The sequence below is a fragment of the Mobula birostris genome, chromosome 1 (assembly GCF_030028105.1).
Source record: "Mobula birostris isolate sMobBir1 chromosome 1, sMobBir1.hap1, whole genome shotgun sequence".
Taxonomy (NCBI): domain Eukaryota; kingdom Metazoa; phylum Chordata; class Chondrichthyes; order Myliobatiformes; family Myliobatidae; genus Mobula; species Mobula birostris.
The window spans coordinates 242,548,361-242,836,718 of record NC_092370.1 but is presented as its reverse complement, the minus strand read 5'-3'; the positions used below and the strand labels follow the sequence as shown (position 1 = coordinate 242,836,718).

The 288,358-nt window shown below is 42.2% G+C and overlaps 1 protein-coding gene across 1 annotated transcript; it reads right to left on the bottom strand.

The window, feature by feature from the left end:
• Positions 1 to 122,972: 122,972 nt before the first annotated feature.
• On the bottom strand, positions 122,973 to 244,204 carry LOC140194062 (uncharacterized). Its single transcript, XM_072251451.1, has 11 exons — positions 244,000 to 244,204; positions 211,109 to 211,225; positions 210,463 to 210,563; positions 199,461 to 199,580; positions 195,040 to 195,190; positions 192,081 to 192,236; positions 184,835 to 184,947; positions 146,440 to 146,581; positions 141,168 to 141,334; positions 123,422 to 123,555; positions 122,973 to 123,060 (listed from the first exon to the last, which is right to left on the bottom strand). The coding sequence occupies exons 1-11, from the start codon at positions 244,202 to 244,204 to the stop codon at positions 122,973 to 122,975; spliced, it is 1,494 nt and encodes a 497-aa protein (XP_072107552.1).
• Between the last annotated feature and the right edge of the window lie 44,154 nt (positions 244,205 to 288,358).

The following is a 288,358-nucleotide window of genomic DNA, read 5'->3' as shown; positions in this document are numbered from 1 at the left end:
TCCCTGGAACCAGTCCAGTGAACCTTGAATACTTCTCAGTATGACAAGTACGTTTTTGTTCAAGCAGAGAAATCAAACTGTACACAATATTCCACTTACAATCTCACCAAGGCCAGATATAATTCTAATAAGACCTTCTTCCTCTTGTAATCAAGCCCTTCTGTAGTAAAGACAAACATGTCATTTGTCCTCCTATATACTTGGTGCATCTGCAGTAACTGCGTACTTACTCACCAGATTCACTTTAAGCACCGTTATTCATTACTGCCCATTATGCTGCCAGCATTTAGGGCAACAATGCAGTTTCCTCTATCTCTGGCAGTGTTCAGGGCTTCCTTCATATGTCAGTAGTTTCCTCTTGGTTTTCATTATTGTCAGTCATGCAAGTCCCTGGTGGAGACTCAGGTATACTGTCGCACACAGATGTAGAAGGATTCTTCATTACTGTTTCCGTAACAATTGTTTTTTTTTGCCAGTCAGGGTTGTTAGCCCTGAGCTGAACCCCCAAACCTGAAGGACTGGTGGACCGCTCTTAGTCTGGCCTCTACTCTTTGACCTCTTTGGCATCGGTGACCCTACCAAGAACCAAAGTACAAAGCCCTGACTCCAGGTCATTGAGGCATACAAACCTCCAAACCACAACAAGGTTGTAGTACTCTTGGATAACTTTAAACATCAAGACCATCTGATTTCTAACCCTTTAACAAATATTCTGCACATAAGTGATAGACTTATGTGCACATAAGTGAATGAATTTTTAAGAGACATAGAGTTATAGAAGAGAACAGCAAAGAAACAGGCCCTTTGGATCATCTAGTCCATGCTCAAACCATTTAAACTGCTTACTCCCATCAGCCTGCCCAGGGACCATAGTCCTCTATATGACTCCCATTCATGTACCTGTCCAAACTTCTCTTAAACATTGGAGTCGAGCTCGCATGCACCACTTGAGCTGACAGCTCATTCCACACTCTCAACACCCTCCGAGTGAAGAAATTTCCCTTCATGTTCCTCTTAAACTTTTCACCTTTCACCCTCAACCCATGACCTGTGGCTGTAGTCCACCCAACCTCAGTGGAGAAAGCCTACTCGCATTAACTCTATCTACACTCTTCAAAATTTTATATATCTCTATCAAATCTCCTCTCAGTCTTCTGCATTGTAAGGAATAAAGTCCTCGCCCAATCACTCAGGTTTCTACACCTCATTGAAGCTTCTTTACATTCATTTTATTTTTTTATTTTTATTTAGAGATATAGCATAGTGACAGGCCCTTTTGGCTAATGAGCCCACACCACCCAATCACACCCATTTGACCAATTAAACTATTAACCGTCTTTGGAATGTGGGAGGAAACTGGAGCACCCGGAGGAAACCCGTTGGGTGACGGGGAGAACGCACAAGCTCCTTACAGAGGGGAGAATTGAAGCAGTGCTGTATATGCTGCACTAGCTGCTACACTACCGTGCCTCTCCAACTGCTTTAATCTTATTCCCACCAAGTTAGTACCATCAGCAAACTAGAAAATATAAAATGTTATCCCCTCTTTCCAATACAGATCGTGAATCTGTGCAGCACTGATCCTGGCAATATCCATCCTGTCACAGCTTGGGAAGCATCCATAGAACCATAGAACACTACAGCACAGACATCCCCATTTGGCCCTTCTAGTCTGTGCTTTATTCCGCTCGTCCCATTGACCTGCATCCAGTCCATAACCCTCCAGCCCTCTCCCATCCATGTATCTATCCAATTCATTCTTAAAAATTAAGAGTGAGCCCACATTTACCACATCAGATGACAGCTCGTTCCACACTCCCACCACTCTCTGAGTGAAGAAGTTCCCCGTAATGCTCCCCCTAAACCTTTCCCCTTTCATCCTAAAGTCATGTCCTCTCATATTTATCTCTCCTAATCTAAGTGGAAAGAGCCTACTCACATTTACTCTGTCTATACCCCTCATAGTTTTGTAAATCTCCATCAAGTCCCCCCTCATTCTTCTACGCTCCAAGGAATTAAGTCCTAACCTGTTCAATCTTTCCCTGTAACTCAACTCCTGAAGACCCGGCAACATCCTAGTAAATCATCTCTGCACTCTTTCAATCTTACTGATATCCTTCCAGAACTGCACACAATTTCTTCCCAACATCATCCACTTCAATACATCACTCCCAATTTCATATACTCCAAATAATTGAAAGCCTTCATAGTCACCACTAAATATGTAGAAAGCACAGTATCTGCTCAAGTATCAATTAAAATTAGCTTCTTTGTTTTGAGAGTCAAATTCCTAATCCTTTTGACAGGCTGTGAAACACAGAAAACTGTGTGATGAATATCTTTACTAGGGCAGTATAATGATTAGCATTTAAAAGACTTGGATTATTGTCCTGCAGTTAAACCTACAACAGCAAAATGAAATTACATTCAAGTAATGAAATAAATATAGACTAAAATGCCAGTAATAGTGAGCACTAAAACAACCAGAATGTTATCGAATCTGCTTGGTTGTGTGATATATTTTGCAAATTATTATGTAAATGTCATGTATGTAACATAATAACATCATTAGAGTGTGATGTAAGCACACATGTATTGATATTTGTCTGTAATACAGACATGGCAGTGTAGTGGTTAGCACAATGCTTCACTGTACCAGGGACTGGGTTCGATTCCTGTCACTGCCTGTAAAGAGTTTGAAAGTTCTTCCCTTGACTGTGTAGTTTTCCTCTAGGGGTGCTCCGGTTTCTTTCTACAGTCCAAGGATGTTGGTGGGTTAATTGGTCACTGTACATTGTCCCATGATTAGGCTACGGTTAAATTGGGGTTTGCTGTGTAGCATGGATTGAAGGGCAGAAGGGCTAGTTTCGCAATGTATTTCAATAAATAAATAAAACTATTGTTCCAAAATTCCAAGCTCTTCCTAGCATTCTTCCTAACATTAGAACTTGCTGGCACTACAGGACTGTCTCACAGCGCAGTTCCATTTACACTATAACTTCCAGGAGAATTGTCACAATAACATCTGTCCACCCTAAAACACATAGAGGTCTGAACAATTATTTGATCTAATCAACGTACATTACTTAATGGTGGCACTTACCATGGGGCCTCAAGAATCTACAGATGTAACACACAGAACCACAAACCATAAGACATAGGAACAGAATTAGTCCATTTGGCCCATCGAGTCTGCTCAACTATTCAATCACGGCTGATTTATTTTCCCCCTCAACTCTATGCTCCTGCCTTTTCTCCATAGCCTTTGAGAACTTTACTAAGCAAAAAAAAATCAAGCCACTTTAAATACACCCAATAACTTGGCCTCCACAGCTGGCTGCTTGCAATGAATTCCACAGATTCACCATTCTCTGGCTGAAGAAATTTCTCTGCATCTCTGTTCTAAATGGATGTCCCGTTCTATTATGAGGGGAATCAACAGGATGGAATAGTCATAATCTTCTTCCAAGGATAGAAAAATAGAGGGCAAAGGTTTACATTGAAAGGGGAAAGGTTTAAAGGGGATGTAAAAGTAAGATTTTACACATGGAGAGTGGTGGGTATCTGGGATGAGCTGCTCGAGGAATTGGTGTGAGGCAGGTGATCATGGTCTCCATGACCATGATTGCTCTTGGCAAATTTTTCAATAGAAGTGATTTTCTATCGCCTTCTTTTGGGTAGTGTCTTTATAAGACAGGTGACAATATTCTTCAGAGATTGTCTGCCTGGTGTCAGTGTTCACATAACCAGGACTTACGATATGCAACAACTGCTCTTACGACCATCCACCACCTGCTCCCGTGGCTTCACAGATCGGTGGGGAGGGGGGGGAACAGGAGCTACACCTTGCCCAAGGGTGACCTGCAGATTAGCAAAGGGAGGAGTGCCTTAAACCTTCTTTGATAGAGATGTATCTCTACCGCACCACCCAAGAGACAGGTATAATTACTGTATTTCAGTTAAAAAACATTTGGATAGGTACATGATGTTATAGGTGCTGATGAAGGGTCTGGCCCTGAGTTGTTGACTCTTTATTCCTCACTTATAGATGCTGCCTGATCTGCTGAGTTCCTCCAGCATTTTGTATGTGTTGCTCTGGATACATGCATGGATAGGAAAAGTTTAGAAGAATGTGATCAAACACAGCTAGTCCAAGACCAAAGTCCCAAATGGTTCTTGATAAAAATTGGAGGAAAGTTTAATAGTGCTGACCATGTAATTGTGTCAAGAAACATTCAGAGTGTGTACTAATGAATCAGTTTTAGAAGTAGGCACAGAATTAGTTACCGAAGTGGAAACAGACCGTGAGTTAAGTCAAAAGATCACACATTCTTCAGATTAAGCAATAACTTCAGTAGACTAGATGAAGAAAGTCCAAAATCTGAGATATCCAGATGACAGATATAATTTCTATATATACTTGAAACCTTTTTGCTGAAGAGAGATTGTTGTGTGGTATATGGTATATTTAACACATGTAAGTACGTAATAAAATGATTTTACCACATACATGGTACAAACACGTGTTATGCCTTGTACTGAAGCTCCTTGTGTTTCCTAACTATATAGTTAGGCCTTATCAGGACTACAAGAATGGTTGTCAGATCAGTTTCCAATGCATGATAGATTCAATAGTGTGCTTTAGGGAAAGAAATTTACCATCCTTGAACTCTGTGATCAATGTGAGATTGCAGACCCATCAAAGTGGTTGACATTTACTGCTTCTGAAATTACCTTGCTCAAGATTGGCTTACAATTAGAGGCCAGAGAGTGATAATAGAGGGTTGTTTATTTGACTGGAAGCTTGTGATCAGTGTTATACCACAAAAATTGGTGCTTGTTACACAGTTTAATGATTTAGTTATGAGTGTACAAGGTATAGTTAGCAAGTTCACTGATGACACGAAAATCAGTGTTGCTTGTTGATCAAACGATACTGATGAGTTGGTAAAATGGACAGAACAGCAGCAGATGAAAAGGCAAGAGATTTTGAAGATGCTGGAAATGCAGAATAACACACACAAAATGCCGGAGGAATTCAGTAGGTCAGGCAGCATCTGTGGAAAGGAATAAAGAGTTGACGTCTCAGGCCGAGAGCCTTCATCAGGACTGGAAAGGAAGGGGGCAGAAGCCAGAAAGAAAACTGATCTTGTTGAATGCAAAGTGATACCTTTTGAGTGGAATAATTAGGCTATAAATGGAAGGGCTGCAAGGAACAGAAGGACGTTGATGTACTGTATACAGATCCCTGAAGATGACAATACAAGATGGTTCAGAGGCATACAGGATACTTGCTGTCATTAGCCAGGGTATAGAATACGGTGAGGCCCTACACTGGTCGGGGTCAACCATGGATGATGCATCACAGCTGTCTAGGTGATATGCAAGCCAGGGGAGTACGATGCGAAGAGCAAGCTGTTGCCCATGTAGCAGACTCCCCCCTTCATGCAACTGATGAATCCAACGGAACGGCAGAGACTGAAACAGTTTGGCACCAGTGGCGTTGCAGGAGTTGCCAGTCAGCATTAAACTCAATGTAGCACTACATGAGGGACTCCAGCTCTGGAGTTTTCCTCAGGGCTTACTCCTGAAGCCTTCCCCATGAGTGGGTACAGCCGCAAGGCAGCAGAAGTTTGAGATCAGAGTTTACCTTCTCTTAGATGAGCTGCCAGCAATGGCTGATGAGCCCCATCTGCCCAAAGTAGAATACAAGAACAGGGTACAACGTTCTAAAACTTAAAATTGCCCACAGTTAGAGCATCGTTTGCAGTTCTGATTGCCACTCTAAAGGAAGGATGCGACTGCACTTGAGAGGTTGCAGGGGAGATTTGCCAGCATGTTGTCTGGGATGGAATACCTCATTTGTCATGAGTGTTTATGAGAGATAATGGAGAGACTGTGATTGCTTTCCTAGGTGCAAAAGGAATAAGAATGAACCTAACTGGGCTATGCAAAGCTCTGAGGGCTATGGATAAGAAAGAAAGTGGAAATTATTTCCCTATTGCAGAAATATCTATCCAGGTTGAACAGATGTAAGGCAATGGATGGGAGATCTAAGGAAGATAATTGTCACCCAAAGGATAGTTTCAGGGAGTTTTCATTGAAACTTTTCGAATATCAAAAGCCTTGAATAGAGAAGACGTTGAGAGAGTGTTTCCTTTAGTGGGGGAGTCCAGAGGAAGACCAGTGGGCATAACCTCAGAATAGAGGGACATCACTTTAGAACAGAGATGAAGAAGAATTTCTTTAACCAGAGAGTGGCAAATCTGTGGAATTCAGCTGTGGAGGTCAAATCATTGGGTATATTTAAAGCAGATATTCACAGGTTCTTGATTAGTAAGGGCATCAAGGGTTACAGGGAGAAGGCAGGAGACTGGAGTTGAGAGGGATAATAAATCAGCCATGATAGAATGGCAGAGCCGAATCAAATGGGCCAAATGGCCTAATTCTGCTCCTATGGCTTGTGGTCTTATGGTTTTATAGAAGCGGGTATTGAATTAGCAGGACAAAGCACTTGAATTAACAGGACATAAAAGGTTTTGGGCTGAGAATTGAAAATTGATATCAGTACAGACGGTCACTGGATTAACAGTATGGATGCATTGAGGCAAAGTGTTTCTTTCTATGATTCAATGCAAATGAAAAGTCAAAGGAAAGCTGTTCATCTGCAAGTCTTAGGATAGCATCTTCTCAGTCAGTTTGCTGAAAGGCTTGCACTTAAATAACATCTCTCATGACTTCAGTGTCTCCTGAAAATGCTTTAGAACCATTGCAGTACATTTGAACTTTATGTTCTTTTGTAATGTCTGAACTCAATAGCCAACATGTGCACAGGGAAATCGAAGAAACAACAATGGGATAAAAACCCAATAATCTTTTATGATTTTGACTGTGGTAAAATTAATAGCTAGCTCTAACTACCCAGTTTTATTTCAAAGTGGAGGCTCGGAATTCTCTACATTCACCTGAGAGAGAAAAATGATAGCCTCAGTTTTAACACTTCAGCCTGTGACAGCATTCCTGACAAGAAGCACTCCCTCAGAATCCCACTGGGGTGTCAGCTTGGATCTTGACACTTATGTCTCCAGATGGAACTTAATTCTAGAAACTTCTCCCTCAGAGATTCAGAATGGCAATGTGGCTTATGTTCATCTGAACATCACCCTATTGAATCAGGGGTTATTTGTTTGGTTTCTATCTATAAGGAGGTAGTCTGTTAATAATATTAACATAGAAAACCTACAGCACAAAACATGTTCCTACCTTAGAAATTACTAGACTTCTCCATAGTCCTCTATTTTTCGAAGCTCCATGTACCTATCCAAAAGTCTCTTAAAAGACCCTATCGTATCTGCCTCCACCACCATTGCTGGCAGCCCATTCCACGCACTCACCACTCTCTGAGTAAAAAAATTGATAATGTTATTATTAGAATCATTCAATTCAGTCCTGAAGAAGGACCTGAAACGCTGGCTATTTATTCATTTCCATAGATGCTGCCTGACCTGCTGAGTTCCTCCAGCATTTTGTGTCTGTTGCTTTGGATTTCCAGCATCTGAGGAATTTCTTTTGTTTATTCAACTCAAGTTGATTGTTTCAATCATTTATTGCGATTGAATGAGCTTGAACATTTTTCTTTGAACTGGAGTATGAGAGGTGAATTGATAGAGGTGTACAAGGTGATAAGACAATGGAAATACCTAATAGAAGGGGGCAAAATTTTAAGTTGTTTTTAGGAAATTACAGGGGGGAAGTCAGGGGTAGTTGTTTTTACCCAGAGAGTAAGGGTGCATTGAAAACACTGCCAAGGATGGGGTAGAGGCAAATATAGTGGGAACATTTAAGAAACTCTTAGATAAGCACATGGATGATACAACAATTAAGGACTAATTAGGAGGGAAGGGTTAGATTGAACTTTGAATAGGTTAAAAGGTCGGCTGAAACGCTTGTACTGTGCTGGAGTGTTCTATGTTCTATGCTCTGAATCAGAATCAGAATCAGGTTTAGTATCACTGGCATATGTCATGAAATTTGTTGTTTTGTGGCAGCGGTACATTGCAATACATAATAATGAAAATCTGTAAATTACAATAGCATGTATATTAAAAATTTTAATTAAATAAATAGTGCAAAAAGAGGAAAAAAAGAAGTGGAAACACGAGGAAATCTGCAGATGCTGGAAATTCAAGCAACACACATCAAAGTTGCTGGTGAACGCAGCAGGCCAGGCAGCATCTCTAGGAAGAGGTACAGTCGACGTTTCGGACCAAGACCCTTCATCAGGACTAACTGAAGGAAGAGCTAGTAAGAGATTTGAAAGTGGGAGGGGGAGGGGGAGGGGGAGATCCAAAATGATAGGAGAAGACAGGAGGGGGAGGGATGGAGCCAAGAGCTGGACAGGCGATTGGCAAAAGGGATATGAGAGGATCATGGGACAGGAGGCCCAGGGAGAAAGAAAAGGGGGAGAGGGTGAAAACAGAAGTGGGGTAACTTTCATGGGTTCAATGTCCATTCAGAAGTCTGATAGCAGAGGGGAAGAAGCTGATCCTGAATTGCTGGGTGTGTGCCTTCAGGCTCCTGTACTTCCTCCTTCATGGCAGCAATGAGAAGAGGGTGTGTGTTTGGTGATGGACGTCCTTCTTGAGGCATCACTCGTTGAAGATGTCCAGCTGACTGAATTGACAACTTTCTGCAGTTTATTTTGATCCTGTGCAGATCCCCCACCCCCCCAATATCAGAGGTAATGCAGCAGGTTAGAATGCTCTCCAAGGTACATCGGTGGAAAGTTCTGAGTGTTGTTGGTGACATACCAAATCTCCTCGAACCCCTAATGAAATATAGCTGCTGCTGTGCCTTCTTTATAACTGCATCGATATGGTGGGCACAGGATAGATCCTTACAGATGTTGACACCCAGGAACTAGAGATCGCTCTTCCGGTCTCCTGCTGATCCCTTGATGAGTGACTGGTGCGTGTGCCTTCACCTTACCCTTTCTGACGTCCACAATCAGTTCTTTGGTCTTACTGACGTTGAGTGCAAGGTTGTTGCTCCAACACCACTCAACCAGCTGATCTATCTCGCTCCTGTACACCCTCTCGTCACCACCTATAGCTGCTTTTACATATGACACTGCGTGTACCTATGATAAAGATTTTGCATTGTGAGCTCAGATTTATGAAGAGAACAGGATCTAAAGAGCTACTGCACTTAGAGTACGCACCGTCTACTAAAGAAAGCGTCTTGAACCTGAGGCATCATTCTTGGCGTGTTCCCTAAGATGAAAGCACAGTGTTCTAAAATATTTGCATGTCCCAGTCCTCTTCGTTATTTTGCCTCATCTAAATTCTCAACTTAATTTCTTTTTTAGTTTGCGGCATTTAGTGAACATGTAACAACAATTTTGAGAAACCAAACCAATTAATACATTACAAGCTGTGAAAAAAATTGACTATTTACATTCAAACTCTGAACCATGCTGTGTTAAGGTACGTTAAACTACTGCTGTTCCACAGTGTTTATGCTGATTGTTTTTGCACAGTATAATTTTCAAACCTGCGTCATGGTGAAAAATATGTTGCCTGAAAGGAAAACCTAATTAATCAACAAATGGCCATCGTTTCCAGCTAGGTTTAGTGCACAGGGTATATTTTGAGAACAAATTACTGTCAGTCACTTGAGGGCATTCAGGTCCTGAAGGGCTTTTCTTTTGCTTTGTAGTGTTGTTCCTAGAGCTCCATTCCTCAGTATTGTTTTAGGATGGAAATAATAGATATCTCACCTCTTATAGGTCTCCATGAATCTCAGAGTGCTGCTAAATAAGATTGCTAAAGCAAGGCCAAGGGGCTCTGAAGGGCTTGTCTCTATGCTGTGTTACTTCATGACTCTATGAACTACGATATTTTAGAAGGCCGGAGATAGCATTAATTGGTTGTTGACTTCAGAAGGAGTAGCGGACTGCACAACCCAATTTACATCAGTGGTGTGCAAGTGGAACAGGTCAAAAGCTTTAAGTTCCTCGGGGTCAATATCACAAGTGACCTGACTTGGTCTAACCAAGCAGAGTCCACTTCCAAGGAGGCCCACCAGCGACTTTACTTCCTGAGAAAACTAAAGAAATTTGGCCTGTCCCCTAAAACCCTCACTAATTTTTATAGATGCACCGTAGAGAGCATTCTTCTAGGGTGCATCGCAACCTGGTATGAAAGTTGTCCTGTCCAAGACCGGAAGAAGCTGCAGAAGATCATGAACACGGCGCAGCACATCACACAAACCAATCTTCCGTCCTTGGACTCACTTTACACTGCACGTTGTCGGAGCAGTGCTGCCAGGATAATCAAAGACACGACCCACCCAGTCAACACACTTTTCGTTCCTCTTCCCTCCGGGAGAAGGTTCAGGAGCCTGAAGACTCGTACGGCCAGATTTGGGAACAGCTTCTTTCCAACTGTGATAAGACTGCTGAATGCATCCTGACCCGGATCTGGTCCGTATCCTCCAAATATCCGGACCTGCCTCTCGGGGATTTTTTTGCACTACCTTACTTTCCATTTTTCTATTTTCTATTTATGAATTATTATTTAAATTTTTACTATTTACTATTGATTTGTAATCCAGGGAGCGGGAAGCGCAGAATCAAATATCGCTGTGATGATTGTAGGTTCTAGTATCAATTGTTTGGCGACAATAAAGTACAAAGTATAAAGTAGCAGCTGTACGATGCTTCCCTCAAGCCACATACATGGCTGACCTGGAAAGATGTTATCACTCCTTGAGTGTGGTTGGGCCTGCATCTGGGATTCCCTGATCTTAACTACACAGCGAACAATCTTCACATTTTCGCCTCAAGAAGGCTAATTGCAGGTGGACCTTACCAATGATGTTGACACCTCCATGATAAAGGAAAGAGCGAAGGGTGACACGTAGCGTAGCGAATAGGGTAACACTATTACAGAACCAGCGACCCCGGTTCAATTCCACCACCACACTGTCCTTAAGGAGATTGTAGGTACTCCCTGTGATTGCATGGGTTTCTTCTGGGTGCTCCTGTTTCCTCCCACGTTGCAAAGATGTACCAGTTAGTAGGTTAATTGGTCACATGGGTGTAATTGAGCGGCGTGAGCTCGCTGGGTTGGAACAGCCTGTTATCGTGCTGCATCTCTAAATAAATAAACAAACAAACAAACCAATAGATAGATAACTAAATAGATAAACCTCTTTAGATGAGTGCTTTCAATGAGTCAGTTTAAAGTGCCTTTGAGCTTGACGTGTTTGCATGGATTTTAGAACTTTTCCTGGGGCTTTAATAGAGATCTCAATTGACAGGAGCAGACCCAAGGATAAAGCGGATGACATTCCTGGAAAACACAGGGAAGTATCCCTTGCAATTGCATTGAGGAAAGTTTGTTCTCTCTGCTTCTCACTCGCTGCTCCCAGAGGAAGGTCCCTGCGTTCACATGGTCTTTCTCTCACCCTCAATGCTGTTGTAGGATGGGCCAGGATTCTGGGTTTTGGTCAAGGTTTAATTGACGGGGTTTGTGGATTGAACTCTGTAGTTAATGTTATGATGTGTTTCTGATTGCTATATTTTTTGTCGCTATTTTGGGTGATTTTGAATCAGGACCGCCTGCAGATAATAAACACTGAGCTGAACTGAAATTTGCCTGGACTCTATCGATATTGTGTTTTATATTCTGCGTTTTTCACTCGTTTTTTTAATTTGTTGCTGTTTGCATGATTTTTTTTGTGAATGGGGGGGTTGTTGACATTTTTTTTCTTTGAACAGTTTCCATGTTTTATTTGTTTTGTGGCTGTCTGCGGGAAGACAAATCTGAGGGTTGTATCATAAATGTATTTTGAATCTTTGAATGTGTTGTATCATATGACATGGATGATCATGACCATGATTGACCTTGACAAATTTTTCTTCAGAAGTGGTCTGCCATTGCCTCCTTCTGGGCAGTGTCTTTTCAAGACAGGTGACCCCATATCAATACTCTTCAGAGATTGTCTCCCTGGCATCTGTAGTCACATAACCAGGACTTGTGATATGCACCAGCTGCTCATACGACCATCCACCACCTGCTCCCATGGCTTTGCGTGACCCTGATCTGGGGCTAAGCCGGTGCTACACCTTGCCCAAGGGTAAGCTGCAGGCTAGCGGAGGGAAGGAGTGCCTTAATAGTGATGTATTTCCACCCTGCCTCCCAAAAAAAGATAGGAGCAATAGTCAGAAAACAAACCATCTGACCCAATACATCTGTGTAAGTGATGACTATGGTCCAAGGTAAAAGGATAATTGACCCAACTCCTTCTCAATCCTCCACCTTAAAATGGAGTGGATTCCAGTTAGAAACACCTTCTGATTGATTTTCCCACTGTTTTCAACAGGCTCTTGTTGCTGTTATTGCACAGTACAATGTCAAGCTCATTCAGTCCAGGTTACGTTTTCATGTAGTGCTGCCTTTGATTTTATTACAGCTAAATGAGGACAAAGTGCACAATTTAGATAAAAACCCCTTCCAATACAATATAGCAAACACTTGATTAAGAATTAAGCATGCATTTCCTTATTGTGTTTTTTTTCAGTTTCCTATAACATATCATCAAGAAGTAATCGTAGTGTTCGTTCCTTTTTTTCTGTGTCCAATTCTGTCTTCCCAATCTCTCCCCGTGATTTACTGGCCTTGGCTCAGTCCACCACCACAGATTGACACTGATTGCTGTTGTTATTGTGACATTGCAACAACAGCTTTGACTATGTTAAGTGTCAGCTTGGCTCAGCTGGTGGCCCTCTTACCTCTAAGCTCAGAGGTTACGGGTTCAAGCCCCTCCGTGGAGGGCTTGAGCACATAACACCTGTTGTACTGTGTTATTGAAGGTAATGTCCTTCAGATGAAGACATAAATCTGAGACTGCATCTGTCTGTCCAAATGAACGTTAAGAGTTTATCTATGCCTTGAAATGAATTCCTGATTGCAGGAAATATACTATATAGTCATATGAGACCATATAGGCATTTTACTCTATATAAATCAATTGAACAGGTTTCAAAGATGTTCTCTTTACTACTGTACTTATTTTTACTGGCTGAGGTCAAACTTCCAGGGGCATAACTCTAACCAATAGAATAGCCAAGCTATCTTGGCCAATATTCGCGTCTCCTCAGTCAGTGCATAAAAAAAGTGATTGCTAACTTCGCTGCTGCCTGCAGGTCTTTGCTTTATGCAGAATGGTTGGCACATTCAGTACATAGGAAATACATCTCAGAAGAATTCATTAAAATTGAAAGCAGTGCTTTGCAGGGAGGTGATAATTGTAAGTTTTTTTACCTTTTTTTCTACAACCAGAACCCAATTATCTCACATAAGTTGTAAGCCTTTAATTATGCTCGTCATACCCATGGACGATCCAAATCATTTGTGAAATGGAGGTCACATTTCAAACCCAATGTTTGCATACAAGTTATCTGAAGCTATTACATGCGTGGCAATGCACAAAAGAAGGTAAGGCTTTTTAATGAAATCCTTTAGACTTCAGTCATGAACTCCACCTTCTTGCCCAGTGAAATTAACTTATTCTTCAATATCAACTAATAGTCAGCATTATAACAAACTGCAACAAATACTGTATTACTAAATGCTGGATAAACTGCAGATCACTGCTTTTCATTTACTGCAGACAGTTAATTTAGTGGCTGTCAAATACGTTGAGTCCCAGCATGACCTATCTGTTGCCAACTCATCAGTTTAGTCCCGCCCAAGATCTGTGAAGTTCCTTGGCTAATAAGTACTCTGCAGACAGTCCCAGCTTGCTCTGAACTAATCATTTTAAGGACTCTGTGTTGTCCCGCTGGCCATTTGGGGCAACTGTGTGTTTCCAGGGACAACTCAGGCTGTTTCAAACAGCGACCATATCTTAATGACATCACCTGCAGCATGAATGCACAGCCAAAAAATTGAGTTCAGTGGCAGTGGTGAGTGCGGAACATGCTTTGAATCTTAAAAACCAAAATTAAGCCATCTGCTTAGGGTTTAATAAAAGTTGACAGCTCACTCCTTTTTTTAATCTTTTCAATTATTGATGCCAACAAGTGCCTCTCACTAGCTCAGAAAATGTGAAAGCTATTGTGTTGCTGAAACCATTCAGTTTTCCTTTAGGTTACACAAGAAGGCTTATAAAGGCAGAACACTGAGAAACACATGGGGTACTGCACTAATTCAGTCTATAAATCCCCTTGTGGTCAGTCTGCTCCACGCACCTCCCACCAGCCAAAATAATCAATATTTGGAATCAATGGGCTCTCCATCCCTCCATCCAGCCGGTTACAGTGGTGCACCAAGATGCTGCGACTGATTTAAGTCTCCCATTCCTACCAAAGCCTCCTAATTTTAAATTGAGATCTTTTATTTATTTGGGGATACAGTGCAGCCCCAGCAACCCCCGACAAACCCAGTTTAACCCTAACCTAATCACAGGATAATTTACAAAGACCAATGATCTTACCCAGTAATTCTTTGGACGGTGGAAGAAAGGTGAAAGACCTGGAGAAGACCCACGCATTCCATGGGGAGCACCTGCAAACTTCTTATAGATGGTGCTGGAATTGAACTCCAAACGCTGGAAACGCCTCGAGCTGTAACTCTAACTGTTATGCTAGCATGGCGCCAATACCATGATGTTGGATGGTGAAAGATATTTTCTCTCACAATTCTTAGATGTGAATTCCTTGAATATTCATTGTCCATCCTTATCTGCTCTCACTTCTTGGAATTACAAGTGTAGTTCTAAATTTCAAGAATCTGAGGCGCAAAGGGACTTGGGAGACTGTGTGCAGGATTCCCTGAGGGTTAATTTGCAGGTTGAGTTGGTAGTGAGGAAGACAAATGTGATGTTAGCATTCACTTCATTTGGATTCGACTGTCTAATTGTCACTTTCATGATACTTTAACTTTCCCATGCTTGTTTGTATTTATATAATTAATACATGTAATTGTTCAGTGTGTTTTGTAGTGGTTGCAATTGCAAGCATCATATTACTTGAAAAGGGGCTACCTGATTAGTTAACTTTTATCTACATAGTCAAAGTATCATAGAAAAGTACAGGTCAGAAGTAGACTCTTTGGCCCATCTAGTCTGTGCCAATCCATTTCAAACTGCCTTGTTCAATCGATCTGTACCTGGACCATAGCCCTCCAAATCGCTGCCATCCATGTACCTATCCAAACTTCTCTTAAATGTTAAAATCGAGCTCGCATGCACCACTCGTGCTGGCAGCTCATTCCACACTTTCATGACCCTCTGAGTGAAGAAGTTTCCCCTCATGTTCTCCTTAAACTTTTCACTTTTCATCCTTAACCTATGACCTCTAGTGGTAGTCCCACCCATCCTCAGTGGATAAAGCCAGCCTGCATTTACCCTATCTATACCCCTCATTATTTTGTATACCTCTGTCAATGTTCCATGGAATAGAGTCCCAACTTATTTAGTCTTTCCTTATAATTCAAGTCCTCCAGTCCCGGCAATATCCTTGTAAATTTTCTCTGCACTCTTTCAACCTTATTCACATCTCTCCTGTAGGTAGGTGACCAAAAAAACACACAATATTCCGAATTAGGTCTCACCAACGTCTTATACAACTTCAACATAACATTCCTTCTACTTTACTCAATACTTTGATTTATGAAATCCAATGAGCCAAGAGCTTTCTTTACAACCCTATCTACCTGTGCAGCCACTTTCAATAAATGATGGACCTGTAATTCCAGACCCTTTGTTCTACTGCACTCCTCAGTGTCTTACCCTTCACTGTGTAACATTTATCCTGGTTGGCCATGGTATTTTTTGCTGTTAACAAATTGGTATAAAAAGGGTAAACCATGTTGTCTTGGCTTTTTTTTACACCTTTGTCTGCTCTCCCTACTAAGCTCTGCTTTCACTACTCTCCTTTCCCAATCCCTTTGTTCTCTGACATTTACAAATGATCATAAGCAACAAGTTTTTTGCCTCTTTTTACCTTCCGAAGAGCCTCGGAGCAAAACCATCAGTATACAACACAAGAAACTAGAAAAGCTGGAATCTGGAGGAGTAAACACTTTGGAGTGAAGGGCATTCTTGTCATGGTCCAGTCCGAAGTCCACATTCCGGTTCACGGTCTGGTCCATGGACTCCGGACTCTGGGTCTTCCAGCTGTCCCTTGTTTCATTTGGACTTAACCATAAGCACCTGATGCTCATCTTGGGGCTGGGAATATAAGTGGCCCTGGGATCGAGTGTGGTTGCTGGTTCCTCTTGTCAGTCTCCCCTTGGAGTAACGCACTGGTGGAAGGCTCTGCAGTCATTGAGATATGGATTTGGCTGTTCTGTAGCCCACCGAAGTTACCGGCTGCCTTGAGTATTGGAGCCACCCCGGACCTAACTCCCTTCCTGTCTCTTGCCTCCATCGGGTAAGCCAGGCCAATTGCTGTTACCCTGTGGTAGGTTCTGTCCCTTCCTGCCCTTGCCTCCATGGGGTGAGTCCCACGTCCTGCCCAGGAGTTGCCTCAAAGTACCCTTGCCCCATCATGTCCTCGTCGAGCCTCCAGGAACCCAAGTCTCACCACGTCTTCGCCTAGTTTTGGGGTCTGAGCCCGAGTCAAGACCCAGGGTCTGGGCCCTTGTCCAGTCTCTGGCTCGGAGTCCACACCCAGTCTCCTTGTTCCCAGTCCCTCGTCCTGGTCCTGCTTCCCTAGCCTAGTCCGCGTTCCTGTCCCAACTCCTAGTCTGTGTCCTGTCCCGTCATTTAGTTTTGTCAGTTCCTGTTCATAGTACTTCAGTGTCTGTGTCTTGCATTTGGGTCCGTTCCCAACGCCCCCCCATATGACAGTTCTAGAATATTTTAGAACAGAGATGAGGAGGATTTTCTTTAGTCAGAGTATGGTGAATCTGTGGAATTTGTTGCCACAGGTGGCTGTGGAGGCAAAATCTTTGGGTTTATTTAAGGCAGACATTCTTGATTCATCAGGACTAGAGGGATACGGGGAGAAGGCAAGAGACTGGAGCTGAGAGGGAAAATAGATCAGTCATGATTAAATAGTGGAGCAGACTTGGTGGGCCAATTGGCCTAATTGCTCCTATATCTTATGGTGGCTTTTGCTGTTAAACAGAATGCAGCAGATCAGCAACATCAGTGGAGGAAATAGACAGATTATGATTTGGACTGAGACCCATCATCTGGACCCCACCCCTCATATACTGCAGCAAGTGTTTGTAATGGGACAGGAGTCACATACATAAGGTGGGTTGCATGAAGTTGGCAGGTTTTCCACTCTTACTGGTGCCAATACTCAAACCCAAGGATCAAGGATCAACTTTATTCACCATACATATTTATACGTGTTGCTGCCCATTATGCCACTGGCATTTAGGGCAGAAATGAAGGTCTTCTATCTCTAGTGGTGTTCAGGGCTTCCTTCATCATGTGAACAGCTTCCTCTCGGTTTTCAGTACTGTCAGTCATGCAAGTTCTGGGTGGAGTCTCAGGAATACCATCGCACTCAGATCTCAAATACGAGGAAATCTGCAGATGCTGGAATTTCAAGCAACACACATAAAAAAAATGCTGGTGAACGCAGCAGGCCAGGCACCATTTTTTATATGTGTTGCACTCAGATCTAGAAGGATTCTTCATTGCCGTTTCCGTAACAATTTTATTTTACCAGTCAGGACTGTTAGACCTGAGCTGAACCCCTGAACCTAAAGGACCAGTGAACCACTTTAGACTGTCCTCTACCCTTTGACCTGTTTGGCATGGGTAACCCTACCAAGAGTCAAAGCAAAAGGCTCTGACTCCAGCCAGCATTGCTCTCTGGGTCACCGTGGCACACAAGCCTCCAAATCCAATGACAAGATTGTGGTCCTCTGCGAGGACATTTACATGTATTAGGGATTTCCTGTGGTCTGTTGGCACAACATGCAACACAAAAAAGTTCAACAATTGTAAGAATAATATAAAAAATAAACTTGGAGGTTAAAGTACATATATCTAATAAAATGTGCATAAATACATAAACACGAGAGATTCTGCAGATGCTGGAAATCCAGAGCAACACACAGTCTTCATCAGAGTCCCGATGAAGGGTCTCGGCCTGAAACTTCAACTGTTTATTCATTTCCATAGTTGCTGCCTGGCCTACTGCATTTTGTATGTACTGTTTCTAAACACATAGATAGATATCAGTATTTATTCACATTGTAAGCAGCATTGCGTTTTAAAGTGTTTACAAAGGAGAGCAGTAATAGGGGTATTAGAGGAGTTCGTTGGCTAACTACAACAATTGATCAGATCAACCGCCTGGGGGAAGAAACTTTAAAGATGGGGTGAAATTTTTGTTTAAATAGTCCTTTTGCAAACTCAATGTGCTGAATGACCTCTGTTTTATAGCCTTAAATACACATTTCAAAGTTCAAAGTAAAACTATTATCAAAGTACATGTATGCAATCCTGAGATTCATTTTTTTGTGGGCATACTCAGTTAATCCAAGAAACACAATAGGGTCAAAGAAAGGCTGCGCCCAACAGGAGGGACAAACAACCAATGTGCGAAAGATAACAAACTGTGCAAGTAATAAATAAACAAACAAACAAACCAACAATATATATCAAGAACTTGAGTTGAAGAGTCCTTGAAAGTGAGTCCATAGTGGGAACAGTTCAGTGATGGGGTGAGTGAAGTTATCCCCACTGGTTGAGGAGTAATAACTGTTCCCGAACATGATGATGTGGGTCCTGAGTCGCCTCTACCTTCTTTATGATGGCAGCGGTGAGAAGAGAGCATGACCAGGACAGTGGGGGTTCTTGATGGATGCTGCTTTCATGTGTAGATGTGTTCAATTGGGGAGGGCTTTATCTATAACGGACCTCGCCGTATCGACTACTTTTTTAGGATTTTCTGTTCAAGGGCATTAGTATTTCCATTCCAATACCTTTGAACCAATATTTCCAGGAAAGGAAATATTCACTCAAGAAACTAATGTAAATAAGATTGAAAGAGTATGGGAGAAAATTTATAAGGACGTTGCTGGGACTGGAAGCCCTGAGTTATGAGGAAAGATTGAATAGGGTAGAACTTTATTCCCTAGAAGTGAGAACGTTGAGGGGAGATTTGATAGATGTATACAAAATTATGAGGGGTATAGATAGGGTAAGTGCAAGCCAGCTTTTTCCACTGAGGTTGGGTGAGGCTAGACCTAATGGATCAATTGTGAAAGGTCAGATGTCTGAAGGAACATGAGGGGAAATTCCTTCACTCAGAGCGTGGTGAGAGTGTGGAACGAGCTGCCAGCACAAGTGGTGGCTGCAACATCGATTTCAATGTTTGAGAGACGTTTGGTAGACACATAGATGGTCGGGGTATGGAGGGCTATAGTCCCGATGCAGGTCAATATGAGTCGGCAGGTTAAATAGTTATGGCATGGATGGGGCGAAGGTTCTGTTTCTGTGTTGTAGCTTTCTTTGTCTCTACGAGTCTACTCTAAACACGGCAATGCTCCACACCTAAAGAGGTTGTGGAAGTAGGTACTCTGATAAGGTTTAAGAAACATCTGGACAGGCATGTGAATCTCCAGGCTATCGATGGCTAAGGGCCAGATGCAAATAAATGGGATGAGTGCCAGTACGTTGGTCAGCACGGACAGGTGGGCCAAAGGGTCTGTTTCTCCCTGACTCTATGATCCTTTGCTTTGTGATGTCACAGCAAAGGGCTTGTGATGTACAATCTGCCTGTATTGTGCTCCAGTACCACATGGTACAGTACAGCACACAAACAGGCTCTTTGGCCCACGCTGCTTGTGCTGACAATGAGGCCAAAGTACCTAGTCCCACCTGGCTGTTCATGGTCTATATCTCTTCCTACCCTGCCTGTTCATATAACTATCCAAATAGCTCTTAACCATCTCTAACATCAGAAGTAATTTGGAAAATGTGTAGCTCGGGTGGTCAATGGTTGGGTTGACTTGTTCCTCGATTTTGGCAATTTACTTAGAAACATTTCATCACCATACAAGCTGTGACAACCAATCAGCTGATTTTTAAGTATATAAAGGCCAAGCACTCGGCGACACACTACAATTGACAGCAAACTGATGGTGTCTCCTCGCATGGTGATAAAACATTAGCAAGTAAATTACCAAATTCAGAGAATAACTCAACCTAACCATCTTTAACATATGTGATTCTGCTACACCCCATGGTAGTACATTCTAGGCCCCTACCACACATTTTATGCAAAAAATCTACCACACTAATGACACAATACTCCACCTGCTCCCCATAACCTACAGCCCCCTTACAAATCAAGAACCTATCAATTTTTGCCTTAGGTTTCCCCAGTGACATGGTCTCCATAGCCATCTGTGACAATAAATTCAACAGATTCTCCATTTTCTGGTTGAAGAAATTCCTCCTCATCTCAGTTTCAAAGGGATTTCCTTTATTCTGAAGCTGTGTCCTCAGATTCAAGACTCTCCAACGAATAGAAACATTCTCTCTACATCTCTTTTAAACTCCTCCCCCACCTTAAATCTACCTCCTCTAGAATTTGATATTTCCACCCCAGCAAATGACTCTGACAATCTAACCTCTCTTAATTGTATAAACCTCTATCAGGCTGCCCTTCAGTCTTTGATGCTCCAGAGAGAATAATCCAAGTTTGTCGAATTTCTTGTTATAGCTAATACTCCCTCATCTAGGCAAAGTCTTGGAGAATGCCTTCCGCACCCTTTCCAAGACTTCTACATCTTTCCTATAATGCAGCGACCAGAAATGCATGCAATACTCCAAGTCTGACCCAACCAAAGTATAAATGTCACTTCCCAAATTTTGTACCTGACACTCTAGCCAATAAAGGCAAGCAAGCCACATGTCCCCTTTACCACTTCACACACTTTTGTTGTCACTCTCACAGAAATATTAACCAGTACCCTAGATCCTGCTGTATATAAGTACTCCTTTGAGTCACATGGATAGATTAACTGAATACAGTCGGAATTTCTCCTGCCTAACCTTTACTGGAATGAAGAGCTTGAACTGCATTTTGTGGTAGTGCTCTGGGAAAGATAGAATCTCACTTGTATTCTCTCCATTTTTTTTAGAGCACAGTAACAGGTCCTTCCGGCCCAATGAGCCGTGCCACCCAGTTACACCCATGTGACCAATTAACCTAGTAACCCATATGTCTTTGGAAAGCAGCAGGAAACTGGAGCACCCAGAGGAAACCAACGTCATCATGGAGAGAAAGTACAAACATCTTACAGCCAGTGGTTGTATTTGAACCTGGGCTGCTGGGGCTCTAATAGCATTACTGTAACCTTTACTCTACTGTGACAACTTCATGATGTTCCCAACAGAACAATTAGCCATTATTATCATTCCTCTTTGGTTTGCTTATTTATTTATCTACTTTTATTTAGAGATGCAGTGCAGAACAGGCCCTTCTGGCCCAATGAGCCACTCGGCCCAGTAACCAACCTGTTAAACCCTAGCCCAATCTCAGGACAATATGCAACCAATTTACAATCCACTAAATGCTATTTCCTTGTACTGTGGGAGGAAGCTGGAGCACCCGAAAGAAACCCATGCGATCATGGGGAGAATGTACAAACTTCTTAGAGATGGCAGCTGAATTGAACTCTGAACTTCTACGCCCAAAGCTGCATTAACCACTACAATACCATGGTGCCCCTTTCTATTCACCCTTAACCTTGAAAGTTACTTTCTTTCACATGTCTGCTAATTTCTTTTATTTTATCCTGTATCTAAATTAAGCAGTGATTTACAGGGCCAATTAACCAATCAGAATGTCTTTGGGATGTGAGAGGAGACTAGAGGACTGGAGAGAACCCCATAACATCGAAAGTAGAAAGTACAGTCACCAAGCGGCAGGGATCAGCACTGGAGCCATGATGTAGCAGCACCAACGTGCCATCTCTAATCATTTACAGCCTAACATGTTGTGACTTACCTAAAATTGCCGGTCTTTATTGGTTACAATGCACCAAATACTTTTTAAAGGTGTTGGGAGATTCTGCCTTCCAAGCAGTGAGGCCCATGCTTCCAACAGGTTTCAATGAGATACCAACCCTCCCCCCATCAAATGTTCCTCAGACATTAACAGCAGTACTCAGGGACGACGTTCTTAGAGGATTTTCCAGTGAGGCTGTACAGGTAGAACTTTAGGAACTGGAAGGGGAGTGGAACTCTAGTGATGGGATGTTATAGATTCCACCCCCCCCCCCCCCCCCCCATCAGTTACATAGTGGAAACTTGAGGTGCTAGTGTATAAAGAATATATTAGAAATCATGACCAGCCATGGCCAACAGTGTAGTCACAGTAAACTTTTCAGGCTGATAGCTCTATATCTATGCCATATTGTTCTACAACTCCAATAAGTTTAAACTACATTGTCAGTTTGTATTTATGCAAAACTGACGGACTGAAAGAATGATCAAGGCAGAAACACTCAATACATATAAGCGTTACTAGGACATATACATGAGGGACCAGGGTCTGGGTATGACCCTGAGATTGAATGTAAAGTAACACCATAAGGCCACAAGAGATAGGAGAAGAATTAGTCTATTCAGTCCATCAATCATGACTGATTTATTTTCCCCTTCAATCCCATTTTCCCTCCATCTCACCATAAATTTTGACACTCTTACTAATCAAGGACATTTCAAACTCTGCTTTAATTAATTTCACTGATTCATCATCCTCTGGCTAAAGGAATTCTTCCCACTTTCAGTTCTGAAAACAGCATCCTTCTGTTCTGAGATTGTGGTCTCATCTCCTCGACTTTTCCACTATTGAAAACGTCTTCTCCACATCCACTCTTTCCAGGCTTTTCAATATGGGTGGCACGGTAGTGTAGTGTATAGCACAATGCTTAACAGTTCCAGGGACCCAGGTTCAATTCCTGTCGCTGCCTGTAAGGAGTTTGTACATTCTTCCCATGACTGCGTGGGTTTCCTCTGGGTGCTCCGGTTTCTTCCCACAGTCCAAAGAGGTACTGGTTGATAGGTTAATTGCTCATTGTAAATTGTCCAGTGATTAGTATAGGACTAAATCAGGGGATTGTTGTGTGGCGTGGCTAGGAAGGCCTATTCTGTGCCGCACCTAAATAAATAAACGAACAAACAAATAAATACAGTAGGTTTCAATGTGATGCCTCTTCATTCTTCTAAACTCCAACAAGTACAGTCCCAATAGACTGTAGACATGAGGGCATTTCCCAATATCTACCTGCCCTTTCCTCTTACTCCTTTTGGGAAGCAATTCTCGGGGGAGCGAATGGGGCTGCTAAATTGAAATACCTTATGACTGAACACAATGCCTTTAGGCTATTGAAACTATCCACAAAACTCAGTAAAAAAAAATCTCCATAAGCAAACTGTCTCAGTGTGAAGTGAAATCCATAACTTTAACTCTGCATGATTTGCACTTCACACTGTTGAGACGCAAACAAGCGAACATGTCTCATGAGGAAAGGTTGAGCGAAGCAGAGCCTATCAGCTTGGAGAGAAGGAAGTTGACAGGTGACTTGATAGAGGTGTAAAAGGTAATAAAAAGCATTGATAAAGTGCACAGCCAGTGCTTTTTTCCCGAGGCAGAAATGACTATTAGTTATATACCATATACAACCTTGAGATTCTTCTTCTTGCAGGCAGTCACAAAACAAAGACACACAATAGAATCCATGAAAAAACACACACAGCAAAAGACTGACAAACAGCTAATGTGTAGAAAAAGAACAAATGATGTAAATAATGAAATAATAAATAATAATACATAGAACATGAACTGCAGAATCCCCGAAGATGAGTCCACAGGCTGTGGAGTTAGTTCAACGCTGAGCCGGGTGAAGCAGGTCCAGGGCATCCTGGAGGCACATGACCCAGAACTCCTGCGCCTCCCACCCACTGCTAGTAGCAAGAAGAGAGGGAGACAGGTGAAATGCGGGCAGAGAGAACATAAGACATAAGATGAAAAGAGATCATTTTAAGGTAGTAAGAGGGAAGTATACAGTAGGAGGTTGCCAGAGGTAGTTATTTTACACAGAGACTGGTCGATACGTGGAACACGCCGCCAGGGGTCGTAGTAGAGTTAGATACGTTAGAGACTTTTAAAAAAGGCACATGGATGAAAGAGAAATAGAGGGCTATGTGAGAGGGAAGGGACAGATTGATCGGAGTAGGTTATGTAGTTGGTGCAACATTGTGGGCTGTAGGGCCTGTATTGTGCAGCACTTCTCTATGTTCAGAGTTCTTTTAAACATCACAATATGCAACTCAGCCCATCATTGCACTAGTGCATACTGACAATTATTTTCTGACAAAACATTTTCTGTCTGCACCAGCTTGTTTGTCTCCTGTGATGTATTTATACCTCTCCAGGTATGTCCCTATTTCTTGCAAGTTTTATTCCCCCTGCTCTGCTTGTCTTTCCTGCCTTTCCCTGCTCCCTGCAGTTCCTCAGTCTGCTTTCTCTTTGACTCAGCTTCTTGTTTGAAACAGTGGGAGCCTACGAACACACACTGAGGCCTCAAGCTCCACTGTCAAACTTTGTCGGATGAATAGGTACATGGATGGTAGGGGTATGGAAGGCTATGGTCCCAGTGCAGGTTGATGGGAGTAGGCAGTTGAAATGGTTTGGCATGGACTAGATGGGCCACAGGGCCTGTTTCGGTGCTGTACTTTTCTATAACTCTATGACTCTAATTGTTTTGGTAGCCAAGAGTAACTTGCTGGTCCAAGAGGCCATTAGATTAACATGGAACGTACATCATGGGAACAAACCCTTCAGCCCATTGTGTGCGTGTTAACCATGATGCCAAATTGAACTAATCCCTTCTGTCTATATGGTCTTTATCCCTTCGTTCCCTGTCTCTTTATGTATCTGTAAAGTGCAATTATTGTATCTGTTTTCACCATCTTCTCTGGAACTGCATTCTAATGACTTGCCTCTCTAACAATCAGAATCAGATTCACTTCATTGCCAATATGTGAAACACACTGGAATTGATTGTGGTTCTGAAGCAAGCTTAAAACACAGGAAAATACCATAACAGACAACACAATAGCAACCAACAATTTACAAGACAATAGTGCAGACAGCCTTGAAAAATCAACAATTAGCAGAATGGTCACATGCGCAAACATCAATAATCAAACTTAAATAAAAGTGAGCATATGGACAGGCTCAATAATTATCGACAGAACAAGAGCAGGAAAGACCACTTAATGAATGCTGTGCAGGGAGGTTAGGGTATTACACCTGAGTAAGTTTTGTTGAGAAGCTGTGTAGCTAGATGAAAGAAACTTCGGAGATGATGTGTAGTCCTGGTGGTGTGGTGAACTTGTAACATCTCCCTGATAGCAATTTGGTGAAAAGGTGACTGCTGGGGTGGGTGGAGGCAGCAGTCATTTTTTCAGCTCTTTTCTTCTCTCTGGCAATGATCAGGTCTTTTAATGTCAGAGACAGACAGCCTCTAGGTTAAAAAAAAATCTTCCCTTGCACCCTTTCCAAGGCCTACACATCTCTTCTGTGATATGGTGCTCAAAAATGCACAACAACTCCAAAGTTTGCCTAGCAAAGTTCTGCACAGCTGTAATATAACTTGCTGACTTACTTACTTACTTATTTGTTTGTTTGTTTGTTTGTTTATTTATTTATTTATTGTGATGCAATGCAGAACAGGCCCTTTTGACCCTTTGAGCTGCACCACACAGCAATCCCCTGATTTAACACTAGTCTAATCACTGGACAATATACAATGACTAATTAACCCACCAACCAGCATATGTTTGGACTGCAGGAGGAAACTGGAGCACCCAGACGAAACCCAGGTGGTCACAGGGAGAGTGTACAAACTCCTTACAGGCAGCGATGAGAAATGAACCCAGGTTGTTGGAATAACTTTTATACTCAGTGTCTCGAGAATTGGAGCAAAGCAAGCCTTACACCTTCCTTACCAACTTAACCATTTGTGTTGCCACTTTTGGGGAGCTATGGTCTTGCACCCATGATCTCTCTGTACATTCCTCCTGAGGATGCTACCATTTAGATTAGATTAGATTATGAGGACACGCAGTCCCCTTTTATTGTCATTTAGTAATGCATGCGTTAAGAAATGATACAATATTCCTCCGGTGTGATATCACAAAAAAACACAGGACAGACCAAGACTGAAAAACTAACAAAAACCACATAATTATAACATATAGTTACAACAGTGCAACAATACCATAACTTGATGAAGAACAGGCCGTGAGCACAGTAAAAAAAGTTCAAAGTCTCTCGAAAGTCCCACATCTCACACAGACGGGAGAAGGAAGAAAACTCTCCCTGCCATGCTCGACCACAGTCCGACTCTGAGTCATCCGAAAACTTCGAGCTCCGATCAGCCCTCCGACACCGAGTACCGAGCACCATCTCTGCCAAACGCTTCGACCTCAGCCTCGGTCGCCAGCAGCAGGCAAAGCCGGGGATTTTTGGGGCCTTCCCTCCGGAGATTCTCGATCACACAGTAGCAGCGGCAGCGAACCGGGCATTTCAGAAATTCCTCCAGATGTTCCTCTGTGCCTTCTCACGTCTGTCTCCATCAAATCAGAATTGTGCACGGATCCTACTTACAAATACGATATCATTTCACCAGATTATGAGGACACGCAGTGCTGCGTTGCATCGCCATCTTCTCCTGCCATTTACTGTGTACATTTCACTTGCATTTTACCTTCCAAAGTGCAACACCTCGCACTTGTATGGATTAAACTTCTGCCATTTCTCTGCCTATATTCCAATGGATCTATGACCTACTGACAAACCTCCCCACAATCCACATAACCAATAAATTTTGTGTCATCTGCAAATTTACTGATCAGCTCACCTGCATCAGAATCAGGCCTAAAATCACCGACATATATCGTGAAATTTGTTCCGTGTGGGAGCAGTACATTGCAATACATAATAATAATTACTTTTTGTAAATTACAATAAGAAATCTATTTTAAAAATAAATTAAATAAGTAGTGCAGAAAGAAAGCAACTAGAAGGAAAATAAAAATAAGATAGTGTCCATTTAGAAATCTGATAGCAGAGGGAAGAAGTTGCTCCTAAAACATTGAGTGTGAGTCTTCAGGGTCCTGTACCTCCTCCTTGATGGTAGCAAAGAGAAGCAGGGATGTAGTAGTAGGCAAGTTTCAGTCGTTCCAGCTCCTTGGTTAGGCAGAAGTTGATTCTGGTCATGATCAATATCGCAAAGCACTTCATCACAATGGCTGTGAGTGCAAATGGGTGATTGTTGTTGAGGCAGCTCACCCTGCTCTTCATGTGCACCGGTATGATCGTCATCATTCACAGAGTTCCCAGCCTGATCCCTGTGGAACACTATGGTCACAGGCATCCAGCCCGAAGAGCACCCCTTCACCACTACTACCTCTGTCTTCTATGGTCAAGCCATTTTTGAATCTAATCTATCTAGTCACAATGAATTTTATGTGTCTTAATCTTCTGGCACAAGGAACCTTGACAAATGCTTTACTGAAGGCCATGTTACCATCCTCCCCTCATTAATCATCTTTGTCTCCACATCAAAAGATGTGACCTGGTTTGACATTACCTAAAAAAAGCTGAGGTTAGCAGTTGTCCCAGGCCGCTGCCGCTGGCCAAAGAGCTAAAACTGATTTAATGAGTTTAAGCTTGACTCAGGATTAAAGAGCAGCTCCAGGGAATTGAAGAAACCCTAGGAACATCATGTAGGCTCAAGAGGGTGGATGCAGGCCTAGACCCTGGAAATCAAAAGCAGGCCTAACAAAACCACATTCAAGATAAGGAGATCAAAGTTCAAGGGTGTCAAGAGCACCTTCAGAGATCTATGACTAAGCCCAAGGATCCAGAAGGAGGCCCAGGGGTCTATAAACAGGCCTACAGAGAAAAATGTAGTTACAGAGAATATAATGGAATAGAGGCACAGTAGGTATGGCCTTCTCCATGTGACAACTCAAAAAGAAGTGCAACAGCAGCAAATGCCAGTTTGAAACAACTTTGCTGCTCTCACCAGGGAAGGCCTGCAGAGTATCTTCCTGAAATGTAGCTATCTATACAAATTCACCTCTATCAGTATAAACTTCATAATGCTATGCAAGCTATGAAACTAACCAATGAAGCCAATCTCAACAAGCCTACTTCATTACCCAACACTTTTCCAAACTTTTTCACCTCCACCATCTCAAAATTTCCAGTGAGAGGGTACCTCACTTCCAACTAACTTCCAGTGAGAAAGGAGCTATTTGTCAGGATGTAGATGCTATGGTTAGTATGCTCTAGAACCACGGTCTCCTGAACATCAAGATCAAGTTCAATTGTCATTCAACCATACACATACATAGAGCTAAACAAAACAGCGTTTCTCTGTGACCAAGGGGCAAAACACAGTACATGCAGTCACACACAGCACCTATAGTTATATTAGCAGAAAAAATAGTCACAAAAAAATTTAGCCCAAGTCCCTGATTGGCATGGCCTGAAGATTGACGGTGTCCTGAGTCATGTTTCTGCAAGAACAAGCACACAGGCGTTCTTCATCGTGCACTAGTGTAGCCGCAGATGAACACAATCCACCTAGCTGCACCAATGGGAGCAGTGTGAGGATGATGGATGTATTTGGGGACACCCTGAGGCCATGACCAAGCCATTACTATGTCATTAACTGAAGCATATAACAGCTTGGACCGTCTACCCAACAACTTCTGCCAACCTGGGAGCCAACTCGGAGTGAAGGCAGACACCACTGATGGAATTCACCACCACCATCAATCCACCAGGACGACCATTGGTGAAATGAGGTAAAATGTAGAACAAGACCTGGCATAAAGCTCACAGAGTCATCAAGTCGTACAGCATGGAAAAAGACCTTTTGGAACACCTCATCCATACTGAGCAAGATGCTCATCTAAGCTATTCCCATTTGCCCGCATTGGCCCACACCCCTCTAAACCATGGGTCCCCAACCTTTTTTACGTCACATTCCCCTACCATTAACCGAGGGGTCCGTGGACCCCAGTTTGGGAACATTTGTTATCCATGCACCTGTGCAGATATCTTTAAAATGTCGTTATTTCACCTGCTTCTGGCAGCTTGTTCCACATATATACCTCCCTCATCATGAATAAGTTGCCTCTCAGGTCTCTTTTAAACCTTTCCCCTCTCATTTTAACTTTGTGCCATCTAGTCTCTGATTTTTTGGGAAAAGAGAAAACTGCGCGTGTTCAATTTATCGATATTCTTCAGAGATGTATACATCTCTATAATACCACCCTCATGACGCAATGGGCAGCAATTGCCCTCATGGTGTACTGGGCAGCAATTTCCCTCATGGTGTACTGGGCAGCAATTTCCCTCATGGTGTACTGGGCAGCAATTTCCCTCATGGTGTACTGGGCAGCAATTGCCCTCATGGTGTACTGGGCAGCAATTTCCCTCATGGTGTACTGGGCAGCAATTGCCCTCATGGTGTACTGGGCAGCAATTTCCCTCATGGTGTACTGGGCAGCAATTTCCCTCATGGTGTACTGGGCAGCAGTTGCCCTCATGGTGTACTGGGCAGCAATTGCCCTCATGGTGTACTGGGCAGCAATTTCCCTCATGGTGTACTGGGCAGCAATTGCCCTCATGGTGTACTGGGCAGCAATTTCCCTCATGGTGTACTGGGCAGCAATTGCCCTCAATGCTTCTGAGACTTGGACTACCTGCAGCAGAGATTTCAAGGCACTAGGAAAACTCCATCCATGATCGCTTCACAAAATCATTCAAACCCACTGGGAGAAGGAGCAAACTAATGTCATTATCTTCTTCAAGGTCCACATCCTCAGGGCCCTAGTTATTTGCATCAGCTATGGCGCATTGGCCTTCATATATCACAAGATCTGGGATGTTATGTTGAAATTTGGAGTATTGTGTGCAGTTCTGGTCGCCTACCTACAGGAAAGATGTCAATAAGCTTGAAAGAGTGCAGAGAAAATTTGCAAGGATTTTGCTGGGACTTCAGGAACTGAGTTACAGGGAAAGGCTGAATAGGATAGGACTTTATTCCTTGGAGTACAGGAAAATGACGGAGATCTTCTAGAGGTAAACAAAATTATGATGGGTATCCATCTTTCGTTATCTGCTGTGTTGTATGATTTGGGGGATCGTGATCTTTCAATTACCATGATTTTTCTTAGCAAGTTTTTCTGCAGAAGTTATTTGCCATTGTCTCCTTCTGGGCAGTGTCTTTACAAGACAGGTGATTCCAGCCATTATCAATACTCTTCAGACATTGTCTGCCTGGTGTCAGCGGTCGCATAACCAGGACTTGTGATCTGCACCAGCTGCTCATACAACCATCCACCACCTGCTCCCATGACTTCACGTGACTCTGATCGGGGGGCTGAGCAGGTGCTACACCTGTCCCAAGGGTAGCTACACCTTGCACTGCAGTCTAGTAGAAGAATGGAGCACCTTACACCTCCTTTGGTAGAGATGTATCTCCACCTGTATGAAGGGTATAGATAGGGTACATGCAAGCAGGCTTTTTCCAGTCAGGTTGGGTGAGACTGGGTCTAGAGGTCATAGGTTTAGAGTGAAAGGTGAAAAGGTTAAGGGGGATCTGAGGGAGAACTTCTCTCAGTGTATGGTGCAAGTGTGGAACAAGCTGCCAGCAGAAGTGGTAATTGTAACGTTTAAGAGAAGTATATGGATAAGAGAGGTATGGAGGGCTATGGTCTTGGTGCAAGTAGATGGGAGAAGACCAGGCTGGCATGGACTAGATGGGCTGAAGGTCCTGTTTCTATACTATAGTGCTGTATGACTTTAGGACTTTATGTTAGACAGACATATATCATTTGCATACCTAACACCAGACTCCTGAAAGAGATTCTACTCCAAGATTTGTCATGAGAAGAGATAACTTTGTATGGACACAGGAAAAGATTCAAGGGTCTCCACAAATATGTGCAACATCCCCACCTAATCCTGAGAACCTTTGGCTCATAACCATTCGGAGTGGAGAAGATACACATGTAAAATGCTGGAGGAACTCAGCATGTTAAGCAGCATCTGTGGAGATGAGTAAACAGTCACCGTTTTGGGCCGAGACCTTTCTTCAGGACTGGAAAAGAAGGGCGAAGATGCCAGAATAAAAAGGTGGGAGGAGGGGATGGAGGAATAGCTAGAAGGAACATTTGTGATAGTGTGAGAATGTTGACTCCATGGGGCAGGATCATACAGGAGCCCAGAAGGAGTACAACACTTAATAAAATGCATGCCCACCCCACCAGGTAATCCTGCTTCATCTGTGAAGAGTCTCTATTTCCCACATTGACTTCTGTCTCAGAACCCACAAGACCGAGTGAAACCTTGTCATCCTCGATCCCAAAGATGGAGCAAGTCCAGGGAGTTTTAAACTGACATCACTATCTTGATCAGTTATTAGAGTACCTTCGAACATTTTGTGTAAATACCCATGAAAAGAATCGTTTGCTGTAATTGCCGTTCTGATTCAGACCTTATCTCCCTGGCTTTCTAATTCTTTATATGACATATTTTTAAAAAATTGATTAGAAATTTAAAATAGTATTTAACATTTATGGTTCTGTGAATGGAACTCAAGATCCAAAGCCAATAATAAATTTGGAGTGTGAGTCTTTTCACAAAGTCTCATCATTTATTTCAAACAATGGTGGGTGCACTACGCCTCACCCTGAAAGAACAGGCACCATGCCTTTTAATCAAGGGCTAGGATTATCCCTCAATGGTGACAATGCAATGAGTTGCTCACGACTTTCAATCAAATCCATTTCATTTCTGCCCATCATTAAATACTGTTTCCCTGTAACCAGGACTATAATAGAATTTATATATAAAAACATAATTGATAGTGCAGGATGAAAAGCTATTACTGTGGTTAATTTTAGGATTTAGATGCCAACCATTAACCACTTGAGCTTTTGCCTCCCTGCTTCATGGTTATATCTGAATCTCTAACTGAAGTTACACTGGTGAATAATGAAAAACAGTAGAACTTGGTTTTATATAATGCCACATCATGTCCTCTGCCTGTCCCAATGTTTTCTCCAACTAATGGGTTACATTTGATGTTCCCTCGCTGTCATTATGCACGCATAACTCTACATATCATGACTACTAATACAACTGGAAGAGTTAAGGTAACCCTTTCACCTGCAGAATAAAATAATTCGTCCCTGCACCAGAATTTTAAAAGGGAACTTTTCAGCACAAAGTATTTTAGTTAACAGAATAATTGCTGAGTCTTTTCTAACATGGCTGAAAAGCAGGAAGAGCTTGAGGGGGTTTGCCCGTGACCGGAGCGTGCTTTGATTGCAGTTCAGACTATCTAAACCATGCAGGCAGCTGCCTCTGCTCCAGACAACGGTCGCTTCTGGCACCTTGCCATGGGCATGTATTCTCTTTGTTTGCCAGGCTACTGAGCCTAATAGAGATCAAACCAGGGGCTTCTCTCCAATGTGGCAGCCTCCTCCGACGGCAGTGCTCAGGGATTTAGATATCGCATTTTGCATGTGGGCACAGAGGTGTTGTTGCTGATGCCCATCTGGGTCCAGAGCAGCGTAAATATTTTCACTCAGGAGAGAGGGGAAGGCCATTGTCGATATCTTTCCTTCTGTGTAAAAAAGATTGTATAAACTCTACTGATCCAGAGAGAAGAAAACCATGTATTCACAACCAGCAGGTTAAACTTACTATTTGCTAACCTTTCCTTAAAATTATAATTATTACCCTTTGAAGCAAATATTTAATCATTTGATCATTTAGAAGAAATAACAGTCAAAAAAAGATGGGGGGATTTCGCATTATCCTTTGAGGGAACTGACACTACCTTGTAATCATTTCTTCATCACAAACACAAGAAAATCTGCAGATGCTGGAATCTAAAGTAACAGAAACAAAATGCTGGAGGAACTCAGCAGGTCAGGCAGCATCTATGGAAACGAGTCAACAGTCGACATTCCAGGCCGAGATTCTTCTTCAGGACCTTCCCCTCCACTCTGATTTTTTTATATCAGCACTCTCTCTAAAACAGAATACATTGCTTCCTTTCTCCAGATCCAGACCAGAGATGGATCAGACTGAGATCAAAGCCAGACCAAACCCAGACCACAGCAAGTCGCTGACCTCATTAGCATTCCCTTGATCAAACCTCAATCCCTACTTCTATCAAGTCCCTTCAAAGCGTGACCCTTGCCACCAATTCCCACCTCCCCTTCACTGACATAAATTCACCATGAGGGAAGATTCTGTAACAAATGAGTAACTTAAGCACCTGAAGCATTTTGACAAGTTAAGAAGAAAATTGACAATGAAGTAAGAATGAAAAATGATTCTAGCCTTGAAATATCATCCTACTGTCTTTCACCTCTGATGTAGTCCTCATCGAGTTGAACTAACAGACCACTCGCCATATCCTATGTTGGGCTTCTAAGCATTGGTTTGAGCAGACAATTCTTTGTTCCAGGCATTCTTGTCCATTTGACATTTTCTGAACTCACAGAATGTCAGTGTTTGAAGGGTTGCTGGGTTTATTTTCAATAGAAAGAAGTGAATCTATAATTTGTCTTAGCAACTAGCCTGTCATACCATTGTCTTTTTGGAGGCCATTGGCCAAGGGTTTGGCTGCCGTAGGTTTAGTCAGTACATTGAAATTGACCGCCCCCACGGGGACTGCAGACAACCCATGCAGTATTGTGGTCAGGATTTCAGTCAGAGGAAAAGACACAAAGCCTAATTTTTGTTGGAGAGTGCGGGTTCCAGATTGACTCTATGTTGTATGGTGACATTTATAGTTTGTTAGTTTGATATTGTTATAGAAATAGAACAGTACAGCACAGGAATAGGCCCTTCAGCCCTTAATGTTATGCTAAATCAGTTTAATTAGTAATCAAATGGCCAACTAAACTAATCCCCTCTGTCTACACAATGTCCATATCCTTCCATTTTCCTCTCAATCATGTGCCTTTCAAAACATCTCTTATAAAATCCCTAATGTACAGTATCCGCTCTACCACCATGCCAGGCAGCACATTCTAGGCACCCAGCCAAGTGTAAAAACACTTGCCCCTCACATCTCCTTTGAGCCTACCCGCTCTCACCTTAAATTCATGCCCTCTGGTATTGGACATTTCAGCCCTGGAAAATAAATACTATCTATCTATGTCTCTCATAATCTTATGAGCTTCTATCAGATCTCCCCTCAGCCTCTGGCACCCCAGAGAAAACAACCTAAGTCTGTCCAATCCCTCGGGAGAACACCCTCCAGGAGGATCACAGTCTTGTGGTTTGGAGTCCAGCATGCCTCAATGACCCAGAGGAGCTTTATGCTTTGGCTCCTGGTTGGGTCATCCATGCCAGACAGGCCAGACTAAGAGAAGTCCACCAGTCCACCGAGTTCAGGGGTTCAGCTCAGGGCTAACAACCCTGACTGGTCAAACAAAACTGTTACAGAAACAGCAGTGAAGAATCCTTCTACATCTGTGTGCAATGGTGTTCCTGAGTCTCCACCTAGAACTTGCATGGCTAACTGAGAGGAAGCTGCTGGCACGATGAAGGAAGCCCTGAACACCAACAAGGAGATGGAGGACCTTCATTGGTGCTCTAAATCCCAGCAGATGTAATGGGCAGTATGTTGTTATAGCATGTGCCTTTTATCTTGTTTTGTCATGTGTTTGGTCTCCCTTTCTCCTCACCATTTTCACCTCGGACTTCAACTGCTGCACAGAGTCTTGTCATCTTCAGAAGTTTTCGGATGACTCTGCCATAGTTGGATGCATCAGCAAGGGAGATGAGGCTGAGTACAGGGCTACGGTAGGAAACTTTGTCACATGGAGTGAGCAGAATTATCTGCAGCTTAATGTGAAAAAGACTAAGGAGCTGGTGGTAGACCTGAGGAGAGCTAAGGTACCGGTGATCCCTGTTTCCATCCAGGGGGTCAGTGTGGACATGGTGGAGGACTACAAATACCTGGGGATACGAATTGACAATAAACTGGACTGGTCAAAGAACACTGAGGCTGTCTACAAGAAGGGTCAGAGCCATCTCTATTTCCTGAGGAGACTGAGGTCCTTTAACATCTGCCGGACGATGCTGAGGATGTTCTACAAGTCTGTGGTGGCCAGTGTTATCATGTTTGCTGTTGTGTGCTGGGGCAGCAGGCTGAGGGTAGCAGACACCAACAGAATCAACAAACTCATTCATAAGGCCAGTGATGTTGTGGGGATGGAACTGGACTCTCTGACTGTGGTGTCTGAAAAGAGGATGCTGTCCAAGTTGCATGCCATCTTGGTCAATGTCTCCCATCCACTACATAATGTACTGGGTGGGCACAGGAGTACATTCAGCCAGAGACTCATTCCACCGAGATGCAGTACAGAGCGTCATAGGAAGTCATTCCTGCCTGTGGCCATCAAACTTTACAACTCCTCCCTTGGAGGGTCAGACACCCTGAGCCAATAGGCTGGTCCTGGACTTATTTCATAATTTATTGGCATAATTTACATACTACTATTTAACTATTTATGGTTCTATTACTATTTATTATTTATGGTGCAACTGTAACAAAAACCAATTTCCCCCGGGATCAATAAAGTATGACTATGACTACGACTATGATAGTTTATGAAGTAACTTTAAACTGGAGTGAGTTTGACATGTGTTACTTCAATGCATTGCAAGTCCCGAACAAGAAAGGAGGCAGTCTCAAAATGTTATGATTTCGTTGAATGACAGAGCAGGGGTGTGTGGTGAAGTGGCTTCTCCCATTCCTCTCTACTATCTACCCAGCGTATGGTCATGCAGATGGTCAATTGAAACAACAATGCAGATGCTTCAAATTTGAAATAAAAATGGAAAATGCTTGAAGAACTCTTTCAAAGTCTTTCAAACACTCTGTGGTTTAATGTTTTATATTCTGACCGACACAGACCAAGTATTACCCTAACTCTAAGTGTATGTCTTTGGAATGTATGAGGAAACCAAGGCACTCGGAAGAAACCTATGCGCTCATGGGGAGAAAATACAAACTCCGTACATTTAGGTTGGACTGCTTTCACATTGACAGCCCAGCACAGATTAAGAGGCCAAATATTTGATAGCTTGGAAAGCATCCTCACTGTCACAACGTGCTGGAAAATGCAGATACATGAAAAAATCAGGGAATCGTTAGAGATCTGTCTCATTAACAGAGTCTTCAGTCCATGATAGGTCATTGTTCTGGTCTGCAACATCCCAGACAGCATTCAAGCGAATCAGTTCTGCACTCTCCATTATTACAACATCCTTATTTGTAATATTTTTAATAACCCAGTCACCCATAGCTGACCATGTTCATTTTTGTACCTGGTTTCCCTAATGCTTTTCATCAGAATGTGCTGGTAACATTTCATTGACTTGAAACATTAACTCCAATTCCGTCTTCACAGATGCTCCTGATCTGTTGTATGGTTACAGAGGTTGTTCTCTTTGATTCAGATTTCCAACACACAGTCGTAAAATCATAGGCATAGCACATTACATCACAGAAATGGGCCCTTCAGCCCACCTGGTCCATGCTGAACTATTTATCCACCTAGTCCCCTCAACCTGCACCTGGACCATAGACCTGCATACCTCTCCCATCCATGTATCTATCCAAACTTCTCTTAAATGCTGAAATCGAGCTCGCATCCATCATTTCTACTGGCAGCTCAATCTACCCTCTGTGTGAAGAAATTCCCGCTCATTTTCCTCTTAAACATTTCACCTTTCCCTCTTGACTCATGACCTCCAGTTTTATTTTCATCCAACCTCGGTGGAAACAGCCTGTTTGCATTTACCCTATCCATACCCCTCAGAATTTTTGTATATCTCTTTCAAATCTCCCCTCATTCTTCTACGCACTAGAGAATAAAGTCCTAACTGATTCAACCGTTCCTTATAAATCAAGTTCTCAAGTTCTGGCAACATTGTTTTAAAGTTTTTCTGCACTCTTACAATCTTATTGACATCTTTCCTGTAGGTAGGTGACCAAAACTGCACACACAGTACTCCAACGTCTTATACAACTTCAACATAACATCTGCACTCTTTTATGTGTTTCTCAATGACTAACAAGTTCTGTGCTCATCCTTGAAAAGTTATGTTGACTTTTCACTTTGAAGTCTCTTATGGAACTATTAAAAGATCAGTCAACATAGGAAAAGCCCAAGAACTAACAAGTAGGGTGGATGACCTCTAACTTAGTCCTAATTCAGTGATTTTTCTGAAATGTAAACTTTCTAACAGGTATGGACAGATAGGATCTGGAAAGATGTTCCTGATGGTCAGGGAGTCAATACCAGGTACACATTCTAAGCATGTGGAGAAGCCACTTAATAAATGAGTGGTGAAGCTGTAGATTTCTCTACCACTGAGAGCAGTTGAAGCCAAATCATTACATACATTTGAGAATTAGTTAGATATTATTCTATGGTCTATTGGGAGAAAGCTGGAAGGCTGGGGTGCAGATTTTCCTTAGCTTAAGAATGTCCGTCCAATTGATAGACAGCCTCAAGATATGAAGAAGCTGCCAAAATATTATTAAATTTAAACATCCGGCATATGTGTGCAAGTGCACTCCTACAAACAGCAGAACTAGCTTCTTTTCTCTCCCCCTCTTCTCCCCCTCCCCGTTCCCCCTCCACCCTCCAAGCACCTCCTGCCTCCCCACTCCCCCTCCCACCCTCCTCACTCCCTCTCTCTCCCCACTTTTAGTAATTGTTCTTTCTATCAGAGTATTAGGTGCTTTTGTTGTGATTCATTACAATACCCTTGAGGAATTCTTCCCATATTGCGTGACCATGTGCATTTTCTGACTTACAAATGGAAACTATTCATTAACAAAAGAGATTCTGCAGATGCTGGAAATCCATAGTAACACGCACAAAATGCTGGAGGAACTCAGCAGGTCAGGCAGCATCTGTGGAAATGAATAAACAGTCAACTTTTCAGGCCGAGACCCCTCATCAGGACACTGGGACCCTTCATAGGAAACTGTTCGTTACCCAGCATGCCTTGTACTGGGTTTCGATGATCAGATGGATTATGTTGAATGGTAGGATGGTCTCGGGCATTCATGCTCCTATTTTCAATACATCTATACTTACTTATTTCATTCTATTTAGAAATACAGTGTGGAACAGGTCCTTCTGGCCTTTTGAACCAGGCCAACGGCAACCCACCTATTTAACACTAGCCTAATCAGAGGGCAATTTACAATGGCCAATTAATCTACTAACTGGTCCATCTTTAGACTGTGGGAGGAAACCAGAGCACACATAGGAAACCCGTGCAATTCATGGGGAGGACGTACAAACTCCTCAGAGCTGATGTCGGAATCGAACTCCGAACGCCAACGCCCCGAGCTGTACAAGGGTTGCACTAACCACTATGTTACCGTGGCATCCCACGATATTTTATCAGTATCTGTATGTTCATAATTATGATAAAAAGCCCATTCTTGCTTATTTCTATCCTCTACCTTGTTGCATATAAAAACTAAGCAAGCAATTACATCGAATTATTGAGTACTGTAGTACAGTGTAAATAACAAAACTCTGGACAAGCATTTCCCCACCACATTACAAATTCTGCCCTTGTAAAGGTACCCTTTTCTCGAGTTTCGAGTTACTATAGAATCTGCTTGGACTATCTTTCCGGGAATAGATTCAAGAATGACCATGCGAAGGAAGGCCGAAAGCAGAATATTAATGCTCCACAGTGAGGTGCATGGAGTGTCCAGGTAGGGGTGACACTTCTGGTGAAAGGGCTTGTTGTGTCCATTCTGAGGCAGTTCACTCGCCTTTGGGCCCTATTGAACATTCAGCCCCCGCCTGTGGCTCCGAGTAGCCGTTTGCATGCAATAGCGGCCTCATCCCGGTGCACTGCTTCGACAGGCCACTAAACTTGGTGAGGGTGCCTGCAGGCCTCATACCACGGTGAGACAGGGACATGCCTGTGCTAGCATGTGACGTCTGCTCCACTAGACTGGGCAGATGAGATCTACAGTGAGATCCAACAACTAGGAATGTTGTTGTTCAACGTTTAATGGAGAGCGAAGGGCACAACAAGGCTCAGGGAAAGTCCTGGTCATTTACTGCAACTAAGGAGCACCCCAGTTTGTGACAACTACTCACCACTCACCTGGGCTTCTGAGAGCAAGAGAATGGAATGGTTTTTCCACTTTAAAAGCTCTCCTGAACAGGTCTCTTATCATTGTTGAATACAACAGACAACCAACAATGCTCCACTTACATTTTGCAAAGGACACGAAACACAAAACATCCCCTGCTCAATTGAGTTCTTGACATCAGCTTTCAGAAAAAGCGTTGTTAAATATTGAAGGCAGGCTCGGTGGAGCATTCCTGATTCTGCCATCGCTCAATAGAAAGCGAACCAAGGCTGTGTCACTTTCGCGATTACAAGGCCCGGACTGAGAGACCCATATCGGTAGGTATGGTACAGTGCCACAGCCCTGTTTCATTGACGGAAATGAATTGTGAAAGGGAGTTCACCCATGGTGAACTGCCACAGTAACATTTATCAAACAAATAAGATCCAATTTTATCAACTGAGCTCATTATAAACATCCGACAGTTGCATTAATATGGACCGAGCTCCCTGGTGGTTCAAGCATAGATATGGAGTCCTGGCTGTGAAAGGAAATAGGTCCCAGTATTGACACCTGGTCTCCCTCCAATCCCTGGGCTTGCAGCTCGAGCTTTGTTAAGAAGCAACTTTTAGTTATGTGATGGTATCGGTTTTGCTGCCTGTAACGTTCTGAATTCAAGCAAAGATCTTAAGCTCTATCCAATATAGATAGCTCACCGGTACCCTCACTAAAGGGAAGTTATACAATAGTCATCTGCTCTTCAAAGGCTAGATCGCTTTCCTACTTATCCCCCGCAGTGAGTTTAGCTGTCGATATACACATTTATAGTGTTTTTTATAAGTTGCATGTGATATTTCTCAGTTACGTTCGTCAGGGTAGGTGCATACATTGTTTAGTTAAGCCGACGCAGACCCTATTGTTTTCACTTGATTAAACAATGGGGCAACAAGGACCCTATTGTGCATTTGTTTTGACTAGAGGCTGAGCAGGGAAAATTGGTTGTGAGTTTAACTTCCTCAGAAACAGCTGTCAGCCGTTGTTTTTCTCTCTCTGCGGGGGAGTGTGGCGAAGATTGTTGTTGCCACTGTTTTTGTCTGTGCAAGAGGTGGGGTGGGAGATTTTGGGGTCTGTGAGTTTTGTTTCTTTTCTTTTTCATACCTGTTGGGGGGGAGTTGATGTCTTTTCTTTCATCGACACCCATGGTCTTTCTGTATTTAATGACTATCTGGAGAAGACAAATATCAGAGTTGTATTATTGACAATAAAATGAACCTTTGAACCTTTGAGAAAGCTGGCCTTGGCAAAATGATCCCTTGGGCCTTGGATAGTGAAGATCCATCCCAGTTAAAGGGGGGAGAAAAAAGACTTGTATTTCCATAGCACCTCATGTGACACATTCAGAACATCCCTCTGCACTGCGAAGTGCAGTGCCTGTTACAATATAGGAAACTCTGTAGCCCATTTGTGCACAGCAAGATCCCACAAATGGGAGCATGATAGTGAGCTACTCGGTGATGGAGGGACAAGTTGGAACCAGATCATCTGACATAGCAACCATTGCTATGAAAAGGCCAGATCATTTACATCCGTCTTAAAGAGAAGACGGACATCGGTTTAACGTCTCATTGGTGAGATGGCAAATTTAACAGCACAGCACTCCCTCACTGGAGTGCCAACTTGGATTAGTGCAAAAAAATATTGTGCCTAACAAGTGAGAGTTTGGTAATCGGAAGACCCACACTCAATGTTTTAGGAGCAGCTTCTTCCCCTCAGCCATCAGATTTCTGAAGATGTCCACGATTCCAACTCAATAATCTCCTCTTGCATTATTTGTCTTTTTTTTATCTCTTTCACTGTGCTGCCGCCACAAAACAACAACTTTCATAAAGTATGTCGGCGATGATAAACCTGTTTCTGATTCTGATTCTGCAAATTGATTACCACTTCGAACCTCCAGCCTGAAAGTTCCTTTACTTGTCAATGAGAGAGGGATCAATTGCCTCCAATTCATTGCATCCTTTCAACTGTAATTCCTAATGATGTAGGAACACAAGAACCACAAATCCAAACTTCAATACAATGTACAATAGAGGACATTCTCATTTTTTTATTTCTATTTTGTTTTATAGAGACAGCGCAGAACATGTCCTTCTGGTCTAATGTGCCGCACTGGCCAGAACCCACCTATTCAATCACAGCCTAATCACAGGACAATTTACAATGATCAATTATCCTACTAACCTTTGGGTTGTGGGAGGAACCCAGAACAGCAGGAGAAAACACACACAGTCACAGGGAGAACATACATACTCCTTACAGGTGATACCAGAATTGAACTCCAAACCATAGCACCTCGAGTTAACATAGCACCTCGTCACGTTAGCTACTATGCTGCCATGGAAATGACAGAGTATTCACTTCCTTCTCCACTTGAGTGGCATCAGATTCAAGATTAATTTCCTACATATTCCTATTTATTTATTTGTTTTTGTTTTAAAGCTGCAGTCACGCAAGAGGTAGACTGTAAATTCATGGAGACAGATATTTCATTAGTGCAGTGGTGAAAGGGTTAAGAAAGTCATGCAGTTCCTTCATTGGCCTCCAGATGTCAGTGCTGGCTTTAAAATGAAGAGCCTGGGCTTCTTTACAGCCCAGTAACCAGACAGCAGTGTTTCCATCAGCCACTCTGTCAAGCATGGCTTGCCCTCTATTTATTGTGCAGCTATAAACTGAGTTACTTATTTTTAAGGATAGTGAAATTGGATGTAAAGGATTTAGCTTACCTCCAAAACAAAATTATCTGGATTTTACAGGGTCTTAAAAATTCTACTTAAATAATGACTGGGCCATTCCTTTTGCAGTGAGTGGTCACTCGAGGAAAACAGTGATCATCCCAGTTCCCAATCTTTTTATGACATTTTCCTGAGAGTAAATCACTTCTATCAACATTTACACTTTGACTCATTATGTTGAGCTTAAGTTCAGAACACCAGCAAATCCAGCGCAGGTTGATAGGGTGGTTAAGAAGCCTTATGGAATGCGTGCCTTTAATCGTCGAGGCACTGAGTTTAAAAGTCAGGAAGTTATGTTGAAGCTTTACAAAACCCTAGTTAGGCCTCGTCTGGAGAATTGCATACAGTTCTGGTCACCCCATTACAGGAAGATGTTGAGGCTTTGGAGAGGGTGCGAAAGAGGCTGACCAATATGCTGCCTGGATCGGAGGGCGTGTGTTATAACGACAGTTTGGACAAACTTGGGTTGTTCTCTCTTGGGTGTTGAAGGCTGAGGAGAGGTCTGATAGGGGTTTGTAAGATTATGAGAGGCATAGATAGAGTAGATAGACCGTATCTTTTTCCCAGGGTTTAAATGTCTAATACGCACTTAAGGTGAGATGAAGTAATTTTAAAGGGGACCTGAGGCAATTTTTCTACACACAGAGTGGTGTCCGCCTGGAACGTGCTGCCTGGGGCGCAGGTAGGGGCAGATACATTAATGACTTTTAACAGACGGTTAGATAGGCAGATGAGTGTGAGAATGGAAGGAGATGGACATTGTGTAGGCAGAAGAGATCAGTTTAGTCGGCCATTTGAATACTAATTTATTTGGTTCGGCACAATACTATGGGCCAAAGAGTCTGTTCCTGTGCTGTACTGTTCCATGTTCTCGGTCCTAAAAGATGGGGAGCTGTACCTCATCGTAAATTGAGGAAGGTGAAAGTCCACATATCAACATTACTCCAATAATAAACAGCTTTCACACATCAGGCTGCGTCTGATATGAGATTCCTTCGATGCAATGAGTGGCTCAAATTTTTTCTCCTTTCAGTCCAGTGGCACGGTAGGGGAATGATGGTGATGGTGATGACGTTGACTCAGACCTGAGAGGCCAGCGTCAGGCATTTTCATGCCTTACAAGGCACAGTTTGAAAGGCTGTGTGGGGCGCCACTCCTTGCACAGACATTTCGCAGTATTATTTTACGAGGCCGAGTTGCGAGCTCGACTTCAACCCGGCGCGGATGGAGAGTGCGCACAGGGGCGGTCTGTCACTGGATCGAACTCGGGAAGCTCCGTTCTCGAGCCCGGCGCTGATCTCACTGCGCCACATGGTAGGGGAAGGGAAGGTGGAAATACATTAAGAAGTGACATCTTGCAGGGCTAGAGAGAGAGGAAGAAGCAAATATTCTGCCTGCTTTGAGAAGCTCTCTAGTACCCTCTCACTGGGACCCCAAGGAATTCCTCCCCCATTCGAACAACGTGCAGGTCGGCAGGTTAACTGGCTACAGCAGTGTGCAGGTGAGTATAGAATCTGCAGGGAACTGATGATGGCATGGTAGTGTAGCAGTTAGCCTAATGCTATTACAGAGCTAGAGATCACTGATCAGGGTTCAATTCCCACTGCTGCCTGTAAGGAGTTTGTACATTCTCCACAGGGCCATTAGGTTTTCTCCGGGTGCTCCAGTTTGTCGCCTCTCAGTCCAAAGGCATACAGGTTAGCTTTGGAGAGTTGTGGGCGTGCTTTGTTGGCGCAGGAAGCATGGTGACACTTACAGACTGCCCAGCACAAAGCTCACTGATTTGATTTGACGCGAACAACACATCTCACTGTATGCTTTGTTGTACATGCTGTTTATTCGAGATTGTTTAATGTTATTTCCAGTATACAAGTATTAAGGAGAACAAAATAATTGTTACTATGGATCTGATGCAGCACAAAAAAAAATCACAATTAGATAAAGAATACCATAAAAAACACAATAAATATAAATACACAAGATAGCTTATATATATTGACAAATAAAGATAATTTTCTTTCTTTCTTTCAGAATAATGGGTGGGTAAATTGGAATTATTATACTTGGGATGTTGGCATGGGTTCAGTGGTTCATAGAGCCTGTTTCTCTGCTACATCTCTTCATGACTCCAAGCTCATAGTGTCACGATAGGCCTTTGACTGTGCTGCAGGTCACAGCCAACAGGCTGGTCCTGAACTTATTTCCATCTGGCATAGTTTGCATTTTGTTGTTTGATTGTTGGTGGTTTTTGTATTGCTATATTTACGCTCTATTCTTGGTTGGTGCGGCTGTAATGAAACCCAATTTCCCTCGGGATCAATAAAGTATATCTATCTATCTATCTATCTACCTAATTAGGGTTTGAGCAACCAAACCCAACCCTTGTATGGGACCACTTACAAGGCAGGCAATAATGCAAAGAACATGAATTCAAATCCGCTCAGCTACACCGAGGGAAATGAAAACAGGGAATGTTCCTGATGAAGAGCTGCAGCCCTTATTCCTCTCCATGGATGCTGGCTAACCTGCTGACTTTCTCCAGCATGTCGTATGTGTTACAATGGATGGTGCTTTCACTGAATATTGTAGAACAAGAAAGCTGTTTTTGCTTGTTTATCCTGTAATACTATATTCGGGTGGTTATTATGGATTGTCCTATCTGTAATAATGGATCGGTCTCAATATAATTTGTCAGACTCTGACTTTAAAACTGCATCAGGCTCGTATTGATAGTAAGGTATGGTGACGTTTATGAATTTGTGTTTTAAAGCCAAATTTTTGTGAATGACATTTTCCACTTGATTGTGCCTGTGTAAGTAATCAGATTGAGTTAAACTGCTACAGGATCCTGTAGTATAAACAACAGGAATACTGCAGATGCTGGAAATTCAAGCATCACACATCAAAGTTGCTGGTGAACACAGCAGGCCAGGCAGCATCTCTAGGAAGAGGTACAGTCGACGTTTCAGGCCGAGACCCTTCGTCAGGACTAACTGAAGGAAGAGTTAGTAAGAGATTTGAAAGTGGGAGGGGGAGGGGGAGATCCAAAATGATAGGAGAAGACAGGAGGGGGAGGGATGGAGCCGAGCTGGACAGGTGATTGGCAAAGGGGATATGAGAGGATCATGGGACAGGAGGTCCGGGGAGAAAGACAAGGGGGGGGGGGCAGAACCAGAGGATGGGCAAGGAGTATAGTCAGACGGACAGAGGGAGAAAAAGGAGAGTGAGAGAAAGAATCTGTGTATAAAAATAAATAACGAATGGGGTACGAGGGGGAGGTGGGCATTAGCGGAAGTTAGAGAAGTCAATGTTCATGCCATCAGGTTGGAGGCTACCCAGACGGAATATAAGGTGTTGTTCCTCCAACCTGAGTGTGGCTTCATCTTTACAGTAGAGGAGGCCGTAGATAGACATGTCAGAATGGGAATGGGATGTGGAATTAAAATGTGTGTTGGATTGTTTCTGGTTTCTCTTGGCATTTTTTGTATTTACCATCTTGAATCCGTTGGTCTTTTATAATGTATTTTTAATATTTTTTATGTTAATGACCTGGTCCTGTATTTCTGCAAGGAACCCCTCTTCTTCTGGGAAGAGGTCTCCAACTCTGAGCCAGGCTTTTGATACTTACTTGTCGACATCTATTCTGCTCAGATCATAGGTGTGTCTTCCATGGAGAATCATACTCTTCTTCTTCTTCTTCTTCTTATTATTATTATTATTAACAAGCAGGCCTACAAGTGTAATTACTACAGTCACCTCTGAGTTTATATCAGTGAGCACGCTCGTGAGATGTGGGAGGACGCTGGCGTATTTTAAGGAAACCAACATGGTCACAGGGAGAATGGACAAACTCCACACCGACAGCTTAATTCACGGATATTGCCATTCCAGACACACATAACATACAGAAATCATAAGTGAAAAATACCAGAAATATACTGAATTAAAAGAGGAAATTGAAAGACTATAGAACATGAACCGGGTATACATTGTCCTGACAGTAATAGCTACAACTGGGGTCATCCCAAAGAAACATTAAACAGTCAGGCCTACACAGCATATTTATGTAAATCTCCAGAAAGCCACAGTACTAAACATCATCAGAATAAGACCGGAAGACCTTAAGACATAGGAGCAGAATTAGGCCATTTGGCCCATCGAGTCTGCCTCGCCATTCAAACATGACTGATCCTTTCGGAATAATCCGAAAGTTCCTAGCAATTGACAAATGAGTGTGTTTGGCTATGCCCATACGTCACACTCTACCAGCTTGAGCTGAGAGAAAATAAAAATACTACAATACTAATAACTTATTTATAGAGCACTTTTCAGACAGATGATGCAGTTCAAAGTGTTTTAAATAGAATAAAGTGCAAACATGAAAATAAAAGAAAAAAGATTTTAGTTAAAAGCAAGGTTAAGTAAATAGGTTTAAACTGGAGCTGCAAAATGTCAGCGAAGTCAAAATCCCTTATAGTTTTAAGTATTGAATTCCACAGTTTAGGAGCGTAGTTCAAAATAGCCGAACTGCCAATTGTCTTTTGAGGAAAATTGCTTATATTTAAGAGATCCTTAATAGAAATATCTAATCAATTGATCTAGCACAGCAACCCAATGCATAAAAGCATGCAGACTTGGTCAAGAGGTTCAGTTGTTCAAACCATATGTCAGAATGTGTGAGAAATAAGATCTAAGTGACTTTGTCTGCGGAATGATTGTTCCCAGACTGCGTGTTTTGAGTGTCCCTGAAGCTGCTGATCTTCTGGGATTTTCATAATTTTCATACACAGCTGAATATGAAAAGCAGGGGGTCTCAAACCTGGGGTTCATAGACCCATTGCTTTATGGCATTAATCCATGACAAGAAACGTAGGGAACCCCTGTTCTAGAGATTACAAAGAAAGCTGCGAGAAACAAAAAAAAAATTCAGTGAGAGCAGTTCCGTGGGTGAAATTGCCTTGTGAATGAGAGAGGTCAGACGAGAATAGCCAAACTGGTTCAGATTGACTGAAAAGGTGACAGCAACTCAAATAACCACACGTAATAACAGTGGTGTGCAGAAGAGCATCTCTGAATGCACAAAATATCAAACCTTGAAGCGGATGGGCAACAGCAACAGAAGACCATAAACGTACACTCAGTGGCCACTTTGTTAAGTACAGGAGGCATTAATTGTCCATTGTGAACATCTCACATCGTGTAGGTGAGTATAAAGTCAAGAGGTTGGGCATTTGATGGGGATGTGGGTCACCAGGGGCGTAATGGTCAGCAGGACACTATTACAACTCGGAGCATCAGAGTTCAGAGTTCAATTCCAATGATGTCTGTAAGGAGTTTGTATGTCCTCCTGGTGAATGCATATGGTTACTCCTGGGGCTCCGGCATCCTCCCACCTTCCAAAGATATACTGATTAGTAGTTTAATTGGTCATTGTAAATTGTCCTGTGATTAGGCTAGGGTTAAATGCCTGCAGGTGGGTTGCTAAGCAGTGCAACTCATTGGGCAGGAAAGACCATAAGACATAGGAGCAGAATTAGACCATTGGTCCCGTCAAGTCTGCTCTGCCATTCAATCATAGCTGATACTTTTTTTTCCTCCTCAGCCCCACTCTTAAGCCTTCTCCCCAAAACCTTTGATGCCGCGGCCAATCCAGAACCTATCAAATTCCGCCTTAAAAGTACCCAACGACCTGGCCTCAACAGCTGCCTTTGGTAATAAATTCCACAAACTGTCCACCCTCTGACTACAGAAATTTCTCCGCATCTCTGTTTTAAAATGGATGCCACTCTATCCTGAGGCTGTGCCCTCTTGTCCTAGACTTGCCCCCCATGGAAAACATCCTTTCCCCATCTACTCTGTCTAGGCCTTTCAACATTCGAAAGGTATCAATAAGATCCCCGCTCATTCTTCTGAATTCCAGTGAGTACAGACCCAGAGCCATCAAACGTTCCTTGTATGATAACCCTTTCATTCGTGGAATCATCCTTGTGAACCTCCTCTGGACCTTCTCCAATGCCAGCACATCTCTTCTAAGATGTCGAGCCCAAAACTGTACACAATACTCAAGGTGAGGCGTCACCAGTGCCTTATAAAGCCTCAGGATCATATTGCTGCTCTTATGTTCTAGAGATCTTGAAATGAATGCTAACATGGCATTTGCCTTCCTCACCACTGACTCAACCTGAAAGTTAATCTTTAGGGTATTCTGCACAAGGACTCCTAAGTCCCTTTGAATCCCAACTTTTTGGATTTTCTCCCCCGTTTTGTAGTCTTAGCATTTATTTCTTCTACCAAAGTGCATGACTGTGTATTTTCCAACATTGTATTTCATATGCCACTTTCTTGCCCATTCTCCTAGTCTGTCTAAATCCTTCTGCAGCTTTCCTGTTTTCTCAACACTGCCTGCCCCTCCACTAATCTTCGTATCATCTACAACCTTGGCAACAATCTATTCCATCAACTAAATTATTGACATACAGCATAAAAAGAAGTTGTCCCAACACTGACCACTAAACACTGGCAACCAACCAAAAAAGAATCCTTTTATTACCATTTGCTGCTTCCTATCAATCAGCCAATGCTCGATTTATGCTAGTAATTTTCCTGTAAGACCATGGGCTCCTATCTTGGTAAGCAGCTTTCTGTGCGGCACCTTGTCAAAGGCCTTCTGAAAGTCCAAATATATAACATCCCTGACAAAGAACAATCCAACCAAGACCTCAACGGTGGAACAGGAGGACGAAGTTACTTCGAACTCAATGCTGCGAAGGCGGATGAAGGCTGCAACAAATCCATCAGCTCCAATCGTCGTGGTTTCCATGCCATTGGAATCAGTTGGTTGATTTGTGAAGTATCACGTGCTTCTTGGAGTGCAACATCAAGTACACGTTAAACAAATACACGCACAGGTGTCTTCATTCTGGTGCCACTTCTTCAGAACGAAGACCATCATCCTCGGCCTCGAGGGATAGCCATGACGACGACACTGCTAGTGTCTTCCACAGTGAGGACAGATGCAAAATACTCATTTAATTCATCTGCCATCTCTTTGTCCCCAGTTATTATTTCTCCTGCCTCATTTTCCAGCGGTCTTATATCCACCCTCATCTCTCTTTTATATTTTACATACTTGAAAAAGGTTTTCCTATCCACTTTGATATTGTTTGCTAGCTTGCTTTCATATTTCAGCTTAATGATTCTTTTAGTTGCTTACTGTAGGTTTATAAAAGCTTCACAATTCTCTATATTCCCATCAAATTTTGCTTTGTCGTATGCCCTCTCTTTTACTTTTACACTAGCTTTGACTTCCCTTGTCAGCCATAGTGGTACTATTTTGCCATTTGAATATTTCTTTGTTTTTTGAATACATTGTCCTGCATCTTCCTCATTTTCCCCAGAAACTCAGCCATTGCTGTTTTGCTGACACCCCTGCCAGGTTCTCCTTCCAATCTACTTTGGCCAACTCCTCTCTCATGCCTTTACCCCACTGAAATGCTGCTACATCAGACTTTACTTCATCCCTATCAAATTTCAAGTTGAACTCAATCATACTGAGACCACTGCCTCTTGTGTTTCTTTACCTTAAGCTCCCTCCAGTTCATTACATAATGCCCAATCTAGTATAGCTGATCCCCTAGTAGGCTCAACAACAAACTGCTCCAATAAGCCATCTCACAGGCATTCAACAAATTCACTCTCTTGAGATCCATTACTATCCTGATTTTCCCAATTGAAATGCATGTTAAAATCTCCCATCAGTATCAAAAGGTGCCCTCTTGGCACACCTTTTTAATTTCCCACTGTAATATGTAGTCCACATCCCAGCTACTGTTTGGATGACTGTATATAAAACCTTTTACCTTTGCAGTTTCTTAAATCAACCCACAAGAATTCAACATCTTCCAATCCTGTGTCACATCTTTCTACTGATTTGATGCCATTCTTTGCAAGTAGAGCCACACCAACCCCTCTGCCTAACCTCCTATCCCTCTGATACAACGTGTAACCTTTGTCATTCAGCTCCCAACTACAACCATCCTTCAACCACGATTCAGTGATGGCCACAACAACATATCCGACAATCTGTAAAAGTGCAACAAGATCATCCACCTTATTTCTTATACTCCATGCATTGGGATATAACACTTTGAATACTTTATTTGTTACCCTTTTTGATTCTGCATCCCTAATGCACTGATACTCACCCTGCTGGCTGCAATTTTGTCCTGTCATCTCCCTGCCCTTCCTGACAGTCAGACTGAATGGCCTGTTCCACTCTGTATCTCGAAATAAAATTAAAATAAAATTTAAAAAATGCGTTCATACAAACAGATGCTTGATTTTACCACCATTATCTCAACGGGCTGAAGGGCCTATTTCTGTGTTGACTCTAATATCTGCCTCTCACAGTAACTTTGACTTTAAGCAAGGTAAAGGATACAAGGATTCTCGGCGCTAGAAAACGACATCAGTATGTTGATTATATGTTACAATGTGTGCTTTTCCCACCCACAAACCAAGCCTCTGTCACTTAGCTGCAGATTCTCAACTCTGCACTGCCTCAAGTTGCTTTATCTGAAGTACTGAGCCGTGGCGAGCACTCTGTTGCTTCACAGTGAAGTATCAAATGAAAACAGTCACTTCAAGACATTAATGGAGCCCTTGGGTGAGCTAACAGAAACAGCTTACAGATTATTTTATTCACATACACCGCCATGACTCTGTATTTCATAAGGTTTCTCCCTTTCCTTTCATTTTCTCAGTAATGGCACCTGCCAATGCTTGTCCAGGTCTGCTGGCCGGATGACCTTATTGAGGTACATGCCACAGATGCCAGATAGGGGGTTACATTCTTCACTCTCCTTTTCTCAGGGTGCAAGCATAATTGGCAAGGTTGGCACATTTGCCACCCCAGCTTCCCTGGGAAGATGAAGAGGGCATTTCTGCATAAGGATATACGTGGGACAAAGTAATTCAGCTCCTCAGTGCTTTGCCATTCAATACTGTTTTTGCTGATTATTTTCCTCAGTTTCTCTTTCACAGAGTTCCCACATCCCTGAATCCCCCATCTTCCATCTTCATATAGCATGGCTTCATGAAGGCTACAATATTATCAAGGATGCCCACTCTCTCTCTTCTGCCTTCTGGTGGAAGACACAGAGACTTGAACACTTGGACATCCAGACTTACGAAGTTCTATCAGGCCGTTGAACCAATCTCCTCTTCCACATCCCCTTCCTGGTGGTGCTGCCACGTTCTACCTCTCTTGGCAGTTCTGTTATTGTCACTACAGCATCTCTTTTTCCATTGCATCAGGCCATGTTGCAATGGTTGCACCTCTCTGATGTATTGTGCTTGTCACATTTATCATTACCCTGTGAGCTTCATGAGTAAGGAGTTTCATCACATCCTGGATGAAGGGTCTCAGCCCAAAACCAAAAGATGCAGGAGCAGAATTAGGCTTCCTCACCACCAACTCAACCTGCAAGTTAACCTTCAGGGAATCCTGCATGAGGACTCCCAAGTCCCTCTGCACCCCTGATTTTTGAATTTTCTCCCCATGCCTTTATACCTTCTGCCAAAGAGCATGATTATGCACTTCCCTACACTAGACATCATCTGCCGCTTCTTTGCCCACTCCCCCAATCTAAGTCCTTCTGCAGCCACACTGCTTCTTCAACACTACTTTCCCCTCCATCTACCTTTGCATCGTCAGCAAACTTGGCCACAAAGCCATCAATTCCATCATCAAAATCATTGATATACAACATGAAAAGAAGCGGTCCCAACACTGATAAATGCATTACATCACTTGTCATCGACAGTCGTCCATAAAAGGCCCCCTTTATTCCCACTCTCTGTCTCCTATCGGACAGGTAATTTTCTGTCCTTTTTGAAACATCGGCCCTTTATTTCTCTCTATAGATGCTGCCTGACTTGCTGAGCTCCTCCAGAATTTTGTGTGTGTGCATTACACTGGATTTCCAGCATCTGCAGTATCTCTTGTGTTGATATCTGAATACAAACCTGATTTCAGTAACACGAGTTTCCATAGCCCAGCCAGGTGGACTCACCGTTTTTAAAATGAAGACAGTTCTCCCTCCAGATTGATTGACGACTAATTCTGAGACACTGTCCCTGGTTCTAGGAACCACAGTCAGTGGAAATATTCTTCTGCTATCTGCCCTGACAAACCAGTGACTCTCTAAACACTGAGGAGTTGGGCAGGAGTCATGAAAAGAACAGGGAAGGATTTCAGGTTCTCTTTGTATTTGAGACTTCCCAATAATCGAGCAGCTTTCTCTGGTTCAGACGACTTACTTTCCTTCAAACTCTTCAGTTGCCTAAGAACCTCTCCCTAGTAATGGCAACCTCACACACTTCTGCCCTCTGACACTCTTGAGTTCCCGGCATACTGTTAGTGTTTTCCACAGTGAAGATTGATGCAAAATACTTATTTATTTCATCCACCATTTCCTAGTGCCCCATTACCATCTCTCCAGCATCATTTTCCAGCAGTCCGATATCTACTCTCGCTTATCTTTTACATTTTAAATATCTAAAGAAACTGTTAGTATCCTCTTTAATGTTATAGGCTAGCTTACCTTATATTCCACCTTTTCCTTTTTTATGACTGTTTTAGTTGCTTCTCAATCCTCTAACTTCCCACTAATTTTTGATCTGTTATATGCTCTCTCTTTGGCTTTGATTTCCTTTCTTAGCCACATTTGTATCATCTTGCCTTTAAAAATTCCTCTTTGTGCCTTCCAAATTGCTTCCAGAAATTCCAGGCATTGCTGCTCTGCTGCTATCTCTGCTAGTGTTTCTTTCCGATCAATTTTGGACAGCTCCTCTGTCCCTTTACTCCACCGTAATACTGATACATCTGACTTTAGCTTCTCCTTCTCAAATTTCAGGGTGAATTTGACCATATTAAGATCACCGTTACCCTAAGGGTTCCCTTACCTTAAGCTCTCTAATCAATTTTGGTTCATTGCACAGCACCCAATCCAGAAGAACAGATTCCTTATTGGACTCAACCACAAGTAACTTTAAAAAGCCATCTTTTAGATTTCTAAATAAAATTAAAAATAAAATAGATAGGGTAGGTAGAGTCTTGCTTCCAGGGTGGAAACACTAGAAGGCATAACTTTAATGTGAGAGGGAGAAAGTCTAATGGAGGTTTACTTTGCAATATTATTGCGCAGAGAGTGATAGGTGCAGGGAAGCTGGTGAAAGGAGATACAATGCTAATGCTTCAGAGGAATTTAAACAGATATTCAAACAGGCAGGATATGAGGGGACATAAACAACATTCAGACAAACTGGCGTCTTGGTCAACAAGACCTTGTTGGCTGAAATCCCTGTACCGAAGCAGGATACAATCTGCTGGATGCAGGGTTTCAGCCTGAAACATCAACAATTTCTTTCCTCCCACAGATACTGCTTGACTGGCTATGTCACTTGACCAGATTTTTAGTTGCATCAAATTCCGGCATCTGCAGTCTCTTGTGTCTGTACTGTCCCTGTGTTGTACTGTTTGATTCTGTGCAATGTGGCTGCTATGGTATTGGTCTAAACTTTCTCACTTGTCCTTGGTGCAATCTCAAGCACCCTGGATTAAAATCATTTTAGGCTGACATATTTATACTGATGCAGGAAGAAACCATTCAGCCCTACCAATCCATGCTAGCTCTTATGGAAGTAGTAGTAGCACAGTAGCATAGTGGTTTGCACAGCGCTTTACTGTACAGCTGACAAGGGTTCAGTTCCCACCACTGCTTGTAAGGAGTTTGTACATTCTCCTTGTGACCACATGGGTTTCATCCGGGTGCTCTGATTTCCTCGTACAGTCCAAAGACGGACTGGTTGGTAGGTTAATTGATCATTATAAATTGTTCTGTAATTAAGCTAGGCTTAAATTGGGAGTTGCTGGCAGCATGCCTCGAAATGTCGGAAGGGCCTATTTCATGCTATAGCTCAATAAATAAATAAATAATCCCCCCCCCCCCCTTTATTTTCCTGTAGCCCTGCAGCTTATTCTCTCTCACTCATGGAGACTGCAGGAGACTACAGGGGCAGGAATCTGGAGCAACACACAAAATGCTGAGGTCCCCAGCAGCCTGTGTGTCTCTCTGTCACACCACCTGTTCATCAACTCTCCTTTGAGTATTTTGGCCATTAATCTAATGGCAAATGATCATTGATTTATTGATCATTACAGAATGTCTCTCTGGTGCTTCCCACTCCCTCCCTTCTCCCTTCCCATCTTCCCAACCACACTTCCCCCTTTCCTACACTCAGTCCACAATAGAGACCCATATCAGAATCAGGTTTATCATCACTCATATATGTCATGAAATTTGTTTTATTTTGTGGCAGCAATACAGTGCAATACATAAAATTACTACAGTACTGTACAGAAGTCTTAGGAGCACTCTAGCTATCGATATCTGCCTATGACTTTTCACATTACTGAATGTATATGCTTTTATTTCTTATTTACTACGCTGTTATCTCATATAGGTAGGGAAAACCTGATCAGTTTATATTGTGAAAGTGGCTTAAATTATTGCTAATATGACAAGTTCATATTGCTTGTTGCACAGACCTTTCTGAAGAAAGAAATTCCACATATCCTTTCATGACCAAGATCACAAAAATATAAAGTGGGTCTAGAAAATGAGTGGAGGGGCAAACAAGCATAAGACCATAAAGACATAAAAACTGTGCAAATCTTTAGCACCATAGCTATATATATGGTATGTACATAGGACTTCTGCACAGAATTGTACCTCATTATGTTCTTGCTCTTTTACATTTATCTGCACTGTAGCTTTTACACTTTATTCTGCATTGTTATTGTTTTACCTTGTTCTAACTTAATGAACCATGTAATCATCTGATCTGTGTGAAGAGCAGGCCAGACAAGCTTTTCAGTGTATTTTGGTACTGTGCTTTGGACAATAGTAAACCAATATCAATACCAATCCGAGAAGACCAGAGCATCCAGGATTGAATTTCAGAGCAGGGAGGACATGCTGCAACTATACAGGGTACTGGTGAGGCCGCAGCTGGAGTACTGTGTGCAGTTCTGGTCTCCATACTTGAGGAAGGATATACTGGCTTTGGATGCAGTGCAGAGGAGGTTCATCAGGTTGATTCCAGGGATGAAGGGGTTAACCTATGAGGAGAGATTGAGTTGCCTGGGACTATACTCCCTGGAATTCAGAAGAATGAGAGGGGATCTTATAGAAACATACAAAATTTTGAAAGGGATAGATAAGATAGAAGTAGGAAAATTGTTTCTATTAGTAGGTGATACTAGAACTAGGGGACATTGCCTCAAGATTCAGGGTAGAGGATTTAGGACGGAGATGAGGAGAAACTGTTTTTCCCAGAGAGTGGTGAATCTTTGAAATTCTCTGCCCAGGGAAGCAGTTGAGGCTTCTTCACGAAATATATTTAAGATACAGTTAGATAGATTTTGACATAGTAGGGGAATTAAGGGTTATGGGGAAAAGGCAGGTAGATGGAGCTGAGTTTATGGATAGATCATCCATGATCTTATTGAATGGCGGGGCAGGCTCAATGGGCCAGATGGCCTACTCCTGCTCCTATTTCTTATGTTCTTATGAAACCCACACAGTCACAGGGAGTTCATGTAGACTCCACAGAAACAACAGAGGCCATCAGATTCAGACTTAGTTTCCTATGATACAGCAATGTTACTTACAATGTCATTTCAGTCCAGCTTGTTAAAATTAAAAGCAGGCAAACTGGGGAAAATGAGGACACTGTCACCATTTTAAGTTCTCTAACTTATCTGGTGCATGGTGCAAAAGTGGTGGTTTATCTGCGAACGACCAGCTCCTTTCAAGCACTTTAGAGATCAATAAGAATACCTCACTCAGGATCTGTCAGGCTTGCAATGCTCGAAATGTTACATTTAACCTGCATGAAGCGTACAATCGCAGCACACGGCACGGTTTAAAGGAAATACTACAGAAGCTGCTGAGGTACAAGAGCTGTCAACGGCAAATAAAAGCAGAAAGTACTGAGAGCACAGAAGTGGGGCGGACAATGCGGCATTTTGCTGGCGTTGTGTGATCCTCACTTTTCAGACCGTGTGCTTTTGACCGCCGTGCACAAACTTTCTGAGTTACAGATTACAAGCTTCTGTTTGGTTACCGCTCCGTAAAGCAGACCCAGTGTCTGTGTGAACGTTTTAGCTCACGTGATATTTCTTTTACAAAAAGAAAGTCAGTTATAAAATTAGCACGTGTCTGCTCCTCCAGACTCTGAGTTAGTTGTGCAAAGAGTAAAAACCTCCTCCTTCCAATGCCCCCTCCCCCATGCCTCCTGGTTATGTTCAATTTAAAGCTAATTTCTTCAAACTGTTAGCAGTTCAGTCCTTCCGCCAGTTGTATCTGCCATTGATTGAGCTGTCCAGTTAACTGGAAATGGCAGAGAGCGGAGGGAGGCTTGGTGTTAGCAGTGCATCTCCCTGGCCAGCTGGTGAGGGACTAAACCTGAGCCAGGTAATTATTGCCTATCACCAGGGCTGCGTACCCCCTGGGACAAAGCCTTCCAAATGAAACGCTATCGGGAGGGGTCGATCTGGCCTATTACACCGTAGAGAGGATAGATTCAGCTACAGCTGCAGTAATGATGGGAAGGAGGCTCAGACAAAGCTGTGATGTGACAGCTTGTTCTGGGCAGACACCAACAGGGGTTTAAATAAGAGCAAGAGTCAGTAATCGGGGGACATTATTGCATGTGACACTGGACTTGGGCCTGATTGTGGATGACATACAGTCAAACCTCATTAACATGCTTCCTGTTCCTTTTGCAAATTGGATGGATCAGAATGAGAACAATTAAAACAACAGTGACTGATTTGCATTAATTTCCGGTCCAGGGTAGTGAAGTAAAATTTCTCTGTCAGTGTAATTGCCACAGCTAAATCTCCTATGCATCTTAGCTATTGCGCTTTAAGGAACTCTACCATAAAAATTAAATTGTCATCATAAGAGAAGCTAACAAAATGAAAAGAAACAGAAAATGGTGGAAGTTATCAGCAGGCCAGGCAGCATCTGAAGAGAGCAACAGTTTACATTCCTAATCAATGGTATTTGATCAGTTCTGATTACAATACAATGAGCTGAAAATTAACTCAGCTCTCAAATTTTTCTGTGATTACAATGACAACAGCAATTTTTTAGGTTCATTAAGGTTGTTATAACTGGGGGTGGTAATGGGGAAAGGCTCCCACAGCCTATTAAGTGTCCCCAATGACGTGCATCTCAAATAGCCTCTGACAACCGAGTCCACCTCCAGGCCTTCACATGTGGTTTGGTTGCTAAGCCTGGCTGAACCACTTCTACTGACAGGAGAAGGGGCAAAGGCAGGTTACAGCTGCCTTAAAATCAGTCACTTCAGGCAGATGGGGCTCATCACCTGTGGTTGGAAGCTCATCTAGGAGACGGAAGACTCTGATCTCAAACCTCCACTGCTTTGTGGCTATACCCACTCATGGGGAAGGTTTCGGGAGCAAGCCCCAGGGAAAAATCCAGAGCTGGAGTCCCTAAGGCAGTCCTATGTTGTGTTCAATGCTGACTGGCCGCTCCCGTGATGCCACTGGTGCCAAACTGTATCGGTCTTTGTCATTCCTTTGGATTCATCAGCTGCCTGGAGAGGGGGAGACTGCTACAGGGGCAACAGCTTGCTCTCCATATTGTGTTGCCCAGGCTTGAAAATCGCATAAACAGCTAGGACACAATATTCATGGTTATCGACCAACAAAGGAGCCTTATTGTAAGCAATTTTCTTAAAGATGCAAAAAATCAATTCTGATTTGATGGAGACGGACGTGAGAGTACGGAGGAACATCTGGAAAACTTCTGAAATGCCCGCTTCGCTGCCGCTGCTACTGTGTGGTAACCGGAATCTCCGGAGCAGAAGGCCCCGAAATCCTCAGCTTTGCTTGTTTCAGCGGCCGGGGCGAAGTCAAAGGCGCTAGGCAGAGGATGGTGCTCGGGAGGCTGTATCGGAGAGGCTGGTCGGAAGCTCAAAATTCTCGGACGGATGGACTCAGTGTCGGCTGTGGTCAGCTGCTTCCAAGGCATCGGCAAGTCGACGGTGCCTGGAGGTTTATGGTAGCGAGTTTCTCCCTTTTACTGCCTGCTATCGGGGACTCGGGAGTCGATTGACTTGGGGACTTTTGAGACTTTATTTACCATGTCCATGGTTTGTTCTTCATCAAATTATGGTATTGCTTTGCACTGCTGCAACTAAATGTTATAATTATATGGTTCTGTCAGTGTTAGTCTTTGGTTTGTCCTGTTTTCTGTGATATCACTCCGGAGAAACATTGTATCATTTCTTAATGCATGTATGCATTTCTAAATGACAATAAAAGAGGACTGAGTGTTCTCATAATCTAAAAAAAAAGGATTGTAATATTAGCTTGTACCAGTTTAAAAGTCACATTAATTGATTCCTTTGTGTGACACTGTTCTGCCTGAGGAAGAGCAGGTGTTCAAGGTCATATTTCCCGTGGCAGATTTGTCTTTCTTCACGCCTCTAACCTTAGGAAAAGCTCTGAAAGTCTCACTCCGCCAGCAGGCAGGACTCTGTTAGCTCACCATGTTAGTGTAGCAATTAACATGACATTAGAATTCAGAGTTCATTTCCGGCATCCTCTGTAAGGAGTTTGCTCATTCTTCCTGCTCAGTGACGTATCTAAGGTATGGCAGGTATGGCACATGCCTTGGGCACCACTAAGCAATTTCTATTAAAGTCAGACAAGCCATCCTCGGATAGTGAAAAAAGAATTTTCTTCAGATGTATGATCTGTCTCTGATTATCATGGGTAAGAAGCACTAGGATGGCCTTATTTCAGAGCATTGTGTAAGAAGACCATGAAATACTTCTTCACGAAGAAGAAGGAAAGTGGAGCTGAAGGACGGAAGAGACGAAAGTTGGAGGTGGAGGAAGCCAAGAAGTCGAGCAAGTTCTTCATGCCCTTTGAAAAGCCCGGAACAAGTAGCTCGACATGTTCCATGGAGTCGCCTGCACCTGCTACAAGTTTGTTAGAATCCGAAGGTGGATCAAGTACAAATGCGTCACAAGCCGAGGAGGAGTTCAGTGTCGTTAGGTTCAATCTCGTCAGGCAAAATACCATCAATAAACTCAGCATCACCACCACCATCATCATCTTCCCCTCCACGTTCTCTGTGGCAGCCTCACTCTTAATCTCATCATACTCAGTGTTTCCTCTTGGTACTCCAATTTCTTCTCACAATCCAAAGACATAGCGATTAGTAGTTTAATTGGTCATTGTAAATTGCCCTGTGATTAGGCTAGGGCTCATCACCCTTGGTGGATTGCTGTGTGGTGCGGCTCATTGGGGCAGAAGAGCTTGTCCTGTGCTGTATCTCTAAATAGGTAAATAAACCTACAGCGAGCTGTTGGCAAGGAGTGGATTCACGCTACAGTGATAGGGAGAGGGGATTGGCAGAGTTCTCACAGGGCTGAGAAGAACCCGGCACAGACTCTGAGTACAAAGGACAGTTCTGTTTGTGGGATGGGTTTCCTCAATGAATATTTGTACTTTTTGGAGCCCTGAACTGCCACTGCTAAGTGTGAATACAAATCTTGCATTGGCTAAAAATCAATGGTTTCCCATCGTGAACACTGAGTTATTTTTAAATTCTGCAAGACAGACTGAAATTATTGGGATTGGAAAAGGAATTGATTCATCATTGTCACACGTACCATGGTACAATGAAAAGTGTGTCTTGTATATTGTTCAAATCACTACACAGTACACTGAGGTGGAACTAGGTAAAGCAATAACAATGCAGATGAAAGAGCAACTGCTACAGAGAAAGTGCGGGGCAGACAGACGATAAGGTGCAAGATCATGACTTAGTCGACTGAGGTCAAGAGTCCATCTTATCCTATAAGGAAACATTCTGCAATCATGTAAGAGTTGGGTAGAAGATATCCTTGAGCCTAGTGGTAGGTGCTTTCAGGCTTTTGTATCTGCAGCCTGATGAAAGAGGGGAGAAAAGAGATTGTCTAGTGTGTATGGGATCTTTGCTTTTCTGAGGCAGAGGGAAGTATAGTCGGAGTCCATGGAGAGGAGGCTGCCCATCCTTAATTGTCCTTGAGAAGGTGGTGGTGATGGAGCTTCTTTAACTACTGTAATTTTTAAGGAATTAAATTAAAATTGGCTTTGTAAGCCAGTGCCAAAATGTTTAATTCCCAATATTAGCCATATTTACTTACTGTCCATTATCCCACTGGCATTTAGGGCAGCAATGAAGTTCCTCCATCTCTATCTGTACAGAAGAATTACTAATTGTTGTTTCTGTAACAATTGTTTATTAACCAGTCAGGGTTGAGGACCAGTAGACCACTTTTAGCTTGGCCTCTACCCTTTGACCTGTTTGGCATGAGTGACCCTACCAAGACCCAAAGCATACAGCTCTCACTCCAACCAACTTAGCTCTTCAGAACATTGAGGCACACAAACCTCCAAACCCTACGACCAAGTATTGGAAGAGTACTAGCCATGCAGTGATGGAAAAGTAGCTAAAAGAGATAATGGATCTCTGACAAAAGAGCTGGGAATCCAGGAGACACTGTACAATTACACACTACAGCAGGAGATGCAGGGGAGGAATAGCTGTTACATGGTGAAACTAAGGGAGTTACACAGTAAATAATAGGACTTAAAATAGTTCACAAAGGCAATCTTCTTTCATCACCAGTCCATTCCTTTTTTCACCTCTGCTTTAATCTTCTTAAGCCTTTCCCCAACCATGTAAAGGACAAACAATCTCCACTATTCACTTCAGCTCAGCTCCACCACTCTCTTACCATTCCAGAGAAGTCCACTGAAGTTTGTCCAACCTCTCTTTATAGTACATGCCTTCTAATTCAAACTGCATCCTGGTAAGCTTCTTCTGCATGCCCTCCAAAGCCGCCACATTCTTCCTAAAAGATGACTACCAGGATTAAATACAATACCCCTGATATGGCTGAAGAGTATTATAAAGCTACAGCATTTTTATTCAGAGATTATGAGCATCTATGTCAAGAAAGTTTTACTGCGATAAATGTAAGATTGAGGTAAATCTGCTGCTGCCTGGGATCACTGATTACCTACGATCTGGATCGTGCTGTTTCTTTCATCTGTCCAAGATACCTGCATGTGATCAACTTCTCTAGGGTGTCGACATCCAATGAGACCAGCATGACCAGAAACAGCACATGGTAGGCCTCAGTACAAGTAGTACACTAAGCTAAGAAAAGCCTGGTTGGACTGGCCTAGTGAATTCCACTAGGCTTACTAGCTAAGCCACAAGTTAAAGCTTATCCCCATTACCACCTTCCTCCCAGCTATGACACCTTAAGGAACCTGACTTTATACTTTATACTTTATTGTCGCCAAACAATTGATACTAGAACGTACAATCATCACAGCGATATTTGATTCTGCGCTTCCCGCTACCTGGATTACAAATTGATAGTAAATATTAAAAACTTAAATTATAAATCATAAATAGAAAATAGAAAAATGGAAAGTAATGTAGTGCAAAAAAACGGAGATGCAGGTCCGGATATTTGGCGGGTACGGCCTAGGATCCGTTCAGCAGTCTTATCTCAGTTGGAAAGAAGCTGTTCCCAAATCTGGCCGTACGAGTCTTCAAGCTCCTGAGCCTTCTCCCGGAGGGAAGAGGGACGAAAAGTGTGTTGGCTGGGTGGGTCATGTCCTTGATTGTCCTTTACGGAGGTTTATAAAGTTATGAGGAGCATGGATAGGGTCAATGGTGACAGCCATTTTCCTAGGACAGAGGAATCTAAAATTAGAAGGCATAGATTTAAGTTGAGAAGGGAAAAATTTAAAGGTAACCTGAGGGGCAACTTTTTCCACACGGAGGGTGATGGGTATGTGAAATAGGGTTGCTGGTGGAAATGGTAGAGGTGGGTGTAAATACAATATTTAAGATATATTTGAACAGGTAGGTGGATGGAACAGTTTTAGAGTGGTATTGGTCAAATGCAGTCAAATGGGACTGTTCATACAGTAAGGCAGATCAACACCTCCACCCATGAAGCCATTCCTCCACACCCCCAACCACCACTACTTTATCATTTCCTGTCAGAGTCACCTTATGTACAGACACTCCTGTGCCTAGTGTCACTATATGGAAAAGCAATCTGTGTATATCAGCTATATTTTTTTATTATTGTGTTCTTCACCTTAGTGTTTTTCTTTGTGTGCTGCATTGGATCCAGAGTAACAATTATTTCACTCTCCTTCACACTTGTGTACTGGACGTGACATTAAACAATCTTGAGTCTTGAGGTGAGGAAGAAGAAATTTAAAGTTTTGACATAGGCTCAACAATCAACCTGAAGGCTTAAATCTGCCATTTTCTTCCACGATTTCCAATAAGTACCTTCTCTTGAGCTAATTTGTTAGTCGCAGATAATTAGAAATAATTTAAAGTATGCATGTGCCCTTTAACAGCATATTGAATAAAAACATCAAGGCCTATCTTGCTGGTTGGAGTTGGCAGTTCCCCTGCGTTCAGCTGGTCAAACTTGCACAAGTCTCAGAATTTTGCGTATGTGCTGTCGAACGCGGAAGTCCGACGCTAACTGAGTGACAGATGGCGCTGCATCTGTTCCTCACCTCCATCACTGCATTCACCTGGCGCAGGATCGGAGAGCCCATTGATCTCTTTGGGAGTTCGAGACTCGTAGATTACGAGGCAAAGAGGCAAGGAAGTTGTTTTAGTAATTCCACTTTAATGCTTTTAATCAGTTCTGTGCCTTATATATTGCTCAAAGTTCAAAGTTCAGAGTTCAAAGTCAATTTATTATTAAGTTACATATATGTCACTATATACAACTTTGGGATTCATTTTCTTACAGGAATATTCAGTAAATCCAAGAACCATAATGGAATCAATGAAAGATTGCATCCAACAGGGCTTTCAACTAGTGTGCAAAAGACACAAACTGTGCAAATACAACAGGAAAAAAAGAAACAATAAGAAATAAATAAATAATAAATATAGAGAACATGTGACTGAGTCCTTGAAAGCAAGTCCATAGGTTGTGGGAACAGTTCGGTGTTGAGGTGTGTGAAGTTATCTCCTCTGGTTCAAGAGCCTGATGGTTGAGTGGTAATAACTTCCCTGAACCTAGTGTTGTTAATTTTCCATGAACTTTTCTTCATATTTATTTCAACTTCAGTCATTTTTAAATGTCTCCAATTGTCAGAGGTGTGTAACATTTTTAAAATTAGTAAAGCATTGATGGGAGACAAAGGTTTGCAAATTGTATCCCACCACACACCTGACTATCCCTGTCTCTCCTCACTAACAGATCACTTTTCTCTTTGGGGCCTGAGGCCATGAATTCATTCAGACTTCGTCTCCTGATCTAAGGGTGTGAAAGCCCTGTGGGGTCTGCTCACATCCAACTGTGTTGTGAGTAAGCAGGGACTGTGGGTGGCAAACTCCAGCAGGGGTCAGCTATAGCAAGATATAGTCCATTACCTCATTAAAAACATATTAAAGGACAGAAATAGAATTCAAACTATTGCCACTTCTTAAAATCATAGTCAGAGACCCCTGCGGTACAGAAACAGGCTTTCCAGTCCACCTAGTCCATACGCAACTATTAATCCACCTCGTCCCATCAATGTGCACCTGCACCATAGGCCTCCATACCCCTCTCATCCGTGTACCTGTCCAAATTTCTCTTAAACGTTGAAATCAAACTGTCATCCATCACTTGCATTGCAGCTCGCTCCACACTTTCACCACCCTTTGAGTGAAGAAGTTTCCCCTCAGGTTGCCCTTAAACATTTCACTTTTCACTGTTAAGCCATGACCTCTAGTTCCAGACTCTCTCAACCTCAGCAGAAAAAGCCTGCTTCCATTTACCCTGGCTATGCCCTTCATTTGGCTGGGAAGGTGCAGATACCTCTCTACCAAAGGAGCTGTAAGGTGCCCCTTCCCTCTGCTGGCCTGCAGGTCACCCTTGGGCAAGGTGTAGCACTTGCTTAGCCTCCCAGTCAGGGTCACGTGAATCCATGCGAGCTGGTGGTGAATGGCTGTGTGAGCAGCTGATGCATATCACAAGTCCTGGCTATGCGACCACCGATACCAGGCAGACAATCTCTGAAGAGTATTGATAATGGCTGGGGTCATCCATCTTGTAAACACACTGTCCAGAAGGGGGCAATGGCAAACCACTTCTGTAAAAAATTTGCCAAGAACAATCTTGGTCATGGAAGACCATGATTGCCTTATAATCCCAGGTGCCATATAATGATGCTGATGATGTTGACCCTAGGTGACCATCCAGCTCATCTAAGCTGCTTATTATTTTTTATAACTCTGTAAGATCAGCCCTGAACTTCTCATCCTGCAGGGTAAGCCAAATGAGCAGCATGGGACCGTACCGGGGTACCATGGTGGCATAGCGGTTAGCACAACACTATTACAGCTGAAGGCATTGGAATTCAGAGTTCAATTCCTGCGTCGTCTGCAAGCAGTTTGCACGTTCTCCCTGTGACCGCACGGTTTTCTGCCGGGTGCTCCGGTTTCTGGTCACAGCCCAAATATGCACTGAGTATTAGGTCATTGTAAATTGTCCTGTGATTAGGCCAGGGTTAAATACATGGGTCGCTGGGCAGCGCAGGTTCACTGGGCCGGAAGGCCTGATCCACCCTGTAACGATAAATAAATAAACAGTCCCAGCCTATTCACTCTCTCCTCAGGACTGAAGGCCTTCAGACCCAGCAACAGCCTTTCGAATTTTTTCTGCACCCGCTCTAGCCTAATCACATTCTTCCTATAGCGTGTGCAACCAGAACTGCACACAATATTCCAATTATACACCAGTCATTGAAAGTGGGCATGCAGGTACAGCAGGCGGTGAAAAAGGCGAATGGTATGCTGGCATTTATAGCGATAGGATTTGAGTACAGGAGCAGGGAGGTACTACTGCAGTTGTACAAGGCCTTGGTGAGACCACACCTGGAGTATTGTGTGCAATTTTGGTCCCCTAATCTGAGGAAAGATGTCCTTGCCATAGAGGGAGTACAAAGAAGGTTCACCAGATTGATTCCTGGGATGGCAGGACTTTCATATGAAGAAAGACTGGATGAACTGGGCTTGTACTCATTGGAATTTAGAAGATTGAGGGGAAATCTGATTGAAACGTATAAAATCCTAAAGGGATTGGACAGGCTAGATGCAAGAAGATTGTTCCCGATGTTGGGGAAGTCCAGAACAAGGGGTCACAGTTTGAGGATAAATGGGAAGCCTTTTAGGACCGAGATTAGGAAAAACTTCTTCACTCAGAGAGTGGTGAATCTGTGGAATTCTCTGCCACAGGAAGCAGTTGAGGCCAGTACATTGGCTATATTTAAGAGGGAGTTAGATATGGCCCTTGTGGCTACGGGGATCAGGGGGTATGGAGGGAAGGCTGGGGCAGGGTTCTGAGTTGGATGATCAGCCATGATCATAATAAATGGCGGTGCAGGCTCGAAGGGCCGAATGGCCTACTCCTGCACCTATTTTCTATGTTTCTATGTTTCTAAAATACTGGAGGAACTCAGCAAGTCAGGCAGCAGCTATGGAAATGAATAAACAGTCGACATTTCGGGCTGAGACCCTTCATCAGGACTGGGAAGGAAGGGGTAAGAAGCTAGGATAAGAAGGTGAGGGGTGGGGGAAAGAGTACAAGCAAGTAGGTGGAAACACCTGAGTGTTTGAAGATGACCGTGGGGTGGTGAGACCGCTCGTCTTTAGTACTAACATAGGCACTTATGTCAGGTACTAAAAGGTGGACATGGACTGGATCCAGTCTAAATCAATACCCCTGGAGAACTGGGAAGGGGTTTGGAAAGGCTTATTTAAGATTTAGATTATTTGTTATTATTTGTGACAGCACAAGTGCAAGGGAAAACAAAATAATTGCTACTCTTGATCCAGTGCAGCACAATAAAAGCACAATAAGCATAAAAGACACAAAAAGCAAAAAACACATTAAACATAAATACATATACATAGATTGATTGAATGTCCACAAGGTGACGCTAGCCACAGGAGTGTCTGTACGCAAGCTGACTGACAGAAAATGATAAAGTGGTCTGATGGGGATGTATGGGGGGTGGGTCAGTGGGTGGAGGTGTTGATCAGCTTTACTGCTTGGGAAAAGTAACTTTCTTTGAGCCTGGTTGTCCTGGCACTGACGCTGTGTTGCCTCCTCCCCGACGGGAGTGTGGAAAACAGTCCATGAGCAGGACTGGGTGTGATCTTTTATGACTTTGCTGGCCTTTTCCCTGACACCTTTTTGTATGTACTTCATGTCTTTGAATATGGGTAGACTGGTGCTTGTGATGTGTTGGGTGGTTTTAACGACCTGTTGTAGGGCTCTCCTGTCCGTTGCAGAGCGGTTACCACACCACACAGTGATGCAGCAGTCTAGGATGCTCTCAGTGGTGCATCTGTAGAAGGTCAAGAGAATCGATGTGTAAAGACCAGCCCCTCAGAAAATAGAAGCGTTGCGAGCTTTCTTAACTGCAGCGGATGTGTTCTGGGACTAAAAGAGAATGTGCACTCCCAGGAGTTTGAAACTGCTCATAGTTTTCACTGCTGTGGTGCTAATATGAAGATTTTGTGCCATAGTATAAGGTGACTTTGTTTTCATAAAACCATAGGACATAGGAGCAGAATAAGGCTATTCACCTTGTCAAGTCTGTTCTCCATTCCATTATGGCTGATTTATTATCCCTCTCAACCCCATTCTTCTACCCTTCCTAGTAGCCTGAGTCACCCTTACCAATCAAAAACCTATCAACCTCCATTCTAAATATGCCCAGTCTTGGCCTCCACGGCCATGAGTGACAATGAATTCCATAGATTCACCACCCTCTGGTTAAAGAAATTCCTCCTCTACTCTGTTCTAAATAGATGTCCCTCTATTCTGAGACTCTTTTCATCATAATGATGAGGAAAAAAAATTCAGGTATCTTAAGGGCAGATTTCCCTGGATAAATTTAACTGGCATACTAATGCCAACTTATTGAAATACTTATTAAAGTTTCACAATTGAGGCTTCATGATAGCTGAAGCTGTAGTGTTAAATGACGGAGATTATCTGAGACAGATTAATAAATGAGTTTTGAATTAAACTGAAGGAAATGAACAGATGACTAAAACTTCAACTAGCCTAGTCCTTGATGGCTCTGGAGAGGAATCATACAGTTCACCTGAGGCCTTATACAGGGAACCTAGAATCTAATAGACACATGTAATAACATTATCATTTAATAAATTGCCTTTTGGTTCTACCAAAATCAAACTTAATGGAGCAATTTTAACCTAATCTACAGTTGGAAAACTGTCTGGATCATGTTAGGAGCTAGGGTTGGAGATGCAATTCAATTTTGATCTTTGTTAACTTGAGTGTGCAGCAGAATCATATAGTGTGTGAAATTGATTTTCCGTGTAGTGTTGGTGAGTTAGGTTAAAATTATACTTAAGTCCTTTAATCGGGATGGCCCCATGAAACAAAGGAGCACATGATAATTTTTTTTTTAAACTGAGAATGAAACTGAGAAGCCCAAACTGCTTACTTCAACCTCCACAATGCTAGCTTATATCATTTTCATTGGTGTGACATTAACCCAAAATGAATACTTTACTTTATACTTTATTGTCGCCAAACAATTGATACTAGAACGTACAATCATCACAGTGATATTTGATTCTGCACTTTCCGCTCCCTGGATTACAAATATTAAATATTAAAAATATTTAAAATAGTAAAAATTAGTAAATATTAAGAATTTAAATTATAAATCATAAATAGAAAATAGAAAAATGGAAAGTAAGGTAGTGCAAAAAAACCGAGAGGCAGGTCCAGATATTTGGAGGGTACGGCCCAGATCTGGGTCAGGATCCATTCAGCAGTCTTATCACAGTTGGAAAGAAGCTGTTCCCAAATCTGGCCATACGAGTCTTCAAGCTCCTGAGCCTTCTCCCAGAGGGGAGAGGGACGAAATATGTGTTGGCTGGGTGGGTCGTGTCCTTGATTATCCTGGCAGCACTGCTCCGACAACGTGCAGTGTAAAGTGAGTCCAAGGACGGAAGATTGGTTTGTGTGATGTGCTGCACTGTGTTCACAATCTTCTGCAGCTTCTTTCGGTCTTGGACAGGACAATTTCCATACCAGGTTGTGATGCACTCTAGAAGAATGCTTTCTACGGTGCATCTATAAAAATTAGTGAGGGTTTTAGGGGACAGGCTAAATTTCTTTAGTTTTCTCAGGAAGTAAAGGCGCTTGAATTGCCGCCAATAACTCAAGTTCCACCTTCCGTACACCTCAGTATGTCTAATACTTATTCATCATGTGGAGGCTACCTATCTCCAATAGAATGTAACTTAGAATACCTCAAAACCATAAGATATAGGAGCAGAATTAGGTCATTTGGCCCATCGACTCTACTCTGCCATTTAATCATGGCTGATCCATTTTCCCTTTCAGCCCAATCTCCTGACCTTCTCCCGTATCCCCGCATGCCCTGACTAATCAAGGAACTATTAACCTCTGCCTTAAATATACATAAAGACTTGGCCTCCACAGACTCAACACTCTCTGGCTAAAGAAATTCCTCCTCAACTCCGTTCTAAATGAACACCTCTCTATTCTGATGCTATATCCTCTGGCCTTAGACTTCTCCACCATAGAAAACATCCTCTCTACACCCACTGTATAGAGACATTTCATCACTCCATAGGTTTCAATTAGGTCACCCCTCATTCTTCTGTAAACCAAAGCAATTTCCTTATACAATTACAAATCATTGCTCTACTCTGCAATCATAATCCACCTTTATATCACATCTAGATTTCCAAGGATATTGCCTGGATTGGGGAGCATGCCTTATGAGAATAGGTTGAGTGAACTCGGCCTTTTCTCCTTGGAGTGACGGAGGATGAGAGGTGACCTGATAGAGGTGTATAAGATGATGAGAGGCATTGATCATGTGGATAGTCAGAGGCTTTCCCCCAGGGCTGAAATGGCTAGCACAATAGGGCACAGTTTTAAGGTGCTTGGAAGCAGGTACAGAGGAGATGTCAGTAGTAAGTTTTTTACGCAGAGAGTGGTTAGTGTATGGAACGGGCTGCCACCAATGGTGGTGGAGGCAGATACGATAGGATCTTTTAAGAGACTCCTGGATAGGTACATGGAGCTTAGAAAAATAGAGGGCTATGGGTAACCCTAGGTAACTTCTAAGTAAGTAAATGTTTGGCACAGCATTGTGGGCCAAAGGGCCTGTATTGTGCTTCTATGCTTCTAATAATCAATAATAACAACTATTACTCTAGTGCAGGGGTTCCCAACCTCTTTTTATGCATTGGCCCGACATCATTAACCAAGGGGTCTATGGACCCTTGGTTGGGAACCCCTACTCTGGTATATGGATTTCGTCCTCACCATCAACGACGCAGCAAATATCTGTATGCTTTGAAAAAAATTCTCAAACATAGCCCCCATAGCTAGTTCTAACTGAGTGAGAACTAAAGCAGGAATAATTTATAGGAAGGATGTGATTGAACTGCAGGGAGTGCAGAGGAGATTCACCATGTTGAAGTTGTATTGGAGCACTTTAGATACGGCAAGAGATGAATAAACGTGGCTTTTTTTCACTGGAGTGAAGAAGGCTGAGATGTGATCTGATAGAATTATGAGAGACATAAGTAAGGTAGAAAGTCAAAATTCTCTTCCCGTTGCTGGATTATCAAAAAAAAAACAAGAGGGCATAGGCTTAAGGTGAGAGGAAGAAGTTTTAGAGAGGATCCCAGGAGTAATCTTTTTATAACACAGAATGTAGTTGATATCTAGAATGTGCGGTCAGACGAGTTGGTGGAATCAAAAACATTTAATATATTTAAGAGGTATTTAGGTGTACATTTAACTATGCAATGGATAGATGGATATGAGCAAATGGGCAAAAATTTATTGGCAAGGATGCCATGAGACGAAGACCTTGTTTCTAAGCTGGAGAACTTTATATGAATTACTTATTGAGATACAGCATGGAAAAGGCCATTTTGGCCCTTCGAGCCATGTCACTCAGCAGCCCTCGATTTAACCCTAGCCTAATCACGAGACAATTTACAATGACCAATTAATCTACCAACTGGTACATCTTTGGACTGTGGGAGGAAACCAGAGCACGGGGAGGAAACCCACGTAGTCACGTGGAGAACGTACAGACTCCTTGCAGACTATGGCGGGAATCGAACCCATGTAGCAGGTACTGTAAAGTGCTGTGCTACCCACTATGCTACCGTGCTGCAACTCTGTAACTCAGTAACGTTGCAAAAGGCTAAAAAGTTCTTTCTAGGCCTTGTAGAAACACATAACCTTTCAAAGTCTGAAGCAATCTGTTGCCATTCACCTGTCTGGATTCAACTTGACATCTTCCTTTGAACCCCTTCTTCATAAAACCTGATCACTGTAGCTCTGATGAACACTTCGTTCTTCATTACTACATACAACAGCCCTCACTGCAGCTTTAGGTGTCCAGCCAGGTTTATAAGATCCAATTTTCAGCCATGCTTTATCCACCGGCCTCTGGATCACAAAGCTGAACTATATTGTACCTACATTATGGTTGTACATTTTCCACTCAGCTCTCTCTTTCCCTTTGATAGCTAACGTTTATCATTTAGATGTCCTTTCTAAACAGTTCACCTACTTTAACCAAAGCATCCATTTATTTAAACAAAAAATGGATGCATGCATTACTAAATGACAATAAAAGAGGACTGCATGTCTTCATAATCTAAAAAAAAACTTCCAAAAAGCTACTTACTTTCAGAGGAAAGATGTTGAAATGATCAACTATTTAGTTAAATTGAAATTAGAAACAGACAATTGAGGAATCTCTGTGCTGCTATGAGATATTATTGAAGTATACCTGCAATTAGCAGATGACACTTTTTCAATTCCTCCTTATAGAGGGTTGGTATTACTTAATCCATTACTTGGACAATGATTCTTTTTCCCAGCAGTTAGTTTCTCTGTTGTTGTTTTAGCTACTCTTCTCAAGTATTTTGGGTTAGAAGAAGAATTTTATTAGCATGTCAATTGTAAGAGATATTCATTTTCTGTAATGTGCTAATGTAAAAAGCTAACTGGTGTTGCTGGGATTCTTTGTAAGTAACAACTGACTGGCTTGGTATTGACTGTCAGGCCTGACAGACTCAGCTTTCCCCGTTCTATGACAATGGCAGACATCTCAATCTAATAACAGTGTAAATTTTATTCAATTTGAATTAGTATTATTCAAAGACATTTCTATTTTGGGTAAAACGTCATGGCCAGATTTTCTTCTGTCTTTGGAAAATACTGACTCAAACCAGAATCATAAAACTGTGGTGGCAAAGAGGGAAAATATTTGGCCCATTGTAACTGTCCCACCTCGTTTGAGTACTACATTAAATCCTCTCATGCTTTCCTTTTGATCATGAAATTGCTTCAGACTATCTAGTTCCTTTTAGAAAGCCTTGATTAACTCTGCTTCCATGATTCTTACCGGCGGCAATTCCCAGAGGATAACAGCTCTTTGCAAAGGATAAACCTCTCCTCCAACCTCCAACGTAGCTTATGGCCATCGTTTCAAAAGTATAACCTTCACTTTGCTTCAAGGAAAACATACCCAGCTTCTACGGCCTAACCTTACAGCTGAAATCCCTTGTCTCTGGAATCAAAACGATATCATCTATTTTAATAACCTCTCTCAACATGTCCTACTAATTTCAAATATTTATGCACATAGACACCCAGGTCCTTCGGTTCCTGCACATCCTTACAACTGTGCCATTTAGTCTACATAGCTTCTTCCCTTTCTTCCTCTCAAAATATATTACTTCACAGTTTTCTGTGTTAAATTTTAGAGATTACCTGACATTTTTTCTGTCAACCTATTTTATGTCTTCCTGAGATCTATATGCTTCTCCAACCCACTGTTCACCAAATCACTAATGAGTTATTGTCATCTGCAAATTAACATAGTCCCTATGCAACGGGATCCCACTGTTTACCAAATCACTAAAAGTTATTGTCATCTGTAAATTATCATAGTTCCTCTGCAATGGGATCCCACTGTTTACTAAATCGCTAACATTTATCGTCATTTGAAAATTAACATAGTCCCTCTGCAACTGGATCCTTGACTTCCTTACCAGGAGACCACAGTCTGTGTAGATTGGAAATAACATCTCTTCCTCGCTGACAATCAATACTGGTGCACCTCAAGGATGTATCCTTAGCCCACAGCTCTAATGTCTGCACCCATGACACATCAGCTCAAATACCATCTATAAATTTGCCGGTGGCACTAGTATTGTTGGCAGCATTTCAGGTGGTGATAAGGAGGCGTACAGGAGTGAGATAGATCAGCTGATTGAGTGGAGTTGTGGCAACAACCTTGCACTCAGCATCAGTTAGACCAAAGAATTGACTATGGACTTCAAGAAGGGGGAGTCAAGGGAACACAACTCATCGAGGGATCAGCAGAGGAAAGGGTGAGCAGTTTCAAGTTTTTGCGTGTCAACATACCTGAATATCTATCCTGGACCAAACATATTGATGCATTACAAAGAAGGCACTACAGCGGCCGTATTCATTAGGAGTTTGAGAAGAATTGGTACGTCACCCAAAGACATTGACAAATTTCTAGAGATGTACCAGGGAGAGTATTCTTGCTGGTTGCATCACCGTCTGGTATGGAGGATCAGAAAAAACTGTAAACTGCAAAAAGGAGGCACTCATCATTAAGGACCCCATTCACCCATGGCGTGCCATCCTCTCATTGATACCATCCAGGAGCCTGAAGACACACGCCCAATGGTTTCAGGAACAGCTTCTTCCCCTCCGCCATCAGATTTCTGAATGACCAATGAACCCACAAACACTTCCTCAGTATCTTCTCTTCTCTTTTTGCACTACCTATTTAATTGTTTTTCTCATATATATTTGTTATTGTAATTTATAGTTTTTATTATTGTGTACTGCAATGTACTGCTGCTGACAAACACAAATTTAATGACATTTGCCTGTGCTATTAAACCTGATTCTGATTCTGATCCTAGAATATAGAACAGTACAGCATCTGAAGAGATTTATAGATTAGATTAGATGAGATTATGAAGACACGTAGTCCTCGTTTATTGTCATTTAGAAATGCATGCATTATGAAATGATACAATCTTCCTCCAGTGTGATATCACAGAAACACAAGACAGATCAAGACTAAAAAACTGACAAAAACCACATAATTATAACATATAGTTACAACAGTGCAAAACAATACTGTATTTTGATAAAGAACAGACCATGGGCATGGTAAAAAAAAGTCTCAAAGGTCTTGAAAGTCCCATCATCTCACGCAGACGGTAGAAGGAAGAAAACTCTCCCTGCCATGAACCTCCAGCACCGCAAGCTTGCCAATGCAGCACCCTGGAAGCACCTGACCACAGCCGACTCTGAGTCCGTCTGAAAACTTCGACCCTCCGACACTGAGCACTGAGCACCATCTCTGCTGAGCGCTTCAAGCCCGGCCCCGGCCACCAAGCAACAGGCAAAGCCGAGGATTCGGGGCCTTCCCCTCCAGAGATTCTCATCGCACAGTAGCAGCGGCAGCGAAGCGGGCATTCCAGAAGTTTCTCCAGATGTTCCTCCATGCTTCTCATGTCTGTCTCCATCAAATCAGGATTGTGCACGGCATCCTACTTGACAAATACAGATATCATTCACTGGAGAGGCTACGCACACTTCGTCGCGCCGTCATCTTCTCCTCCCCTTATGTAGTCCCAAAGAAGGATCTTGGCCCAAAATATTGACTGTTTATTCATTTCCATAGATGCTACCTGACCTATTGAGTTCATCCAGCACTTTGCGTGTGTTACTTTGGAGTTCTAGCATACAGTTTCTCGTATGTAGCTTTGTGTTGGCCATTGAAAACAGAAGACACAAGTATCTGCAGGTGTTGAAATCTGGAGCAAGAAACAAGATGCTGAAGGAACTCAACGTGTCAAGTAATAGAGAAATGGACAGTTGACATCAAAGGCTGAGGCTAGGAAATGTAGTGTGCTGGACATCAATGTGACAACGATCTCAATCCCAAATCCTGAATGATATGCCCCAGGCTTTTATTGTGGTTAATAATAGAGATTGTAGATTTCTCCCTGAAGCTCCGAATTCTGCAGGTAGTGGTGGAACCTGTCCCGTGTGATCCATGATGGCATTAACAGTGTGATTGGGCAGGGCAAGATCTGCCTGGCTGTGGTAGAGTATAACATAACAAGAAGGCTTGCTTCTGGTACCCAATAATCATTAATTGACAAAGAAATGATCACAGATTCACTCGTTTGTTATGTGACATGTTGTGAGCCCTAGGCAATTATGGGCTTCCCATGACCAGGAATGTTCTCAGCAAATTTTTCTGCAGAAGTGGTTTGCCATTGCTCTCTTCTGGGCAGTGTCTTTACAAGATGGGTGACCCCAGCCATCATCAATACTCTTCAGAGATTGCTTGCCTGGCATCACTGGTCACATAACCAGGACCTGTGATATGCACCAGCTTAATGTGGATAAATGTGAAGTTATCCACTTTGGTGGCAAGAACAGGAAAGTAGATTATTATCTGAATGGTGGCCGATTAGGAAAAGGGGAGGTGCAACGAGACCTGGGTGTCATTATACACCAGTCATTGAAAGCGGGCATGCAGGTACAGCAGGCGGTGAAAAAGGCGAATGGTATGCTGGAATTCATAGCAAGAGGATTCGAGTACAGGAGCAGGGAGGTACTACTGTAGTTGTACAAGGCCTTGGTGAGACCACACCTGGAGTATTGTGTGCAGTTTTGGTCCCCTAATCTGAGGAAAGACATTCTTGCCATTGAGGGAGTACAAGGAAGATTCACCAGATTGATTCCTGGGATGGCAGGACTTTCATATGATGAAAGACTGGATTGACTAGGCTTGTACTCCCTGGAATTTAGAAGATTGAAGGGGGATCTGATTTAAATGTATAAAATTCTAAAGGGATTGGACAAGCTAGATGCAGGAAGATTGTTCCCGATGTTGGGGAAGTCCAGTACGAGGGGTCACAGTTTGAGGATAAAGGGGAAGCCTTTTAGGACCGAGATGAGGAAAAACTTCTTCACACAGAGAGTGGTGAATCTGTGGAATTCTCTACCACAGGAAACATTTGAGGCCAGTTCATTGGCTATATTTAAGAGGGAGTTAGATATGGCCCTTGTGGCTAAAGGGATCAGGAGTATGGAGAGAAAGCAGGTACAGGGTTCTGAGTTGGATGATCAGCCATGATCGTACTGAATGGCAGTGCAGGCTTGAAGGGCCAAATGGCCACTCCTGCACCTATTTTCTATGTTTCTATCATACGACCATCCACCACCTTCTGCCATGGCTTCACACAAGCCTGATCGGTGGGGTGGGGGGGTGGGGGAATGGGGGAAGGGGGAGATAAGCAGGTGCTACACCTTGCCCAAGTGAGATCCGCAGGCTAGCATAGGGAAGGAGCACCTTACACCTCCTTTGGTAGAGATGTATTTCCACCCCTCCACCCAATCACAGGTTCCATTATAAAGTGTGCAGTTTTTATCTGTAATTTACATACAAAATGTGCATGTTAGTCTAATTTTGAGGTAATAATGCATAAAGCTAAGAGAGGCACAAATGAAGTGAAAAAGAAAGATCTGAATAAACAAGAGCTAAGGAATGGGGTCAACTTGAGCAAGATTAGAGTGAAGATTATTTTCTTCTCCGAAGTAATGATGGGGGTTTTGAACTCATTGGGTGAAGACTTGATGAAAGCAGTAAAGTTCATGAAACACTCCAACTCCTGAAATGTGACATCCTCACAACAGCTGGCAAACTTGAGTTGACATGGAATTGAAGGGTTGAGTGATGTCTTTCAATACCTTAACTTTCTACATTGGCATATTATCACATACAGTAACAACGTTCTGCTAATGTCCCTTTGCAAGATATCATCAAATCACTATGACAGGACGCATAAAAGTAACTAAACATTGCAGTGTGGAATTCCAGAGAAATAGTGCATTTCCAGAGGAGTACACAAATTTCACATTGTGCTATATCAGAATTACTTAATACTTACTACCTGTTACATCGCTGGCATTCAGGGCAGCAATGAAGGTACTCCATCTCTGGCAGTGTTCAGGGCTTCCTTTATCATGTTAGTAGCTTCCACTTGGCTTTCCTTTCTGTTAGTGATACAAGTCCCAGGTGAAGACTCAGGAATACCATCGTGCTCAGGTACAGAAGGATTCTTCATTGCTGTTTCCCTAATGGTTTCGTTTTACCAGTCAGGGTTGTTAGCCCTGAGCTGAACCCCTGAACCTGGAGGATCACTGGACCACTTTTAGTCAGTCCTCTACCCTTTGACCAATTTGGCATGGTTGAACCTACCAAAAGCCAAAGCAGAAAGCGCTGACTCCAGCCAACATAGCTCTCTGAATCACCAAAGCACACAAGTCTCCAAACCACGACAAGGTTGTGATCCCCTTGGAGGATATGACAGAATACACTACAGAAAGTGATGGACGCAGCACAGCCCACCACAGGCAACCCCTCCCACTACTGAGTACATTTACATGGAGCCCTGCCACAAGTGCGGGGTGGAGATACATTTCTTCCAAAGGATGTGTAAGGTGCAGCTTCCCCCCCCCCCCCTCCGCTAGCCTGTGGACCACACCTGGGCAAGGTGTAGCATCTACTTAGCCACCCCCCCCCCACCCCGATCAGCCATGGGAGCAGGTGGTGGATGGTCGCATGAGCAGCTGGTGCATATCACAAGTCCTGGTTATGTGACCACTGAACCAGGCAGACAATCTCTGAAGAGTATTGTTAATGGCTGGGATCACCTGTCTTATGAAGACACTGCCCAGAAGAAGGCAATGACAACCAACTCCTGTAGAAAAATTTGATGTGACCATGATTGCCTACATCATACGACATGGCACATAATGATGATGACTGCCACAAGAAATCAACGTCCATTATCAAGGAGGTACAGATACCTTAGGTCCCACACCACCAAGCTCAGGACCAGTTATTGCCCTAGAGCCTCCTAAACTGACGTGGATAACTTCACTCACCTCAACACTGAACTGATTTGACAACCTACTGAAACAACAGGAATTCTGCAGATGCTGGAAATTCAAGCAACACACATAAAAGTTGCTGGTGAACACAGCAGGCTAGGCAGCATCTCTAGGAAGAGGTGCAGTCGACGTTTCAGGCCGAGACCCTTCGTCAGGACTAACTGAAGGAAGAGTGAATAAGGGATTTGAAAGTTGGAGGGGGAGGGGGAGATCCAAAATGATAGGAGAAGACCGGAGGGGAGGGATGGAGCCAAGAGCTGGACAGGTGATAGGCAAAAGGGATAAGGGAGGATCATGGGACAGGAGGTCCGGGAAGAAAGACAAGTGGGGGGGGAACCCAGAGGATGGGCAAGGGGTATATTCAGAGGGACAGAGGGAGAAAAAGGAGAGTGAGAGAATGAATGTGTGTATAAAAATAAGTAACATATGGGGTACGAGGGGGAGGTGGGGCAGTAGCGGAAGTTAGAGAAGTCAATGTTCATGCCATCAGGTTGGAGGCTACCCAGACGGAATATAAGGTGAGTAACACTTCACCTGTGAGTCGGCTGGGGTGATATACTGCGTCCGGTGCTCCCGATGTGGCCTTTTATATATTGGCGAGACCCAACGCAGACTGGGAGACCGCTTTGCTGAACATCTACGCTCTGTTCGCCAGAGAAAGCAGGATCTCCCAGTGGCCACACATTTTAATTCCACATCCCATTCCCATTCTGACATGTCTATCCACAGCCTCCTCTACTGTAAAGATGAAGCCACACTCAGGTTGGAGGAACAACACCTTATATTCCGTCTGGGTAGTCTTCAACCTGATGGCATGAACATTGACTTCTCTAACTTCCGCTAATGCCCCACCTCCCCCCGTACCCCATCTGTTACTTATTTTTATACACACGTTCTTTCTCTCACTCTCCTTTTTCTCCCTCTGTCCCTCTGAATATACCCCTTGCCCATCCTCTGGGTCCCCCCCCCCCTTGTCTTTCTTCCTGGACCTCCTGTCCCATGATCCTCTCGTATCCCCTTTTGCCAATCACCTGTCCAGCTCTTGGCTCCATCCCTCCCCCTCCTGTCTTCTCCTATCATTTTGGATCTCCTCCTCCCCCTCTAACTTTCAAATCCCTTACTCACTCTTCCTTCAGTTAGTCCTGACGAAGGGTCTCGGTCTGAAACGTCGACTGCACCTCTTCCTAGAGATGCTGCCTGGCCTGCTGCGTTCACCAGCAACTTTGATGTGTATTGCTTGACAACCTACTGAATCACTTTCAAGGACTCCTTACAAATCTGCATTTTTTATTGGTACTGGTCATCTTCTTTTGCACATTACTGTTTGTCAGGCTTCGTCTCTTTATGCATAGTTTTTTTTATTGTAATTCTTAACTTTTCCTGCAAATTCCCACAAGAAATTGAATCTCTAGGTAGTATATGGTAACATATATGTATTTTGATAACAGAATTACTTTGAACTTTGAAATTTGAAGTAATGAGGTCAGATTCAACAGCAACATTCAAGAGGAGATGGGTAAGCTTCCAAAAAGAAATAATATAGAGGAGAGGGGAAGGAAACAGGACCAGCTGAATTAGACTGACTCAAAGCTAGTAAAGATGTGACAGGCCAAATGTCCTCCTTTGTGCTGCACAATCCCTTGATTAACAAAATGTGAACTTTGGAAACCTGTATGCAGAAAGTGTAGGAATTGAATCAAAAAATGAGAAAATGTAATGGGGTGAAGAATTGAGGTGAAGCCTTTCAAACAAACTCATATTAATTCCTTCAAAGAACTTGTCTAAAGCTTATGACTTTCCTTTGAATTTGGTTATTATTGTTGTCATGTGCGCCAAGATACAGTGAAAAGTGACTATCTGTGTGCCATCCTGTCATATGATGCCAGACAAGATTCAAGATTCAAGATTCAAGATACAAGATTCAGGATTGTTTCATGTCCTTTCCAGTACATATGTGTAAAGGAGAACAAAATAATTGTCACGTTAGATCTGATACAACACAAAAAAAAACACAATAAGATAAAGAACACAATAATTAAAAAACACAATAATATAAATACATGAAGTATCTTTTATGCCTGGATTGATAGTACAAATGATAAAGATGTTCCAAGACCTCAACGGTGGAACAGGCGGATGAAGTTACTTCGAACTCAACGGCTGTGAAGGTGGATGAAGACTGCAACAAATCCATCAGCTTCAATCGTCGTGGTTTCCATGCCATTGGAATCAGTTGGTTGATTTGTGAAGTATCGCGTGCTTCTTGGAGTGCAACATCAAGTACACATTAAACAAATACACACACAGGCGTCTTCAGTCTGTAGGCCACTTCTTCAGAACGAAGACCATCATCCTCGACCTCGAGGGATAGCCAAGACGATTGTACAGGTTTGTCCATAAAGTGAAGCTAGGCACAGGAGTGGCTATGCGTCAGGTGACTCTGACAGAAACGGATAAAGGTGATAAAGCAGTGGTGGTGCGGGGAATGGCGGGGTGTGGAGAAGTGGTTTAGTGGTTGGAGTTGTTGATCATCTTTACTGATTGGGGAAATTAATTGCTTTTGTGTCTGATGATGTGTCGGGCAGTTTTGACTTCTCGTTGTAGAGATGTCTTGTCTGCTGTAGTGCAGCGATGCAGCATGTTAGGACCCTCTCTACACTGAGTTGTGCATTACAGCGCACCTTTCACATCCCAAGATTCCGCAAGGTGTTTAACAGTCGAAGTATCTTTATAGTCATGATTATAATGCAAATACTATCAATGCCCATGGGGTATTCCTACATTATCAAGCAAGCTCTTAAAATACAGCCTTGTCTTTACAGGCTGCATCTGTGGAAAAAGAAACAGAGTTAATGTTTCAAATCAAAGGCTCTTCTAAAGAAGGCTCATCAATATAAAATATTAACGCTGAAACTGAATGTGTCATTGACAGTGATATTCAAAGACACATCCATTTAAAGAATATATATCATTAAAACATGAAACTCAAATTAAATACTTTCAAGGTTCAAAGTAAGGTTTATTATCAGGGTACATATATGTCACCAAATACAACATTCATTTTCCTCTGGGCATACTCAGCAAATCTACAGAATAGCAACTATAAACAACATCAACGAAAGAACAAATGGAGTGCAGAGGACAACAAAACGTGCACATGTAGATATAAATAAATAGTAATAAATAATGAGAACATGAAACAACAAGATAAAGAGTCCTTAAAATGAGCTCATTTGTTGTGGGAACATCTCAATGGATGAACAAGTTAATGTAGTTATTCCCTTTTGTTCAAGAGCCTGATGGTTGAGGGGTAGTAGCTATTCTTGAACCTGATGGTGCAAGTCCTGAGTCTCCTGCACCTTCTATCTGATGGCAGCAGCAAGAAAAAATATCGCCTGGGAGGTGAGGGTCTTTGATGATGGATGCTGCTTTCCTATGACAGCATTTCATGTAGATGTGTTCAATGGCTGGGAGGGCTTTACCAATAATGTACTGGGCCAAATCCACTCCCTTGAATGGAAAGACCCATGCACCATTTCTTTCTATTGGCTTCAATAGGTCAACTGCATATAAGAGGTTTGAAGTGGCCAATTTCTCAGCCTAAGAGGTGGGAATTTTGCTGAAAGTTCAACCAAAAGCCCCATGAATAAAGAAAGATACTGCTACCAGCTAAAGTTCAGATCAGCATGGCCAATGGACTTCCAGGAAGAGATGCAATAAGTCGGTGATGGAGGTGGATATGATAGGGCCTTTTAAGAGACTCCTGGGCAGGTACATGGAGCTCAGAAAAATAGAGGGCTATGGGCAACCCTAGATAATTTCAAAGGTAAGGACATGTTCGGCACAGCTTTGTGGGCTGAAGGGCCTGTATTGTGCTGTAGGCTTTCTATGTTTCTATGTCTCTAAGTCCCATAGAAATGCTGGTATACAGGTAAAATATTTGTCCCAGTTCTCTTGGGAAGAACCTGAACACAACTCTGATATAATGGGGGAACTAAAAATATAAGGAGTGTTGAGAATCTCGGAAATTTAAGGAATATGGAAGTAAATATTAAAACTGAGATATCACTGGATAGGAACTATTATTAGTAATCGGTTAGAAAGTGTAGGGTGCATAGAGGTTCGCACACCAGAAGTACGGACTTGGTGGACTTCAAGTTTACAGAACATTCTGGTCTCAAGGTAACGAGAGCAATGAGAGGATTCCAGGAAATCTTAAACACAAGAGATTCTGCAGATGCTGAAAATATTGAGCATTTTTGGAGGGGAATGAACAGTCATTCCTAATGAAGATTTTTGGCCCGAAACGCCAACTGTTTATTTTCCTCTGTGGATGCTGCCTGACTTGCTGAGTTCCTCCAGCATTTTGCGTGTGTTGAAGGGATTTCAGCAGCTGATGAACTGAAGTGGGGCAGACCTGAGATATGCAGTGGAGGTAAAAATAGTTAGACAAGATATGGCAAGAATATAGGGCCTCAGCACATTTCAATTTTAGGAAGGCAGGTTATTGCTGAAAGCTGTAGGAGAAGTAGCTTGGCTCTGGCCAAGAGTTCCCTTCAGCTCCTTTGAGATATCACACAGCCTATTGTTCTTGCTCCCCTTCCCTAGTCTTCCCAGGGACCATAGCATGCTGTAAATGCTGCTGGCATCCACTGAATAGCTCTTAATGTTTCAGGAACATTATAGCAATAAAGTAAGTCAGCGTCACTCAAAAACATAGGCAAAAGGATGGTAAACATTCCACAATAGTGTCCTGAAGTTAATCCAACAGAATTCCAACATCTGCTAATTATTTTTACAATCAAGCAGCCAGTAAGTTGAAAAAGTAAACTTGAAGTGGCTATCACATCGGTGAAGGCATAAAGTTCAAAGTAAATTCATTATCATGGTACATATATGTCATCATATAGAACCCTGAGATTCATTTACTTGCAGGCATACTCAATAAATCCGAAAGCTATGGTAGGATCAATGAAAGACCACATTCAACAGGGTGGACAGCCAGTGTGCAAAACACAACAAACTGTGCAAATACAACAAGAAAGAAAGAAAAAGATAACAAATAAATATGCAATAAATCAAGATCATGAGATGAAGAGTCCTTGAAAGTGAGTCATGGGTTATAGGACATTTCAATGATGGGGCGAGTGAAGTTATCCTCTCTGGTCCAAGGGCTTGATAGTTGATGAGTAATAACTGTTCCCCAGCCTGGTGGTCTGGGTCCTGAGGCTCCTGTACTTTTGTCCTGATGGCAGCAGCAAGAAGAGAACATAGCCTGGAATGGTGGGGTTTCCCTGACGATTGATGATAGATGCTGCTTTCCTGTGACAGCGCTCCATGTAGATGTGCTCAGTGGTGGGGAAGGCTTTACCCGTGACAGACCGGGTCATATCCATTAGTTTTTTTTGTAGACGTTTCCATAGAGTGCCATTGGTGTTTCCATACTAGGCTGCGATGCAACCAGTCAATATACTCTCCACTACACTTCTACAGAAGCTTGACAAAGTTTTAAATGACATGCCAGATCTTCACAAACCTCTTAAAAAGTAGAGGGAAGTACAAAGACACACAGACGCCATTACAGCTTGGGGTGTCAGAGTTCGGAGTTCAATTCTGACATCCTCTATTAAAAAAGTTTGTACGTTCTCCCTGTGGCCATGTGAGGTTTTCCCAGGTTCTCCAGTTTCCTCAAACAGTCTCAAGACCGACAAGGTGGTAGGCTAATTGATCATTGTAGATTGTTCTGCGATTAGGCCAGGATTAAATAGGTGGGCTGCTGGGCAGCGTGGCTTGGTGGGCTGGAAGGATCTGTTCCATGCTCTATCTCTAAGTAAAATAAAATAAATATTTATTTATTGAGACGCAGCATGGAATAGGCCCTTCTGGCCTGTCAAGGCCTCAACTTACAATGACCAATTAATCCACGAACTGGTACGTCTTTGGACTGCGAGAGGAAACGAGAGCACCCGTAGGAAATCTACATGGTCACTGGGAGAACGTACAAGCTCCTTACAGGCGGTAGTGGGAATTGAACCCAGGCCGCTGGTACTGTAAAGTGTTGTGCTAACCACTACGCCACCGTGCCACCCCATTATACCCTTCATTATGGAATACATACCCTTGTTATATTACCAACACAGGCAAAAGATCCCGCTATTGCTGTGAAAAGTCAGATTCTCCCCTTTTATTGTGTACAAACTGCTAGTAACATTGAACTTGTGGAGTGAGTGTAAGTGGGGATTTCTGACACTGCACATTATCGGTACTGCAGTAAGTCACTGTATCACACTAATCCTTTCCTTTCTCTTATTTGGAATAGATCCTATGAACAGCTTGCTTGTGCTGCTTTCACTCACACAGTAAATCAACACCACTCCATTAACAACACTGAGAGCAGCTGAAACGTCCCCAAGCCTGTATCGGTGATGTCTTCATCTGTAACCCAACTAGACATGTGCTCCTGGCAGCTTCAGAGGTGACAACAAATCCAATTAGCTTCCCTCCATGGCCGCAAATGCAGCCAGGATCGGCGTGACAATGCCGGTTACTGCACCGCATTGCACAGCAGGGTACAGTCTCTGCAAAGCCACCTCATGGATTGATTTCAGCAAACAATGATAGCTCATGGAAGAGACCCTAATGAGGAAGAACAGCGGCATGTCACTGACATCATGAAAATCTGGGAAACCTGTGTGCATTAGAACAGAATTCGTTTACTTTAATGAAACAATAGGGAAGCAAACTTCAAATAACTGTGTACAATTATCAGCCTATTGTCATTAGGAGAGAGGATGCAGTGTCATCCACAATGGCCATAATACGTACAATTTATATAGTGTCTTTATATTACATTCAATACTCTTTGGCTTATTTGAACCATCCTTGAGTGCTGGACACGTGAAAATATACAGAATCCAAAGCAGACATTACATTTGTGTAAAACTAATAGCAAGTGAATCAAAAGCAGAAATTCCATATTGCGAACTCTACTGATGCTCATAAACCTCTCAGACAATATCAGTATGGGTTGATTGAATAACTGCCTTGTAATTCATTGCAACCTCTATTATTCTGCATGTACCGTACAATATGGAGTGCTGTATTTCATTTCCCTAAATCTAACTTGCTGGGCGAAGCGTAAATCAAAAGAAAATAGGCAAAACCAATCCTTGAAGGCAGGATAGAGAAGGATTTTATGTCATTTGAATTTGCAGCCCCAGCATTTCAGTAACAGTATGCAATACAATGGATAGGAAATATTTTTAATATTGCAGTTTCTATTCATTCATTGTGAATGTTACTGAAATAAAAGAGTGGAGATTCTTCCAGTAAGAAGTAGATGCACATTTACATTGTTCACTCAACTAAAAGTGCAGTACTGTGACAAAGTCTTAGGAACATGTATATAGCTAGGGTGTCAAAGACTTTTGCACAGTACTGCCTTTGTCAACATGCAGCAGAGAGCGAGTTTGTAGATCTGGTGGCAGCAAAGGGTATTGGGAATGGTGAGGGTGGAGCGCGGCGGGAGAGGTGTGGGACAGGCACAGCAGTGGAGGAGTGTGAGGGTGGTGCAGGTGCAGACACACCCAGCCCTGAGACAACAGGCAATGTCATTTAATTCCTAACAATTGGTTTATTGATCATTACAGAATGTCTCTCTGGTGCTTACTGCTCCTTTCCTCTTTTCCCAATCACAATTCGCCTCTCTCCCTGCCCCCTTCCTACTCCCAGTCCACAACAGAGACCCATACCAGAATCAGGTTGATCATCACTCACATAAGTCGTGAAATTTGTTTTTATTCACAGCAGCAGTACAGTGCAATACATAAAATTACTACAGTACTATGCAAAAGTCTTACCCAGCTATATAATATGTGTCTAAGACTTTTGCACAGTACTATGTATAATAGCACTAAATCTAAAAGTTACCTCAGAAACAGTTTGTTAAATTTGCCAAACATTTACTGCTGTGAAGTCATTAAAAGCTGTATTTTTATTTTTAATAATTTCAAATACTCCTGTAGCATTTCAGTAGTTTCTGTCTCCATGGTATTTGATTCTAATGTTACAAATGACCTCAATTACAATACACCCACTTAAACTGAGTCATTGCCCATTGTGAGCAGATTTGAATACCCTGGACTAGGTGCAACATAATTCTATGCAAATATCGCAGGCATGCAATGAATGAATTACATTTATGATAATCAATCTCAGTGTTAGTTCCATTAAGATCCTGAGCTTTCCACTGAGCAACAGGATTGTACTAACGAAGAAATTTATTCATTCATGAGATAAGGGGATTGCTGGCAAGGTGAAGGTACCTTCGTCTCATGCTACACTATCAGAAACAAAGCAGGCACGTTCAGGATACAGGTCCAGATTAAGGAATACTGATATATAGCTATACTTCCAGGTCAAAGCCTTCTGAAAATCTGACTGCACATGATCCAGTAGTTCTTGCTTATAAGACCAAGGAGCAGAATGACGCCATTCAGCCCACTGAGTCTGTTCCACTATTTGGTCACTATTCGTTTCTGATGTGCCATGTCGTATGAAACCTGGAAGTAAATTTGGAAAAGGTATAGAGTAAACTTACGAAGGTGTTGCCAGGATTGGAGAGGAGAGTTATGAGGATAGACTAATTACATTGTGGCTGTTGTCTTTGGAACAAAGGAACCCAAGATACCTTTTCAGGATTTACAGAAATAAACTACTTCCCTTAACTGAAGGATCTGTAATGGTATAGATTTAAGTTTATTGAGAGGAGGTTATCAAAGTGTTCAAAAATTATCATTCACTTAGCAAGTGGTAGGTGGCTGAAAGGGGGCGGAAGCAGAAAATTTTGTCACATTCAAAATTACTTGAATGAGCACTTGCAGAGCCATTCTACGCAAGATGAATAAAGAACAGGGAAATGTGATTAGCCTTTTATCTACATTTAGATGGAATGAATAAAATGCTCTGTTCGACACACTCCTGCTCTAAACACCTCCTGTACTGTAATATCTACAATTCTGATAGAATATACTAGCATCTTGTGCAGGACTTCATCAAAATCCTTCTGAAAATCTGACTGCGCATAATCCAGTAGTCCTTGCCAAGATCAAGAAGCAGAATGAAGCCATTCTGCCCATGAGTCTGTTCCACCATTTGGTCATCGTTTGTTACGTGCTTTGTCATGTGACATGGGTGATCATGGTTTTTCCATGACCATGTTTGTTCTTGGCAAATTTTTCTACAGACATGGTTTGCCATTGCCTTCTTCTGAGCAATGTCTTTACCATAAGATATTAGAGCAGAATTTGGCCATTTGACCCATCAAGTTTGCTCCACCATTTCATCATGGCTCATCCAATCTTCCTCTCAGCCCCAATCTCCTGTCTTCTCCCTGTATCCCTTCATGCCCTGACCAATCAAGAATCTATCAACCTCTGCCTTAACTATACATAAAGACACGGCCCCCACAGCTGCCTATAGCAAAGAACTCCACAGATTCACCACCATCTGTCTAAAGAAATTCTCCTCCTCATCTCCATTTTACAAGACAGGAGACCCCAGCCATTATCTATACTCTTCAGAGATTGTTTGTCTGATATCAGTGGTCACATAACCAGGATTTCTGATATACACCAGCTGCTCATACAACCATCAACTACCTGCTCCCATGGCTTCACATGACCCTGAATGGGGGGGATGGGGGGCTAAGCAGGTGCTCCACCTTGCCCAAGGGTGACCTGCAGACTAGCAGAGGGGAGGAGCACCTTACACCTCCTTTGGCGGAGATGTATCTCCACCCCGCCACCCACATTTGATCATAGCTGATTTATTTTCCATCTCATCCCCGAAGAACTCCATTATGCAAGTCAAACATGCTTTCCGTTTCATAAATCCATGCTGATTTGTTTTTTTTTCTGCTGAAACATCCTTCCGTATAGATCCCAACAATTTCCCTGCTCTTGCTGTCAGGCTAACCAGAATGGAGTTTACTAGTTCCTAGCTCCCTGCTTTCTCTCAAGCTCCTTTCTTAAATAGTTGGGTACATTTGCTACATGCAACTAATCCAAAATTTTCAGAATTTTTGAAAGATGATAACGAATGCATCCTCTGTTTCTTGAGGCACATTCAAAACTCTGGAATATAGATCGTTTCTGCTTGCATGCAGTTCCCTGCATTAAGGTTAGTAAAATAAAACCACTTACATACTCATGGCAATGAATGCTGCATACAGGTCAGTTTTGTTAATTTTGAGACTGGCCTCATTGAATTCTCTCAGAACACTAGCCTGTACTTACACTGGTGATCAATAACCTGAGTCAACCACATTACTGTGAATCTGAATTCACTGATAGACCAACCAGATGAGCAAGAAAGTTAAGTTTCCTCTCTTAATGGACATAGATGAGTATAAACAATCCGTTCCAACAGTCCAATTGTTACATAGTTCTCTGAAGCCAAATCTTAAGTAACTTTATTAACTGAAATAGCTGTGATGCGATTTGAACCTGTCTCTAGACCACTAATCCAAACTTCTGGATCATTAATTCAATAACACAATTACTGCATTGTCATTCACTATAAACTGTTTCATTAAATGCTGTGACCTGTATTTGTATAGTGTTTTTTTTCAATGTTAGGGCATACACAAGCACTATGCAATCAATTACATATTTTAAATTTTTTTTTTAAGAGACACAATACAGAACAGGCCCTTCTGGCCCACTGAGCCGCACCACCAGCAACCCACCTATTTAACCCGAGCCTAATCGTAGGGCAATTTACAATGGTCAATTAACCCACTAACCGGTATGCCTTTGCACTGTGAGCAGAAACTGGAGCACCCATGCGCACTTGGGAAGAACACACAAACAAACTCCGAATCTCAACGCCCTGAGCTATAATTGCTAATTGCTAGGTTGGCACCCTAAAGTATTTGTAAAGTGCCTTGGTGTTTAGGAAGCTGGATTTTTTACTCATGGATCTGTGTGGGGGGGGGGGGTGGTTGAGATTCCATTAAAGATGCTGAATAAACACAAGTTTTTAACCTTGAGTTGTGAGCAGGTAAATAGGAATGATGTGTACTTATGAAGCAGGAGCAAGAGGCTACATTTTTTTTCAGTTTAATTAAAAATGAAGGTAGAATAATCCAGGATGCCAAGTCAGAGATCTATAATTCTTGCCAAGGCATTGTAGCCGGTGTCTGATTTTCAGAACGTTTCTTATATTTCTTCTAGCTTTGTGTTGAGTCTCATTGTGTTGTGATAAAAGTTACAAGATCCCTGCAAATCACTTAATACAAGTATCGCATTATTAGTGATGAAATTGCGGCAGGAAGCTGTCCTCAATACAGCAACTTAACAAATAATGAGGCATGTACCTTTTCAATATTTACTCTGGTCCCTCTAGACATGACATCGTACTGCCAGCTCCAGCTGATTGCTGTGGAGAGTTTTATGTAAATAAGTTATCATAGGAGATTGATCACAATACCAAAGGCTGCAGCCTTGCATCTATGTTAAATTGGAAGGGGAGAGGGAGGGAGTTGGTTTTCAGTAAATTAGAGTACATCTCTATCCCAAGAACCTAAATTACTCCAAAGCCCTCATGACCTTATATCTTCTATGCTGCAACTAATAAGGGCCTCACCACCAAATTTACGGCACATTCATCAGCCAGAGGTGCTATATATATTATGTTATTTCTGGTTGAAAAATTGATACCTTGCTTTCCTATTACAGGGAAGCTGGTGTGGCTGTATTGTACTTACAAAATATTATTCAGGGCCTTAAATAAATAACTGAAGTCGAAAAACATGCAAATCAAGAACAATTATTAAAATACAATGAGACAGAGAGACTCAAGACCAAAGCAGAGCAAGGTAAGAGAACTATTGCCTCACATATTTGCCAAGTTAACTTGTGGGGTTTGTTTGTCTATTATCAGTCACGGGAGAAATAATTTTATAAAGAGGCCGTACTGCACTTCTTCCACAGAACATGCATATCGTGAATTCGGACAGCCGGTGGAAATTCTGATATCTATTCCCAACTGTGAAACCCCATGAAATCATAACTTTATCTCACGGCCAACATATGATACCACATTATGAAAACTTGGTGCATTGTCTTAACTGAAAATTAACTTAGTTCAATGATTTAAACTAATGACTGAATGCCCTCACCACCATAGCCTGAAAATCAATTATACACGTGTAAATAAATTTTCACACCCTAATGTCATATGCTGCTTAATGTGCAATTACCTGAAGTTTTGTAGTGTTTTTGTATTTCAACTGAAGTTTGAAGATTTGGTAGGCATAAAAGAAACAAAAGGTGAGATGACAGCTGGTCAAGTGTCAACCTGCAGACAAAAATTCAGTAAAGTCAATGGTAATGTTGCATTTAGTGTGATGCTATTACAGCTCAGGCGTCAGAGTTTGGAGTTCAGTTCTGGTGATCTCTGTAAAGAATGTGTATGCCCTTCCTGTGACCGCATGGGTTTCGTCCGGATGCTCTAGTTTCCTCCCACAGTCCAAAGGCGTCCCAGTGAGTAAGTTAATTGGTCATTGTATATTGTCCTGTGATTACTTACTTACTGCCTGTTATGCCGCTGGCACTTAGGGCAGCAATGAAGGTCCCCCATCTCTGTCTGTCCTTGGCCATCGTCTCTACTGTGCCCCAGGTGTGGTTCAGGGTCCTCATTCGTGCTGTACAGTTCGGTGCCAAGTTGTCTTTGATCTTCCACATTTCCTCCTCCCGTCAGGGGTCCAATGACGTGCTGTCTTGTTGACAGAGTTGGCCTCATCACGTGCCTAATCCATCTCCAATGCCTCCTTGTGTTGATTGTGGCCATGACCTCTTGGTGACGCTGAAAGAGTAGGCCATGGATGGAGATCTTTCTTGGCCAGAAAATACAGGAGTATCTTCTGAAGGCTCATGGTGTTGAATGATAACAGCTTGGCAAGGTCTCTCTCTGTCATGCACCAGCCTTCTGACCCGTACAGGAATGTGGTCAGAGCACGGTTCTGTTTCAGCTTCAGCTTGATATGGATACTGTACTTTGTTGGTTCCTATATGTTGCTCAGATTCAATATGTGGGTTGCTGGGCATTCTGGGCTCATTGTGTTGGGAGGACCTGCTTCATGCTGTATCTCTAAACAAATTGAACAGCACTTATTTGCATTCATAGATCTGAAACTTGTATGACCAGAAGCAATTTGTCTTTAGCATGAACACTAGTAAGCAATTCCTCAAATAAATTTGAACATCCATGCAGTAACGTCTGGAGCCTGCTGTTGCTGTGGGCTTGATGACCAGCTCTTTGCCTCCAGGTAGAATCAAGCAAAGCACAAAATACACAGCTGTGATCTGCTGATTCAAGGACAAGGAACAATCCCACAATCCTCTCTGCTGGGAGCACTGCGCACAGGTAGACATCAGGTGTGAGGAAAGCACAGTGACAGAAATTACCATGGCCCTAAGTGCTGTCAATAACTCTGTGCCCCAGCCACACCACCATCCCCTCCCCAAAGTCTGTCCAAGGGCATATGTAACGGCCAATGCCCATTAGCTGAAAGCCCCACAGGACTGTGCAGCACAATCTGTGCACGTAGCAAATGCCCAGATAGCAATAATGACAGGGCATGGCTGTCTAAAGCACTCAATTAGATGCAGAGAGTGTTTGCATGCTGCATTCCCACTTAGAGATTTTAATAATCTTGAGTCCTCCGACTGCAGCTTATCTTTGAAAATATGCACTCATTTCCGACCCTGTAGTGTTTCTAAAATATAAATTGTCTCTTTCTATCCCAAGACAGAATCTTAAAACAGAAATCATCAATGCGTAAGAACCCAGAGAAATCTTAAGCTCAAGCAAATTGTGGTGTGATTCTTGTAGTGTAATAGTACAATTTTCATTCATTTATTTTAAATATTTCCAAATAGATAGTAAAATAATCTTTTTAATGAGGTTTGTCCTGAAGGATTTAAACTGGGATATAACAGGTACACATTATGCATCATACTTAGGAAAACAGAATAAAATGTAAGACTATTCCAGTGGGAAATCTGATAAACTGCATGGGTAATGTATAAGAATACTTTTTAAAATATCAGGTGAAATTTCATGTGTTATTAAGCTTTCCCCTAAACTTTAGGTTTATTTCCATTGAGATCGATGGGGTGAAGGCACACAGTGTTTTCTCTAGGGTTGGGAAGATCAAGAACTATTAGGGTGAGAGGGGAGAGATCTAACAGGAAACTGGAGCAAAAGTTTCACTCAGAGGGTGGTCACTATATGGAGGAAACTACCAGAAGAAATGGTTGAGACCGGTATATTTACAACATTAAAAGGTACGTAGATGGGTTCATGAACAGGAAAAGTTTAAAGATTCAAAGATTTAAAGTACATTTATTATCAAGGTATGTAACCCTGAGATTCATCTTCCCACAGACTGCCACGAAACAAGGAAGCACCATGGAACAGGTTCAGAGGGAACATCAAACACCCAAGGAGCAAAGAAAAAAAGAGAACAAATTGCACAAGAGGCAAAAATGAGAGAGAAGCACACAGAGTAGAAATCATCAAACCTCAGAGTCCTTGAAACAGTCTAGCAATGTTCAGCTTAGTCCAGTTCCGTTCAATTTAGTGCTGTTTGGAGCTATATGGGCCAAATGCAGGTGAATGGAACAAGCTTAAATTGGAATCTGAGTTGGCATGAACGAACTTGGGCTGAAGGTCTGTTCCCATGCTGTAATGCTCGATAACTCTTACATTTTTTTATATAGTTAGGAGGCCATTTGGGCCATCAAGCATATGAGCGTTCATAAGGTAATCCCATTCCCCCACTAATTTTCCCTGCAACCCTCTCCCACTAGATTTCTGAATGGACAATGAACCCATGAACACTACCTTTTATTCTCTCTTCTTTGTTCACTTTTTCAACTGTTTATTTAATTTATTTGTATATATTTTTTTGAGTGGTGAAGGGGAGATACGCGTCTACCAAAGAAGGTGCAAGGTGCTCCTTCCCTCTGCTATCCTGCAAGTCACCCTTGGGCAAGGTGTGACACCTGTTTATCTTGCACCACCCCACCATTATCAGGATCATGTAAAACATGGCAGCAGGTGGTGGATGGTCATACGAGCAGCTGGTACATATCACAAGTCCTGGTTATGTGACCACTGACACCAAGCAAACAATCTCTGAAGAGTATTGATAATGGCTGGGGTCACCCAGCTTGTAAGGACACTGCCCAGAAGAAGGCAATGGCAAACCACCTCTGCAGAAAAATTTGCCAAGACAGTCATGGTGATGGAAAGACCATGCTCACCCATGTCATACGACATGGCACATAAAGATGATAATGATAATGATATATTTCACATTGTAATTTATATTCTTTTTTCTTATGTATTATTGCACTGTACTGTTGCCGCTAAACAACAAATTTCACAACATATTCCAGTGATATTAAACCTGATTCTGAAACTGATTCAGTAATCTGGATTCTTACTGAAGCAGTGTGAGGGAGAAAGCCAGCAGGGGTCACACAGAGGAAGAGACAGTCTGCAGCATTTTACTCGGTGTGAGGGAAACAGTCTGCAGGGTCCTTGTTGAACTGGTAAGTGGGAGAGAAAGTCTGCAGCTTCCTTCCTGGTGGCGAGGAGGAGGGAAAACAAGCAGCATCTTGAATGAGCTAGCAAGAGGAACCGGGAGTGAGAAGAAAGCTGCAAGTGTTAAATGTCTCCTTGCATAGTGGTATCAAAATGCTGTGATCGTGAAGACTCATACTCATATATTAAGCACTTCGTTATACATGATAAGCACCAATTATCACAATGTAAATCGCACAAATTGTTTGCGTGACTGCTGTCCACTATAACACTTGAATCCAATGTTTAGAAAGTACTGTTTATATTAAGAAGAGCGATGTAGGTTGAGTCTGTTTATTGGTGGTGTTGATAAATTGCTTGAATTTTCTTCACACAATGATCAGGCTGTTATCTCAGTCCTTCTGTCTGTTAACTGCAACATAACAGACCACAGTAAAGGTTAAATTCAGCAATCCTTCACTTCCAGTTCAGAACTGCATACTAAAAGAAGCCTGGGCTGAAGATAAAGAGACAACTCTGCAGTGCCTGACCCACATTTCCTTTCCCTAAAAGAAATTGCTTCTTACATGTCACCCTCTTTTTAATTTCACATATTAAAGTTTATAGCACATAGAATGTGTGATAATTGACAGTTGAATATTGCCATGCTGAAGTGATGATGTAATCATTCCTTCAGGAAGAATGTGATTATGTAGCCACAATGCACAGGCAGTATCAGGCAGAATAGGTTGTTCTAAAGTTTATCTGCTGTAAAACAACATTTGCCAGCAAAAATGCTTTTGGGCAGTAATCTAAACTTGATGTTGAGTTGAAAGGATGTGAACCACATATTTTGCACTCATAGTTTCTCATAGTACCTCCTCAGTTTAATTAGGTCAAGCAGCATCTATGGAAAAAGAATTACTGTAGTTAATTTCAGGTCTGTTGGCAGAATTTCCTGGACTGTAAATTTTAACTGTTCCCCTTTCCACAGATGCTGCCTTAACTACCTAGTATTTTCAGCTATTATTAAGATTTCCAGCATTTGCAGCTTTTAAAATTGTTTTATGCTTACTTGAATTGCTGGCTATAAATGATGTCCAGATAACTGTCCCTAATGTGAATTCTTCAGATTCACAGCATCTCCGATGAGTTGGAGCACAGATGAAATCTGTTAAGATCATAAAAACTCTATGTAAGAGCAAAGCAGCACACACAAACTGCTGGAGAAACTCAGTAAGTCAGGCAGCATCTATGGAAAAGAGTAAAGAGTCAACGTTTCGGGCCAAGGCCCTTCATCAGGATTCCTGTTGACTCTTTTCCATAGATGCTGCCTGACCTGCTGAGTTCCTCCAGCATTTTGTCTGTGTTGCTTTGGAGTTCCAGCATCTGCAGGTTCTCTCGTCTGTGTAAGAGCAGTCTAAGGGTGACCAATATCGAGAATGATCAGAATCAGAATCAGGTTTAATATCATCAGCATATGTCGTGAAATGTGTTGCCTTTGTGGCAGCAGTACAATGTGATACATAATAATAGAAAAAATGTGAAGTACTTCAAGTATGTATATATATTATATATAAAATTAAATAACTAGTGCAAAAGTAGAAATAAAAAAGTAGTGTTCATGCGTTCAATGTCCATTCAGAAATCGGATGGCAGAGGGGAAGAAGCTGTTCTTGAATCATTGAATGTGTGCCTTCAGGCTCCTGTACTTCCTTCCTGATGGTAGCAATGAGAACAAGGCATGACCCGGGTGATGAGGGTCCTTAATGATGGATGCTGCCTTTTTGAGGCATCGCTCCACCTCCTTCTTCCTCTCTCTTGAGCCCTCTGGACGTTTTCATTTTAGGCAATTATCTTGTGCTGCTTTGAACATCATGATTGAATCTACTTTCATTTAAACAGATTGAAAATTATATGTAAATATAGATTTAATATATAAAAATAATGGTTTATTATAGAAATTAAATATTAAATAAAACATGCATATATAATTTAGGATATTGAATATTGCAAATGTATATTTTTTAAATTGTAAAATTCCTCATGTTTTGTAATCCTTTTGTGAGAAAATTCTAAATCTCACTCAGGTATATAAAATTTGGTTTGTTGACCCAAAGAGCTTTCTTAGTAATAATGATGGCTTAGTACACCAGGAAAGCTCGCATAAACCTTATGCAACTGAACATATTATTTTCCAGGAATGTTTCAGTAAAACTAGTTCAGAAATGTAAGTGATTTCCCTTGCTTCTGGTGGAGACGAATGCAAATAACGTACCCTGTGGAGAAGGGATGAGTCACTGACAGCAACTTCAGAATTTCCACCTTAAACTCCACATGCATGGAATTCCCAAAGCTGTTTTCAGATCTGGGGAATGCAAATACTGTTGGTCTCATTACTACTGCAAAAAAATCTACATCTTTCTTGCACTTTCAGTCATGTTCAGCAGTCTGAACCTGGAGTTTAATTCAGACAGGTATCTGCCATCTTCTGTGTATCTGGCATATTCTGTGGATAAGCAAGGTAAATGATTTTGGGGTTTGGTGGAACGGTGGGGAGGCTAAGAGATGAAAGCACATGAGAAAGAATAGCAAGTAGCTATCAAAAATGTATTCATATATTGGGCCACTTATCTAAGAAACATAGAAAATAGGTGCAGGAGTAGGCCACTCGGCCCGTCGAGCCTGCACCGCCATTTATTATGATCATGGCTGATCATCCGACTCAGAACCCTGCACCAGCCTTCCATCTATACCCCTGATCCCTGTAGCCACAAGGGCCATATCTAACTCCCTCTTAAATATAGCCAATGAACTGGCCCCAACTGTTTCCTGTGGCAGAGAATTCCACAGATTCACCACTCTCTGTGTGAAGAAGTTTTTCCTCATCTCGGTCCTAAAAGGCTTCCCCTTTATCCTCAAACTGTGACCCCTCGTTCTGGACTTCCCCAACATCGGGAACAATCTTCCTGCATCTAGCCTGTCCAATCCCTTTAGGATTTTATACGTTTCAATCAGATTTCCCCTCAATCTTCTAAATTCCAATGAGTACAAGCCCAGTTCATCCAGTCTTTCTTCATATGAAAGTCCTGCCATCCCAGGAATCAATCTGGTGAACCTTCTTTGTACTCCCTCTATGGCAAGGACATCTTTCCTCAGATTAGGGGACCAAAATTGCACACAATACTCCAGGTGTGGTCTCACCAAGGCCTTGTACAACTGCAGTAGTACCTCCCTGCTCCTGTACTTGAATCCTCTCGCTATAAATGCCAGCATACCATTCGCCTTTTTCACCGCCTGCTGTACCTGCATGCCCACTTTCAATGACTGGTGTATAATGACACACAGGTCTCGTTGCACCTCCCCTTTTCCTAATCGGCCACCATTCAGATAATAATCTGTTTTCCTATTTTTGCCACCAAAGTGGATAACTTCACATTTATCCACATTAAATTGCATCTGCCATGAATTTGCCCACTCACCCAACCTATCCAAGTCACCCTGCATCCTCTTAGCATCCTCCTCACAGCTAACACTGCCGCCCAGCTTCGTGTCATCCACAAACTTGGAGATGCTGCATTTAATTCCCTCATCCAAGTCATTAATATATATTGTAAACAACTGGGGTCCCAGCACTGAGCCTTGCGGTACCCCACTAGTCACCGTCTGCCATTCTGAAAAGGTCCCGTTTATTCCCACTCTTTGCTTCCTGTCTGCTAACCAATTCTCTATCCACATCAATACCTTACCCCCAATACCGTGTGCTTTAAGTTTGCACACTAATCTCCTGTGTGGGACCTTGTCAAAAGCCTTTTGAAAATCCAAATATACCACATCCACTGGTTCTCCCCTATCCACTCTACTAGTTACATCCTCAAAAAATTCTATGAGATTCGTCAGACATGATTTTCCTTTCACAAATCCATGCTGACTTTGTCCAATGATTTCACTGCTTTCCAAATGTGCTGTTATCACATCTTTGATAACTGACTCCATCAGTTTCCCCACCACCGACGTTAGGCTAACCGGTCTATAATTCCCCGGTTTCTCTCTCCCTCCTTTTTTAAAAAGTGGGGTTACATTAGCCACCCTCCAATCCTCAGGAACTAGTCCAGAATCTAACCAGTTTTGAAAAATTATCTCTATTGCATCCACTATTTCTTGGGCTACTTCCTTAAGCACTCTGGGATGCAGACCATCTGGCCCTGGGGATTTATCTGTCTTTAATCCCTTCAATTTACCCAACACCACTTCCCTACTAACATGTATTTCGCTCAGTTCCTCCATCTCACTGGACCCTCTGTCCCCTACTATTTCTGGAAGATTATTTATGTCCTCCTTAGTGAAGACAGAACCAAAGTAATTATTCAATTGGTCTGCCATGTCCTTGCTTCCCATAATCAATTCACCTGTTTCTGTCTGTAAGGGACCTACATTTGTCTTTACCAGTCTTTTCCTTTTTACATATCTATAAAAGCTTTTACAGTCAGTTTTTATGTTCCCTGCCAGTTTTCTCTCATAATCTTTTTTCCCCTTCCTAATTAAGCCCTTTGCCCTCCTCTGCTGAACTCTGAATTTCTCCCAGTCCTCAGGTGAGCTACTTTTTCCAGCTAATTTGTATGCTTCTTCTTTAGAATTGATACTATCCCTAATTTCTCTTGTCAGCCGCGGGTGCACTACCTTCCTTGATTTATTCTTTTGCCAAACTGGGATGAACAATTGTTGTAGTTCATCCATGCAATCCTTAAATGCTTGCCATTGCATATCCACCGTCAATCCTTTAAGGATGTGCTGGCACTGGAGAGGGCCCAGAAGAGGTTTACGAGAATGATCCTGGGAATGAAGGGGGTAACATATGAGGAGTGTTTAAGGGCTCTAGGTCTGAACTCGCTGGAGTTCAGAAGAATGAGAGTGAATCTCATGGAAACCTATCAAATATAGAAAGCACTAAATAGAGTGGTCATGGGGAGGATGCTTTCTCCAATGGGAGAGTCTAAGACCAGAATACCAGAATGTCCCTTTAGAACAGAGATGAGGAGGAATTTCTTTAGTCAGAGGGTGGTGAATCTGTGGAACTTATTGCCACACGACTGTGGTAGACAAATCATTGGGCATATTTAAAGCAGAGGTTGATAGGTTCTTGATTAGTCAGGGTGTCAAAGTTAGAGAAAGAAGGCAAGAGAAGTGGCCTAGGAGGGAAAGTATATCAGCTATGATGGAATGGTAGAGCAGACTCGATGGGCCAAATGGCCTAATTCTGCTCTTACGTCTAATGGTCCATAATCTTGTGGCGTGGTAGCGAAACGATTAGTGTGACGCTATTGCAGCTCGGGCAGCGGAGATCAGAATTCAATTCTGACATCTTCTGCAAGGAGTCTGAAAGTCCTGCCCGTGAATGCACTGTGAATGCACAGTGAATGCACAGTCCAAAGATGTACCAATAGTTGGTGAATTGGCCATTGTAAATTGTCCTGTGATTAGGTTAGGATTAAGTCGGAGGTTACTAGGCGGCACAGCTCAAAGGGCCAGAAAGGCCTATTCAGCACTGAATCTCTAATTTAAAGTAAATAAATAAATTCAACCCTGAACTGTGTATGGTTTACGGCACCATTAGAGGCACCCAGCTTAATGACTGCATTGTAATTCACAGTTAGCTACCTATTGTCCTCTTGTCTGTTTTGTAGTTTTGTTGGAAAGTTATTGACAGCCTTGTACATATTATAAAACAAAGCTGTTGAGAACACATATTAACTGAACATTTGGATTACTGAAGTCATTAACTGGAATCCAGCAGCTGTTATTTAATTTATCAACGTGAAACATGTCACGCTAAGAACAGAGAGAGACAACATCTTGTTATATATACCTGTAGATGGGAAAGAAGGAACCAAAAGCAAATCGATTTCATTCCTTGAAACCCTGCATCGAGAATATCTTCAAAAAGGAAATGCCTCAAAAAAAGGTGACGTCCATCATTAAGGGTCCCCCTCATCCAGGACTCCTCATTGCTACCATCAAGGTGGAGGTATAGGAGTGTGAAGACGCACGCTCCGTGTTTTAGGAACAGCTTCTTCCCCATCACCATCAGATTTTGGATTGGAAAATGAACCCATGTACACTACCTCACAATATTTCTTTTCTTCTGTCTTTTTGCACTACTTATTTAATTCAATTATATATATATATTTCTTATTGTAATTATAGTTCTTTTTTATTATGTTATGCAATGTTGCAGCAAAACAACAAAGTTTCATGACATATGCGAACGATATGAAACCTTTCTGATTCTGTTACAGGAGACATTTAAAAAAGCATCTTTTTCCAGTTCACCTTACAGGTGATAACCAGTGAAACCTCGAGCAGTTTTATTCTTTATACTTTATATATTATAGAAAACCTCCTTTGGCTTATTAGCCCAGCTGAAAGATTAATCTATGAGCTCACCAAAGGGGGTGTGAGAGGCTGGCACTGAAATAACATATCAATATTTTATAAGGTAGCTGCACCATACAAATATTTCAGCCCAAATGCTTCATTTACGAGTATTGGGATGAAGCAAATTAAAAAAGTGTCAACTCAAGTTATCATGGACCATTAACTTCGTGCATCTGTGACGTGGAGGTAGCATCAGATACCCGGAGAATTGATTTATTGCTCCTCAACATGTCTCTCTGCTTTAAGACATCTGATTTCAAAGAGCCATAGAATCATTAGGCTGTAGATGGAGGTTAGTTAGCCAACTGAGTGTACTTGGGCCATCTTTTCACTTCCATCTCCTGCCTCTTTCCACAATTTTTCCTGAAAATTGATATATCTCATTTTGAAGATCCTGATTGATTGTGTCGCCACCAACCTTTCCAGGAGAGATTTAGAAATGCAAACTGCTTCAAGAGTGAAAAATTAAAGCTTCCACTAATACCGAACAACGCACACAAAATGTTAAAGGAACTCAGTAGTCCAGGCAGCACCTATAGAAATGAATAAACAGTCGATGTTTTGGGCTGAGACCTTTCATCAGTCCTGATGACCTGCTGAGATCCTTCAGCATTTTAGTTTGTGTTATTATGGGCTTCCAGCATCAACAGAATTGCTTGTGTGTATGATGTGCCAATACCTCCTTCGTCCTATTCAGTGGTGAAACTAGTAGGGCCATTGCCTCATAGCTCCATTTTTCTCCAATGCAGCTCAGAAAGCATTCACTCCAGATGCACAATGGTTTAGTAGTTGACTACACAGCTCATCACATTATGGAAACCAACACACCCCCTGCCCCCCATGTACACACATACTTGTATAGGCTCTGTCTACACTTCTCACTGCCTCAGTAAAGCAGCCAGCATAATCAAAAACCCCACCCATCCCAGACATTCTCTTCTCTCACCCTCCCATTGGGCAGAGATACAAATGCTTGAGAGCACGCAGCACTAGGTTTTAGGACAGCTTCTATCTGTTATCCGACTCTTGCATTGACCTCTTGTATGATAAGGTGGGCTCTTGACCTCACAATCTACCTTGTTATGATCTTGCACTTTATTGTTTACCTGTCGCTGTTACACTTTACCTTGTTCTATCTCAATGCACTGTGTAATGATCTGATCTGTGTCAGCAGTGTGCAGGACAAGCTTTTCACTGTATCATGGTAAATGTGACAATAATAGAGCCAATACCAATCCCAGTGATTCAGGTTTAAACTCAACCTCTGGTGCTGACTGTGTGGAGTTTGCATGCTCTCCCTGTGTGGGTTGTCTCTGGTCACTCTGGTTTCCCCCCATGTCCTAAAGATGTGTGATTTGATAGTCTAGTTGGCCACCCTGAATTACTCGTTAGTTTGACAGTAGGTGGTAAACTTGCGGGAACTGCTAGCAATGTGCTCGAGGCTTCAAGGGCCTGAGTTATAGGGAGAGGTTGGCAGACCAGGACTTTATTCCTTGGAACATAGGAGACTGAGGGTGACATAAATGATGAGGGGCACAGACGCGGTGAACGCACATAGTCTATTTTTCCCAGGGATGGAGAAGTCTAGGCCTCAGAGCGAATCAAATCGACAGAACCTTTTGTTTGGACGACAATTTAAGTGCCAGGCCAGATTGAAAAGATCAGGGTGTCAGGACCCGAGGTGAGGAACAGGCTGGAGCATTTCACTGCTCCATGAGGTTTACTTGGCTCTGTGCTAAACTAAAGGTCAGGGGACGGATTCTCTGTGGACTTTAGCTCAAAGTGCTGTTTGTTTGTGTTTATTGTTTGCAAGTTTTTCTTCTCTGCACTTTGGGTATTTGACAGTATTTTTTTATGAATTCTTTTGTGTTTCTTTGTTTCCTGGCTGCCTGTAAGGAGACAATCTCAAGGTTGTATAACATATACAGACTTAGATAATAATTGTACTTTCAACTTTGAAGTAAAAAGTAGAGGACATAGGTTTTAGGTAGGAGGTGAAAGATTTAAATATGAACTGAAGGACAACTCCTTCATGCAAAGCAACACACACAAAATACTGGAGGAACTCAGCAGTTCAGGTAGCATCTATGGAAGTGAATAGATAGTCAATGTTACGGGATGATACCTTTCATCAGTCCTGAATCTTCATGCAAAAGGTGATACATATGTGAAATGAACTGCAGAGAAAGTGGTTGAGGCAGGTACAATAACAAAATTCAAAAGACATTGCGATAAGTACACGGGTAGGAGGGGTTTTGGAGGGATATTAGCGAGATGTTCATTGGAGGGTCTCACTGGTCATCATGGCTGAACCGGACTCAATGGCCTGTTTCCATGCTGTCACTCCGTGTGGAGCGATTAAAATGGAATTTACACAGGAGTAAAGTAATTAGGACATAGAATAGCACAGCACAGTAGAGGTCCTGCAACCCAAACTGTTCTACATGGTAGCGTAGTGATTAACAATCCTGGTTCAATTCCTGTCACTGCCTATAGGAATTTGTATGTTGGCCCTGTGATCGTGTGGATCTCCTCTGGGTGCTTCGGTTTCCTCCCACGGTTCAAAGAAATACCAGTTGTTTGGCTAATTGATCGTTGTACATTGCCCTGTGATTAGGCTAGGATTAAATCTGGGGGGGTTGCTGGGTGGTGCGGCTCGAAGGGCTGGAAGGGCCTATTCCACACTGTACCTCAGTACATAAATAAATAAACCTCTTGTTCAATCAATCTAATCCTACACAGCCCAGGTCCCTCCATTTTTCTGAAATAAAAATGACAAAGTATATATATACCTTGAGATTCATCTCCTTCCAGGCAGCCACAGAACAAGAAACCCAAAAGAACCCATAAATAAAAAGAAAACTATTTATAAGTCTTTTAATTGTCCCTATTGAATCAGCCTCTACCACCACACCTGGCAATGTGTTCCGGGCACCCGCTACACTCTGTGGAAAAAAGTCTACATCTGACACCTCCCCTATACTTTCTTCCAGTTACCTTAAATGGATGTCCTTTGGTTTTAGCATTGCTGCCCTGAGAAAAAAGGAGCTGGCTGTTCAGCATTAATGTTGACTTGTGTTTAGGTGTGCAAGTCATTGCTATATCCTTTACACTGGCACAGCTCACACTTGAGCACCCTCAAACAACAGTTGATTAGAAGATGGCCAAATGGTGCAATGATGTCACATATTCATGCAATTACAGTTCCACAGTACTGTCCCCTCCTTCCAGCAGAAAACTTCGGAATTGTTTTACAACTGGTAGAACATTTGTGGCTGGCACAGGACAGGATTCTTCAGTACGTTTGCTGAAGAAGTCAATCCATTAAATTAAGGCTCAATCCATTCATCCTTTAAACTGCACATTAATCTGCCTCTTAGTATCAACGTTTTAGGAACAACTACTTCCCCTCAGCCAGCACTATCATGGATGTGAGCCTCCCCACCATTATGGACTTCTTCAAAAGATGATGCTTCAAGGAGACGGCATCCATCATGAAGGGCTCATCATCCAGAACCATGTCCTCTTCGCATTACTACCATCAAGGAGTGGGTACAAGACCCAAACTCAATGTTTTAGAAATGCTTCTTCCCCTCTGACATCAGATTTCTGAAGAGTCCAAAAACGCTACTTTTATTTATTTATGTATGTATGTATGTATGTATGTATTTTCTGTTACAACCCATGGTATCTCTTGCACTTTACTGCTGCCACAAATCAACAAATTTCACACCACAAAACAAAATGCTGGAGGAACTCAGCAGATCAGGCAGAATCTACGGAAATGAATAAATAGTTGAGGTTTCGGGCCAAGACCCTTCTCCAGGACCCTTCACAATATCTGTCAATAATAATAGATCGGATTCTGATGAATATACAAAGTCTCCAAGGTCTCCGAGTCTTACCACAACGTGATATAATCACACATTCTTTTTCCTATATTTGATTGTGTAGTTTGGATTTAACTCCTTGGTAATGGATTGATGCACTTCTCTAACATCAGAACTGTCTCAATGTATGCAATATCTTCAGCTTTGTGCAAAGCTACTCTATTAGTGAGTGTGGGATTTCCTCCAGAACTAACTTCTGTGAGTAAAACCATTGTCTTTTATTCCCTTATTTCAGAAAGTTTTGAACTATCTATTCATTTTTTTTTTATTGAGTTACGGCACTGAATAGGCCCATCCAGCTCTCCGAGACACACTGCCCGGCAATCCCCTGATTTAACTGTGGCCTAATCATGAGACAATTTACAATAAACACATTCTAGTGACCCTCTCACCTCTTCTCCTCCCCTACCCCTATTGCCTGCCCATCACCTCCCTCAGGTTCCCCTCCTCATTCCATTTATTCCATGGTCCACTGTCCTCTCCTATTAGATTCTTTTTTCTTCAGCTCTTTACCTCTTCCACCTATCATGTTCAAGCTTTGTACTTCATTCCCCTCCCTCCCCTACCCACCCACCTTCCCCTCACCTATCCCCTGCCAGCTTGCGTTCCTTCCCCTGCTCCCTTGCCTTCTTATTCAGGATTATGCCCGCTTTCCTTTCCAGTCCTGATGAAAAGAACTTTTTTTCCCTTCATACATGCTGCCTGTCCTGTTGAGTTCCTTTAACATTTTAGAGTGTGACGCTGAAGATTATCTTAACTTTGTGCCCCTTATCTTAGAAAGGATGTGCTGATACTGCAAAGGGTTCACAACAATTATTCCAAGATCAAACAGCTTGTCATATGAAGATTGGCAGATGGCTCTGGGCCTGTATTCACTGGAATTCAGAAGAATGACAGGTGACCTCATTGAAATCTTTCAGATGTTGAAAGGCCTGGATAGAGTGGATGCGGAAAGGATGTTTCCAATGGTAGGAAAGTCTAAGATCAGAGGACACAACCTCAGAATAGAGGGCAGTCCTTTTAGAATGGAGATAAGGAGGAATTTATTTAGTCCGAGAGTGGTGAATCTGTAGAATTCCACAGGTGACAGTGGAGGCTATGCCTTTAGATATATTTAAGGCAGAGGTTGATAGATTCATGATTAGTCAAGGCATGAAGGGATACAGGGAGAAGGCAGGAGATTAGGACTGAGAGGGAAAATGGGTCAGCCATGATGAAATGGCGGAGCAGACTCAATGGGTCAAATGGCCTAATTCTGCTCCTACATCTTATGGTCTTATTTCCAGCATCTGCAGAATCCCAAACAACCCACCCACTCAAATCCATCAACCACACAGTGGCTGAGTTAATTGTGATTCTTCCACCATCCACAGAACCAAAATAAAAGTGAGAACAAATCGTCCTTGTCCCTGGGGCACTGCATGTGAACATAAAATACAAACTTACTTCTATTTATACCTGCATCCATGAACATCTGTAGGTTCAGATTATGTGAATAATTAGTGACACAGAGAAGTATGATTTATGAGCACCTGAGATTAAAGAAAGCATTACATTCATATAAACACAGTGGCCACTTTATTGTGCACGTCCTGTACCTAATAAAGAGGCCACTGAGTGTATGTTCATGGTCTTCTGCCACTGTAGCCCATCCGCTTGAAGGTTCAATGTGTTGTGCATTCAGAGATGCTCCTGCACACCACTGTTGTAATGTGTCATTATTTGAGTTACTCTCGCCTTCCTGTCAGCTTGAAACAGTCTGGCCGTTCTCCTCTGACCTCTCTCATTAACAAGGCATTCTTGCAACAAAACTGCCCCTCACTGGATTTCTTTCTTTTGTTTTTCCACACCATTCTCTATAAAGTCCAGAGATTGTTGTGTGTGAAAATCCCAAGAGATCAGCAGTTTCTGAGATACTCAAACCACCCTGTCTGACTCCAGCAATCATTCCATGGTCAAAGTCGCTTAGATCACCAATCCTTCCCTATTCTGATGTTTGAACTGAACTTCTTGACCATGTCTGTTGCTTTTGTGCATGGAGTTGCTGCCACATGATTGGCTGATTAGATATTTGCATTAACAAGCAGGTGTATCTAATAAAAGTGGCCACTGAACGTATAAAAAACAAAAACTGCAGATGCTGAAATTCTGAAATGGAAACAGAAAATTGTGGGCAGAATATGCTAACGTCCTTTTTTTCTGTTTCTATAAATTGAGCCCTTTGCAACATTACTGGGTGTTCCAGAGTATGTGACTGATGCAACGCTATATTTTTGTACTGTTCCCACTGTGGTAATGAAGCAGCACAGTGGGGTTCTATTAAATCTGAGAATATCCTTGAAATGTTTTCTCCATTCCCCTTAGCATTCTCCCGCAGACAGACTCAGAGGGGTCTGATAGCAGATCCCAATCATTATCTGGATTCCATTTATCAAGGGGACCACATCTACATGAACAGACAGTCACGCAGCAGATCGTGCAGCTCAGTTTGATCCTGAACTCATGTACTGACTGTGTGGAGTTTGCATGTGCCACAGGCTTCCCCCCTGCCCCCCACCCCCAGGTGCTCCAGTTCAATCCCACTTCCCAAAGGTGTTTTGGCAGTTTAATTAAGCCACTGCCAAGTACCTGTTCACCCAAGTTAACAGCAAAAACATAAATAGGGTGCTGATGGTAATCTATGAAAGAGAATAAGCTGTAGGAATATATCAAAATAGGGAGGGGAGAAACACATTTATTGGAAATCCCCTCTAGATGCCATTATTTATGTATGCATGTATTTATTTATTTATTTAGAAATACAACACGGAGTAAACCCCTCCAATCCTGTGAGTCTGCGCTGCCTAGCAACCCATCTACTTAACACTACCCTAATCACAGGACAGTTTACAATGACCAGTTAGCCTACTAACTGGCATGTCTTTGGAATGTGGGACCCAGAGGAAACTCACAGGGTCACGGGGAGAACATACGAACTCCTTACAGATGGTACTTACTTACTGCACGTTATGCCGCTGGTGTTTAGGGCAGCAATGAAGGCTCCCCATCTCTGGCTGTGTTCAAAACTTCCTTCATCATGTCAGTAGCTTCTTCCTGGTTTTCACTACCGACAGTCATGCAAGTCTCAGGTGGAGAATCGGGAATACCATCACACCCAGATGGAGAAGGATTCCTCACTGCTGTTTCTGTAACAATTTTGTTTTCCCAGTCGGGGTTTCAGCCCTGAGCTAAACCCCTGAACTTGGAGAACTCTTAGTCTGGTCTCTGTCCTTTGACCTGTTTGACACGGGTGATGCTACCAAGAGCCAAAGCATAAAGCCATGCATCCAGCCAACACAGCTCTCTGGGTTATTTGGGCACACAAGCCTCCAAACTATGACAAGATTGTGGTCCTCTTGGGGGTTACAGACCATGCCAGAATTAAACTCTGAAATCTGACTCTCCAAGCTGTAATAATGTCATGCCACCTGCTATGCTACCATGATATATATGGGCTGAATGGCCTTTTGTCTACATTGTCAAAAGTAGATCCGGTAATTTGGACATGGTTTCCATCAAGAGAAATCCCAGAAGCATGTAAAATACAGCATCAAGCATTATACATTGCCTTTCCCAATTTCACAAAAGCCTTCAGCTCCATCAACCAAGAAGGATTAGGGAAAATTCACAGATTTTTATACATAAATAAGTAGACCCCGTCTCTGTGAAAAGGCTGTTCAGAAACTTATTATAGATTTGTTTACATATTCCAATTGTTGAAGTAATGACACAATGATCGGCTCTGTTTGCTTTGCATTGAACCAAGTCAATATAAAAATCTAAAACCACTGTTTCACAATTGTTTTGCAATACATACATGATAGCATTAATGCACTTAAATTTGCCATTTCCTTTTTTACAATGATCTATTAAATCAACAATACAATCAGCTTAATATTAAGCACTGATAACAATGTTCTTTGATTGCTGTAGACCGAAGCCATACATTTTTTAATGTTTAACATTCCAAGACGGTTGTGGAAGTTCATTGGTATGAATACAAATAGCTCCAATAAGCAAGGAGCATTTCAGCTGCAGTTATAACATGTGCCGTCCGATGGCAGTGCTCTACTCAGTGCCTGCCAAAGGATCAATAGCACCACCAACAGGCACTTTGTAATACAACCACCATTTGAAAGTGGGAAATCCACATTCAAAAATGCTGGAGGAAGAGAAAGTTGAAACTAGAAGTACGAACGTGTCACCATATACAAACCTGAGAGTCATCAGCAGGTCAGGCAGCATCTATAGAAGGAAATGAGCAGTCAACATACAGATCAGTAAAGGGTCGCAGTTCAAAACCTCAATTATTCATTTCCCTCTGGTGACGCCGAGCTGCTGAGTTCCTCCAGCAATTTTGTGTATCCTGATGAAGGGTCTCTGCCCAACACATCAACTACTTATTCTTTTCCATTGATGTTGCCCACATACATCAATGTTCCTCCAATATTTTTGAATATGTTGTTCTGTATTTCCAGCATCTACACAATATCCTGTGCTTATTTTTTGTGTGTTGCTGTCTGACCCCCTGAATTCATCCAGCACTTTTTTTGAATGTGTTGCTCCAGATTTCCAGCACATTCAGTCTCACCTGAATCCTCTCTTGGGTGTGTCAAGGTGATTGTCCACTTTTTCTTTGACTTTTTCTTCCTCACTGTTTTTAGATACTTTCTATTTGCCTTTAGGACAAGACATTTAACCAAGACCTCTAATAACCTGTCAGTTGGATGTAAAAGATCTCATCACAATCCAAAGCAGGGCCAGAAAGTTGCCCTTCCTGCTCAGCATTGCCTTTTCGCTCAACAAGCATGTCTGCATCAGATTATCTGGATCCCAGCGTTAATAACCAGGGCATCTATTTCAACCATACTAGTTCAGAACCAGGATAAGTAATTCCTTTGGTGAATAATTACAAAGTCATTATTTTATTTTTATAACCTTGGACCATGGGTGTAGTTCCTTAATGACCCCTAGGCTTTGGTATTCAACATCACCATATTTTGAGTTTCCCTAAGATTAGCTAGCTGTTTCAACCACAGGACATGTATTAAAATCAGAATCAGATACAGAAACAGAATTTATATATATATATAAAACGGCATCTGTTAGTCTCATGAGACCATGGATTTGTGCCTTGGAAGGTTTCCAGGGTGCAGGCCTGGGCAAGGTTGTATGGAAGACCAGCAGTTGCCCATGCTGCAAGTCTCCCCTCTCCATGTCACCGATTTTGTCCAAGGGAAGGATATTAGGATCCATACAGCTTGGAACCGGTGTCGTCACAGAACAATGTGTGGTTAAGGGCCTTGCTCAAGGACACACACGCTGCCTCAGTCAAGGCTTGAACTAGCGACCTTCAGATCACTAGACAAACGCATTATATATAGTATTATGTAAAAATGTTAGGCACATAAATATACCGTAGCTAGGATGCCTAAGACCTTTGCACAGTATTGTATTTGTCAACATGGAATGGGGAGTGAGTTTGTAAATCTGGCAGGAGCAAAGGATGCTGGGAATGGCGAGGGTGGGATGTGGGACAGGTGACAGAGAAGGAATGCCAGGGACACACCCAGCCCTGAGACACCCAGCAAGGTCTGAAGTCTCATTCTAAATAATTGGTTGATTGATCATTACAGAATGGCTCTCTGGTGCTTCCAAATCCCTCCTCTCTCTCTTTCTCTTTTCCCAACCATGATTCTCCCCTCTCTCTGCCCCTTCCCACTCTCAGCACACAACAGAGACCCCTATCAGAATCAGGTTTATCATCACTCACGTATGACATACAATCTGTTGTTTTTTGCAGCAGCAGCAATACAGCGCAATACTATATATATACTTAAATTAAAAGTGCAAAAAGAGAGCAAAACTTAGTGAGGTACTGTACGTGGGTTTATTGTCTGTTCAGAAATTTGATGGCAGAGGGGAAGAAGCTGTTCCTGAAACACTGAGTGGGGGAGGGGGGTCTTTAGTCTGCTGTACCTCTCCCTTGATGGTTGCAATGAGAAGAGGGCATGTTCTAGTTGAATTTACCATCCTGATCTGTAAAAATTCCCTGCAAGTTTGGTTGGCTGTGAAACATTGGTCCTGAGGTCACTCGGAGGGCATGAACTACGTTATCAAACTCATCGCAGGGCAACCCATGTGGATGCACAGAAGGAGGTGGATATAGTGTAAAAATAGTTGACGTGTAGGCAATTCTTGTCATGTGAGCGTCACACTCCGTGCCACACTACAGCATCACATTTTGCTGTCTATTTATATAACTTATTCTAGGCAAAGCTTCTGGCAAACTTTTTTTTTCAAAAATCCAGCAGAACTCTACAGGAACAAAAAGTTTCAGATCCATTAATTAACCTTTCCATGTACAAAGTAAGGTTCTAAGCCACATCCTGAAAGGCAATTAACCTTTTATTGAACTCACCTAGTGTTTACTTAATGTCCATCTGACTCAGACAGCACACACCCAAGCAGAAAAATCCCCCCGGATCTGGAAAGGGTTACCCACCTAGCAGTGAGCATCAGAAGTGGCAGTGATAAGGAAACCCTGCATTTATTTCCAGGGAAATAGGCTAGATTGACGGAATTGCAGTTCGTGCTGCTTCCTCATTGCTCTGGAGTCCTGTGGTTGAACTCGACTTAGGGTCCTGTTGCTGTGGAGTTTGCACGTTCCTTCCTGAGGCCATACAGGTTTCTTCTGGGTGCTCTGGCTCCTTCCCGCATCCCAAAATAGACTGGTAGGTCTATTACAAATTGGGAAATTGGGCACCATGGTAGGGTAGCGGTCAGCATGACACTGTTACAACTTGGGGGCATTCCAGAGTTCAGGGATCAATTCTGATGCCATTCTGTAAGGAATTCTTGTATGTCCTCCCTGTGGAATGGGCAGATTTTCCCCAGGTTCTCTGGCATCCTCCCACAGCCTAAAAATGTTCTGGCTAGGTTAATTGGTCATTGTGAATTGTTCTGTGATTAAGCTAGAGTTACCAGAGTTGTGGGGTTGCTGGGGTCTATGCTCACTATTCTGCCTAGTCTCAACAATCAGCACCGGGACCATAGCCCTCCATACCTCTCAATCCATGTACCTATCCAAACTTCTCTTAAACATTGAAATCAAACTCGCATGCACCACTTGCACAGGCAGCCTCCCGCGACCCTCTGAGTGAAAAAGTTCACCCTCATATTCCCCTTAAACATTTCACCTTTCACCCTTAACCCATGACCTATAGTTGAAGCCTCACACAATTTCAGTGAAAAAAAAGACTACTTGCGTTTATTCTACCTATATACCTCATAATTTTGTATATCTCTATCAAATCTCCGATCAATCTTCTACATTCTGAGGAATAAAGTCCTAACCTGTCCAACCTTTCCCCATACCTCAGGTTGAAAGACAAATGCACAGGTAAATGGCTAGGAAAGGTTAATGGGCGCAGTGCAGACAAATGGAACCTATTAAAGTGAGCATGGACCCACTGGGCTTAAGTGGCTGTTGTTCTGATGTGGGACGACTCTATAACTCTAATGGCACACTGGGACTAGCAGCAGGTGAACTTAGAAATGAAGAGAAGGCAGGTCAGTGAAGCTGCAGTACATGACTACATGCATGACAAACAGAAAAAAACCCAGCACGTTATCGACAGAACTAAGTAACCCCACAATCAAAGGGCCTACAGTGCCACCACACCAGGCCAGGGATGGTTTTGTTTTGTTGTGTTGAGATACAGCCCTTCCGAGCCCGCCAGCAGTCTCCCAATATAATCCCAGTCTGATCACAGACAATTTACAGTGACCAATTAACCCAGCAACTGGTAGGTCTCTGGACTGTAGGAGGAAACCCACACGGTGACGGGGAGAACATACAGGCAGTGGTGGGAATTGAACCCGGGTCGCTGGTCCTGTAAGGTGTTGTGCTAACCACTACGCTACCATGTCACCCCACTGTAGTGGACAAATAAAAACAACCAACAGGAGGATGAGGTCCCAAGTGCGTTCCCATCCTCAATGATGACAAGGCAGTTAGCAGAGCTAAAGAAGTCACAACTATTTTTCAACCAGAGGTATCAAGTCCTTCTTGGCTCCCCCCTGAGTGCCTTTAACCCCTTCACTGAAGCCAGTCTTCAGCTAATTTGATTCATTCCACTTGATATCAAGTAATGACTGAGAGGATTGGTTACAGTAAAGACCCCTGGGGCCAGGCAATCTCCCAGATGAAGCACTGATGACCTGTACTCTACAACCAGCTGCGCTTCCAAACAAGCTGTTCTGGTACAGTGACAAAACTGGCATCTACCTGACAAGGTGGAACATTTTCCAGGCATGTCCTGTTCACAGAAAAAAAAAGTCCAACTAATTACTACCCAATCCATTTACTCTCAATAATCAACAAAGCACAGGAATCTGCCTTCAATAGTTCTAGTGACTAGTGCTTAGTCACCATTAACTTACTTACCGATGCCCAGTTTGGGGGTCCTTGGAATCACTGAGCTCCAGATATTGCCACATCCTTATTCTGAACAGGGATAAACAAGTAGAGTTCCAGAAGTGGGGTAAGAGTGACTTTGTGCTTGACATCAAGGCAGCATTTGACCAAATGGCATCAAAGAGAAACCACTTCTAGTGATTGGCGTCATGTGTCAAATGCCCAGGTAATCTGATGCAGCCATGCTCGTTGAGCAAAAAGGCAATGCTGCGCGGGAAGGGCAACTTCCTGGCCCTGCTTTGGATTGTGATCAGATCTTTTACATCCAACTATCAGGTCAGTAGAGACCTTGGTTAAATGTAGTGGGTTTGGACCTGTACCTCACGGTAAAGCCCTCCCAGTGGTACATGGAGCTTAGAAAAATAGAGGGCTATGGGCAACCCTAGGTAATTTCTAAGGTAAGGACATGTTCGGCACAGCTTTGTAGGCCAAAGGACCTGTATTGTGCTGTAGGTTTTCTATGCTTCTGTGCTTTTATGTTTCAACCATTGAGCACATCTACACAAAACATTGCCGTAGGAAAGCAGCATCCATCATCAAAGATCCCCACCACACAGTCTAGGACCAGAAGGCAGAGCCTCAGGATAGAGGGGACCTACTTAGAACAGAAATGAGAAGGAACTTCCTTAGTCAGAGAGTGGTGAATCTATGGAATTAATTGTCACAGACAGCTGTGTAGGCCAAGTCATTGAGAATTCTTAAAGTGGAGATTGATGGGTTCTTGTTTAGTAAGGACATCAAAGGTTACGGAGAGAAGGCAGGAGAATGGGGTTTAGGGTAGTAATGAATCAGCCATAAGGGAATGGCAGAGAAGACTCGTTGGGCCAAATGGTCTAATTCTGTTCATATGTCTTATGGAGCAATGTCTTAGACCCAACTACCTTCAGCTGCTCAATTAACAACTTCTGAAAACCCACACGCAATGTTGCAGTAATAGCTGCCTGCCCTCTGCCATCAGATTTCTGAATGGTCCATAATCCCATAAACACCACCTCACTTTTTCCTTTTTTTGTACTTATTTTTATTGTCTTGCAACGTGCTGCTGGTACAAAACAGCAAATTATACAACGCGTGTCAGTGACAGTTAAACATGATTCTTCCATTCCAAAGACAAAAGTGGGAAATGGTTGCACAACATTAAATTCCTTCACAAATGGACACTCCATGTCGCATGAATTTGGATTTGAAAATCCTACGTCAGCCCTTCACCATTCTGAACCCCGTATCCAATGGTAATCTGGACTGCAAAGGTTCAAGAAGGTGCTCAATATCACCCTCTCCAGGGCAATTAGATATGAGCAATACCCAGGTCCCAAAAGAACAAATTTATCTTTTTAAAGTGAATTGAATGCAGATCATGTTGTGCAGTCTCCAATGATTCATTACAAGGAAACAGCACCTATTTTACAGACGGTTTAGGACTTCAAACTTCTTTCCAAATATCTCAGGGGAGCATTGAGGGAGAGATGCGCTGTTGGTGGTGCTGTCTTTCAGATGAGACTTTAAGCCCAGTTGTCTCCTCCCCCTTCTTCTTCTTCAGCCCTTCACCCATAGGCCACCAACAGAGTTTTCTGTCTTGGGCTAACAGAACGTTAACCAGCTTTGTGGCTTCTGCTTTTCCCCACATGGCTTCAGACATCTTCTAAGCAAAGATCCTTTCTCTCCCAGGGAAGAGATCTTCAGAGGTTTTGCATGAGTTTCTGTGGTTCTGGTTTTTATAGGATGGGGTTGTTAGCCCCATGCCCAAACTTCCTCCTTTAGAAGTTAGGCTTGGGACAGTTCATGGTAGAGTTATCGCTCAAGGATATGTAAAAGATTCAATAGCTAAATTTCCATTAAGTCCTGAGGTATTCCCCCTGGCAACTTATCGAATATTTATTTGACAAAGAACACAAAAATGCTCAGTTCTCCATTGCTGAATTCACGTGTTTTGCAGACACTTTCACTATATTGAAGTTGTAACTTCAAAGGAGTACTTCGTTGGCAGGTAATCACTTTGACAGATTAGAGTTTAAAAGTGCTACACAAGTCCATGTCTTTTTATTCCTTCTATGATTCCTCCCTGACCATAATCTCTAATCACAAAAAAGCTCCTAAATCTAGGCCTCTCTGCCTCCCTTTGCAACTGGGCCCTAAGCTTCCTCACCAGGAGACCATAATTAGTGTAGATCAGAAATAACATCTCCTTGCTGGCAATCAACACTGGCACACCTTAAGGATGTGTGAGCCCACTGGCCTATCTCACTCTACATGCATGATTGTGTGGCTAGGCACAGGTCAAATGTCACCTATAAATTTGCTGACAACACAACTATTGTTGGCAGAATTTCAGATGGTGGTGAGGAGGCGTACTGATCAGCTTACAGAGTGGTGTCACAGCAACAACGTTGAGGAGAATTGGCATGTCATCAAAGACACTCTCAAGTTTCTACAGATGTACCATGGAAAGCAATATAACTGGTTACATCGCCATCTGATATTTTTAGATTATGAGAACACTCAGTCCTCTTTTATATTGTCATTTCTTAATGCATACATGCATTAAGAAATGATACAATGTTTCTCCAGAGTGATATCATAGAAAACAGGACAAACCAAAGACTAACACTGACAAAACCACATAATTATAACATATAGTTACAGCAGTGCAAAGCAATACCATAATTTGATGAAGAACAAACCATGGGCGTGGTAAAAATAGTCTCAAATTCCCGAGTCGATTGACTCCTGAGTCCCTGATAGCAGGAGGCAAAAGGGAGAAACTCCCTGCCATAAACCTCCAGGCACTGTCAACTTGCCGATGCCTTGGAAGCAGCCGACCACAGCCGACACTGAGTCCATCCATCCAAAAACTTCGAGCTTCTAACCAGCCTCTCCGATACAGTCTCCTGAGTGCCATCCCCTGCCGAGCGCCTTCGACTTCACCCCGGCCACTGAAACACGCAAAGCCGAGGATTTCGGGGCCTTCAGCTCCGGAGATTCCGGTTACCACACAGTAGCAGCGGCAGCGAAGCAGGCATTTCAGAAGTTTTCCAGATGTTCCTCCGTGCTCTCACATCTGTCTCCATCAAATCAGAATTGTGCATGGTCCCCTACTTGACAGATTACGGACATCATCACCGAAGTGGCCACGCGCGCTGCTGTCTTCTCCATCTTCTCCTCCTCCTTTTGGATATGGAGAGGCCACAGCACAGGACTGGAAAAAGCTGCATAAAAATTGAAAACTCAGCTAGCTCCATCATGGGCACTTATCTGCCCAGCACTGAGGACACCTTCAAAAGGTGATGCCTCAAAAAGGCAGCATCCATCATTAAGAACCCCCATCACCCAGGATATACCTTCTTCTCACTGCTACCATCAAGGAGGATGTACAGGAGCCTAAAGGCACACACTCAACATTTAAGAAACAGCCTCCTCCCCTCCACTATCAGATTTCTGAATGGACATTGAACCGATGAACACTTCCTCAGTTTTTCTGTTACTCTGTTTTTGTATTACTTATTGTAATTTATAGTTTTTATGATTATGTATTGCAATGTACTGCTGCCACAAAAGCACAAATTTCACGACAATTGCAGTGATATTAAGTCGGGTTCTGATTCCTCCGTGTAGGTGGGAAATTAATGTCACCATTCCTTCAGTACCTCACCCACACTTGACATATAAGTGTGATATGTTTCTTGAAGACAAGGCTTAACATCTGGCATTATGCACATTTTTGTCAGAGGTTACCTAAATGAAACTGGAAGATGGATGGATAGGTGAATTATACCAAGTCTGTGACCAACCACAAGCCCCATCCCTAACATTCACAGCTCCCATTCCACTTTTATCGGGACTATCTTAGGAGGACTTGCATCATACTCAAAGTTCAAAATAAATTTGCTATCACCATATACAACCCTGAGATTAATTTTCTTGCATGCATAAAAATTAATAACAATAATTATAATAAATAAATAAATAAATAATTTGAGAACATGTGTTGTGAAGTCCTCGAAAGTGAATCCATAGGTTGTGGAATCAGTTCACAGTTGAGGTGAATGTAGTTAACCACGCTGTTTCAAGAGTCTGATGGTTGAAGGATAATAACTGTTCCTGACCCTGGTGCTATGGAATCATGTACCTCCTTCCCACATCACCAGGCACAGGAACAGTTGTTACCCTTCAACCCTAGCCATTCCCTTTGGATTTACTCAATTAACTCTAGATGCACTGGGTAACAGACATGTAACTTTTATAGTCTATAGTAAAGGCATCCGTTAGTCTTGCGAGACCATGGATCTGCACCTGGAAAGTCTTCACTCTCCAGGGCGCAGGCCTGGGCAAGGTTGTATGGAAGACCAGCAGTTGCCCATGCTGCAAGTCTCCCCTCTCCACGACACTAATGTTGTCCAAGGGAAGGGCCTTAGGACCCATACAGCTTGGCACCAGTGTCGTCGCAGAGCAATGTGTGATTAAATGCCTTGCTCAAGAACACAACACGTTCCCTCGGCTGGGACTCGAACTCATGACCTTCAGGTAGCCAGTCCATATAGTCTATATGACTGCTCTAAACAAAGCATCTACCAAGCAAACCATTTAAGAAATCAGCCTTGCGTTTTCTATGTGTTACTTTGGCTTTCCAGCATCACCACAATCTTTTGTATTTCTGTAGATCTTGCTAAAAATAACTCCAACGGCTATTGTAGACATTAGTATTCTGCAGGGATACAATATCGGGAATAAGTACAGTTAAGCTTTCTCAGTTGCCAGATATTGTTTAGCATGGTATGAGTAGCAAAAGTAAGTTGTCTTTTTTTTTTCATTTGCTATAATAGCATACCAGAGGTTTAGCATCTGGCTTAATGACAAGCATTCTGTGAGATCAGACAAGACACTTCAAAGAGACGAAAAGTACAAGCATGGAGTCAGATGCAGTACAGCCCCTCAGCGCCTGGGAACAAAGGCAACTACGAACTGCACATGGTCAGCCCTAACTCCAAGAGAGCAACACAAGGCACAGGATTCTACAAAGAATGCACCAGAGATGAGTCCCAGGTGACCAGGGTACTAATTATTACCACTCTCACACACATGCTCTCAGGAGCTAATTAGTCCTTTAATATGCAAATACATGCAATTGCATATTAAATCTGGATGACAGGAGAACAGCTGGCAACGAGGTATAAAGAAATAAATGTCCACCTCGGAAGAGGTGTTCTTTTATTGTTGAAGAGCAGAGGCAGTTAATGAGAATTCTGGAAGAGTGTATTAGTGATGGCTGAAGGATTTGAGTGATACTTCTGTTACTCTTTTCTCTTTCTTAGGATGGGTATTGCTGCACCTTTACGATGTCCGGACTGTGAGTTCTCAGCTGGAGTCTTAACCTTGTGGAAGGGCTTTGCTAATACTCCCCATGTCGCAGCAGTACACGGAGCAGTTACAGCGGTGCAGTGCTGTTCCCATAACCCACTGATGAATCAGACTAAATTATGTGCTTACATCCTGGAGGATGATTCAGAATCAAATCCTCCTGACTCTGACGGAAAGGTGTGCAGTAATTAATTAGTGGTTATACAAAATTATGAGGGCTATAGATAGGATAAGTGCAAGCAGGCTGTCTCCACTGAGGCAGGGTAGGACTACAACTAGAGGTCATGGGTTAAGGGTGAAAGGTGAGAAGTTTAAGGGGACAATGAGGGGAACTTCACTCAGAGGGTCAAGAGAGTGTGGAACGAGCTGCCAGTACAACTGGTGCATGCGAGCTCGATTTTAATATTTAAACAAAGCTTGGATAGGTATATGGATGGTAGGGGTATGGCGGGCGATGGTCCTTGTGCAGGTCGATGGGAGTAGGCAGGTTAAAAGGTTTTGGCATGGACTAGATGGGCCAAAAGGTCTGTTTCTGTTCTGTACTCTTCTATGTCTCTATGACTCCATAAAATTAAGTTAGCAAACATTTTCCAGAAATTCAGTGATCCTATTTTTAAAGAGTTAATAGAAGATGAATTGTTAGGCATGTGAAAAAACGTGCTAAACTATTTATCTTGATTTGGATCACAGGCACAGACATAACAATATAAATTACTTCTGGTTTCCAGATTTAAACGCTTGCAATCAAGGTTCAAGATTCAACATTGTTTAATGTCTGTCAATTCCAATACACAAGTATAAAGGAAAACAAAATAATTGTTACTCCAGAACTGATGCAACTTTAAAAAACACAATAAGATAAAGAACATAATGATTAAAAGAACAATAAATGTAAGTACATATGATAGCTTATATACATAGATCGATTGTATGTCCACAAAGTTACGGTGGAATAGTGACGCATTTGGACGCAACAGCCTCTTGGAGGCCAACCAAAGTTGTTTTTTTTTTCTTTGTTAAATGTCTTTTTTTAAAACAATCGCAAGGCAATGCTGGACTCCAAGACGTTGGGGTACTGCAGGTCTATGCCATCAGTGAGCTGCTCATTGGTGAAGATGCTGGACTGGGTGCAAATCGTGTTGCTGCCTGCTACACGAAGGCATCAAAGGCATTGGAGTTGGTCTGCAAAGGTGGCGTGCAGTGTAACCGTGGGTAATTGTCTTGGATGTTTCCCTTGCAATTGCAAGACCCTACTTGACATCGATAATGCAAGATGATGCAGGCCTGACAGATAGATGGTGGTGGAACTGGTTATAGCAAGGACTCCACCTTAAACTATGAGCTTGCCTGCTGCTACAGTTCAGGAGAGGAGACCCTGGAAGTGGTGGGGACTGGCCTCTCCAATCAGTGCTGCCCTCCAGTCTTCAATCAATTGAATGACAGGCTGGGTTGTGTGCACACTTTCGTCTGCATATTGCTTTTTGGAATCAATAGTCCTTGCCTGGTGTCTTTGGGCTGGGAATGTCTGCACCTGCACCGCCCCCACTCCTAGTATTCCTTTTCTGGCATCCCCTCCTGTGGCATTCCACTCCTGCCATTCCCAACGCACTTTGCTCCCACCCGATTTACAAATACATTCTCCACTCCACATTGACAAATATGATACTGTGCAAAAGTCATAGGCACTCTAGCTATATATATGTGCCTAATACTTTTCCATATTACTGTAAACGTTTAGATTCAAACTCATCCTCATGTATAGCCCAGTGAGAGAGTTCTAGAGATCAACATCTATAACAAGTTCTTAAGTAAATTGATTACTGTAATTTTGATAACTTTGGTTCTGGTGTGGAGCCAACAAAGTTTGAACAGTTTCATTAAATAATTCAGTAGACCTGCTCCATTCTGGTTAATGGAGGTGAGGGAAAAAAAGGAAGAAGGTCAAAAACAATGCAAATGCTGACTTTCTGAAATAAAAGCTGAAAACAGAAATTCTCAAGAGGTCAGGCAGCATCTATGCAAAGGGAAACAGAGTTAACGTTGCAGGTCAAAGATCCTTCATCAGAACAGAAGACTGAACAAAGTTTGGTGTGGTGAAGGAGCCTAGCTCAATTCTATTGTGCAAGGTGATTGTGTCTTTGATGAGTCTCTTGGTAAGAGTCACAAGTTGCATGCATGCTGTAATGGACATGGCAATCCTGGGGGTAGACAAATTCAAAGATATTCTATAATCCCTCCGGGCTGACAAAGTCAAAGACGTTTGCAAAGTTGGCAAAGAATATGTACAATAGTTAGCACTTGAAGTACATCTCCTTGAACAGATGTTCTCACCACCTCAAGGGTATCACTGGTCCGCAACTGCTCAAAACAGCAAATGAACATATTGCAAGACCTTGTCCCTAACTAGTCTCTAAGGCAGGGCACATAAAAAAGCCGTGGATAAACAACTGAAGGGATAGATCATACCACATGACCCCCCAGCTCATCGCACCAATCACATTCTGCCCCACCTGTGACCTAGTTTGCAGATTCCACTTGGAACTTTTCGATCACATCAGCAACAGAGCTGGAGTTTAGGTGAGTCATCTTCAGTACCGAGTGGAGGAGGAAACGCAAAGATAAGAAAGGTGCAATCGCTCTAAACAACAGGTTCCCTAATAGCCATCGGGACATTGAGATACAGATATGCAGACTGTTAATGGAAAGATGTAAAAAAAAACACAGGGCTGATTTAATGGGCAATTTCAGCTTCCCAAATATAGACTGGGACTTCCCTAGTGCAAAGGGTTTAGATGGGGCAGAAATTGTTATGTGCATCCAGGAGTGTTTCCTAAATCAGTATGAACATTACTGTGCAAAAGCCTTAGACACATATATACAGCAAGGGTGCATAAGACTTTGCACGGTACTGTAGTAATTTTATGTATTGCACTGTACTGCTGCCACAAAACAAAACAAATTTCATGATGTGATGATAAATCTGATTCTGATATGGGTCTCTAATGTGGACTGAGAGTGGGAAGGGTCAGGGAGAGGGAAATCATGGTTGGGAAAAGGGAAAGGGAGAGGGAAGGGAGCAGGAAACAGATACATTCTGTACTGATCAATAAACCAATTGTTTGGAATGAAATGCCTTTGCCTGGCATCTCAGGGCTGGGTGTGTCAGCACACTTGCCTCCCAATCCCTGGCATCCTTCTCTGCCACCTATCTCACATCACTCCTGCAGTACTCTACCCTTCCATTCCCAATAACTTTTGCTTCCACCAGATGTACAAACTCACTTTCTGCTCCACCTTGACAAATACAGTACTGTGCAGAAGTCTTGGACACCCTGGCTATATATATTTACCTTAGACTTTTGCATAGTACTGCAGATAGTCCAACAAAAGGAAGGTCCTAGTGGACCTGGGGTTGGGGAATGAGCTTTACCATTCAATATGAGAACAATTAGGGAACAGTGATCACAATTTGTCAAGTTTTAAGAAAGCTAAAGAAAAGGCTAAGTATGGACCTTGTGGGACAGTATTAAAATGGAGCAGGGCAAATTACAAGAGTAATTGGTTGGAACTCAGGAGAGGTAATTGGGAACAGCTGTTTTTGGACAATTCCACATCTCACCAACAGCACAAAGCAGAAGGCAGGCATGTTCCAGTCAGAAGGAAGTACAAGGATGGCAAGGTAAGAGAACTCTGAATGTGGAAAGAGGTGGTGAATTTAGTCACTAACAGAAAGGAAATGTCTGTAAGATTTAGAAAGCTAAAATCAAACAGAGCCCTTGAGGATTATAAAGAAGCCAGAGAAGAATTGAAGAAGGTAACTAGGAAAGTCAGAAGGGGTGATGAAAAATCCTTGGCAGGTAGGATTAAAGAGAGGTCCAAAACATTCTATACATATATCAACAGAGAGAGGTTAACTAGGGAGCAGGTAGAACCACTTGTGGTTAAAGGATGAAATATGTGATTGGATATAAAAGATGTAGTGATGTGTATCTATATTTACTGTGAAGGATAGGGAGATCAGTGCTAATTGGGTAGGGCATTTTGAGATATAGAAGGAGGTAGTGTAAGGTCCCTTAAAGATCATTAAGACCATAAAACCTAGCAGCAGAAGGTCATTTGGCCCATCATGTCTGCTCCACCATTCCATCATGGCTGAAGGTAGATGTCCCCAGAGCCTGATGGGATATATCAAATATTACTGAGAAGGCCAAGAGATGAGGTTGCTAGGGTCTTGACCAATATCGCTGTCCTCACTAGCCATTGGTGAGGTCCTGAAGCACTGGTGAGTAGCTAATATTCTTCCATTACCCAAGAAGGGAAATATGGAAAATCCTGAAAACTATAGACTGGTGTGTCTCACGTCAGTGGTAGGGAAATTACTGGAGAGTATTCATAGGAATAAGATTTATGAATACTTGAAAAACAATGGATTAATTACTAATGGCTTTATGTGGGGCAAGTCATGTCTTACTGACTCGACTGAGGTCTTTGAGTTGATGAGGATGATTGATAAAGGTTGCATCTGGAGTGTTGCATTCAGTTCTGGTCATCCCTTTCTAGGAAGGACGATGAGGATTTGGAGAGGGTGAGGATGAGATATACCAGGATGCTACTTGGATAAGAGGGCATGAGCTAAAAGAGGTTGGACAAATTTGGTTTGTTTTCACTGAAACGGTGGAGGATGAGGGGAGAACTGGTAGAGGTTTATAAGATTATGAGAGACCTGGGAAGAGTAGACAGACAGCATATTTTTCCCAGGATTGAATGAGAGGAAGCAAGTTCAAACAAAGGAGATGGGTGGGCAAATTTTCATAATTACTGAGAGTTGTGAGTGTCTGGAAAGTGCTGCCTAGGTTGGTTGTGGAGACAAATATGATGGAGGTACTAATTTAATTAGTTTGGCACAACATTATGGGCTGAAGGGTGTGTTACTGTGCTATGTTCCAAGTTCTAAGAGAATGGAGGGGTAGGAGAAGGGAGAGAAGAAGTGGGACCCAAATTGCTAATCTTGAAGAAAATCCAAATTTGAGTGAGGGACATGTATCCTTAGATTCAAGATTGTTTAATGTCATTTCCAGTACACAACTGTAAAGGAGAATGAAATAATAGTTACTTTGGATCTAATGCAGCCCAAACAAAATAAAACACAATATATAATTATAAATATACAAGATAGCTTATTTACATAGCTTGATGCTAGGTACAGGAATGTTTGTATATAAGGTGACTGACAAGAAGTGATAAAGTAGTGGTGATTGGGTGTGAGGACAATGAATTTTCAGTGGTTTCAATCAAATGATGATAAATTATATCTAAGGTCAAACTTTGACTGCCCCAGACCTGGATTACAATAACTTTGCTCTATCACATTAAGAAGAGCTCAGAAATCTTCACCATGCACAGCTATGGAATTTGGGAATGGGAAAGCATACAAAAGTTATCTCAATCATTAAGAATCATTGGATTTTACAATCTAATACAGCTGAATGTCATTGGAAATGAAAGCTCCAATTCAATATGATGTGCTTCAAAGTTTGCCAAGTGATGTGGCTTGTGCTCAGAGAAAAGGTAATCACTGAACTGTCCGGCACCTTGTGTAATGTTAGACTGCTTGCTGCATGAACTGTTATATAAACACTCCACTGATCAAACAGTACTTAAATACTGGTTAACAGTATCTTTCTAGATCTGTACAGAAATAATTTTGTCTGACTAATTAAACTATTGTAAAGCAAAGCTGGCTTTTCCTTTTATTTTGATCTCAGGAATTCACCTGGGGCTCCCTTTATTGGGCCAGCTTGTTGCTTAACTGCTGGTAATATCCCAGCAGTCTTTGGGGAGGGCTACAAATCTAATTGTTCAGAGTTTAGGTTGCTTGGCAACTGCAAGTGGAGAACTGTAATTACTTAAATTCAATAAGTCCCTTTTTCTTGTTTAACAGAGAGGACAGTGGTGGTCGGTTTGTGCGTTCATTAAGACGTAGGGTACAGCTGCAAAAAACCACGGCAAATGAAAACATGTGTAATAATAGCACTGGGATATAGCCTCTGCGGAGGACTGTATACAGCTGAAAAGAAAAGAGAGGACAGGACAGATTCTGCAGGCAAACAGTTAGCAACCTCAGTTGACATAATAAGGTGTGTGGTTGTGCTTGTAATATAGTTAACATAATAAGAGATTGCAATATGTCCCAACAGATTAAACAGAAACTGCTGTGAGCATAGGACGTGTGCTGCATTTTTCTGCCAAGCAGAACAGAGCAGAATTCTGTTTTCATTCCTCCTTTTGAATCCTTTTCTGAGGCAGGACACACAAAAGCCATGCATAAACAGCTGACGGGATAGAACATACCTAACGTCCCACCAGCCTCCTGCCCCTCCACCTGTGACCTTGTCTGTGGACTCCACTTGGGACTTTTCAGTCACAACAGAAACACTGAGCCAGAGTTTAAGTGAGTCATCTTCAGCACCGAGTAGATGAGGAAACTTAAAAATAAGAATGGTGCAATTACTTTGATGGGATTACACAGTAGACCACCGATAGAGCTACCGGGACACAGAGGACCAGATATGTAGTCAGATTAGGGGAAAGCTGTAATAACAGCAGGGGAGTTATAGTGGGTAAAAAGAAGCATTTTCAGGTGCGGCTGGTGGGAGGATATAGCTTGTTCCCAGTCTTTTCCTTTTCGTGCCGAGTGAGATGATGAGTCTTCGAAGTACTTTTTTACATAAGAACATAAGAAATAGGAGCAAGACTAGGCCATCCGGCCCATCGAGCCTACCCTGCCATTCAATAAGATCATGGCTGATCCGTCTGTAAACTCAGCTCCATCTACCTGCCTTTTCCCCATAACCCTTAATTCCCCTACAATGTGAAAACCTATCAAACTGTATCTTAAATATATTTAGTGAAGAAGCCTCAACTGCTTCTCTGGGCAGAGAACTCCAAAGATTCACCACACTCTGGGAAAAATAGTTTCTCCTCATCCCTGTCCTAAATCTTCTCCCATGGATGTTGAGGCAATGTCCCCTAGTTCTAGTCTCACCTACCAATGGAAACAACTTTCCTACTTCTACCTTATCTATCCCTTTCAAAATTTTGTATGTTTCTATAAGATCCGCTCTCATCCTTCTGAATTCCAGAGAGTATAGTCCCAGGCGACTCAATCTCTCCTCATAGGTTAACCTGTTCATCCCTGGAATCAACCTGGTGAACCTCCTCTGCACTGCTTCCAAAGCCAGTATATCCTTCCTCAAGTATGGAGACCAGAACTGCATGTAGTACTCCAGGTGCAGCCTCACCAGTACCCTGTATAGTTGCAGCATGACCTCCTGCTCTTGAATTCAATCCCTCTAGCAATGAGGGCCAACGTTCCATTTGCCTTCTTAATAACCTGTTGTACCTGCAAGCCGACTTTTTGCGATTCATGAACAAGCGCTCACAAGTCCCTCTGCACAACAGCATGCTGCAATCTTTCATCATTTAAATAATAATCTGCTCTTCTATTATTCCTTCCAAAGTGGATGATCTCGCATTTACCAACGTTGGATTCCATCTGCCAGACCTTGGCCCACTCACTTAACCTATCTATATCCCCTGCAGACTCTCCACATCCTCTATACAATTTGCTTTTCTACTCAGTTTAGTGTCATCGGCAAATTTTACTACGCTACACTCAGTCCCCTCTTCCAAATCATCAATGTAAATGGTAAACAGCTGCAGGATCAGCACCGACCCCTGCAGCACCCCACTCACCACTGACTGCCAACTGGAGAAACACCCATTTATACCAACTCTCTGCCTTCTATTGGTTAACCAATCCACTATCCATGCCAATATACTTCCTCCGACTCCATGCATCTGTATCTTATTTATAAGTCTCTTGTGCGGCACCTTATCGAACACCTTCTGGAAATTCAAGTATACGACATCCACCTGTTCCCCTCCATCCACTGCACTCATTATGTCCTCAAAGAACTCCAGTAACTTTGTCAAACAGGACCTGCCCTTTCTGAATCCATGCTGTATCTGTCTAATGGAACCACTCTTTTCTAAATGTTTCATTATTTCTTCCTTAATGACAAGTTCAAGCATTTTCCTGACTACAGATGTTAAGCTAACTGGCCTATAGTTGCCCGTCTTTTGACTACATCCTTTTTCAAAAAGTGACGTGACATTTGCTGTCTTCCAATCCGCCGAGACCCGCCCAGAGTCTAGAGAATTTTGGTAAATGATTACCAACGCATCTACTATAACCTCCGCCAATTCCCTCAGCACCCTGAGATGCATCCCATCAGGACCAGAGGACTTATCTACCTTCAGGCCCTCTAGTTTGCTCATCACTATCTCTTTACTGACAGTGATTTTATCGAGGCCCTCACCTCCCATTTCGTCCATAACATCATTCTTTGGCCTATTAGATGTGTCCTCCACCATGAAGACCAACACAAAATAGTCGTTCAATGCCTCAACCATTTCCTTATCATCCAATATCAATTTCCCCTTCTTGTCTTCCAAGAGACCTACATTGACTTTAGCCATCCTCTTCCGCTTTATATATTTATAAAAACTTTTGCTATCTGTTTTTATATTTTGTGCTAATTTACTTTCATACTCCATCTTCCCTTTCCTTATTTCTTGTTTAGTTGTTCTTTGTTGCTTTTTAAAGTCTTCCCAATCCTCCAGTCTCCCACTACTCTTTGTGACTTTGTACGCGAGATTTTAATTTGATACTATCTTTTATTTCCTAAGTTATCCATGGATGGCTCTCCCCACACTGTGTACATACATCTACTGATGCTTCTGGACACATCTTCAGTGATGTTCCTGGAGTCATCGAGTGTTTCAGGTCTTTCAACATCATACACCCTCCTCCAGGTGACCCAGCCAGGGCTGATCAGACCCCAGCTTGTGTCCAGATGGCTAGCTACTTATGACTCCATGGCTCCCCTCTTTTGAGCCACAGCCATCTTGAGGCCCTGTCTGCCGCATCGGTGGTACTGCGGATGGCTCTCCTCTTCCTCTCTCCCTCGATGCCCAAAATGCTGAAGGCTCTAACTAAAGAACGGGCTACGAATCCCCTACAACTAACCTCCACTGGGAGACACCTCGCTCTCCATCCAGCCTGCTGACAGTTGCTGACCAGTCCTGCGTACTTGGAGAGCTTCCTTTCAAAGGCCTCTTCCAAGCTACCATGGATGGCTCTCCCCACACTTAATGTCCTTATTTTTGACCGGAATATACTTTTGTTGAACACTGTGAAAAATCTCTTTGAAAGTATTCCACTGTTCCTCAACTGTCCTACCAAATAGCTTACGTTCCCAATCCACATTAGCCAACTCCTCCCTCATCCTGTTGTAGTCTCCCTTGTTCAAGCATAATGCACTAGTTTTAGATCATCCTCCATTTGTATGCAAAATTCAGTCATACTATGATCACTCTTTCCAAGAGGATCCCTAACTACAAGATCGCTAATCTTGCCTGTCTCATTGCACAGGACTAGATCTAAGTTAGCATTTCCCCTTGTAGGTATATTCTTAAAATGAGTTGGCTTTATGGTGCCTTTCCTGCCATACACTTCAGAATGCTCCATTTCTTTAGTAATGGGGTGTGTAAATGTATATATGTTGTCATGTGTGAAGCCAAGCAGAGCTGCAGAACGGATGATGTTAATGAGAGGGATAACGAGAGAGAGAGACACATAATTCAGATGTTGGCGTCTGCCACAGACAGTTTGCTTTGAACCTGAACTGTTCAATAACAATCCTGCTGAGACAATAGGAAGTGTGAAGTTTGATGGACAGGTGATACCCCATCAGGGGGATAAAAATAGCAGGTTTGCTAAGGCATGAGACACACGCCACGAGACCCTGGAAGGAGCATTGTGCCCCACAAGCTGGTGGGAGCTTGGAAGGCCGATTCGCGCGAATCGGTCAGAGGCTCACAGGGTGTAAAGGTACGACCAGTGGAGACCTGTTGTGTGTCCGCCCTTGCCTGGGTGCCGGGTTCACCACTGAAGAACGGTCACATCCGGAACGGAGGGGTCACAGTCGGTGACCACAGCGGGATCAGAAAGCATCGAAAGGTTTGCCTGAAACCTCAACTGTATCTCTCACTCTCTCTCCAATGGTACAACAACAGCAATTACTTCGAACTACACTAGACTGAACTGAACTCTGCTTCACCTTAAGACTGATCATTTTACCCCTAGACTGCGATAGAGCTTGGTTGATTCCTATTACCCTATTTCTGTGTATATGTGTATACGGTCATTGCTAACCTGTTACATTTATATCCTTGCGGTTAGTGTACTGTATTACTTATTTTTGTTAATAAAACTTTATTAGTTGCTAGTAACCACAGACTCCAACGAGTGTTCCATTTCTGCTGGTTTGACAACCCAGTTACGGGGTACGTAACAATGTTGTTTGTATACTGTACTTAAGGCAGATACGTCAGTTTATTTTGTAATACGATTATAGCTATGTTGTGGGGTGCATCATATTCTAATTCATGTGCAGTCTTCAGTTAATTTTGAGGGTACGCCCTGGTGCCTGGTGGGTGGGGCTCATTGCTCTTGGTTGCAGAGAGAGAAATTGGAGCCACTCGAGTTCAGATTGGACAAAATAGTTCAGAGCTGTTGTTGTGCTTTCTGGTAAGTAGCATTTTGTAAATATTGGCAGATTTCTTCTCAATATTTTCGCTAAGTTTTGGAAGTTTGAATGTTTGACGCACTTAATAAACATAATTGCACGATAGTTCTAAGCAACACCAGTCATTCTTTGGCCATAACCCACGTATAGTAACATTGGTGCAGGGTTTTGACCTAAAATGTGAACAATTTCTTTCCTGCCAGCAAGGTTAATAGGGATTTGGGCCAAATGTATGCAAGTGGGACTGGCTCAGGTTGGCATGGAGAATCTGAGTTGGCATTTTCTGTACTATATAACTATCACACTAAACCAGGAATCCAACACCAAAGACAGAAATTCCTCACAAACTCCTTGCATATTTATGATAATGCACAGAAATCACACATTTGTGCATTTCAATATGCCACCTACATCACTGAGACCCCAAGGATTTGGAAATGCATTGCAGTGGATGCTTATAATCTCTCCTTCTCCCAGTGTAGAGTGCTCTCCTGCTTCAAAACATCCACCATTGTTCCAGTATCTAAAAAGACCAAGGTAACATGTCTGAATGACTGGTGTCCTGTTGCAATCACCTCAATAATAAGCAAATGCTTTGAGATGCTGGTCAAGGACTACATCTGCAGCATGCTGCCACCCACACTGGACCCCCTACAATTCACCTACCAACACAACTGATCGACAGATGACGCAATACCCACTGCTCTACGTACCATCCTTACGCATTTGGAGAAAGGGGATGCTATGTGAAAAAGCTGTTCTTGGACTACAGTTCAGCATTCAACACCATAATTCCCTCCAGGCTCGACAAGAAGCTCGGAGACTTTGGCCTTCACCCTGCCTTGTGTAGCTGGATCCTGAACTTCCTGCCAGCAGGTAGTAAGAGTGGGCTCCTTCACCTCTGCCCCTCTGACCCTCAATACAGATGCCCCTCTGGGCTGTGTACTGCGCCCTCTCCTTTACTGTCCGTATATCCACAACTGTGTCGCCACCCAAAGTTCCAATCTGCTAATTAAATTTGCTGATGACACTACACTGATTGGTCAAATCTCAAATAATAATGAGGCAGTCTACAGAGAAGAAGTCATCACCCTGACACAGTGGTGTCAAGAAAACAATCTCTCCCTCAATGTCGCAAAAACAAAGGAGCTGATTGTGGACAACAGGAGGAATGGAGACAGGCTAACCCTACTGACATCAATGGATCTGGGGTTGAGAGGGTAAACAGCTTTATGTTCCTGGCATAACCATCGCTGAGGATCTCACATGGTTTGTACCTGCCAGCTGAGTGGTGGAAAAGGCATAACAGCGCCTCTTTCACCTCAGACGGTTGAAGAAGTTTGGTATGGGCCCCCAATCTCTTTCTATCGGGGCACGACTGAGAGCATCCTGACTGGCTGCATCACTGCCTGCTATGGGAACTGTACTTCCCTCAATAGCAGGTCTCTGCAGAGAGTGGTGTGGACAGCCCAGCATATCTGTAGATGTAAACTTCCCACTATTTAGGACATTTACAAAGACAGGTGTGTAAAATGGGCCCGAAGGTTCATTGAGGACCCGAGTCACCCCAACCACAAACCGTTCCAGCTGCTACCATCCAGGAAACGGTACCGTAGCATAAAAGCCAGGACCAACAGGCTCCAGGACAGCTTCTTTCACCAGGTCATCAGACTGATTAATTCATGCTGATGTAACTGTATTTCTATGTTATATTGACTATCCTGTTGTACATAATATGTACTATAAATTACTATAAATTGCACATTTAACATTTAGATGGAGACGTAACGTAAAGATTTTTACTCCACATGTATATGAAGGATGAAAGTAATAAAGTCAATTCAATTTACATTAATGTCTCAGTTCATTTTAATGTTAAAAAATATATAAATAAAGTCACCAGTTTTCACTGTGTTGCTACAATATAGTCCTTTATAATTCTGTAGAGAAATATTCCAGTTTAAAGCCAAAGCTGAATTTTAGACCTTCACATGTATTGACTGTAAGCAGGAGGTGAGAGAACCCCAGACTACAGATTGACATGTTTCAGCTTCCAAATGGAAAAATACTGAAAAATATCAATTGTAAATAACAAGCCAACAATTGTACAGCACAGACTTTGTTTTCTGTTCAAAATATTATTTGTAAAATTATTCTGATGTATGAAAAGACCTCCAAGAGGACCACAACCTTGTCTTGGGTCTAGAGGCTTGTGTGCTTCAATGACCCAGAGAGATATGTTGGCTGGAGTGACAGGCTCTTCACAGGGTCACCCATTCCAAACAGATCAAAGAGTAGATGCCAGGCGAATAGTGGTCCACCTTTCCTCCCGGTTCTGGGATTCAGCTCAGGGCTAACAACCCTGATTAATAAAACAAAACTGTTATGGAAACAGCGATGAAGAATCCTTCTATATCTGAGTGCGATGGTATTCCTGAGTCTCCACCCAGGGCCTGTGTGACTGACAGTGGTGGAAAGCAAGAGAAAACTACAGACATGATGAAGAAAGCCCTGAACACTGCCAGAGATGGGGAACCTTCATTGCCCGTTACGCCACTGGTGTTTAGGGCAGCAATGAAGAAGTAGTTTGAAAAGAGCAGTTGAAGTACTTTAGAGGAAAGGGAAAGCAAGCTTATGAAGTATAAATGATAGAAGATACAGTAGAACAGTGTAGCACAGTATAGGCCCTTTGGCCCACAATGTTCTGCCGACCTATACAAACCTCCTCCACCATCAATCTAGTTCTTCTCTCCTGCACAGCTCATAACCCTCCATTTATCCTATGTCACAAACAAGAGAAAATCTGCAGTTGCTAGAAATTCATAAAAGTCCTGCTGAAGGATCTCAGCCCAAAACGTCAACTGTACTCTTTTCCATAGGTGCTGCCTGGCCTGCTGAATTTATCCTACATCTATGTGTCTATCCTAGAGTCTTTTAAATGTCCTGCTGCCCATCCTCCTTCGCTTTCTCCCATCACCCACTCCCTATCATATTCCTTCTCCAGTCCTTTTCTACCTATCACCTCCCAGCATCTTACTTCATACCCTTCCCCTTCCCATCTGGCTCCATACATCACCTTCCAGCTTGTACTCCTACCCTTCCCCACACCTTCTTATCCTGGAGTCTCCCCTTTCTTTCTAGTCCTTTTGATGGGCCTTAGCCCGAAACGTCAACTGTATATTCATTTCCATAGATGCTGCCTGACCTGCTGAGTTCCTCCAGCATTTTGTGTGTGTTGCTCTGGATTTCCAGCATCTGCTGAACCACTTGGGTTTCACATGGCCCTGTTGTACCAGTGATGCACCATCAATAACTCCAAAAGACTGGAGGTAGAGTAAATACTGAAAGGCTTTTACTAGCAGTAAAATGTGACCTCCAGCATGCTCAGTGTCTGCTCCTGGACTGAGGAGGAGGAGCAATGGCTCAATGGCCTTTATTCAGGGGTCTGTGGGAGGAGCCACAGGAGCAGTCAGCAGATGGGCGTGTCCAGACAGGTAACCCAGCTACAACATATATATGGTTTACCACAACCAGCCTAGTATTAGCCTACAATCCTGGAAGTGCATTCCAAGCATTTACCACTCTGTTTTAAAAAAAGCAGCTACCTCCAACACCCCTGTCCAAAGATAATTTTGTTGACATGAGAACAGTGGTTACCAGTGCTACTCACATACACAAGTATCAATTTGACTCCTCACTCCATCTTTGGGTCCTTCCATTAACTGATCCTATTGACTCCAATAGGGTCAACTGGGAGAATAATAGCAGGTCAAAACTCATGCATGCATTAGGCACTGGTATCTAAAACTGCTTTTCATCCACAGAAAGATCATCCTAGTTTGCCTTTTTAAAAAAATAAAATCAAAAATATGATCTTATCTATATTTAATTTATTTATTTTGAAGTTTGAAGGTGTGATGCAAGTACTCCTGAGATAGTTATGATAGTCATGGAAGTGTAGTGGTTAGCACAATGCTTCACAGGACTGGTGTGTTCAATATTGAGGGAAAGTGTAGAGCACACACCAGGAGGCCAGTATGCAGGCTATTCAACTGAACATTATTAACAATGCTGCTCGTACAATATGTGAACTCCTCCCATGTGGGATTGGCGAACTTAGTGCATAGGAATAACACTATTAAGTACCACAACAAGTACTAGCGACCCAGGTTCCGTTCCCGCTGCTGCCTGTAAGCAGTTTGTACGTTCTCCTGTGACAGTATGGGTTTCCTCCGGGTGCTCTGTCCAAAGGCATACTGGTTGGTCACTGTAATTGTCCTGGATGATGCAGCTCGAAGGGTTGGAAGGGCCTATTCTGCACTGTATTTCCAAATAAATAAACATACAGAGAGGAGAAGATGGCAGCGTGACGCAGCACACGCGGCCACTCCGAATGATATCGTATTTGTGAAGTAGAATGCCATGCACAATCCTGATTTGATGGAGACGGACGTGAAGAAGCACGAAGGAATATCTGGAGAAATTTCTGAAATGCCTGCTTCACTGCCGCTGCTACTGTGCGATCGAGAGTCTCCGGAGGGGAAGGCCCTAAATCCTCGGCTTTGCCTGTTGCTTGGTTGCCGGGGCCGGGGTCGAAATGCTCGGCAGAGATGATGCTCAGTGCTTGGTGTCGGAGGGCTGGTCGGAGGTTCGAAGTTTTCAGATGGACTCAGAGTCGGACTGTGGTCGGGTGCTTCCAGGATGCTGCATCGGCAAGTTTGCGGCGCTGAAAGCTCATGGTAGGGAGAGTTTCTCCCTTCAACTGTCTGCATGAGATGATGGGACTCTCGAGAGACTTTGAGACTTTTTTTTACTGTGCCCATGGTCTGTTCTTCATCAAATTACGGTATTGCTTTGCAATGTTGTAACTATATGTTATAATTATGTGGTTTTTGTCAGTTTTTTTAGTCTTGGTTTGTCTTGTGTTTCTGTGATATCATTCTGGAGGAACAAATTGTATCATTTCTTAATGCATGCATTACTAAATGACAATAAAAGAGGATTGCGTGTCCTCATAATCTAAATTTATAGTCAGAATAGACGGTGGCTGAATAGCCTGTTTCTGTAGTGTGCCTCCCTATGAGTTTAATTTGTATGCAGTTAGATCCCACAGTAAGATGGAACTGCAGATACTGGCTGGTTATTTTTCTAAAGATAAGGATGCAGTTACAGAATTTGGCAAAATTTATGTGAAAATCTTGCAGGAACTTCCCATGCTGATATCTGTTTACTTAAACATGGAATTCAAGAATTGAGATGATGTGCTGCTCTGAAAATATACAGAAATAGGCTTCCAACTATCTAAATCACCAACCACACACACTAGATGACATGAAGTTCCTATACCATGTAAAATAATCACGTTAGGAAGAGTAACTTCCAGTGCACATGTGATAAGTCTTAAAAAGAGCCACATACCCTCTAAAAGTTAACTTTAGACAAGTACAGAATGTCCCACAAGCTTTATTATTGGAGATATGTTTAATTATACTTGTTTTATATTATTTTTCTTTCTCATTTTGACAGTTTCTTTTGCACCCTTTCCTGATGACATTAAATAGGAGGGGTGATTGATAAGTTCGTGGCCTAAGGTAGAAGGAGTCAATTTTAGAAAACCTAGCACATACACTTTTCAACATAGTCCCCTCCTACATTTACACATTTAGCCCAGCGGTCGTGGAGCGTACGGATCCCTTCTTTGTAGAAGTCGGCGACTTGGACCTCCAGAGAGTGGTCCACAGCAGGGGTGATTGATAAGTTTGTGGCTTAAGGTAGAAGGAGATGAGTTATTAACTTCAAACTTTCTGCATAATCACTCAAAGAGCTGAACTGCAGGTGCATGTAATGAGAGCTGTATAACTCATCTCTTTTTCCCTTAGGCCACAAACTTATCAATCACCCCTGCTGTGGACCACTTTCTGGAGGTCCAAGTCGCCGACTTCTACAAAGAAGGGATCCGTATGCTCCGACCACTGGACTAAGTGTGTAAATGTAGGAGGGGACTATGTTGAAAAATATATGTGCTAGGTTTTCTAAAATTAACTCCTTCTACCTTAGGCCACGAACTTATCAATCCACCCCTCGTACACTCTTCTAACTGGTTCAAACTGTGATAGACATCATCAGTTCTTTAATCTGTTTGGTTAGGAAGTGGCTTTTATTTCCTTTTTTTATCTAAATACACTCTAAATGGAGTTGCATGGTCTTTTTGGTTCATTGACAGGAGTATGTCTCATAAAAGTCCATGAAAAGTTCATGGGGAAGTGCAATTTCAAGAAATGTATGCTCATGCTCATGGGTGTGTTTAAAGCTGAAATTGATAGACTCTTGATTGGTAAGGGGGTTAACAGTTATAGAAAGGAGCAGTATCAAGTTTAATATCACTGGCACATGTCATGAAATTTGTTCTTTTGCAGCAACTGTACCTTGCAATACCTATTAAAAACAAACTAAAATAAGAAATTATAAATACATATCAAATAAGTGGTGCAAAAAGAGATCAAGAAAGAAAAATAGGGTGGGAGTGGAGATGAGTTCATTGGCGCTTCAGAAATCTGATGGCACAGTAGCGTAGTGGTTAGCATAACGCTTTACAGTACAGATGACCTGGGTTCAATTCCCGCCACTGCCTGTAAGGAGTTTGTACGTTCTCCCTGTGACTGCATGGGATTAGTCCGGGTGCTCCGGTTTCCTTCCACATTCCAAAAATGTACCAGTTGTTAGGTTAATCTGTCTTTGTAAATTGTCCTGTGATAGACTCAGATTAAATTGGGGGACTGCAGGGAAGCGTGGTTTGAAGGTCCAGGACGGCCTGTTCCATGCTGTATCTCAATAAATAAAAAAACTATTCCCAAAATGTTGAGTGGATGTTTTCAGGCTCCTGTGCTTCCTTCTTGGTGGTAGAAATGAAAATGGGGTAATGATGTTCCTTAATGATGGATGCTTCCTTTCTGAGGCACCACCTTTTGAAGATGTTCTCGATGCCGAGGAGGCTCATGCCCATGATAGAGTAGGCTAAGTTTGCAACTTCCTGCAGCTTTTTCTGATCTTGTGCAGTAATCCCTGCATACCAGATGGTGATACAACCAGTTAGAATGTTCTTCACAGTACATCTGTAGAAATTTGAAAGTCTTTTATTACATACCAAGTCTGCTCAAACTCCAAATGAAATATAGCCATGGTCGTGTCTTCTGTGTAGTTGTATCAATACGTTGGACCCAGGATGGGTCTTCAGAGATGTTGACACCCAGGAACTTGAAACTGCTCGCCCTTTCCATTTCTGATCCCTTAATGTGGACTAATGTGTCTTCCCTTGCCTTCCCCTTCCTGAAGTCCACATCAGCTCTTTAGTCTTACTGACATTGAATGAAAGATTGTTGTTCCAACACCACTCAACCAGCTGATCTACGTTACTCCTGTATGACTTCTCAAATAGTTAAATCACACACACACTGAGGTTTAATTAAGCGTAATGACCTTCCATCTTAGTTCATACAAAGGAGACCTCTAGTGCTTATAATATTTAACCAAGAATAAAAGCTGTTAATTAGTAATAATAGGTGAATGAAATTGATGAGGTAATAGCATCAAATTAGCCATTTTGCCTGTGTCTGTTCACTACAGAGTAGCACTGGGGTAATCCTCCAATCGCTATAGCTCTTCCTCTGCAACAGAAGGACCCAAAGTGGATGATTTCATGTCCCCTCCCTCCCCCACTCCAGGGGTGATGGGAGTGTCTAAGGGGTAAATAAAGATAAAGGGGATGGTTGGTGGGCACTTGGTAATAAAGGGGCAACTGAGAGATTACAGGCTTAATCTAAGAAATTAATTACTTACTGTAAGTATCTGATCCTCGGTGCCTCATAATTGATTACATGATCACCTCATCTCTTGCCAACCCACTGTTCTCTGAAACTTTGCTCGAGGTGTATAACAGCTGTTGAAAAGCAATGTGACACTTCTGTCTTTGGCATATCATGAGAAATTTGGACTGAAGAAATCGTGCTATTTCTGGGCTCAGCCCACGCATTATTGCCAATTGCTACTGTAGTATAGTGTTAGCTACTATGATTCCTATACTGTAATCATGCAGTGATGCATTTCCTGTGAATTGGAGTTTAGCATTCAATGGGGTAAGACTCAGAATCTGCCCTTTCAAATTGTCTTGACTGCATTTCTCTAGCCCATGGCCCAACTGAGATATCTCTGCCCCACTTTATGCAACTTCAGGCTGAAAGTCAGGTTTTGCCTGAGCTATAACGAATTCATAACTTTGCCCTTTATTGATCGTATCACTTGAGGTCAGACTTAAACAATGGGTGATTGACCATGGTTGTTAATCCATAGTGATAATGGCAGGAGCAGACTAAGCGAAAAAGAAGTGTAGATAGTACAGTATGAAGTATCTGAAATATGGATTTATACTAGCTCTAAGCAGCCAATGTGTGTGCTGTGTGGAAAAAGTTTTTTCAAATGAGGCAGTGAAATCATCCATACTGCTTGAACATTGAAAGAGAATACTCACTGATAAAGCAATCAACAACTTGGCTTATTTTCAGTCACTGTATAAAAACATTCAGAAATGAAAAACACTTCAAAACATATTTCCCAGCACTTCACAACAAAACAGTGATGGTTTGCATGCTTCATACAACATTTCATTGCTCAATGCTAAAACTGGAAAGCCTCATACAATTGGAGAAGAACTGATTCTGCCAGCAGTAATGAAGGTTCTAAGTACAGTTGTGCACAAGTCACCAGACCAATGACAAATAGATGAAATGTCTGAGAATGTGTAAGGTACATTGTACAACAAACCTGGGACAACAGAATTTGCTGTGCAGTTGGATGAGTCAAATTTGACAGTAAATGAATCTTTGCTTCTTAGTTATGTTTGTTTCATAAAATGTGAAAGCGCGGTTCATTGTTATTTGCAAAGGGACTCGAAACAGATATGAAGGGGAGAGTCAATATTTTGGGTTGTTGAGAATTTTTCAAAGAGAAGGACATTTTGCTCACCAACATGCTTGCTTGGGCAAAATGACAAGAAGATACCACAGGGTTATAACTTTTTGTGAAAAAAGCAGTACCTAACATAATCTGATAATCTGGGGGGTGGGGCACGGTTGACAGCCCACCCCTGAATATCTAATGACCAACACTATTTATTGTTCTTGTGCTAAAATGCTTTTCTGGGATTATGGTAGAAAGTTCAAATTCATTTATTGTTACATTTTAGGTTAGGTTATGCAGTTATTTGCTTGTGTGCTTGTGGATCACCCTAACTATAACCGGGGTGAATGATGGTCACCTTCCCTGTCTGAATGATACTGACTTGTTCTCTCTCTGGGTCATGGTGCCCAGTCTGTTTTTAGGTTTGTCAAAATAAAACGGTTGTTGAGTTTAACAAACTTCTTTGTCTATCATTATGGACCAAATGCTCGCCATAATACTTACCATTCACTGTGCAATTCACAGACAACATCTTGTCATTAAAAAAAACCTAAGTGGTCGGCTACACAAATCATTAATACTGTTATCACAGTGGTAAACAAAATCAAGTCCCATGCTCTCAATTTGCAACTATTTCAAGAACATTGTATTGAGAATCATGAATAATTTGAATGCTTGCTGTTGTGCACAGAAGTCAGATGGCTCTCAAAAGGAACTTGCCTGAAATGCTTCTATGTGCTTTTTGAAACTGTGATAAAATTCTTTAAAGACTCGAATGCCTCATTCGGTAATTAACTCAAGAATATTAGGCATGACATTGCTTATTTGTCAGAATTATTCACAGAGTTTAATGAAATCAATCTTCAATTGCAAGGAAATGATGTGGATCTTATCAAAGTCAAATCAGTTGTCTCCACATTTCTGTTCAAGTTAACCCTATTTACAGTAAGTGGCTGTTGCGACCTTTTTCTAATTTCTGAGTCTTTAAGCTGGAAAAGAAATAAATACCAGATGATGATCATCAAGTATACTGTGCTCACCTGGGTGAACTACAAAAAGTTCAAAGTACATTTATTATCAAAGTATGTGTAGATTATACAACCTTGAGATTTGTCTCCTTACAGGCAGACACAAAACAAGCCAACCCAAAAGAACTCAAAAAAAGACAAACACCCAATACTCAGAGAGGGGAAAAAAACAAATCAAGTAAACAATAAAAGTAAGCAAATAGCATTCAGAACAAAAATGTGTCCATAGACACAAAGCCCAGAGTAGCCAGAGCAGGCCACAGACTCACTCCCAGTTCAGCACAGAGCCGAGTAAACGTTGCAGAGCCCTCAGACATGGAGCCCAGAGCAGGCCACAGCTTCAGCCGCAGTTCAATGCAGAGCCGAGTAAACACTGTGGATGAGTGAGCTCAGCCTGCCAACCCTCACCTCTCGTCCAGACACCTTGCCTTTTCAATCCATCTGGATCGGCATTTAAATCATTGAAACATCAGTTCAATCTTTGCACTAGACTAGGACTAGGACATGGGCCCTGTCACATTGATACACACTAGGCCTGGACCCTACAGTCACATTTCAGCCAGTAGCTGACCTTTCCAAATTGGCTTGGCACTTAGACTGATCAAACCTCACTCTCAGTTTAGGTTGACGGGCCTCGAATCTGTCTCTTTTCTGCTCCGACTATGCTTCACTGTGCTTGCCCCGACTTTGCCTCAATCTCGCCTCACACTCATAGGCTTTGGCCCTTGACTCAGCCTTGCCTTCACTTGCCCCTCCATCGTTTGGAGTGATTGTTTACCATAGTTCTAATAATAACAATTTGTTTGTAAAGTATTCTTTGTTTTATTTACCACTAGTAAGTAGTCGCTGGGCTGCTTCACCAGCACCATCATAAACTGGAAGATATGTCAGAGAAATTTCAGGATCTCCTGTCAATCCAAATTCCAGATTGTTGTTCATTCATCGTCATCATTGATGAAAACCTCGACACCATTATTAATGGTGTTGAGATTAGCGTGTGATTTGGATTTAAGTGAGGGAGAGTTGCGCAGCATCAGCCTCACTCTCTCTTCCCAGTTCCCATGGTAAGACAGAGTTGAGACAGCCGGAGATGGGACTAGGCGCAGTGGATGACCAGGACATCTTCTGTGTCTTGTCCTGCCCTACACGTTCCATAACGCTTGCAGAGACCGGCTTCTTGACCATTGGACCTTCCATTAGTCTCGTACGCTCAATCCGCCGGAGTCTGCCTTCACATGCTGGGATAGACAACCCCCTATCTCACCGAGGGTTTGAGACCCGTCGGCTACTCTCACCTGGTTTAGCCGGTTTGTCGAAGCCGTTTCCCGGGGTGTGGCCGCTGTCGCATGCAAACAGCTACGGGGAGCCACAGGTGAGAGGTGAGAGCTGAATGCCAGGTGGGGACCAAAGGTGGACTAACCACCTTGAAAAGGACGTGACATGTTCCCTCACCAGAGGTAATAAATTGATTGGGTAATAAATCAATTCCCGAACACTTATAATGAGGAATTAACAGGAAGGATGGATGAAGAACTCATTTTGTTACTTTTGATTGCAGAAAGAAATTCTGAAAGCTATCATGCAGTGTGGAAAAAGGTTGAGATATTCCTTATTGTCTTTCCAGCATTTTGTTTAGTGGAGTGCGGTTTCAGTGCAGTTGTCCAAATTCTTTTAAAGCAACAAAACAGATGCAAATTACCGAACATGGGGATGTGAGCCTCCTTCTGAGTGACATTCAGCCAGATGTTGAAAAGCTGATGTCACTGCACCAAGCCCAAGCATCTCATTGAAAAGGTGGAAAAGCAATAAAGTAGTGAATAGTTGAACTGCCGATGTATGCTCTCAAATTATTGATGAAAATAGTCTTTACTGTAATTAAAGAAATAAGTTCATTTGTAGCTTTAGGGTAATAATTTGTCTCTGCACTTGCAGTTCCTATTTTCTTTCAATGTGAATCATAAATCAAAAGTAGTCATAGTTTTTATGTAATGGGCAGAAAGGAAGAGGAGGGTGCTGGGGATGTGGGCTGGAAGCCAAGTGGGTGGTAACCAGAAAGAGGTTGGGAACCGCTGCTCTACAAATTTTATCAATAACTTTCTCCAGAAAGATGTCCTGGTCTAGAACTCAGTTACATTCCAACATCACCAAGTCATGGAGTGTCTAACTTCTTTCCCTACCTGCTTGGCAATAAATATAAAGCAATAGTATGTAGCCCCCAGCCAGCCTCAGGGTCATATGGCTCGCTGTCGTCTAGGGAAACAGCCCTCGGCCCCAGCAAACTGGGTAATTAGTTTGTGTGGATGCTGTGTGATGTACCCCACCCCACCCAAATAACAGACAATACACCAGATTCGATTAAATGATTTATAGTTTATAGATATTACTGGAACTATATAATTAATAGAGAATAAAATATAAAAGGAAAATAAAGGGCGCCACACTTATCAAAGTTCAATCTGTTCGTGCACAAAACAGTTGGAGCTCAAGGACCTTCTTCTTCACCCTGTGACCCCTCGGACCACCTCGACCGGCTGCCTGGGACCAACAACGGTGGTTGACCAGACACTCCACACGAGTCCGTCTTCGTCTCCTCTCCTCGCCGAACGCCCTCCTCGGGGTTCGACCCCGTTAGTGGACTCACAGCACCTGGTCCATCCTCTGTCTTTCTCTCCTGCCTTCTCCCCCAAAACCCCGCGCATACAGTGTCTTCAAATACACCAAAAACGTAACAATGATTCACAGATTCCACAGATTCACCAGCCTCTGGTTAAAAAGATTTCTTCTCACCTTTGTTCTAAATGGGCATTCCGCCATTGTGAGTTTGTGCGCTTTGGTCCTTGACTCCTACACTACAGCAAACTTCATCTCCATATTTAACTAGCCACACATCTGCAGTATCATCCTGGTGACTGCAGGTAATTTTTATAAAGGCAGGGGGCTAGAAACTAACATTAGCCAGCTACAATGTGGGTGATGGAAGGTGTGTCTGGAGTTTAGAATTAACAATTAGACAAAAATGAGATTTTTGGGGTGCGTTCCCAAAGTAACTTGTATCATTTGAATAGCACCTATGTTGTCAAGTCAGAAGATTCAGGAATAAAATTGGTTGAAAAGGAAAGAGATAAGAGGAAAAGAAACCCAGCATGTCACATTTCAAATATTCCCAGGAATTTTATCAATGTACCTTCTGCCAACTCACATCACCTCCAGAAAAGAATGTTATAATGCGCAAAAGAAAGTTGGCATAACTGGAGCAACACACACAAAATGCTGGAGGAACTCAGCAGGTCAAGCAGCATCTACAGTAATGAATAAACAGGTGATGTTAACCAAAAAATCACATTGTTCCTATCTGGTCCTTGAATAACAACTGATAGCATCAGTCCAAAGATGGTCAGTGAATTTATAGTTGGACTAATTCAGATCTAAATGACTTAATAACCAACTCGTACTGTATCTACTTACCTTCTCACCCATTGGCCCCTTATCCAAATCCAGCTGGACCAATGAATTATTTAGTTTCATTGCCAGAGTGAGGGCCATCAAACCTCCAGTTCTTATTCTGTTCCTTCGAAGATCCAGTCTCAGGATTCCAGTGCTCTCGACTATAAACTCTGCCATGGCAATGGCACCTAAGGGTTAATTAAGATCAAATTAACTTCAATGGTGGCAAGTCCAAGAAACGTCAAGGTGGTTAACACAGCCTTGCAAGTCAGCTGGATTGAATATGAGCCTCACACATCGCCCTAAACATCATTTTCTCTCATTATTAGTGCACCATAGACACAACATGCAACATTTGCAAGATGCATACAAGATTTTACGTGCAGTTCTCAGACAGTCCCTGTCAAATATGGAATCTCCAACACCAACATCAGCCTGAACATGAGAATGCCTCTGCATGTAAATCCCCTTTTAGTTCCCACAACTCACCGACTTGGAAATACATTCAGTGGCCATTTTATTAGATACAGGAGAAGGACTCAGTGTGATCCCCTAATGCTGTAGCCCATCTTCTTCAAGGTTCAATGTGTTGTGCATTCAGAGATGCTCTTCTGCACACCACTATTGTAATGTGTGGTTATTTGAGTTACCATTGCCTTCTTGTCAGTTTGAACCAGTCTAGTCATTCTCCTCTAATTTCTCTCATTAGCAAGGCATTTTTGCCCACAGATCTGCCACTTACTGGATGTTTTTAGGTTTTCACATATTTTTCTGTAAACCTTAGAGACTGTTGTGCACCAAAATCCCAGGAGATCGGCAGTTTTTGAGATACTCAAACCACCCATCTGGCACCAACATGGTCAAAGTCACTGAGATCATGTATCTTTCCCCCATTCTAATGTTTGGTTTAAACAAAAACTGGACCTCTTAGTTATGTCTATACTTTTTTTGCATTGAGTTGCAGCTACATGAATGGCTGGTTAGATACTTGCATTAATGAGGTGTACAGGTGTAACTAGTAAAGTGCCCACAATAATTAGTATTCATTTCTGCTGAGTCTAAATCCCACCAAGCAGCAGCTTCTCTGCAATGGTTCATTGATGGAATTCAATGCCAACTTTTCAAGAGCAATTTATGATTAGCTAATAAATGCTGACTCACCTAGCAATTCCTTTGACCAGCACATGAATCAACAAGTCTTAGAACCTTCACCTATACCAAAAACATACTCAGAACATAAGAGCTCTGTAAAATAATTAGCAAGAAACAAAATCTAGCTGATGCCACAATCTGAATGACTGACAGCTCTCATACCTGAGATATGCTTGTATGAAATACCATTCTCTTTGTCTAAGAAAGGGCTTAAAACAAGGTAACTCTCCCTTGAAATTATGAGCAGAGCACTTTTAAACTGACATTTTACTAATGCCACACAGTCAATATCTCTCAAAGGTGGTATAATCCTTAATTGAAAAATTAATGGTGTCAGGGCTGATAGTCTCACAAATAAACTGCAAACATACAATTCATAATTATCATAATCAGTCAGGAGGCATGATGCCAATTGGATAGAGAGTTACATTATTCAAGGTGAGGATGTGCAATTTCTCACATCACCTCCAGAAAAGAATCTTATAAAGCACAAGAGTAGGTTGGCATAACTGGAGCAACACACACAAAATGCTGGAGGAACTCAGCAAGTCAGGCAGCACCGATGGAGAGGAATAAACGGTTGACGTTTTGGACCAAGACCCTTCTTCAGGGCTGGAAAGGAAGGGGAAATAAGCCAGAATAAGAAGGTGGGGGGAGGGGATATAAACTGGCAAATTATAGGTGAAACCAGGTGAGGGAGAAGGTGCATGTGTGGGGGAGGGGGATGAAGTAAGAAGTCGGAAGGCGATAGGTGGAAAAGGCGAAGGGCTGAAGAAAAAGTAATCTGATACAAGAAGACAATGGACCATGGAAGAAAGGGAAGGGGGTAGGGCACAAGAGATGGGCAGGCGAGGACAAGAGAAGGGTGAGGGGAGAACCAGAATGGGGAGTGGAAAATGAGAGAAGGGAGAGGGGGGAGAAATCTAATCACACCTCCTGCTGATCAGAGGTTGTTCTATCGTGGTCTCACTAACTCATTAGTCATCTGCAGGTTACTCTAGCAAAGCCCCTGAATGCTAAATTTTGCAACCTACATAAATTAAAATCTAAGTAATAGAAACAAATGCAAAGATCAAGATCTAATGTTCATCTATAAAATGTTGTCATTTAAATTAGGTTGGCATAGGAATAAGTAGTATTTATTGCAGACATCCCACCCTGCAAAAACTCATTTCAGGGAGGTAGTACCATTTGCAAGAGAGTCCTGGAACTTCCGGGAGAGGGGCGATGTCTGCAAAAGAGTAGCTCCTTGCTAGCCAGCTAGCTTAAATAACGTTAGCTATGCTAATGAACGAATGACACCTGTTAAACTCACCTCAACATGTCTTTTACAGTCTTAACCCACCACGGGCAATAGAAAAGTCACTGTTGCAAACAGTGCAGCGAGCAACACTGTCATTTTTTTGGCCCTTATTCAGCAGGAGTACACTTTAGGGTAGTCTGGGGTGACATATGTTTTATATTTTCTTTTTTTGGAACACTCTGCCATGGTGCTCTCTCTCTCTCTCTCTCTCTCTCTCTCTTTCTCTCTCTCGCTCTCAAAAAAATTGGTTTCCGGGATATTGTATATAATTTGAGGGCATCGGGGAGCCACTATTAATATGCGGGAGACTCCCGGAACTTCCGGGAGAGGTGGGATGTCTGTTATTGTGGGCTGATAAATCATAAAACTGCAGGATTTAGATTACTCTGATTAATGTGGAGAGAATATGTCACACTTCACCTCACAAGCTCAGTTTTTCTTTTTTCCCTCTTTTTGTACTACTTATTTAATTTTATATGTAAATTTCACGACATATGCCAGTGATATTAAATCAGATTCTCATTCTGAAATGGGTCAGAGAAGAATTATTGTAAAAATGAGTGTCTGATCGTTCAAAGTTGAAAGTTAATTTATTATCAAAGTACATACAGGTTACCATATACTACCTTGAGATTCATTTTCTTGCAGGCATGTCCAGGAAAATAAAAAAAACATAGAATTTATGAAAAACTATAAATAACAAAGATTGACAAATAACCAACGTACAAAAGCAGACAAACTGTGTAAACAATAATAAATAAATAAATAATACTGCGTTATAGAGTCCCGAAAGTGAGTTAGTTCGGAACTGAGGTGAGTTAAGTTGTCCACACTGGTTCAGGGTGGTTATCTATGATGGTTGCAGTGTAATAACTGTTCCTGAACGCAGTTGGCGTGAACCCAATGGGATGAGGAACCTATTTCTATACTGTACCTCTCCATAACTCTATGCAACAAACAGAAACTTGGGCAAGTTGCTGGATTCTTCCAAAACAGCTTCTCAAAAGTCAAAATCACTGCCAAGGTCATTGGAACCATCTCAGATGCTGAGACTTGGACTGCATCAGAAGCAATTCTCGTACCACCCATCTCCTCTCCAGCTACAGCCTTCCCTACGTGGTATCCCATCAAAATACTGAAACAGTCTCCATCTGCTTAGTTTTTGAACTTAATGGGGTAAGGTAATTTACAAGGATGCTTGCAGGACTTAAGGACCTGAGTTGTTGGGCAAGTCTGAATGGGTTTAGACTTTATTCCCGAGAGTGTAGCAGAATGAGGGGAGATTTGATAGAGGTATACAAAACTATGATGGGGTATGGATAGGGTAAATGCAAACAGGCTTTTTCCACTGAGATTAGGTGAGTCTAGAACTAGAGTTCACGGGTTAAGGGTGAAAGGTGAACTGCATAAGTGGAACATGGGAGACTGGTGACAGTGTACATGTGCTGCTAGTGGGAGTGGAGGATTTGGGTTCAATTTCAACATATAAGAGAAATTTAGATAGGTACATGGATAGGAGGGGTACTGAGGGCTATGGTCCAGTTGCAGGTTGCTGGGACAAGACAGATTAATAATTTGGTATGGACTAGATCGTCCTCTTCGCTGCCGATCAACACTGGCACACCTCAGGGGTGGGTGCTTAGCCCACTGCTCTACTCTCTGTACACACATGACCGTGTGGCTAGGCACAGCTCAGATACCATCTACAAATTTGCTAATGATACAACCATTGTTGCTAGAACCTCAGGTGGTGACGAGAGGGTGTACAGGAGTGAGATATGTCAACTAGTGGAGTGGTGCCACAGCAACAACCTGGCACTCAACGTCAGTAAGACGAAAGAGCTGATTGTGGATTTCAGGAAGGGTAAGGCAGAGGAACACATACCAATCCTAATAGAGGGATCAGAAGTGGAGAGAGTGAACAGCTTCAAGTTCCTGGGTGTCAAGATCTCTGAGGATCTAACCTGGTCCCAACATATCGATGTAGTCATAAAGAAGGCAAGACAGCGCCTATACTTTATTAGGAGTTTGAAGTGATTTGGCATGTCAGCAAATACTCTCAAAAACTTCTATAGTTGTACCGTGGAGAGCATTCTGACAGGCTGCATCACTGTCTGGTGTGGAGGGGCTATTGCACAGGACCGAAAGAAGCTGCAGAAGGTTGTAAATCTAGTCAGCTCCATCTTGGGCACTAGCCTACAAAGTACCCAGGGCATGTTTAGGGAGCAGTGTCTCAGAAAGGCAGCGTCTGTTATTAAGGACCTCCAGCACCCAGGGCATTCCCTTTTCTCACTGTTGCCATCAGGTAGGAGATACAGAAGCCTGAAGGCACACACTCAGCAATTCAGGAACAGCTCTGCCATCTGATTCCTAAATGGACTTTGAAGCTTTAGACAGTAGCTCACCTTTTTAAATATACAGTATTTTTGTTTTTGCACATCTTTTAATAATCTATTCAATATATATAATTGATTTACTTGTTTATTTATTATTATGTTTTATTTATTATTATCATTTTTTCCTCTCTCTACTAGATTATGTATTGCATTGAATTAACGTTAACAAATTTCACGTCACATGTCGGTGATAATAAACCTGATTCTGATTCTGATTGGGTGAATGGGCTATTTCTGTGCTGTACTGTTCTATGACTCTCTGACTTTATGACTCTGTATTGAAAATCTGAATCAAAGACAGGTCATTCTGGAGAAATTCAGGCAGGTCAGCCGAAGGGCTTGATTCTCTGCTGTATTGCTCTAAGGTACTTTCAGACTAATACCAGTCCTAGATATGCTTGAGCTCAAAATTACAGGAGGAGAACAGTTTACAAGACGTTACCTTCACAAGTTATTGCTGTTGATGCCAATCCTAATCGTGTAACTGATCGATTAGCAATCAATCCTTCTTTAAGTCTGTGGACTCCTTCATTGCTGAGTGGATTCCGGCCAAGGTTCAGTGTTTCCAGGGATGTTAAATTAGGCTAGCAGAGGAAACAATATAGAAAATGAAAACTGTGTTATAACTTATGCCTGTTATGCCAAGGGCATTAGAGCTCAGTGGTTACATTACTAGTATCCAAAATCCTTGTCTATTCATCAAGAGATACAAGTTTGATTTTCACAAAAAAAAGCTGGGGAACTTGAATTCAAGTAATTTTAAAAATCTGGAATAAAATTGACTCTATCAGTCTTAGTAACTATGAAATTGCTAAGTTGCTGTAAAAACCCATCTTATTCACTAATGTCTTCCAGTGAAAGAAATCACTGTGCTCCTTTAGCCTGGCGACTGCCTGACTTCAGATCCACCAGCATGGTTCACTCACAAATTTATCACTGAAATCAGCTGAGTGGGACAATCAAAGAGAATAACTAAGCTGTGTGTGCATGGTTGATAAACGTTGCCCATGTCAGTAATAAGAAGAATGAGAGGAGATTTGATAGAGGTACTGTATACAGAGCTATTAAGGTAAACACAAGCTGTCTTTTCCATTGAAGTTGAGTGAGACTACAACTAGAGATCATGTGTTTAAGGTAAAAGAGGAAATGTTTAAGGGAAACATGAGGGGGAACTTCTTTCCTCAGAGAGTGATATCAGAGATACCATTGCCAAGCTCAAATGGTTTCAATAAAACCAGTGATTTTCCAACATGCAATGGGCCAGATTTAGTATGGACTTGACTATGTCAACTATTTGATGAATGATATCCTGTTTAGCAGCAGGTAGAGTAACAAAGCATTAGGCAACCCAAGTCAGATGTTGACAAGGAAGCGTATAGGAGTGAGATAGATCAGCTGGTTGAGTGCTGCTGAAACATTAACCTTGCACTCACTGTTAGTAAGACCAATGAACAGATAGTGAATTTTAGGAAAGCGAAGTCAAGAGAACACACACCAGTCCTAATCAAAGGATCAGTAGTGGAAAAGGTGAGCAGTTTCAAGATCCTGGGTGTCAACATCTCTGGATATCTAACCAGGGGCCAACATATTGATGCAATTACAAAGAAGGCATGACAGCAACTATATTTTATCAGAAGTCTGAGGAGACTTGGGCTTGGTATGACATCAAAGACTTTCACAAATTTCTAGAGATGTATTGTGGAGAGCATTCTAACTGGTTGCATCACCATCTGGCATGGAGAGGTCACTGTACAGTATCAGAAAACGGTGCCAAAAGCTACAAACTCAGCCAGATCCATCATGGGCACTAGTCTCCTCAGCATCGAGGACACCTTCAAAAGATAATGCCTCAGAAAGGGGTATCCATTACTTATTTAAGGACCTTCATCATCCAGGACTTACGTAAGGACCTTCTCATTGCTACTATCAAGGAGGAGGTACAGGAGCCTGTAGACACACACTCAACACTTTAGGAACAGCTTCACCACCACCGCCATTAGATTTTTGAATGGACATTGAACCCATGTACACTACCTCAATTTCTTCCCTCCCTCTTTTTGTACTACACATATAACTTATAGAAATATATTTCTTATTGAAATTTAGTTTTTATTATTACATATTGAAATATACTGCTGCCACTAAACAATATTTGCAGAGATATTAAACCTGATTCTGATGCTGAAATCCATATTTCAGTGATACAGAATCAGAATGAAGCTAGCAAAATGTCAATTCCTGTAGAGATGGGTGGGATACCGAGGCTATTGAATTCATGTGCAAGGATTACATCCATCTGAGAGCAAAGCGAATGCTACTGTTAACACACGAGCTCTAAGCAACATGACAGAGCTTTGGTCCTTCTTGGCTTTGCTGAATTATTATGAATGTTTCCTTGCCAACCTGTCAACCTTGCTGCAGCCACTACATGAGTTATTACAGGAAGAGACCAGATGGAATTAGTCTCCACAGTGTGAAGCCGCATTTCAACAATGCAAGCACCGATTTTTGAATCGCAAGTGGCTGGCACACTAGGATTCAGAGAAGCTTCTGAGAGGCTCTTGTGATGCACCCCTTAAGGAATCAGTGAATTCATCTTGCATGTATTACCTTCAGGTACAGATTACACAGTTCCTTTTACGTCCACATCCCCAGCACCAAGTGAGGAGAATTTATACTCAAACCAAAAAAGAAGAACTGAGCATAATCTTTGGGAGTCAAGAAATTACCCAGTGGATTCACAGTGGTGGATACTTAAACAGCCAGCTCACAATGATCAGCAGAAAGGAATTTATCCTAATTAGGAAGAGGGATTTATGAGAATGATAATCCATCTGTGGTTAACAATGGAGATCAACATTAAGTGTAAGATAATGAGGGGAGATTTGATAGAGGTGGACAAAATTATCAAGGGTATAGATAGGGTAAATGCAAGCAGGCTTTTTCCACTGAGAGTACAACAAGAGGTCATGGGTTAAGGGCAAATGATGAAATGTTTCAGGAGAACATGAAGGGGAACTTCTTAACTCAGATGGTGGTGAGAGTGTGGAACGAGCTGCCAGCACGTGTGGCAGATGCAGGTTCGATCTCAGCATTTAGGAGAAATTTAGATAGCTGCGTGGATGGGAGGGGCATGGAGGACAATGGTCTGCGTGCAGGTCAATGGGACTATGCTGAATGATAGTTTGGAATGGACTAGATGGATCGAAAGGCCTGTTTCTGTGCTGTATGAATATCACGCTAATGTTAAATCAAAAACCTGAACATACAAATTGGCAAACGATGTTGTTTGACCAGAGGACTGGGTATTTTTTTAGGAACTAGCTGTGAGAGATTGAAAAGCTATCGAGGAAGGAGAAAACTGATGAGGAGTAATATCAAAATGAGGAAATATAGAAGTATGAGGATAGATGAGTAAGTGTAGGACTCCTGGAAGATAAGCCTAGGGAATTAATAACGGGAAAGAAGGAAATAGCTGACGTTGAACTAATTCTTTACTTCACTGTCAGGTTGTCAAGTATCCCAAAATAACAGATTAGTTTCAAACAGGACTTGAGGCAATCCAGATCATTGGGAATCAGGTTTTGCGAACACTGACAGGACAACACACAAAGAAATGATCACAACCTGATGGACTGCACCTAAGGGCTTCCATAGAAGGATCTATAGGGACAATGGATCCTTTGCCTGAAGTATTCATTGCATTCAGGGCAGATGCTGGCAGATTGGAAAATAGCAAATGTGGTCCCCTTGTTCACAAATGGAGGGAAGATGAGTGCAGGAAACTGTGGGCCACTAAACTTAATATCTATTGTTGGCAAGATGCTGGAGTCAACAATCAAAGAAAAAATAGCTAATCAGTTAGAAAAGCTTTATATAATCAAACAATATCAATATAGTTTTATGAACGGTAAATCATATTTAACAAATTTGCTTGAGTTCCTTGTTAATTTTGTACTTCCAAAGCACCATTAAGAAGGCGACTAATGCAAACAGCACCAACACATTCTCAATGATTCAGGAACAACTTCTTCAGCTCTGCCATCAGATTTCTGAATGGACATTAAAGCCATGAACATATATATATATATATATATATGTGTGTGTGTGTGTGTGTGTGTGTGTGTGTGTGTATACTTACTGTAAGTCATAGTTTTTTATTATTATGTATTGCATTGTACTGCTGCCACTGAACAAATTTCACAACATATGTTGGTGATATTAAACCTTATTCTGATTCCAATGAAACAAGAAGTAGCTTATTCAGTTGGCATTTGATGTGGTGCCACATAAAAGGCTAATGAACAAGGGAAGGGCCTCATAATATTGAGGGATGTGTATTAGCATGGATTAAAGAGTGGTCATCATATGGAAGAAAGAGAGTTGGGATAAATAAGTCTTTTTCACGCTGGAAGTATGGTGTAGTGCTCCTGGGACTCAGAGAGACTAGTCCTCAGATACCCTTTATACTAGGAAAACAGGGCACCACAATTCCTATTGAAGCTTACCAATGACTTGAAAATTACAAGGCATGAACATATCTGGAATAGCACATTGCAATGATGGTATCATAACTCTGCAAAAGGATAGAATGTGTTGGGAAAATGAATGAGAATGTGGCAAATGGTTTTTACTGCTGTTAAGTGTCCTCCAAGAGGACTACAACTTTGTCATATGGTTTGAAGGCTTGTGTGCCTCAATGACTGAGCGAGCTATGTTGGCTGGAGTTAGGGCCTTGTGTTTTGGCTCTTGGTAGGGTCACCCATGCCAAACAGGTCAAAGGGTAGAGGACAGACTAGGAACGGTTCACTGTTCCTCCAAGTTTGGGGGTTCAGTTTAGGGCTAACAACCCTGAATGGTAAAACAAAATTGTTACAGAAACAGCAATGAAGATTCCTTCTACACCTTCTACATCTGTGTACAATTCACTCTCCACCCGGGACTTGCATGACTGACAGTAGTGACAACCAAAAGGAGGCTACTGACATGATGAAGGAAGCCCTGAACACCACCAGAGATGAAGGACCTTCACTGCTGCCCTGAACGCCAGTGGCCAGGGGTTCATCTTCAAATCTGGATGAGTATGCTGCAGTTGTTACTGACTTGATTAAAATCCGGGTGGATGAGTGTGTGCCAACGAAAACTTGTTGTACATTCCCCAAACCAAAAGCTCTGGATGAATCAGAAGGCTCACCATCTGCTGAGGGCTAGATCTGTGAAACAAAGCACTACCAGGTGTGCTCAACATCTTCTATGCCCCTTTTGAAAGGGAAAATATAACGACAGCTGTGAAGATCCCTGCTGCACCCAGTGACCCTGTGAGCTCTGTCTTGAAGACCGATGTTAGTTGTCTTTAAGGAGGTGAACAGGCAGGCCCCAATGGAGTACGTTGTAAGGCTCTGAAAACTTGTGCCAACCAACTGACAAGAGTATTCAAGGCCATTTTCAGCCTCTCACTGCTACAGTCAGAAGCAACAATTATACCAGTGCCTAGGAAGAGTAATGTGAGCTACCTTAATAACTATCTCCCAGTAGCACTCCCATCTATGGTGATGAAATGCTTTGAGAGTTTGGTCAAGACTAGGCTGAATTCCTGCCTCAGCAAGGACCTGGATCCACTGCAATCTGCCTGTCACCACAATAAGTCAACGGCGGACACAATCTCAATGGTCCTTCACACAGCCTTAGATCACCTGGACAATACAAACACTTTCGTCAGGATGCTATTCGTTGCCTACAGCTCAGAGTTTAACACCGCAGTCCTGATCAATAAGCTACAGAACTTGGCCTTTGTATCTCCCTCTGCAATTGGATCCTAGACTTCCTAAGCGGAAGACCGCAGTCTGTGCGGATCGGTGATAATACCTCCTCCTCACTGACTATCGATGCTGGTGTACCTCAGGGATGTGTGCTGAGCCCACTGCTCTACTGTCTCTATACCCATGACTGTGTGACTAGGCATAGCTCAAATACCATCTATAAATTTGCTGATGATATAACCATTGTTGGTAGGATCTCGGATGGAGACAGGAGCAAGATAATCCAGCTAGTGGTGTCAGAGCAACAACCTTGCTCTCAACGCCAGTAAGGTGAAAGAGCTGATTGTGGACTTCAGGGAGGGTAAAACGAGGGATCAGACGTGGAGAGAGTGAGCAATTTCAAGTTATTGGGTCTCAAGATCTCTGTGGATCTAATCTGGTCCCAACAAATTGATGCAGCTATAAAGAAGGCAAGACAGCAACTATATTTCATTAGGAATTTGAAAAGATTTGGTTTGTCACCTAAAACACTTGAAAACTTCTATAGATGTACCATGAAGAGCATTCTGACAGGCTGCATCACTGTCTGGTATGGGGCGGAGGGGAATTAGCGACTGCAAAGGACCGAAAGAAGCTACAGAAAGTTGTAAAGTTAGTCAGCTCCATCTTGGGTACTAGCCTCTGTAGTATCCAAGACATCTTCAAAGAGAGGTGCCTCAGAAAGGTGACATCCACTATTTAGGACCCCCATCACCCAGAGCATCCCTTCTTCTCATTGTTACTGTCAGGAAGGAGATACAGAAGCCTGAAGGCACACACTCAGCGATTCAGGAACAGCTTCTTCCCCTCTGTCATCCAATTCCTAAAAGGACATTGAACCCATGAACTCTACCTCACTTATTAAAAAATATATATTACTTTTGTCTTTGCACTATTTTTAATCTGTTTAATATACATATATATTTACTGTAATTGATTGATTGATTTTTCTTTCTATATGATCATGTATTGCATTGAACTGCTGCTGCTAACAAATTTCACGACACATTCCAGTGATAATAAACCTGATTCTGATTCTGAAAATGCACATTTTATTGATGGCATGGTAGTGTAGTGGTTAGCACAGCACTATAACAGGTTCCAGTGACCCGGGTTCAAATCCTGCTGCTGTCTGTAAGGAATCTGTCCATTCTTCCCGTAACCATGTGGGTTTCCTCCCACATTGCAAATCCGTATGGGTTAATAGGTCATATTGGTGTAATTAGGTGGTAGGGGGTTGATAAGTCAGAGGGGCCTGTAACTGTGTGGTATCTCTAAATAATAAATAATAATACTAAAAATAACAAAGTTCAGAATCAGCTTTAATATCGTCGGCACATGTTGTGAAATTTGTTGACTTTGCGGTAGCAGTACATTGCAATAAATAATAATTGAAAAGAAAAGCCGAATTACAGCAAGTATATATAAATAGTTGAATGAAATAGGTATTGCAAAAAAAAAAGCAATAAAAAAGTCGTAGAGTTCATGGGTCCAATGTTCATTCAGAAATTGGATGGCAAAAGGGAAGAAGCTGTTTGCTGAATCATTGAGTGTGTGCCTTCAGGCTCCTGTACCTCCTTCCTGATGGTAGCAATGAGAACAAGGCATGACCTGCGTGATGAGGGTCCTTAATGATGGACGCCAGCTTTTTGAGGCATCGCTCCTTGAAGGTGTCCAGGATACCACGGAGGCTTCCATGATGGAGTTTACTAAGTGTATGATGGTGGAGAACTCAAGAACCGTAGTCATCACTGAGAAGTTCAAGAATTGCATTAATGAGCAGAGGAGAAGATCAATCCTAAATTCAAAGTCCTGAAGAAGGATCTCAGCCCAAAACGTCGACTATTTATTCATTTCTATAGATGCTTCCTGCTGAATTCCTCCTGTATTTTGTATGTGTAGCTCAATGCTGTATCGGAGAAATGGACAATCCAAAGCTGACATCTAAGGGGGACACCTTCAACATCCAGCAGTAATGCAGCTGAGGAAAGAACGGTCAGTACAAGCCTCAGGTCTAGAAGGACGATGAGAAAGTTCCACATCTGCTCGGACGATGATATATAAGGCTTGTAACAATAAATCCATTCTGCTTGCTGCGGAAATCAACACTGGAAAAGTGAACTGGGCTGGGAAACTCCACTTCACAAACAAGCTTATGAAAGATGTAATATCAGGTAAAGAGAGCACAACAGGAGGCAGTTCTCCAGTTATTATTGTCTCAAAACTAACAAAACAACTCTGTTTATAACAAACAATAAAATTAAGCCTCCCTCTGAGCACTCTGCCGATGCCAATTCGCCCCCTCGTCCTGTCAAATCCAGCAACTCCCCCCAGCCACTTCTCTCAACTTCCTCAGAACTATTTTAATGAAAATATCCAATCATCAATCAAAAGGCTCCGTTGATAACTTGACAATGTGAGAAAAACTAGTGAGAGCACGTGATCAATCTGTCTGAAATAGCCACCTAGGGCCATTCACTCATTTAAAATTGGCGTTTCATGCTATCATCTTTTGGAGTAACTTCAGGACAGAAAGTTTTAACTTTGAACATTGCTATTTTGTTTTCAATCCTGGAATCATTTTTGTGAACCTCCTTTGAACCCTCTCCAATGTCAGCACATCCTTTCTCATCCAAGGGGCCCAAAAACTGCTCTCTGAAGCAATTCATACTCAAGCTCAAAAAGAAGTGGCTTATTGCCAAGTTCCTTGAATTTTATTTTGTAAAATTCCCATAATTCCCTGTATATCAGTGTTGTCCTTCCACATCTGATCATTATGACCAGGACAACAGGAAGACAATCTAGACTGTATTTTCTCTTTCAAACTTTGTGGAGCCAATCTTTTTCTCTCAGCTGTTTTCAGCCAATCAGAGTTAAGAAGCCAAGCAGCAAATAAACTGTCCCTTCGGCTAACTGGTCTATGGCAACTGAGATTAGTCCCACTTAACCTGTGTTTGTCCCATAACCCTCTAAGTTTTTCCTATCCATGTACCTGCCCAAGTATCTTTTAAATGTTGATCATGTACCTGCTGCAAGCATTTCCTCTGGTAGCTCATTGCATATACTGACAACTCTTCTTATGAAAAACACATGAGATTCTACAAATACCACAAATCCAAGGTAATACTCACAAAGTACAGGAGAAACTCAGCAGGTCAGGCAATGTCTATGGAAAGGAATAAAGAGTTGATGTTTTGGGCTGAGAATCTTCATCAGAATTGTGTGAAAGTGTTGCCTCTCGGCTTCCTATTTATTCTCTCTCCTCTCACCCTAAACCTAAGCCCTCTAGTTCTTGTTTCCCCCCACCCTGGGAAAAAGACTCTGCTTGTTGAACCTGTCTATGCCCCTCTTGATTTTGTACACTTCTGTAAGAGAATAACTCATTACCCTGTCATTCTCTCTCTTTCTCTCTCGATGGTGAATGTGAGTCAAATGGTCCTCGAGTCAGGGGAACTCAGACAAGTGACACAGCATATTGTAACACTAAAAACAGTGAGCTGTTGATCTCCCCTCCCGCTGGTTGATGCTTTTGCTGGAGGAAGTGGGGGAAGGAGGAGGGGGAAGGTTGATTCTTCTCTTACTGCTTGTAAATGGGAGGGGCAAGGGGGATTTGGGGTTCTGATGTTTTCTGCTATTCATTCTTTGGGGTTTTTTCCTGTTTTGTGGATGTCTGTGAAGACTAAGTATTTCAAGTTGTATACTGTTTACATTCTCTGATATTAAATGGAACCACTAATCCAATGAAAACAATCTCAGCCTGCTCAACTTCTTCCACAACCCAGTCCCTCAAGTCCCAATAGCATCCTTCTAAATCTCCTCTGCACCCTTAAAAACAGATTAGTTCTATCTGTCATATGTACATCGAAACATCCAGTGAATATGTCACTTGCGTCAGATCAAATCAACGAGAGTTGTGCTGGACAACCCATAAATTTCACCACACTTCCAGCACCAACATAGTGTGCCCAAAACATACCAACCCTAACCTGTTCATATTTGGAATGTGAGAAGGAACTGAAGCACCAGAAGAAACCCACAGGGTCACGTGAAGGATGTACAAACTTATAGCAGCAGCAGGAATCTTACAGGTAACACTGTAATAGCTTTATGCTCACCGCTACACTACCAGATGTAAAGCCTTACAGCTTAATAGCCCCTTTCCTAATGCAAAGCCAAGATGTTCTTATGACTCAAAACTGTTTGTGAAACATGAACTATGGAACAGCAAAAAAAAATCCTTTCATTATTGTTGACTTTGTGGAACTTTAGGATTAATTTGTTCACAAAAGATCTTGCTAGTTACATTAATGCTTGAAATGCCTGACCTAAAGGAGAAAACATATTCAATTTATATTGCTTTTCATGACTTCAGGATGCACTAAAACCATTAACTGGTTTACCATTGGAGTTTTCACTACTGCATACGATAGTCATTTTGTCCATGGAAAATCGTGACAACCAAACTGTGATGATTGTTGAATTATTAATACTGATGATGTTATAACAAGGAAGAACATTGATCCAGAAGCAGTCTAGAAATCACTCACTTTTCGTTTCACTGAGATCCTACTGAACAGGCAGAGGAGGCACTGATTGACAACAGCTGCAGAAGCTAACTGTTTATTGTAAAGGCCAGGATCAGGTTTAATATCACTGGCACGTTATGAAATTTGTTGTTATGCAGCAGCAGTAAATTGTAATACATAATAATAAAAACTGCAAATTACAGTATATATGTAAGGGTTTCTCTTTTATGTTAACTGCTAAGGATAATAAAGTGGCTTCTCTGTAGTGTTAACTGCTGAGGTAATGGGTTCTCTGTAGCAGTATGTTTGGGTTATAGGTAGAGATAACGGGACTTTGGAATTCAGTTACTAACCAATGGGCGAGATGTTATTTTTTCTTGTTTGTGTGAAAGCTGTTGGTTTTCATGGGCTTTGGGCAGAAGGCGCGAGGGGAATGAAGAGAGGAGATGAGGAGTTGGTGGGCTGTCCGACCCTCCGGGCTCCGGCGGGAGCCGAGAGTCGACGACCATCAAAGGAAGAATCAGCGAAGGAAAACAGTGAGCTCCAATGAATTATGCACGAACTGATTAAATAAATTCTTGGTGCCTTTTATTTTATAGTTTGTTCCCTACTAGTCTCATAGTCCAAGTGTTATAAAATCTTACTTGTTTAACCGCATATTGTGTACTGTTTGTTATTTCGGGGTACTGATTTGACACAGGGAACACTTCACACAGCATCCACCTAAACAGGAGTTCTAAAGTTTGGCCGGGCAGGGGGGTTACCACCCCCGAGATCATGCCACTGGGCAAAGCAAGTGTTACATACATATAGTTTAAAAAATTGTTAAATAGGAAGTGCAAAAAGAGAAAAATAAAGGTAGTGAGGTAGTGTTCATGTGTTCAATGTCCATTCAGAAATCTCTTTGCCAAGGTGTAGAAGCTGTTCCTGAATTGCTGAGTGTGAGCTGTCAGGCTCCTGTACCTCCTTCCTGATGGTAGCAATGAGAAGAGGGGCATGTCTTGGCCAGTAGCTTAAACTTATTTAAAAGCACATGTTAAAAAAAAAGAGCTAAGTCAATTAGGTTAAGGGATCATACAATCAAATGCTGAGCAAACATACAAGGAGATCAGAATACACAGAAAAGATACATTCCAATGAGGAAGAAAAACTTTAAAGAGAAGACCTATCATTCATGTTCAATTAAAAATCGATTAAAGGAAATCCATATAAGATTTTACAAAGACATGAGGGGTGATTAATAAGTTCGTGGCCCAGGGTAGAAGGAGTCAATTTTAGAAAACTTAGCACATCTATTTTTCAACATAGTCCCCTCCTACATTTACACACCTAGTCCAGCAGTTGTGGAACATACAGATGTTGGACCTCCAGATAGTGTCCACAGCAGGGATGATTGATAAGTTTGTGTCCTAAGGTAGAAGGAGATGGCCTTCTACCTTAGGCGAACTTATTAATCATCCCTGATGCGTTATTAACTTCAAACTTTCTGCATAAACATTCAAAGAGTTGAACTGCATGTGCATGTAACGAGAGCAGTATAACTCATCTCCTTCTACCTTAGGCCACGAACTTATCAATCACCTCTGCTGTGGACCACTTTCTAGAGGTCCAAGATGCCGACTTCTACAAAGAAGGGATCCGTATGCTCCACGACCACTGGACTAAGTATGTAAATGTAGGAGGGGACTATGTTGAAAAATGAATGTGCTATGTTTTCTAAAAATAACTCCTTCTACCTTAGGCCACGAACGTATCAATCACCCCTCGTAGTAGCAGCTCAGAAGATTGGATGGAGTAAAAGTGAGCAATTGTTAAAATTAACAAGAAAAGAAAAACAAGAGGCCAAGATAAAGCAACCAAGAAAAAGAACAAAAAATGCAAGAATTCCTTTACATATTTTATGAGTTAACAAAGTGAGGGTTAGTCCATTAGAAAGAAAGTATCCAGAATGATGAAAAGCAAGGGAGTGACATATGGTCCTAAACTACTGTGCATCCTGGTAAGGAGATTTATTCCAGAAAGAGCTATAATTCGGGAGTAACCCAGGGAAACACAATCACTGGGGCAGTGGTACAGAGCAAATGTTTGGAGCTGTGGTCTGACAAGTTTTCAGACCACAACGCACTTCATCCTTCATCTTAAAGGAGTAGTTAGTGCAACAGTTGATAACCAGGTTTTCATTCCCTCGACTCGGATAAGGTTTCATTCAATTGCCAAACAGACAGAAAGCAGGAAACTATAGGCCAGTCAAGTTAAGTCCATGGCAGGGGAAATATTCAAAACCTTGATTAAAATTGCTTAGGGTGACATGGTAGTGAAGCATTTAGCACGATGCTATAAACAGTTCAAGACATCAGAGTTGGAGTTCAATTCCAGATTTGTCTGTAAGCCGTTAGTACATTCTCCCAGTGACTATAGGGGATTCCTCCAGGTGCTCCTGTTTTCTCCCACAGTCCAAAGGTGTACCAGCTAATAAACTGTCCTAAGGATATTTATTTTTTGAGATACAATCTGAACAGGCCCTCTGCCCCTTCGAGCCTTGCTACCCAGCAACCCTCAATTTTAACCCTAACCTTATCACGGAACAATTTATAATGACCAGTTAACCTACCAACTGGTACATCTTTGGACTGTGAAGGAAACTGGAGCACCCGGAGGAAATTCACAGGGTTCACAGGGAGAATGTACAAACTCCTTACAGACAACGGCAGGAAGTGAACCAGGGTCGCCGGTACTGTAAAGCGTTGTGCGAACCATTGCGTTACCATGCTACCCACTAGTGTTAAATAGGTGGGTCGCTGGATGGCACAGCTTGTTGGGCCGGAAGGGTCTGTTCTGCCCTGTATCTCCAAACAAAATGAAGCAAATAAAAGTAAAGACATTATGGCACCACATTTGGATAAATTCAAGTCAACACTAAAGTCTAAAAGGTTTTGAGAAAGGGTAACGGTGTTTGAGCAATTTATTGGAGTTCCCTGAAGAAATAATAAGGTTTGTGGATAAAGAGGAATTGAAGATGCACAATACATTCTTTGATTTTCAGGTGGCATTTGAGAAGGTGCTGTACAAAAATAAAAACCTCTGCAATTGGAGTAACTATATTGCTAAAGGTAAAAGACTGGTTACTAACAGTAATGTGTGGTGGGGTGCAGATACATCTCTACCAAAGGAGGTGCTAGACATACTTCTCTCCACTAGCCTACAGGTCATCCTTGGGCAAGGTGTAGCACCTGCTTAAACCGCCCCCCGCCCCCGATCAGGCTCACATGAAGCCATGGGCCAGGTGGTGGATGGTCATATGAGCAGCTGGTGCATATCACAAGTCCTGGTTATGTGACCACTGACACCAGGCGGACAATTTCTTAAAAGTATTGATAATGGCTGGGGTCACCCATCTTGTAAAGACACTGCCCAGAAGAAGACAATGGTAAACCACTTCTGTGGAAAAAATTGACAAGAACAGTCATGGTACAGATGAAGGACCATGATCGCCCATGTCACATGACATGGCATATTCTCATGAAGATGATGATGATAACTAGCAGGAAAATGAGGCTGGCAAGATGTAATAAGTGGTGAGAAGCAGAGTGAAACAAGGTTTTGTCTTGGCAGTGACCCTCTTTGGAATCTTCTCCATGCTCCTTCACAATGCTTTCGCACACCGCACTGAAAGCATCTACCTTCGCATGAGAGATGATGGCAAGGTGTTCAACATCGCTTGTTTGCACTCCAAAACCAAAGATAGGACAGCCCTCATCCACAACTTGCTGTTCACAGATGATGCAGCATTGACGTCACACACTGAAGGTGGACTCCAACAACTGATTAATCACTTCACCCATGCCTACAAGGTGTTTGGGTTAACCATCAGTCTGAAGACGACAAATGCCATGGCCCAGGGTGCAAAATCTCCCCATCACCATTGATGGTTGCTCTCTTGATGTAGTCAACTCCTTGGATCAACCATCCCCAGCTCCCTGTCCCTCGAAGCAGAGGTGAACAGCAGGATTGTCAAAGATGCAGCTGTCATGGCCAGATTGAACAAGAGAGTGTGGAACAACAGACAGCTGACAAAGAAGACCAAGCTGTGTGTGTACCAGGCGTGTGGGCTCAGCTAAACTCCTTCTACCTACGCTGCTTCAGGTGCATCTTGCACAACTCCTGGCGGGGTAGAGTCACCAACACAGAGGTTGTGCAGCATCCATCCACTACTCAGCCACAGACCCCTCAGATGGTTGGGGCATGTCAATCTAATGGATTGGGGACGGATTCCCAAAGACATGTTGTATGGCGATCTGACCGAGGGTCACCGCCCACGAGGAAGACCATGTCTCCGCTACAGGAATGTCTGCAAGCATGTTATGAAGCTGGCAGCATTGACCTCAACACATGGGAGGAAACAGCTGGAGGCCAGAGAACAGGAGAGCCGCAGTCAAAAGTGGTGTACAACGTGCTGAGATAGCAAGGACCAACATGCTCATCAACATGACAGCCAGAAGAAAAGCCAGAGCTGCATCACCCAGAGCCCCTTCCTCCGTCACCTGCAGCTGCTGTGAGAGAGACTGTCACTCTGGAGTGGGGCTGGACAGCCACTCCAGAAAGTGCAAATAGCCCCAAGTCTACAACTCCAAGAACCATCAGAAAAAGTGTCACACCATCGTCTCTCGAGATCTACAGATGCTGATAATACCAACTAAGGTCAGTGCTGGAGTTTCAATTTTTATTCTACAATTTATATAAATGATTTGGATGAATGCACCAAAGACATGATTACTAAATTTGCTGATGACACATAGATAGATCAGAAATTAAATTGTGAAGAGGGCATCAGGAAACCTTGAAGGGATCTAACTAGGTTAAGTGACTGTGCTAAAATCTGTCAGATTGAGTAAAATGTGTGAAATGTGATATTGTACACATTGCCATGAAAAATTTTAAAAGCATATGATTTAAATGGTAAGAGATTGTGGGTCCTTGAGATGCAGAGGGGTCTGGATGTCAAGTATGATTTATAAAGTGATAGTATGCAAGTACATCAAGTAATTCAGAAAACTTAAAGAATGTCACCATTAATTGCAATGCAAATTGAATACAGAAGTACAGTACTGGCATGTTAAATGAGACATTGTATGATCACACCTGGAGTACTGTGTGCTGTAGTGGATTTCTGACCTAAGGGAGAGTGTTGTTATGTTGAAAGTAGTGCAGAGGTAGTTTACTAGACCAAAACCTCAAATGTGTGGGTTTGTCTTACAAGGCAAGGCTGGATAAACTAGGCTTGTGCAATCTCAACTGGAAGGGTGATTCACTGAATGATAAAAAAATACTTAGGTGTGTTGACAGGGTGATTGTTGAAGGAATATTTATTTCTGTGGCAGAATCAGAACTAGGTATCAGTCTTCAGAAAAGGAGCTTTGCCCATTTAAGACAGAGATGAGGCACAGTTGTTCAGGATAATGTGACTCACCCCAATACTAAACTGTTCCCACAACATATGGACTCACTTTCAAGGACGCTTCATCCATGTTCTCGATATTTGTTGCTTACTTATTTAGTATTGTTGTTATTTTGTTTTTTTTTGTTGTTTCTTTGCATTTACTTTGAATGCCTGCAAGAAAATGAATCTCAGGGTTGTACATGGTGACATACAGTATAAGTAATTTGATAATACATTTACTTCGAACATTGAACATGGAGGTTTTTCCACTCTCAGAGTGTCATGAGTCTTTGAAACTCCTTTCCTCAAAGAGTGGCAAAGGAAGTGTCATCGAATACTTATAAGCCAGAGGCACATAAATACTGGACAAGCAAAACAGAGAAAGGTTATGTAGGTAGAGAGGATTGTGGAGTTGGCATTACTATAAGATAAGCCATAATCTTATTAATTGATAAAACAAGATTGAAGGGGCTGCATTGCCAAATCTTGATTTTAGTTCAGATATTCATAAAGATGACATTAATTGACGCAGGTTGCAAGAATCAAATTCCACAGCCCGGGACCTTTTCAGGAGATATTCAGCTAAAGACAAAACACCTCATATTTACATCTGCACGAGTGGTCCACACCACCATAGATGTGAGGATAAAAATCACCAAAGTAACACCCAAGTCTGCACTGAACCTCACGGGCAGGTTAAATGTTTGGAGGAACTAGAAGACAAATCGCAGATTTTGTGAGATCCATGTGGAAAGCATATGGACTGTTTTAATAGTGAGTGAGTGAGTTCTATTGTATTTTATTTTATTTGGAGAAATAATACGGAACAGGTCCTTCGGCCCTAATGAGCTTCACTGCTCAGCAACCAACCTCTTTAACCCTAGCCTAATCATGGGATAATTTACAATAACTAATTAACCTACTAACCAGTACATCTTTGGACTGTGGAAGGAAATTGGTGCACCCAGAAGAAACCCACATGGTCACAGGAAGAACGTACAAACTCATTACCGTCGTCGCCGGAATTGAACTCCAAACTCCGACATCCCCAGCTGTAATAGCATCCCACTAACCGCTAACCATGACGCTACCTTGGTGCCCGAGTTTATCCAGCAGCAGACATATATTTTGCCCTTGTCGAATTTCCATACCACTAGCTTTAACTCTGGAGTAGCAACAGAAACATTCAAACATTTAAGCTAATCCTACAAATTTCTGGAGAAGCAAAAGACCCCTATTGTCCAATTTCGAGAAAAACTTTGGAAAATTTTTCCAGGTTCACTAAATCAATGGAGCTAACTTGTGTGTTAACTATTGACTGTAACCCTATGCTCCCCTAATAATTTGCCTTTTCCTTCCTTCTCAGGGAACCTTAAAGAAAAATATCTCACTGAAACATATTTTGCAACATTTTCTTTACAGCCTGGCTATTTAAAAGTTTGTTTAGATGATATAATGATATATTAGCACAGTGTTTTTGTTTTCTTTCGGGAAGGGGTAGGGGTAAACCAGACTTTCCAGTCTTGGGCATTAATTGGAAAAAACAGGTTTTGAATAATTATTTTTGTGCACTAAATTACCACTCTAGAACTAATTACAGACATCTAATTTGCATTAAACTGGTACATGTGGAATATTTTGTTTTTGCGTGCAACAATCTACTCAGATTTACAGCCTATTTTCAGTATACTAACTTCTGAAAGCAGGGCAGGTGAGGCAAACATTACAGATAAAATCGGATCAAAGATTGATAAATAGTTATCAATTCTAAATGTCATCACGTTACTCATCTATACGACCTATGTGTTTGTGCAAGAATTTGGATTATATAGAATCTCCTGTTGAATGAGAAGGTGCTTCATTTTAGTCGTGTAACCCCCCTAGACACTTAAAAACCTTATATCCTGCTGTTATTTCCTGGGAGTAGTTTTAGTAGTCTTTGGCATCAGCAGGGTACTCCTCTGCCTGGGGTGCTGGCTCATTAAACCATTCGCTCTACTCTAAACAGAGCCCATTTAATTAAACATAAAAATAAGAAACTGCAAATGTTGCAATTTAAAATAACCAATAAGTGCTTGAAATACAGAGCATTGAGCTGTCACTTCAGATGTAAAACCTTCTCTGGGCACTTATCATCTTGTACTACTTATAGCCACGTTATCAGCCCAGAACTTGTTGGGACATTGATTCAATTTTCACCCTCATTCTTAAGTTTCCTTTTCAACTGCTCCCATTATCAATGCATCAGAGGGACTGCAGCTCTTTTAGGGTGTGACCTTTCAGTTGAAGTTAAACAGAAGCACGATCAGGACAACAAGAAATATCCCATGACACCTTTTAGAAAAGTAGTGAGCATTTGTTTCAGGACACTAGCGTAATACATGCAATTCACACACTAATAAATATTACCTAGTTCCTTAAGGCTGTTACAGCCGGGCTGGTGATAGGGACAAGCTCTCACTACCTATTCAATGGTCCCAATGGCGTGCGTCTCAAATAGCCTCTGCAATTAAATCCACCTCCTGGCCTTCAAGTGTGGCTTAGCTACTAAGCCTGACAGAACTGTTTCTACTGACAGGAGAAGGGGCAAAGGCAGGTTGCTGGCACCTTAAAACCAGCCACTTCAGGCAGATGGGACTCATCAGCCATGGTTGGCAGCTCATCGAGGAGAAGGAAAACTCTGATCTCAAACCTCTGCTGCCTTGAGGCTATACCCACTCATGGGGAAGGCTTTGGGAGTAAACGCTGAGGGAAAAATCCAGAGCTGGAGTCCCTAAGGCAGTCCTACATTGAGTTGAATGCTGACTAGAAACTCCTGCAACACTGCTGGTACCAAACTGTATTACTCTCTGCTGTTTGTTTGGGCTCATCAGATGCGTGGAGAGGAGGAGCTTGCTACATGGGCAACAGCTTCCTCCCCATATCATAATGCCCAGGCTTGTGTATCTAAACAGCTAGGATGCATTATCCACGGAGAACTCTGACCAATGGAGGCTCTCAAATATAAACTATGTAGTTGATAGTAGTTCTCCTCCAATTCAGCAGGTCATAATGTTTTGAGAGGATTATCCTATGTGTTACTGTTCTTATTTTAGTCAGCCACCATCAATGGTTAAATGGTTCAATTTAATGTCAGAGAATGTATACTGTATACAACCTGAAATTCTTACACTTTGCAGACATCCCTGAAACAAAAAAAAACTCAAAGAATGAATGACAGAAAAATGTTAGAATCCCAAAGTCCCTGACACAGCAACAAAAGCATCAGCCCTCTCCCCACTTGCTCCGGAAAAAGCATCAGTCCCACCACCACCCACCATGCAAGCAATAGCAAGCCCCCAGAGACCATGATCTAGAGTCCATCAAAAACTACTGTCCAACCCAACACTTTTTTTAGATTAGATTATGAGGACACACAGTCCTCTTTTATTGTCATTTAGTAATGCATGCATTAAGAAATGATACAATGTTCCTCCAGCGTGATATCACAGAAACAGAAGACAGGCCAAGAATGAAAAACTGACAAAAACCACATAATTATAACACATAGTTACAACAGTGCAAGCAATACCGTAATTTGATAGAAGAACGCACCATGGACACAGTAAAAAAAAAGTCTCAAAGTCTCTCGAAAGTCCCAACATCTCACGCAGACGGTAGAAGGAAGAAAACTCTCCCTGCCATGAGCTTCCAGCGCCGCAAACTTGCCGATGCAGCATCCTGAAAGCACCCAACCACAGTCCAACTCTTAGTCCATCCGAAAACTTCGAGTCTCCGACACCGAGCACCGAGCACCATCTCTGCCGAGTGCTTCAACCCCAGCCCCCGGCCGCCAGCAACAGGCAAAGCCGAGGATTTAGGGCCTACTCTCCGGAGATTCTCGATCACCCAGTAGCAGCGGCAGCGACACCGGGCATTTCAGAAGTTTCTCCAGATGTTCCTCCGTGCTTCTCACGTCCGTCTCTGTCAAATCAGGATTATGCACGGCCCCTATTTTCGACATCTCAACAGTTCTTCTCACTCACCAACAAGGGAGGGAGTGATATTGCTCCTACCATAGGGAGAGGGGAAGCCAACAGCTCGCAGTTTCAATGTTACAATCTGCAGCGTCGCTTATTCAAGTTCCCCTGACTCGAGAGTCAGCAAACCCTCTCTCACCATCAAGAGAAAGAGGTATGTGCACTCAGCAGGTTGGAAGCAAATAAATGTCCAAAAGGAAGAAACTCACCTTCCACTTTCTTTAAGTTTGGTTAGAAGTGAAGTATTTCTCTCTCAGGCAGCAGTGCTTAAGCTAATCATCTGGTAGCCTAATCATTATCTGAGGGATCCTGTGCTGCCTTTATATGCATGAGCCAGTGGGGGTTAAAAAGAATGTACAATATTTGACAGTGAAGAGCTGTGGGATGTCTCAGGGATGGAGAATTTATTAGATAAATGCAAGGGTTATGGTTTGAGACACATCTTGAGTATGCCTTTGCCAATGATTTACCCCACCTCCTCCCTCTCCATCAACCAACTCTTCCAACCCAGTCTTGTATGGTGGTGGCAGATTCCAACATCAGCTGCCTCTGCCTCAAAGTCATTCAAAAACACACCCTCATTAGTGTACATTTCAAAATGCTCAATACTGGCTGTTGTTCAATAATAAATATACAAGGATCCAACCCAGAACACTTGGTAGTCCTTCCCTGGTGGCAGTCATGGTGGATGTAACGTCATCAGCTGTGTTTCCTGCACCAAAGTTGTAGGTTGTCAGAGACATCACTGTGTGGCTGAAAATTATATTAAGAACTCTACAACTCATTTATTCAATAGTTATTGCTTATTTGTATTATTCTTTTCTTTTTGTATTTGCAAAATTTTTTGTCTTTTGCACATTGGTAATTTGTCCGTCTCTGTGGTGTGTAGTTTTTCATTTATTCTACTGTGTTCCTATTTATGTGAATGCCTGCAAGAAAATGAATCTCAGAGTAGGATACAGTGAAATATACAGTATTGTGCAAAAGTCTTATATATATATATATATATATATATATATAGGATAAAATAGGAAGATGGTTGGGAAGCAGAAATAAGAGTACTTCACTTTTATTTAGCTCAGTAGTATTAGGTGTTATTTGGTAACAGGAAAGACATAATATACCAAAGTCTAATATACCAAAGACTTTTGCACAGTACTGTATGTACTTTGATAATAAATTTACTTTCAACTTTTTGAACTTTGAAAAACATTACTTTTCTTTTTTGTAGGCATTGTAAAGAAGTCAAATTTACCCAATCTCAATCCACTCTAAAAGCAAACTGCATTATAACTGCCTTGCAAACTCATTATCCACATTATAAACAGCACATTCTACCTAATGTGCTACATCTAGAAGGAGGACGTAAAAGATCCCACTGCACTTTTTTTTTAAAGAATGGAAGAACTGCACAATAAGAAGCTTTGTGTTCAATTCATTTCCTCGGAAAGCTTGCCCTGGGACCTATAGTTTTGAGATCTGTGGTAATTCTGAGATCTCTGGAAGAGCAAAGGAGTCTGAGAATGATGGTTTGAAAAGTAGGTAATCTATCCTAGTTTAAAGAGACATTGAAAGATAGCCAGGTCAAAGAAAATGCTGCCTAGGATCAAATGATGTAGAAAAAACAACAAATCAGGATGGCTCAGAGTAGAGACATCTGATGACTTGGACAGTACACAACAGCTGGTTGATCCTGTCTACTGAACAGCACACTCAATCATGTGATGGTGCTCATCAATTTTCCAGTGCTAGTTGTACTCTTGGCATGAAGTCAGAAAGTCACAAGTAAAAATCCATACCTGAATTTTGAATTCGAGGTGCAAGTACATGATTCAATACCATCCTTTGCAGTGAGTATTGAACAAAACTGTTGATTTTCTGATTCACCAAAAAGAAAGAATTATTAACTCATAACTCATCTTAGTCCTGTCTGTCTTTGGTTTTACAGTATGTGATTTGACTGTATAGTTAGTAAGAAAAGCAAGCCTAACCCCCTATTTTACTCCCTGTACATTCAAGACTGCATGGTCAAATCCCGCTCTGACAACATTTGCAAATTTGTAGATGACATCACCGTTGTGAGCTGAATCTCAAATAACGGAGTATCGTTAGCAGTTTTGGGACCCTTATCTAAGAAAGGATGTGCTGACATTGGAGAGGGTTCAAAGGAGGTTAATGAAAATGATTCCAAGATTGAATGGCTTGTCAAATGAAGGGCATTTGATGGCTCTGGGCCTGTATTCACTGGAGTTCAGAAAATTGAGGGATGACATCATTGAAATCTATCAAATGTTGAAAAGCCTTGATAGAGTGGATGTGGAGAGGATGTTTCCTAAGGTGAGCAAGCCTAAGACCAGAGGACACAGCCTCAAAATAGAGGGGTGTCCTTTTAGAACGGAGACAAGGAGGAATTTCTTTAGCCAGAGAGAGGTGAATTAGTGGAATTCTTTGCCACAGGTAGTTATGGAAGCCAAGTCTTTATGTATATTTAAGGCAGAGATTGATAGATTCTGGTTTGGTCAGGGCATGAAGGGACACAGGGAGAAAGCAGGAGATTGGGGCTGAGAGGAAAATTGAACCAACCATGATGAAATGGTGGAGCAGACTTGATGGGCCAGATAACCTAATTCTCCTGCTATCTTTTGTTCTTATGGTCTCAAAGAAGTTTTTCACTGTATCTCAGCATATCTGACAATAATACATGTTTACCAATTTTAAAATGTGAAAATATAAGGATATGAAATGAAAATAATTTTTAATGAATTACTTTAATTCTAAGAAACTGGCTAGGATTGTTATACCATCAAATCCAATTATCCTTACCTTATTTATTGAAATAGATGTACTGCATATATTGGTAAGGGACTTAACATCAATTTAAAACTTCATTGACATCAGATCTGGCTAAAACTTCATTGAGAAAAAAGTATACAGACATTTTGGATATAAAGGGCAGGCATCTTCACATAGTGTAGGGGAGCATTGGAGCTTTATAGATCCAAATGCCTTATAGCAAAGTGACCTAATGAAAGATAAAACAAGGTTAGATGGGAAAAAGATGCCTTCTGTTTTAGTCTAATCAGTCACTCTAAACTCTAAACCAGGAATTCTTTACACAATAGAATTGACCTTTGGGCTGTCCCCAGCACATTCTCTGACAGTGTTGGCCATTTTCACATTTTTACAGTACATTTTGACGTTTCAATGTGCATGTAACAAGTCAAGCTAATCTTTATTGCCATGGTGTGCACTGGCAATATGCAGAGGAAAGACAGACTCCGATGTAGAGACTGCGATGAAAATCTATTCATTATAATTCCAAAAGAATGCCAGTGGCTTGGCTGAGCAACGTCGCAAGAAGTAACATTCTCAAAACTAGGATTCTACGATTAGCACTAATCAAACATCCACTTAAATTATGAAAGTAACATGGAATCCCTGAGCCAATCAAAATAAACTTAACAAGCTTAAGCAGAAAACAACAGGAGACCACATTACAAAGGGCGAGTTGCTTGAGAAAAAAACACAAGGAACTCTAAGTGACTAATGACTTTCTTTAAACAACAATTAACCAATTCAGCTGCTCTAAAAACCTGAAACCCTGCACTCTCTGGCATCCCACACAGGCTGAAGAACTCATTACTTATCTTTATCTATCTGAATACAATACAAAATAAATAACAAAATAATTAAATTGGGGGACTGTGTCTTCAAGCACCTCTACACCATCCACTATAAGCAGGACTTTCTGGTGGCCAAACATTCTAAATCCCATTACGATGTCTCAATCTATGGCTTCCTCTTGTGCCAAAATGAAGCCACCCTCAGGGTGGAGGAGCAACACTTTATATTCCGTCTAGGTAGCCTCCAATCTGATGACATGAATATCAATTTCTCCTTTCTGTAAACAAATCCGACCCCCAGCCCTCCCCTTCCTCTAATCCCGCTCTGACCTTTCAGTTCTTCGCACTTGCCTATTACATCCCCCAGAGTTCCCTTCTTCTTCCCTTTCTCCAATTGTCCACTTTCTTCTCCTGTCAGATTCCTTCTTCTCCAGCCCTTGATCTTTCCCACCCACCTGGCTTGACCTATCACCTTCCAGTCAGCCTTTCCCCCCAAACCACCCCATTTTTTTATTCAGGTGTCTCCCACTTTTCTTCTCAGACCTGAGAAAGGGTATCGGACCGAAACATTCTTTTCCATAGATGCTGCCTGACCTGCACTTTGTGTGTGTTGTTTTGGATTTCCAGCATCTGCGGACTTTCTTGTGTTTGGAACAAAATAATAGTCTTTGGTGATATAATTCACAATAACTCCTTACTGTGGTATCAATCTGTGGGTAAAGAGGTTTATCCTGAGTTCTCCATTTTATATATCTTTGGTGACTACCTTTTGCAGGTGACATTTGGTCTTGCTCTTTTCAAGCAGAAACATTGCTTTTGTACATGTTTTATAAATATTATAACATTCAGCCTTCTTTTTTTCAATAAAGAGACCCATTTTGTTTATTCTTTACTTTTGTTTCAATATTTTTATGGTTATTTTAACAATAATTTCACTCCACTAGTTTGATTGAGTCAGAATTCAATATGTGTGACTGCAGGACATTTAGAATGTCTATGTATCTTACAGATTTTGCAAAGATCTGGGTAGCTCCTCAGAAATACACTGCATAACTAAAATGACACACTATCTAATAAACACAGAAAGCTCACCATATGTAACACATAATGTACTCTTCTGGTGATGGAGATTGAACTTGCTATTAAGCAAAATCTGGCGAAGCTCATTCAAAGCTCAGTCTCTAATTGGGCTGCAGGTCAGAATGACAGCTTAAAACATCTCTTCATTAAGTGTAATTGGTACGGTTGGTAAAATCATGTACGAGGCTGTAGACATTCTGAGGGAAGCTTCTCTTTGTCAACACCTAAGCCTTTGAAGCTAATTGAAAATCCAGGCAAAAGCTGCTTCAAACTTTTGGCAAATAAGAAAAGAAAAGCTCTCAGAAGGCTTCCATTAAAGTAATAATGTGCCATATTCCAGCTGATGGAAAACAATGCCTCACCCCCTTTTGCTCATTATTCGAGTTATTTGTTAAATAAATTCTCATAAAGTCTTAATTGAGCACATCTGCTGCACAGGATCTTCATTCGCAGAATGTTGTAAGCATGCTAATTATACAAACAGGGAAACACAATGGTGCAAACTTAAATATAGGTAAATGTCACCCCGAAGGCCTTTCATTTGAACCTGTATAAAGCACTACACCTGTGAAGAGAGGAAGGCTTCCTCAGACTTGCATATAAACCAGGGCACTCAGCAATTGTTAAAGCAGATAGCAAGGCAGGTGAGGTAAAGTCAGTATTTCAAACTCTACTCAACTGTATCGTAAGATTTAATCTTTGTGCTTGCCAAATGTCTCACCGCCACTGTGGCCTTGAACGTAACAGAACTTCGATGACTGCTGTGGGACTGCAATGCCACCATGGGAACATGGAAGTTAGGTGAACACGGAGTGGGACTGGTAGACAGTGGTGACGAGTGAAGATTGGTTCTGATTTGGTGGTTCGTACTGGTGCTATGTATTGGTCCACATACCGCAGCATTTCATACCAATGCAAAGGGCATAAAATAGAGCAGTTGGGGGCCTTGGGAGTAGTTCTTTGAGACCTCACCTATGGGCTAGTTGTGAAGAGAGCCATAGATTGAGTAGGAGCTGTGCTACAGTGAAAGTATTTTAATGCTTGTTCTGTTCTGCCCAATAGAAGTAGTTTGGTAGTTCTAAGTAGATAATTGGAGTTTGTGTCTTTCAGCCTGACCTGGCAGAACCCAAGAAACAAAATATCAACCAAACTCAACATGGTGGGGAATAGGATGGGCATGGTGTAGTCGTAGTTAGATTGGAATAAGGATCATAATCATTGTTTAGCTGGTATTATAAGGACCATTGCCTTCAAACTACCAGCTAAACAATTTGAAAGCATGTTATAAGACAAGGAAGGATTACTAGTTTTAAAATTATCTTAACCTCTGTTCAAACTTAACTTACGTAGGAATGGACCATGCGCATTAAGTCTGCTTACTTGGACCTACATGCAGTAAGTGACCAGAAGTCCTAGTGTTTTGGTTCTATGACAGATCTCTTCCAGCTCCCAATTTCTGTCTGGAAGTCAGTAACCTATTTTATTCTCTGTCAGCAGTGAATGAGACCCAAAGCTTTCTACTGACACCTCCAGCATATTTTTACAAATTATTTTCCACTTGTTAAATTCCAGTACTTCCATTGAGACTGAATGTAGTATTGGCCTGCTAATTTAGGATTAGGGACACAAAATACCTGTTAGACGATCCCAAGCCAGGCTGCGAAAGGAAAATGGTTGTGTAATACTCTTCGGCACATATATAAAGCAACAGAGCCTAAGATTTCTGCAAGGTACTGTAGTAATTTTATGTATTGCACTGTACTGTTGCAGAAAAAATAAACAAATTTTGTGACATATCTAAGTAATGATAAATCTGATTCTGATATGGGTCTCTGTTGTGGACTGAGAGTGGAAAGGGGGCAGGGAGAGGGGAATCATGGTTGGGAAAAGGGGAAGGGAGAGAAGAGGGAGCGGGGAGCACCGGAGAGATATTCTGTATTGATCAATCAACCAGTTGTTTGGAATGAGACATCAAACCTTGCCTGGTGTCTCAGGGCTGGAAGTCCGGATGTGCCCCCTCCCTGCTCCTGGCACTCCTTCTCTGCCACCTGTCCCACATTCCCAGCATCCTTTGCTCATGCCAATTTTACAAACTCAGTCTCTGCTCCACATTGACAAATACAGCACCGTGCAAAGTCATGGGCACCCTAGCTATATGTGCCTAAGAGTTATGCACGGTGCTGAAACAGTCCCACAGGTGTCTCACTAGGAACTCTTGCTCTTCCACTGCACTCTTGGCAGTGGAATTACATGTGTTCGTCCATTGTCGACGTCGATGAGGACCTTGACACCATTATTATGGTGTTGAGACTAGCGCGTGGTTTGGATTTAAGTGAGGGAGAGTTGCGCAGCATCAGCCTCACTCTCTCTTCCCAATTCCCATCTGGATCCAGTGGCAAGACAGAGTCGGGACGGCTGGAGATGGGACTAGGCGCAGTGGATGACCAGGACGCCTTCTGTGTCTTGTCCTGCTCTACACGTTCCACGACGCTTGCAGAGACTGCCTTCTTGACTGTTGGATCTTCCATAGGTCTCGTCCGCTCAGTCCACCGGAGTCGGTCTTCACATGCTGAGATAGACAACTCCCTATCTCACCAAGGGTTTGAGACCCGTCGGCTACCCTCACCTGGTTTAACCGGCTTGTCAAAGTCATTGCCCAGGGTGTGGCCGCTGTCGCATGCAAACAGCTACAGGGAGCCACAGGTGAGAGCTGAGTGCCAGGTGGGGACCAGAGGTGGACTAACCGCCTTGAAAAGGACGCGACAAGTTCCCCCACCAGAGGTGCTACCCCTCCCTGACACCCCATACACCTGAATTACATACTTGAAGTCAGAACCACAGTTTCTCCTTATGTTGGTAGGACAAAAGACAAAAGTTAAGTTCAAGTTTATTGTCATCTGAATATGCAAGTGTACAACCTATTGAAACAACATAGTGTACCTACAAAACATATTGTCAGGAAATACAGAGGAGGCTTGGCCTAAAAGCAGAGCAGTGAAGGCGACTGAGCAGTAAACAATAACCTTACTAATAAACTACAAAATAATAAGCCATGAGGGGACACAAAACAAGAGAGAACAGAAAGCAATCACAAGAAGCTAGGAGCAACTGGTTAAGGCCAGCATGTAGATGAGATTTGGGACTAAATAGGCTGCAGGTGATGCATCTGGAATGAGTGGCAGGTGAAGCCTACTAGGTGGGTGGAGACTGGCCTGACACTTACACCACACACAACACATAAAGCAAAGTATAACCAGAGATAATAATAAGATTTAATTGGAAATTCATATAGTGTGTGCAGCACAGGTAAACAGCAAACAGCTCACTATTGTAGTGATAAGACCTCAGTGCTGGCAAGGTATTCATTAGTCTCACAACCTGGCAAACTTAGTCAGATGTTCCTGTACCTCTTTCCTGATGGTGGTGGGTCAAAGAGATTGTAGGGATCTTCAATAATGCTTCAAGACCTTTGTATACAACACTCCCAGTAATTGTTACAAATAGGGGGAGGGAGACTCGAGTGATCATCTCGGCAGTTTTTACTATCCATTGTAGGGAGGTTTTGAGATTTAACAAGGTTGTTGATCCACCTAAAGGAGTAAAGCTTCCATGAAGGAAATGCACGTGGTTGGCCCCCCCGCTTTGTACTTTTGAGCATTTCTCATACTAAGAAAGGGAATATATTAGCTCTATAGACAGTGTCACTTAATTTGTTTCGTACAAATTGGGCAACTTATTGCAATATTCACACAATAAAACTAGTCTATCATTCAATTCCATGTCTTTAATCAGACAATACTGAGTTTAATTCCAAATCCTTTTTTTCTCCTTAATCTGTCTCACCTTCTGCTTTGAAAGTTACACTGGCCCTGTTATTTTGATTGGCTCAAGGATTCCATGTAACTTGTATTATTTAAGTGGATGTCTGATCAGCGCTAACCGCAGGGTCCTAGTTTTGAGAATGTTACTTCTCGCAATGTTGCTTAACGGAGCCATTGGCATTCTTTTGGAATTATAATGAATAGCCTTTCATCACAATCCCTGCATCAGAGTCTGTCTTTCCTCCATATATTGCCAGTGCACATTGTGACAATAGCTTTCTGATGAAGGGTCTTGGCCTGAAACGTCAACTGCACCTCTTCCTAGAGATGCTGCCTGGCCTGCTGCGTTCACCAGCAACTTTGATGTGTGTTGCTTGAATTTCCAGCATCTGCAGAATTCCTGTTGTTTGTGACAATAGCTTTATTTGTTAGATGCACATTGAAACCTCAAAATATACTGTACAAATATGAAAATGGCCAACATAGTCAGAGAATGTGATGGGGACAGCCCAGAAGTCAATTCTGTTGTGTAAAGAGTTCCTGGTGGAAGAAAATTTAGAGTGAGTGATTAGAATAAAACAGAAGGCATCTTTTGTCCATCCAACCTTGTTTTATCTTTCGTTAACACGAGGAAATCTGCAGATGCTGGAATTTCAAGCAGCACACACAAAATGCTGGTGAACGCAGCAGGCCAGGCAGCATCTATAGGAATAGGTACAGTCGACATTTTGGGCCGAGACCCTTCATCAGGACTAACTGAAAGAAGAGATAGTAAGAGATTTAGAAGTGCGAGGGGGAGGGGGAGATCCGAAATGATAGGAGAAGACAGGAGGGGGAGGGATGGAGATAAGAGCTGGAAAGTTGACTGGCAAAAGGGATACGAGAGGATCATGGGATGGACGGCCTAGGGAGAAGGAAAGGGGGAGCGGGGAAGCCCAGAGGATGGGCAAGGAGTATAGTGAGGGACAGAGGGGGAAAAAGGAGAGAGAAAAAAAACCTAATAATAATAATAAATAAATACTCCCCTTTGTACCCCAACCATTATTTATTTATTTGTTTGTTATTCTTCTCTCTCTCTCTCTCTCTCTCTCTCTCTCTCTCTCTCTCTCTCTCTCTCTCTCTCTCTCTCTCTCTCTCTCTCTCTCTCTCTCTCTCTCTCTCTCTCTCTCTCTCTCTCTCTCTCTCTCTCTCTCTCTCTCTCTCTCTCTCTCTCTCTCTCTCTCTCTCTCTCTCTCCTTTTTCTCCCTCTGTCCCTCTCACTATACCCCCCGTTGTGAGCCTACAGAACTCCCTGCCACCACCTAGGTCTCATAGAAACACAGAAACATAGAAAATAGGTGCAGAAGTAGGCCATTTGGCCCTTTGAGCCTGCACCACCATTCAGTATGATCATGGCTGATCATCCAACTCAGAACCCTGTACCAGCCTTCCCCCCATAACCCCTGATCCCTTTAGCCACAAGGGCCATATCTAACTCCCTCTTAAATATAGCCAATGAACTGGCCTCAACTGTTTCCTGTGGCAGAGAATTCCACAGATTCACCACTCTCTGTGTGAAGAAGTTTTTCCTCATCTCGGTCCTAAAAGGCTTCCCCTTTATCCTCAAACTGTGACCCCTCATTCTGGACTTCCCCAACATCGGGAACAATCTTCCTGCATCTAGCCTGTCCAATCCCTTTAGGATTTTATATGTTTCAATAAGATCCCCCCTCAATCTTCTAAATTCCACCAAGTATAAGCCTGGTTGATCCAGTCTTTCATCATATGAAAGTCCTGCCATCCCAGGAATCATACTGCATGAAGCACCAGTAGCGTTATACTGTTTACTTTTTAACTTGTGTCGTAAATGCACCTTATTATTTGTTAATTTACTGGTGGTAATATTACTTTATGTGTGAGTTATATGTTGTGTGTGTGAACCTTGGCTTGGAGGAACGTTGTTTCATTTGCAGTATAGGTTTGTACGGTTGAATGACAATAAACTGAACTTGAATGCCCCAGAAAAGCAAGGCAGAGACCACTTGTTCACCTTGCATTACAAAAGACTTTGTTTTATTTGTTCTTTCTTTTTTACGAAAATAAATTTATGTTTAATGTATGCTTTTCTTGTGAATGTTGCCTATCTGATGCTCTACACCTAGACGCTGCCACAAGTAAATTTTTAATTTCACCATGCTGATGTATACTCGACTTTGAAATCTTTGTGTGATTCAACAACACTGTGCTTTATAATACTGCATTAAAGGTATTTTATAAATAGAATGGAATGTGATGAACTAAGTCAAAGCAGTGATAATGTACAAAATACTTAAGGGATGTGACAGGGTACATGAGGAGATGATGTTTCTCATGGCTGAGGTACACAAACAAAGCTTCACAGTCTTAAAATAAGAAGAATTTCTTCTCACCTCTACCATTCAGGATAGAGATGAGAAGATATTTTTTCATGCAGAGAACAATGTACCTTTGAAGTTTTCTACCCACGAAGAGTTATAGTCAGCTACTGAGTATATTTGTGAGAGAGATTATTAAGGCATTAAAACAGAACAGAGCAGTACAGCACAGTACAGGCCCTTTAGCCCACAATGTTGTACCAACTTTTTATCCTACTCCAAGATCGATCTAACCTTCCTTCCAACATAGCCTCCATGTTCTTATCATCCCTGTGCCTATCTCTAGAGTCTCTTAAATGTCACCTACTGTATGCATCCGCCTCCACCACCACCCGTGGCAGTGTGTTCCATGCACTCACCACTCTTGTAAAGAACTTACCTCTGGCATCTCCCCCCCCCCCACCCCCCCCCATATTTTCCTCCAATCACCTTAAAGTTGTACCTCTCATATTAGCCATTGCCACTCTGGGAAAGAGTTGCCAGCTATTCAATGCCTCTTATCATCTTTTACACTCCTATCACTTCACCCTTATATTCCTTCGCTCCAAAGGGAAAAGCTCACTCAACTTTTCCTCAGAAACCCCGCTTTTTAATCCAGGCAGATGTGATGTTAGGATAGGAAAGGGACTCTGAGATAAAAGATTAGCTATAATGTCAATGAAAGGAGGAGTAGGCACAACGTTTTTCTATCAACCTTGTGCCTATTTAAGAGTCTCTTAAATATCCCTAATTTATCTGCCTCTATGACCACTCCCAGCAGTGCATTCCATGTACCCACTAACGTAAAAAACCTACCTCTGATATCACCCCCTCATACTTTTTTCCAATCACCTTAAATTAATGCCCCCTCATATTCGCCTTTTCTGCCCTGGGAAAACATGTTTGGCTCTCCAATCCATCGATGCCTCTTATCAGTTTGTACATCGCTATCGTCATCTCGCATCTTATCATGCTTCAAAGAGAAAAAGGTCTAGCTCGCTCAACCTTTTCTTATAAAACATGCTCTCTAATCCAGGCAACAGCCTGGTAAATCCCGACTGCTTTGACTTTGACTTTTGACTAAAGCTTCTACATCCTTCCTATAATGAGACTACTAGAACTAAACACAATAGTCCAAGTGTGGTCTAGCCAGGGTTTTATAGAGCTGGAAAGTTACCTCACAGCTCTTGAACTCAAACGCTTGAACATGTTTCATGTTCTAAACAGACAGGAAAGGAATGATTGGAGAAAATGATCAAAGACAACAGCAGAACTCAATATTGACTTTTTTCCCCTCTCTATAGATCATGGGTTCCCAACCTTTTTTATGCCATGGACCACTACCATTAAACGAGGGGGTCCATGGACCCCTGTCTGGAAATCCCTGCTGTAGATGGTGCTTGACCTGCTGAACATTTCCACATCTTTTGTTTTTTTATTCACTCTTACTAACAGTACCAGTGTGAAACAAAAACCACCTGAAACAAAGAAAAGTCCAAATCAATATAACCGATCCCACATTCTTTTCAAGCAACAGCCTCTATGTAGTCAATGGTAAATTCTTGTTCAATACTTTAAGGGTATTGCCCCAAGAATCTGCTCTGTAAACCCAAATTGATCAAAATAGATCATCCTCTACTGTAAAGATGAAGCCACACTCAGGTTGGAGGAACAACACCTTATATTCCGTCTGGGTAGCCTCCAACCTAATGGCATGAACATCGACTTCTCTAACTTCCGCTAAGGCCCTACCTCCCCCTCGTACCCCATCTGTTACTTATTTTTATGCACACATTCTTTCTCTCACTCTCCTTTTTCTCCCTCTGTCCCTCTGAATATACCCCTTGCCCATCTTCTGGGTCCCCCCCACCCCCCGTCTTTCTTCCCGGACCTCCTGTCCCATGATCCTCTCGTATCCCCTTTGCCTATCACCTGTCCAGCTCTTGGCTCCATCCCTCCCCCTCCTGTCTTCTCCTATCATTTTGGATCTCCCCCTCCCCCTCCAACTTTCAAATCCCTTACTCACTCTTCCTTCAGTTAGTCCTGACGAAGGGTCTCGGCCTGAAACGTCGACTGCACCTCTTCCTACAGGTGCTGCCTGGCCTGCTGCGTTCACCAGCAACTTTGATGTGTGTTGCTAAAATAAATCTCTGCACTGTTTTGCTGTGGGATCTATTCTCCTGCTGTTGGACAGTAAAATGGACAATTACAGTTTTATTCTGACTTCCAGAAAAGAATAATAATATATCGACCAAAAACAAAACTTGTTAATTTACAGATGAAGGAATCGCTAATATAAAATCATTGTGTGAACCACTTGGACTCATTGACAATCTGGTTTGAAGTACTCTGTTAATGCAAGTATTTCAGCACTGAAGCATAGGTGTCAGCACAAAGCTTTACAGTGATTACTAATCAGAGATCAATTCCTTCCACTGACTGCAAGGAGTTTGTACAATTCCCCTCGTGACTGTGTGGGTTTCCTCCGGATTCCCCAATTTCTTTTCACTGTCCAAAGACGTACAGTTAGGGTTAGTGAGTTGTGAGCATGCTATGCTGCCACTGGAAACGTGGCAACACTTGTGCACCAGCCAGCACAATTCTTGCTGATTGATTTGAAGCAATTGACGCGTTTTACCGTATACAGTATTTCAATGTTCTGATGTACGTGTGACAAATAAAGTTAATCTTTCTTTATCTTTTCTTCCTTTTTTAACATGTACTCAGGTGTAAGGATCTTATAATTTCCCATTGTCTTTTGACTTTATCTGACTTTTGCCTGTATTACCTATTAATCTCGGTTCATGTTTCTAAATTTCACACATGTAGGCGAGATATTAAAGTTGATATCACTCTCAGCTGCACACAGAGAGGTGAACAGGTTGGGGCGTGTCCTTTCAACCCCCATTAAAAATGAAGAAACATTATTAGAAGGAAAAAACTTACATGAAATAAATAGATTCTTGCTTTAAAAAGGATTCTTTAATAATACGAAGAACCTTGTCTGGTTTTTGCACTGGAAGCAGGAGGCCTAACTGTTTATAAGGATAATAAATACCTTAGTAACACTTTACAAGTGTCATCGTTTGAACTCAATTGACACTTCAAGCTAATTACAATAATCACAGCTTTAAGAATGTCTGCTTATCTCTCCTAATCACATAGTACAAGGTTGGCCTTTGACGCTTTTATATGAGGCATGTATTATTTAATCAAAATCTTCACAGGGAAATGGCACCCGTACGGAAGAGGGCTGCTCTTATTTTGTGTTTCTATGTGCAAGCCTTGCAATTTAATGTTAAAAAAAATCAGCCCTGGGTCTTTAATCTGTCTCCCTTCTACCTTATGTATTGTCAGATTACATGGTCGTTTTTACCTTATCAATGAATATTTTTAGCTGGAGAGCGGATACTGTCAAAGATTCTACATGACTGTCGAGGCACAGCAGGGGGTTCTTCCAATATATCGTTGATGAGCTACTTTCTGGCAGTGGCGATATCACCCAAATTACAGTACTTAGCGTTTAATTGCATGAGGTCAGAACCAGAGGCTTTTTGTCACAGACAAGCAGGTTGTGTGATTAATCAATCAGGCTGGAACAAATGGGGAGATCAAACTAGTATCTAAAATCCACAGAACTGGCATCAGTGTATTGACATTTGTCAAATTATTCATGAAGGAAATCCAAAGAATTTAGTGCAAGATATTCAAAGATTGAACACATTGTCATTTAATTGTATTTTATTGCTCCTAAATTTGATGCCACTGTAGTTCGATTTGGAGCAGAATAGTATTGAAATGTTCTGTGATGAATTTAACTAGCAGGCAGCCAAGAGCGATAGAACAGAATAGGGGGATCTTTAATTAAGACTGGAGAAATTCACAAAGTGGCGAATAAAGCTCACCATTTTTTGTAATTAAGCAGAAATACGAGGAAAGCAGACTTAGTCCTTTCAGAGAATTTGGAGTGTATTAATAAAAGAAATGAAGACAGATTGTTTGGGCCCTTGTTTCAGTTACTTTACTCAATTTCCGACCCAAAGGCTGCTGTCAAAATAATGGTGATGCTGATGGCCCTGACTGTTATTTAGTGTGCAAATGGAACAGCGGTTTCAGGCAGAGAATAAATCTGGACACTGAAAAGTCGCTCTGCAAGCTGCAATGCCCCTTCTGCTACAATGCATTGAGTGACATTAGGATCCTGTACTTGTGCTACTGATACAGTTACTCACCAGAGAAAGTTAAGTCAAATGAAGTCACTTCAAGTGTAAGCTCCCTTTTAACAACATAATAAGTATTAATTATTCCCAATCAACCTCGCTGCACTGAAAATTAACCATTACAATTGTAGTGTCTCATTTCTTAAGGTTTTATATTTTTGTTGAAGAGTAAAATAAAATTAAAACTTTATAAAAAGCATTCTATTTCACTTTCTTTTCTTCTCTCTCTCTCTATCCAGTGTTCTACTTCCGTGCCCAATGTGACATTAAACTCACACAAAATCCCGGAGGATCTCAATTGCTTAGGTATTTTGTGTGAGTTTAATGTCACATTGGTCAGGTAGCAGCAGATGGCTGTGGACCTGTACCTAATGGAATTCAGAAGAATGAGGGGTGACCTCATTGAAACCTACCGAATGTTGAAAGGCCTCAACAGAGTGGTTGTGGAGAGGATGTTTCCTATTTGGTGGGGGAGTCTAAGACCAGAGGATACAGCCTCAGACTAGAGAGATTTTTAGAAGTAAAATACAAAGTCAAACAGAAATGCGGAGGCACTTCTTTAGCCAAAGAGTGGCAAATGTGTGGAATTTGTTGCCATAGGCGGCTGTGGAGGCCATGTCGTTGGGTATATTTAGGGTAGAGGTTGATTAGTCAGGGCATGAAGGGATATAGGGAGAAGGCAGGAGACTGAGACTGAGAGAGAAAATGGATTAGCTAAAATGAAATGACAGAGCAGATGATGAGCCAAATCGCCTAATTCTGCTCCCATATCTTATGGCTTTATGGTCATCTATGGAGAGGAATAAGCTTTTGACATTTCAGGCAAACCCTTTATCAGGACTCTATGGAGAGGAATATGGCTCCCCAGTATCTGCAGAATATTTTTTTGTTTATGACATTAAACTTACCTACAGTCTGTGCACTCTTCATTTTGCAATCTTTCAATCTGCTCAGTTAATGAGATTATGGCCGGTCAGCGAATGTGGATGTCCAGAGACCACCAGTATTTCCCTTATACATAATCAACAGCCGAGACAAAGAGCTTGCATTATCAGCAACTTGTCACATTAAATATCTCAGAAGGTTAAACCGACCAAGGCAAGCGTACAGAAGGGTAGCAATTACTGATAACCTTGTCATAATGATGACCAATCAGAAAGAAATTTACTAATTGGGATATTGCAGCGACAAAGGTTGGGAATCAAAAGAACACAAGAAAGTAGAAGCAGTAGACCTCTCGGCCGCTCAAACCTGCCCCATATTCAGTGTGATCATGGCTGATCTATGCTGGCTTCAAGTCCTCTCTTTTATTAGAGATACTATGTGAAACAGGCTCGTCCAGTCCAACAAGCTGCACCGCCCAGCAACCCACCTATCTAACCCTAGCCGAATCACAGGACAATTTACAATGACCAATTCACCTACTAAATGGTAAGCCTTTGGACTGTGGAGGGAGACCGCAGCACTCGGAGGAAACTCGTGCTCACAAGAAGAATGTACTGTACAAACTTTCTTACAGAGGACGCCAGAATTGAACTCCGATGTCCCGAGGTGTAAAAGCATGCACTAACTACTACGCTACCTTGGCTATTCTGTGCCAAATCCCCATAACCCTCAATTCCTCAAACTTTCAAACATTTATCTATCTCCACCTCAAATATAACACCATCATTCCTGGAGGCAGAGAATTCCACAAATTTACTAACCTCTGAGAGAAGAAATGTTGACACGTTTCTCAGTTTTAAATGATCACCACCTTACTCTGGAGCTAGAGCACAGGAGTGAAACCATCTTTCTTGTCAAAACCTCTCAGGGACTTAAATGTTTGAGTAAGGTTACACCTCATTTTTCTAAAGTTCATGGAATTTAGATTCAAATTGCTGACTGGTTTTGAGAGGACAACCCTCTCATCTGAACAACTAGCCTGGTGAATCTCCTCCAATGATACTATATCCATCGAGGAAGCCTGGATATTCATCAGATCCCTGGTTTCACAGAAGTCAGAAATCAGTATTCTCAGAGTGGTACTTGAATCAGAAACAGGTTTAATATCACTGGCAATGGACACACAAAATGCTGGAGGAACTCAGCAGGCCGGGCAGCATCTATGGAAAAGAATAAGCAGCCGATGTTTTGGGCCAAGACCCTTCATCAGGACTGGAAAGGAAGAGGAGAAGGCAGAGTCAGTAGGTGGGAAGGGGGACAGGTGGAAGAAGTACAAGGTGGCAGGTGACAGACAAAACTTGAAAATGGGGAAGGATAAATTAAAGATCTAGGAAGTTGATCAGTGAAAGAGATAAAGGGCTGGAGAAGGGGGAATCTGATAGGAGAGGACAGAAGACCATGGAAGATAGGGAAGGGTTCGAGCACCAGAGGGAGGTGATGAGCAGGTAAGGAGATAAATTAAGAGAGGGAAATAAGAATGGAGAATGGTGAAATGGGGGGGGGGGCAATTACCGGAAGTTCAAGAAATTGATGTTCATGCCATCAGGTTGGAAGCTACCCAGATGAAATATAACACGCTGCTCCTCCAACCTGAGTGTGGCCTCATCCTGGCAGCAGAGGAGACCATGGACTGACATGTCAGAATGGGAATGGAGAGTAGAATTGAAAGCTGTGAGTACCAGAAGCTGCTGACGCCGTAGTGTGACCAGATGCTATAGTTTTGAAGACAGTATTATCCATAGTTACAAATATTAATTGTCCTCTATGTTAGCACGTAAAATATCAAATAAATGTATTGTGGATTTGACTTGTACTCCTAAAGGCTGTGAGTACCAACCCAGACTTGTTGGCGTCAGGAGGAAAGGATGAAGTCAGAAGGTGTGATGTTTTGTATGTGGCTTCAAAAGGAAGCATTGTCTATGCATTGTCTATGCATTGTCTATAACTTTGTAAGTAGCGATTGCCTTTTGTGTTTAGCATATAAATATCGAGCCCACATTGGGCTAGCAGACCTTTCCACTGAAAGTGCCTCCGTCCATATGATGCCTGCTGTACCTTGTTGTGTCGAATAAAGAAGCTGCTTTGTATCTACCAGTGATTCTGTCTCTCTGGTAATTTCATCCACGCCACAACACTACTAACTGTTATATTTTTGGACTGTGGGAGGAAACAGGAGCATCCAGAGGAAACCCACACGTTTCACGGGGAGAAGGTACAAACTTCTTACAGGAGGTACCAGAACTGAACTCTGAAATCTGGAATGCCCCGAGCTTTAGTACCATGCTATCCACTACGTATATGTTTGTTTAAAAAAGTTGCAGGGTTATAGGGAAAGCCCAAGGAAATAAAACTGATTGTATTGCTTCACAAAGACCAACTGCAGGCACAAATGGGACAAGTGCAGTGATTATATAATGCTATTTTATTGTTAACATTAGTGACTCAGCATGCAGGATGAAGAACATGGGAGACGAGTCATTCAGAGCATAAGCTTTGGCATAGATTTGTGAGCTGATATGGATAATTATACAATTTTGCACCATAAATTCATGATAAATGCTTCATTGACTAAAGCAAGCAGCAACCATTGGCTTCACTTCTTTATCTTACACTACTCACGGCTTCCTTTTCAGAAAGTCAATCATATTTCATTTATCACCGCAAAACAAAGAACTACAATAGAATGGGGCAGCACAGTAGCATAGTGGCTAGCACAACGCCTTACAGTACCAGGGACCTAGGTTCAATTCCCAGGCCAGAAGGGCATACTCTGCACTGTATGTCAATAAAAAGTCATTAAACATATCCACGAGGATAAGACACAAAAAATAAGCAGTGATATGAATGCCATCACATTGGGTTTCACATTGTTTCCAGATCTTAAACTCAGAGTTCAAACTTTTGCCACTTTGAACTCCTTAGTCAATAAACATTCCTACAATATATGATCTATAACTGCAATACTATTGCTGTTTTTTTTGACTCGGTTAACTTACTAGAATGGCAGCTAAGTGAGTTATTCCTTTGTGAGTTAGTTTGTTGTTCCAAAGAATAAGTGTTTTCAGTCCTTGCTTCTGTCCTTTAAGACCTTCACAGATGTCCTCCAGTCCTAGAAACAGATATGACTTATTAACCTTTGTTAACCTTACTCACAACTTTATGTACTTTTCAATCTTGTATGTCATGGTCTGATCTGTTGCTGACAGCATATGCAGTACAAGCAAGGATGTACAAGAGCTTCAAAGTTTTAGGAACAGCTTCTTCCCCTCTGGCAGATGTCTGAACAGGTCCATGAACACTACCTCAGTATTTTGCTCTCTCTTTTACACTACTTGTTTGTATATATACTCTTTACTATAACTTACAGTAACACACACAAAATACTGGAGGAACTCAGCAGGTCAGGCATCATCTATGAAGAGGAATAATGAGGAACATTTTGGGTGAGACCTTACATCAGGACCCTAATGAAGGGTCTTGGTCTGAAACATCAGCTTTTTATTCTTCCTCATAGATGCTGCTAGACCTGCTGAATTTTTTGTGTCGTTCTGGATTTCCAACGTCTGTAGAATTTCTTGTATTTGAACTTAATGGTAACTTTTTATGTATTGTACTGTGTTGTAGATGCAAAACAAAAAGAATTCATGATATAGAGTTTTGTATGTCAGTGGTAATAAACCTGATTCTTCAGTAAATGCTGTCACTGAAAATTCAGTAGGAATTATTTGTTATTAACTGGCCTACAGAGTGTTGGACAGCTCTCTCTTCATGGCATAGTTTTCCACAATAACTTGAAACATTTGCTCATTTACACTTATCCTTTATGCAGTGGATTCCAATTGATTGGGCCTTCAGTTAATCGGGGGCAGCGGCTTATTTGGGACAATTCTTAAGCCTGATTTATACCTGTGTGTACGGGCTATGCCGTAGGCCTGATTTATACTTCTGTGTAGCCCTATGCAGTAGCGAGCATGCGTTGTTGTGTCTGCGTCGCTGTGTTTGCGTCGCTCTGCAATTCACCGCCAAAACGCTAGTTGGCGGTGGGATTTCTATGCCACTGTGTTGAGCTTCTCTTGAGAGACATGGACGAGGAAATGCATTTCAAATATTTTTGGATGTAGGCAGGTAGATATGATGATTTGGTTCAACGTCTCCAACCATTTATTTCGCCTCAGTGTACAGTCATGGTGGAGGAAAGCAACCAGAAATGCGATGCTACCAAGCAGACCAATCACAGTTGTTGTGGTCAGCGTCACCACGACGCCTGAGTTACTTTTTTGGGGAGGTGCACGTCATCCTACAGCGTAAGGTACGCAGTATCTATGGCGTACATTTGACACAGAAGTATAAATCAGGCTTCAAAGAACAAAGACTAAACAAGAAAATAGCTGGAGTTTCCTTTGTTTATTTGGTATATTATGCCACTTTATTGGGACAGCGTTCTGTTGCCGAACGGTTTTGAATTTGTGACAATCATGTGCATTTGTATGGCTGTTAGATACTACACCATGCTTATAGTGAGCAGTTATTAAATAGCGTTGCATGTGCTTGTGTTTTCCATTCCGGTTGATGAATTTTGATTCAAAAAAACAACTATTTTTGATGATTTTATGATTATTTTTTGAAATTTAAAAACTTGAACCCTTGCCAAAATGCCTCAAGATTTGACACTTGCCAAAAAATTTACAATTAGCGGCTATGCCGATATTGTTCATTTACATTTAATCAAAAGAACACAGCAGTTTACACTGGATGGATTCCTCTGTGTTCTAATTTGCACTCTATTTCATATAAATACAGAATTTATTGCTCAGTTAAACAGTAGTTTGTCTTTTTTAATACTACTTTTAACTGTTTTGTAGTCTTTAACTATTTCCATGAAACTTCAGCTAATAGGGGCAGCCAGTTAAATTGGCCAAAATGTACTGGTCACGGTGTGTCCCAATTAACTGGAATCGACTGTTTTAGTGCCACACGTTCAGCCTTATTGATCCAAGTTTCAGCATAGAGAGTGGGAAGACCAGAATTAGGAAGATTATACACTTTAATATGTGGCTAAGGACTTGGTGTAGGAGAGAGGGTATAAGATTTTGGATCATTGGGTTCTCTTCCAGGGAAGGTGGGACCTGTACAGAAGGAATGGTTTGCACCTGAACTGGAGGGGTCTAATATCCTAGCAAGAATGTTTGTTAATGCTTCACGGTGAAGTTTAAACTAGAATTGCTGAGGAATGGGAAGCAGAGTGTCAGAACAGTCAGTAGAGAATTTGTGGAGGCAGATGTTGTTAAGTCTTCAGACAAAGTTCGGAATCAAAAGGTTTGAGCATGGTGCGACTGGTGTCCTGAGCTTTCTCTATTTAAATGCAAGAAGTATCATAGGAAAGGCTGATGACAGTGCTGAAGATGAGGTAGCTGGTTTACAAACAGAGGCAAATGTGCAGTGAAGTGAGGCTATAGATTAGGCAAAATTTCAATCAACAAAGCAGACACAATCATAAAGGGTGAATACAGGATTGAAGGTGTTATACTTGAATGGGCACAGTACATGGAATAAGGAACTTGTAGCACGGTTACAGATTGGGCAGTATGATGCTGTAGGCATCACTGAATCATTGTTGAAAGAAGATTATTGCTGGGAGCTTAATGTTCAAGGATACGCATTGTGTCAAAAGGACAGGCAGGAAGGCAGAGGGGGTGGTGTTGCTCTGTTGGTAAAAAATGAAATCAAATCATCAGAAAGAGGTGACATAGAGTCAGAAGGTGTTGAATCTTTGTAGATAGAGTTAAGGAACTGAAAGAGTTAAAAGACCCTGATGAGAGTTGTATACAGACCCCAAACAGTAGTAAGGGTGTGGCCTACAAATTACAATGGGAGATAGAAAATTTATGCCAAATGGGCCATGTTACAAAGACATGGGAGATTTCAAAATGCAGGTAGATTGGGAAAATCAGGTTGATGCTGGATTCCAGGAGGGGAAATTTCTAGAGTGCCTACGAGATGGCTTTCTAAAGCAGCTCATGGTTGCTCAGCTATCCCGGATTGGGTGTTGTGCAATGAACCAGAAGTGATTAGAGACCTTAAGGTAAAAGAACCCTTAGCAGCAAGTGATCCTAATATGATCGAATGAACCCTGAAATTTGAGGAGAAGCTAAGCTCAGATGAATCAGCATTACAGTGGAGTAAAGGGAATTACAGAGGTATGAGAGAGCAGTTGGCCAGAATTCATTGGAAAAGTGCACTGGCAGGAATGACAGTGGAGCTACAAAGGCTGGAATTTCTGGAAGCAATTCGGAAGGCACAGGTTATATGCACCCCAAAGGGGAAGAAGTATTCTAAAGGAAAGATGACACAACCATGGCTAACAAGAGAGATCAAAGCCAACATAAAAGCCAACGAGAGGGCACATAACAGACCAAAAACTAGTGGAAAGTTAGAGGACTGGAAAGCTTTTAAAAACCAGCAGAAAGCAATTTAAAAAGTTATTAAGAAGGTAAAGATGGAATATGAAAGTAAGCTAGTCAATAATATTAAAAGAGAATACCAGAAGTTTCTTCAGATACAAAAAGTGTAAATGAGAAGCGAGAGTCGATATTGGACTGCTGGAAAACAATGCTGGAGAGGTAGTAATGGGGGAGAAGGAAATGAGTGATGAACTGAATTTTGCATCAGTCTTCACTGTGGAATACACAGGTTGTATTGTGGAAGTTCCAGATGTCAGAGGTCATGAAGTGTGTGAAGTTACCATTACTAGAGAGAAGGTTATTGAGAAATTGAAAGGCCTGAAGTTAGATAAATTACTTGGACCAGATGGTGTACACCTCAGGGTTCTGAAAGACCACTAGATTCTGGAATGGTTCCGGAAGACTGGAAAATTGCAAATGTCTCTTCACTCTTCAGGAAGAGAGAGAGGCAGAAGAAAGGAAACTGTAGGCCAGTCAGTGTGACCTCAGTGGTTGGGAAGATGTTGGATTCGATTATCAAGGATAAGGTCTCAGTGTACTTAGAGGAGCTTGATACAACAGGCAGTAGTCAGCATGGTTTCCTCAAAGGAAAATCTTGCCTGACAAATCTGTTGGAATTCTTTGAAGAATAGCAAACAGGATAAACAAAGGAGAATCGGTTGATGTTATGTCCTTGGATTTTCAGAAGATCTTTGATAAGGTGCCACACATAACGATGCTTAACAAGCTACAACTCTGTGGTATTACAGGAAATATCCTAGCATGGATAAGGTAGTGTGTGATGGCAGGATGCAAAGAGTGGGAAAACAAGGAGGCTTTTCTGATTTGCTGCTGGTGACTAGAGGTGTTCCACCGGGGTTTGTGTTGTGACTGGTTCATTTTACACTATATATCAATTATTTGGATGATGGAATTGATAGCTTTGTTGCAAAGTTTGCAGACAATATGAAGATAGCTGAAAGGGCAGGTAGTTCTGTGAAAGTAGAAAGGCTACAAAAGGACTTAGACAGATTAGAGAATGGGCAAAGAAATGGTAGATGGAATACAGTGTCAGGAAGTGTATGCTCATGCACTTGGGTAGAAGAAATGAAAAAGTTGACTATTTTCTAAATAGAGAGAAAATACAAAAAAATGAACACGAAGGGGCTTAGGAGTACTTGTGCAGGATTTCCTAAAGGTTAACTTGCAGGTTGAGTCTGTGGTAAGGAAGGCAAGTACGATGTTAGCATTCATTTCAAGAGGACGAGAATATAAAAGCAAAGATGGAATGCTGAGACTTTATAAAGCACTGCTGAAGCCTCACTTGGAGTATGGTGAACAGTTTTTGGCCCCTTATCTTGGAAAGGATGTGCTTTAATTGAAGAGGGTTCAAAAGAAGGTTCATGAAAATGATTACAGGATCGAATGTCCTATCATATGAAGAAAATTTGATGGTCCTGGCCCTGTATTCACTGGAACTGTCATGGTCTGGTCCGTTGACTCCTCATTTCAGTTAATTTCCTTTTCCCCATGTTCTCCCGGGCTCCTTGATTAGGGCACCTGATCCCCACCTGAACCGGCAGCATAGAGACTCTGGCTTACATCTACTGGGCGCTCGACTGTCACCTGAGCCAGTGCTGCAATGCACGTTCCTGGCCACTGAGAATAGTGAACTCTAAGTTACTTCAGTGCCTGGGGTTGCTTTGGGAATTCTGTCCCTTTATGTTCAGCTAAGTGATTGCCAGCCGTTTGCCGCTTCACGTGCTACTCCGAGCCAAGAAATGAATAGTCTTTCGTTGTTGGTTTTGTTGTCTCGTGTCCAGCTGAGGATTGCAGGCTGTTTGCCGCTACCCCGAGCCAAGATACAAATTGTCTGTCTTTGTTTGGTTTGTAGTCCCGTGTCCAAGTTCGAGTCCCGGCTCCGTGTCTGAGTATGAGTCTAAGTCCAGGTTCTGTGTCTGAGCCCAAGTCCAAGACCAGGTTCTGTGTCCGAGCCCAAGTCCAACTGCAGGCTCCATGTCTGAGCCCAAGTCCAGGCTCCATGTCCGAGCCCAAGTCCAAGTCCAGGCTCCATGTCCGAGCCCAAGTCCAAGTCCGGGTTCCGTGTCCAAGTCCAAGTCCAGGCTCCATGGCCGTGTCCAAGTGCAGGTTCCTCCAGTTTGTTGTCCAGCATTTACGCCCATGGAAGCATCTAATCCTCGCTCTCCGGCCTTCCTGGCATCTATTAATAAACACACTTCTGTTAATGTTACCTCCGTGTCCTGCACTTGGGTCCACTCCCTACGCTCTTTGTAACAGGAACTCAGAAGAATGAGGGGTAACCTCATTGAAACCTATCAAATGGTGAAAGGTCTTGATAGAGTGGATGTGGATTGGATGTTTCCTGTGGTGGGAGAGTCTAAGACCAGAGGAAACAGTCTCAAAATAGAGGGGTGTCTTTTTAGAATGGAGATGAGGAGAAATTTCTTTAGCCAGAAAGTGGTGATTCTGTGGAATTTTTTGTCACAGGCAGCTATGGAGGCCAAGACTTTATGCATATTTAAGGCAGAGGTTGATAGATTCCTGAATGCTCAGGACATGAAGGGATATGGGGAGACGTCAGGTGACTGGGGCTGAGAGGAAAACCGGATCAGCCATGATGAAATGGTGGAGCAGATTCAACAGGCTAAATGGCCTAATCCTGCTCCTATATCTTGTGGTCTTATAAGTGATCTTCATGTTCATATGTAGAAAACTGCTACAAAGATTCAGCAGAATTTCAAATATAAAGCATTGTAGGTACATATTGCTCCCTGGAGCTTAACACAAGCTCATTAACTAATGTGCCATAAATAATACCCATCAGAGTTGCAACACACTAAAAAACATGGAGCTAGACACAGCATTAATGCACTAAGTGACTGAAGGCACCAAGTTTCCCTCTTGACTCAGCAGTAGGATTTTCATCGCTGACTCAAGAGAGTTTAAGAACAACTCTAACAACTTCATAGTAAACATTATCAAAAAACATATATGTCACCATATACTGTTCTGAGATTTACTTTCTTGAAGGCATACTTAATAAATCCACAGAATAATAACCACACCGACTTGGGTGTACAACCACTGTGCAAAAGACAACAATCTGCATAAATACAAAAATTAATAATAATAATAATAATAATAATAATAATAATAATAATAATAATAATAAATAAATAAATAATAAATATCAAAAACATGAGGTGAGGAGTCCTTGAAAGTGAGTCCATAGGTTAGGGAATATTTCAATGATGGGGTAAGTGAAGTTGAGTGATGTTATCTCCTTTGATTCAAGTGACTGATGGCTGAGGGGTAATAACTGTTCCTGAACCTGATGGTGTGAGTCCAGGGGCTCCTCGACCTCCTTCCTGGCGGCAGCAACAACAAGTGAGCATGTCCTGGGTGGCGGGGGTCCCTGCTGATGGGTGCTGTTTTCATGTCGATGTGCTCAATGGTGGGGAGGGCTTTACCCGTGATGGACTGTGCTGCATCCATTACTTTTGGCTGGATTTTACATTGGTGTTAACATTTGAGCAGGTAACGTAGGTTAGCACCTAAATGCATTACTGAGGGAGATGTACAGGGTGTGCATCTTGATGAGTCATTGTAATATTTGTAATCAGCCTATGATCTGCAGTTGTGCTGTCACTGTCACAACACTGAACTGGACAAAGATGGGTAGAACAGATAACAGTCACATGATGGCTCAAGAGCCTGGCTCTGTGCTACAAGTCTCTATGAGTTGTTTTGGCTTATCTGAAAAAGCACGACAAGTATTTACCTGTGTTGAAGATACAGTTGTTTTTAAGGTCTAATAATTGTATGGTACAATTCACCTGCAACAGATCTCGCAGGTGCATCGAGTCTTGAACACAGTTCAGGTTGTTGTCTGCCAAGTAAAGTTCCCGAAGCACTTGGTTCATCTTCAGGGCACACACTGAGGGAAGTGACATGGAAAAGAACAGATTTAGTTGCACAAAGTGTGGGAACAGCAAATGAAATCCCAAAAAGACTATCACACACGCAGTGCCGGAGGAATTCAGTGGGTCAGGCAGCATCCATGGAAGTGAATAAACAGTTGACGTTTTGGGCCGCAACCGAACTCTCCTGACGAAGGGTCTCAGCCCAAAATATTGACAAGTCCTGATGAAGGGTCTTGGCCCTAAAGATTGACTGTTTATTCATGTCGATAGAGGCTGCCTGACCTGCTGAGTTCCTCCAGCATTTTGTGTGTGTTGCTCTGGATTTCCAGCATCTGAAGAATCTCCTGTGTTTATCAAAAAGACTATAGTCATTCTTGGAATCCAATTAATGCAGCAACCAATTTGAAAACATCAAGGTCCCGAAAATGACAATGTAATGATAGTGAAGCAAAGAACAAGATCAAGCATGGATCAACCAGTACCCATGTATGCTCTGTAGCTGTGCTCATTTTTTGTAGTTAATCTGTTCCCTGTGACCTCAAAGCTTTGGTTCTGCAATTTTCCTGCAGGTGAAGTTGGCTATGAATGACATCTAGTCTTCCAGAAAATGGAGCCCAAGGCCCTGTTCCCAGCACCACCCTGATGGCCTTGAAGAACAGAGAGTTTTAAACACGGTCAAAATTGATTTAAATTGTGAAATTTTAAAATTATTTTAAAACATTAAACACACTATGAATTTAAACTAAATACTTACACAGACCTTGAATCAAGTTCACGTTTATTCTCATTCAGCCATACACATGTAAGCCAATAAAGAAAACAAATGTTCCTCTGGATCAAGGTGCACAACACAGTACATATAACTCACACACAACACATAAAGTAATATTACTACAAATAAATTAACAAGTAATAAGATCTATTAATATCACAAGTTAAAAAATAAAAGCTATAATGATATGGGTGCTTCATAGGTGGTGAGAACTGGGTTCTGGCAGGGAGTTTAGTTGTCTTATTGCCTGGGGGAAGAAGCTGTTTCCAGTCATAAAAGTCCTTGGCTTAATGCTATGGTAACCCCAGCCTGATGGCTGAGGGTCAAATATAGATTGTCGGGCAGATGAGAGGGGTCAATGCTCAGGACACTGTGTACGCAGCGCTGCTGGTAAGTATCTCAGGTGTGTGGAAGAGAGACCCCAATGAAGGTGATCACATAAATGGAGCTGCTCTCAGTGCACCAGCATTGGCTGACATACAGAATAGGGGCCAGGTTCAAAGTACATCTAGATTCTTTGCTCAGGAAGTTGCAGAACACCATTGTATCCAACAGATCCCCTAGTCTTCTGTACTGGACTTCAGTGTGCTAGCGCTGAAGCCTGTAAGGCACTGCAGCAGGTTGCTGATCTATCTGCATGGCTCGGCCCTGTCCACTCTTGTGATGTTAGTTGAGAGATCAAGATCGGCTAAGACACCAAGAATATCTCCCTCAAACTTCCTTGACATATGACAGTGGTATTGTTGATGGCCAGCTGCGAAGTCAAAAAGTGATTTGATTCAGACATCTTGTCTGAAAGATGTCCCCTCTGACAATGTAGGCCACCCTCTTGTTGCCCCAAAGCGTCACCTGTGCTCTTGAACAGACAAATCCTGCAAGTGAGGAGAGAAAGTGACAAACTGACCCTTGGCTGGCGATGAATTTTAGTTCATTGCATAACATAGTCACATACTACTTCTTTGTGCATAATTTGAATGAAGTTATTAACCAAAAGGATAACAATTGCAGTAAAATACCACAATAATTTTTACATGCCCGCACTAAATAGTGCACTGCTGACGTTAATTATATTCCTTAATGTTCTACTTACTCCTTACATCTTACAAAGCCATTTGTTTTTATGATTTGATTTGGAATTCAAAGAGATTGATTTTTTTATGATAAAAATGCAAGAAGATAATCTTAACCATGCAGCTTTGATTTATATCCCTATATCTATGATGTATCGTCCCATCTCAGCATCCTACCCTGAGTCAGTCAATTTGGATTGGTTAGTTTTACGCTCAGTGTTGATATCAGGAACTGATACATCAAAGGTCTGTCTTGAGCATAATCTTCTATCCAACCAGAATCTTAAACCCATCCTTATGTGAACACATTTTGTTTTAGAGTCATAGAGCACTACAGCACAGAAACAGGCCCTCAGCCCATCTTGTCTGTGCTGAACTGTTATTCTGCTGAGTCCCGTCAACCTGCACCTGGACCATAGCCCTCCATACCCGTCCCATCTATGTACTTGTCCAAATTTCTCTTAAATTTTGGCAGAACAAAAGCATAGTGATTAGCATAATGCTTTACAGTACAGGTGACCGGGGTTCAATTCCCCCCCCCACCACCCCAGTAGGGAGTTTGTATGTTCTGTCGTGACCGCATGGGCTTCCTCCAGGTGCTCTGGTTTCCTCCCACAGTCCAAAGACTGTGGTAGGCTGATTGGTCATTGTAAAATTGTCCCGTGATTAGGCTAGCATTAAATTAGAGGATTGCTGGGCAGTGTGACTCAAAGGGCTGCTCTGCACTGTATCTCAATAACTAAATAAACAGATGATGGAACTGAAGCCACATCAACCACTTCTTCTGGCAGCTCATTCCACCCTCTAAGTGAAGAAGTTCCGTCTCAGGTTCCCCTTCACCTTTCACCTTTAACCTATGGCTTCTAGTTCTAGTTGCAGCCAACCACAGTGGAAAAAATCAGCAGATCAAAATTTCCTTGATCTGATAGCAGTCTGATTACCCTGAAAGACACTCAGGTTAAATTAAAGTCTTACCTAACAGCATCAGTGAGCGGCCACTCAACCTGGCATTATCCAGTCGTAAGACCCTCAGATGATGGTTAGCTTTCAGTCCTCGTGCCACACAGGAGGCTGTGTTGTCCATCAAAGGGATTCCAGATGCCTCAAACTCCTGCAAGCTGTTACTCTGAGGAAATTAAAACAGTCATTTTGTTCAAGTTATCAAAATGGACTCAAAGTAGACTAAAATAAAGAGTAAACACAAGATATTCTGCAGATGCAGGAAATCCAGAGCAACACACACAAAATGTGAACTCAGCTGGTCAGGCAGTATCTCAGCAGAAATGAATAAACAGTCGTCATTTCAGACTGAGACTGTTCTGGGCCCGAAAACTTGACTGCTTATTCACTTCCATAGATGCTACTGACTTGTTGAGTTCCTCCAGCACTTTGTGTAAAATAAAGAGTGTTTAAGATGTTAATGCCGGCAGATGGATCTATCGAGCTGGCGTTATCAAGGAAATTTTTTTATCTGTTTTCAGAATGCTGGTATCACTGTAAGTATCTGCATTTATTGCAACAAACGATCTGGAGGAATCAGGGTTTCGACCCAAAATATCGTCAATTCCTTTCTTTGTACAGATGCTGCTTGACCTGCTGGGTTCTTCCAGCAGATTGTTAATAGCTCTAGGTTCCAGCATCTGTCATCTCCAGTGCCAGCATTTATTACCTGTCCCTAATTATTCTTGAACTGAATGATTTGCTAGGTCCCTCCACTGGGCAGGTAGAGTAGGCCATGATGAAGTTAGTTTCAATTAGGGCTGAAAAATGCCAGATGGAATTTAATGCAGACAAGTGTGAGGTTTTGCACTTCGGTAGAACTGAGCAGGTAAGGTCATACACTGTGAACAGTAGGGCACTGAGGAGTGTGGTAGCACAAAGGGATCGGGGGATATGGATCCGCGGATACGATGTCCATAATTCATTGAAAGTGGCGATGGGAATACCCATGGCTCGGCATGGACTAGATGTGGCAAAAGGCCTGTTTCTGTGCTGTACTTTTCTATGACTCTATTAGGTAAAAATGACAGAGAAACACACACAAAGTGCTGGAAGAACTCAGAGGGCTGGGCAACACCAATGGAGAGCAGTAAACGATTAATGCTTTAGGCCAAGACCCTTCATTGGGACGTCAGGATTAAAGATAACAGAACACTTCTCGCTAAAGATATTAATGAACCTGCTGAAGTTTGGTAGTATGCTGGTAGTTTCAGATCTATTAATTGTAGTAAGAATTTTATTTCAGGTTTGTTTTAATTAGCTATATTTTAATGAACACCACTGAGGAATTCAGACTCACGTCTCCAGATCATCAGTCTTGGCCTCCGGAGTGCAAGGTTAACAGTACTTTTTTATATCTGCCTCCTCAGCTAATGTACAAGTGGTTTCCCTGGGAACAATGACCTTCATTAAAAAGGTTAGTTTGAGTTAAGTTTTTACTTACTTTTCTGTACTTCATGTTATATTTATATTTTTAATTAATATGCAGTAGTTTAATGCATTTCTTAACTAAATGTATTATTTATGTTTTACAATTATCTTTTAAACAATTAACACCTTTTAATTATTTAAATCCACTGAGACTATTTTTAAATGGCTCCAAATATCAGACGCAACACAGACAAAATTCTGGAGGAACTCAACAGATCAGGCAGCATCTATGGAAATGAATAAACAGTTGACGTTTCAGGCTGAGACCCTTCAACAGGACTGCCTGTTGCATAGATGCTGCCCAACCAGCAGAGTTCCTCCAGCATTTTGTTTGCTTGGCTCTAGATTTCCAGCAACTACAGAATTTCTCATGCACCGTGTATCAGATCATGTCTTTGACCATTATAAACAGTCAAAAGCCATCAGTAGTGCTGGTGGTGGGCAAAGATGGAGAGGGCCCAGAGGAGGTTCACAAGGATGATTCCAGGAGTGAAAGGCTTATCATATGAGAAACATCTGATGGCTCTGGGTCTATACTCGCTTCAATTCAGAAGGATGAGGGGGGATCTCATTGAAACCTTTCAAATGTTGAAAGGCCTAGACAGAGTAGATGTGGTAAGGATGTTTCCCATGATGGGAGAGTCTAGGACAAGAGGGCACAGCCTCAGGATAGAGGGGCGCCTTTCAAAACAGAGGAGTGGAGAAATTTCTTTAGCCAAAGGGTGGTGAATTTGTGGAATCTGTTGCCACATGCAGCTGTGGAGGCCAGGTCATTGGGTGTACTTAAGGCAGAAATTGATAGGTTCTTGATTGGGCATGGCATCAAAGGTTACGGGGAGAAGGCCGGGGAGTGGGGTTGAGGAGGAGATAGAAAAAAAGGGTCAGCCATGATCGAATGGCAGAGCAGACTCGATGGCCAGATGGCCGAATTCTGCTTCTATGTCTTATGGTCTTATGGTCTTATAGTACTGCCTCACTGTCTGATACCTGAAGCCTAGTCACCAGTTGAAGCCTGCTCCATGTACAATGCAGCAGCGAGGGCAGCAGCGGGAAGCAGCATGGTGGTTGAGTGTAGGTGGTGGTGTTGTATTAGATTGTATGTATAATTGTTATTTTCTTCGCAGATTAACTTTCTCATGATAGCTTGTATTTTATGTAATTAAAGTTCAAAGAACATATATGTCACCATATACAACCCTGAGATTCATTTTCTTGTGGAGATTCTCAATAAATCCATAATAAAATAATAACCATAATAGTGTAAGGTAATGTAAAGGATGGACACATAAGCATAATTCACAAACACCAACATTGAGTTTCAACCACCGACACTTTAAGGTGACGTAATGACATAAAGTTTTTTACCATGCTCAATGTTCTGTGTTTGGTTGACAATAAAGGAGTTGTTACAGTTTCCCTTAAACTTCAAACACCTCCGCCATTTTATTTACGAAAACTGCAACAGAATCACTGAAAGACCATACCAACTTGATTAACTCTTATCTCCAAATATGAATGGAATGTCTTATTTATGGTATAAAAAGAGCTGAGCACATTGGCCTGCCATCTTTATCTCTTTGTTCTTAGCTATTAGACTTTTGCTGCTCTGCATTTCCTATTCTTTTGTCCCCTCAGTGCTTAATGTAATGGTAGTGAAACAAGAAGCCTCTTTCTTTACTTTTGAAAGGACCTCTGATCAATAACATCAGAATCCAACAGTGGGATGGATCAGCTAAAATCCTACCCCATGTTGGAGGAGACATCGTACAGGACAGAAGAAATAGTCACATAGGTATCTTCAATGAGCTTGATCAGGACAAAATTGATGATTAGTGATAGACCCCAAATTAACACAAGAGACTGCAGATACTGGAATTCAGAGCAAAAAAATTGCTAGAGGAATCCAGTGACTTGAGCAGCATCTGTTGAAGGGGTGGATGTTATTTTTGAAGAAAACACTTCAAAGATATCATCAAAATGAGCCAGAGAAATGCAACATTACATCTAAAAACAGGGAAGACATTCCAATCAGTAGAAACAGCTGGAGGAAATCTGTTCAAGGAAGAGCTGTGCTGCATGAGAACGAGCTCCACTGCGCCAGAGAACAATCAGCAGCTGTGAAAGGAGATTCTGAACAACTAAAAGACTCAACCACTAACGTTAGCCCGCACTGACTCTTGCCCACTCTGCAGCAAAATATGTGGATCCTGGATCAGTCTCTACAGGCACCTGAAGACCCACCAATAGACAACCCCTTAAGAAAACACCATACCCAACTCGAGTGATCGCAAACAGGTGGCAGGTAAGGAACTGTTGATACTTTGGATCAGATTGTGCTGGTAATAAAGAGGATGGGGTGGTGGGTGGTAGGTGATAGGTAGACCAAGGAAGGGTAACAGATGATTGGCAAAAAGAGCTGGGGGTGGGGTGTGGGGTGTAAAGGATGGAATTCAGAGAAGGAGGAAGGTGAGCAACAGGTGAAAGCAGACATTTGAGCAGAAATTGGTGAAAGAAATGAGATTGCAGTTGAGTGACACAGTTAGCTTTTAAACTTAACTGAACAACAAAACAATTGTTATGTGGATGTTGGGAGCAAAAATGTCTGCAAAACAGTCCATGAATTTCAGCTCCTTCACAAGTTAGAAGAAACTACAACTGTAGGTCTTGGGTTAAGGAAGAAAGGTGAAAAGTTTTAGGGGAGGGGAGACTTCTTCACTCAGAGGTTGGTGAGAGTGTGGAACGAGCTACCAGCACAAGTGGGGGATGAGAGCTTGATTTCAATGTTTAAGAGAAATTTGGAAGGGTACATTGATGGTAGGGGTATAGAAGGCTATGGTCCTAGTGCAAGTCGATGAGATTAGACAGTTTAAATGGTTTTGGCATGGACTAGGTGGGCGAAAGGGCCTTTTCTGTGCTGTCCCTTTCTATGACTCTGTGACTCTCAATATATGCTGCAGTGCTGCTACCTTCTGAATCAGCTGAGCTGCTGCCATCCAGCCTCTTGTTCCAATGTTCCTGCTGAAGGAAATTCTGAGGCAGAGTGTGGAGTCATAATATTCCATCATATCAAAGAGTGCAGATGCCCCCTGAAATCACAAGAGCCACAGTAATCAGAGACTTAAACTGCCAAATGTCTTTCATCTGCTAAACCACACTTTTCTTTGGGAGAACGGAAATTTGAATGTTACATTTCACTGTGGTAAGGAGTGTAGAGGCATGACCCAACAGCACTGCCCTCTTCTGACCTGTTCCGAGTTAGCATATTTCAATCAATGCAAGTGGAAAGCTGGAGGTTTAAATCTGGGGCAAACTGCTCTCGACTGGCTGGAAGAAACTGGAGTAACACACACAATGCTGGAGGATCTCAGCAAGTCAGGCAGCATCCATGGAAATAACAAACAGTTGAAATTTCAGACCGAGACTCTTCTTTAGGACCGGAAAGGAAGGGGAATAGCTAGGAGATGGGTGAAGCCAGGTGGGTGGGAAAGGTAAAGGACCAGGGAGGAAGGAAACAGACAGAAGAGGAGAGTGAATCAGAGGTGAAAGGGAGGGAGGAGAGGACTCTGGGGTGGTGACAGGCTAGTGTGAAGATATAAGAGGCCAGAGTGAGGAATAGTTAAGAGTCTCTAGGTTATTTACTCTTTCTCAGAACACATCCTTAGAATGGACAACTAAACCAGCTGCTCAAAGCTGACAATGTCTTCCTTTGAAAATGTTACTCAAGGTCCTCAGCCTCAACAATTAACATAGAACACAGCCTCTTTTTTTTAATCCTACTCCAAGATCAATCTAACACTTCTCCCCTTCACAGCCTACCATCTTTCAACCATCCACATGCTTATCTACAAGTCTCTTCAATGTCCCTACTGCATCTGCCTCTATGACCATCCTTGGCAGTGTGTTCCTCGCACATACCACAATCTGTGTAAAAACCCCTCCCTCCGACATCTCCCCTACAATTTCCTCCAGTCACCTCTCGTATTAGCTACTGCCACCCTGGGACAAAAGGCTCTGGCTGTTCACTGCATCTATGCCTCTTATCATCTTATACTTCTCTATCAAATCACATCTCAGCCTCTTTCACTCTAAAGAGAAAAGCACTAGTTTGTTCAGTCTTTCCTCATAAAGCATGTTCACTAGTCCAGGTAGAATCCGCTAGACCTCCTCTGCACCCTCTCTAAAGACTTCACATCCTTCCTACAATGAGGCGACTAGTACTGAACACAATACTTCAAGTGTAGTGTAACCAGATTTTTATAGAGCTTCAACATTATTTATTGGCTCTTGAACACAATCTCCCAACTAATGAAGGCCAACACACAATACACATTCATAACCACCCTATCAACTTGTTTTGCAACTTTGAGGGCTCTATCAATCACATCTATGGATGTGAACCCCAAGATCTCTGTTCCTCCACAATGAACAGCCCTGCCATTTAACTGTGAGTTCAGCCTTCAAGTTCAACCTTCCAAAGTGAAGTGCTTCATATTTTTCTGGATTGAACTCCATCAGCCACTTCTCCCCCCAGCTATGCATCCCATCCACATCCTGCCCATACCCTGCTGTAACACTTGTGGTAGCCAAGTCTCTGTAATGGCCTCAATGTCATTGTTCCGTATACTGATTCATGCTCTAAATTAATCATCCTTGTTCCTGATATTTCTTGTATTAAACATATTTCAACCCATGTAACTGACTGCATTTGTGCCCTTTCCACAGCCTGTCCTGTACAGTTTACACATTGCAACTACCTTTACACTAACTGTTCCATCCTCTGACCTAACACTCTGGGTCCCATCCTCTGCCAACCTGGGTTAATCCCTCCCCAACAGCTCCAGCAAGCCTATCTTCAAGGTTATTGTTCCTGAGACTAGGTATAACCCATCCCTACTGTACAGGTTATACCTTTCCCAGAAGAGATCCCAATGATCCAGAAAGCTGAAACCCTGCTCACTGAACCAGTTCTTCAGCCACACATTCAATCTGCCAAATCATCCTATTCTTACCCTCACTAGAGTGTGGCACAGGCTGCAATCCGGACATTACTACCCTGGAGATGCTTCTTTTCAGCTTCCTTCCTAGCTGCTTATATTTGCTCTTCAGAACTTCATTCCTCTTGTTGTTGTTACCATCATGACTTCTGGCTGCTCTCCCTCTCCTTTAAGAGTGCTGTGAACCCAGTATGAGACATCCTGATTCTGGCACCGGAGGGCTAACATATCATCCAGGAGTCTCTTTCACATCCACAGATTCTCCTGTCAGTTCCCTACTACATCTGCTCTCCTGTTCACCCCAATTCCCCTCTGAGCCACGGAGCCATACTCAGTGCCAGAGAACCGGTTGCTGCAGCTTTTCCTGACAGGCCATTTCTCCCCACCCCCAACGGTATCCAAAAATGGTAAATTTATCATTGAGGGGCTCGTTTGTTCCCTTTCCCTCTCCTGACGCTCACCCAGATACCTGCCTCCTGCAACTTAGGTGTTATTGTCTCCCAGTAGCTCCTAACAACTTCTATTCAATTATCTATAGGTCATTCAGTTCTACTTCCCCTGCACAAGATTCAAGATTCAAAATTTTTTTATGCAATTCCAGTACACAAGTGTAAAGAAGAATTGCTACTCTGTCTCTGATGCAGCACAATAAATCACAATAAGTTAAAGGATCTGATAATAATAAAAACACAATAAATACATACGAGGGGTGATTGATAAGTTCGTGGCCTAAGGTAGAAGGAGTCAATTTTAGAAAACCTAGCACATTTATTTTTCCTACATTTACACACTTAGTCCAGTGGTCATGGAGCATACGGATCCCTTCTTTGTAGAAGTCGGCGTCTTGGACCTCCAGGAAATGGTCCACAGCAGGGGTGATTGATAAGTTCGTGGCCTAAGGTACAAGGAGATGAGGAGAAACTTCAAACTTTCTGCATTTTCACTCAAAGAGTTGAATTGCACATGCATGTAACGAGAGCTGTATAACTCATCTCCTTCTACCTTAGGCCACGAACTTATCAATCACCCCGCTGTGGACCACCTGGAGGTCCAAGACGCTCTCGTTACATGCATGTGCAGTTCAGCTCTTTGAGTGACAATGCAGAAAGTTTGAAGTTAATAACTCATTTCCTTCTACCTCAGGCCACGCACTTATCAATCACTCCTGCTGCGGACCACTTCTACAAAGAAGGTATCCGTATGCTCCACGACCGCTGGACTAAGTGTGTACATGTAGGAGGGGACTATGTTGAAAAATAAATGTGCTCGGTTTTCTAGAATTGACTCCTTCTACCTTAGGCCATGAACTTATCGATCACCCCTCGTAAGATAGCTTATATACATACATCGATTGATTGAATGTGCATAAAGTGACTCTAGGCACAGGAACGTCTGTACACAATGTGACTCTGACAGGAAATGATAAAGTAGTGACGGTGGGTTAGTGAGTGGAGTTGTTGATCAGCCTTACTGCCTGAGGAAAGTAACGGTTTTTGAGTCTGGTGGTCCTGGCATGAATGCTGTGTAGCCTTCTCTCTGATGGGGGTCCATGAGCAGAGTGGATGGGATCATTCATGATGTTACTGGCCCTTTTCTGACACCTTTCTGTATATATGTCCTTGATGGCGGGTCGGCTGATGCTGGTGATGTACTGTCCGTTGCAGTAGTTTCCATACCATGCAGTGATGCACCTTGTTAGGATGCTCTCTACTGTGAAGCTGTAGAATGAGATGAGTATAGGTGTACAGAGTCCAACTCTCTTCAGCTTCCTCAAAAAGTAGAGGCTTTGGTGAGCTTTCCTGAATGTGTTCTGGGACCACGAGATGTTGTGCAAGATGTGCACCCCCAGGAGTTTGAAACTGCTTGCAGATTTCACTGCTGTGCAGCCAGCCTGATAAAGCGTGTGAGCGGTGTGAGCGGTGTGAGCTCTCCTGAAGTCAGTAATCTTCTGCTTTGTCTTGTTGACATTGAGGAAGAGGATATTAAGAGGAACCTAGTCTGTAATGAGCTGCAGCCAGATGCATTTCTACAGATGCAGTCAGCAGGGACACTGGAGGTCTCCTTGACTTCTTATTTTGTACAGGAGGAGCACACCACTGCCCAGGGATCCATTCCTGCTGCTCGACTATGCAACAATAAAGAAATGACAGAAACCTTGACCTAGTCTCTGGCTTTTCTTGCAGAAGCCCCTTGAGACAAACCCTCAGGTCCTCACTCTAACCTTTCCGCTCACACTCTTTCTGCTCCCTCCTTTGCAATGAGCTGGCAAGTCGCCATGAGTAATCCTCTAGGCAAAGGTCAGTTAGGACCTACCTGGTTCTGACAAGATAAATCTTTATCCTTTTTTACATAAGAGCAACAATGGTTCCATGAGTCACACTAGAACGATTTTGGTACTTTTATCCAGTCCAGTCTCTCTGGCATTCCCTTCTGAGGAATGTGTAGAGGAAAGTGGAATTTGTATAGACAAGTAAGATGATCAGTACAGACATAATGGACAGAAGGATCAGTTTCTCTGCTGTATAAATCTTATGACCCTATGGTAAACCTGCTGGTCTTTAAGTGTAGCTTCATTCGGTTTGAGTAGACAGAATAGCTTTGTAATAATATTTGGTGATGGAAGATGAACGAAATTAATCAGGAATGTTACCCAAGATATCTTGATTTTCCTTGTGTGAAATTTTCGGATTATGATTCTCTGCAGCTGTTTCACTGATGCTATACTACATTACACCCATATCATCAATTAACCTATAATATTTGGAATATGGGGGGAAACCGGAGCACCCAGAGGAAACCCACAGGGTCATGGGGAAAATACTAAAGCACTTTACAAACAATGGTGGGAATTGGACCTGGATCACTGGCATTGTAATAACATTACACTAAACACAATGCTAGTATGTCGTTTGTACGGTACCAAAGTTTATAGATTTTGTAAGATCACACAGCTTGTGGATTTCAAGACACGTCCTCAAAGGAAGCTGCTCAGTGAGATGCTGCATTTCAAACAAGCTTTTGATATGTCCCAGAGAGTGGAGACAGTGGTCGAACAAACACAAGATTTACAGTGAAGGCCCAGAGTGTTAATAAGATAGGCTCAAGTCATGCTGGTCTGTGGGAAAGAGACGAGACGCATGTAGAGGAAATATTATCATGTCTACTGAATGCAGGCGCAAGGGGTCAGTTGTACCAAGGGCTTTTATCAACAGAAAAGCAAGACCATGACAAACCCGGCGGGAGGAGAAGAGAAGCAGCGCGCCACGCGTGCGCAGCCCTCCAATGAAAAATGATATCGTATCTGTTAAATAGGGGCCATGGACAATTCTGATTTGATGAAGATGGGCGTGAAAGCACAGAGGAACATCTGGAGAAATTTCTGAAACGCTCGTTGGCTGCTGTCGTTTCTGTGCGGTTGGGAATCTTTCAGAGAGTAGGCCTCAAAATCCCCGGCTTTGCCTGCTGTTGGTGACCGAGAAGGAGGTCGAATCGTTCGGATAGTGATGGCGCTCAGTACTCGGTGTCGGAGAGCTGATCAGAGCTCGAGGTTTTCGGATGACTCAGCGTCGGACCGTGGTCGGGCATGGCAGGGAGACTTTTTCTTCCTTCTCTCCATCTGCGTGAGATGTGGGACATTTGAGTGACTTTGCTGTGCTCATTGACTTCTTCATCAAGATATGGTATTGTTGCACAGTTGTGACTATATGTTATAATTATGTGGTTTTGTTAGTTTTTTTCAGTCTTGGTCTGTCCTGTGTTTTTTGATATCACACCGGAGGAAATATTGTATCATTTCTTAATGCATGCATTACTAAATGACAATAAAAGAGGACTGCGTGTCTTCATAATCTAAACTCAAACAGCATAAGGTCAATTGGAAAGGATATGCCAAAACTTGGTGGAAAATCTGGTGAACATAAGAGATCCTGTGATTGCCAAAAATCCAGAACAACACACACACAATTTTGAAGGAACTCAGCAGATCAAGCAGCATCTATGGAAATAAATAAACAATCAAAGTTTCAGGCCAACACCCTTTTTCAGGACTGGAAAGGAAGTTTGATGCTGCCAGAGCTAAAAGGTTGTGGGGGGTGGGGGAAGAAAAGGAGGACTAGCTAGAAACTGATAAGTGAAGCCAGGTAGGTGGGAAAGGTAAAGGACTGGAGAAGAAGGAATTTGATAGGAGAGGAGAGTAGACCATGCAAGAAAGGGAAGAAGGAAGGGCAACAGTCGGAGGTGATGGGCAGGTGAGGAGAAGAGGTAAGAAACCAAAATGGGGAATAGAAGCAGAAGTAAGAAGAAAGAAAAAAAATAACTAGAAGGAGAAATCTATGTTCATGCCATCAAGTTGGAGGCTACCTAAATGGAATATGAAGAGTTGCTCCTTCATACTGAGAGTGGCCTTATCATGGCAAAAGAGGAGACCGTGGATCTACATTTTGGAACAGAAATGGAAATAGGATTTAAAATGGTTGACCACCAGGAAATTCCACTTTTGGTGGATGGAGCAGAAGTGCTCGACAAAGCGGTCCCCTAATTTATGTTGAGTCTCACCAATGTAGAGGAAGCTGCATCGGGAGCACCTTTTCATTCTGACATCTTCCCTCTATCTTTCCTCTCCTGAAGAAGGGTCTCAGCCTACAATGATAACTGTTCATTCATTTCCATAGGTGCTGCCTAACCTACTGAGTTCCATCTGCACTGTGTGTGTGTGTGTTGCTCTGAAAAGTGTGGTGACCCATATGAATCAAAGGCATTGTTCATGTCATCAGAGTTCAACTGAACCTTTGCAAAAATCTGGATATACTGAAGAAAAGAGAGTGCCATTGAAACATGACTCTGGTGCTTTAGTCTTGATGGTGTGTGAACAGGAATTTAAGAAACATTGACAGATGGTATGGTGAAACTTAAGGAGTCATTTCCCTTTCTTGGTACCTACACTGAGGAAAGGATCAAGGTGATTGGGAATGTGTTAGGTTACAGTGAGAAGCAGTAACAGGGAAGCAATGCTCATGTTGCAATCATTCCAGGGCAAGGATCCAATTTGATAGGCTGGGACTTTCCATCAAAGGTAAAACTAGATCGGGGGAGTTTACGAGGATGAACACATCATCTATATTTGACGAGTACTCTGATGTGTTTTGTGATTTGAAGGTATGAAATCTAAGATGTTTGAAGGATGCTACACCTTGGTTTGACAATATACAACCTGTACCTCAGCGTGTGAAGCAAGGTTGGGAAGAGCTGAAGGGACCATAGAAAGCAGGTGCTTTTAAATCAATTGAGTTTTCAGTCATCCCTGTACTAAACACAGACGTCACTAGATGTTCTGGGTATTACAGGATATGAAGAAAGAAACAAAAGCAGACAGACACCCCTCAACTCTCTCTGAATGAGGGGGAAATCTCATTGACACGTATCGAATATTGAAAGGCCTAGATAGAGTGGATGTGGATAAAATGTTTCCTTTCGTGGGGGAGTCTAAGACCAGAGGGTACAGCCTCAGAATAGAGAGACATTTAGAACTGAAATGAAATGAGGAGGAATTTCTTCAGCCAGAGGGTGATAAATCTGTGGAATTCATAGACACAGATCACTATGGAGGCCAGTTCATTGGGAATATTTAAAGTGGAGGTTGATAAGTCCTTGATTAGCCAAGGTGTCAAGGGATATGGGGAGGATGTAGGAGAATAGGGTTGAGAGAGATAATAAAACAGCCATGATGGAATGGAAGTGCAGACTCGATGGGCCAAATGTCCTCATTCTGCTCCTCTATCTCCTGATCCCTCTCCTCCATGTACTTATCCAAATGTCTCTTAAATGTTGCAGTTGAACTCACCTCAACCACCTCCTCTGGCAGCTCATTCCAGATGCTAACTATGCTCTATGTGAAGAGTTACCTCTTAGGTCTCTTAAATCTCTCCCCTCTTATTTTATATCTGCACCCTCTAGTTTTAGACTCCCTGAGGAAAAGATTATGACCACTTATCTTATCCATACCCCTCATGGTTTTAGAATCCTGTATGAGGTCACCTCTCATAGGCACAAAAAATGTCGGTCATTGGAACAAGTCTTTGAGAGTTCCACACACATTTCATTCGTGCTTCATCTGAATGACAGTCACGTGATAAAGCCTCATCAAGACCCAATAAGGCATCATACACCACGATTGTCAAGAGAGGCTTTGCCAGAATTGGAATTGACTTGCCAACTGAGACTCAGACTGAACTGAACTCGTGTCATTCACAATAAACAAGGAGACCACCTAAGATGGTAAAAGTTTTCATCCACTTTGAAAGAAGATACTCAAGAGATGAAATTCCTTTGAAAGATGTTGTGATTGTACTGATGTCAACTTCCTCCAGTGGTCGGATGATGGCAAGAAATAAAATGGCCACAGACAAAAAGCATCTGTTAAAACTACTGGACAGTAAAGGTTATTTCTACTTGATATTTATCAGGACAAAATTGTTATGTTATGATACCCACCGTGCCCTGGACATACCCTCCAAAAGGATTAGAAGGATTAAGGATGGAATAACCACCTGTGTGTGAATCTGTGGAATTCATTGCCATAAACAGCTTGGGAGGCCAAACCATTGGGCATTTTTGAAGCAGAGGTTGATAGGTTCTTGATTAGCCAGCGCATCAAAGGTTATGGGGAGAAGTCAGGGAAATGAGGTTGAGAAGGAAAATAAGTATACTCAATGGGCTGAATGGCCTGATTCTGCTCCTGTGTCTTATAGTCATGGTTTTATCGTGTGTCAGCCTTTTGTTCTCTCCTCAACAAGTATAGTAGTAAGTGAAGGAAAAACCATTAAATTAGATCTCTGTAGCAAGTGCCATGGGTGAGGCAAAATGGGCATAAACACAAAATAACCTGCAGATGCTGGGGTCAAAGCAACACTCACAACATGCTGGAGGAACTCAGCAGGTCGGGCAGCATCCGTGGAAAAGACGGTCGACGTTTCCGGCCGGAACCCTTCATCAGAACTGTAGAGGGAAGGGACAGAGGCCCTATAAAGAAGGTGGGGGGAGGATGGGAAGGAGAAGGCTGGTAGGTTCCAGGTGAAAAACCAGTAAGGGGAAAGATAAAGGGGTGGGGAAAGATAAAGGGGTGGGGGAAGGGAAGCAGGGAGGGGATAGGCAGGAAAGGTGAAGAAAGAATAGGGGAAAACACAATAGGTAGTAGAAGGAGGCGGAACCATGAGGGAGGTGATAGGCAGCTGGGGGAGGGGGCAGAGTGACATAAGGATAGAGGAAGGGAGGGGGAGGGAACTACAGGAAGTTGGAGAATTCTTTGTTCATACCAAGGGGCTGGAGACTACCTAGACGGTATATGAGGTGTTGCTCCTCCAACCTGAGTTTAGCCTCATCATGGCAGTAGAGGAAGCCATGTATGGACATATCTGAATGGGAGTGGGAATTATGAAGTTGGGGCTGGTGCTGTTGTAGACTGGTGGGACATAATTGAGAAAGGTTATGAGAGTAGACATGACTGTCCTGCTCCTTGTCCCAGTGTTGTGACCTTTATAAATTTGAACATAGAACATAGAATAGTACAGCACAGTACTATTTGGCTTGTTATTCTGATAGCTTTGACTTTACCACTTGTGCTATAATGTCCTTTCCCAATTAACTATGGGTGCAAGGTAGCGTAGTGGTTAGAGTGACACTATTACAGGTTGGGGCATTCCGGAGTTCAGAAATCCGGTACCATTCTGTAAGGAGCTTCTGTATGTCCTCCCAGTGGAATGTGTGGATTTTCCCCAGGTGCTCCAATTTCCTTCCACAGTCCAAAGATGTACCAGGTAGATTAATTGGTTATTGTAAAATGTCCTGTGATGAGGTTAGGGTTAATTGTGTGTGTAGGCTTGCTGGGATGGCATGGCAGACTTGAAGGGCTGGAAGGGCCTACACCACACTGTATCACTAAGTAAATAAATAGATTTTTTTTTCTTGTTGTCATCTTTTCTTTATCGAGTATAGAATACCAGAGGATAACTGACACCTCAGATCTTTACATCAGCCCTATTGTGGAATTACCAATGTGGAGAATTTGTTGAATCTCCATTCAGGTTCAGCAAGGTCATCGAGAAAGGCAACATTCCCTGACGGGCATCTGGAGTGGCATCTACCTCTCAAAGCTGTCCAAGCAAGAGCTTTCAATTACAAGAGCAGGAGAGGGCATTGCGAAGAGGTCACTGGAGAGAGAGAGGAGATTGCAGGAGTCTATAGGATCTGGGAAGGATATTGTCGGATGTCCACTGAAACAGATAGATGGCCAGTGGTGTAGTGACATCCTCACTGGACTTCGAGGTGAGTGGTCCCGGGTTCGAATCCAACTGGCTCCTTGCACGCTTTCCACCCTTGCTGGGTTGAGTGTTTAGTTAGTAATTCAGCCTCGTAAAAGAAAAAACAGACAAGTGCTAAAGAAACAGCAAAGTTGCCGCCCGATGCGCCACCAGGTGTGGAGTGGAACAACAACATTGAAATAGAGGAGGATATTGCCAAAAGCATCCAAAAATGATGTTAATGTTGCCAGGAGACACCAGGAACTGCTGAAGATATTGCCAGAGGTCCACCAGAGAAAACGAGGATATTGAAGAGCCCATGAGTGCAGAAAGTCATCTTCTTGGAGTTCCAAACACAAATTGTTAACGAAGCTAAGCCCAGAAGCCATGCAAGGAGCACCATTAGGCCATTTTAATAGGTGGAAGTTCTCTCTCCAGCCACACTCATAACTTTATTGCCCAGAGGGTAAAAGAAAAACCTCAGGCTGCTTGTCCCTTAGTTTCTACTGCTGATTTTTGGGATAAAAGTAATCTGCCTATGATTGTTCAAATGAGGGGTAGCTTGAAAGCAATTTCATGTTCTATGATCGAGCTATGGCAATATTACGCATCCATTTTACTCCCCACTGGTGGATTTGCGACTGATGATCACAAACAGTCAAAACTATTGATACACTTACATCTTCATCCAGCTTTGCCCACTCCAAACTGATCATCTTAAACTGTATCTGTCTGAAGATTTCTTCGAGGGCTTCACAGCTAACATTGTCTAAATTTTCCCCTAGAAAATAAACGTGTTCAGTCATTTTAGAAATATAAGGAACAGATTTCTATAAAATGTTGTAAGCTTGATTCAGGGCAAACATCAAAAAAAGCAAATGATACATATTTCTTGTTATAATTTATAGATTTTATTATTATAATGCATTCAATGAACAGGTGCCATGAAACAACAAATTTCACCTTTGCCAGTGATATCAACTTTGTTTAATGTCATTTCCAGTACAAAAGTGTAAAGGAGAATGAAGTGATTGTTCCTTTGGATACGATGTAGCACAAAAAAAATCACAATAGATAAAGAGCACAGTAATAAATAAATAATACAATTTCCTGTGGCTACTCTACACTAGAATAATAAATTTATGGCGGATGGATCTCAAAACACTGACCTGAAATCTTTGCTGCCTCGTGGCTATACCCTCTCATGGGGAAGGGTGCCAGAGTAAACCCCAAGGGAAAAATCCGGAGTTGGAGTCCCTGAGGCAGTCCTTGTTGAATTCAACACTGACCAGTATCTCCTGCAGTGCTTCTGGTTCTAAACTGTACCGGTCTCTGCTATTCCTTTAGGTTTATCACTGCGTGGAGAGAGGGAGCTTACTACATGGGATGTGGCCAACGCTGACCAACGGAGGCCTCGCTCACTTGATTCTAAAATGAGACAGCCTACACACACAACAAAATGATTTAAAAGTATGCTAACCCAATTCACTTTACATATCTTGCGGTCTTTGTGGAGAAATTCTTCTCTTTACCTTGGCCGTATTCACATTTAGATTCCAGCAATGAAGGAAAATGTTGAAGGGGAGGCAATGAGTGCCCGATGCAGCAGCAGTGTTGGTAAATCACTGGACCAGCAACCCTGAGATCGAAACTCAGATGGAGGAGAAGAATCTAAAGATGAAAGGTTTTGACCCAAAACATCAACGGTTCTTTCCCCCCCCCCCACACACGGTGCTTGACCCATTGATTACCTCCAACAGAAGGTTTGATCTAAACTAATCGTCCAGTGTCCTGAAATCAAATCCCACAATCACAAATGCAGCTTTGGTTGTTAAATTCTAACTGGCTCACTATTTATTTATTTATTGAGATACAGTGCGGAGCAAACCCTTCGAGCTGCGCCACCTAGCAATCCATGATTTCACCCTAGTCTAATCACGGGACAATTTACAATGTCCAATTAACTACTAACTGGTACATCTTTGGACTGTGGGAGGAAACTGGAGCACCTGGAGGAAACCCACGCAGTCACAGGAAGGACATACAAATTCCTTACAGGCAGCAGCAGGAATTGAACATGAGCCGTCTGTACTATAAAGCTTTGTGCTAACTGCTATTGTGCCACTGGAGAAATTAATTTAGAGAAATGAAATCTGCTGTTATTATCTAGACTAGCTACCATAGGAATCTGGACCAATAACATGGTCTGTGACTTTTAACTGCCCATGAAATCTGCAATTACATTGATTTAATTTTTGCTCATTTTTTATTTAGCCACACAGCATGGTAACAGGCTCTTCTATCCTAACAAGCCCACTCCATCTAATTACACCCATGTGACCAATTAACCTATTAACCCCTACATCTTTGGAAAGTGGGAGGAAACCAGAGCTCCCGGAGGAATCCCACGCGGTCACAGGGAGAATGTTCAAACTTCTTACAGAGCTCGGTGGAAATTACCCCAGGTGGCAGGCATTATTCTAAGCACTATGTTACTGTACCGTCCCCAAAATAATAAAAATAATCAGAGATTATCAGTATATAGGCTGATCTAACCAGTGTCACCCATACTCCATGAATGATTTTTTAAAATAGTGTTCAGCATCAATATATTAAAAAACTTTGAATAGATAAATGGATGGTAGGGGTATAGTCCTGGAGCAGGTAGATGGGAGTAGGGAAGTTTAAGTGGTTCGGCACAGACTAGATGGGCTGAAGGGCCTGTTTCTGAGCAATACTTTTCTATGACTCTATGATTCTTTTGCTGCTTGGCTACCTTTAGCTCTACGAATGAAAACATTTTTAAAAATATTGTTCAGCCTCGAAAGTTGCTGCTTGGCTAACTTTAGTCCTTTGAATTTATCTGGATCAAGCAGATGGCACTGCTTAACCTCAATCAAATGTACACCATTATTATATGCTAATCGTAGAACTTATATTGGAGTAGCGTAGGACTTGTATCAGAGTGGAATCTACATTGTTTTACAAAGCAGATGGGCATCTCTTCTCTTCTGTGAATAATGGAAAGTTGAGGATAAATGTGAGACCCCGAAATCTAAGCAGAGAATCTAAACATATGGCAAGTTATTTCCTAACTAAATCAATAGCAAACTAATCTGTGTACCTAACCATTGTCTTTCATTATTTCAATTTTTCTCATTACGTTCTGCAGCTTCTCCCTCATCAATGGAGCGGCGCAGTGGCAGAGTGGTTAGAGTAACGCTTTACAATGCCAGCCACTGTGACAAAAGTTCAATTCTGACCGCTGCCTATATGGACCTTGTACGTTCTCCCCGTGACCATGTAGATTTCTTCCAGGTGCTGCTCTTTCCTCCCACGTCGCAAAGGCCAGTTAGTAGGTTAATTGACCTCAAGGGGGTATTTTGGCGGTGTGAGCTCATTTGGCCAGAAGGACCTGTATCTCTAAATAAATAAATACAATAGTCTGTTCTCTAGTATTTATAACTGCCATTCTTTTGAAAAAATAGCTATTATCCTGAAATTCCCTGAAAAAGGCGAATGGTATGCTGGCGTTCATAGCAAGAGGATTCGAGTACAGGAGCAGGGAGGTTCTACTGCAGTTGTACAAGACCACACCAAGAGTATTGTGTGCAGTTTTGGTCCTCTAATCTGAGAAAAGACATCCTTGCCATAGAGGGGGTACAAAGCAGGCTCACCAGATTGATTCCTGGGATGGCAGGACTTTCATATGATGAAAGACTGGATCGACTAGGCTTATACTCTCTGGAATTTAGAAGATTGAGGGGGGATCTGATTGAAACGCATAAAATTCTAAAGGGATTGGACAGGCTAGATGCAGGAAAATTGTTCCCGATGTTGGGGAAATCCAGAACGACGGGTCACAGTTTGAGGATAAAGGGGAAGCCTTTTAGGACCGAGATGAGGAAAAACTTCTTCACACAGAGAGTGGTGAATCTGTGGAATTCTCTGCCACAGGAAACAGTTGAGGCCAGTTCATTGGCTATACTTAAGAGGGAATTAGATAAGGCCCTTGTGGCTAAAGGGATTAGGGGGTACGGAGAGAAGGCAGGTATAGGGTTCTGAGTTGGATGATCAGCCATGATCGTAATGAATGGCGGTGCAGGCTCGAAGGGCCGAAAGGCCTACTCCTGCACCTATTTTCTATGTTACTATGTCTCTGCAGATGCTGTTTCATCTAGCCTTTCCAGCTTTTTCTGTTTTAGTTTCAGATTTACAATATCTGCAGACATTTTCCAATTTCATCTCGCTCTCTTTTTTAAATTTTGAATTAATAATTCCTCAATTACAAATTAAATAAATAGCCTTTCCTTTCCTTACCTACCACACCTTCATTATTTAAAAGTAACTCTGTTAAATTCAGTTTCATTTATTTATCGTAAGTACATCGAAACATAGTGTAATGCTCTGGTTCACATCTTTAATGTTATGCTGTAGGTATTTCACTTAGCAGTCTGTTCTGCTTTCAGCCTGTTTGGGTTATTGTTGAAGGTAAAGGGATGATGTGGAACGTGTGCCATCCAACTAGCGGGAGGTTTTCTTGGTGACGTTGGTCTTGGGCTTTTGTTCGAGAGGAGATGAAGTGAGAAGACGCTAGGGAGAACCGATCGTAGCATACAATCCGGTGTGAGACTGGTTTGTTTGAGATGGATTGTGACCAACGTTCAGAAGGTGGTGTGTGCTTTCACGTTGACCGAGGGCCCAGTGCGTGAGTGACAGAGAAGTTCAAGATGAGCTCCAACTTGTGCACATTTGTCTGTTTAATTAGAATGGGCCCTTTTCTTTTTGTTATTCTTTACTAACCCTTTAGTTAACATTCATAAATATAATTCCTTTAATTGTATGCAGTGCACTGTCTGGTATTTCGCAGCATCAATTTGTAACAGGGTAGCAAATGACACAGCATCCACACAAGCCTCAATCTCATCAGTTTGGGGGTACTGGAGGTTGTCTTCCTGAGACTCACGCAGCCAAGGAAACCAGGGTGTTTCAATATAATGAAATGTGTTGTTTGCATTAACAACCAATATAACGTAATGAAGTGCTGGGGGCAGCCACACATTCCAGTCCCAACATAACATGCCCATAATGTTCATCAGAACATCACAGAGCACAGCAAACAACAAAACAACAGCAGAAAAACAAGACCTGTTCCACCCAGACACATTAACTGTCCTCTAACCCATGGACAGGCCATCAGCAGTCTCCAGCCTCCAGTGGACTCACGGGTTTGCAGACATTGGGCTTCACCTTTTTCCAGAGTACTGGCAGAAACTCATAGACAAAGAGTCTACCCATCGGGCCTCAACTTCCAAACTTCCGGACAACCTTGGGGCTTCAGTTTGTGGTATACTGCACACCTCAAGACTCACTGATGAGTACCAATGAGGACCCCGAACTCCAAGCTGAAGCTCCAGCTTCACTGATGATGCAACCCCAAACGTACGGACTCAAAACTCTGGCCCCGTCAAATCACGTACCTAGGGAGGCACTATTGCTCATGTCTCCTGCCCGCACGACAGAACTCTGATCCTAGAACATGCTGACGACTTGCTGACCTGGGGAGGAATGGGGTGTGCCACCAGTCCTTGTCCGCGCTGGTCTGCCAGTCTGACATCCACGTGGCAGCCCTTTGAACATGGATAGTCGAGTGGAGGCCTAGACTAAAGCCTGATCACTAATTGCCACACAGACCTGATTCTAACCACTAATCTGACCCCTAACTCCCCTTTCCACTGTTCCCTCTGAACTGCACAGGTTACATGGCCATGCAGTAACTGAAAAGCTCCTGCACACAAAGCCTTTGTTGCCGCTCAGCTGGAGTTGAAAGTTTACAAAACATGAAAGGTTTTCTTTGTTGTACTGTACGATGCCTGCATACAATGCTCCCACGGTCAACATCCTCTGGATAGCTCACAACACTATTCATTTCACTTCTTTTATGTCTTTACATCTGACCTTTCATCTTGAATGTGTTTCTGGAACTGCTGGAGACTGCAATTTGAAGTTTGGAGATCATTGGGGTGATCCAGTGCTTTGCAATCTCCAAGAGGATCAGGGAGGCAGAGGTAGCCAGCGTGAGACTTGTGGCAAGCAGGCTGCGAGATGGGGCATGAGCCGATGCTTGACTCCATTTTGCCAGTTAAAGCTTCAATAGTTCACTGGCTAAAGTGACAAGGGAGATTGAAACTTCAAGATAAATGCAGAAGGTGAGTACTGGCTGCCTGACTTTTGAGCACTTGTGGAATCGCTCTGCTGCAGAGAGGGGAGACTGCCTTCTGACCACTGGTGGGATTGGTTTGCTGCCGGAGAGGGGAGACTGCATTCTGACTACTGGTGGGATCACTCTGCTGTTAGAGAGGAAGCCTGTGTGGCCTGCCACTGTGCCTGGAGAATGTTACATAGGTTTTTCTGCATTTTGGATATGGATATGGACCTGTATTGTGGACTTTTTTCCCAGTCTTATATGTTTTTTATATTCTGTGTTTTTCTCATTTTATTTGTGTGGCAGAGGGGGATTTGGGGGTCGATAGTCCTGTTCCGTCATCTTTTTTGTGCAGGGGAGGGGGGATTTCAGGGGGTATTGGTAATCATGTTGCTGTCCTTTTCTTTCTTGATTTCATGGCTATCTGGAGAAGAATAATTTCAGAGTTGTATACTTTGATAATAAATTAACCGTAGACCTTTGACTTTTTATTTTGTTATACTCTTCAATTATTAAGTACAATCAAAAGTATGTGATTTTAAATAGAATAAATACTGGAAACAGTTAGTAGTCCAGTTAGTATCTATAGAGAGGAAAATAGAGTTGACATCTTAGGGTGACTCCAGTAAAAAATTATGGCGACTGAATTTCCAAACCGCAAAAGAAATTGATATACTGGCAAAGTAATTCTAACCTTCAGGAACTGCACATAAAGTGGCCTCTTAAATCAGTTGTCCACCTCAGGGATATGTACTCATGGAGGTCCTCCAGCACTTACAGTACATTGTGGCAACTATTTATTACAGCAGATGGATCACTGGTTGTCTTCCCCCTCATGACCCCATTAACATAAGCTTTGAAGGAGATTGATGTTTTTTCTTTGAAAAATATCAGGATCAGATTTTTTCACCAAACTTTTAGTAAACTGCCTCAAATAACCCATTTCACTATATTTTGCTCAGATCTGCTTTAGGTGCAAACATAATTCAGAGGAAAGTTCAGGCCATAATATGCTGATTTGGACCTGTGGGCATATGAAGCACAGTAAGTGCCAGCAGCAATATACTGTTTACTTTTTAACTTGTAAATGCACCTTATTATTTGTAGTAATATTACATTATGCGTTGTGTGTCAGAGTTATATATACCAAAACTATATATGTTACAGGTTTCCCCCGCCATCCAAAGGTAGAGTGTCCCTATGAAACGGTTCGTAAGCTGGAATGTCGTAAAGCGAAGAAGCAATTACCATTAATTTATATGGGAAAAATTTGTGAGCGTTCGCAGATCCAAAAATAACCTACCAAATCATGCCATATAACACATACAACCTAAAATAACAGTAACATATAGTAAAAGCAGGATTGATATGATGAATACACAGCCTATATAAAGTAGAAATACTTTTCCACAATCATTGCCGCACTGTTCTCCGTAGCGAAAATCTCACGCAAGCGCTCTCCAGTAACCTTTAAGCTATGAAGCTGCCAAATCATACCAAATAACATGTAAAAATACACAGCCTATATAAAGTAGAAATAATGTATGTACAGTGTAGTATCACTTACCGGAATCAGGAAGACATCGAGCACACTGACGATGGTGTGTTAGGCTGAGTCGTTGGAGGTTGGGGTGGTGCAATGGTCCCCACCCTCCAGGCAGCGAGCCGATACCGATCCGTGAAGCATGCAGGGGTACAGCGGTGGCTGGAACGCACTCAGCACATCTTTAAGAAAAAAGCCGAAACAAACAAGCTAATTAATTAGGTGCCGCCCGGCACATGAATGTCAGCCCAGATCAGAGGCGACGCAATCGGCAATCGTCTCTGATCTGGGCCAACATTTACGTGCCGGGCGGCACCTAATTAATTAGCTTGTTTATTTCGGCTTTTTCCTTAAAGATGTGCTGGGTGCGTTCCGGCCACCGCTGCATTCTTCGCAGATCAGTATCTGTCCGCGGCCCAGGGGTTGGGGTGGTGGGACACTGGGATGTCACCTCATCGTCGATCAGGGCAGGCAGGTCTCTTCTTCTATGTCTGTCTGCCTTGATGTCGAAGGTCGAGGTTCGTCGTCTGCTGTGGCTGATGTAGAAGTCTTGCTCGACTGCTTAGCCTCGCACATTTTTAGATCATACAGCTCTTTGTAAGCACTCAAACCATCTTGCAAATATGCCCTAAACTGACATACCCTTTCAAAATTAAAGTCGTACTTTATCATTGCAGCGAAAATCTCATGCAGTTGCTTCACGTTCAGTTCCTGGACGACTTCACTTTCGGTCCGTTCGCTACTGTATTCGGTTTCAATTGTTATCCCTTCCTCTTCCAATTGCATCAGCTCTTCATCTATCAGTTCTTGGTCATGAGATGCCAAAACCTCTTCAACATCATCTTCGTTAACTTCCACAAGCAAAACTCACCTTGTCCTTGCTTCGTTCACCACGATCGAAATGCTTAATTATGTCTAGTTTTATGCTAAGTGTAACACCCTTACGAGCTCTTTTAGGCTTTTGCGATACCTTAGAACTAATCTTGCTAACGCTGCTCACGGGCAAGTGTTTAAGCAATGCCGACTAGAATACCGTTCCGAATCCGGGGGGAAAGCAGCTGCTCGGGGCACATTGCTTTTTTTGTGTGCCGCTTTTTTTCATAACAGTGAAAACTCCTTCTGTTAGCGAAAACAGGTAACTAATGTAGGTCTTTCGTAACAGTGAGGTTTCGTAAAGCGAAGGTTTGAAAAGCGGGAGACACCTGTATGTATGTATGTATATATATATATACACACCATCTATACCATAACAACTACATACTCTGTTGTGCACATTGCTCCAGAGGAATGTTGTTTCATTTGATAGTAAACAAATGTACAGTTGAATGAGAATAAAGTGAACTTGAATTTAAACTTGAGCATTGCAGAAAAAAAACTTACCCTTCAGATCTAAACATTTGATCCTGTGCTGTATCTCTGTGATTTCCTGGAGATGAAACAAAAGATATGATAGTTTATATAACTAATATAAAGGTAATCTTATATCAATGTAACAAAATGTCGGGAAAACTCTGCAGGTCAGGTGGCATCTACAGAAACACTCACACCACGCTGGAGGAACTCAGCAGGCCAGGCAGCATCTGTGGAAAAGATCGGTCAACGTTTCGGGCCGGAACCCTTTGTCAGGACTCATCTATAGAAAGAATTAAAGAGTTGACATTTCGGGCCAAGAAGAAGAGTCTCAGCTTAAAACGTTGACTGTTTATTCCTTTCTATAGATGCTGCCTGAATGGCTGATTTCCTCCAGCATTTTGTATGTGTGTTGCTCTGGATTTCCAGCATCTGCAGAATCTCTTGTGCTTAGAACTTCCATCTTCCATCAATATCATCTTGGAAGAGTTAGCAGCATTGCTGTCTTTCAGACAGAGGTTGTGTGCACTATTTCATGAGCTGGGATGCCGGAATTCTGAAATATAATCTGAAAACAGGAACATTTATCAACTATGACAAGGACTATTGAAAATTGATTTAATAACCAAAGAAAGAAATGGTCCCCATGATCTTTGATATCATATACCAGTGTTACAGGAACTGGTTTGACTTAGAAGTTCCTCTCCACGGATCTCTGCTGATCCATACATTCTTCTTTATACCCAAATTTTCCACTTATGTTTTCAGTTTTCCACTCTAATGAAGTTTTTTTTACTGAAATGTAATAATCTCATTCTCAACTAACTCTGTGTAATCTGCTTTAAAAATTAATCTATTTATTTATTTATTGTATGTATTATGTATGTATTTATTTCTTTAGAGATAAAGCACGAAACAGGCCCTTCCAGCCAAATGAACCGTTGCCACCCAGCAACCCACCTATTTAATCCTAGCCTAATCACAGGACAATTTACAGCAACAAGACAATTTACAACGGCCAATTAACCTACTAACCAGTACACCTTTGGACTGTGGGAGGAAACCAGAGCACCAGAAGAAGCCTATGCGGTCATGGGGAAAATGTACACACTCCTTACTGACTGCATTGGGATTGAATTTTGAACTCCAGAACCTCTGAGCTGTAATAGCACCTCACTAGCCACTGTACCACTGTGGCGTCCGCTTGTCTGTGCCAAATTCTGCGCTAACTTGTCAAATACAACACTACCGAAGTTAAAATTTTCTCCATTGCACTGAGAAAGTCATTAGTGTTCCATCCTGTAAAGCTATGTGCTAAATCATACTGACTCTGTCATCTGCTTCTCCCACCCGGTACTGCACTCACATTCCTACACACCTGCATTTACTTGGGCCTGATTCAGATGGCCATTCTCAACGGCAAGTCACATCCTGAATGTAGCAGCGAGAACCAGACGATGACAGGGCTATAAAAGGCACAGTCAGGAGAACCTGCACCCGAACATCCCTGACAGGAGGGAAACTCTGTCTTCAGTCATTCATAAGCAATTGAAAAGTATGAAAATTTAAGTAAACATATATATTTTTTTTTAAGAGTGAAATAAAATAACGAAAACTCTTCAAAATAATTTGGTCCTCAGTCCAGGTGAAGAGTCTCAACCAAAAAAGTTGACTGTCCATTTCCCTCCATAGATGCTGCCTGCCCACAGTGTTCCTTCAGTGCTTTGTGTGTCAACCCAGATTCCAGCATCTGCAATCTCTTGTGTCTCAAAATAATTCAAACCATAAGACCATAAGACCAGAAAACATAGGAGGGAATTAGGCCATTCAGCCCATCGAGTCTGCTCCACTATTTGATCATGGCTGATCTATTTCCTTCTCAGCCCCATTCTCCTGCCTTTTCTCCATAACCTTTCAAGTTCTGACATATCAAAAATCTTTCAACCTCTGCCTTAAATACACTCAATGATTTGGCCTCCACAACCACGTATGTCAACAAATTCCAAGATTCACCAACATCTGGCTCAAAAAATTACTCCTCCTATCTGTTCTAAATGGACGCCCTTCTATTCTGATATTGTACCCTCTGGTCCTAGACTCCCCCACTATAGGAAGCAATCTAGCCACATCCACTCTATCTAGGCCTTTCAACATTCAATAAATTTCAATGAGATACCCCCACTCATTCTTCTAAATTCTAGCGAGTACAACCTCAAAGCCATCAAACGCACCTCATACAATAACCCTTTCTTTTCTGGAATCATTCTTGTGAACCTCCTCTGAACCCTCTCCAATGCCAGCACATCCTTTCTTAGATATGAGCGATGACTGATAAGTTTGTGGCCTGAGGTAGAAGGAGTCAATTTTAGAAAACCTAGCACATTTATTTTTCGACATAGTCCCCTCCTACATTTATACACTTCGTCCAGCAGTCGTGGAGCATATGGATCTTGGACCTCCAGAAAGTGTCCACAGCAGAGGTGATTGATAAGTTTGTGGCCGAAGGTAGAAGGAGATGAGTTATACTGCTCTTGTTACATGCACATGCAGTTCAACTCCTTGAGTGATTATGCAGAAAGTTTGAAGTTAATAACTCATCTCCTTCTACCTTAGGCCACAAACTTATCAATCACCCCTCGTAACAGGCCCAAAACTGCTCACAATACTCCAAGTGAGGTCTCACCAGTGCCTTATAAAGGCTCAAGACTACATCCTTGCTTTTATATTCTAGTCATCTTAAAATTAATGCTAACATTGCATTTGTCTTCCACACCAACAAGTCAACCTGCAAGTTAACCTTTAGGGAATCTTGCACAAGGACTCCCAAATCCCATTGTACCTCGATCTTTTGCATTTTCTCCCCGTTTAGAAAATTGTCTATGCTTCTACCAAAGTACATGACCATACACTTCCTGACACTGTATTTCATCTGTAACTTCTTTGTCCATTCTTCTCAGCTGTCTAAGTCCTTCTGCAGCCACCGTGCTTCCTCAGCACAAACGGTCCCTCCACCTGTCTTCATATCATCCACAAATGTGGCTACAAAGCTATCAATTCCATCATACAAATCATTGATATATAAAATAAAAAGAAACAGTGCCAACATAGATCCCTGCAGAACACCACTGGTAGCCAATTAGAAAAGTTTCCCTTTATTCCCACTCTTTGCCTCGTGCCAATCAGCCAATGTTCTATCCATTCTGGTGTCTTTCATCAAATACCATGGGTTCTTATCTTGTTAAGCAGCTTCATGTGCAGCAGCTTGTCGAAGACTTTCTGAAAATCCAAGTACACAACATCCACTGATTCTCCTTTGTCTATCTTGCGTGTTATTTCCTCAAAAAATTTCAACAGATTTTTCAGGCAAGATTTTCCCTTAAGGAAACCATGCTGACTTGGCCTATTTTACCAGGTTCCCCTAAGTACCCCAAAACATCACCCTTAACAATAAACTCCAACATCTTCCCAACCATTAAGAGCAAGCTAACTGGCCTATAATTTCCATTTTTCTGTCTCCCTTCCTTCTTTTAGAGTGGAGTGATGTCTGCAATTTTCCAGTCTTCTCTGCAGTCTTCCTAATTTCTCCACATTGTCTTCAGCTAACTGGGGTGTAGCCCATCTGGTCCAGGAGATTTATCAACCTTCAGACCTTTCAGCTTCCCAAGCAAATTCTCCCTAGTAATAGCAACTGCAACCATTTCTGTCTCCTGACATTCTTGAACTTCTGGCATATTGCTTGTGTCTTCCACAGTGAAGGCTAAATGCAAAATACTTATTCATTTAGTCCACCATTTCCTTGTCTCCCGTTTCTAACCCTCCAGTGTCATTTTCTTGTGGTCCCATACTCTCACCTCTCCCTCACTCCTTATACATCTCAAAAATCTTTCCGTATCCTCTCTGAAATTATTGGTTAGCTTACCTTCTTATTTCATCATTTCCCTCCATAAGGCTTTTTTAGGTTTTCCTTCTGTTAGTTTTTAAAATCTTCCCAATGCTCCAATTTCCCTCTAATTTTTCTTCTATTACATGGCCTCTCTTTGGCTTTGACTTTCCTTGTCAGCCATAGCTGTGTCATCCTGCCTTTAAAATACTTCTTCTTTGGGATGTATATACCCTGTGACTTTCAAATTGCCAAAAGAAACTCCAGCCAGTACTGTTCTGCCATCATCTCTGTTACTGTCCCCTTTCAATCAACTTTAGCCAGCTCCTCTCTCATGCCTCTGTAATTTTCTTTATTCCACTGTAATACTGACACATTTGACCTTAGCTTCTCCCTCTCAAAATGCAGGGTGAATTCTATTATATTACAGTCCCTTGTTTCTTTACCTTAAGCTCTCTAATCAAATCCGGTTTATTACACAACACCCAATGCAGAATAGCTGTTCCCCTCGTGGGCGCAACCACAAAAAACCATCTTAGAGGCATTCTACAAATTCTCTTGGGATCCAAAATCAGCATCAACCTGATTTCCTCAATCTACCTGCGTATTGAAATGCCCCATGACTAGGTACATTGTCCTTTTGACATGCATATTCTATCTCTCATTGTAATTTGTAGCCAACATCCTGGCGACTGTTCAGAACCCTGTATATAACTCTAGTCAGGGTCTTTTTACCCTTGCAGTTCCTTAACTCCACCCATGGGATTCTGCATCTTCCAACTCTATGTCACCTCTTTCTAAGGATTTGATTCCATATCTCGGCCTCCTGCCCTGCCAACCCATCTGTCCTTTTGATATAATATATATCCTTGGATGTTAAGCTCTCAACGATAATCGTCTTTCGGCTATGACTCAGTGATGCCCACAATATCATACCAGCCAAGCTCTAACTGCAGTACAAGATCATCTACCTTATTAATGTAAAACAAAATCATCTCAGTCTAAACTGGTGCTGGATACCAGTGCTAAATCACTCATTTAAACCTTAGTGAAGTCTAGTCTTGACCAGAGTGCTTTCAGAATCAGAATCAGAATCAGGTTTATTATCACTGGCATGTGATGTGAAATTTGTTAACTTAGCAGCAGCAATTCAATGCAATACATAATCTAGCAGAGAGAGAGAAAAAAAATAAAGAAAAAAATAATAACAATAATAAATAAACAAGTAAATCAATTACGTATATTGAATAGATTAAAAAAACATGCAAAAACAGAAATACTGTATATTAAAAATAAAGTGAGGCAGTGTCCAAAGATTCAATGTCCATTTAGGAATCGGATGGCAGAGGGGAAGAATCTGTCCCTGAATCACTGAGTGTTTGCCTTCAGGCTTCTGTACCTCCTATCTGATGGTAACAGTGAGAAAAGGGCATGCCCTGGGTGCTGGGGGGTCCTTAATAATGGATGCTACCTTCCTGAGACACCGCTCCCAAAAGATGTCTTGGGTACTTTGTAGGCTAGTATCCAAGATGGAGCTAACTAGATTTATAACCTTCTGCAGCTTCTTTCGGTCCTGTGCAGTAGCCCCTCCATACCAGACAGTGATGCAGCCTGTCAGAATGCTTTCCACGGTACAACTATAGAAGTTTTTGAGTGTATTTGTTGACATGACAAATGTCTTCAAACTCCTAATAAAGTATAGCCACTGTCTTGTTTTCTTTGTAAATACATCGATATGTTGGGATCAGGTTAGATCCTCAGAGATCTTGACACCCAGGAACTTGAAGCTGCTCACTCTCTCCACTTCTGATCCTTCTATGAGGATTGGTATGTGTTCCTTTGTCTTACCCTTCCTGAAGTCCACAGTCAGCTCTTTCATCTTACTGATGTTGAGTGCCAGGTTGTTGCTGCAGCACCACTCCACTAGTTGTCATATCTCACTCCTGTACGCCCTCTTGACACCACCTGAGACTCTACCAACAATGGTTGTATCGTCAGCAAATTTATAGATGGTATTTGAGCGATGCCTAGCCACACAGTCATGTGTATACAGAGAGTAGAGCAGTGGGCTAAGCATATACCCCTGAGGTGTGCCAGAGTTGATCGTCAGCGAGGAGGATATGCTATCACTAATCCGCACAGATTGTGGTCTTCCCATTAGGAGGTTGAGGATCCAATTGCAGAGGGAGGTACAGAGGCCCAGGTTCTGCAACTTCTCAATCAGGATTGTGGGAATGATGGTATTAAATGCTGAGCTATAGTCAATGAACAGTATCCTGACATAGGTGTTTGTGTTGTCCAGGTGGTCTAAAGCCATGTGGAGAGCCATTGAGATTGTGTCTGCCATTGACCTATTGTGGCAATAGGCAAATTGCAACGGGTCCAGGTCCTTGCTAAGGCAGGAGTTCTGTCTAGTTATAACCAACCTCTCAAAGCATTTCATCACTGTCGATGTGAGTGCTACCGGGTGATAGTCATTAAGGCAGCTCACATTATTCTTCTTAGGCACTGGTATAATTGGGCACTGGTATAATTGTTGCCTTTTTGAAACAAGTGGGAACATCCACCCATAGCAGTGAGAGGTCGAAAATGTCCTTGAATACTCCCTCTAGTTGGTTGGTACAGGTTTTCAGAGCTTTACCAGGTACTCCATCAGGACATTCTGCCTTGCGAGGGTTCACTCTCCTTCCACTGATAAGGAGGACAAATTGATAGATTTGAACCTCATCCCACACACTCCAGTATCCTCCATCATCGACTCCTAACAAGTCTATCGGTAAGGCATTGTATGCCACAGCATACTCGTGAATATTGTTATTCTCATACTCGTGAAGTATTGTGAGCAGTTTTGGCCCCTTATCCAAGAAAAGATATGCTGACGTATGCTGTCTGTTAGGCATTTGTACTTTCTCCCTGTGACCATGTGGGTTTCCTCCAGGTGCCTATTTATTCATAAGCTTATCCTGAAGTCCCTTGAATACCACCATTGCGTCTCTGCTTCCACCCCTACTCTTTGCAGCATTTCAAAGCACTTACTATTCTCTTTGTAAAAGCGCTGCCTGGAACATCCCTTTCAAACTTTCTCCCTCTCTCCTTAAAGCTGTGCCCTCAAACATTCAACATTGGGGAGGCATGGTAGTGTAAAAGTTAAAATAACATTACTGCAGTACCAGTGACTTGGGTTCAATTCCTGCCACTGTCTGTAAGGAGTTTGTACGTTCTCCTCGTGATCACGTGGGTTTCCTCCAGGTGATCCAGTTTCTTCCCACTTCTCAAAGATGTATGGGTTAGTAGGGTTAATAATAAAAAAGTAAATGAATAATACACAGAAAATGAGTTGTTGAGTGCTTGATTTTTTTAAATTTTAGTAATACAGTGCAGAGTAGACTTTTCCGATCCTTCTGCTATGCTGCTCCATCAACCCTAAAACCCTGCTAACCCTAACTTAATCACAGGACAATTTACAATGACCAATTAACCTACTCGGTTTGTCTTTGAACTGTGGGAGGAAGCCAGAGCACAGGGGAAAACCCATGCATTTTACAGGGAGAACATACAGAGACCCCTTACAGAATGGCACCAGAACTGAACGCTGGAATGTCCCGTGCTTTAATAACATGGTGCCAACCACTATGAAGGAAGTTTATTGGTCCATGTAAATGTTCTTAACAATAGGGTGTGTCCACCATGTTTTGTAGACTTTTCCATTCCTGGCCATTGGTGTTTCCATTCCAGGCTGTGGTGCAACCAGTCAGAATACTCTCCACTGTGCATCCATAGAAGTTTGTCAAAGTTTTAGATGGCATGCCAAATCTACGCAAACGTCTAACAATCTCTGACAGTCAGGTACTTTTAAAAACAGTTCTGACAGTTTTGAATAATTTAAAAAATAACAATTACGAAACAAAAGAAGAAGAAGAAGAATTTTAAACAAGAGAAAATTTGCAGATGCTGGAAATCCAAGCAACATGCACAAAATGCTGAAAGAACTCAGCAGGTCAGGCACTATCTATGGAACAGAATACAAGCTGGCATTTCAGGCCAAGACCCTTCATCAGGACTGAATGAGGGTCTTGGCTCGAAACATCGACTGTACGCCTTTTCCATAGATGTTGCCTGGCCTGCTAATTTCCTCCAACACTTTATGTGTGTTTTGATTACTTAAAATGATTCCAAACTCCATTTAAATTATAGGAATTAGGATTGAATAAATTAAGGAAATTTGACTGAAACATTTACCTGTTCTTAACTTTACAGTCCAAGCAAAAGTCTCCATTCAAAAGAATGGTACCTTCTTGGTTGCACAGGACAAATCAGAGTTCGAAGGCTAAATAGGTGGACAGATTTGGCCCCACCTGGCCTCCAGCAGTGCACAGATGTCAAAGTTCAGAATGCCCTATTAGCCAGCAGTTCTCTGTGGAACCATTAGCTCACCAGCAGCATGATCCCTTCCACTGTTCCATAACCTACACTGAGTGATCACTTTATTAGGTATAGCTGTAAACCTGTTCGTTAATGCAAATATCTAATCAGACAATCATGTGGCAGCAGCTCAATACATAAAAGCATGCAGACATGGTCAAGTGGTTCAATTGTTGTTCAGACCAAACATCAGAATGTGGAAGAAAAGTGATTTAAGTGACTTTGACCGTGAAATAATTGTTGGTGGCAGGCAGGGTGGTTTGAGTACCTCAGAACATGCTGATCTCCTGGGATTTGCAAACACAACAGTCTCAAGAGTTTACAGGGAATTGAGCAAGGAACAAAAAACATCCAGTGAGCGGCAGTTCTATGGACGAGAACACCTTGTTAATGAGAGAGGTCAGAAGAGAATGGGCAGACTGGTTCAAGCTGATAAAAAGGTGGCAATAACTCAAATAACCACATGTTACAACAGTGGTGCGCAGAGAAAAGTCTCTGAACAGACAACATGTCAAACCTTGAAGTGGTTGGGTAGAGCGGTAGGAGACCACACCAGGTTCCACTCCTGTACCTAATAAAGTGGCCACTGAGTGTTTATCCTCCTGTTCGTAGGTATAAGGAAGGTTTTAATAAAAATATGTTGATGACAACTTTCTGCACTCTTGCATATTTTCTGACATAAGGTGTTTGCATGAAGGATGATAACTATGTCAATGCAAGCAATTTTACAATGGTACTAATGATGCCAAAATATGTAAAGGAACCCACTGGTGCGATCAATTAAACAAAACAGTATTCCCTTTAGGATAATTTCTACCTAAGTTGACACGATGTAAAGCCATCTGACATTTCCTTTCTGCTGAAGTACATATTGAAGAATGAGCAGAGAATGATAAAGCACTGACAAGTTTTGCCGAAGTATCAGTGACTTAGCCTCTTCTCCCATCAGAAAGATCTCCTGCAACTGTTTGCACAACATACAAAGGAACATATAGTTTGACAGCATAGATACCAATCAAAAAAATATATGAACTGCCTCATTATCTGATTTTTAAAGCTGGAGTCTTCAAATTTCTGCCTATTTGACTCGACTGTATACAAGGCCATTATACAATTGAGCTACCTGTTGCAAAGCACACAACAACCTAGTTACTTTTACTTTTAAGTCAAGACAAGACAAATTTAATTATATACATATATACCATCAAACACGACAACGTTTCTCCAGACTAGGGTATAAAGCATTGTAGAATACTGTACATGACACACAACACATAATAACTTATGAAAGTAAGGATAAAATCTACAGATAAATTACTAAAGTGCACAAATTAAAGGTTTCAGCCCCAAGCATTGACTGTACTTTTTTCCATAGATGCTGTCTAGCCTGGTGAGTTCCTCCAGCATTGTGCATACGTAGCATAAATTATTGTAAGATACAGAGCAGAACTTGAATCTTGAATCTTGAGATTAACCAGTGACTTGTTTCATATGCTTTCAAAAGATCCCTATTTTCAATGGGTGATTTTCCAAAATATGAAGTCCCAAACAAAGATTGCATTTCTTGGGTTAGATATCATGTTTAAATAGTGGAATAGTTATGTCAACAAGAAATGAATTAGTGGGTTATAGAAAGATATATATGGAGACATCAGATGGAATTCCATGATTATGCTCACTAAAGAATATCATAGATCCAAATAATGAATAGAATCCAGTCACATAATATCATCTCTAGTTTGGTGAATAATAGGTTGACTGATGTTAATTATGACCTCGTAAATGTCCCTGTTCTGCAGCATTGTGACACCTCTATTCTTCTCAGTCTCTATTCTCTGGCAGCCCAGACTGAGATTGATGAATTAAGTGCTGAAACCAGGCCGGTTGGATTCATGTCCATCGGGAACTGGATTGAGACTTGCTTTAAACTGGCTTGATGGCACAGCTTTCCTAATGTGGTCACCATTGGCTCAGTTGCCAGATCAGAATGACAATGAATCCCTAAACTTGCTTCAAAGAAACCTCATATAGAAAATGATGATTTAGTCAGTAAAATGCACGACAGCATGCTATAAGCTGTAAAAATTAATTTCTCCACAGGGTTGAATATTTCTGCTTCAAAAGTCAATATATATGCAGGCACATACAGTAATAGCTCCTTTATTGCAATAATGCATGAATTATTTAAACAACATGACCTTTTTATCATGTATCCTTTGAAAGAAACACATTGAAGATGTAAATTTGAAGCTTATTATTATGCAAATATATTCATTGTTAACAATTAGCAATTAAACCTGCAGTGTCTACAAAGAGCAGAGCCAAAATTAGCAACTTAATTTATCATTACAAAATTAAAACGTACACAAAATTTTTAAATGGCCATCATAATATTTCTACTACTTTAGTGTTGTATGCAAAACCTCACACTAAACTGGGAACCACCTTAGTACAGTAAATTTCCGTTAAGTCTTGTGAAGATGGGTTTGAAGTCATCTTTCAAGAAGGTACGTCATTAACTTAAAAAAATCTACACATTTCCAAGGGCCTTCATATCAACCAACAGGTTTGTCCATTCCTTTTCCAATTTCGATTCCTCACCAGTATTTTAATATTAGGAACAGTTTAATGGTTTTGAAATGTCTTGCACATACCCCATGTTCACGTAAACATACACACACACACACACACACACACACACACACACACACCCCTACTCAAACATACAGAGCTCTGCACAAATACACACTCGCAATATTCAGTCTGCTAACTTGATCGCTAAGTGACAAATTTCACACCATGAAGCTAGCTATGGTTGAGCGTCAGTCAAGGATGACAATCAAGTGCAAACCCTCTGCATTTAGAGTCCAACAATCTGTCACAAAATATATCAGCCATTTCTAGTATCATGAAGTAATTTATATTTAAATTAACTGTTAGCAGTAGTCACTTGCAACTGACTACTCCTTAAATGACTACAGGAGAATAGAAAATTTAATAAAATTTCCATTTACAAATTTGTACCCAATCCCAAATGAAAATGGCTTCCATAGTTAGGACTTTAAAAGAGAATTATAAAATATCACAGACCCCTTTACACACTATTATTGATGTTGTGCTTTAAATTTAAATTTAAATTAAATTCACAGCTGATATATTTTGTGGTTTAACTTCAACTGCTCTAAAATAGGATTTCTCTGGTCTACTTTCAGAAGTTTATTTCAAGCTGTGCCAAACCTAGCACCTATTTATATTTCATTTCCCAGCAGTGGTCTCTACACCTGGTCATATTACAAAACAAAATGGTAAATTAAGGAAAAATGAGGCACCGCTTATTCAAGATTCAAGACTCCAAGTTGTTTAATGTCATTTCCAGTACACAAGTGTAAAGGATAATGAAATAATTGTTACTCTGGATCCGATGCAGCAGGAAAAAAACAGAATAAGGTAACGAACACAATAATAAAAGCACAATAAATATAACACATAAGATAGCTTACAGTATGTACATAGATTGATTATATCTCCACGAAGTGACAGTAGGTACAGGACTGACTGACAGGAAATGATAAAGTAGTGATAGATGGGGCTGTAGAAGTGTGGATTAGTGGGCGGAGGTGTTCAACAGCGTTAACTGTTGTGTATTTAATATTTCAGTAATATTTAAATAATATTATGAATATGTTGCTTCATTAAACACTGTTGTTTCTATAATTCATTAAGATTTATATGTAAAATTACATAAATAGCATTCACCATCACGCAACAAGTCATATGCATGCCCCTCACTTAAAGTGAAAATGAAGCTAAAATACACATGTTTATCTTGATCGCCCCATGATTTTCTTTTGATTAGTTTTATGCTTTGGAGTTACGAAACATAACAGTCATGATGAGGAAGTTCTAAATGAACCAAGAAGACCACCTATCTGTTGAAAGGCAGCGAGACTTTTGAATTTTTAAGTGCAGCAAGAAACGGTCGAGTTTAAAAAAAACAATGCAGTATGTGCTTCTTCAGAAACAGACAGAAACATCCGAGTTTAAAAAAAGGCAGAAAATGAATGAATTCAAAGGTTTATAAACAGTGAGTACTGGATGATAATAATAATTTAAAAAAGAGCAGAAATGGTTGGCTACATCAGAAAGATTGACAATTTCAACTGCACAACACATAACTGGATTTTGTATCCTGGGCAAATTGAGCAGTATTTTGAAGTAAATTAAATAGCCAATGAAAAGTGATGGTCAGTTTAAGTGCATTAGTTGGAAAGTTATACCTTTTGTTTAGAAGCTTGACTGCTCCAACCAAACCAGCTGAAATGAGCTTTGCTGATCATGAAAGTAATGCAGAAATATTTAGAACCAAAACTATTGTTGATTGCTGAATGCTTGTTTTCTTAAGCAGAATAAAAAGAAAGTGGAATCCATTTCAGCATACGTGGCTAAATTAAAGAGATTGCCTGAGCATTGTCAGTTCAGTGATTGATTTAAAGATGCACTGAGACATTGTTTAGTTTGTGGAATCTTACAAGAAAGAATTCAAAAATTGCTCTCAACTGAAGCTCAACTCACAAGTAAAAGAACAGTGATGCAAATGATTTGTAGTCAGGAATGGTGTGAATCTGAACAAAATTACAGCATCAAAGCAGAAACCAGCCTGGCTGAACAAAGTGTTACCATGGTGGGAGGGGTTCACATACACCAGACCTATGCAAGTTTGAAGGCAAAACTTGCAGAAAGAATGAAAGGTTGAAAGGTTCATTTATTATCAAAGTATATAACTCTGAAATTCTTCAGTTCTCCGGGTAGCCATGAAACCAAGAACAAAACCCCCAAATCCCACCTCCCCGCAAAAAAAAGGCAAACAAAAATGGTATAGGCACATCAACCCTCAAGACCTCCATCCCGCACAAAAACCGAGCAAAATGGGTCAGGCACATCGACCCCTAAATCCCCCTCCCCACACAAAAAAAAGTGAACAAAAACAGATCAGGGACATCGACCCTCAAATCCCTCAACTGCAATGAAGTAGGAAACATACAAAGTGCACATTGGGCAGGCAAAAATTAATGGACAACATAAGGAAGAGATAAAGATAAAAAGTCAAGTTGCAGTTTCAAAAAGCACTAATCTGCATGCTGTTGATGAAAAATCTGATAATGACAAGCATTACACAGGACTGGGTAGCCTTGAGATTTAAAATGTGAATACTAACGATAGATAAACAATATGGCTTATACCAGAATTGAATGGCAAATTAATTAAAATTGAATTGGACACTAGCTCAGTTGTTTCAATTATTCCACAAAATGAGTTTAAAAGGTATTTCAAAGATATGGAACTGAAGCCTGCAGATATCCAGTTAAGAATTTATACAGGAGAAAAGATAACTCCTGTGGGAATGACATTTGTAACAGTGAACTAGAACAACAACCAAGATACATCAAGCTTGTGTGAGGTAAAAACAGGAGGGCCAGCATTGTGAGGGTGTGATTGACCGAGGCAACCACCATCCACCATTTGGATTCCGCATCCCCTGGAACAGTGTCAACTGAAAGCAAATTAAGAAAGGTACTGGAAGATGCCACAGCAGTGTTCAAGGATGGCACTGGAAAATCAAACATGCCAAGGATAAGGTAGTGCTAAATGAAAAGGTCACACCCAAGTTTTGCAAAGCCTGTCCGGTTCCTTATAGCATCCATGATAAAGTAGCCAGTGAGCTAGATCATACCCATGGGCACTGCCAGTGGTCCAAGTAGCCAAGAATGGGTCTGTCAGGATCTGTGGTGATTTTAAGGTTATTATTAACCCAGTACTGGAAGTAAATCAATATCTTCTGCCCAGGACGTCTTTGCAAACCTTTTTAGAGGAAAACTCTTCAGCAAAGTGGACTTAGCTGAGGCCTACCTACAGAAGGAGATAGGTGAAGATTCCAAAGTGTTTCACACCATAAACACTCACAATTAAAGTGTTTAAGGCTTATTAAATAATGTTATAATAGGCTTATTTTCGGGGTAACATCTGCACGTGTATTCTGGAAGAAAACTATGGACCAGGTAAGTCATGGCTGCCCAGCACTCAGTTTTACTTGGATGACATCAAGCCGTGGTGGATGCCCCAAAGCTAAAAGTCATATCACAGTTGCATTCCTTTTTAGGATTTGTCAATTACTGTAACAGGTTCTTGCCAAACCTGGCTATTATGTTCCATCCCCTGAACTCATTACTACAAATCGGGAAGAAATGGCAATGGACAAAGCAGTGTGAGGTGGCTTTCAAACAGGTAAAGGAGGTGGCGATGTCAGACACTGTACTCACACATTATGATCCATTTCATCCACTGAAGTTTGCTGTGATGACTTGGCTTATGGTATAGGTGCACTTGTGTCATATGTTATGAGTGATGGAAGTGAACGCCAAATAGCCTTTGCATCACCTTTCCTTAGCGCTACAGAGAAAAATCATGCACAGGTTGACAGGGAGTCCCTGAGGCTGGTTTGGGGTGTAAAATGTTTTAACCAGTACTGATATGGGAGAGGTTTTATCTTTGTTACTGATGATCAACCACGAGTGTCCATTTTCACTCCATAAAATATAGTTCCACTAACAGCAGCAGCACAAATACAGAAATGGGCTCTGCTTCTTGAAGGACACAATTACAAAATTTAATTCAAGAGGACAACTGATGGATTGTTCTGTGTACCCTTGGAAAAGGGAATGCCTGAAAAATTTACAGAAGAGGACACTCTTTTTGACTATTCTCCCTAATGCAAACTGTAAGTCTCCCTATTATGACAGAGAGAAATACATTAATTATTTGAGTTGAGTTGCATTCTATCTTGAATTGGAGTTTATAGATTATCAGGGAGAAGTTTTGTGGATTTAATACTTCAGTAAATGTGAATAATATTCTAAATACTGTATGTTGTTTGATTAAGCATTCTTTGTTGTTACATAATTCATTGCTGGTTATATGTAAAAGTACATGAATGACATACGTCATCATGCCAGCACATCATATGTGCATGACTTATTTAAAGTAAAAATGAAACTAACATGTACTCTCTCTATGTTTCTCCATGTTTTTCTTTCAGTTAGTTTTATGTTTTGGAGTTACAAAAGATAATATTACTGCTTGGGGAAAGTAACTATTTTTGATTCTGGTGGTCCTGGCATGGATGCTACGTGGCCTCCTCCCTGAGGGGAGTGGGACAAACAGTCCATGAGCAGAGTGGGTGGGATCCTTCATGATATTACTGGCCTTTTTCTGGCACCTTTCTGTATATACGTCCTCGACTGGGGGTAGGCTAGTGTCGGTGATGTGTTGGTCAGTTTAGGCTCCTGGTTGTTGTGTTTTCCTGGCCCCCCGAGTGCAGTTTCCGCAAGTTAAAGAAAAATGAAGCTCCCCAGGCCTCCCTTCCCCTTTCTTTCTCCCCAGGCCTCCCGTCCCATGATCTTCTCCCTTCTCCAGCTCTGTATCCCTTTTGCCAATCAACTTTCCAGCTCTTAGCCTCATCCCTCCCGCTCCTGTATTCTCCTATCATTTCAGATCTCCCCCTCCCCTTCCCACTTTCAAATCTCTTACTATCTATTCTTTCCATTAGTCCTGACGAAGGGTCTCGGCCCGAAACGTCGACTGTACTTCTTCCTGTAGATGCTGCCTGACCTGCTGTATTCCACCAGCAGTTTGTGTGTGTTGGTTGAAAAATAAGGCACTTCTTATAAAGTTATTTCAAAATCCCAACTTAATACTTTTTTATACTTCAAGAGAGCATTATATACTTCGGTCTAATGCAGATTTACAAGATTCTTGCAAGTTCTATGAATTAGTCTAAGGTTCTTTGTTCATTCTCAGGGCGTCATAGGGAGCTTCATCATCATCTCAAATTACCCTTGAACTAAGAGTTTCCTTGGCCTCTTCAGGACCCACTGAACGTCAGTCACATTGCTGTGTGTCCAGATTCACTTATTGTCAAAGCATTAGTGAGCCAGGTGGGCTTTTCAATCTTACAGTCGTAATGCTAATTGTAATCTTTTTAATCATAAGTTACTTAATTGAAATTAAATTCACCAGCTGCCTAGGTGAGACCTGAATGCATTCAGATCCTTTGCCCAGATTTATAGATTACTAATCCAGTAAGAACAATTGCTCTACCAAGACCTAAATTAGCATAAAAATTGAAGATGAAATATGTAAATCATTCAATCCTTAAAGCTTACTCTATCATTCATATCCGAGATTCAAGTTTATTTGTCTTGTGTACATTGAAACAAATAGTGAAATACTTTGTTTGCATTAACAATCAACACGCTGCAAGTGTCACCCACGACAAATAGTATGCCCACAATTCTCAATAGAACAACACTAAACACAACAAAGTAGAACACAGAAATCACGACTTTCAACTTTAACTGTACTCTTTTGCATTATGCTAACAACCAAAACTCCAAGCATCTATTTGTCCTGCTCTTCCAGCAATTGATTCATGGTTGTTTTCCCCTTGTGATCGAGTATTCAGCTTGTTTTCAAATGAGCAGTTTCAGATCTGTATTAGGTCATTTCCTGTGCAGTCAGGAAGTAGTAAGTCAGAAAGCACATTGACTGGCAGAAGGCCAAAGGTTTATGTTAGGAGCTAAAGAAGTTTCTATCTAAAGCCATCCTGTTGTTTCCCCAGCAGAAGCACAGCTTTCTTACTCCTTATTCACTATGTTGTGCCATTGAGTCAGCAGTAAAACCAAGGAGCTAGGAGGCTATAACCTGACTCTCACGTTATTTTTGAATTGAGCTTGACTGGTTGTCTAGTTGATGTTACAACACCTCAGCGAGGGCAGTATTATCACAGTGGGGGGCGTCAGGAACGGACCCAAATGCAAGACACAGACACTGAAGTACTAGGAACAGGAACAGACAAAACTAAATGATGGGACAGGATGCAGACTAGGAGTAGGGACAGGAACACAGACTAGGCTAGGGAAGCAGGACCAAGATGAGGGACTGGGGTCAAAGAGCCTGGGCGTGGACTCTGAGCCAGAGACTGGACAAGGTCCCAGACCCTGGGTCTTGACTCGGACTCAGACCCCAAAACCAGGCGAAGACGAGATGAGGCTCGGGTTCCCGGAGACCAGGCGAAGACGTGACCAGGCTCGGGTTCCCGGATACCAGGTGAAGACATTACCGGGCTCGGGTTCCCAAGATCAGGCGAAGACGTGACCAGGCTCGGGTTCCCGAGACCAGGCGGAGACGTGACCAGGCTCGGGTTCCCGGAGACCAGGCGGAGACGTGACCAGGCTCGGGTTCCCGAGACCAGGCAGAGACATGACCAGGCTCGGGTTCCCGAGACCAGGCGGAGACGTGACCAGGCTCGGGTTCCCAAGACCAGGCGGAGACGTGACCAGGCTCGGGTTCCCGGAGACCAGGCGAAGACGTGACGAGGCTCGGGTTCCCGGAGACCAGGCGAAGACGTGACGAGGCTCGGGGTTTCTGGAGGCGAGACGAGGACATGACAGGGCAAGGGTCCTTCGAGGCAACTGCTGGGCAGGACGCGGGACTCTACTCCACGGAGGCAAGGACAGGGAGGGATAGACCCAACCGCAGGGTAACGGCAAATGGCCTGGCTTACCCGATGGAGGCACGGGACAGGAAGGGACAGACCCAACTGCAGGGTACAACAAACTGCCTGGTTTACCTGGCAGAGGCAAGGAACAGGAAGGGACAGAACCAACCACAGGGTAACGGCAAATGGCCTGGCTTACCCGATGGAGGCAAGGGACAGGAAGGGAGCTAGGCCCAGGGTGGCTCCAGGACTCGAGGTGGCTGGTAGCCTCAGCAGGCTACAGAACAGCCAAATCCATATCTCGATAACTACACTAGCCTTCCACCAGTGGATTGCTCCAAGGGGAGACTGATGAGACGACCTAGCAACCACACTCAATTCCAGGGCCGCTTATATTCCCAGCCCCAAGATGCGCATCAGGTGCTTATGGTTAAGTCCAACTGAAACAAGGGACAGCCGGAAGACCCGGAGTTCAGGGTCTGCAGACCGGACCGTGAACTGGAATGCGGACTTCGGACCAGACCATGACAAGTATACTACTAATTGTTGTCTTCTATTTACTCAATAGTTAACTATACATGCTTTTTCATGAGTAAAGAATTCCAGAGGTGCTTAAGCTTTTGAGTGGAGAAAGTTTCTCTCCTCTCAGACTAATATAACGATGAGTGCTTGATCTGCTCTCCTCAGCCAAGGCAAATACTCTCAGTCAATGCAAATAGCCAAATCATTTCTTATTTTGCTGTGTCCATGAAATTTTCAATCAAATTAGTCCTCAGGGATTGACTTTCCTACCCAGGAACAAGTCAAATAAATCTGTTTCCATTTCTACTGGGAAAGGTAAAAAAGCTAAGAATGTGCATCACAGAAACCAGCTCCCCTTCATGGACTCTGTCTACATCTCTTACTGCCTCAGTAAAGCAGCCAACATAATGAAAGACCCCACCCATCCACCATGGACATTATCTCTTCTCATCTCTCTTATCAGGCAGAAGATATAAAAGCCTGAAACTATGTACCACCAGCCCAAGAACAGATTCTATCCTGCTTTTATGAATGTTTCTCTGGTATGATAACATAGACTTTGATAACATAGTATAGACTTTTGACTTCACAATCTATGCCGCTATGACCTTGCACCTTATTTTCTACTTGCACTGCACTTTTCATGCCACTATCACAATTTATTTTGCATTCTGTTATTGTTTTACCTTGACCTACCTCAATGGACTGTGTAATGAACAGTTTGCAATACAAGCTTTTTATTGTACCTAGGGACATGTGACAATAATAAGCCAATTCTGATTCCAATTCCATTATGGTAAGCAATGTCCACATTACTGAATTAGAATCAGAAGCAGAAGCAGGTTTAATATCACTGGCATATGTTGTGAAATTTGTTGTTTTGTAGCAGCAGTACATTACAATATATAATAAAAACTATAAATTACAATAAAATATAGTTTAAAAAAGTAAGTAAGTAGTGCAAAAACAATGCAAAAATAAATATATTGAGGTAGTGTGCATGGGTTCATTGTTCATTCAGAAATCTGATGGTTGAGAGGAGGAAGGTGTTTCTAAGGCATTGAATGTGTGTCAGTTCTGATGAAGGGTCTTGGCCTGAAATGTCAACTGTTTACTCTTTTCTATATATGCTCCCTGACCTGCTGAGTTCCTTCAGCATTTTGTGAGTGTGTGTCAAGCTGCTCTTGGAAGTTTTTTGTCTTCTTACTTTTTACTGTCCCATTTATATTAGGCACCTTTTGGAATATCCCCAGAGGTACAAAGTGAGGAAATGGGAGTGAACTGTTCTGCTTCCTTGCACTTTCCTCTGTCTTTGCTCACGTGCCTCATCAGTAAAACATTGACATATGATGCAATAAGTTCTGTAGAAGAGGGAAACTTCCATGTCTTGGCTTCCTATGGGTATGGTTGGCATGGAAGGAGGGTGAATCTAATATATCGGGAGACAAGTTTGCAGGATTAAAAACAATTCCATTTCCAATACCAGTCCATTATGTACTTCAAGCATGGTTCCAACAATATATAATGTATGAAGGCTTTTCACCTCTAGTAAGGTTGCAATAAAGGAGCACACTTCACTGTGGAAGACACTGGCAGTACATTGGAAGTTCCAGGAGTCAGGGGGCATGAAGTGTGAGAAGTTACAGTCACTACAGAGAAGGTTCTTGGGAAACAGAAAAGTCTGAGGGTAGTTAAGTAACCTGGACCAGATAGTGTACACCTCAGAGTTCTGAAAGAGGTGGCTGAGGAGATTGTGGAGGCATTAGTAATGATCTTTCAAGAATCATTAGATTCTGGAATGGTTCCGGAAGACTGGAAAATTGCAAATGTCACTCCACTCTTCAAGGAGGCAGAGAGGCAGAAGAAAGGAAACAATAGGCCAGTTAGTCTGACTTCATTGTTTGGGAAGATGTTGGAGTCAATTATAAGGATGAAGTCCTAGGGTACTTGGAGGCACATGATAAAAAAGGCCATCATCAGCATGGTTTCCTCAAGGGATTTGGGGCTGAGAGGAAAATTTGATCAGCCATGCTGAAATGGCACAGCAGACTTAATGGGCCAAATGGCCTAATTCTAGGGTCTTATGGTCTTTATTTCTGGTGGAAATGTATACTTCATGGTGCTCAGCTGTCAGCATTCCTTGTAGTTTGAGCAAATAGGATAGATGAGTTAATAAACTGACGCAAGTACAGCAAGTCATAAGAAGAATTAATTCAAGCTAGGAAATCAACTGGGAAGTGTAGGAAGGAAAGAAGTTTGCATTTTCGTAATTTTTATTTGATCTCAGATTCTTTACTATTTGAAATGTTTCTAAGTTCCCTGCCATTTACATGATATGTCCTTCCAGTATTAAATGATCTTCCACTTGTCTGGATTAAATTCAGCCCAACCAGTCCACGCCAACCAAGATGTCCACTGAAGTTCGTCCATTTGCCAATATTTGGCAAATAACCCTCCAACCCTTTCCTATCCATGCATCAATTCAAATGCCTGTTACTTCAAAGTTCAAAGGTCAAAGTAGATTTATTATCAAATTACATAAGGTATATGTCACCATATACTGTACAATACTGCAGGCCAACTCAATCCAATAATCATACTAGAATCAATGAAACACCGCACTGACTGGGTGTGCAACAAGTGTGCAAATGACAACAAGTGTGCAAAAGATAACAAATGTGTAAAAGACAAGTGTGCAAATGCAAAAGGAAAGTAATAATAATATTAAATAAATGAGCAATAAATGTCAAAAATAAGAGATGAGGAATCCTTGAAAATACATTCTAGCAATGTGGCAAGTGAAGTTGAGTGTAGTTATCCCCTTTGGTTCAAGACCCTGATGGCTGAGGGGTAATCCCTATTCCTGAACCCGGTAGTGAGAGTTCTGAGACTCCTGTAGCTTCTTTCTGATGATTGCACTGAGAAGAGAATCTGTCCCTGATGATGGATGCTGCTCTCCTGTAATAACGCTCTGTGTTGATGTGCTCAACGGTGGTGAGGCCTTTACCTGAAATGGATTGAGCTGTATCCTGATGATCAATATTGTTAATTTACCTACCTCAATCATTTCCTTTTGTGCTTTTGAAGCAAATTAATTGTGTCATTAAACGCCACGTTAAACCAAGATTAAATCTATGAATACACAAGGCTTATGAAGCTAATGAAGACAGAATCAGTACATTTCTCTGGGTTAGTGGGCAAAGTACAGGCTGTGATTCTAGATGGAGATGGGTAATAACATCTCCTCCTCATTGACAATCAACACAGTGGAACAAGCTCCCCTCAAGGATGTGTGCTTTGCTCACTACTTTACTCCCTCTACATTCTTGACTATGTGGCTAAGCACAGCTCAAACACCATCTGTAAATTCACAGATAACACCACAGTTGTTGGTAAAATCTCAGAGGGCAATGAGGAGTCATTCAACAGTGAGATAGATGAGCTCGTTGACAGGTGTCTCAAAAACAAATTCGCACTCAACATAGGCAAGACCAAAGAATTGATTGTGGATTTCATGAGTGGGAAATCAGAAGCAAACACACTAGTCCTCTTTGAAGTGTCAGTGGTGGGAAGTGTGAGCATCTTTAAGGTCCTGGGTGTCAGCATCTTGGAGGACCTATCCTGAATCCAACACATTAATGCAATCACAAAGATGGCACACCAGCAATTACTTCACTAGAAGTTGGAGGAGATTTGGTATGTAACAAAAACTGCAAATTTCTATAGATGTACACTGAAGAGTACACAGCACGGTAGCGTAGAGGTTAGCATAACACTTTACAGTACAGGCAACATAGGTTCAATTCCAAGCGCTGCCTATAAGGAGTTTGTATGTTCACTCTGTGACCACGTAGGTTTCCTCCGGGTGCTCTGGTTTCCTCCCACAATATAAAAATACATACCAGTTGGTAGCTTAATTAATCACTGTAAATTGTCCCATGATTATGTTAGGGTTAAATCGGTGGGTTGCTGGGCAGCATGGCTCAAAGGGCTGGAAGGGCCTATTCCAGTATGTCAAACAATAATTTAAAAAATGAAAGTGTCTGACTGGTTGCATCCCAATGTGACATGGAGCCTCCAATGCACTGATCTGCAGGTGGCTACAGAGGGTTGTCGTCTCAGCCAGCTCCATCATGGGCAAGGCTATCCCTACCAGCAAGGACATCTTCAAGAGGCCGTGTTGCAAGAAGGTGGCATCCACTATTCAGGACCCTCACCATCGTTTCTCATACACTTTTCTTATCACTATCATCCCGTAGGAGGTACAGAGGCCTGAAGGCTCACACTCAATGATTCAGGAACAGTTTCCTTCCTTCTACTCAAGACTGCTATCTTGTTAATACAACCAGTTCCTCTTTTTTTCTCTCTCTGTCTCTCCCTCTATCTGTCTGTCTGTTTGTCTGTCTCTCTCTCTCAGGACTAGGACAAGCGAACCAGCTGATGGTGAAATCAAAACTGCAAGCTGCAGGTCTCCCGCTCTCATTTGTTGCAGGAGCGATATCTCTCTCTCTCACTAGTAAGCGACAGCCTGCCTGCAATTTCCAAGTGTTGGGATCAACAGTAGATTTCTGATGGACTCTAGATTGTGGTCTCTTTGGGGGCTTTGCTATTGCTTGCACGGAGGGATGATGGTTGGGGGGGGCGGGATTGTGCTTTTGCTGGAGAAAAGGGAGGAGGGTCCATGCTTTGGCTGCTGCTTGTGCATGGGGGGCTTTGGGGTCCTAACATTTCTGTCATTCATTCTTTGGGTTTTTTTCTGTTTCATGGATGTCTGCAAAGAGGAGGTACTTACTTACTTACTGCCAATTACGCCATTGGCGTTTAGGGCAGCAATGAAGTTCCTCCTTCTCTGTCTCTATAGAAGGATTGCTGTTTCTGTAACAACTGTTTGTTTTTGACTTGTCAGCATTGTTAGCCCTGAGCTGAACCCCCAAACCTGGAGGATCGGTGGACTGCTCTTACTCTGGCCTCTACCCTTTCACCTGTTTGCCATGGGTGACCCTACCAAAAGCCAAAGCATAAAGCCCTAACTGCAGCCAACATAGCTCTCTGGGTCACGAAGGCATGCAAGCCTCCAAACCCTACAATAAGTTTGTGGTCCTCTTGGAGGATACTGCATACATTCTCTGGTATTAAAATCAACCATTTGAACTATTTGATTTGAACTTGATGATGTTATATTCAGGGAAGTTTAAATAAACTATCTGTTCTCTCATTATCTCTAGCCAGCAATTTAGAAGTATAAAATATCGTACATCGTGGTGAATGAGTGGCAAAGATAAGTGGGCAGATGTCTCTGTTTATAACATCGAGAAGTACATATCAATTTAATAGGACATAGTTCTACCTTAACTAGAACTATAATTGCATAAACCACTTCCTTACACAGCTAACACAGACCTTTAGCGTGCATTTCATAACCCTTCCAGTGGCATCTCGGGTTTTGAGAGGTGCTTAAAGCATATCTGTTTAGCGTTGATGTGTTCTGTCTGTGTGCTTAACCTTTATCCATAGCACAGTAATTAATGCTTTTAGATGGCAATTTTTAAAAATTTAACTTATGTTCCCAGCATTAGCTAAATTAGATAGAGAGAGATTATTGCTGCTATCAATCTCAATCACCTAGATGATGATATACAGATGAGCAGTGGCATTTATTATGCACACCCCAGGAAGTGATCGCCCATGTATAGATGTATCTCTTTCCTGAACTGACACAGAACTATTAAAATTTGACAGTTATTACCCACTAATATGAACTCGCTAAACTTCATCAACAGCATAACAGTAGAGTATAACAAAAACTTATCATTATTGATATTGTTAGTACTGAGTGAAACAATGCACACTATTTAAATAACGGCATAAGCAGAACCAGAGTGATATTAAAAGAGATAGCCAAAGCATTGGTTAAAGGATAGATATCAAACAAAGGGAGGATGATGTTGGAACTGAGGAATTCACTAATTAAGGGAATTCAACTTAAGTCAAAAATCATCATCATCATAATGTGCCGTGTCGTATGACATGGGTGATCATGGTTTTCCGTCTATCTTTAGTCTGAGAAGTTCTAATAAGTTCTTTAAAACTTTTGCCTCTCCATCCCTTGACGTAACTCATGAATGTCACGTGCTGTCAACTGCAGCTTTTCCTTCCACCAATTGTTCCCGTCACTGCAAGATGTTTGAGTTTCTCTTTCCTCAGTACATGTCCCAGAAGTTCCACTGTTGTTTCCTGATTGATGATATCAGCTCTCTTCTTATTCCGCCTTTTTGCAACATTTCCTCATTTGTTACTCTGTCCTTCCATGATATTTTCATCATTCTTCTCAAAAAACACATTTCTGCAGCACTGAGTCTTCTCTCGTTTTGCATTGATATTGTCCAACATTCACTACCATATATTAGCGTGGAACGAACATACATAGAACATAGAATATAGACATCTACAGCACATTACAGACCCTTCGTCTCACAATATTGTGCCGACTATGTAGCCTTCTCTAGAAACTGCCTAGAATTTCCCTACTGCATAGCCCTCTATTTTTCTAAGTTCCATGCACCTATTTAAAAGACCCTGCAACACTCTTGAGTTATGTTATTCTTTAGCATCTTGCTCAGGCATTTAAATGTGCATTTAGTAATCCCAACCCTTCTTTTAATTTCAATATCAGCCCTACCACTATATGTTATTGTGCTCCCTAAGATAGTAAACTTTCATGTTTGTTTAATTGTTTCATTACCTACTTTCAGTTCACATTTCTGTATTTCTATTTTCTTTATGGCAATCACACATTTGGTCTTCTCACGGCTGATGGTCAATCCACATTTTGCACTTTCTTCAATGACTTTATCTAGTATTCCTCGGAACTTCTCTTTAGAAGTGACTATCAGCACTGTGTCGTCCTTGTACCTTAGATCATCCAAATTGTACCCACCAATAATCATGCCTAGAATACTGCTAATTTCTCTCAGAATCTTCTCACTGAATAGGTCTGACTCCCCTCTTAATCTGGACAAAATCACCTGACATAATAAAGTTGGTTAAGGTTGGTAGAGAGAATTAAATTTGAAGACAAAGACTTGTAGGTCATAATGGTGGGAGTGGGGAACTAGGGCGCCAATGCTGGCAAAGGATGAGCAGGTCTTCCAGAGGAATAAGAAATGCAGTGATGCAAGGATAAATATCAAATGATTAATCATTGTTATATATTCTCATATGAGAATGGATATGAAGGCGGATGTGGTGGGGAAGGGCATTTATGGAGTGCATTGAAACTCCATTAATTCTTTTTATCCATGGAAAGAGTAGTGATGATGTAGCAGAAGGTTTAATAGTTTAGGCGTGTTCAATCTTTCTCAGCTGGAGGTCTGTTCAGGCAGACACAACAACAGATTTTAGTTGTGTATTGCCTTTACCATTTTTAAAACAAAGCCAGTAGCACTTTGCAACATAATAGAGTGGAAATAGTTTATGAGACAGAAAAAGCTAAATTACAACAAGTGCCCAAAAGATTGATAAAAAAAAACACTGATCTGAATAAAACTGTGGCTATAACAAATGTAGCATGATTGGCAAAAATACACAAAAACTTGAGATGCTGAACAAGAATTTTAGCATGTCAGGCAGTATCAAAGCTCAAAATTCAAAGGTCAAAGGAAATTTATTATCAGAAGTACATACACGTGCATTGATTCATTTTTTTGCAGGCATTCACAATGAAACAACAAAAAATCATGCAAAATAATAATCATAAGTAAATACAGCAATAAATAGTGAATGAAATTGAAAGAAGTTATCCCCTCTAGTTCAATGATGGGAGGGCTTTACCCATGATGGACTGGTCCGTATCCACTACATTTTGTAGGATTTTCCATTCAGGGGCATTAGTATTTCCACCACCAGCCCATGATGCAACCAGCCAGTACTCTCCAGTACACATCGTTGGAGAGAGTAACAGTTGGTACGGTTGGTATTCTGTAAGAACTGTAGTATGTGACAATTAGTCTCTGTGTAGCTGTTACAATATTTTTTATCATAGTGGCTTCAAGGGGAAGTCTCACTCTTCCAAGAATGTTGCTGCAAGGAGTATGTAAAATAAATTTGTTAGTTTAAATGACTGGATATTCTTTTGTAACTTAGTGAGCAAATGAGAGAAAGATATTGAGAACAGAGTCAGCGAAGTCTCAACAGAAAATTGAACAAGGTAAGGACATGAAGGCTCAATAGTAAAGAAAATAAGGGGAGAAACTAGAGGTGAGGTCCTAAATGAATACTTCTCATTGATTTTCACAAAGAGAGAAGACTTGTCATTGCAAAATTCAGTGGAAGGATAGGTAAAAGTCTAATACATTCTTAAAAAATAAAGTGAAGATGTTCAATACTTTAACAAAGTTAAAAATGGGTTAAATCACCTGAACAGAATGGAACCTATCCCATGCTGATACGAGAGGCAAGCAAAAAGATTGTTGGGACTCTGGCTGAGGTTTTTTAATCTTAAAATAGGTCAGGTTTCAGATGATCAAGGTACAAAAAATGTTGTCCCCTTTTTCAAGAAAGACAACAAAGAAAATTCTGAACACGAGAACCTCTGCAAAAGCTGGAGATCCAAAGCAACACACACAAAATGCTGGAGGGACTCAGCATGTAAGTGGTATCTGTGGAAATGAATAAACAGTCAATGTTTTGACTCAAGACTTTTCTGCAGGACTGGAGAGGAAGGAGGAAGACACCAGAATAAAAAGGTGGGGAGAAGAGGAGTGAAGGGGGATAGCAAGAAGGAACTCTGGTAACTATAACCTTTGAGCCGAAATTCAGTGGTGGGAAAATACTGGGAAATATTCTGAGGGAGAGGTGTAATGCTCATTTAGAAAAGCAGAGAATAATTAGAATCGGCCAACATGGCACTGTCAAGGGTAGATCTTACCTCACCAATTTGAGTGAATTCTTTTGAAGAGATGACAGGTGTACCAATGAGGGCAAAACACTAGAGGTGATTTACATGACTTTTAATATGGCCTTTGAAAAGTTACCACATGGGAGATTGGTTAAAAACATTATGGCCCGTGGAACCATAGAACCATAAAACATTACAGCACAGAAACAAGCCTTTTGGCCCTTCTTGGCTGTGCCGAACCATTTTACTGCCTAGTCCCATTGACCTGCACCTGGACCATATCCCTCCATACACCTCTCATCCATGTAACTGTCCAAGTTTTTCTTAAATGTTAAAAGTGAGTCCACATTTACCACCTCATCTGGCAGCTCATTCTACGCTCCCACCACTCTCTGTGTGAAGAAGACCCCCCCCCCAATGTTCCCTTTAAACTTTTCCCCCTTCACCCTTAACCCATGTCCCTGGTTTTTTCCTCCCTTAGCTTCAGTGGAAAAAGCCTGCTAGGGAAACCCAGGAATAGCTGGCAAAATAAATCCAGTATTGGAATGGCAATAAAGAACAAAGAAGGCTGCTTCAGTTATTGGATGCCTGTGGCTAGTGGTGACCCACAAGGATCAATGCTGAAACCCTTGTTGCTTATAATGCATGTGAATGACTTGGATGTGGATGTGGGAGGCGTGATCAGTATGTTCAGAGCTAATACAAAGATTAATGAATTTGTTGATAGTGTGGAAGGTAGTCTTAGTTGATGTGTTGTGAAATGAGCAGATTAAATTTAATCCAGTCTAATCAGAGTTAATGAATTTTGGGATTAATAATGAGGTCCGCATACACTCTATGGTGGTAGGGCCTTAAGATACATTAAGGAACAAGGGAATCTTAGAGAACAAGTCCAGAGATCCTTGAAAGTGACAACATAGGTAGATAATGCAATATTGGCTTTCATTAGTAGGAGCATTGAATGGAGAAATAGGAAGATTATGCTCCACTTTATCAAATCTTGGTAAGACCTGAGCTGGAGCTGGAATTCAGTCACCATGATATAGGAGGGACGTAATACACTGGAGAGGGTGTAGTAGAAATTCACTGGGATGTTGGGATGGAGTATAAGGCATCCATTAGTCTTGCAAGACCATGGATCTGCGCCTGGAAAGTCTTCACTCTCCAGGGCGCAGGCCTGGGCAAGGTTGTATGGAAGTCTCTCCTCTCCACGACACCAATGTTGTCCAAGGAAAGGGCATTAGGACCCATACAGCTTGGCACCAGTGTCGTCGCAGAGCAATGTGTGATTAAGTGCCTTGTTCAAGGACACAACACACTGCCTCGGCTGGGGCTCGAACTCATGACCTTCAGATCGCTAGTCGAACGTCTTAACCACTTGGCCACGTGCCCACTGGGATGGAGTAGCTCACAGTTAACGAGAGACTGGAGAAGCCGGGTCTGCTCTCCATGGAGAAGACAGGTCTGTTCATGGAGAAGAGGGGACATGTGATACATAAAATTAAAAAGGGTAGTCGCCAAGAAAGACCTCTCCATGTAGATATAACTACAGGCATGGAAGACTCAGGATTAAGTGCTGGGAGATGGGAAGACTGCCTACTAATTAGCATCGTCGATTTCGATGAATGCCATATAATGCTATAAATCTATCACATCATAATCCCTTCCATCCTCTCAAAGACTCCGATCCTATCACAGCCTATGTAAACTTTTGCCTTCTGTTTTGTTACCCTTCTGCAAAGAGAAGCATTTCCTTCATATTTGTTCCATCCAAGCTTCACTTAATTTTATAAATCCCAGTTTAGTCTCCCCTTAGTCAAATCTGATCCAAAGTAAACATCCTCAGCCTATCCAATCTTCCTTGATAATATTTCCCAGTTCTGGCACTGTCCTGATAGCTTTCATCTCCATCACAATCATGGCTTTCCTCTAATGTGGTGCTCAGCACAGTAGGCTGTTCTCAAGTTGAGGTCTAATTAGTGTTCTATTTAGTTTGAGGAAAATATTCTTTCTCTTATGTGCACAAGAGATTCTGGAGATGCTGGAAATCCAGAGAAACACGCAAAATGCTTTATGTATTTATTTACAGACGCAGCATTCTGTCTGCCCTTCTGGCCCTTCGAGCCTCACTGCCACAGCAACCCTCAATTCAACCCTACGCTAATCAAGGGACAACTTCAATGACCAATTAACCAACCAAGCAGTATGTCTTTAGATTGTGGGAGGAAACGGGAGCACCCGGAGAAAACCCACATGTTCTACAAACTCCTTACAGCTGACGTTAGAATTGAACTCCGAAGTTCGACAGCCTGAGGGGTAATAGCATCGCACTAACTGCAATACTACCATGGCTGGAGGAACTCAGCAGGTCAGGCAGCATCTATGGAGATGAATGTACAGTTAACATTTTGGCCTGAGACCCTTCACCAGGACACAATTTGAGCATCAGCTAATAAACATAAGCATCCCATGTGCACTTATAAACATTTTAATAACTAGTTCTGCTACCTTTTCAAGGATCTGTCAATTCACATTGTGAGGTCCCTGCATTCCTCTCCAGCCCTCGGTATTCCCCATGTGTTGCACCTCTCCTCCCCTCTCCTCATACTTCTCTGGATAAGATTCCACTTCTCACTTTTCTACCAATAAACCAAACAATACATCTATTATGCAGTCACAGAACACCACAGCACAGAAATAGGCCCTTTGGCTGTCTAGTCTATGTTGAACTATTAGTCTGTCTAGCCCTATCTCAGATAAACCTAGACATAATACCTTAGGAAATGGAAGAAAGAACACAAAATTATACTTGCATAAGTTCTCATAGTTAATACTAGAGGGCATACATTTAAAGTGAGGAAGGCGAGTTCAAAGGAGATATATGAGGCAATTTTCCTTTTACACAGACTGGAGGGTTCCTGGTATGCACTGCCAGGAGTGGTAGTGGATGGAGATATTCAAAGCTCAAAGTAAATTTATTATCACAGTCCATCTGTATCACCATATACAACCCTGAGATTCATTTTCTTGTGGGCATACTGAGTAAATAGAAACATAGAAACATAGAAAATAGGTGCAGGAGTAGGCCATTCGGCCCTTCGAGCCTGCACCGCCATTCAGTACGATCATGGCTGATCATCCAACTCAGAGCCCTATACCTGCCTTCTCTCCATACCCCCGATCCCTTTAGCCACAAGGGCCTTATCTAATTCCCTCTTAAATATAGACAATGAACTGGCCTCAACTGTTTCCTGTGACAGAGAATTCCACAGATTCACTACTCTCTGTGTGAAGAAGATTTTCCTCATCTCGGTCCGAAAAGGCTTCCCCTTTATCCTCAAACTGTGGCCCCTCGTTCTGGACTTCCCCAACATCGGGAACAATCTTCCTGCATCTAGCCTGTCCAATCCCTTTAGAATTTTATACGTTTCAATCAGATCCCCCCTCAGTCTTCTAAATTCCAGAGAGTATAAGCCTAGTCGATCCAGTCTTTCATCATATGAAAGTCCTGCCATCCCAGGAATCACTCTGGTGAACCTTATCCAAGAACTATAATAGAATCAATGAATGATTGCACGCAAAAGGACATCAAGCAACCAATCTTGAGACAACAAAATGTGCAAATACAGTACAAAAGAAAAATAATAATAATAAATAAACAATAAATATTGAGAACATGAGATGAAGAGTCCTTGAAAGTGACTCCTTAGTTTGTGGGAACAGTTCATTGATGGTGCCTGTGAAGTTGAGTGAAGTTGTCCCACTGTTTCACGAGTCTGAGGGTTGAGGGGTAATAACTCTTCCTGAACATGGTGGAGTGAGTCCTGAGACTCCTGTACCTGTACAGATGCACGACATCTCTGGCAGGGTCTGCAAGACATTACTTTCTACACACCAAAACCCAATAGCATAAATGGCACCGATGCTTCACTACCAGATGAAACCAACGCCTTCTATGCACGGTTTGAAAGGGAGAATATAACTACAGATGTGAAGATACCTGCTGCACCCAATGACCCTCTGACCCCTGTCTCAGAGGCCAATGTTAGACTATCCTTAAAGAAAGTGAACCCTTGCAAGGCAGAAGGTCCCGGTGGAGTACCTGGTAAGGCTCTGAAAACCTGTGCCAACCAACTAGCGGGCGTATTCGAGGACATTTTCAACCTCACACTGCCATGGGTGGAAGTTTCACTTGCTTCAACAAGTCAACAATTATACCAGTGCCTAAGAAGAATAATGTGGGCTGCCTTAATGTCTATGGCCCGGAAGCACTCACATCGACAGTGATGAAATGCTTTGAGAGGTTGGTCATGACTAGACTGAACTCCTGCCTCAGCAAAGACCTGGACCCATTGCAATTTGCCTATCGCCACAATAGGTCACTGGCAGACGCAATCTCAATGGCTCTCCACACGGCTTTAGACCACCTGGACAACACAAACACCTATGTCAGGGTGCTGTTCATTGACTATAGCTCATCATTTAATACCATCATTTCCACAATCCTGATCGAGAAGTTGCAGAACCTGGGCCTCTGTACCTCCCTCTGCAATTGGATCCTTGACTTCCTAACTGGAAGACCACAATCTGTGTGGACTGGTGATAACATATCCTCCACGCTGACGATCAACACTGATGCACCTCAGGGGTGTGTGCTTAGCCCACTGCTCTACTCTCTATATACACATGACTGTGTGACTAGGCATAGCTCAAATGCCATTTATAAATTTTCTGATAATACAACCATTGTTGGTAGAATCTCAGGTAGTGACAAGAGGGCATACAGGAGTGAGATATGCTAACTAGTGGAGTGGTGCCGCAGCAACAACCTGGCACTCAACATCAGTAAGACGAAAGAGCTGATTATTGACTTCAGGAAGGGTAAGATGAAGGAACATATAGCAGTCCTCATAGAGGGATCAGAAGTGGAGAGAGTGAGCAGTTTCAAGTTCCTGGGTGTTGGGATCTCTGAGGATCTAACCTGGTCCCAACGTATTGATGTAGTTATAAAGAAGGCAAGACAGCGGTTATACTTTATTAGGAGCTTGAAGCGATTTGGCATGTCAACAAACACACTCAAAAACTTCTATAATTGTACCATGGAGAGCATTCTGACAGGCTGCATCACTGTCTGGTATGGAGGGGCTACTGCACAGGACCGAAAGAAGCTGCAGAAGGTTGTAAATCTCATTAGCTCTATCTTGGGTACTAGCCTACAAAGTACCCAGGACATCTTCAGGGAGCAGTGTCTCAGAAAGGCAGTGTCCGTTATTAAGGACCTCCAGCTCTTTTCTCACTGTTACCATCAGGTAGGAGATACAGAAGCCTGAAGGCACACGCTCAGCGATTCAAGACCAGCTTCTTCTCCTCTGCCATCTGATTCCTAAATGGACATTTAATCTTTGGACACTACCTCACTTTTTTAAAAATATTCAGTATTTCTGTTTTTGCACATTTTTAATCTATTCAATATACGTATACTGTAATTGATTTGCTTATTTATTTTATTTTTTTCTCTCTGCTAGATTTTGTATTGCATTGAACTGCTGCTGCTAAGTTAACAAATTTCACGTCACATGCCGGTGATAATAAACCCGATTCTGATTCTACCTGATGGCAGCAGTGAGAAGAGAGCATGGCCTGGATGGTGGAGGTCCCTGTTGACTAATGCTGCTGTCCTGCGACTGTGCTCCCTGTGAATGTGCTCAGTGTTGGGTGGGCTTTACCAGTGATGCTCATATCTAAGGCAGTCTTAGATAGGCACATGAATATGCAGTGAATGAAGAGATAATGATCTTAAGTAGGCAGAAGGGACTAGTTTAGTGAGGCAACACACACAAAATACTGGAGGAGTTCAGAAGGGCAGGCAGCATCCATGGAAATGACGTTTCAGGCTGAGACCCTTCTTTAGGACTGAGAAGGAAGAGGGAAGATGCCATAAGAGAATGATGAGGGGAGGGGAAGGAGGCCAGCTGAAAGGTGATTGGTGAAGCCAGGTGGGCGGGAAAGGTCAAGGCCTGGAGAAGAAGGAATCTGATAGGAGAGGAGAGTGGACCATAGGAGAAAGGGAAGAAGAAGGGGACCCAGGGGGAGGCAATAGGCAGGTAAGAAAAAGTAAAAGGTCATAGTGGGGACCGGGGGGGAGGGTGATTTTTTTTTACCAGAAAGAGAAATCAAAGTTCATGCCAGAGGTTACCCAGATGGAATATAAGGTGTTGCTTTTCCAACTGGAGGGTGGCCTCATCTTGTCACAAGATATCAGAACGGGAAAAGGAATAAGAATTAAAATGTTTGGCCACCGGGAAGTTTGACTTGTGGTGGATGGACTGGAGGTGCTCAATGTATAGTAAGGCATTAATTACTAGTTTAATTAGCTTGGCACAGCATTGAAGAGCAAAGGGCTCTATGTTGTATGTAAATGATGTAAGATTTCTCTGATTTTGGGCAAAGCCTTTGGGTTGAATGAAATGAACCGTGTGACATTTTTCCCTGGACAGTCAAATCATTTCTGCCAATTTGGAGTTGGAAAACAAGTGGAGGGTATGGATGCACTTAAACGCAACATATCTGATAATGCTGAATATACTCAGCAATTCAGATTTGGAGACTGAAGCAGAGTCGATAATCTTTCACCAGAACTTGATGTGAATGTATTGCTGCTGAAGTTAGTTGGGTTGTGTACAAGTGTCAAAGTACCTTATTATCAGTTACCACTTCATATCAATCTAGGAATTTTTCATCAGAACACACAAATTGAGCATCTGAGTCAAACAAACTTCAAAATTCCAAGTGCATTTATTATCGTGATACGTATACATTATACAACCTTGAAATTCATCTCCTTACAGACGACCACAAAACAAAGGAACCCAAAAGAACCAATAAACACCAATGGTGCAGAAAAAACAAATCACACAAACAATAAACACAAGCAAATAGCGCTCTGAACTGACGTCCACAGAAAGCCTGTCCCCAGACCCTTAGTCCAGCACAGAGCTGAGTAAATGTCGCGGAGCCACAAACTGCACCAACCCATCACTCACCTCAGAGCCCCGACACCCTGACCTTTTTAACTTGGCCCAACACCTAAATTGTCATCCAAACAGTTGGGTTCTGTCGCTTTGATACGCTCTGGGACCCGGACCCCGCTGCCTTATTTGGCTTGTATCTGACCTTTCAGATTCAGCCCAGCACATAAACAGGCCGCTCCTCACCTTGCCTTGGTTCTGCCACATCAAATTGCCTCCAGGTCCAAAGGGTAGTAACAAATTATGCTTGCGATGATCACTCCAGAAACTAAGATTCTCAAGGTGAACAACTCTAAATTAACACATGCCGTCAGATAAATATACTTCAGGCGAAAGGAGTAGAGCAAACTAAAATAACTAGCTTTTTTTCTTTCTCAGTTCTGATGAAGGGCCTTTGATCTGTAATACTAACTCTCTTTCTATTTCCACAGATATTGCCTGACCTGTTGAAAATTTGAAGCCCTTTTCGTTTTAATTCAAGGAATAGAATCTTTCTCTTCATAGTCTGCAACAATCCCATTTGCTTCAACCTCAAGCCATATCCTAAGTATACTTGAATCGTTCTGAGCATGATGAAACAAATTTATTGTCCTTTCATGCAGAAAATTTGGAGATGCATTTCTGGTTTTAGAGTTATTGCCAAGTTTTTGCCATGGAACACAAGTTCAGCGTACTTCTGTTCTGAACATACTACAAAATGAATTAGCCACCTTTGTGAACCTTGTCATGTCAACAATTAATAGCAAAGGAAGCACAGCTCAACGTCGCCATGAACAGTCCCAAGCCCGACTGCGAAAGGAGGAGGGTTGTGCTTGGGGCTAACAACCCCATCCCATAAAAACCCAGAGTGACAGAAACACCATAAGAAGCTCCAAATACCTCATCCCTGGGAGAGGACAGATCTTCACTCAGGATAAATGATTGTGATGAGCTGCTGTTGGCAGTCTATATCCCAGAAAGGGTGAAGCTCTTCAGAAGGACAACTGAACATACAAGATGCATAAAGTGGAGAAAACTGAGTTAAAACAGTGTAAGAAAAGGAGGTGACTTACATTCAATTCCACTGTGAGTACTTCAGCTTTGATTATCTCATTAAACAAGGTGTTAATACTTCTCTTCAATCTGCAATCTGTATAATTTCATTTGAAATACTGTCTCTCCCAGCAGCTTTACTGTTTCTCATTTCGCTTATTACATTATCCACTATTTTTTATCTCCCCGAAGATCTCACTCTTTAACTACTTGTGCTTAGCCTGTTATTGCCTGGTTCCCTCATTAGCACTTCCAGGATAATATAATACAGTGTGAACATTTCTTGATACATTGAGTAATGCACTGATTAGACTGTGGAGTGAGAAAACTGCTGTTGGCTTGGATCTTCCATTAAACCTGAACACAGGTGTAGAACTCTCACAAAGAGAACAAATAAAACTGCCTGAGACACGTTTTCCTGGTAATAGATGTGTGAAAACCTGGTCACCCGTTCAGACCTGAATTCTTGCCTTGTGCCAGGAATTATAAAGGTATTTCTAGGATTTAAAATCACTGCATTCCGCTCAATGTTATTTTTCTGCTGGCGTGAATTGGTATGCAAAACACCAGTCTGTACATCATGGCATTAAAAATATATTCTAATTGGTAAGCGTATTGTGCATTTTCACACTGCCAGAATTAATATTAATTCTTTAATTTAAATATGCTTGCAATGTGCTTCACCTTGGCCCAGAGGTAGCATGCTTACCATAGGGTCAGAAGTTTGTGGGCTAGAACATCACACTGGAGGTTTCAAGTCAATCTAAATGAAGAGAAATCACTGCATTACTGAAGATACTATGGCTGAATCTGGGCTTGGTGGCTATGAATGTGCTTGGAGTTCCAGAAGGGTGTCAGCAGCCTGCTCCGGACATGTCTGCCAGAAGTGTGCCAAACAGACAGAGCAGGATGTCAAAAGAGGGATGATTTGACACCTTGTGGTGCTAGAGCTAAAGCTATTGTCTTACTCAATCTTCCGATGAGATCAATACGGGGAAGGATCAAGAACCCTCCTCCAACCTCCAGTACTATTTGAGGAGCACCCAATGCTCACAAATCAGACGTAGATCATGGTTATTTAGAAGTTAGCTCCCAGGAGCTGCAGTCAAATTATTGGACCATAGCTCTGGAGATGTGAGTTCCAAGTCCAAAATGGCAGTTGAGGGTTTTAAATCCTCAGTCAGTCAGTGGGTGCCGTCCTGAATCCAGGGTTGGTGGCTATGCACGTCCATCTTCTTCGATCTTACGACAGCAACAAGTACAGCCTCTCCTCCAGTTTGTTCTCACTGGCTACCTTGGCACCAACTCCCAGTCACTAACAAAATCCTCAAATTTTAAAAAAACTTATTAAGTATAACTAGTAACATTTCAGGTTTTCATAACCACCCACTCTCACATGTGGTTCACCATTTGGTGATGAATTCAGCTGTTCTTATGCAGACAAGCCTATACTGTATGTGACTCCACACTGACTAATACTGTTAATTCTTACTAGCCACATCAGTACTATACAGAACAATTCACTCTGTATTTACAAATTAGGTTAGATTAGATTCGATTCAACTTTATTGTCTTTGTGCCGAGTACAGATACAAAGCCAATGAAATGCAGTTAGCATCTGACCAGAAATGCAAAGAAAAGTGTTATTTACAAAATAACTGCGAAAAAAAAGTAAGTGCTACAGCACACAAATATAAAAGTACTGAGATAGTACAATATGGGTGCAATACTGCTTAGCACTGTGATGTGAGGTTCAGCAGTGTCAAAGCCTCAGGGAAGAAGCTCTTCCTGTACCCGCTGGTGCGGGAGTGGAGGTTCCTGTAGCGCCAACAGGATGGGAGGAGAGTAAAAAGTCCATGGTTAGGGTGAGATGCATCCTTGATAATGATTTTCGCCCTGCCCAGGCAGCGCTTATAGTAGATGTTCTCAGTGGTGGGCAATTGGGTGCCGATAATCCTCTGGGCAGTTTTCACCACATGCTGGAGTGCTTTGCAGTCCGATACAGGACAATTGCCATACCACACTGAGATGCAGTTGGTGAGTATGCTCTCAATGGTACAGCGGTAAAAGTCCGTCAGTATCCTGGGACAGAGGTGAGCTTTCTTGATGCTCCGCGGGAAATAAAGGCGCTGTTGCGCCTTTTTGATTAGGATGGAGGAGTTCAGGGACCAGGTGGGATCCTATGAAATGTGGACACCAAGGAATTTGAAGCTTGATACACAGTCCACAACAGCTCCGTTGATGTAGATAGGGGCGTGAGTGTGGCTCCTAGCATGCCTGAAGTCCACAATGATCTCCTTGGTCTTCTGGGTGTTAAGGGCCAGGTTGTTGTCAGCACACCACGCGGCCAGGTGCTGGGCCTCATCCCAGTAGGCTGTCTCGTCATCCCCTCTGATCAGGCCAACCACCGTAGTGTCATCTGCGAATTTGATTATGGAGTTAGAACCATGTACAAGAACACAGTCATAGGGGAAAAGGGAGTACAGAAGAGGGCCCAGCACACAGCCTCGAGGCACATCAGTGTTCAGGGTGAGAGTGGAGGAGCAGAGGTCGTGTAACTGATATCAGCATCCTCTGAACATAAAAAGAAAAAAATCTCTTCCAGCTATTGTGATGATTATTTGACGGCAGTTTCAAGTTGCAAAGTCCACAATAAGTGTCCTTTCATCATCTTCAAATCATATCACGACTCAGGGATGACACTTGAAGGTGTGCAACTCACCACCCCTCCCCTCTGATTCAAGGAAATCTCTAAACCGTGACCATTCAAGGTGAAGAAGGAGCATTTGGCATGGCAACGAGAAATCTGAACTAGAGAACATACATAAACAATGAAAGGAGTATTTTCATCTTCAAACTCTCCATTAATTTTCTCATCTGGTACTTCCCATTTCACCCCATGGCAGAATTTGTGCTTCCTGCACTGGCTTCCTCAGCAGTTCAAAACCCATTGGGCAGAGGCAATGCAACTGATCTTTGACTCCTAAAGGAAAGAAAAAAGAAGGAAGGAAGGAAAAGCAGGAAGGAGAAGGAAGAAAAGAAGAGGAAGAAAGAAAGAAGAGGAAGAAGAAGACGAAGAGAAGGAAGAAAGAAAAAAAGGAAGAAGGAAAGAGAAAAGTGTATCAGGAAGGAGAAAGAGAAGATGACAACTGAAGATGCTTCCATTAATCTTAGACACCCAAGTGAGATGATTGAACCTTGCAGCACTGTATTCACCTCAATTTTTCCCTTGTCAGATTCTTTTTCTGAACAACTGCCAGCCTTAATACTATTACAATGAACCTTCCTTAGGAAGTGAAGGTTTGCTTTAACTAGAACCAGCCACTCATAATATCAGCCTCATTTCAGTGCAAATTGTGGTTGGCACTAAGACAGTGAAAATAATTAAAATGAGCAAGTTTTGTAAGGTTTGCCATCAAAGAATACAGCTTGATCAAGTATCCGAATCTCCAGACATTATTTTCTGAAGTCATACCAGACCATGTTGCTCCTCATGGAGTATATAAAACCATAAGACCATAAGCCCATAAAATATAGGAGCAGAATTAGGCTATTTGGCCCATCGAGTCTACTCTGCTATTACATCATGGCTGATCCATTTTTCCTCCCAGCACCAATCTCCTGCCTTCTCCCCATATGCTTTCATCCCCTGACCAATCAGGAATCTATCAATCTCTCCTGGTGGCTGTGTGGAATGGGCCCTCACAGGTGGTGGTAGAGGCAGATACATTAGGGACATTTAAGAGACTCTTAGATAGGCACATGAATGAAGGAAAAATGGAGGGCATGAGGGAGAGAAGGTTAGGTTCTTCCTGGAGTAGTTCAAAAGATCACCACAAAATTGTGGGCTGAAGGTTCTGCACTGTGCTGTACTAAATACAGAACAGTACAGCAAAGAATGAGGCACTTCAGCCCACAATGTAATGCTGAACTAATTAAGTTAATGATACCTACTTACACTGGTTCCTTCTGCCTGCACATGTTCCATATTCCTCTATTCTCTGCATGTTCATGTGCTGATCTCTGAGCTTCTTAAACATCTCTGCGAATTTTGCTCCCACCACCACCATTGGCAGTGCATTCCATGCTCCTACCCCGAGTGTAAAAATCTTGTCCGCACATTTCCGTTCAACTTTCTTCCTCTCACTTTAAATGCATGACCCCAGTATTAGAGTTTTTGATACTGGGAACAAGATAACAGCTGTCTACTTGGTCTATGCCTTTCAAAATTTTATATTCTTCTGTCAGCTCTCCCTTCAACCTTCCTCGAAATGTAAATTACATTTAAGTTTGTAAATTTGTAAAGTACATTCAAGATTTAAGATTCAAGATTACTTAACGTCATTTCCAGTGCACAAGTGTAAAGGAGAATGAAATAATTGTTACTCAGGATCGCAGCACCAAAACGAAGCACAATAAGATAAATAACACGATGAAAAGAAACACAATAAATATAAATACATTAAGATAGCTTATATACATAGATTGATTGTATGTCCATAAAGTGACTCTAGGTACAGGAGTGTCTGTACATAAGGTGACACTGACAGGAAATGATAAATTAGTGGTCATTGGGGATGTGGAGGGGAGTTGGCGGGAGGAGGTGTTGATCAGTCCTACTGCTGAGGGGAAGTGACTGTTTTTGAGTCTCGTGGTCCTGGTGTGGATGCTACATAGCCTCCTCCCTGATGGGAATGAAGTAAATAGTCCGTGATGCAGAGAAAGAAGTTATACAAGTTAAAATTATAAAGTTACACCAATTGCTACAGGGAGATACTAGTATACCACTTAGAAGCACAGGCGTCCCAGAGATCAAGGGAGTTAAACCAGCTAATCCATCTATAGCTGCCAGTGTTGAGGTGATTTTCCCTAGGAGCAGAGTTTTCAGGAAGAGTCGATCGCACTTTGATGTCTTAGAGGGCTAACAGCTTCTTCCCAGAAGAAGGCAATACAAGCAATTCACCCCCTGCAGCTCATGATGAAGGGATTGTATATGGTTGGTATTGTTAATCACAAGGAAGTAGACATTTAACAAAAGACTGGCTATCTAATGCTGTTAACTTGTTGGTCACTCAGGAAAATTGGTTTTCAAATCAATTTCACCAACTGACATCAAGCTCAGTTACTATTCTCAACTCTGTTTACAAATAGCAAGCGGTTTTGCTAAATTATTGTGGCATAACCCTAATTCTGCGCTTCTGAATTCATTTATATAATTTTCTATTGCCATTGAATTGTTTTCATATCTGCTATCAACTATAATTTGAGCTAATAAACAATGGTTAGTTTATGGCATTCTTGTCTAAATTCTTTCATAAAGAGCAAATTTATTGTTGTGCAGACCCTCAGGTAGCACAAACAAAAGAAAATCAACTGATACTAGAAATCAAAGTAGTACACACAAAATGCAGGTGGAACTCAACAGGTCAAGCAGCATCTGTCTAGAAGAGTGAACAGTCAACATTTCAGGCCAAGACCCTTCCTCAGAGGCCTCAGGTTGGCGTAAGTGGGGTGACACAGTCGCATAATGGTTAGCACAATCTATTACAGATCAGGGCTTTCTGGAGTTCAGAGTTCAATTCCAGTACCATCTGTAAGGAGTTTGTATGTTCTCCCCGTGGAATGTGTGGGGTTCCTCTGGGTGCTCTGGTTTCCTCCCACAGTCCGAAGATGAACTGGTTATTGAAAAATGTCCTGTGATTAGGCTTGTGTTAAATTGGCGGGTTGCTGGGCAGTGGGTCGGGTTGGGCTGGTAGGGCCTGGCTCATGTTGTATCTCTAAATAATAAGAATCTCTAATAATTATCTGATAACATAGTCTGAAATGGTCAATATAAATCAGTTCGACAAGGTAGATCGGAGCATAATTAATGTGAGACATAATTGAAATCAAGTTGAAAGAGTGGGAATGGGCTGTGGGTTGACATGTAGATCAGACAACATGTTAATTAAAGATTTATCCAGTGTATGGGGTCATGTGAGGTGTTAATCATAATGATCCTACAGCAGGAAGTGTCTAATAAAAATAGTATATAAAATAATGGCTGAACATGAACATGACCCAATACTGCCAAATTGAGCCAAACTCAAGGTCCAGGCCACAGAGCACAATGGCACAGAAACAGGCCCTTTAGCAAATCTAGTCCAAGTTGTACTGTTATTCTGTCAAGTAAAGTCTTATAATACTTTACATCTCTGATTCACCCAGTGTTGTAAATGTTAAAGCCCTGAGGACTCAAAGTAGACTTGCGTTACAATTCATTCCAATGCAGCATTGCTGGTAGGGCTGGTCACTGATGAAAATATGCCATATACTGAACTGGTGTAGCCATCCTGACATGAGTCAAGTACTTCGAGTTCTCTTCTCATTGCTACCGCCAAGGAGGAGGTAGAGGAGCCTGAAGGCACACACACAATGCTTCAGGAACAGCTTCTTGCTCTCCTTCATCAGATTTCTGAATGAACAATCAACCCACGAACACTACCACACACTACCTTATTTCTTTGTTTGCTCTCTTTCTGCACTACTTATTTAATTGAATTCATGTACATATATTTCTCATTGTAATTTATATATATTATTGTTATGTATAACAAGGTACTGCTGCTGTGGAACAACAAATTTCATGACATATATCAGTGATATTAAACCTGATTCTGACTCTGACTTTTTCATACTTGACTACATCTGAACCGACACATATCATCAGGTGCTATTTGCTTTGGGTAGCATCTTGTTCAGGTAGATGCTACTGGATCAAGGTTGCTAGTCAAAGAAACACAAAGAGCGTGGGTTTTAACTCAAAATGTTGACAGTTCCTTTTCCCCGACAAATATTGTTCAATCCACTGAGCCCTTCCAGCAGATTTGTTGTCCTACATATGAAATATTGGTGGGTTAACCAGCCCTACCAACTACGGCCAACAATTTGAACAGGAACACTGGACAAGCACTAAAGGGGCCTTTATTAATCCAACGCAACACACGCAAAATACTGGAGAAATTCAGCAGGCAGAATCTAGGGAAATTAATAAACATTTGAAATTTTGGGCTGAGATCGTTCTTCAGGAATGAAAATGAAGGAGGCAGAGCCAGAATAAGAAGCTGGAGGGAGGGAAAAGGGGACAAGCTAAAAGGTGATAGCTGAAGTCAGGTGGGTGGGGGAGGGAATGAAGTAAGAATCTGGAAAGATGGAAAAGGTAAAGGGCTGGAGAAGAAAGAATCTAGTAAGAGAGGAGAGTGGATCATGGGAGAAAGGGAAGGAGGAGGGGTACCATGGGGATGAGACAAGTTAAGAGGGGGTCAGAGCAGGGAAATGAAGAAGAGGGAAGAGGGATGCTGAAAAAAATTACTGGAATTTGGAGAAAATCAATTTTCATGCCATCATGTTGGAGGCTACCTAGATGGAATATGAGGTGTTGCTTCTCCAACTTGAGAGTGGTCTTATCATGGCATAAGAGGAGGTCATAGACCGACATGTCGGAATGGAAATGGGGTACGGAATTGAAATGGTTGGCTACCAGGAAAATCCCACCTTTTGCAGATGGAGCGAACAATTGCCTTCTGAGTTTTTTGGATGTCACTTGTATAACCAAGGATCAAAGCAGAGCACTGGTGAGTTAATGCTCAGACTGAACGCACTGGCAAAAAAGTGCAGGTTCCAGACTTGCGACTCAAAGGGGAGGAAGGGCCTCCATAGAACGCAAGGCATCTTCAAGGAGCGGCAACATCCTCAGAAAGGCAACATCCATCATTAAGGATCCCCATTACCCAGGGCATACCCTCTTCTCATCGTTACCATCAGGTAGGAGGTATAGAAGCCTGAAGGCACACACTCAGTGATTCAGGAGCAGCTTCTCCCTCTATGCCATCTCAGTTCTGTTTTTGCACTATTTTTAATCTATTTAACATACATATACTGAGCCCAAGCAGTCTGATCACTCATACCAACAATAAGAGAAAGACAACTCAGATTCCTAGGACACATCATACGGAAAGATGAACTAGAAAAACTCATACTCTCTGGAAAGATTGAGGGGAGCAAACCTAGAGGAAGACCTCGGCTTATGTACATCAAAAGCATAGCCAGGTGGCTACACGTCGAGGACATGGAAGTCATCCAAAAAACGAAGGATAGATCTATATGGAAAACCATGGTCACCAACGTCCGCATCGGATATGGTACCCAGACACAGACAGACATACTGCATATACCTACTGTAAGTGATTTACTTATTTATTTATATTTTTCTGTATCATGTATTGCATTGAACCGCTGCTGCTAAGTTAACAAATTTCATGACACATGTCAATGAAAATAAACTGGATTCTGATTCTGGTTATTGCTGTCCTTCAACCTGGTGGTACATACTTTTGTATTTCTAGTGGTACAATCCTTATCCACCAGCAAAAACAATGATTTAATCAGAGATACAACACGCAATGGACCATTCTGGTCGATCCAGCCGCGCCACCCAGCAACTCACCTATTTAAACCTAGCTTATTCACAGGGCAATTTATAATGACCATTGTAATGGAATGTGAGAGGAAAATGGAAACCCCAGAGGCTTTGTGAAGGGCAGATCGTGTCTAACAAGCCTGATAGAGTTATTTGAGGAGGTGACCAGGCATAGAGATGAGGGTAGTGTAGTGGATGTGATCTAAATGGATTTTAGTAAAGCATTTGACAAGGTTCCACACGGTAGGCTTATTCAGAAAGTCAGAAGGCATGGTATCCAGGGAAGTTTGGCCAGGTGGATTCAGAATTGGCTTGCTTACAGAAGGCAGAGGGTGGTGGTGGAGGGAGTACATTCAGATTGGAGGATTGTGACTAGTGGTGTCCCACAAGGATCTGTTCTGGGACCTCTACTTTTCGTGATGTTTATTAATGCCCTGGATGCGGGGGTAGAAGAGTGGGTTGGCAAGTTTGCAGACGACACAAAGGTTGGTGGTGTTGTAGATAGTGTAGAGGATTGTCAAAGATTGCAGAGAGACATTGATAGGATGCAGGAGTGGGCTGAGAAGTGGCAGATGGAGTTCAACCCGGAGAAGTGTGAGGTGGTACTCTTTGGAAGGACAAACTCCAAGGCAGAGTACAAAGTAAATGGCAGGATACTTGGTAGTGTGGAGGAGCAGAGGGATCTGGGGGTACATGTCCACAGATCCCTGAAATCTGCCTCACAGGTAGATAGGGTAGTTGAAAAAGCTTATGGGGTGTTAGCTTTCATAAACCGAGGGATAGAGTTTAAGATTCGCGAGGTAATGATGCAGCTCTATAAAACTCTGGTTAGGCCACACTTGGAGTACTGTGTCCAGTTCTGGTCACCTCACTATAGGAAGGATGTGGAAGCATTGGAAAGGTTACAGAGGAGATTTACCAGGATGCTGCCTGGTTTAGAGTGTATGCATTATGATCGGAGATTAAGGGAGCAAGGGCTTTACTCTTTGGAGAGGAGGAGGATGAGAGGAGACGAGATAGAGGTATACAAGATATTAAGAGGAATAGATATAGTGGATAGCCAGCGCCTCTTCCCCAGGACACCACTGCTCAATACAAGAGGACATGGCTTTAAGGTAAGGGGTGCAGCCTGTTACAGTCGCTCCGTCTAGTTTCCTTACTTTTCTTACTTTTTTAACTTTTTTAACTTACGTTATTTGTTGTATTTTTTTCATGGTAACACGTTGAAGCTGCACCCTCTCTAACATGCTGGTGGAGAGAGTTTTTTTTTACCCAATTTCCCTCGGGATCAATAAAGTATGACTATGGCTATGACTATGACTATTTTCACTCAGAGAGTGTTTGGTGCATGGAATGCACTGCCTGAGTCAGTGGTGGAGGCAGATACACTAGTGAAACTTAAGAGACTACTAGACAGGTATATGGAGGAATTTAAGGTAGGGGGGTTATATGGGAGGCAGGGTTTAAGGGTCAGCACAACATTGTGGGCTGAAGGGCCTGTACTGTGCTGTACTATTCTATGAAACTTAACGTGGTCAATGGAAGAACTTTATCCTTACAGATGTTACAGTAATTAAACTCTGAACTCCAACACCCCAAGCTGTAATAGTGCCAACAGCTAAGCTACTTTGGCACACCTCTTGGAAACAAGAAGGTAAAAGTCCTGCTGGCATACAGCACCTCTTTCACCTCAGACAGTTGAGAAAGTTTGGTATAGGCCCCCAGATCCTAAGAACATTCTACGGGGGCACAACTGAGAGCATCCTGACTGGCTGCATCACTGCCTGGTATGGGAACTGTACCTCCCTCAAACGCAGGACTCTGCAGAGAGTGCTGCAGACAGCCCAGCACATCTGTAGTTGTGAACTTCCCATGATTCAGGACATTTACAAAGGCAGGGTAGAAAAAGGCCCGTAGGATCTTTGGGGACCTGAGTCATTCCCATCACAATCTATTCCAGCTGCTACCATCTGGGAAACAGTACCACAACATAAAAGCCAGGACCAACAGGCTCCGGGACAGCTTCTTCCACCAGGCCATCAGACTGATTAACTCATGCTGATTTGAGTGTATTGCTATGCTACATTGACTGTTCTATTTACTATAAATTACTATGATTACACATCGGACATTTCGACAGAGACGTAACAAAGATTTTTACTCCTCATGTGAAGGATGTAAGAAATAAAGTCAATTCAATTCAATACATTCAGATGTTCAGATCAGATAATGAAGAGGTGGGAACAAAAATGTTGAATGCCATTAATTAGAGAAGGATAGTACTGGGTATTCAAAGCCACCTTCTTGATTGAGATAGTTGATCTGTTGTAGACAAGCAGAAATATATTAATCAATTTCTGCTCAGGTAAAGTACACAAAATGCTGGAGAAACTCAGCAAGTCAGGCAGCAACTATGGAAATGAATAACAGTCAGTGTTTCAGTCCAAGACCCTTCTTCAGGACTGGAAAGGAAGGAGGGAAAAGCCAGAATAAGAAGGTGGAGGGGAGGAAAAAGGGCATAGCTAAAAGGTGATAAGTGAAGCCAGGTGAGTGGGAAAGGTAAAGGGCTGGAGATGAAGAAATCTGAAAGCTGAACCATAGGAGAAAGGGAAGAAGGAGGGGCACTAGGGGGAGGTTATAGGTAGATAAAAAGGTAAGAGGACAGAGTGAGGAATAGAAAAAGAGGGAAGGAGAAAGTGATGTTCATGCCATCAGGTTTGAGGCTACCCAGACACAACATGAGGTGTTGCTTCTCCATCCTGAGAGTGGCCTTATCATGACACAAGACGAGGCCATCGACCAACATGTGAGAAACACAACGGAAATAGGAATTAAAATGGATGGTCTCAGGGAACTTCTGCTTTTGCTGGATGGAGTGGAGGTGCTCGACAAAGTCGTCCCCCAACTTACGACGGGATTAGTGTGGTGGGACAGATGGACAAGGGAATCATGGAGGGAGCTATCCCTGCGGAAACCGGAGTGGGGGGGGGAGGAGCTAAGGATGTATTTGGTGGTAGGATCCCTTTGGAGATGGTGGAGATTGCGAAAAATGATGTACTGGATGTGGAGGCTCATGGGGTGGTAGGTTAGGACAAGAACTCTACCTCTGTTAAGGTGGCAGGAAGATGGGGTGAGCACAGATGTCCAGCAGATGGAGGAGATGCGGGTGAGGGCAGAATTAATGGTGGTGGAAGGGAAACCCCATTCTTTGAAAGAGGACATTGCTGATGTCCTGGAAAGGAAAGCCTCATCCTGGGAACAAATGTGGCAGGATTAAAGGAATTGAGAAAAGGGAATTCAGGCAACACACATAAAAGTGGCTGGTGAACGCAGCAGGCCAGGCAGCATCTCTAGGAAGAGGTACAGTCGACGTTTCAGGCCGAGACCCTTCGTCAGGACTAACTGAAGGAAGAGTGAGTAAGGGATTTGAAAGTTGGAGGGGGAGGGGGAGATCCAAAATGATAGGAGAAGACAGGAGGGGGAGGGATGGAGCCAAGAGCTGGACAGGTGATAGGCAAAAGGGATACAAGAGGATCATGGGACAGGAGGTCCGGCAAGAAAGACAAGGGGGGGGCGGGGGAGGACCCAGAGGATGGGCAAGGGGTATATTCAGAGGGACAGAGGGAGAAAAAGGAGAGTGAGAGAAAGAATGTGTGTATAAAAATAAGTAACAGATGGGGTACGAGGGGGAGGTGGGGCATTAGCGGAAGTTAGAGAAGTCGATGTTCATGCCATCAGGTTGGAGGCTACCCAGACGGAATATAAGGTGTTGTTCCTCCAACCTGAGTGTGGCTTCATCTTTACAGTAGAGGAGGCCATGGATAGACATGTCAGAATGGGAATGGGATGTGGAATTAAAATGTGTGGCCACTGGGAGATCCTGCTTCCTCTGGCGGACAGAGCGTAGGTGTTCAGCAAAGCAGTCTCCCAGTCTGCGTCGGGTCTCGCCAATATATAAAAGGCCACATCGGGAGCACCGGACGCAGTATATCACCCCAGCCAACTCACAGGTGAAGTGTTGCCTCACCTGGAAGGTCTGTTTGAGGCCCTGAATGGTGGTAAGGGAGGAAGTGTAAGGGCATGTGTAGCACTTGTTCCGCTTACACAGGTAAGTGCCAGGAGGGAGATCAGTGGGGAGGGATGGGGGGGACGAATGGACAAGGGAGTTGCGTAGGGAGAGATCCCTGCGGAATGCAGAGAGGGGGGGAGGGAAAGATGTGCTTAGTGGGGGGATCCCATTGGAGGTGGCGGAAGTTACGAAGAATAATACGTTGGACCCGGAGGCTGGTGGGGTGGTAGGTGAGGACCAGGGGGACCCTATTCCTAGTCGGGTGGCGGGAGGATGGAGTGAGAGCAGATGTACGTGAAATGGGGGAGATGCGTTTAAGAGCAGAGTTGATAGTGGAGGAAAGGAAGCCCCTTTCTTTAAAAAAGGAAGACATCTCCCTCGTCCTAGAATGAAAAGCCTCATCCTGAGAGCAGATGCGGCGGAGACGGAGGAATTGCGAGAAGGGGATGGCGTTTTTGCAAGAGACAGGGTGAGAAGAGGAATAGTCCAGATAGCTGTGAGAGTCAGTAGGTTTATAGTGGACATCAGTGGATAAGCTGTCTCCAGACACAGAGACAGAAAGATCTAGAAAGGGGAGGGAGGTGTCGGAAATGGACCAGGTAAACTTGAGGGCAGGGTGAAAGTTGGAGGCAAAGTTAATAAAGTCAACGAGCTCTGCATGCGTGCAGGAAGCAGCGCCAATGCAGTCGTCGATGTAGCGAAGGAAAAATGGGGGACAGATACCAGAATAGGCACGGAACATAGATTGTTCCACAAAGCCAACAAAAAGGCAGGCATAGCTAGGACCCATACAGGTGCACATAGCTACACCTTTAGTTTGGAGGAAGTGGGAGGAGCCAAAGGAGAAATTATTAAGAGTAAGGACTAATTCCGCTAGACGGAGCAGAGTGGTGGTAGAGGGGAACTGATTAGGTCTGGAATCCAAAAAGAAGCGTAGAGCTTTGAGACCTTCCTGATGGGGGATGGAAGTATATCTGGACTGGACATCCATGGTTTCCTGTCGTTTGAGAAAAGGGAATAGCATTTTTACAGGAGACAGGTTGGGAAGGGGTACGTATAGTCAAGATAGCTGTGGGAATTGGTAAGTTTATAGAAGATGTCAGTGGACAGTTTGTCTCCAGAGATGGAGACAGAGTTGTTGGGAAGATCGAGAGCACGTAAAGTGTCACAGATATCAATGGGAATGGACTGAACCAAGGCGGATAGAATGGAGTCAAGGTATGAAGACATGAGTTCAGTAGGACAGGGGCAACGTTGTTGGATTTCAGGAACATTCTGAGTAATACGGGAAGTAAGCTGTTGAGCTGTCAGTCGAAATGGATGGCTTTAGTTAACTGTGAGAGATAAGATCTAGAAGCAAGTGCCTGTCATCAGGGACCTCAGACTGAGGGGTTTCTCTACATTAAAGGATCGTAGCCTTGGCTGCAAAGTGATCTTGGAGATCCTCATTGTTCAGAGATCACTGGCACTGCCCAAAATAACAAAACAAAAGTCTTAGAGACACAAGACTCGACAGGTGCTGGAAATCTAGAGCAATGTGCACAAAAAGCTGGAGGAATTCCACTGGAGGTACAGTAGTATAGTGGTTAGCATAACACTATTACAGCACCAGTGACTCAGGTTCAATTCCCGCCACCGTCTGTAAGGAGTTTGTACGTTCTCTCCATCTCTGTGTGGTTTCCTCCTGCAGCTCTGCTTTCTTCCCACATTCCAAAGATGTACAGGCCAGGAGATTATTGGGTCACATGGGTATAACTGGGTTCTTTGGGCCAGAAGGGTCTGTAATGGTGCAGTATCTCTAAATAAAATAAACTCAGCAGATCAACAGCATCTTTTGGAAGGAACTGGACAGCCAATGCTTTGAACTGATACCCTTCGTCAGGACTGGAAAGTAGGAGGGAAGACTGCAAGTATAAAAGGTGGGGTGGGGGGAAGGGGTAGAACAAAAGCTGGCTGCTAATAATCAGATCTCGTAGAGGGGGTTTATAAATATTTGAGGGAGGGTCCATATTAAAAACATATCAATATTAAAAACATAATGACCATTGAAATCAAAAGCAGCAGTTTAAATCAAGTGACAAAAGAGGGCAATGGCTCCCATTGACCCCTCCGTTTACACAGTTCATGATCCCTGATACATAACTGGTACAAGATTTTAAATATATTAAATGAGATTACCTTCAGCTGTGTCAGCAACTTGTGAAGAGGCTTCACACCAAGATTCTTGCAACTTAGTTTATAGGATGAGATAACCTCTTCCACTGTAACACAGGCAACTGAAACAAAAAAATAAATGGGATTAACAACTTGGTGGCTCTTTGGTCAACAACTGGATGTGGTCTACATGGGTAAAGGTAATTATGCCAACTATGAATAGCATTCACATTGCACACTGGATGTATACTAGATATATCCAGATCAACCAAAGTTAATTAAAATTGCTTCTAGTCTAGAAGTGTGTATCAAACTCTCTCTCTCTCAATATTAATACTTAACAACATGGGCTTCAAAAAATTAAATTAAAATGAGTGCATTTCTGGTTGCTGCGTTACAGAAAGGATATGGAGGCAGTGGAGAAGAGCTTCATCAAGATCTAGCCTGAATTTCAGAGTATTAGCTGTAAGCAGAGATTGGAAAAACTTGGACTGTATTCTTCAAAGGAGGCTGAAGGGTCACCTGACAGGAATCTATAAGAATTATCGGAGATATAGATAGGGTAGATAGACAAAATCTTTGTTCCCAGGGTGGAACTGTTGAACACGAGAGGGCTTTGATTTAAGATGGGAGGGGTTTGTGAGCAGGTTTATTCTACACAGAAAGCAACAAGTGTCAGAAATGCAATGCCAGGTGAGACAGTGGAAGCAGATATGATAGCAAAATTTAAGAGGCATTCAGACAAGCACATGAACAGCAGGAAACAGAGGGATGTATATCAGTCCTGATGAAGAGTCTCGGCCCAAAATGTCAAATGTTTACTCTTTTCCATAGATGCTGTCTGGCCTGTGCTTTACTTGGGATTTCCAACATCTGCAGAATTTGTTGAATAGACTTTCTCAGTCAGATAGGATTACTTTAAGTTAGCATAGACATAGTGGACTGAAAGATCTGTTCCTGTGTTGAGCTCTTCTATGTTCTATTGAAGTTTTTCACAATACACATGACAATGATAAACAAATTCACAACTTACAATTAATTAAAATTCCAGATATGTTTGTGAAGTGAACAGAAACAGTAAGTGCTGAAAAACATCACAGGGCTGGCACCATCTGCATTGTGAGAAACTGTTAATGTTTAAGCAAAATAGGAAAAGGATAATGGAAGAGCAGGATTTAAGATAAAATACAAGTAAAGATGAGGTGAAAATGGTTATTTTCTTTACCCATTCCATTACTGTCACTTTTACTGTCTATCTTCACAATCTTTTCTACCTTTCACTGTACCACAGATTTACCCTTTACTTTATCTCCACCGTTATTTACTTCTGCTTATTAAAACTTATTCTAACTCTAACCTTCACCAGTTCCACTTTAAAGCTATTGGCCAAATGAAATATTAACTTCTTTTCTTTCTCCAATGATGCTTCTGGTTCTGCTAAGTACCTCCAGCAATTTTTTATATAGATTTTAAATTGGTCAAATATTATCGAGTCATAGAGTGACAGACTCAATATAACCATGCTGATGAGTGGGCACCATCATGTGAATCCCATCTTCCAGCAATTGGCCCTTTGCCTTCAATGCCTTCCCCATTGAGCACATCTACATGGAGCGCTGTCGCAGGAAGGCAGCACCCTTCATCACAGAACCCCAGCATCCAGCCATGCACTCTTCTGGCTGCTGCCATGAGGAAGAAGGTACAGGTGCCTTAGGTCCTACAACACCAGGTACAGGAACAGTTATCATGCCTCAGCCATCAGGCTCTTGAACCAGAGGGGATATCTTCACTCACCCCCAACAATGAACTCATTCCATACCTATGGACTAACTTTCAAGGGCTCTACAATTCATGTGCTGAATATTTATTATTTATTTATTTGTTTAGTATTATTTTGTTGTTTTTTTTTGTATTTTCACAATTTGCTGTCTTTCGCACATTGGTTGCATGTTGGGGTGGCACGAGTGCAGGCACATCCAGCCTTGCGACAGCAGGCAAGGTAATTTGATTCCAAACAATTGGTTTATTGATCATTACTGAATGTCTCCCTGGTGCTTCCCGCTCCCTCCCCCCCCCCCTCCTTTTTCCCAACCATGATTCCATTCTCCTTGATTCCTTCCCACTCTCAGTCAACAATAAAGACCCATATAAGAATCAGGTTTATCATCACGCACATACGTCATGAAATTTGTTTTTTTTTGGTGGCAGTAGTACAGTAAAATACATAAAATTACTCCAGTACTGTGCAAAAGTCTTAGACATCCTGGCTATATATGAGGGGTGATTGATAAGTTTGTGGCCTAAGGTAGAAGGAGTCAATTTTAGAAAACCTAGCACATTTATTTTTCAACATAGTCCCCTCCTACATTTACACACTTAGTCCAGCGGTCATGGAGTATATGGATCCCTTCTTTGTAGAAGTCGGCGTCTTCGTGGACTAAGGTAGAAGAAGATGAGTTATACAGCTCTCGTAACATGCATCTTTGAGTGACTATGCAGAAAGTTTGAAGTTAATAACTAATCGCCTTCTACCTTAGGCCATGAACTTATCAATCACCCCTGCTGTGGACCACTTTCTGGAGGTCGAAGACACCGACTTCTACAAAGAAGGGATCCATATGCTCCACGACCGCTGGGCTAAGTGTGTACGTGTAGGAGGGGACTATGTTGAAAAATAAATGTGCTAGGTTTTCTAAAATTGACTCCTTCTCCCTTAGGCCACGAACTTATCAATCACCCCTCATGTGTGCTTAAGACTTTTGCACAGTACTGTACATCTCCCCTAAATAGGTGCTAATATCTTGATTTGATTCTGTCTTTATTGCATTGGTTATTTGAAGCAGGACAGGAAGACTGCCTCTAATAAGATAATTAATGTTATTTCTTTGATTTCCTTCACAACTTTAGCATCAGAGTAGAGTAGAATACTATTTTTGCAATGACACTAAAACTGCAATATAAATACAACTCGCTCATGTGAAAAGCTGGAACTGTTTCAATTATTTTATTCTCAGGTATATTCACCCCAAGAATTAGCTGGAATAACTTGTAGTTGACAGTTTATTGGCAATAAGACCTACTATTTATAGGCAGGGTTAGTGTACCACCTGAATAGGCTGTATCATGAAAGCAAAGGATACAAAACCACAGTGCTCACACACAGCTGCAGTCTGACATATTTTTCTTTTATGGGCATTTGTAAAGGAGTATATGCAGAAGCAGCATTTTTTGGTGGGGCTGAATTCAGCAAATTCCATTTTTGTCACATTTCTACAAATTTTAAAAGTGCAGAGTGATGAGAATTCAGAGTGATGAGAATTAGAATCAGGAATCAAGAATCAATCAAAATCACTGTCATATGTTGTGAAATGTGTTGTCTTGTGGCAGTAGTACAGTGCTTTACATAATAAAGACTATATATTGCAATAAGAGTTAAAGTTAAAGTCTGTCCCGAGCCTTATAGGCTCATCAGGCTTCTGCTTATGCCAGTTTCCGTGGTGTGAAGCAACTGAGAGTATGAGACTCCCCCCGCCCCCGCAGATAGGATGCCAGTCTATCACGAGGTTAACCCCCAGCATTTTGCCGATAACCATTTTCAGCTGGGTGGACTGGAGCAGTGTGTGGTTAAGTGCCTTGCTCAAAGACACAACACGCTGCCTTGGCTGGGGCTCGAACTCATGACCTTCAGATCGCTAGTCCAAACCTTAACCACTTGGCCACGCGCCACACTATTGCAATAAGAGATACATATATAAAATTGAATTAAATAAGTTGTGCAAAAAGAGAGAGAAAAAATGCATTGTCCATTCAGAAAATTGATGACAGAGGGGAAGAAGTTGTTCTTAAAATGTTAAGCGTGTGCCTTCACGTTCCTGTACCTCCTCCTTGATGGTAGCAATGAGAAGAGGGCATGTCCTGGGTGATGGGGGGTGGGCAATAATGATGCATGTCACCTTTTTGAGGCATCTCCTTTTTGAAGGAGTCCTCGATCCTGACGATGTTAGTGCCCATGATGGAGTTGGCTGAGTTTGCAACTTCTCGCAGCCTTTTCTGACCCTGTGCAGTGGTCCCTCCATACCACATAGTGATGCAACCACCTGGTGTGGAGGGGCCATCGCATAGTATTGATGTCTTTCAATGTCTTTTACCATTTTGCCGTGGCAACAGTTAACTAGTGTGTATACGTATTCTGCTGACACTTTCAACACAAATATGATAAAATCCCATGTTTTAAAGTGTGGTTAAAATTACAATTGAAGAGGCAACTTCAAGTTTTTCCTCTTTCCATCTCCCTAAAGCAGATTGTGTGAAGTAACTCCATGCAAAGTAAGCACTGAGAAAGCATCAATGCCACATGTTGCCATACATTGCACATATTTACTATTCCTATTGATTTCAACATGAGAGATAAAAGTATTGCAAATCTCTAGTGCAGCAGATTACTGCTACAGACTAATGAGTCCATTATTTTTATAACATACCCTGATTATATTATTACATTAACAATCCTATCAAGGGGAGTTACAGTAAACCCCAGCATTCGAGTAATTCCTTTCATTACAGTACATTACTCGCTCACAAGGGGACCACAACCTTAATTATACATTTAATTTAGAAATACGTTTTATGAGAAAACTGAGATGCACCATGTAAATGGAATGATTTGGTTGGAAGTTCCCTTTGGTCCATAAACACGATACTGTTTCTTTTCTTTAATAATTCATGTCTGTTGTTGCCTGGGAACAGTTATAAACGGGAGTGCTATGTTTCCATCTAAAAGAACTTCTGCATCAGTTATTAAAGAAAGTTAAATAGAATTTCAAACCATGATTTAGACAGGTTTCTGCAACCACTGAAAGAATGAATGCCTTTTGGTTTGGGAGTTGAGTATTTTTCACATAATGATGCCACTGTAAATGTTCTTTAATGCATGTGACATGAGAGAAAAGACTGAGAGCTAAGCTCCAGTAGTCTTACAACAAAGACAGACTTATAACTGAAAGATTATAATGGGAATGGAATGTTGTGGGAATTGCTTTAATCTAGAAATTAATTTACAAATATGCATATTTATCAATTAATACATTGATCTGTGATTTCATTTGAGTGCATTACTAAATTAATAAATATGAAGATTTATAAATGAATAAATTAAGGAAATAGTGTTTTGATTAATTTTCTGAATTATTTAATTTCTAAACGAGTTAATGCTTGCCCTAAGATGACTTCACATTCCACAGAACTAGACTTTTAAGTACAAAGCTATTCAGCTAACTGTCAATAGGTTCTGTGTCTTGAACAGCTGTATACTCTACACATCATGCATTTGGAAACATTCTTACTACTCATCAAGGACACTGAAGAAAGTCAATGTTGGAGAGCAGAATTTCTCTTCCACTTTTGGTTGACCGTAAGGCTCTAAGACCCTAAGACATATGAGCAGAATTAGGCCATTCAGCCGATTGAGTCTACTCTACAATTAAATCACAGCTGATCTTTCTTCCCTCTCAACTCATTCTCCTGCCTTCTTCCTGTCGGCTTTGACGCCCTTACCAATCAAGAATCTATCGACATCCGCTTTAAATACGCCAAATGACTTGGCCTTCACAGCAGTCTGTGGCAACGGATTCCACATATTCACCACCCTTAAGCTAAAGGAATTACTCCTCATCCCTGTTCTAAAGGGACATCATTCTATTCTAAGACTGTGCCCTCTCGTCCTTGATATTCCCACTGTTGGAAATATCCTCTCTATGTCCACTCTATCTAGGTTTCAATATTCACTAGTTTCAGGAGATCCCTCCTCATTCTTCTAAACTCCAGCTGGTACAAGCCTAGAGCTATCAAACATTTCTCATATGTTAACCCTTTCTTTCTTGGGATCATTTTTGTGAACCACACCCCCTTTCTTAGATATGGTGCCCAAAACTGCTCTCAATACTCCAAATATGATCTGACCAAAGCCTCATGAAGCCTTGACATTACATCTTTGCTTTTATATTGTAGTCCTCTTGAAATGAATGCTAACATTCTATTTTCCTTCCTTACTACCAACTCAACCGGCAAATTTAACTTTTGTGAATCTTGCATCTCCAATTTCTGAAATCACTCCTCCACACAGAAGATAGTCTATGCCTTTATTCCTTCTACCAAAGTGCATTACCATACACTTCCCTATACCATATTCCATCGGCATTTTCCTAATCTGTCCAAGTCTTTCTGCAGACTCCCTGCTTCATCAAGACTATCTTACCACTCCACCTATCTTTTGCCTCCCTTTCTTCTTAAAGAGTGGAGTGATACTTGTGATTTTCCAGTCCACTTGAATCACTCCAGAATCTCTTGATCTTGAAAGATCATTACTAATGCCTTCACATTTTCTTTAGCTACCTCTTTTAGAACCCTGGGGTATAGTCCACCTGGTCCAGGTGACTTATCTACCATCAGACCCTTTAGTTTCCCAAGAACCTTCTTGATACTAGTGACAGGTCTGCAACATATTAGTATTAGGTTGCAGAATGTCAATGAGAAATATTCCCTGATCTTTTGCTTCAATGGTTTGATTCAGAGCAAACTCATTGCATTCTGATGTGGCTCTTATGCACGATAAGCCATAACATTGTCCACTCTGTGTCTGCGCAGTACAAACAAGAAAGGATCATGAGCTATCCTCCAGTTTATTCCAAATTACTTTATTGTGACCAATGTAGGAGGCTCATGCAAGCGAGGACACGGTGGGGTGGGGTGGGAGGAATGAGAATAATTTAATAATGTGGAACACAATCTTGGTTGAATCACCACTAGGCTAATGAGGAAAAAACATTTGATTATAGAACATAGGTTAGGCCAAAACTGGAATATTGCATACAGCTCTGGTCCCACACCATTGAAAGGACATGACTGCATTGGAGAGGGCGTAGAGGAGATTAGCCAGGATATTGCCAGGGATGGAGCTTCTCTGTTGTAGAGAGACATAAAAGGTCGGATAAAGTAGACTGGGTACAAGAGTGTCCAGATGACACCGACTGTTTATTCCTCTCCATGGATGCTGCCTGATATGCTGAGTTCCTCCAGCATTTTGTGCATGTTACTCTGGATAGAATAAATGGGTTTGCTTTCTCTGGAGTGGAGGAGGCAGGGATGGGCCTGAAAAAAAAAACCCTAGTGGGAAAGATCTACCTGTAGTAGAGCATCTGAATGAGTATTTGAATTACCAATGCATAGAAGGCTACAGACATAGTGTAGTAAATGGGATTAGTGTAGATTTGCACTTGATGATGGTCATCAGAGACATTTATCAGGATCACTGTGTACACAGCATTGTCAATGAACTGCCCCATCCATCCAACAATTCCTTTGGTCTCCTGCCATCAGGCAAGAGGTACTGCAGCATTAGGACAAGGACTGTTAGGATAGAAAATCGCTTCTTCCCCCAGACCGTGAGACTACTGAACCCCCTGACTTCTCCCTGTTATCACGTATGAAGTGCCTGTAGCATTATTCTGTTTACTTTTTACTTCGTGTCCTAAATTCGCCGTATTATTTGTTAATTTATTTGTGGCAATATTACTTATGGTATGTATTGTGTGTGTGAGTCTTATGCAGAACATCAGATGATGAGGTGTATAAGATGATGAGAGGTACTGATCGTGTGGATAGCCAGAAGCTTTTTCCAAGGGCTGAAATGGCTAACACGAGGGGGGCATATTTTTAAGGCGCTTCGAAGTAGGTACAAGAGGGATGTCAGAGGTAAGTTTTTCAAGCAGAGAGTGGTGAGTGCCTGGAATGCACTGCCAGCGAAGGTGGTAGAAGCGGATACTATAGGGTCTTTTAAGAGACTCTTAGATACGTACATGGAGCTAGAAAAATAGAAGGCTGTGCGATAGGGAAACTCTACGCAGTTTCTAGAGTAGGTTACATAGTTGGCACAACATTGTGGGCTGAAGGGCCTATAATGTTCTGTAGATTTCTATGTTACTATGTTATGCACCTTGGTCCAGAGGAACATTGTTTTGTTTGGTGATATTATGTTTTATAACTTCAAAAGCTAAAACTAATCCAAAGGAAGATATATATACACAAAATTACTGAAATATTACTTCAATATTAAATACATAACAGGTGATATACATGTGTACGGTTGAATGACATTAAACTGAACAGGAATTTGAACTTGACATAGTGACATGAAAGGCCTATTTCTTGCTGTTTGACTCTATAACTGTATGATTAAAATTTAATAGGATCCTTATTCTAGATATCAATTCAGTGAACCTTTCTATAAGTAAATACGTAGAAGCTTGAGGAAGGTACATTTATGCTCAGCTCTGATACCTTGCACAGCTAGATTTCTGATACTCACTGTCTAGGCTCAGTTCTGAAAAAAACAACCACTGGTTCAAGACAGTGGGTCAAACCCACTGGCCTAATGCAGGAGTAGAAATGAGGGGAGAAAGAATTGTTGAAGAAAATTAGCAAAGAATATGTAAAGGGATTGCCTAGTCTTAGATCAGTAATAACACATGCAAGCAGCAGAGATGATTTAAAATACCAACTTTATGACTTTATTTTAGTAAAGATACAGAACAAAGCAGGTCCTTCTGGCCCACCAAGTCGCAATGCCCAGCAACACACCTAGTTAACCTGAGCCAAACCACCGGGCAGTTTACAATGACCAGTTAACCTACTAACCAGTACGTATTTGGACCATGGGAGGAAACCGGAACTCCTGGAGGAAACCCAAGTACACAAGGGAAGAGTATACAAACTTTCTTACAGAGGACACCAAAATGAAACTCCAAACTCTGATGCCTGAGATGTAATAGCATTGTGCTAAGACTGTGGCAGCTAAAGGGACAATTGGTGATATCACTATCTCTCTCAATTTACTCAAAATCCTTTGTATAATTTGCTGTAGTTTCACAATTATTCTGCATTACTTGATCTAAAACTTAAATTACTGCTAACTGCTAAAGCAAAGAATCTTGCTTTGAATATTCAAGCGTCATTATAATATTTATTTATTGGGTCCCAAGTGAGAGTTTAGTGTATGTGGGTGATACACAGAAGAACTTGATGCATCAGATAGATTTTAATTTTCAAATCATTACATATTTCATAATTTTGGAGTGTTACACAGTAATGTAGTGTAGCTTTCCAACATCTCATATTACTGTTTTACCATATGTCTAAATAATTATTAATTATATTTTGTAAAGCAAGTGTGTACTAAAGAAAAGGCTTGCATTCCATCAATGTGTTGCTATTTGACAATAAAAACAATCAAAAATGGGATATCATTATTTAAGCTACCAAAATAATTAATTGTCCATCACAATGAGTGTGCATTTTTGGATGAGTTTTGGTGAGTAATGATGATATGATTTTAATTGTAGCATTTCCTTGCTCAATTAAGAAATCATAGGCAACATAATCAGGATATTGATTTTCCATGCTTGAACCATATTAAGAGATAGCCTGTACACAATAGGCATGAATTCCAGTAGTTGCAGACTTGTTTGTTGAGGACAAATACTGGGATAATCATACACAGTGGGGTGGCAAAGGAGGTGTCAGTCCCTCCTTCCCTCTGCTAGCCTGCAGGTCACCCTTGGAAAAGGTGTAGCACCTGCTCAGCCCCCCCCTCCATCAGGATCATGTGAAACCATGGGAGCAGATGGTGGATATCACAAGTCCTGGTCATGTGACCACTGACACCAGGCAGATAATCTCTGAAGAGGATTGATAATGGCTGGGGTCACCCACTTGTAAAGACACTGGCCAGAAGAAGGCAATGGCAAACCATTTCTGTAGAAAACTTTGCTAAAAACAATAAAAGGGCGCATTATAGTTAAATCAGTTTAAATGTGCACATGACTGTTGGAGCTCGTCTTTTCCAAAAGCTGGCTATAACTGTTACTCACGGCACTGAATTCTCATCATCAATCACCAGTAGAACTTCCCATTTTGGACTCCTTTGTCTTGTGAAGCACTCCTTGCACTCCTGTCTTCCTGTTGGATTGAATCCTGCGGGTGTCTCTCCCGATCTTCTCTCCTCCACATCTCTCGCAAAAAGAACACCAACCCCATTAGTGTCCATCACAAGCTTCTCTCGCCCAGCTCTCTCTAGAACCTTCTCCCAATTCCCCCATCCTGACTGGCTGACACCACATACCTAAATTGAGCAACATGCCTTGTTACCTTCAGCTGAAAGCAAAACATTCCCCCAGCAGGACAAACGGTCTTTACAGCAAACTACTAAATCAAATACTCCACAGCATAGCAAGATAAATCTTATCCAGGACATAACAATTGGTTTATCAATGTACATCAAAATATACAGTGAGGCATGTTGTTTGCATTAACAACCAACACAGCAATAGAGGTGCTGGAGGCAGCCACATGTGTTGTTCTTCTTCTTCTTCTTTCTTGCAGAGACATGTGTTGTCACATACTCCAGTGCCAACATAACATGTCCAAAATGTTCAGCAGAACAACAGCAAACCATGTCCCTTTCTCACCCTTTCACCTCTACACTCACTTAACCCCTCACTTGTATGTTAAGAAAGTCCTGACCATGGTCATAAACATATCTATTCAAAATTAGAAGGAGACTGCAAACATACTAAGTGGTTAAGGTTCAAAAGTTCAAAGTAAATTTATTATCAATGTATGTATATATCACCAAATACAACCCTGAGATTCATTTTCTTGCAAGCAGTCACAGTAGAGCATAGAAGTACAATAGGATCAATGAAAAACTATAGACAAACAGACTGGCAAACAATCAATGTGCAAATGAATCCAAACTATGCAAATTTTTTAAAAATCTAAATAAAAATAATAAGCTCAAAGTGGATTTATTATCAAAGTACATATATTTTATACTACTTTATATTACAGTAATTATTACAGGATCAATGAATGACTGCCAGATTAAGCCATTGGTCGTTGTAAGTTTGTCATTGTGATCGGGCAAGGGTTAAATAGGTGGGTTGCTAGGCAGCGCAACTCACTGAGCCAGAAGGGCCTGTTCTGCGCTGAATCTATAAATGTATAAATATATACCCAGACTGGAGTTTGTCTAGTTGCAGAACCCCATCAGCAGCTGTCAAAGACAAACAGAAAGATCATGTAATACAAGAAAAGAATATCAAAACAGTGGAGACTCATTACTTTTCCACTCAAGTGAGCTGATAAACATAAAATGATTCCGATCATTAATGATGTTCCAAACATCTCTGCAAAGCTGCCCAAGCTTGATCTCCCAGGTTTTCCAACCTCATAAACAAATATTTATCCTGAGTAGGTCCCCAAGAACAAACTTCCTCAAAGAAGTTTAAGGTGAGAGGGGGTAACGGCAAAGGAGATGCGAAGGCCATGTTTTTTTTGACACAGAGAGTGGTGGGTGCCTGGAATGTTCTACCTGGGATGGTGAAAGAAGCAGGTACATTAGGAACTATTGAGAAATGTTCAGACAGCCATATGAGTGTGAAGAAAATTGAATGATGTGGAAGAGATTAATTAAGTTAGGCAAACAAGAGAAAACCTGCAGATGCTGGAAATCTGAGCCACACACATAAAATGCTGGAGGCTAACTCAGCAGGCCAGTCAGCATCTAGGAAAAGAGTACAGTCGACGTTTCAGGCCGAAACCCTTCAGCAGGACGGGAGAAAAAATTCTGAAGAGTAGATTTAAAATGTGGGGGGAGGGGAGAGAAACACCAGGTGGTAAGTGAAACCTGGAGGGGGAGAGATGAAATAAAGAACAGGAAGTAAATTGTTGAAAGAGACAGAAGGACCTGGAAGAAAGAAAAGGGGGCAGGAACACCATAGGGAGACGATGGGTGGGCAAGGAGAAAAGGTGAGAGAGGGATAAAGGAATGGGAAATGATAAAGGTGGGGGGGGGTGTTGAGGGCATCACTGGAAGCTCAAGAAATTGATGTTCAGAACATCAGGTTGGAGGCTACCCAAATGGAATATAAGGTGTTGTTCCTCCAGCCTGAGTGTGGCCTCATCACGACAGTGGAGGAGACCATGGATGGACATATCAGAATGGGAATGGGAAGTGGAATTGAAATGGGTGGCCACTGGGAGATCTCAATTCTTCTGGCGAATGGAGTGCAGGTGCTCAGTAAAGCAGTCCCTCAATCTATGTCAGGTCTCACTGATATACAGGAGGCCACACCAGGAGCACCAAACACAGTATATGACCCCAACAGACTCACAGGGGAAGTGTTGTCTCTCCTGTTTAGGGCTCTGAATGGTAGTGAGGGAGGAGGTGTAGGGGCAGATATAGCACTTGTTCTGCTTGCAAAGTGACAGGAGGGAGATCAGTGCGGAGGGACGAATGGATAAAGGAGTCGCGTGGGGAGCAATCTATGTGGAAAGCAGAAATTCGATGGGGGAGGAGGGAAAGACGTGCTTGGTGGTGGGATCCTGTTGGATATGGCGGAAGTTTTGGAGAATTATGCGCTGGATGCGGAGGCTGGTGGGGTGGAAGGTGAGGACAAGAGGAAGCCTATCCCTGGTAGGGTGGTGGGAGGATGGGGTAAGAGCACACGTGCATGAAATGGAAGAGATGCAGTTGAGGGCAGTGTTGATGGTGGAGGAAGAAAAGTCCCTTTCTTTCAAAAAGGAGGAAATCTTCTTCACTCTGGAAAAATAAAGCCTCATCCTGAGAGCAGAGCCAGTGGAAAAGAAGGAATTGAGAGAAGGGGATGGCGTTTTTACAAGTAACAAGGTGGGAAGAGGTATACTCCAGGTAGCTATGAGAGTCCTGCCTAATAACTGCCTAATTAAGTTAGACAATTGATAATGAAGTGGAAGGAGCTAAAGATGGTGCCAGGCTTTTTTGCAGAACTGGGCAACTTCTTCTAATTGATCCACGAATTAGAGGAAGTTTAAATGAGACCATAAGACCGTAGGGTATAGGAGCAGAAATAGGTCATTTGGCCCATCGAGTCTGCTCCATCATTCCATCAGGGCTGATCCAATTTTTCTCTCAGCCCTAATCTCCTGCCTTTGCCCTATATCCCTTCATGTCCTGGCTAATGAAGAATCTATCAACCTCTTCCTTAAGTATACATAAAGACTTGGCCTCCACAGCTGCCCATGGTAAAGAATACCACATATTCCCAGCCTCTAGCTAAAAAAATTCCTCCTCACCTTCATTCTAAAAGGACACCCTTCTATTCTGAGGCTGTGTCCTCTGGTCTTAGACTCTCCCACCATAAGAAGTATCTTCTCCAAATTCACTCTATCAAGGCCTTTCACCATCCAATAGGTTTCAATGAGGTCATCCCTCATTCTTCTGAATTCCAGTGAATACAGGCCCAGAGCCATCAAACCATCTTAATTTGGCAAGCCATTAAATCCTGGAATCACTTTCATGCACCTCCTTTGAACTCTCTCCAGTTTCAGCACATCCTTTCTAAGATAAGGCACCTAAATCTGCTCACAATACTCCAAGTGAGGCCTCACCAGTGCTTTATAAATGCTCAGTATTACATCCTTGCTTTTATATTCTGATCCTCTTGAAATTAATGCTAATATTGTATTTGCCTTCCTCTCCACCGACTCAACCTGCAAACTAACCTTTAGGGAATCCTGTCCAAGGGCTCCCAAGTAATCTTGTGCCTCGGTTTTTTGTACTTTCTCTCCTTTCACTTCTTCTTCCAAAGTGCACGACCATACACTTCCCAACACTGTATTCCATCTGCCATTTCCCCCTGCCTTCCCACATCCCGCAAGAGGAGCATTCAGCTATCCTGCCTAGAATCTCTACCATCCTAGCTGAGCAAATACAAAGAGAGGAAGGAGAAATCTTAACCTAGAGATTTTCTTTGACCGAAGCCTCTCTTTGTTGAAGCTTCAAAGAGCTAAATTCTCAAGATCACCACTCAAACGAGCACCGCTGCAATGATGACCACTGCGCCTGCCCTGCCTTCAGGGATCTACTGTTCTAATGTCTGATTTTCGCTTTTCAATGTGGCTAGGGTCCTGTTGGAGTCCATGATTTACCGCTGTGCTCAAAACTATGTTCTTCACGGTCGATGGGGTTTTCAACCTCGGAGCTCACTGAGTGGCCTGCGTTTCCGGATCTCCAGGAGCAGCTTGGAAGACGTGTGGCTTTAGGGTGCGACTCTGTGGACGATCCGATTCCTCACCCATGTCACTGACTGAAGCATCACGGGAGATCCCAACATCAAGATAGCAGGGACAGCTGTTGGAGGCCTCTGCGCTCGAGCAATCTCTCTCTCTCTCTGGATGGTGAGAGAGAGTCTGCCGGTGCTCGAATAAGCGATGCTGCAGGTTGTAACATCGAAACAGCGAGCAGTTGGCCTCCCCTTTTTCTGTGGCAGGAGCGATCTCTCTCTCTCTCCCTTGCAGTGAGAGCGAGAGCCTATCGAGATGTCAAAATTTTGGGATAGACAGTAGTTTTTGATGGACTCTGGATCATCATCGCTGGGGGATTGCTGTTGCTTGCATGGTGGCTGGTCAGGGTGGCTGATGCTTTTGCTGAAACAAGTAGGGGAGGCCTGATGCTTTCTCTGGAACAAGTAGGCAAGGGCTGGTGCATCTGCTGCTGCTTGTGTGTGGGATGGGGAGGGAGGGCTTTGGGGTTCTAACATTTTTCTGTCATTCTTTGTGTTTTTCTTCTCTCTGTTTTGGGGATGTCTGAGAAGAGTAAGAATTTCAGGTTGTATACTGTATACATTCTCTGATATTAAATTAAAGCATTGAACTAATTTATTTGGTTGGACACAACATTGTAGGCCAAAGGGCCTGTTCCTGTGTTGTACTCAAATGTCTTATGTTCTAAGTCGTCTTCAACCTGATTAACAAAGCCCAGCAGCACAGTGTTTGTTCAAGAAAAATGTCTTGACAATTGGTGAAACCTGTCAGGAAATTTAGAGGAAGTTTAACCTAAAATCAAACCAATGGAGACGATTGAGCAGTAAATGATATTTTACTAATAAACTGCAAAGTAACAATCCATGAGGGGCCACAAAACACAAGAGAAAATATTTAACACAGCAAGGCAACAAGGTATCCGTCTGTCCTTTTCCACTTCCAATTCCTGTTTCTCTCTCTCACCTTATCTGCTTCCCTGCCCACCACATCCCTCTGCTGCTCCTCCTCCTTCCTTTTCTTCCATGGTCTTCTGTCCTCTCCTATCAGATTCCCCCCTTCACCGGCCTTTATCTCTTTAACCAATCAATTTCCCAGCTCTTTATTTCAATCCCTCCCCCTCTCTCAGTTTCACCTATCACCCACCACCTTGCACTTTTTCCTCACCTCTACCCACCTTCTTACTCTGACTTCTCTTTCTTTCCAGTCCTGATGAAGCATCTCTGCCCAAAATATTGATTGTTTACTCTTTTCCATAGCTACTGCCTGGCCTGCTGAGTTCCACCAGCATTTTTTTTGTGTAATGCTGAAGGCTAGGAGCAACTGGCTGAGGCTGGCTGGTTCAATGAGTGAACAAAGGCGGGAGATGACAGCTGGGTTTAAATGGGCTGCAGGGGGTGAGTTTGAAACAAGTGGCAGATCATTCCTGTTAGGTGGGTGGAGACAAGGGGGTTCCTATCTGTGAAGGCCTGATAAAACCATGTCACTGTTTAATCTTTAAACAGTTTGCATGTGTGTAAAGTGTCTGACATGCACACTTAACTATATACACTGAAAATGATGGTGCATTTTTTAAAAATATACAAAAATAATACAACTTACAAGAAAACACTTCAGTCAATTAAATTAATTCAATGACACTTAATATAAAAAATCAAATTATTTCCCTTGCAGCTTATATTCTCATTTTACTCTCATTTCATCACCGCCTGGTATGGAGGAGCCACTGCAGAGGATTGGAAAAAGTGACATAAAGTTGCTAACTCAGCCAGCTCCATCATGGGCGCTAGCTTCCACAGCATCAAGGACATCTTCAAAAGGCAATGCCTTAAAAGGCAACAACCACCATTTCTGAACCCATCACTCAGGATATGCCCTCTTCTCATTGCTACCATCAAGGAGGAGGAACAGGAGCCTGAAGACACACACTATGTTTCAGGAACAGCTTCTTTCCCTCCACAAGCAGTTTTCTGAATGGACAATGAATCCATAAACACTACCTCAATATTTTTTGCTGTCCACTTGCACTACTTTTTTAACTTAATTTTTAAAATATATTTCTTATTGTAATTTATAGCTTTTTATTACATGCATTGTAATGAACTGCCGCCGCAAAACAACAAATTTCATGACATATGCCAGTGATGCTAAACCTGATTCAGATTCTGTTTCTGAAATGAATGCAACTTCCTAGCCGTATTAAGGCCTCATGTATGACAACCTCAGCGCACGGCTTGGAAGTATGGAAACTTGAAATCCAATGCAAGGGCACAGTGAAAATTACAACATCAATTAGCCATACATGAGTTGTGGACTTCTGCAGTTGCTCATGGCCATGTGAGACACGCCAACTTCTTTAGGGTTAAAATATTTAAAGTCAATATTTTATGAAGAAGTTGTTGCTTTTCAGTGGAAATTCAGGGCCTACATTGAGAAAAAATATATGGAAGTGGAACTTGTTAAGTAAAAGGAGTATCCTCTCTGAAATCTGGGTTTCAGTTCTGCAAATATTCTTAAATTTGAAATACCTCTTGGCGTCTGGGTGGTGTTTCATTCTATGCACTTCCCTTCTGATCAAATAGGCACATCTACAGTTCTTCTATCCTCAAATGCTGGAATATCTGCAAATGCCCTGAGGTCCTCAAGCATCTTTTGCTTCTCTGCTGAATGCCTTTATCTCATAAACAGAAAAGATACTGCAGATGCTTGAGTTATTAAACAACACACACAAAATGCTGGAGGAACTCAGCAGGTCAGGCAGCACCGATGGAGGACAATAAGCAGTCAATGATTAGGGCCACGACCTTTCATCAGGACTGGAAGGGAAGGGGAAAGAAGCCAGAAATAAGACGGGGGAGTGGAAGGAGTGCAAGCTGGCAAATGATAGGTGCAACCAGGTGAGGGGGTAGGTGGGTGGGTGGGGGAGTTGAGGATGAAGTAAGAAGCTAGGAGGGATAGATAGAAGAGGTAAAGGTTGGAGAAGAAGGAATCTGATAGGACAGGACAGTGGACCATGGAAGAAAGGGAAGGATAAGGGGGACCAAAGGGACGTGATGGGCAGGAGAGGAGAATGGTTGAGAGGGAAAGCAGAATGGGGAAGAGAAAAAGAAAAAAGGGGGATTGGGTGAAATTACCGGAAGTTAGCAAAATTGATGGAAATGCCTTCGGACTGGAGGCTACCGAGACAGAATATGAGGTAATACTCCTGAAACCTGAGCGTAGCCTCATCATGGCAATAGAAAAGGCCATAGACTGACATGTTGGAATAGGAATCTACCCATTGTTGTCCCCCTGTTAGTGTGGTCTTTCAATGATTCTATTTTGGTAATTGGATTTATTGAATACGCCCACAAGAAAATGAATGTAGGGGTGTATATGGTTAACATCTTAGTCCAAGAGTATTTTCAATTCTTTTGTTCTGTACACCAGTGACTACCAGGAATATTCTGGTTGGCAACCGGGAATAGTCCGGTGACAGCGTGGAGAAACAGCAGACAGCCAGGAAAGACTGGCACCAGGGGTGTCAGGATTGGCAGTCCGGGCACCAGCTCAGAAGAGCACCCACCTCTTGAAGCTTCTAGTTTACAAGGAGAAACAAACCCTCGGGGTCCTCCGAGAGGAAGGGAGAATGATGCACCCAATCGGACGGATACAATTAATGACTACGACCAAGAGCTAGGATAGGAGGCTCTGAGTGTCCAATGTGTTGGTGTGGGAGAGTATTTTCCAGCATTAAAGGTTTACGAGTCTACCAAGCAAAGTTGAAGTGCTATTCCATCCCAGTGGATGAAGATGAAATTATTTCACCAAGCACAGATGATGTGGTCTTTTCAACCACTGATTCACAAGGCACAGCAATTCGCTCTGGAGAGAGTCATCATAGTCCAGGTCAGACGAGAGATAACCCAGGTCAGGTTTCAGACCACAGTACTCAGGTAGATTCTTCGCATGATGGCGGTAGTGAGGAAGGAGGTAGAGAAGCAAGTTAACCAAGTATGCAGATTTAAGAACAGAGTACAGAGGGAGAGGGTGGAAGGTCTCATGCTATCCATTCGAAGCAGGTTGCCGTGGCTTTATTGCGTTCACTTTCCAGAAGTGGCTGTGTGACCTTGGCTTCACTAGAAGAGAGATCAAGTTAACCAGCAGGGCTGTAGCTGAGGCAGCAGAGACAGGATCGGCATGGGTGTGGACCAAGTATGTCCAGAGGGGCAGATAGTCGGACAGCGTATACATCTTTTGCAAACCCTTCAGTAGTTGCATAGACACCTGAAGAGCAGACTATCTGTTGGATGGAAATGACCAACAACTCTGATAGAGGCAGATGCCAAGTTTTTAAGCTCACCAGTGGGAGGTGGTGCCTTAGCACTGCTGGCCCACCACCTCGAGGGAGACTTGATCAGAAGCGGGCCGAAACTCCTGAAGACAGGTGGCAGATCAACTGATGATCCCACTGGTTAACACCTTAGTCCAGTGTATTTTCAATTCATGGTTGTATATGTACTTGGTTAATAAATTTACTTTGAACTTTGGATATTAAACTTTGAATGGGAAGTTGAATTGAAATGGGTCACCACCAGGAAATACCATCCTTTGTGGCAGATGGAGCAACGGTGCTTGGTGAAGTGGTACTCCAATCTGCGTCAGGTCTCACTGATGTACAGGGGGCCACACCAGGAGCATCAGATACAGTAGATGGCCCTGACAGACTCACAGGTGAAGAGGTGTCTCACTTGGAAGGAGTGTTTGGGGCTCTGAATGATGGTGAGGGAGGAGGTGTAGGGGCAGGTGTGGCACTTGTCACGTTTGCAGGGATAAGTACGAGGAGGGAGTCTCTCCCACTGATGTTACGCGTCCACCCACACGGAACTCACTCCTGACACTTGCACTGATCTCCCCCTGGCATGCTTGTACCGGAAAATGTTACGATAAGGATGAGTGAAAGAGCATAGATGTTGTTTATGTCTCTAATAATGGATGTTTGCTGTATGCTCCTCACTCCTTATTACTAAATGAAAGTTTTTTTGTGTCACAGAAGAAATAGTAGGCCCCATATATGACAGGTGTAGAGATACATCTCTACTTAAGAAGGTAACCTGCAGGTCACCCTTGAGCAAGGTGTAGCACCTGCTTAGCCCCCCGATTAGGGTGAAGCCATGGGAGCATGTGGTGGATGGTCGTATGAGCAGCTGGTGCATATCACAAGTCCTGGTTATGCAACCACTGACGCCAGGCAGACATTCTCTGAAGAGTATTGAAAATGGCTGGGGTCACCCATCTTGTAAAGACACTGCCCAGAAGAAGTCAATCGCAAACCACTTCTGTAGAAAAATT

Bases quoted from the DNA above. Each gene is read 5' to 3' on its own strand.
- LOC140194062 (XM_072251451.1), bottom strand. From the start codon at position 244,204: ATGATTATTGGTGGGTACAATTTGGATGATCTAAGGTACAAGGACGAC. The intron at 192,237-195,039 runs GTAAGACTTTAA...CACTTCCCTCAG, and splicing joins CCGCTCACTGATGCTGTTAG to TGTGTGCCCTGAAGATGAAC. The intron at 123,556-141,167 runs GTAAGTAGATAC...CTTATTTTTAAG, and splicing joins AGGGGCCAATGGGTGAGAAG to TTTCCTCATCTACTCGGTGC.